Source organism: Callithrix jacchus, chromosome 2 (assembly GCF_049354715.1).
Source record: "Callithrix jacchus isolate 240 chromosome 2, calJac240_pri, whole genome shotgun sequence".
In the NCBI taxonomy this organism is placed as follows: Eukaryota; Metazoa; Chordata; class Mammalia; order Primates; family Cebidae; genus Callithrix; species Callithrix jacchus.
Genome location: NC_133503.1, coordinates 169,211,418 through 169,455,210, shown reverse-complemented (window position 1 = coordinate 169,455,210; position 243,793 = coordinate 169,211,418). Strand labels below are relative to the sequence as shown.

Here is a 243,793-nt window from a genome sequence, read left to right as displayed (position 1 = left end):
ATATAGGCAATAGAGGCTAAGGATGTTGCTAACCTTCCTAAAACAGGACAGCCCCCCAACAACAAGGAATTGTTTGGACAAAACGTCAATAGTGTCAGTGTTGAGAAACTGCTCCAGAGGCTTTTATCATTAAGTTCTCTTTTTTAGCAAGGAGACACTTGATAAGTAATCTGTTCTTCCATTCAGAAACATACCTGTGTTTCGTTTTCACTCCTGCCACTTTACCTCCTCTTGGGCTCTTGATTCCTCTCTAATAGACCCTATCCACAAGCTCCAGAGACATGAGAGACACTAGCCAAGTGCAAAACTTTATGTCTGCATAAAGTGCTTTTTAAACCTGGTGAACCCAATTACACTTCAACATTTATTGACCAACTACAATGTGCAGGATACTGTGTATAAATAGCACAGGGAAAGATGCAGAGCCTATGAGGAAAGAAAGGCAAGTAGTCTAGAGACTGGACAAACTAGATAGAAACCTCTTGTCATTGCATACCCTAACCATGGAACAAGCAAAAAGGCAACTTCCTCTTTCTTTACTGTTCTTCCCCACCTAGCCAAATATTCCAGGAAGTCAAAGTTTTCTTCACCGAGAGACTATAATCCTTCTAGATACAGGTCAAAGCCTTAAAAGCCTGTACTACTTTTATGGATAACTCAAAACATAACTGCTTTATGTTTTAGCAAATCTAAATGTTAAAATGCTTTTTACATTTCTCTAAATACCAGAATATCTAAATTGTAATTCTGAGCATCAAAATCACTGTATTTAAGGTATACAGATTAAAACGTAAAATATGCTTTTCTACTTTAGCTTGTTTAGTCAGTGATTTTCTTTAAAAAAATGGTCTTAAATTCTGTAAGACTTAAAAACTTTTCATACCTTTCTTAATGTAGAAACTTTAATAAGCCTTGTCACTGACTTATGCCCTAATTCCCTGCATATTTTTCAGGGTCAAGAATAAACTGCCTTTGACAAAATAAAAGTGAACTATTCTTTAGCAATTCATTAGTACATTTACCCTTATGTCCCCCACCATTTTATTTAGGTGTTGCAATATCCCTGGAATTTTTTTGCACAATTGTCTTGGTAGATGCTGTTCTTAAGTATAAGGATGCATAAATAATATTGGTACAGTGGGGCTGGGCGTGGTGGCTCACGCCTGTAATCCCAGCACTCTGAGAGGCCAAGGCGGGCGGATCACAAGGTCAAGAGATCGAGACCATCCTGGCCAACATGGTGAAACCCCGTCTCTACTAAAACAATACAAAAATTAGCTGGGCATGGTGGCGTGCACCTGTAGTCCCAGCTACTGGGGAGGCTGAGGCAGAATTGTTTGAACCCAGTAGGCAGAGGCTGCAGTGAGCTGAGATCGTGCCACTGCACTCCAGCCTGGTGCCTGATCAAGACTGGCTCAAAAAAAAAAAAAAATGGTACAATGGAGTGAAGGTAACTGATTTAAATTCTAAATGTACATTATTTTTACAACTGAGCAATATATAATGTATCAAACTTGTATTTGACAACTTTTTCAACTCAACATTTTACAATAAAAATTTGTTAGCTGGCTCTTTCTGCTTATTAAAAAGTGAAATCAAAGTAGTAAAACATGTAATATAACTTAATGTATAGGAGCCACGAATGTAAATACGCAATAAGCATCAAAAATATTAAGTCAAAATTATCTGAAGAGCCTACATTGACAGGTATGCACTTCATCCTCTGATTTAATAACTAATCATTCTATGTCAAATGTTGTGAATGAATTCAACAGGGCACAGAATAATGCACAGCAGTGGGGAAACATTTCTGAAACATAACACTTTGTGATAACTAGTTTTCAAATAATGACCCCTTGAGAGTTAAGGAAATAAATGTTCAAAAGAAGAGGTAACAGTGGTGTAATTTTATTCACATAGGGTTATCATTAAAAGTTAACTCACTCATGAAAATATTTTTGCTATGCTAACATCCTTTGCCTCTCATTCTTACAAATAAATCCCCACCACAAGCAGAAATGTTAGAAATTATATCATAAATGAAGCCCATTATTTTTAAAAACCTTTTAAAATATGGCTTATAATTTTACACATCAAGTTATCTATTAATATGGTACATATTAACAGATCTGTTTGGACAATCAGATTTCCTTGAGATTAAGGATGGAGTTGGCATTTTTTCTTCAAGAAGGTATTTTAAGCCTGTTCGGGGAGTTTCTATAGTGTAGAGCTTTTTTATAAAGTGGTATTCTTATGTATGTCATTAAAAACAAAAAAATAAGCCAGAAACTAGATCTAGCTCTGGGAAAACACTAATTTATTTCTATCTGATGTCATAAATTCTTTGCTATGAATGTCTCTGTAGATACTTTAAGAAAATTGATTCCTCTGGATACACATCAAAACCTGATTAACTTTGTACATTAACATTTATTTTTAAAAATTGATAAGAACATGTTAAATACTGGCAAAACTAAAAGCACTCAATTTGACTATCCATCTAGCTTTCATATTATTTACTTTTGAGCCCATGAGACTCAAATTGCATAAGGATAGAGTCTTTCATTCATCAACATATCCAGCACATGGCACAGAGTGGGTAATCAATAAATATTTGTCAATGATTGAACAGCAATTTTCAGCAGCAAATGAAAGAAACACATGACTTTGAACAATGGCACAAGAATACCAACTGTTTCATTATGCAATGACAGGATCTTTTGGCAAAAATTCTAGGATTACTTACTATAAGTAGATCAAGAATAAGATAATAATTTCCTCCAAAAATAAATTCTGATAATGAGAAAAAAAAGAAAACCGTAACATTTTATCCTAAAAGCTATTCTGTAAAACTTGGAATATAAGCTAGGTGAAAATCACAATACTAATAAGGCAATTCCAAAATTATTTTTATAATAGTTTTACATATTTATTAAAGAATCCATTCTTATAATATTCCTAACAGGTAAAAATATTTTTACAATATTTTACCAAACTCCTAATAGAAAATGTCTAAACAGTTTATCCTTTTAGTCCCTGAATCCATGTTTGAGCATTTTAAAGATGGAAGAAACCTGTACGAATCATATCATTTTTTAAAACTTGACTTAAAACACTTACTGGATAACTAATACATTTGTAACAGCATCATGATTTGTTCTGATATATTATTTCACCAGCACTGCTGAAATTAAACAGAATGAAGTCAAAAGCATTCATCTATAATTTCAAAAATGATTAAATTTTTAAATCAATAGAGTCATAACATCATTGTGTTTTGAAATTAGAAAATTATTAGCACATATACAAACACATTTACCTATTTCAATTAGGTCAATGTCAGGATTTATCAAAATTCTCCATCAAAATTTTTTCAAAATCTTTATTTTCAGGGACTATAAAAAATATGCACTAATCAAATGATATGTGGTCAGTTCTGACAATTCCACAATTAGGAGGAAAGGAAGGAAAAAACACTTATACAGTTAAATTTCAAATCCTAAATATTTAGTCCTTTATTTAAGCCTGGCCCTCTAAATTTAAAAAGATATCAGTACTCTTGGTTACCGACTGTAAGCAATATAAAAATTTCACTGGTATCAATTCTAATTAGTTCAGTTCATCCATTTTCTTACACAGTGAATGTCTTTTTTCTATCAGAATCCACCAGAAGAATAATGCAAATCTCACTTCTGAGCCCACAGGCAAGCAGTCTCAACAATAACCAAAAAAATGTCACTTTATGATTGGCAGTCTGTTTCTGAAGTAAAAATATTTTCTCCAGTAATCATTTGTCATGAGGAAATCCTTCACTGTTCTAGAAGCACAGTTCGAAGCTCATCTTCTTTATTGATCATCATTGAAGCAATAGCACCATCATTAAACTCAAAAGAAGTTCCTCCATCCACAACCATACAGGCGTCCCAACAACGAGAACGGACACAAACCCTAGGTAGAAGGAAATATCTCATTAAAAAGTAATAGTTTTCTTAATCTTAAGTAATAGATTATTTTAATCCTGACTTTTAACCTAACCTAGCAGATCATTTGGCTTCCATTTTAAAAAGTTGTTCTCTGGTATGAGAAAATTAGTGACTGTGTAAATATAGGTATATTATGAAGATCTCAAAATGTAAATGTTCATATGATTGAATGTTGAATTACATTACAAATATTTTAAGTATTGAACAAGAGTGTTAACTATTTTCATGTAAAATTTTTACTTAAGTATACACATATACAGAAGAGTTGGGTACATGTAATTATGTATACAGGTATAAACCCAAATTATTAATGTACAGTTCAATGAACACACTTATGTAATGATCACCCAACTCAGGAATCAGCTGTTACCCAGCTTGCTGGAAGCTCCCTCACTGCCCTCTCCCAGTCACTATCGCTGCTCCCTCCTCCAGCATACCCTTCTAATTTCTATCACTTTGTAATAATAGCTTCCTAATTTCTATCACTCTTGTAGTAATAGCTTTGTCTGTTCTTGGGCTTTATATAAATGGAAGAATATAATATGCAAAGTGGTATCTGTCTTCTTTTGCTCAATAGTATGTTTGTGAAATTCATCCATGTTATTACATGTAGTAGTAGTAGTGTGGTGTGTTCATTTTCAATGCTGTATGTAAACACTTCTACTGTAGGAAAATACCAAAATTTATGTCTCTCCTACTATTCATGGACATTTGGATTTTTGGCTACTGGCAGTAGAGCTGCTATGAATATTCTTGAATGTTTTGTGCACATCTTTCTGCTGGTGCATACATTTCTGTTGGATATATATCTCAAAGGGGAAGTAGCGGGTCACCATGTATGCTATGTCCAGGTTTGCTAAGTAATTGCCAAACAGTTTTCCAAGCTATATATTCCTAAGAAAAATTATATGAAAGTTGTAGTTACTCCTCCTTGCCAACAATTGGTACCCTAGCCATTCTGCCGGGTGTATATGGCATGGGTATTACGTGGTTTTAATTAGCATTTCTCAGATGAATCATAAGGTCAATCATCTTTTCCATATGTTTATTAGCCATCTGAATATCACCTTTTGTGAAATACCTGACATTGGCCATTTTTCTATCATGTTGCCTGCCTTTTTCTTATTGTCAGTAGGAATTTTCATATGCTAAATATTTTGGCTATGAGCCCACTGCTGGATATAGGTCCTGAAATATCTTTCTCACTCTGCCTTTTTTTTTCTCCTTAATAGTATCTTTTGATTACTGGCAGTTCTTAATTCTAGTGTAGTTTAATATGTCAATCTTTTGCACTACAGCCAAGGCTGTAGTGCAGTGGTGCTATCTCGGCTCACTGCAATCTCCACCTCCTGAGTTAAAGCAATTCTGCCTCAGCCTCCCGAGTAGGTGGGACTACAGGGGTGCACCACCACGCCCAGCTAATTTTTTTTTGTATTTTTAGTAGAGACAGGGTTTTGTCATGTTGGCCGGGATGGTCTCGATTTCCTGACCTCATGATCCACCTGCCTCGGCCTCCCAAAGTGTTGGGATTACAGGTGTAAGCCACCATGCCCAGCCGCAAAAATTTAAATATAAATAGTATATATCTTTGAAGGAGTCTTTGTAGTCTCACTTAAACTGAGTACACATCTATGGAATAATCAAAATTAACTCTCAAATGACAACATGAATTTTAAGATAAAGTTCCTCATTTGTGACAAACCTGGGGGAAAATGTAGAAAACATGTACACTAAGGTCAGCAATTTCTAATAGCTCAAACTGTTTTCTCCTTGCCATGAGAGAGATGATATTTTCTTGGAATTACAGATTTTCTTGTTAATTTGGAAAATTGGGGAACCTTTACAAAATAAGAATTATATCCATTTTTTTAATATCCTGTCTCCTAAAAAGTAAAATGAAACAAATTCAATAGGTGGGAGGTCACTTTTAGGGAAAACCTAAAAGAAATAAATATTATTCTAAATGTGTACTGCTATGCAATCAAAGTTTTCTATCTGTGTTTATTCATTTTTAAAAACCAACAAATCACTGAAATAACTGGACCCTTTATAGTCACTTAAGTTTTAGCTTCTCTAAAATGGCACAATAAGTGTATAAGAAAATATGATTTTAGCCAGGTTAGCATGATACCTTGTTACTTTCACAGGTTTACTTTTCCTGCTAGATTAAGTTTGAATGAGAAAATTTAATGAAATTAAATATTTTTCAAGCCAAGTGTGCTTAGTAGCAATGAAAGGGATGAAAACAGTCACAAGTCAGACCAAGGATGCTTACTTTGAGGAGAAACAACGCTGACGACTGCTTGAGAAAACTCTATTTGCTATTGGTTCTCGAATACTGAAAAGTATTTTTGGTTCTTCTGGACTGTAGAGCAGTGATTCATTATATTCATTTGTTACTTCAAACAACAACAACAAAAATATATTAGCACATTCAATAAAAGATGGTCACTTCTGAGAAGTGCAAAACAAAAAATAATAGATGCCATGCCCCATTTAAAATTAATTATGTTCCAAAAGTCTATTTGGGAACAAGTTTCTTGAAACTTCTGACACATATTCCATTAAAACCAGTAAGAAAAAAACCTTATAAATAAGAACTATGTATCATGATTTGCCCTGAGAAACATAAATCACCCACAATACAGTAGAAATAGGTACAATTGGGGAAAAAGGAAAAAAAAAAAACAAAACACTAGCTACAAAGCTTGTAATTAAACAATAGAGGAACTAGATAGATGCACTCAAAACATGAACCTGAGGTGCCATATTGTCCTGCCAAGTACTTTCCAAAATACCATGTCAAAGAGCTCGTAGCTATGACAATAAGCAAAAAGGCTTGATATAAAATGCAGTCTCAAACAATGACAGGCAATATCCTTTCTCTAATATGCCTGCCATTACTCAAGATATTTTTAGAAATCTTTGGGACCTGCTTTCTCTCTAACCAAGAGGCATATGAGGGCTGAAATACAAAGCACAAATTGGTTGAGAAAACTACAAAGATACCAGGCTTGAAAAAAACTTTAGTTCAGTACTATATTAAAAAAATTAAAAGACTGTCAGATAATCTATCTTATTTATGAAAGTTTCACTTGGATTACCAACTTTAAAAAAAATCAATCTAATTCACTCACAAAAATAAAAATTTGGCTCCATGAGAACACATCACAAAAAAGCATGCTAGTTTTGAAGAAAATTTCAAAAGAGTACTTTCAGAAGTATCTGTAACTGTGATTGCACCACTGGCATTCACTATTGCTTCTGAAGACAGTCAAATCTTGAAAGGAGTAACATTCATTAAAATAAAGCTTTGGTATGTTTATTAAAAGAAGAAAATCACATACATATAATATATATATATATATGAAATAAAATATACTCTTAATTTATATAGATACCTGACATAAATTTCAGTTATTTTATATATGTTTTAAGTTGAATTACATAATTAAGAAGCAATCACTATATGTGCCTAACTTTCCTTTGATACAGATTTAATGCTGGAGCTAACTCATTAACCATGATTAACATAATCTTGTAGGCCTCAAACTGAGTAAAGGAGACCAGAATCCATTTTAGAAGGCTGAACGGGGCTTGAGAGATTTGTTCCTGTTTTCAAACTGTTTTAGAGGCAAACTGTCCCTCCAACAAAGGAAGTCTTATGTGGAAATCTAACAGTAAAGACAAAGTGACACTGTTAAAATATTGTATTGGGTTAAAAGGTATTGCTACCTCATTTTAAGGTAACCGATGAGAATAAGGCTGTTCTGGTAAATCCAAGCATTTGTGTTTATGGATGACAGCTGCAGTCTTACATGTGTTAATATTCACTTTGTCTATATGCTGTTTGTCATATATATTGAGAAAATCCTTACATAGTAGGTAGGTAGATGTAACTATAAACACGTTTGCTTTTGGGGTTTTTTAAAAAACAATTTACCTTGACATTTTAGGATATTCTTGAATGGAGATAGCAAAAAAAAAGCTTTAATTTGAAGTTTGTACAAAAATGATCTTGATAGATAAGTAGACTTTCAGTGTGTTACAATCTGCTGTGCAAATCAAATGAATGTGTTTTTCAGTTTAAAAATTTAATTTTTAAAAAATAAAATTTAAAGAATACATTTAAAGAACTCCTAGTAACACCAGCTAGATGATCTACTTCAACCCCCTCTTTTAACAATTGTGGAGGAACGTAGCCTTGCCCAAGTTTCACAGCTGAAGTATTAGATCTGGGACTGGAACCTACGATTTCAGATTTCTTGGTAAGTATTCTTGCTCTAACAGCACTAATTCTCTTAAAGGAATTGTGAGGTAATCAGGCAAAACTAGGGAGGAGAATGTTAAAAGAATATTTGCATGAATAAGAAAATAAGCACTATAGCTCAGTGAATTCTCATTCAGAGGATATTGATATTAATGGCATACTGAATTTAGGTATGCATTTCCTATTTGTGAGATAAAGATTTTTCTGTAATTTCCTATCCCCCAGGACATTTTTTCCAGTTATACTGCTTTGACTTAAGAGTTATATTTCAGGGTTAACTAAAAATCACAACAAAAATCCAACTTTAATCCTTATATTGCTTAAAAATACTTAAGGGGATACTGTATTAAAAGCATGTTTGAGTCCAAAAAAAGTACTTTGCTAATTAAACAACACTTCGCACTATCATTCTCAAAACTGAAACAGAACTAAACTGTTATGGATTATTATCATTTGTCACTGACCTTTCTCTACCAATTCTCTGTTCAATGGAAGACTCAAATTACCTTGTCGATTTGCTATTGAAAAAGGAGTAAAGTATCATGATTAAAATTTATATATGTTACAAATATATATGTTATATAACAACAGCTAATATAAAATAACATGTATACATTATTAGTAAACAGTACCCCCCATTAGCACTTTCACTTTCCACGCTGTCACTTTCTTCCAGTTTCAGTTACCAGCAGACAACCATGATACAAAAAATATTACATGGAAAAATTATAGAAATCAACAATTTATGTTTTAAATTGCACATCATTCTGAGTAGCATGGTGAAATCTCACACAGTCCTGCTTTAACCCACCTGGGATGTGAGTCGTCCTTCTGCCCAGCTTACCATTATGTATATGCTACTGGTCCATTAGTCACTTAGTAGCTGACTTGGTTATTAGATCAACTATCATAGTATCATAGTGCTTGTGTTTAAGTAACCCTTATTTAACTTAATAATGGCTCCAAGGCACAAGTAGTGATGTTGGCAAATCAGATATACCAAATAGAAGCCATAAAATGCTTCCTTTGCATGAAAAGGTGAAAGTTCTCAAAAGAAAAGTTCATATGCTGAGGTTGCTAACATCTACAATCAGATATATGAATCTTCTATCAGTGATATTGTGCAGAAGGAAAAAGGAATTAATGATTTAAGGGTTTGGTACTATCCAAGGTTTCATTATCCACTGGAGGTTCTGGAATATATACCCTGCAGATAAGAGGGGACTACTGTAATACTGTTTTGGTACTCACCAATATTTAAAACATCTTCTACAGCCTGAGTTGCAACCCTGTTAATATTGAATGACCTAGAAACAAAAATCACATAATTCTTAGTTTTAATTCTAAAAACATGCTAAAAATCAAAAAGGAACAACCTACTCAAAATATAAATAATTCTTAAAAAGTAACTGGAAAAAGTTCTAAATGAACAAAGTTAAAAACTGGTAAATAATGTACTAATATGGATATGATGAGACAAATATTTTCTTACACTGATGGGAACAGAGATATTGCCGTTGGAGAGTAATTATGCACTATCAAAATTAAAATGAACATGCTCTTCAATCTAGTAACTTAACCTGAAAAACAATTCCAACTACAATACAAAAGATAGGTTAAAAAATATTAGCTGAAAACCTGTTTATAACAGCAGGACAACTCAAATATGTATCCATAGAAAGTTGATTAAATATAACTACTCATGATATTTAAAATAACACAAATATATGTGCTGATATGTAGGGATGACCAAAATATTAAGTTAAAAAACAAAAGGCATTGTGCAGTGTATATATTTGTTTCACTTTAAAAACAAATATATATATATACTATATATATATAGTATATATATATATATATATATATATATATATAGTATGACTGTAGAGATGAACGTAGAAGTACTAGGAAGTACTAGAATCTACTAGAAGTACTATGAATACAGAATATGAATGTAGAAGTACTAGAGATATGAAATGAAAGGGAGACTAGCTTTTTGCTGTATACATTTTTGTACTTTTTAACATAGGCAAGTATTCTTTAAATTATAAAATAGTTTGCTTGAAGGTAAGAAATATTTTACATGTGCAATGCCTTGCTTAACCACTAAAAAACAAGCATTAATACAAACATGGATAACTGTTCAAAACAGTTCTGTCCTGGGGTCTATAAAGATTACTAAGAAAAGGTCATTTTTAAAACATATATCTAAATAAAATATATACATAAAAATATATATATTCCCAGTAATTTTGAATTATTCTACTGCCTCATAACTTTTCATACATGATCTTAATAGATAATCCCAAGCAACAGGAATAACCTATGAGTCAACAGAACTCTAAACCTAAATCATTGGTTCTTAACTCTATGGGGAAGGGAGAGTAGGAGATATTCTTATACCTGCTAACCCTATACTATTCACGTTTGGAGAAAAGCAAAAGCATGACTTTTTTCTTAGGTTTACAACCTTCACCATTCTAAGAATTCTCATTTAAAATCAGACATATCCTCTACTACCAAACTGGAAGCAAACTGTGTATCACATCTTCATCAACTACTAAAACTCTGTCTCCTAAAAACACATCTTCATTCTTAATTAAGTCTGGTAGTACAGCATGTAAGGAGAAAAAGGACTGAGAACAATCTTAAGAAGAAACTAACTGAAACATACAGTGATCTGGCTCTGCAGTACTTCTCCCAGTGTATACAGTAAATGTTATTCCCCACTGAACAGGGAACTGACATGATAATGGGACAATTCAGAGACATTTGTTATGTAATATCACCCCTATATCCCATGTCATGTGGAAGAATTTTTGGAGATGCAGAGATGGAATAGCTATTCCCCAAACCTGTTTTTCTTCCTGAATGCATAGATTTATTTTCTAGCCCTTCATGCCATATAGTCACGTGACTGAGTTGTAGCTAATGGAATCAGAGTGGACATGATGAACAATACTTCAAAGCCTGGCTCACAGCCTCCCATGGGCATCCTCCATGCTCTTCTACCTTCTGTAGCAAAGCAACTGGAGGAGCTATGTTTAGAAGGTGGCAGAGCCATGTGATGGAAGGACCCTGGCTCCCTGAATAACCACTTACAGGAGAGCCACTTGCCAATTACACTGCAGACTTTACAAGAAATAGACTCATACTGTGTGAAGCCACTGAGATTGGTGGTTTATCTTTTATAACAAATTGCTAACCCTGAATCACACATTTCCACGTTTCATATTGAAAGCAAAGACTAATTAAAGAATTTCATACAAGAAAACAAGCCCCTCTCTATCAAGAATTAAAAGAGAAAAACAGACTATTCTAATATTTTCTTTCCAGTGATTCTTCAGGGGTCTATGGTTTACGGTAAAGTTTAAAATTTAAATCACAACTATACCATTTATTAGCCATATAGCTTTAGGAAAGTCAGTTAACCTATGAGACCTTCTGGATTCTACTAATGAAAATAAAATCAACTACTTCCAGAGTATTTGTGAGAATTAAACAAGATCAACTAATTAGCTTGGAACAAAATATGTGCTCAGAGATGTAGTATGATAAAAACAAAAATTATTAATGTATAGAAATATATAGCTTTCCCCCAGACCCTCTGGCTCCTAGGCTTCCCTTCTCTTCCTACATTTTTTAAAAGAGAAAAGGACAAAAGATGAATGGGAATTGCAATCACAGCAAAAGAATCATCAGTAATGGGAGAAGGGAGAACATGTTACATGCAAGCAAGCTGCCTGGGGCCTGGTAGAGAAGAGACTGAATAACCAAGATGGGAGGGATAAGATACAGCTTGTGAGAAAGACTTTTATACTAGAGCACAGGAAATAATAGAAAAATTTAATGAGCAACATAGAGAAGGCTGAGATTTTAATCTAAGCCATACTTATTGAAACGCAACATCAACACAGGACTCAACTGCTGGGTGCGTGTGGGAGGCAAGGAATGCTTTAAAAGCATTGTAGTGGCTGTCATTGCTTATGCTCTGAAAGGTTGAAAACTATCAAAATTACACTCCTCCCCAGACAGAAGCCCCACTGCCTCTAGCATAAGTACTACTTCACTGAGATTAATTAGCAAATTTATCTTGATAAATCTTCAATACAACCTAGTGATTCTTCTTTCAACTACGTGACCTCTATTAACAGCTCAGAACCCCTCTCCTTCTCCATTTAAAAGCTGACCTTCCCTTGTGAAGCAGCACAAGTAGTAATGACAGTGAAAAGGGCACTGATTTTGCAGTCCAGCACACCTGTGCTTATATCCAGGTTCTGACTCTCACTTATTGTATAATTTTGGCCTAAATATTTATCCTTGCTAATCCTTAACTTACTCCTTTATAAAATGGGGATGCGACTACTTTCTTCCAGGATTTTTAAAAAGATTGGTTAATGTATAAAAGTTCCTAGCACAGTACAAAGTTGCAGGAGCTATATAACTGATAGCTTGTATTACAATGCACAAAACATAAACAAACAGAATCACAGAAGTTCAGAAGGCAAAGTAATCTTACTATTTTATCAGTTCCAATTCCTGCATTTTGCAGACAAGGAAATTTGTACATAGTTGTAAAGCTAGTCCATGGTTTAATCAGGTCTTTTAACTCCCAGGCCAGTACTCTTCTCAGTGATACCACTTTGCCCATTTTTTATGGTAAGAATATTGGATAAAGAAAATCTCTATTTCTAAAAGAAACTTCCATTTCTATATCTAATTTTACTCCAGTTTTCAACAAGTAGCATAGCATGTTCAGTAGGAAAGATGCTATCATAATAAATGAAAGCTGTTAACTGTAATGTGTTCAGTTTAATCTATGAAATGGTTACAAAATAATTTTATATTAAAAGGATTAAATTTTTCAAACAATTATTGGAAAATTCATTTTAGAAATGTTCCTCTCATCAGCCTTCAGGAAAATAAGTTATTAACCTATCTTTTAAAATGACACTTATTATTTTTTTCCAAAAGACTATTTATTTGGCTAAGACTAAGATTTTTTTATTGAATACTTATGAATTAAATGATATCTGAAAATTACTTCAAAATAAATAGAACAAAAGTAAATAGGTAGGGATACAGAGGTAACAAGATTGGCCATATATTGATAATTACTGAAACTAGCTACTGGTATGTGCGAATTCATTACACTATTTTCTCATTCTTATACATATTATAAAAATTTTATAGCAAAACAGTTTAAGAAGTCATGCTAAACAAGAAATAAAATTCTAAATTAAACTGTCCAAATTTAAACCTTTGATAAGCATGTTTTAGCTACATACAATTGTGAGCATATAGTCATTTACTCAAAAAATATTTGAGTGAATATATATAAGATACTGTGCACATAAAAGATTAGGCAGGAAAAAAAAATCTTCAAGTCACCATCCCAAATCCATAAAGTTGCTTTAACTAGCTTGGTAGTGGCACATTAGATAACTAATAATGTAATAAGGGCTATAATAGTGCTATGAGAAAAAGTGTTAGGGAAGGATAAAAAACGATTAATTCATTGTCTTTATGAAAGCACTGAGTGTTAAAAATTTGTGAAAGAGAATGACATTTGAAGACTGGATTTTTAGCCAGTGGATAGAAAGTAGAGTGTTTAGGCATTCAAAGCAGGAAGAAGTTGCATTGAGCAAAAATAAAAAGCCAAGTGAGAAGAAGTGTGCTGAGAATTCCAAGTAGATGTGATGTTTCTACTGTGCGATAGGTGGGGGTAAGGGTAGGGCAGGAATAAGGCCAATAAGGTAACTAAGGTCATATGTTAAAGGGCCTCAAATGATAGACTAAGCAATCTGAACAGAGGTCAATGGAAGTTGTAAAGCGGAGAAGAGAGACAGTCAGATTAATCCACATTTTAGAACTATCACTCTGTTGTAGTGTAGATGAAAGTCTGAAGAATAAAAGGTCAGGCACAAAGAATATTCACTAAAAAGGTGCAGGCTTGGACCAAAGCAGCAGCAGCATAAACAAAAAAGTAGACTAAGACTTCACAAGTACAAACAACAGGATTTAGAGACTGGGATATATAGAGGGGAGAATGAAGAATGGAAAACTCCAAAGGTAAGAACAAGGTTTTGAGAAATCATGTTTTGCTTTTTTTCTCTAGAGTGTGGACTTGGGGTAAATGCTTCTGGGATTAAGCAATATGAAGAACACAGAAAGAAAAACTGAAGACAATAGATTCAGTTTTGGATGTGTTGAATCTGAAGTGCTACTAACATCCTACCTGCCATGTAATTTTAGAATATGAGTTTGTACTCAGGAGAGAGTATGTTTGGGAGGCATCTGTGTGGAATGTACCAAGAAGTAGAAGAGATTACCCAGAGGGAGGTTATAGAATAAACAGGACATAGGATGCTAAACCTCCAGCCTATTTTTTTAATTGTACTTTGTATTCATTTCCTATTATTTAAAATATTTTTCATTTTTAACTAAAGATAGTCTCCAAACCACTTCTCATTTCCTTAGCTTTACAAACCTAGTGCTCAATAATGACCAAATCCAGGCTGTAACTGTAATCCAAGAAGTCAAGGCAGGACTACTAGACCCAAAAGATGCATTGAAACTTGACCTGCCTACATAACACCACCAGGCCACCTGTTCCACATTAGAGGCCTTAGATGTGCCGATACATTACATTACTAAAAATATTTTACAAAACTTGATAAGCAACATCCCAAGTTACTCACCAGGCCTTTGATCCTGTTCCAGTACACAAATTGAGCCCTGAACTCTTCTGTTTTTCCCATGGACCATCATCAACTGAAATTTCATAGTAGGAAGCCCTGTGAATTGAGAATATAAAACTGTTCGCTGAGCTTATGGTTCACAGTAAATAAGACAGTCTTGTTCAGAACTAAGGAAATCTAAGTAAGTCAGCTTACCCAAGAAATACTTGACTTAGTAGGCACACACATCATGATGCTAATTCCAATTTGATTAAGTGAAAATGTTAGAAGAAATAAAAAAAAAAACTACATGTATGCATGCCTGTCTGATCTATATATTCCTTTCTATCAATACTTTATAATACTTCAAATAGAGGCTTCTTGCAAATTTTTAGCTAGCTTTTCTGCTATTGCTCTTACAGAATCTAACATACACAGAACCTCATTGCAGAATTCAAAAAAGAAAATACTATTCTTTAGTGAGTTTCATTCTTGGTACCTAGTCCTTGATACATTTTAAAGTTGATCCTAATTCTTCAAATTATTAACAGTTTCTACTAAACTCTTGTTTCTTAAATTACATACTAATGTATCTTTTGAATTGGTAGTAAGCTAACAGAGATTGGGGTATAAAGCTATTAAAAAAATTCTCAACTAATGTTGGATTAGTGGACAAAACTAGAAATAAAACCAGAACTATAAATTTCTTGAGATTTACATTTCTTAAAATATTTCATAAATATTAAATCAAATGGGTTTTCTGGCACCAGCAAAAATGGCACTATTCTTTAACTCCATGAATGCATAAATGATTTGTAACTATGCAAAGAACTTTAGAAATGTCTAAAAGCCTATTTTATAAACTCTTTCTTAAAATAATGGTGTCACTGATCAACACCAAATTTTTCTCTCTAACAAATAAAAAAGTTAAAACAAACCTGTAATAAAATACAACTTTTCGAAATAATAATTACTGGGCATGCTAGTAAACACTAACACTATGGATAATTTATCTCTTATTCTAACCTTTTCAATTTCTCCTATAAGTTCTTAATTTGTGAGGGTTTTGTATAATACAACTCCTTTACATTTTTTTCTCTAAAGTCAGAATTTCTTATTAAAAATAAAAGCAGGCCTAATATTCACATTTCATCTACGTCATAGCTTTGTTGTATCTTCCTAGAAAACACACGTTAGGAGCCTATTATGTACAGACAAGCCAGCCAAATCCATAGAAATGGCTACTACTAGGCCAGAATCAAGTAGAAACAAAAGAGATTAGAGGAAAGGGTTGTGGGTAGAAAAGAAGCAGAGCCAGAGAGAAAGACAAGTATAGTCAGGTGAGAGATGCTGAGCCCAAAATAATGAGCAAATTTAGTGCCATTCTCACATGCAAGTTTATCTAGATTAGTCAATTCACAGAATTTTTGTTTCAGGGAAATTATTTTTTTAAGGCAGCAATAAAACTCACAGTCCCTTTAGAGTGGGTATACTTCTTCTTAAACTGTCCACTGCTACAGCCCAAGAATAAGACATTCTAGGTTAGAACAAATAGGAGAAAAGAAAACAAAATTGGGCCCTTTAAAATGTTCTTAAATCTAAGAACATTATAAATGAGGCAGGAATAATATTGCTGCACTTCATATTTTCCAAGCAAGGCACTTAAGTTTTCAGAGCATAGTAAAGCCTTAATACAGGATCTAGAATCAGAAATACCGGGTTTATATTACAGTTCTGAGGCTAGCTAATTATATGACCTTGGGCTAGTTATCTGAACTCTCCAAGTCTGAATTTTTTCACTAATAAATACAACTACCCTTCTCACAGGGTTGCTATGAACATTAAATGAGATAGCATACGCAATAAACGCGGTGTCTGACACTTAGCAGACATCCAATACATACTAATTTACTTTCTGCATAAGGGTCTATGTCATTAAATCTTTAAAGTAAGTTCTAATACCTGTAGTAAACTGTTTTCAGTAGTGTCAGAAGTCAATCTAGTGCTGTCTTTACTTAGTAAAAACATAAGGTGAGACGTCAAAGAACACAAAAAGCAGCAGCATCAGACGTTATTTATGAGATAAACGAACCAGATCACTACTGCCACAGAAAATAAAAGCATTCGATTGTAAATGCCCTCATGAAACTTCAGTGACTCCCTCGTAATCTATCAACTGATCCCAGTTTTCCTCCTTTTATAAGTTATTTAATTTTTTAGTAAGTACAAAATTACAAAGCAAAGCTAGAAGCTCTCAGCAGTTACCTTAAAAATACACAAACAGAATAAAATAATTCATTAAATGGCTTCCCTGGAGTAAGGATAAACTCACAAAACATTTTTATCATTGCATCTATTTAAGGTAGACTTTCTCCAATCTCTTTTAAAGTTCTCCCTCTCTCCTCTATCTTACATCTTTAGCAGTAAGACTAGATTGTATCAGTAGAGTTACATTTTCTTTCTTCTCTCATCTACCATATAGTGTATCTAGAATTCATGTCTGTTTTGCTTCAAACTTTATATGTAGTGAAAGACAAAACTTTATATTATAGCATAAGTCTTGCTGTGTTAAAATATATTTTTACACTTTACTGTTTTTTGTTTCCTAAATATTTTATTTCTTTGAGTAATAAATTTTACTTTTAATTCTTTTCAAAATTAGGTATTACTCTCCAAAAAAATTAAGATACCACTACCTTTCTTATTCATCTTTACATGCCTAGTGACTCACATATTACACACAACACGTGCATGATGTAGTTTTGTTAAACAAATATTATGTAAACAAAATAACTGCAAATCAAAAAAACTGTTCAAACCATTCTGCTGAATCAAACTTCAATTCTTTTTCAACACAACCTGAATTGAATCACTGGTACAATGAGAATATCTTTTTTAGTTAAGACAAGTTTTTCTCACTATAATTAAAGCTCTTATGAAAGCTTTAATTATTTTGTGCAAGCAAACAAAATTGCAGAATTTATGGAACTCTTAGTAAACAAGGGATCCAATAACATAACCTTTAAAGGGTCACTCACATGGTTCTGGCAGCAGTAAAGTAGGAAATAAAACTCATCTCTAATATTCTACCCTTAATTTACTTACATTTACAAGGATGAGAACCCAAGTTCTAAAGTACTACCAAGAGTTAACTTTACATCACTGTAGTCATTTTATAGCTTGCCATTATGTTCCACAAATATGTTTTGCAAAAAAATTCTGTTGATAATGTAAGCCTAAGTTATATTCAAGTTCCACAAAACAGATTCCGCCAGTAATGTAACACACACATATTTATGCTCCTAATAAGGAACTACATTAACCTTAATTTTTGCAATAATGGTTACAATCTTGAACGGTGGAGGCATTTGCCTTATGATGTGTTACACTAAAAGGGATACAATATCACCTATGGAGCATTTCTGTCAAAAATGCCTAGTCTGAATCTTAACATGAAAAAAAAAATCATACAAATTTAAAATAAAAGATATTCTGCAATCCAACTGGCTTAGACCATTCAAAAATACTGATATCATGAATAACAAAAAAGGATGAAGCTAAGAAGTGTTCTGAATTTTAAAAGGCCATGATGGCCAATTGCCATGAGTGATCCTTAACTGGATCCTGGATAAAAATAAGCAAACAAATTATAAAAACAAGCAAGCAAACAAATCAATTAATAGGAAATTTTAATACCAATTGACAGGAAATTATAATATGAACTGCCTATAAAAGTTTTCTATCAATTGCAAATTTATACTTAGTATATTACTCTCTTAAATATAAGCTGGGAACAGTGGCATACATGTCTAGTCCCTGCTGTTCAAGAAGCTGAGGAAGAAGGATAGCTGCAGACCAGATTTAAAGGCCAACCTGGGCAACATTTAGAGATGGTGAGATGCCATCTCTAAAAAACAAAAAATAAAAATAAAACATTAAAGCATCTATAGAAACAGATTAAAGGCTCTGGGAAGCAGTGCAATAACTTTATTTAATCTAGGGATTCACAAACTTTTTTGTCATAGAGCATTCTTTCCCCATAAGACATATTAACATCTATGAAGATTTTGGAAATATCTCATTAAATAATGAATGGCCATTACTTACATAATATTAGTTATTCACCAATCTTAGCCAGGTTGTAGAAATTGAATAAATATCCAAAAGCACTGTAATATTAAATTCCATACTCAAGATCACAGGTTTAAAAGTACCTGGATGACAGACTCTCCCCAATGAAGACTTCATTTAGTGCTCTCACTGGCAAAAGTTGGGGTCCGGAAGCCTCAGACCCTGCATGTAATTTAAGAAAAAGAAAAACCAAGATGGCTCTTTGATTTCTAGAAATATTATTATAAAAAATTTATAAAACATTATAACTCTTATATTTTTGTTTTTGAAAAAGTCACATGCTTTAATATAATTAACATTTAAATTATCTTTCACTTAAAGCATCCATAATATAACCTTAAAGTCACCTAACCTTATACCTGTAATGAAGGCCCTCTCTCTCCAATAAATTTTAATTCTTCTTGAACAATTTCTCAAGAGTTATGAAATATAACCATCTCATAAGATTCTTGTTGTTACACTTAGTTTTATCTTGGAGGCTTCAGAGGTATAACTTATCAGTTAAAAGGAGAACTATTTTGGATTTAAGTAGCAAATTACATGTACGACTTAGATGCTGGAAACCAAACCAGGTATGTTAAGAAATCACTTTTTTTTCCAATTAGAAAACCTGAAGAGTGTTTTTAGCAACAGTAGCATTGGAGGAATATTTCCACAACCCCCTTCATCACTTCTGAAAAAAGTTTTCTTTTTTTAAATCTATACAGTTGTGTGCACAGTTTATGTAATCTTCATTCAAAATTACTTAAACATTACACCATCAAACAAAATCCTCCAAAGGATTCCCAGTGCTTTCTGGTTCAAATTTGTGATTGTCCCCTTCAAACGGTTCCCTTTACTGATTTTATTAGTTTCCAACTGGAAATGCCAACTCTGTCTCCTCAGTGTCACCACTATCAGATTTATTGGACTTAAGTCTCTCCCATTAGGCAAGCAACATGAGACAATTTCGCTTTTCTGTCAGACAAGCTCACTTTTCTGTCTCCTCCACAATTCCTACTAAGACAATATTTAAAAATCTATCCCAACTGTGGTAGACAGGCTCCAAGCTGTTCCCCAGTGCTTCCTGCCTCCCTGGTATTCACACTTTTGTGAATACAAATACTCACACTCTTTCCCACATCATCCTAGGGCTGCTCTATGTGACCAACAGGATATGGCAGCAGTGATAGCAAATCACTTCTGAGATCAGGTTAGAAAAGACACTGTTGCTTCCGCCTTGGCTGCTCTCTTTCTCTCAGATCACCTGCTCTAGAGGAAGGGATAATGTGAACAACCCTTTGGAGAGACCAACATAGTGAAGAACTGAAGCCTTCTGCTAAAAGCCATGTAATGAGCTGGAAAGTATGTCCTCCAGCTCCAGTTATGACTTCATATACTGCTGCTCTGGCCGACAGCTTGATTATCACCTCCTGCCTAAACCAGAACTAACTAGCTAAGCTACTCTTGGATTCTTGACCTTCATAATCTGTGTGAGGCCATATATATTTACATTTAAGATGCTAAACTGGGTGATTTGTTATTCAGCAATTGTTACCAAATACACTAATAAAACCACCACTGTCACCAAGACAACACTGATCTATTCTTTTTCTCTGACTTGGTAGCCTAATTATTATATTCTTCTGTTTATGTTTATGAAACTGAACATTACATTTTCCTCATTTCTTTTAGATTGTAACTGCCTAAAGGGAACCTAATTATTACTACAAATATAACAAGTTGTTATTACAATATCAAGTACCCTTGGAGCACTTGTTGTTTACCTAAATTATCAGCTCAACTTCATAATACAGTAGAAAAAGTTGATGTAAAAAGTTATAGATATATATATAGATATAGATACATACACACACATATATATAAATATTTGATATAGTTAATCAAATTTGATTGCACATAAGACTAAAACTGGCTTTAAACTGTTTTACTTAGGCACTACATATATTCACATTCTCATTCTTGACAGTTTTACAAACATAAATGGCTAAAATGTATTGTTTAAATTATTTTCCTCAAATAATTACTAATGAAATTTGTTTAGATCAGTATTCACACAGATTCCCTACAAATGCTCAACAATAGGTATTCATGAAATATTACCAGTAAACCTGAGCTCTTACCATCAAACTGTAATCATGTTTTCCTTTTATGTGGTCTTGACTGTTCACCTCTATTCCCATTTTCCTTCGTCCCAATTTCTCTCTCCATATTACATTTTTATTACATGTGCTTGTTGAATTTCAACTCAAAACCTTTGTCAAATAAGTTAGACAATAAAATTGCTTCAAATCTCATTCATCATCTAATTCTGCTTATTTTATCATACTAATTGACTACTAAACATTTAACCACATAACTATGTTCATTTAAAACTTGCCTCAATGGGACATGAAAAAGATGCACTCCATAACAATTACTTTTTTTTTTTTTAGATGGAGTTTCACTCTTGTTGTCCAGGCTGGAGTGCAATGGTGCTATCTCAGTAAGTGATTCTCCTGCCTCAGCCTCCCTGGGATTACAGGCATGCACCACCACCAAGCCTGACTAATTTTGTATTTTTAGTAGAGACGGGGTTTTGCCATGTTGGTTGGTCAGGCTGGTCTCAAACTCCTGACCTCAGGTGATTCACCTGCCTTGGCCTCTCTAGGTGCTGGGATTATAGGTGTGAGCCACCGCGCCTGGCCAATTACTTTTTTATCCAAGAGAATAGATTACAAAATTACAATTTGTATTTTTAAACACAGAATTGTAATACTAGTGACACAAGCTACTACACTGTGTCATATTGCTAAACTTTATATCCAGGTCTACTTGCACTAGATGGAGTCATGTGACTATTTATGGCCAATGGAATGTGGACAAAAGTACTGAATAGGCCTAGTTCCTAAAACTTCCCATAAGATCTTCTATGTTCTCTATTTTCTCCCCACAAGATGCAGAGGATCCAATAGAAGACTCAGAGGCCTTAAAATACGGTAGCAGCCACTATTTTGGTTCCTACCCTGGTGGCCTGAAAACCCCTTGGACAGTGAGATGAGTTAGAAATAAGCTTTTTCATTCAGTCACTGAGTTCTGGGATTGTTTATTAAACCAATTTGTCTCTCTGTATTAATACAACCAGTCTTTATTTATATAGCATTTACATTGTGTTAGGTATTATAAGTAATCTAGAGATTATTAAAGTATAGGGAAGGTTATATGCCAATGCTATGCCATTTTATATCAAGAATGTGAGCATCCTTGAATTTTGGTATCTGCAGCGGGTCCTGGAACAAATCCCCCTCAGATACGTGTATATGAAATAATCTGTTCCAGTCACCACCCCCTGCATCTCCACCTCCTCTCTGGAAGCTTGCTGTAGCTGCTTCATCCCCAGTATTCTGACAAACCTTGGTGTAGAACATTTTACCATTAATTATGTGAAACACTGTGGGTCCTTTCAATTCAAAGACTCTTGGCTAAGTTTCCCAATTTAAATTTTTTAAAAGTATTAATTGATTCATACTAACTGTATATATTTATGAAGAACATATAATATTTTGATACATGCATACAATATGTAATGATCAAATAAGGGTATTTAGGATGGCCATCACCTCAAATATTTGTCATTTGTGTTGGGAATATTTCAGATCTTCTGTTCCAGCTATTTTGAAATGAGGTATTTTGAAATACACAATAAATTGTTCATTATAACCATCCAATTATGCTACTGAACACTAGAACTTATTCCTTCCGTTAATGGGTACAAATGCATATTTGTACCCATTAACGAACCTCTCTTCAACCCACCCTTCACCCTTCCCAGGCTTTGGTAACTATCATTGTATTCTCTATCTTCAGATCAACTTTTTCAGCTCTCACACGAGTGAAAGCACGTGGTATTCGTCTTTCTATGCCTGACTTAGTTCACATAGTGACCTCCAGTTCCATTCATGTTGCTGCAAATGACAGGATTTCATTCCTTTTATGGCTGAATAGCACTCCATTGTGTATATATACCACATTTTCCATATCCATTTATTCTACATGGACACTTCAGTTGACTCTACACCTTGGCTATTGTGAATAGGGCTGCAATAAACATGGGGTTCCAGTATCCCTTTGCTATACTAATTTCCTTTCCTTTGGATAAATACCCAGCAGTGGGATTGCTAGATTGCATGGAAGTTCTATTTTAGATTTTTGAGAAAACTCCATGCTGTTTTCCATAACGGCTTTAATAATTTACATTCCCACAAACAGCATGTAAGAGTTCCCTTCTCTCCACATCCTTACCAACATTTGTTATTTTTATCTTTTTGATAATGGCTACTTTAACTGGGGACAGATGATATCTCATTGTGGTTTTGATTTGCATTTCCCTGATTTTTAGTGACGTTGAACATTTTTTCATATAGCTGTTGGTCATGTGAATGACTTTTGAGAAACTTCTGTTCAGAGACTTTGCCACTTTTAAATGTAATATTTGTTTGTTGTTTGAATTCCTTGTACATTCTCGATATTAGTCCCTTGTTAGATAGTTTGCAAATATTTTCTCCGATTCTATAGGCTGTCTCTTCACTCTCATTCCCTTTGTTATGCAGAAGCCTTTGTTTAATATAATTCCATTTGTCCATTTTGTTTTTGTTGCCTGTGCTTTTGAAGTCTTAGCCATAAAAATCTTTGCCTAGACCAATGTGCTGAAAATTTCCCCTGCCTGTTTTGAGAAATCATCACGTATAATTTTTTCATTTTGAATATTTTTCTGTTCTTTTTCTGAAAATACCATTAATCAGATGTGAATATCCTAGATGCTGAGCTATGATTCACTAGGTTTGAATGTAATATTGTTTCTATAAAAGAAATAATCAACCCCATTTATAAACTAAACACAGTCAATCTGAGCAGTGACTCTTTGTATACCAATCTCTATCTTTTTATAAGACTGCTGGTGAAGACAGTCAAATCTACCATCTATTGGTGGTAACAGTAACTTCTTTCAGGGAGGGATTAAGTAAAATTTCTAAAAATTATTTTTAAATTGTTCATGTTCATGTAATTTCTTAAGATTTTTTTAAATAGAATGGTTTTTTGGGATGAGAATCTTTAAAACACAACATAAACACACATTTTAAAAACATGCTAACCTATAAAGCTGTACGTCACCATGAAAAACTCTGGAATAAGTGGATATATACATCAGGTACCATGAGAGAGCAGAGGCAGAAAGCAGAAATGCAAAAGTAGCTTTTCCTGATAAATATATCCAGAAAATAAAATGCAGGAGAAAACTGTATCTTTTTATACAGTTTACAAATATTTAAGGTTTCTCTTGGGATATTCTTGCATCATTAAAGTCCTACATTTGCTAGAAAAAGTGGGAAAATATGGCTCAAAGCGGAAAATTCGCTTTAACCCTCACAACAAAAAAAGCTGAAAATCACGTTATGCTAATATTCTCTAAGCAGACTACACATATACTTCAAGCACAAATCTTAAAGCTGGAATGCAAAATTTCCCAATAAATGTATTTAATATATTTAAGTATAACTATATAAAATGTGCAATCATCATAATCTTCAACAGACTAGCTCATTTCATCTCTACTGTTGTTTTTTTTGTTTTTTTTTGTTTTTTTGACATTTCAAAGATTAAGGCCAAGAATCTTTCCTTAAACATCAACTATCCTATCAGATACTTTATAATCCTTCCCTAAATCAGCTAGTTTCCAAATCTGTCCTAGAAAACATTTCTTCTAGAAATATGCTATATTTCTTACTTCAAATTCTAATTATAATAAACTTTACAACTGAAATAATTCACTGTACTTTGTTAAGTGCTACTGACACTAGAAATAAGTTAATCACAAATTATTACATCAAAAAATTTGAGATCAAAGGAACTATGAGTTAAATATTGCCCCAAACACATCTGATGCCCAATCCACCTACTTTCATCATGAGTTCTTTCAATGTTAAGGGCTCTACTGTGTTGATTCAAGCTTAGCTGCTGCTCATGAAGGTCCACAGGAACAGGGTTTATGCCAGTCCCTTCAAGGTATAACCTGATTCGTTGCCTCCACAACCACCTTAGAAAAGTGAAGAAAAGGCAAATTATGTTAAAATAGAATCAATTAAAGAGTAGACATTATAATAATTTAACCAAATTAAATAGTTATAATAAAAAACTAGTTATTTCATGAATAAATTATATCAGAAACACCTAAAGCCTATAGTTTCCTGATCAAAGACAGATTTGAATATTTCTCTTTTCAATTACAATGGAAATACTAATGTGCTTGTACAAAATCTCCAAAGTAACTGAAGTCAAACTCTATCAAGAACCCATAAAGTCCAAGATACTGAGCTAGACAGAGCTTGTGCTTTGCTCAGCAAAAGATTATTATGCAAAAAAAAAGCATTCTTAAATTAAAATAATATTGTATTCAGATGGCTGAATTGAATAAAAATCCCTTCCCACAAATTTTGTAATACTGGAGGTTTTTTAAAACCATAAAAGGAAAAAGGGATTAAGAAACAATAAATAAACCAGTTTTGATTACACCTAAAATTTAAATAATATTTCTGGTAAAAGGAAAAAATCAATCAGGTTTAATTGATTTCAAAACTTATAATCAATATATTGAGAGTCAATGGGATAGATTCTACTAGGTAAGTATACAAAAATATACTTCTACTTGGTAGCTATAAATTAGCCATTTCTAAAGTTGTCAAACTTCTGAAATGACTAGAAACTAGAATTATTGGTAATAAAATGATTCTAGAAAAGTCAAGTAGATCTAATACAACTTTGCAAACATCTCTGGGAAAAGCTTTCCCAACTATAAAACCTAGTCCAAGTCAAAAAATAAAAAGCAGTCTAACTTGGCTCTCTCAAATATAATCGGCTAACCCTGTATCAGCTCCTCCCTCCACCTTCCTCTTTTCCTGGTGGTCTGACCACCAAACACATTAAGTAAAAGAAATTTCTTAAAATCCCATCCCCACTGCTTAAGAAATACTTTTATGTGAGACAGATACCCAGGAATCTCAGCATGGCTGGATTAAATCCGACTCTCAATCATTACTAGATGGGAGATAAAGATAAAAAATATAAAATCTCAAGATTTAAACACTCAATTTTAGCCAAAGTTTTAATTACCTTTTCACTACTGATAAGGACATGTAATAAGGTTAAGAAAGTAGAGACATGGCTGCTATCTCACTGAAGGAGAAAAAACATCTCTTTATGCAGTTAGGCCAACCAATATTTGTCAGGGGATTTCTCCACAATTCCAACTGGACAAAGAGAAGGTAAATTAGACCTATTTGTGGCTCAGCTAATGCATTAGTTTTTATGGCTACTGTTTTATCTATGGAGTAATCCAAACATTATTTGATTTGTTCTGGTTTGTTTGTGTTTGTTTGTTATGAGACACAGTCTCATCTGTTGCCCAGGCTGGAGTGCAGGGGCAGGATCTCGGCTCACAGCAACCTCTGCCTCCTGAGCTCAAGTGATCTTCCTGCCTCAGCCCCGCAAGCAGCTTTGACTACAGGTGCTAGCCACCATGCCCGGCTAATTTTTGTTTTTGTAGACACAAGGTTTCACCATGTTGCCTAGGCTGGTCTCAAACTCCTGAGCTCAAGTGATCCACCTACATCAGCCTCCCAAAGTGCTGGGATTACAGAAGTGAGGCACCATGGCCTGCCTGATTTGTTCTGTTTTTAACATAATTATTAATGGCACATACTTATTAAAGCACTTATATAAGAACAACAGTAAGAAATTCCTACCTGAACTCACCACGATAGAACTTCTGTAAGGCTTCTGGGAAGGAATGTGTATATCGAACAGGCAGGCATAAATGACCCTCAGACCTATATTTTAACAGGAATTTTTTGTCGATATAAAGAGGAAAAAAAGAAGGTGAAGCAAAAAAATGTAATCAAACGGTATCACACTAAGCTAATAGATATGAAATTCTAAAAATTTCTACTCTGTATTTCATTTTTTTGCCACCAAATGTGTTCTTTCAACAAAAACAAAAAGATTAAACAGAAATAGTAGTCTACACAGCTTTAATGCCATAATACACAATAATATTTGAGTTTCTACATTACAATGAAACTAAAAATAGCTGAAAATCTGCCACTGACTGATGACCCAGTAAATCACTACGAACAGTACAGTGGTGTTCAATTACATTATTTAACCATTAACCTTCAAATTTTTATTTCGACCTTTAAATCACTTAACTATTAACTTTGGGCAAGTCACTTTAGCATTAGCTTCCTCATCTCCAAAGTCAGGATAAACCAGCAATCTCAAAAGGTTGTTCTGAGGAATCAAAGTATTTGTTTCAAATGTTTTGAACCATAATCCCTTTTTAAATGTCATTTAAGATATCCAAAAAGAGAACTAAGACAGCTTAATCCAATATAATCATTCACTTATTCAAAAATATATAAATAAATTCCTTTAAGGAGTTCATAGCTTTGTGTGGAAGACAAATTAAAACAAATCACTACAAATTATAAGGTGGTAAGAGTGCCTATTGGCTGGTATAGATGAGAGCATATGGCACCCAAAGATGTCCAGAAGGCTCAATTATCATCATTTATATGATACTCCCATCGTGAAGAAAAGGCTGAGGGTAGGCTTCGCAAAACAAACTCCTGATAATAAATGTAAATAAACATTTAAGTGTGAAGAGCAGAGAACGATGTTTTTACAAAGTTGTGAATAGTCTATATCTTTATCTGAGCAGGTCAACACTGAGGTTAAGAAAGGGTAGGCCTAAGCTTTTAAATTATTATATTCATTGTAATACTTCACACGATGTTAAGTATATAAAAGGTATCAACAGTCATTTGATAGAATAATACCTACTGAGGTCCACTGCAAGTCTAAAACCCCTGTAGAGAGAAAATTCTCTCATGAGGTTACAGTCAGATATCAGCTAGGGTTGCAGGCATCTGAAGGCTTGACTTGGGCTAGCACAACCACTTCTAGGCTTGCTCACTCACATGGCTGGCAAATTGGTGCTGGCTGTTGGCAGGAGGCCTCAATCCCTCTCCATGTGAGCCTCTCCACAGGGCTGTTTGTGAGTATCCTCACATCCTGGTGGCTGTCCTACCCCACAATGAACAATCTTAAAGACCAATATAGATGCTGCAATACCATTTATGACCTGGCCTTGGAACCTATACATTCTCACACCATATTCTCTTGGTCATATAGGCCATCCCTGATTAAATATTGGGGGGCAAGGAGGTACATTAAAGGCTACCTAAATACTAGGAAGCTGACTACCACATGCCCTCTATCCCATTTTGAATATTAAGTTTTCAAATGTTGTAATTATTTACCAGGCTCAGTAGAGTGGCTATAGAATACAGAAGAGATGGACAGAAATTATACATTTGATTTAGATGAGTCCATGTGAGTGAGCCATCTTGAAAGTGGATCCTCCAGCCCAAGTCAAGCCTTCAGATGCCTGCAGACCAATCTGATATCTGCTTATACTCAGGAGAGATCTCAAATCAAAACCACCCAGCCAAACTGCTCCTGATCTCCTGACATGCACAAACCATAAGAAATAATACACTGTTATTGTCATAAGCCTCTATGTTTTGGAATGAATTTTTATGCAGCATTTGACAACTAATAAAGAGGAAAAAAAAAACTTAAGTTGAACATTAAGTTCTGGGCTTTTGTTAGGACTGTGAGGCACCACCATATTTAAGATAAAGAAGTCAGACAACATGAAGTATACACAAAACTATAAAGCCACTTAATATATCTGCCTGGAGGCAAGAGGAGAAACCAAGGGACTTCTAAAACCTGTTCTAGGTAGAAAATACAGAAGAGATGACAATATTAACAATCTCTGCTTGCCTGCTTCAAATTCCCACAAATTTATAAATATAAAACCATTTTCAAAAAATATATAGTTCAATAAGCTGTATAACATATGATCACTAAGGTTAACAATCTTTTACCTTAATGATATAAAAATAAGCCATTAAGAAGTTCTGAAACCCACATGCATCAACATTGATGGCAATCAAAAATTAATTACTGAACCAATATTCTCGGTATTTACATGTGTGGGAATATTTACTCAGCTAGATTGGGGTTCTGTCGCTATTCCCTGAAATCATTTAATTAATCATTCATTTTTTCAAGTGTCTACTACCTACCAGCTATGTATAAAACTATGCTAGTGCCAGAGAAATTAAAATGCAAGGTCCTATATTCAAAGAATTTATAGTCTAATGGAAGAGACAAATAATTAAAGAGAAAATAAATATATAGGGATATGTGCTTTCTCTATAGGGAATTACAATGTAGAAGAAACACCAGAGTCTTGGACAAACAAGAACCACAGAAGTGAGTAAGTGGTGTAAGGGTACTTTTGACCAAAAAAAAAAAAACCATACAAAGACATGGGTGGGTGGGGTAGGGTGGGGGGGACATGGGCCTTCTGGAGAACTCTTTCACCTACTCTCAAATCATGCCCTGGGTCTTACATATTAACAAAGCTCCCCCACAGAGTAAAAGCATCCCTGTGTGAGCCTCTAATCAGCATGTTGGTGGATACTCATATAGTTACATTTTGTACTTTGGAGCACCCTTTTGGAAGGATCCTAGGCTGATCCTAGAATGGTTAACAAAAATACATTTTTTAAGCTAAAGAATGTATCATGCCTGTGGACATATGAGGACAGATGAAACTAGAAAAACAAATAGGCAAAAGATAATGAAAGATAATATATCTTATGCTAAGGAGTTTGAAATGTATCCTGAAGGTCATGGGAAACTCTAAAAGACTTTAATAAAGAGTGGATATAATCAATTAGATTTGCACTTTAGAAAGAAGACTAAGGCAATGTGCAAAGTAGAAGTTAGAAGGAGACAGACTATAAGCTACTTCGGTAATTTAAACAACAAACTATAAAGGCCTGAGCTATTTTTAGTGGCAGGGAGGATGGTAAGAGATGGACTCAACAGTAAGTTCCCTAGAAATAGGACGAATTTGATGATAGAGTGAGGGAGAGGTAGTTACAGCTTCAGCACAGGTGATGATTTCATTCATCAAGAATGATGGGAGAGAGGAAAGGAGAGTTTATTTGTAGATGTTACATTTTTAATATCACTGGATACATCCAAAGTAGAGGCCAGTGTGGCTAGAACAGAATGAAGGAAAAAATAATAGGCAATAAGGACAGAGAATGGTAAAGGCTAGATAATGTACAGTGTGTATGTCACATTTAAGGTGACTAACTGTTCCCTGCTTTGCCTGGACTGACAGTTTCCTGGGACACAGGACTTTCAGTGCTAAAACTAGGAAAGTTCCAAGAAAATCAGGAGGAGTTTGTCACCCTATTCATAGTAAAAAAAAAAAAAAAAAAAAAATTAGATTTTATCAGAAGTTAAATAGGGAGCCATGACAAAAAAATCTAGGCAGAGACATCACATAATGTTATCAAACTTTCACAAAATAATCACACTGGCTAGAGTTGGGAGAAGAAACTAAGAAACGGTAAGGGTAAGAATGGAAGCAAGAAGATCAGTGTTGGAATAAAGACTCTGGAGACCCAGGGGACTCCAATAATACCACAGTATTAATCAGCCTCTCTGGAGACAATATAGGAATTGAAGAAGAGCATCAGTATTTAGGCAGCATCCAAATAGTAAGATCCTTTAATGGAGATACAAAGAAGTAGTCGCAGGGATAGGAAGAAAGGGGTATCACAAATGCCAACAAAGTATAGCTGAAATAAGGGAGCAGTTAGCACCAAAAACTTCCTAGAAATCAGGTAAGACAAGGACTAAAATATCCAGTAGATTCAGTAACTAGGATATCACTGGTCTCTAAAGCAAAAGCAATGTCAATGAACATTGGGGCAAATGTGTAAAAATTTGCAAAATTTGAAAAAATAACTAAGAACTGAAGAAGTGGAGATATCAAGCTTAGGGATAAGTGGAAAGAAAAGAGCTAATCACCAAGAAAGGGACACAGGATTCTTAGAATTTCTTGAAAAACAGGAGTCTTGAACAAGCCTTTTTAGGCTAAGAGGAATCCTTTTTAGGCAAAGAGAGAGAGAAAAAAACAACATGATAGGACAAGATTTTTTTAAGCAGGAGAAAATAAGTAGTTCTAATCGAGTGACTTTCAATTCCTCTGTTTAAAAAAAAAAAAGGTGAGCTTATCGAAGGAAGACAAATAAGGGAAGCCAAGGTGAATGCAAAAGTTGAACTACTGAAGCAGCCACCACAGAGAAGGGAGAAGAGAGATGAGTAAGGCTACAAAGGAAGTTTATGTGCAACTCTGAGTCCACTAAATGCTGAAGACTACAAATTGGAAGTGCCATCAAACCCAATTAGTATGACTTTTTTTCCCCAGATGATCATAGCAGTACTGATGCAGACGTAGAAAACACTGATCTAGAATTGTGCAGAAAGATAATGATAAAGAAATATTTGCAGTTTGGGAGGCCGAGGTGGGCGGATCACTTGAGGTCACAAGTTTGAGACCAGCCTGGCCAACATGGTGAAACCCCATCTCTACTAAAAATACAAAAATTATCCAGGTGTAGTGGTGCATGCCTGTAGTCCCAGCTACTGGGGAGGCTGAGGCAGGAGAATTGCTTGAACTCAGAAGGCAGAGGTTGCAGTGAGTTGAGAACACACCACTACACTCCAGCCTGGGCAAAAGAGTGAGACTCTGTCTCAAAATTAAAAAAAAAAGAAATCTTTAAGAAAGTGAATGAAGTGAGAAAGAATTAAGTGGTGAAAACAGGGGATCAAAATACTGAAAGTCAAAGGGCAGATTTAGTCTGCTGTTAAGGTAGGAGGCTGTAGTCAGAGTGGAATTAACTAGGATTGCAGAGATAGGGAAATCCCAGATCACCATAAAGTCTCAATAAAGTCATGGCTGTGGATGGCTGGAACAGAATGAGGGTAAATATCAATAAAGCTGAGGAAGGAAAGAAAAAAGTGCCAATAGTGTCTGGACAGGTCTTTTCATTAAGTCAGTAAAGTCATCCGCCACAAAAAGTCAGCAGTGGCATAATAAGGAATATAAATACAAGCCATAAGGAAGGGTAGAAAATGGATCACTATTACCTTCTCCCTCCTCAGCAATACCAAAGGTTCACAACACTCACCTGGGTCAAGAGCTCAGGTCTATTATGACATAGATCCTACTCCCAACCTACCTGGGAAGCTAAAACGTGAGGACTGGTCCATCCCATAGCATAATTTCCTACCATGAATGCCAGCTAGATGTATATATATCTTTCATGCCTGAGCTTAAAACTAGAGCTATATCTTTGTAAAGAACTATATAAATGACAATCCTACTTAATTCTACATACCTAAATTTCATTACTAGTATGTTTCTGGAACATGGTTCTAATATTCGTGGTGGCTAGGAACAATGATGCTTGCACTTAGACATCATACACCATAGTAAAATGCCTGTAGCAGCAGAGTCCAGGAATGTGAATGTGGTAGAGAAAATAAAGAATAGCTTCCAAATTTTAAGATAGATCATAAAAAGATACTATGCAAAGCAAAGCAGAAGGGCATATATGTTTTCCTGAAAAAACAATTAAAAAGACACCACACAAATCAAACAAAAAGTCTATGTTCTTTCTCACCGTTCTGGATCAGTGTTTACCCCTATAACTGGTTTGAGTCTGTCCAAGACTTTACTTGCTGCCAGCAGCATTGTGCCGTCACCTAAAGAACACAAGACAAAACACAATATCTAGTTTTTGGCCATTTTGAAAATTAGTGGTTTTAACAATCATATCCTACACCCTGCTAACTGCCATAGCCTATCCCACTCCCTTTCTACCTACTATACCTTTCAAATTTCCCTCACACTCTAATCCAGGATTTCATAAGTGGCAAGATTAGATTTAGGCAGAATAATTCTTTGTTGTGGGGACACCGTAGAATGTTTTAGAGGTATCCCCTTTAGATACCAGTAGCACCCCACAGTTGGTAACAACTACTCTAATCCAGAAATTTCTATTAGCCAATCTTCTTTCCTTTTCCCATAACACCAGTCCAAATTCACAAATTATTTTAACCAAAACATATACATAAGGAACCTTACAGTAACATCATCCATTTAAAAAGTAGACTTGTATAAAACAGATGTTTTAAATTTAATCATAGTAATCCAAAAATCTGTTTAATGGCAAGACTTAGCTAGACCTAGGGTATCAGGAAATAAGTTGTATTAAACAGCATCTGTAAATTCCAACGTCTTTACTTCTGTAAAACTATTACCTCCTGCAGCTATGACAGCATCTGCCCATCGAACAGTCTCTTCATCATATTCTCTCCTCTTTACTAGACGAACCTCAATTCCCTCATTCCTAGGATAAAAAAGGAAAGGTTATGTGAAATTTCCACTAATAATATATATAACAGGGGTATGTTTTCTGAGAGATAGATTATTACAATAAAGATGTAAAATAAAAAATTTTATAAGATTATAAACAAATTCACATGGAGCTTTATAACATTATCTTCGTTTTTCATTTAATTACAACAGCCAATTAACTATGATAATTAAGGCAGCATATGAATAAACTAAAAGTTATATCCCAAATCTCCATGTGCTTTAAAAAATTTATAACCACTAGTGAATAGCAATATTGGTTACAATTTCATTTTCTCTACTCCTTCTGATGCTTAAATTCATAATATAAAAATGGTCCAGAAGACTAACATCTAGAGTGACAATTTTTAAACTATAAAACTGAAGGCCATTATTTAAAATCCAACAAATATTGAGTACCAGACACTGAAACAGTAACTAAATACTTTGTAATTTGCACGTTTCTCACACTGACTCTCTTGTACACACCTAATTGCATTTCGTCCTGACTTAACTGAAGTTTCTGTAATTTTTAAGACAGATGTTTCTATAATTTTCAAACACTCAAAAATATCATAATGTACACTCATATAATTCATTGGTCTGTTTTAATAAATAAAACATTACATAGTTTAACAATTATACCCCACCCTGTATACAGCTGAGGCCAGCTGATTACTGAATTAACTCTGCAGGAAATGGAAGACAAAATAATTGAAAATCTGTGACATTTTCAGAGTAAGATAAATATTTCCTTAAAGATGCTATAAAAACAAATCCATTAACCTTGATATAATTTTCTGAAAATAATTTTATAATAACAATCGTCACTAAAAGTCTAAGAATGGACTGCTAGTACAAAATAAAAACTTCAAGTCCTGAATATAAAATCCCACCCAAGACACCCAATCCCATAGACTTACCGTAAACTATCTACAATATGTTCTACATTTTTGGTGTGAATATGATGTCGTTCAAGAAGTCCACTGTAGCTAGAGCCTTTCAATGCAAGCTATATCAAAACAAAAGAAATGTTGCTTTACTAATATATATTATACATGATGTTCTAATATTGTTTTTTAAAAGCCCCATAGAAAATATACTTTTTTGAAAATATATTTTAATGATTAACTTACAAGTTAAAATTGAACTAGAAAGCCCAATATCAGAAAATTATAATATGCCTCTAATACTAAATATAGCATTACGTTTTCTGAATCATGTAGTCACCAGGATCTTAAAATCTTACGTTTTACAGCTCAAGTTTTTTATAATTTTGATGGCTTTTTAACACATTGCATATAGGTACTTGATGACCAAAGATAAACTAATACTTTTGGAGGCAGTTAGATGACTTTTGTTCCACTTAGATTTGCTTCTCTCTTGTTCCCAGATTCATAAACTCTATTTGCAATTTACTCCATGCAATCTAAGCAAAGGACTGATAAGCTCCATTAGAAAGGGTAACTTTTAGATACATATATGTCCTTCAAGAATTATTTTTCCTAGTTGGAGTAACATTTATAACTGTCTTATCATTAAATGTTTTTAAGTTTCTTTGTTTGTTTGTTTTTTGAGATGCAGTTTTGCTCAGTCACCAGGCTGGAGTGCAGTGGTGGGATCTCGGCTCACTACAACCTCCGCCTCCCTGGTCCAAGCGATTCCCCTGCCTCCCAAGTAGCTGGGACTACAGGCACCTGCCACCACACGTGGCTAGTTTTTTTTTGCATTTTTACTAGAGACGAGGTTTTACCATATTGGTCAGGACAGTCTCGATCTCCTGACCTCGTGATCCACCCGCCTCAGGCTCCCAAAGTGCTGGGATTACAGTGTGAGCCCCTGTGCCCAGCCTTAAAGTATATTTCTTATCAATAATCCATAAAGTAAAATATAGAAAAAAAAGTTCAGAAATATCCTTAGTGAACATCCATTTAATCACCAAGTAGAAAATTTGTCCACTAAAGCAAATGCTAGAATTCAAATTCAAAATGTTATTTTTCTTTGCTCCTCCGAATTCCTTTATATCTTTCCTTTCCCTTTTTTCTTTTTTTGTTCCTGAGATGGGGTCTTGCTAAGTTGCTCAAGGTGGTCTTGAACTCCTAGGTTCTAATGATACTTCTGCCTCAGTTTCCCAAGTAGATGAGATTATAGGCACATGTCACTATGCCCAGCTTATGCCTTTCCTTTTTATGATACAAAATCAGTTTTTCAAATACCTGTCTAATACAAAATCTTTTTTTTTTTTTTTTTTTTTGAGACAGTGTCTGGCTCTGTGGCCCAGGCTGGGGTGTAGTGGTGCAATCTCAGCTCATTGCAACCTCCACCTCCTGGATTCAAACCATCCTCCCACCTCAGGATCCCAAGCAGTTGGGACTACAAGCACACTACACCACGCCCAGCTAATTTTTGTATCTTATTTTTTGTTGGTAGAGATGGGGTTTCACTATGTTGCCCTGGCTGGTTTCAAACTCCTGGGCTTAAGCAATCCACCCACCTCAGCTTTTAAAAGTGCTGGGATTACCAGTGTTAGCCACCACACCCAACCTAATATATAATCTCAAATATTTTGTTTTAAAACATTACTTACTATGAAGTAAAACTAATTTTTAGACAGCATTTTAATACATATTTTACTTTTTAAAGGTTATAACACTAACAACATGGAAGATGAATATTAAAAAAACTGAAATCAAATATTATCATATGGTTCAAAATAATTAGTGTTAATATTTTGATACCTACCTTCCCCATCTTTTATCTACAAATACGGGGTTAAGAGTTTTTAAATAGTTTTGTCTTCACTCTGTCATCTCTGTATATTATCACAAAAGAGAAGCCGAGGAAGCATTTGGCTATTGTGAAAATTAGTACGTAGATGTTAACTTACCAAGATATAGTATAATAGACTAGACAGCCTGTAACAAAGTTTAATTCCTAGCCAAAAGCCTCATTATACTTAGACTATGCAACTAACGTAAAGAATTTTTTAAAGGAAAGCACTGACTAAGATAACAGCTTAAAAAAAATCCTTCATTTAATTTAATCAACAAATCAACAGAAGTCAATCAGGTCTGAAAAACTATTCTTTCTTAGAGTAGAATTTCTTAATCTGGACCAACATAACATTAATATTCAGATTACCACTATCATATCCAGCTACAGATTGACTAAAACTGTACTAACCACCTCTCAGTGAGTAAGGACCACTACACTCTCCCTTGGCAATCTATAGTTTCAAGGATGATTCCCAACTGCTCTCTCTCAACCTGGCCTAACTTTGGGGCTTCAAATAAATTTACTGAATGCTTATTTGACATCTTTCGTTGGATATCTAACAGGCAGCTCAAATTAATAGAGGGCCAGATATTGAACATGCTAGATACTGAATATTACTTAATTATTCAATTAATAATAGTATTTAATTATTCAGTTGATTTTCTAGCCCAAGAATTCCCACCTATGGCTTAAGCCAGGAGTCTAGAGTCACACTCCATGCCTCCTTTTTGCTTATTTCCACATCCAATTACTAAATCCTATGTTTGATCCAAGCACTTTTCTTTCTTCACCTCTACCACTCATGATCTCATACCTGAACCAATGTACAAGCCTCTGACTGGGCTCCCTACCTCCACTCTTGGTGCCCTATAGATTATTCCCCATACAGAAACCTTAGGGACCACAGCATGTCTCCTCCTCAGCTTAATGCCCGTCTACAAATGGCACCTTCTTCCTACCAACTCTCCAGGATTAGGCAACCTGACTTCTGCTCCTTTCTCCCAGCTCATTTTCCCTGCCCATTCCCTACGCTCTAGTCTCTTTGGTCTATTTTCACCAAGCTCTTCCCTTTGTGCTTGCTAGACTGCTTTCCATCCCTCCACCTAACCCTAGCTCTTTTTAACCTTGGAGTGCCAGAACTGCTGCCCTTGAAGCTGCAATGACCACTACTGCCAATTATGCCATCTCAAAACCTGTTAATTCCTTTTTTGCACTTATCACACCTAAAATTATCCTGGTATTTTAAAAAATCTATTTGAATCTCTTTACTAGAATATAAGTACTAGGAGAACAGTGATCTTACTTATCTTGTTTGCCATTATTCCTTAGGGCCTAGGTACTGGCTAAGTATTTGTTGAGTGAACTCATGCATGCATTTTCCAGAGAAGGAAGACCAGTACAGAAGCAGATGCTACAGAAGATAACCCAAAAAGTGACAACAGTGTGCAAAGCAGGTCTCAGAATTAAGGAGAGTTAGATTTGTTACTATAGCATATTATTTTGTTATAATAATTATCGCTCACAATCCCATTTTAGGAGTGAACATTTTAAACAGCTAGAAATTAAGCTCTAAAAAAGCTTAATCCTAATGTTTGAGTGCCTACTACTCTGTTCATTTAACTATTAGTGGAATTCAATCAAATGTATTAAAGAAGGCACTGCAAACTGCAAAGGACAATGAGAACCCATTCAAATGTACAATAAGCCTATCAGAACAGTTACATCTAACTTAACACTTCCACTGTAAATAACTTCAATTCCCTAACCAGACTTTTTACTTTACGTTCCAAGTTTTGATTTGGACAATATGAAACATGTACCAAGGAAAAAAGCAAATAAACCTTACTGTGTAAGCCCTGTAAATGCTAGTCTGGTTCAGAAACTTTTATGTTTACTTCCTGGTTCTCAGCAAGTCCCACAAAAATAAGATACCCCGCAGTTGAGTGTTAGGGAGCTCTGGCTTAAGATGGCGAAGGGAATTTATGGACAAAAAGTTTTGGAGAACTAACAAAAAACTTCAAGTATTCTATGATTGCTAACAATTCTAAAATTACTAAAATTCTAAATACAAAGTTCAGTCAGCCTCAGAATACTTAACATTGAAGCAGAAATGTCAGTTCATAAATTCTTATTCCCACTCAAATTTCTTCTTGTGAACTAATTTTCTAATAAGTCATGCTCAACATTTATTTACAGAATGTAAGTTCTTATTTTCTTTAAAGACCTCGCTGATTGGGCCATTAAACTTTATTAACATGAACTGGATAAACATGGCAGATAAGAAATAAAATCACTTAATAAACAGCATCAATTAGAATGGCTTAAATCACTATACCTCTGGCTTTAATTCTTCCCTCACATTCAATCTCCATAGCCAGTGAGTAGTGAAGTCCAATAATTACATTTGTTAAAAAGAATATGCAAAATCTGGTAAGAATTTCTTGCTATATCTCTGAAAATAACATAACTTCAAATATCTAAAAACTTTCCTTTAATCAGACAAAAACAAGAACACATGATTTCTTAGAAAATGTCTTACCATTAAAATGTTAGAGAAATTACTGAAATTTAGAACACATTTCCAATTCTCTGCAATGTTACACAACATTCTTAGTAACAATCTTTAATATTTTCCCAAAAACCTGTTAATTCTTCTCTCCATTAAAATAAATGGATAAATAAAGATTCATCAGGACATTTGGAAAAAACAGGTGACTCCAAGAGATCTACAGATGGACAGACACATTTCAGTATAAGCAAGAATTTCTCCTACAGAATCTCCAAAAGCCAAGATCACATCTCCCCACACAGCTCTGATATTAAAATAAAGCACAGCATATAAGGAAAAACGCAAGATTTTGAATGGATAGATTGATCACACTTTGAGATCCAGATGTGATAGGTATCCTATTACCTAAATGGTTTATAATACTTTTATTAAATTATCGCAGTTTTACTTATCCAAAACTAAATTTATTGCAATTACAAATTTTTAAGACTTGTTTTACTAGTCAGTTGAATATCGTTATTTTGTACTCTATGTAGTTTCTATGATCGCTTAATAAGGGAAAGAGTTAAGTCTTTTTAAATTTAACACATAATAAATGCACAAGCTTTTGAGTATATAAACTTACTATGCATAATTTAGGCACCCTTAAAAGCATACATTTAATGAAATGGTACTCTGTTACTCAAAATTGACTTAAAAATGTTAACAGCACCTAATTAACACCTAGTCAACCATTCACCTAACATGATCAGATCTAGTGCACTGAACCCTAAAGACTTCTTCAGATATATTTGGTATTTATCTTACATCATCTCTATTCCACTTACTCTTTCTTCCACTTACTCTTCTCTCAGGCTCTCACCTTTATTTTCCCCATCATTCTCTAGTTCTGCATTCCTCTGTTAATTCTGTTGACCTCCTCCCTTCGTATTGCTCAAGGTTCCAACTTCGGTTTTCTTATCTGCTCTCACTTCATTTTCCCGGAGTTATCTCCCAACTCCAGGAAACTGGCCTACCAACTATAGTCCAGTAACCTTGAAATCTATACTGTCAGCCTCTGTCTCTTAATTTACAGCCTCGAATTTTCAAATGCTACTTTTACATCTATCCACAAATAGTTCAAGTACCTCTCTCCAAAAATATTCAAACTTGATTATATACTCCCCCCTCAAATCTGCTCTTTTGAGTCCCATATTTCAGTTAATAATAGCATCATTTACATGAGCAACTTAATAAATCCAGGTGTCACCTTAATTCTTCCCTCACACTCAGTCTCCACAGCCAGTCATTAGTGAAGTCAAATAATTATATTCATGAATTGTTTCTATAATCTATGCACTTTCAGTTCATGCTGCCACTGCTTGAGTTCTGGACCACACCAATTTTTATCTGGTCTAATGCAAAAACTTGCCTTCAGATTTTCTAAACTAGTTCCTTCTAGTCTTTGACTAATTCCCATCCCCTAACTAACCTGACCACTACCACATTTTGGGCATCGTATGAAAACAAAATGCTCAAGTCTCAGAAAAATTGACCCTCATCACCCAATTCCTACAGGGAAAGACAGAGCCTGAGGAAGGGTTGTATTCTACCGTAAACAGTTTGAAAACCACTACGAGATAAAGCTAACTTCTTGGCATGACACCACCTTTATAAGGTCCAGTCTACCTGTTTGGCCTCAGTATACTTACTATTGAGCAATGATTTTCAAATCGTCTTAAAGTGCATTATAAGCTGATCACGATTTAATGATCACAGCCAGTATTACCATTAACTAGAAAATAAAACATACTAGACAAAACAAGGCTAAATTGTTTCCTGTTATCTTTTATTTCAAGTTTATGTACTGACTCACAATGTAAGACAATCTGATTGTGGATCACAGTCAGTTTTGAGTTCTGTTTGTTGGTTATAAGATGAACTTCACCCAAGTCTTGCTGTTCTCTCCCTTTCACACAGAAAAATTCTTCTGTGTTTTTCAATATTTAATTCAAATATCCTAAAATTAAAAGATGCCATTTCACCCTCACCATATTAGCAAAAATGTTAAAGTCTACTACATACTGTTTAGGGACTCAACTAAATGCTTATGGAAAAAACTATTTGTACTTCTAATTGCAGCATTTTTTTTTAGATAATGGAAAAACTGCAAAACTAATTATCCAAACAATGAAATGTTGTACAGCAGTTAAAATGAATTAACAGGCTGGGCGTGGTGGCTCAGCACTTTGGGAGGCCAAGGCAGGCCAATCATCTGAGGTCAGAAGTTCAAGACCAACCTGGCCAACATGGTGAAACGCTGTCTCTACTAAAAATACAAAAAAAAAAATAGCTAGGCATGGTGGCGGGTGCCTGTAATCCCAGCTGCTTGGAAGGCTGAGGCAGGAGAATCACTTGAACCTGGTAGGCAGAGGTTGCAGTGAGCTGAGATTGCCCCATTGCATTCTAGCCTTGGAAACAAGAATAAAACTCATCTCAAAAAAAAAAAAAGAATTAACATGTATCCACATAGATGAGTTTTGAAACCAATTGTAAATAAGAGAAGCAAATTTCTAAAGAATAGGCACATATTCTAAAGAATAGAATTATCATTAATGTAACTTTTAAAAGACACAACATGAGGTTATACTTGTTTATGGATACAGTCATATCAACAAATATAAAAACATATGTATGAGAATAATACATATGATTTCAGGGCAGTGGTTACCTCTGGTGAGGAAGGGAATGGGAAAAGTTGGATGCATAAGGTTTTAGTTGTAATATTTCCATTTTTAAAATTCTGAAGCATGTATGGCAAAATATTAATAGATATTAAGTGTAGGTAGCTGAATACACAGGTGTCCCATTACTTTCTGAAACATTTCAATATGTTTTAAACATCTCATAACTGAAAATCTAAACTTTAAAAAGATTAAAATATATTTAAAAGTTGGGAGAAAAAAGGCTTTTCTCCCTTTCAGCCCTACCCTTGCCAAATTGTTCTAATCCCTTCCCTGTACTCCCAGGCATAACGTATAAATATTTATAATAAAATGTAATAGAATTTTTCCATAAATTTGGAAACTGTTTATTAATCTTTGATTCTCCAGGATCCAGCAGGATGCCTAGCAGTTAGCAGGTACTCAAAAAACAGTTTTGTGAACAAATATTTAAAAGTGACACTTCAAACAAATTAACGCATTTCCTGGATGTTGCCAATAGTGACACTCCAGTAAGTATTTTTAATGCAGGGCATAATTTTTGAAATTATTTTCTCTACTACAAAAATACTTCTTCACAGGCAAAACTTTGAAACTACAACTTCTTTAAAATTTTGGTTAAAAACACCATGCAAGCAGAGTTAAATTCAACATATTTTTAGTTCACTTCAGTGATCTATCTTAAAGGAATCTACTTTGGAGTTACCAAGTCAGTGCCATTTCAGGTGCATAATTTATATGTAACATTTACATAATGATCATTGTTGTGGCCAAAAAAACTGGAACTAGATTAAGCAGTTTAAGTTAAATTATGGAAATTGTAAATTATTTCACCTTCCTAAAAATTATGTGAGAAAGGAAAAGCAGCTATTATTATAAATATTTCAAAGCCAAAGAGATTGATAGGGAGAGAGGTTAGGTTACTTGCTCAGGTTTACAAAGACATTAGATTGTTGTTTCAGGATCAAACTCTGATTTTCTGCGGTTAAAGCAGGGTTTGTCTACTATGTTATATCCGTGCAGCCACATATTACTAACATTCCTACATTAGTCATATATCTTACTCCTGCTTGAGAACTGTGAATACTCATTAGGCCACTAAGCCTCAATTGTGATGACTAGGTTACATAACTCAAGAACTATTCTATTCTTTATCACGACCTAATCCTACTGCCTTTCATTTAAGAGGAGGAAAGACAAATGGATGAATCCTCCTTGAATGCAAATGTTTTACAAAAATTGGTCTATTTTCCTGCATAATCCACATCTAGTGGTTTATTATTTAAAAAAAAATACATATATATAAAATAAATTTTCCTAAAGCATGAAATAACTGGCACACTTAAGGATATTTTAAAATTATATGTTTCTGTTGTACATTACAAAGATATTTTGCACTGAGAGTGAAAAATAAAGTCAATTTACACTTTACTAGTTAAGAGATTAATGTGCATCAATAAATACTTATTTATTAGAACTTAATTTATATAATTAAAAATATAGAAAAAATGATAACAGTGAAAGATTTTTTTATTTGCAATCTCATGGCTGGTCACATATTTGTAGTTTTTAAAAACTGCCCCCTCGTAAATGCTGATATACAATGAAGGCTGAAAATCAGGGCTGTAAAGCATATTGGTCAATTATTCTTTAAATGTGGCACCTCAGCTACTGTGATATTTAATTCTTTTATATCTTATGAGTTTCCTATTAACTGCAAATATTTATAGAAATGGAGTGTACCTTAAGCCTCTGTTTTCCAAGTTGTGTTCTACAGAATTTAAAACACTTTCTGCTCCCTCACACCAAAAAGAATCCCATGGTCAAATAAAAATCACCTTTTACTTAGGCTCATGTCTCTCAAAGACATTTAACCTGAAACCTCTAGCAAAGAATCCAAAGCTTAACGCTTAACTTCTGCCTTAAGCTTTCAGCAGCTAACATCTGGAAAGATAGACAGCTGGTAATAAGGTCCTGGACTGGAAGGAAGCTGGTCCCGAGCCTCAAGGAGAAAAGACCTAAAAATGATCTTACAGAACATCAGAAACATTTTACCACATTTTTTTAGTGGAATTGTGGGGGTGGAGTGGTAGATGAATGAGATGCAGCTCTTGCCCTCAAAGAGTTTACAGTCTGAGAAGAAAATAACAACAGGTAAGAATACCCAGCCCAATGAAGTGAAGAATACCTAACCCAATCTTGGTAGCCAGAGAGAGACAGAGGCACACCAAAGTTACCAAGGATGGCATCCTGAGAAAGTAATGTCTGAGCTTAACTTCATAGAAAGAACAGGAATTGGACAGAAGAAGAGCATTCAAATCAAAGGCTACAAATGTAGACACTGAAAGATGCAAATTCAACCACCCTGAAATACCATCTTTCACCCACCAGGCTGGCAAAGACTCAACAGTTTGATAAACTATTTGTGGAAAAACAAGTCCCCTTATACAGTGCTGGTGAAAGTAAAAATGTGTACAATCTCTAAGGGAAGCAGTTTGACCAGACCTATTAAAATTTTATATGCACATGCCTTTTGACTCAGCAATTTCAATTTTAGGTATTTGTTCTACAGCTTGATTTACATGTATATGAACACAAATGTTATTCATTTTGGAGTGTGTTTAACAGCAGAAGATAAATTAGGACACACAAAAAAGGAGTGAGAATGCTCTTTATGACAATCTCCACAAATACTGTTAGGCTAAAATAAAGGCACATAATAGCTTAAATAGTGTATTATCATTGCATAAGAAGAGATGAGGCAAAGAAAAAGAATATTTCACTGTGCTGATTTGTAGGTATAGGTTGCTTCTGGAAGAAAACACAAGAATCTGATAGCAGTTACTTCCAGGAACAAAATTTAATGACAGGTGACAAAAGAAAGACTTTTCATTGTATCATATTTTGTATCTTTTACATTTTGAATCATTTTCTGTGCTACTGATCCATAAATTAAACTAAATCAACACAACATCTAATGGAAATTAAAGCAGTTTGAAATTGCCAGAATATGAAATTCAAGACAAGAAGCAATCAGCAATGAAGCTCAAGAGGTAGCCAGTTCATGAAGGGACTTATCTGGCATTCTAAAGATCATGAACTTGAGGCCACGACCATGTTTCTCACTGTAACTAGGGACCACATGCAAACCAGGAATAAAACACACATACATCCCTGGAATTCAGCCAGAGTCATTAATGTCAGGTGTGTGCTTCAAAAAACCAAAGTCTGAGAATTCTCCACGAACTGAATCAGAGTCTTGGAGGTTGAGTCAGGTGTCCGCATTTTAACAAGTACTCTAGGTTACTACAGGTTAGAGGGAGCTTCTGTGGAGTTCTAAGCAGAAGAGGGAAAGGGCCAGATGTTCACTTTACATAGACACTCTGGTGACTGTGTATAGATTTGTGAGGAAGAAGATTCAGTTAGAAGGCTCTGGCAGTATTCCAAATCATGCTCTTCAATTTGATTAGCAATCATATGGTATATAACATATTTAATTGTATATAATATAGCAAAAGTATACCCCCTGACAAAAGTATACCATGGTACACTTACTGCATACCATGTGGCAAAAGTATTATCTGCCCAAGAGCTACAACCTAAGCCACAAAATCTTCTTCAGAAAAAAAGGGAAACAAAATCCAAGGCTTTATACCTTCCAAGTCATCTAGTTTAATCCAATAACACAGCAGACTGTTAAATGAAATTATTCTATCCCATTATGAATTTTAAAAAACAAAACTAAAAATAGGAACCATTAAAAAGGGTTGCCAAGTTGTGAAACTTGGAATGAAGAAAAGGGTAGAAATTGCTGACTTCTTATTTGGTCTGTATTAAAATACTTTTTTCTTGGTTCCCCCTTATTCAGTTCCCCATCCCTGGTGACAGGTGAAAAAGAGTTTTAAATAAAATCTTTCTTTGACAAATGATTTTATGTTTCTGGTGTCAAAATCCTTTCCAAGTCAGTTTTGTTCTATCTGGAGTTCTAATTTGTGTCAAGGACCCTGATAACAGCATTTCCACATTTGCCAACAGCTACATCTCTTAATGATGCAAGTAAATTGTAATGTTAGTTTTACTAGACTTTGAAAGGTCATGAGGCAGTAGAGGTAAAATGTTTGACTAGAAATTTGATATCACAAAACAAGCCACTGGTCTATCAATGGGGAAAAAGACAAGATTTTAAAATAAAGCAATGTAACCAATATGAAAGGGTAAATGAAAGTCAAAACTTTGAACCAGTTTGAAGGCTGTAAACCTATTCTGTGTGTGCCTTATCAACTAAAAGACATTTCCTGTAATTGGTTACATTTCTACAAAGTTAGAAAATCATCAGCCTTCAGGGTGTAAAATTATACTGGCACTCCATCCTTTGTCATTTGCATTTTAACAAATAGCCTAATACAGACCTGTTTTGCATCAAAAAAACCATCACCACCACAACAAGAGAATGCTTTGACAAAAAAACAAGTTACCATGACACTATAGACACAGCAGCCATGGTGAGACTCAAATAAGCCCCTGGCCATTTTCTTTTATATCCGATTCACATGATTCATATAACTTAATATTTTTTACCCCCACAATATAACAAGCAATAGTTATCATCTTATCACTCCTTTTACAGAATCCCATTTTAGGACAACTTCACACAGCCCAGTATTCTTTGGCCTGTTACTAATCCCTCATCAGGGCTACATCTAATGCTATTGCATTCTGAGTACTGACCCTGATATAAATTATAACACAAATTTAAATCAGTAAGGAACTTATCCAATAAAACTGTAATGACAACAACATCAACAAAAACTATTCCACTGTCTAGCGATTACAAAACTGGGTATTCCTCAGTTCAGGAGTTTTACTTCAAAGCCAGCGCATCCCAAACAGCATTACCTAGCAATAGACAAATATTTACGTATCAGAGATTTCTCCACTCAGAAGGGGTACACTTAGGTAGTTTGACTTTTTAAGACTTAATGATTTTCCCTACATTTTAAAAGTTTTTTATTAGTGGCAATCTAGTTCAGAGATCCAAGAGTTAATCCTGAGACGCCACCCATTTTCTTGAGGCCTTGAAAACACGTTACCCAGTTTCAAAATGCCAGCAATATAAAGGACCTTGGAGGCTATCTAGTACAGCCCCAGCAATTCACATATTCAATTAGGAAAAGCACTTTAAAAACTGACACAATACTATACAAAAGTATCATTTCCACCTATGAGACCCAGAGAAGTTAAACACACATTGGAAGTTAACCACAAGGAACCAGGGCCTAGAACTGAGCTCTTCACCCTTAATGCCACATTCTAAACATGCCAAGTGAGCTATTTTTAATTGTTGTGGGAAGCTTATTTATGCATACATATTTATGCATACATAGCATTTGACAGATTCTAAAAGCTAGACCTTGCAAAATTAGTACAACCCAAAGGGCACACCGCTTTTCCCAAACAGTAATGCTGTACTTTATTAGGACATTACCATTCCCTTCCTCACCTCCAACTTCACTCCCTAACACAAACTCAACTACTCTAACCTCCCGTTCAAACTCTTTATTCTTTAAATGATGCGAGAGTATTCTATAAACTGCCATTTTCAAACGCTTAGGAAAAATAAAACAAATTTACAAATCTAGACTCCCATCAGGTGAATGCAAGGACCCTCTTCAATAAACCCAACAAAGAAGCAGGATGTTTAATGTTGACAACAGATTCAGTACTTAAGCAAAGATTATTTACAATTTCATTTTGATGCCTCTACAAAATAACTTCGCTGAGGATCATATGATACCAGAGGTTTTCAACAGGTTGTCTACTCTTGCACAGAATTAAACTAAATTAGTTACGTGCAACTAATTCCAAAACCTTTTGGTGCACAATGCCAACAATTAAGAGATTTCCAATAGATTTTTCCGGACATATTGCTCATGGTAGCACCAGTCGCTCTCCTTCCCCTAAAGTTGGTGGGTGGGGGTATGGGATCACAAATTGTTTTTAAAGTGGGGGCGGTGACAACAGGAAGATTCAAACTCAGGGGTTTTTCTCTTGGATTTATATATTTTGTAGATATATTAATAAATATATCAAATATGGTCTGTTGTGGAGATATTGCTGCACTGCAGTACCGGGCTTATTTCATACATTACCCAATATACCAGCCCCTTGTCCTAACATGTCTCCTACATAACGTCTATATACAAGTCAAATTTTCTCCCTAGCCCTTCTTAGCACCCAAGACTTCATGCTTTTAAAACAAGCTGGCAGTGTCTATCAACGATCACGTTCCAGTAAGGAAAAGCCTCAAGGCTAAAGGGCTTTTCCGAGTCCCTTCTAAAGGCCTCGCAGTCCTGCAGGGTAAAAGGGGGTGTGTCCTCGGTAGTTTCGCCCCTTTTGCCCCTACAGCCCTCAGCGACGCCCCGGGCCCCCTTTCTTGGGGCGGCCTGGGGAGCTGCTCTCAGGGCGTCCAAACCTCAGGCCACCGGCTCACTTTCTTGGGGTGGGTCCCAACCAGGAAAGGAGGGCGGGGTCGGCGAGGTCACCATTGAATCCCCAAACCCTTCACTCTATGGGGCACTCGGCAGCCCCTCTTCGCTCTCCCCGCGGCGCCCCTGCAGGAACACAGCCCCTCTCTCTCCCCGCCCTGAATCTCCTTCGCACGCACGCCCAGAGGCTAAGGGGGCCCAGGGCGAAGCCAGAAAGCCTGGGGGCCGCAAGAGAGGCAGGACGGGCATCTGCGGTGCCCTGGGAAGAGCCGTCCCGAGAGGTCTTGCCCGAGAGGGAGCAGCCGCCCCTAGAGTCTCGGCGGAGCCCGGGAGCGAAGCAGGGCCGCGCCAGGACCCACCAGCTGCTTCAGGTCCTCCTCCGAGAGCTCCGCGTAACGGTACCGCTGCTGCTCGAACTCGTACCGAGTGGTTTTGGCCACCACCACCACCCGAGAGGGGCGGAAGCCGCCGTCGGGGCGGCTGCCACAGCCCGCCAGCTCGCGCGGCTGCCCCTGCCCCAGGTGCCGCCGGCCGCCGCCGTCACCGCCCAACCGGGGCCGCGCGGCGGGGCCTCCCGCGCTCGGTCGCCGCAGCGCCGCCGCCCGGCCGCCCGCCACGCGACGACAGCTGCCCAGCAGGAAGCCTCGATAGCAAGTCATCATGGGCCGAGCCGCTGCCCGTGGCTCGGACTCCTTCCCTGCGCTCCCCACCACCTGGAGTGCGAGCCGCCCGCGCTGCCCGGGCCTCTAACTTCGCGCCGGGCGGGCAGTGGTTAAGTGCCGGGACGTGCGTGGCCCGCGCCGCGAGGGGGACGTTCCCAGACGTTGACGGAGGCGGAGAAAGCATGGCGATTGGAAAGCAGCCGACCCCACGCGGGGGAAAGGTGGGCGGGGAAGAGATGGAGGCCTGGGGCTGGTGGGTTTTGTTTGTTTGTTTATTCATTTCACTCTCGCCTGCGTGGTGGCCGCTTCGCCGCCCGGGGGCGACCTCCCGGCTCCACCGGCCTACCCGCGGTCGCTCTTTTCCCGCCTCCAGGCTAACTCTATCGGCCAATCAGAGCCCTCGGCGGCCCCGGAGCCCGAGGGGCCGCGCCATTGGCTGCAGCCTGAGGGAGGGGTGGAATTCTGTTTGGCTGTGGCGCCGCCCTGAGGACTTCATCCAGAAGCCGCTCTGAGTCGGCGCGGGGACTGCTGGTGGGGTTTTGAGCGGCTGTCTGGAAGGTAGTCTCCGAGTACCTCCTCTCTCGGGTTCTGTTCTGCAGGCCGACCACATGTCTGTTGGTTCATTTGAGCAGGGCCAGTGTGTTAGCTGGTGTGTCCCGGGCCGGGCTGGGGGCTGAGGAGGAGGACCCGGCACCTGCTGCACCGTGTGCGCAGCCTGGCACAAAATCCTCTCTGCGTGGGACCCAGTACCAGCCCCGCTGCCCCCCGAAAAGCCCTAAGGAACTTGGAGGGTGATGGGTAGAGGAGGGTGGAGCATTTCTCCATGGGGAGAGACGGTTGAAACTAGACAGGATAGGAGCAGGGTGTTAAGAATGTTAGTTATTTGGGGCCGGGTGCGGTGGCTCACGTCTGTAATCCCAGCACTTGGGGAGGCCGAGGCGCGTGGATCACGAGGTCAGGAGTTCAAAACCAGCCTGGCCAAGATGGTGAAACCCCGTCTCTACTAAAAATATAAAAATTAGACAGGCGTGGTGGCGGGCACCTGTTATCCCAGTTACTCGGGAGGCTGAGGCAGAGAATTATTTGAACCTGGGAGGCGCAGGTTGCAGTGAGCCAAAATCGCACCACTGCACTCCAGCCTGGGCGACAGAGTGAGACTCTGTCTCAAAAAAGACCGTCATTTGGACTTTGTCCTATAGGTAGGAGTTAGTTGTTTGAAGACTTTTAACGGGGAAGGAGTGAGTTAAAGCAATGTTTGGTGACTATTGATCTGGCTTTGGAATGTTTTATAGATTGGGAGGCTGTCGGGATGATGACTCGCGGAGTGCTCAGGACCCGGGCTGGGGTGTGATGAGAACAGAAGAAAACATCCCATTATAAGGGGAGAACCAAATGGCGGTGCACATCCTGGTGTTCAGTTCCTGCAGCTCCTTAGATCCCTTTCCCTGGTACCATGTTTGCTCCTTTGTAGTTTGGCGCTAACTCGCTTCTGGACTTTAGGCAGGTTACCTCATCTTTTTGGGCCTTAGATTCCTCCTCTGTAAAAAGGGGGTTCGAGTGACCCCAAGGTTCTACCAAGTCCAAATCGATTCAGTGAATCTGTGACTCTCCTCAGGGGGCCACCAGCACCAGCGTTCATTCGTGGGTTCCCACTGTATGCCTGCCGTGTACCAGGTAGCGTATTGGACTGGGAGCATGAAGCCCGATAGGTGTTGACTTGGTAAAGTTCTGCCACTGACCCGTTCTGACCAAGAGCTTTGCCTCACAGCAGCTGCTAATAGTGATGTGTAGTGTCACAACGTTAATAACCTCAAAAACTTCTAGAGGTAACATCTATTACTATCCTCAGACTCCTTTGTAGTCTTACTATTTTAAACTTCATTAGATATTACGAAGGAAGAAAAGGGAAAAATCACAGATGATACTTAGGTTTGAGGCCAGGGTGCATAGGGGAATCTTAATTGATCCATTTGACAGAAAACAAATGAGTAGGGAGGAACTGTTTGGAATCAGAGTCTATGAGTTTTGTTGCTCATATTTGAAATCTCAGACCTCATTTATTCCCACTTCACGGATAAAAATTCAAAGTTTTGGCTCTGTCTCATTTCAGCTACAAACATATGTGTTGACATCTCAGTTGGAATAGCCCTTTGTCCATAGTTATTTGCATCTCATCTTCCACCTCTTCAAAAATGTTGCTTCCCAAAGTCATCCCCTCGCAGGTATCTTGAATTTTCCTTTTCAACTGAGTTTTCCTCTTCAGTATTTAAATATGCTCATGTCTATGACATCTTTAAAGTTTTTCTAAAAACCAAAGCAACTTCTAAACCTTGGTTTTTACATATTGCCTGCCTTACCTTTACAACTGATTTCTGAAAGTGTAGTCTGTTCATCATTGCCACATCCCTGCCTCCTAGCATTCCTCAACCTGTTGTACACTGGCTTCTCTCCACTACTTTGCTAATTACTACTGTTTCCAAGGTTACTAAATGATCTTGTTGGAACTCAAAAGACTTTTTTCAGTCCTTAAATTGCTTGATCTTTCTCAAACATTTGAAATGGTTATTATTTCTTGAAATCTTTTACTGTCTCCCAACACACCAGTCAGTGTGTCTCCCATCTCTTTGTCCCTTTTTTGACTTATTCCTAAACCCGTCTCCAAGATGTCTTGTGTCCTCATCTCCTTGTCTTTTCTCTCCCTCTCTTTCTTCTCTCTCTCACACACATTCCTGGGCGAGTTCATTCAGTGTTGCATAATGGAAGGATCTTGGTTCAAATCTCAGTTGTAATGTTTATTAGCTTTGTGAAAGTTGAACCATTGTTTAACCTTCCAGAGCCTGCTTCTGCATTTATAAAATATAATTGCTGCATTGTAAAATTGCGAATATATGCACAGATGCCTAGCACTGTGCCCATTACAAAGTAAACACTTGGCAAATATTTGCCCCTTTCCTGACTTCAGCTATTACTGGCATCTTTAGCCCAGATTTTCTCCTGAGTTTCCAATCCTTATCTAGTTTCCTGTTAGATGATGTCTCTTAAATCTTACCCTTATAACACACATTAGTGGAGATTAAATTATATTTGAGTGTCACTATAGGTCAGGCATCCTGCCAGGTGTTAAAGATTAAATGATAAAAAGAGTCCCTGCCCTTGAGAAGCCCAAAGTCTATGCAGTGATAAAGTTATACAGAGAATGCTACAGAAATTTGGAGGAGCAGGTCTTAAGTCAGCCTAAGAAGAGTTTGAGAAGCCTTTCTGGAAATATGAAGAGGTAAACCCTAAAGAATGAATAAAATATTACCCGTTAGCAGCAAGAATGAGAAGGAAATTCCACAGAAGAAACACCATGAGCAGATGCACAGAAGCAATGAAATCTCAATTTTTAATTTTTAGAGAATTTAGAGAGAGGCAGGCAACACTGGGAAGTGAGGCTAGAGAGGTAGACAAGGGTAAAGACAATAAAAAGTGGGGAAAATCCATGCTTAGGACTTGTCTTTTATCCTGCACATATTAGGAAACAACCAAAAGGAGAAAATGACACGATTAGCTTTGCAAAAATTGTGAGCAGGAATTTTTTAGAAGAAACACAAACAGTGAATACATACTTGAAAAGATAACCTTATTAGAAATTAGAGAAATACAAATAATGTCATTGAGAAATCATATTTTATATCTACTAGATTGGTTAGTAGAAATTAAGAAATCTTGGTAATTAATACTCTAATTATTAGAAAACTGTTATCCATATCATCAAGTCTTCAGTAGGCCAAACATTGGCTAATCATTTCAGTAATTCTTCCTTCCAATGCCATAGTTTCCAAATATATATATTTTTTCTTTTCTTTTCTTTTCAGAAAGGGTATTGCACTGCATGGCTCATGCAGCTGAAACTGCCCAGGTTCAGGCGATCCTCCCATCTCAGCCTCCCAGGTAGTTGGGACTACAGATACATGGCACCATGCCCTGCTAATTTTTATAATTTTTGTAGAAATGGAGTTTTATGCAATGTTGCCCAGACTGGTTCTGAACTTCTGGGCTCAGGCAGTCTGCCCACCTCAACCTCCCAAAGTGTAGGGATTGCAGATGTGAGCCACTGCACCTTGCCTAAATATCATCTTAGAAGTTTCAGATATGTTCATATATTCATTTGTCAATTCCAAGTATGATGTCAAAATTAACCAGTACTATGGGTATAATCTGATCATTATAAAAAAAAAACTGCTGGTATTCATGGATTTAATATCAGCTTCAACTACTCTCAAACAACCAAAAAAATCTATAATGTATTGGCTTTTAAACTCAAACTCCATCCATGGTGAGGCTAGTATGCTTTTCTAGTAAATGAGTCTAACCAACCATGATTTAATAGCCACATCTCAAGCAAGCTTAACTGTCCTCAACATTTTATGGGGAAAATTATACATATCACTGATATTCACAATTTCAAGATATACAGAGGTCTTAAAATATATCCCTCCCAACCCCTGGAACCCTTCCCACCCACACTTCATGTACATTCTGACTCTATGAAATATATATATATATATCTTTTTATGACATCAAATACTCTAAGTCCTGTATAGCAGGGGTCCCCAACCCCCGAGCTGTGGATCAGTATCGGTCCGTGACCTGTTAGAAACAGGGCCATACAACAGGAAGGACAAGTGGTGGACAAGGGAGTGAAGCTTCATCTATATTTACAGCCGCTTCCCATAACTCTCATTACTACCTGAGCTCTGCCTCCTGTCAGATCAGAGGCAGCATTAGATTCTCATAAGAGCAAACCCTACTGTGAACTGCTCATGTGAGGCACCTAGGTTGCACACTCCATATGAGACTCTAATGCTTGATGATCAGAAGTGGAACAGCTTCATCCCAAAACCATCCCCACCCACCCCCTAGTCTTTGGAAAAATTATCTTCCACAAAACCAGTCTCTGATGCCAAAAAAGTTGGTTACCACTGCTTTATAGGATGTATTCTCCTGGCGACAAAGGGTTCCTTGCTTTGGCAGATAGAAAATAGTATTTTTTTAAGAGAGAACATTTAAATTGTCTATAATTAGGGTAAACAGTTGGGTAAAATATTATTAAAAGAGAAGAACATTTAGATTGTCTTAACAAAAGATATATAATGACATAAATTAGTTAAGTAAATTTTAATTAAAAACAGCTGCTTTGGAAATACAAAATGTATACTTTAAAATATATTCAAATAACTTGTGATGGCTGTTATTGTACAGCTGATCTCTCATCATAAAAGGGGAACAAAGTACACAGGAAAGCTAAAAAGAAGAGGGCTAGATGAAGATACAGGACAAGGAAAAACTATAAAATATTTCTATTTCTACTATTCCTCCGAAATTGTACTAAATATTTGCAAAAGAATTAAAAGAAAGGATAACAAAGTGTATAGAAAATGGGTTGAAAGAGTTGTGAGTTTAAATTTCATGTTTCTGTGCTTTTCCATTTCATAATCTGCAAATTTTCACTTCTCTCTTTGCTTTCCTGATTTTCTAACCCTACATTTGATTTTGTTGCACTGGCATTTCTTTATAGATCAGAAACTAAGGTAGTGAATTTTTTTCATTGATATATGCAGAGAAATCTAAAGAAAATCATAGAATGAATTCAGCTTAAAAATGTTTCAAGCATTGAGAAGATATCGCTTTCTCTCCACCTTAGTGTGGGGACAAGGATGAACATGTCAAAAGGATAAAGATGGTCAGGTGCAGTGGCTCACACCTGTAATCCCAGAACTTTTGGGAGGCCAAGGCAAGTGGATCTTGAGATCAAGAGTTCAAGACCAGCCCGGTCACCGTGGTAAAACCCTGTCTCTGCTAAAAATACAAAAATTAGCTGGGCTTTGATGGTGAGCGCCTGTAATCCCAGCTACTCAGGAGGCTGAGTGAGGCAGGAGAATCCCTTGAACTCAGGAGGCAGAGGCTAAAGTGAGCCAAGATCGTGCCACTGCACTCCAACCTGGGTGACAGAGCAAGACTCTATCTAAAAAATAAGAAGAACAAAAAAAGATATTTGTTCTCTTCTTCACTTTAGCAATTTATAGTGCAATCACAATGTTCCCACATCAGCTAAGATCTTATAATAAAAGAGAACCAGTACTTTATTATCTTCTCCAAATGTCTCTCTGTGTTATGTTTCTAATGAAAATTTTGCACTGAGTGTGTTCTGCATCAGAGTCACTCTTCTGGATTTTAAAAAAGAGAATTTCTGTTGTCCATTCTTTTTGTACTTCCTTTCATACTAAAACTCTTTTTTCCCTTCTCTTTATCTGTTCTTCATCTCACATTAAGTTTTTTTCTCTTTATTTCCTGAGTCATTGACTCCTTTATTTAGAAGTAAAGGATGTTATGTGCCATATTTCTTCTAGAATCACTGGAAGAATGAATGGGCCTCTAATAATTAACTTATACTAAGTTACACCTTCTCAATTACAAGGAAGGAGCAAAATGTTGAACAATTAGCATACTAACTAAATTATAATCTAAAAGAGTTAATTCAACTTTCATATGCTATACTAAATTTTCAGGCACTAGCCGAGATTTGACTTAAATACTTATATCTTTATTATTTTATAACAGGTATGGTAATACAGTAATATAATTTTTAAAAATATATATTCATATATCCAAATGAATATTCTTTGAAGTAGCACTTAGTGAAATTATACCCTTATTCCAAATATGTCATCATTGTTGAGAACATTTTCAGAAACATTTTAGAATTAGGAGTTTTTATCCCCTAGTCAGAGAATTGTTTAGGGTCACAATCAAAAGTCTCATTGAAGCCAAGGTGTGATAAAACTAGATTGAAAAATGAAATAGGGCTATAAGTACTGAGACTTATTTTCTTGTGTGATTCGTGAGGTGTCTCTGAAACAAATCTCAAAGAAGAGTATCAAAACTCTTGCAAAATTGTTGAAATTACTGTAGCCTATTATAATAATAGCAATTGAGAAAAAGATTCATTTGGCTATATATGATGCATTTGTTTTTCTCTATATACAGCCACACCTACTAAAATATTAATGAAAATACAATTACATAAAACAAAGTAGAACAAGTTAACATTTTGGCATTTTTATACATGCTTTTTGATACATAAGTAATATGTTATATTTTATTTATTCATTTAACAACTATTGGATGCTGACCATGAGTCAAGCATTTCAAGATGCAACAGATACAAGTCCAAGAGCAGATGCTCTTTTTAAAGGAATTCATACCATGAATATATAAGCTTATCATATTAGAAAATCCAAAATCTAAATTAAAGTATACATTTCCCTGAAGATAAATAGGATTTAGTGAAATGTTGTCATGCAATTATATTATTTTTCAAAGAAATTACTCTGAAAATTTAGTAAAGTATTTGTTTTATGGCCAATGTGTGACTGAAAAAAAATAAACATTTTGTTAGATATTTATCAAATCTAGCAATTTATAATTCCAACTATAATATCCATCAATGTGATGAAAAGTCCAAATTAGTTATAAAATCCTACTCTAAATTAACTTCTTCAAAAATGATAAATTTTGAACTTCTGAAGTCCATTTATTTTTTAAAATTCTGTCAGTTTCTGCGTAACAATCAAAATGTAAAACATAAGAGAAAAAATGTTAATTGCAACAAATTACATTTCTTAAGGTTTTCTATAAAAACTCTTCAAGGAATGAATAGAATCTTCTCATTCGTTAGGGTGGTTTAGTATTTTCAGTAGCGTGACCCCTCTTTGTAGATGTCATGTTTATAGTAGGTAGTATTCATGAACAGGCAACCGACTGTCTGTGAGTCCACCTAGAAGGATCTGTGATATAGATTTAAAATGTTTTATTATACAGTATTATATTTGGACTAGATTTAATATTGAATGCGACTAAACATTAATATTCATGAATATACTCATTGGTGAGGAAATAAAAGCTACAGAATATACATTTTTACAAGTAACATGTAGAAATGTTGGTAATATTTTAATCATGACTCTTTTAGAGAATTAATAGGCAACAAAGTCCTAAAAGTATGTTTTATTGCTTCCATAACATTTTACCATTTGTTTTTAATGCCTCCTGGAGAAGATACTAAGTGAAAAGGGGAAAAATGTCAGGGGAAAGGGGGTTCATATGATTGACATTTGCTTTGCATTATTTTCATTGTTTTTTATTAAGATAGTTACACAGCACCCCTTTCCTAAAATGGAATATAACAAAATATAGATATCATAAGCACATGTCATTTGTTCATAGGAGAATTTGCTATTTAATCCTTATTTTAAATTGACATTATTAATGTGTACCAACTAATTCTCTGATAGACCTCATTTTATTCTTGGCAATGTAAACATTATTATAAAGTAAAAGACAATTTTATTCATTTTATATGTTTAAAGACTAATAAACCATTCATTTAATATATTTGCTTAAAGTAGCAAGAAAAATTATATTCACTTAGTTCTCTGAATCACTGTGTAAAGCAGGTTATGATACTGTTCTGGATGTTTTGTGTATTTTTCCTTTTGATTATAGCTTTAGTATTAAGCAAAGGAAGATATTTCATCCAGTTATGCATGTTCTTTGATAGATTCTTAAATTATGTATTATTAAACCAGCTTTAATATTGCAAAATGATTAAGAGTTGAAAAAAATGCTTGTTACCACACTGTCATTGTAGTTGTATTATTCAGTCCTCTGTAGAACAGAATTCAGGACTAAGTGAAACTGTTAGTGAAAACATTTAGATGACTTTATTGGAATAACTACATCTATATAACAAAGTTGAGCTTACTATTTTTGACATTGTTTTCCTCCAAAAAGAAATATGAACATTAGTTTTAAATTCACATATCAAGATAAGCACTAAAAGCTGACAATCTGTTTACACTGGTTCCACTTCAACCTTACTTTTTTTGTAAATAATAAAAGAAATAGTACTTTTTGTCCTGGACAAAATAGGTCCTTAAAATCATATTTGTACAATCTAGTTATTCTTATAAGCAGTCAAATTCTAAAAAGGGAATAAACAGGATTTTCAGGGTATCAAGCCAAATTTACCAGGTGGACCCATTATATGTATTTATAATTCTTCCTATTATAGCTAATAATAGGATGAGAATAAGTGAAGATAAATATAAATGAAGGGTTAGTTTCAGGATAGCAATGTAATAGTGTTTTATGCAATTTATAGGCAAATGACATATGGGCATCACCATGAGGCTGACTTGATAAGATGAACACTACCTATAGAAGACAGTTATTTTCAAACCCACTCCTCAGATCCAAACAGCCAGGGCTCTAGCCATCACTCACTTTAAACAGAGCAGTTCCACTTGTTTAAAAATGTACCTAATATATTAGGATCATGCTTAAAATTCTTTTTTAAACCTTTGACCTAACAAAACAAAAGCTATTTACCTGATCTGTTTTTAGTGACTTTGATAAAATCATCCTCATTCTCATCACAGCTTTCGCAGTTCAATTGTTGGACTGTTTCTGAAGGGCTTTCAGCTTGATTGACATCTTTCTGCTTATTGAAGCTTTGAAGGGCAACAAGACGATGATGTATTGCTGCATACAAATATGCTGTATCTTTGACACTGGCCTACATGAGGAACATTAAATTGTTAAGAAAATAAGTAAAGTTAGCTACATTTTACAGATTTTTAATCTTTCACTACTAATAAGGAAGGAATTATATGGCATAAATCTACAATGTACATAGGTGCTAAAACCCTAAAATTTAAGCAGTAAAAAGACAATCTTGAAACATTGCATCCTACAATGTATACTTTATAAGCAATCCCAATTCATACATTTTAAATTGAGAAAGTGAATTTTTGTTATATAAAATTTCTGTTTGAATGTAAACTTGTTAAGACCATTGCTCCTCCACTGTTCTGTGCTATAGAAAATTGTCGGCTTGCAGAAAAAAATACTTCCATTTCCTGTCCATCACTTTGCTTGGACATTCCTCCAAACTAGCTTTTTGGATATGCTGAGCTCATTAGAGCAGTCTGTGGCATTGTACCATCAATACATCAAAAGTTCTTGCTTTTTAATACTTTTATATGCTGTTTTAATGGTTGTTATTCATATGAAAATATAAAAATAATGGTAACAATAAAGTTGGTATAAAATTTACTGTTTATATTCATTTTTCAATTCTTACAAACTGTGGGTTCATTATTAATTTCACTTACATCAGCAATATATAGGTAGCACAAGTATTCAATATATGCTTGTTTCCCTCTTCCCTTTATGAATGAGGAAATTATGGCTCAGAAAGGTAAAATAACTTGTCTGAGTTGCTAGTCAGCAAATTGGCTGAAAGTTGAATCCCAGGTTTTATCACTCACGTCAGTGGGATTAATGGAATAAATTATGGTCCATAATAGAATTCTTTCACCTACTAAAACACTTTGTGAAGAATAATGTCATGAAGACACTCATTAACATTGATAAGTAAAATAGCATAACGTGTGTTTCACAATCATATTAGCTATTTAATCTCAGCAGCCTTTTTAAAGTGTACTTTTGTTACCATCATCGTTTTGCAGATGAATAAAACCAGTTTAAAGAAGGCTAAGTAGCTTGCCCGAAGGTTATACAGTATGTACATTATGTTACATATATGTATGTATGTATGTATGTATATACCTGCACACAGATGCATGTATGTACTAAAGTATAAGACCAAAATGTTAATAGTCACTATCTCTTAGGATGGAATCTAGTCATGGTTAACAGGCTAAGTCTCTGGCATGCTACTTTACCCACCTAAAACCAAGGGGGGATCTGGCCCAGAAGACTGGCAAGAAAGAGTATTAATACCTTCAGTAGTAAATGGGGTTTGTATGTCATCTTACCTGAACATTTAATACTCAGTGTCACTTACACCTAATAATACACTTACTGGTAGCTAATAAACTTTAGTTTTTCATCATGGGCACCTGCCAGCTTTTTTTCCATGTTACTACATAGAAGCCAGTTTATTTGTATTGTCACCTTCTGCGTGAGTCACTTTGGTAATCAGTCTTCTCCAGTCAGCCCATGGGGAAATCCAGTTTTGCCGGGAAGGGGACTGTGGTTTTGTTTCTGGGTTTTCTTTCTTTCTTTCTTTCTTTCTTTTTTTTTCAATTTATTCTTGCCAGCTCTCTTGGGTCTGGATCTTGTATTTAAGGTCAAGTATTCAGCTGCCAGGAACAGCTAAAACGGTGCTCCCATCCTGTTACCTTGGAAATTTACTAATGTCCAGAATTGGAATTTGCTATTGGACTGGTTGTTTTAAGTTGCTAGCTCTGTGTTTTTCCATTTCTCATCGGTTCTTTTCCAGTGACCCAAAGCTTTTTTCAGTCTCCGACTGCAGGATAAGCATTAGGCTTCAGAGTCTGCTGACCTCTTCCTGGGAACCATTCCTGACAAGAGCCACTTTTGTAACATAGTAAGATTGTTCACAAAATTTCGATAGTAAAGTGTAGAGATTTGATGGCATATATCACACCAATATCTTGAAATGAGTACCAATTGATTACATAGACTTTGGTGTTAATTTCTGAATTTCACATAAAATTTAGCTCTTATACTATAAACAGACATAATGAATGGCTCTCAGCCAATATACCATTATAACAAAATGAAAAAACAGATTAGTATTGCAGACATCTATTAATTTAGTAGGATAATCCTCTGTCACTGAAATTTCTCACTTACCTGAATTAAAAATACTTTGATGGTATAGTCTTCTAAATCAGTAGCTGTTATTCTTACATTTTTGTAGTTTGCTCTTTGAATCTTCATTTGGGCCCAGAGTTTGCTATTGAGGATCAGCCTTAGACTGCCTTGATTGCGCATAACTAAAATAGGAAGGTCACTACATCAGGCTACAGAACACTTGATTCCTCACAGAGGAATATACCATTTTCAAAATGTAGCAAAATAAGTTTTGTAGTTGTTTTTCAGACTGTAGATTCAATACTAACTTGTGACTTGATTGGATTATAACTTGGTTTTCAAATTGGACTTTATTATGTTGGGAGAACTTTTTTATCTTAAATGCTGAAATTACACTTTTTTACTCTAATATTTTAAAAAGTGGTTACAATTTTAGAACTCCTTTTAAGAACTGATGGTCTGAAGAATATTTGTCTGAGAATTGTTTACAAGAAGAAAACTGAAACAAAAACCTTAAGTGTCCAAAAAAATGAAATTATGGTATAGTCATTCAAGAGAATATTATGAACCCATTAAGAATACTGTAAAAATATATTTATTGATGTGGAAAAATCATATTGTAATATGTAAAAGAAAAATTAGCTACAAGGCAAAATAAACACCATGAATCATAAATTCTACGGTCTATGTATACATTTATATACAGAAAGCAAAGGTCAGAAAAACATTCTCTTAGCAGATGTTATCTCAGGAAGATAGGCCTTTAAGTGATTAAAAAAATTTTTTTTAATCCATACTTTCTGCTTTTTACAATGAATGTACATTATCTGTATAATAAAAAGAAAACTTCTTTTGGGATTTTTTGTTTTTTATTTTTGTTTGGGAGTATTTGTTTTTCTTTTGCCAGGAAGTGGAATCAAAGCAGAGTAGTAAATAACTTGTACCTGCCTTGGGACTATTACTTGGTTGGGTTATTTAGAAACCTATGTGCCAGTTACAGAACTGAAGACACTGTTTCTATCCTTTTAATCTGAATTGTATTTCTACCTATTTATTTTTTTTCTACCTATTTCTTGAGCTTAATATCCAAAACTCAACAAATAACCTTATTCTTGGATCCAACAGATACCTGTGGTCTCCTCCAAAGTCTTGACCTCTCAAAATTGATCAATGAATCCATTCATCCTGCCCAGATCTCTCCTTGTGCTCTCTTTCAGTTTTTACTTCTGAACAATGCCCATTGTGCCTTTTTGAATGGTAGCTCTTTTGTATCTTTCAGTTTGACTGGCTCCAGCTTCTGAAAATCACTGTGCCTGCAGGATTCAATAACTGTGCACTTTAGAAACTAATCTCTTTCCTTAGAGACTAATCCTTCATCCTGACCCTCACACCATGTCTGGGATACCAAGGATAAATTATGGGATAAGTATTTTCTTTTAGAAAAACTTTTCATTTTACAAAATAATTTGCATATTCTTTCAAATGATAGTAGAATTACTATTTAGGTGTGTGCTGGGCTCTCATAGGTGCTTTACATGCGTTATCTCATCGAATTCTCTCAGCCACTCAGTAAGTCATGAACTACAGTTATTCCCATTTTAAATCGATGTAAGTAGAATACAAAGGGAGATTGAGAAACTTGTCAAGGTCACTAATTAGTCACTGCTGGAGCCAGAACTGGAGCCCATGCAGTCTAACAGAAGAGCCTACTTGAAATGGAAAGCTCCTATAGAATATTTTCAACAGTCTGATGTTTTGGTGTGTTTTATAGCACACCTCCTGAAAATGATGTGTACCTATATCATTATAGGTACACATAAGAAATCATAGCTTGCTTTACAAAAGGATTCCTTACTTAGTCTTGACTGTAATGTTCCACAGTTACTGCTTGCTGTGTCATTCAGTCTCAACGTTCCTCTGCCCTTTTCAATCCAGGATTGTGTTGTTTTGTTGAATATGAAAAGCTTGCAGTTGATCTAAATGATGACAATTTTTTAAAAATGTCAAATATAGGAATTTTTTTCAAAGTAAGTTATTTCCTATGTTATGACACATTTATATGTGTCTGATCTTTTGCTGGAATAATTCTTTTTAACAATTTATAAAACAGCTTTTAAAATATATTTAACATTTAGAAACATATAATTTTTGGATAGTTCAAATAACAAAAAGTAAAAAGACATTCAGAGTGAAAAGGGCCCCAGCTTTTATTTCCCATCTATCAATTTCCGACCCTGCAACAATTAATCACTGGTATAAATATTGTGTTTATCCTTCCAGAGATATTTGTTTGTATATACATGCCAATACATATAAATGTTCCCCCCTTTTTATTCTGTCAATGGTAGAATGCCATACATACTTTCTGATTTTTTAACACTATGTCTATATATATATATATATATATACACATAAACTTTTATATTAATATTATTTCAGCTATATAATGTTATTTGAAAGTAAAGGAATCATTGAACCATTTGCACGCTTCAGAATTTTCAAAGATAGCATGATAATGTGGAAAAGTAGAATATGATACCACAGGCTACCCTACTACAATCATTACTACTATGTACAAAAATCACCTAGACAGCCTGTTAAAAATAGAGCATGTCAGAGCCTCACCCCTAGCAATTACTTCATTAATACCGGAATTAATCTAATCTAAGAGTTATGCTTTAAGACACACTTAAAGTAAAAGTGTCTGTAGATCAGGGAGGGAGTGAAGAGGAATGGAGAGAGTTTAAAGAAAAGCAGACGGAGAAAAGCAAAGAGAAATTTCTGCCTTGTTGGAAAAGAGTAAAGTTGTAGTAATTGCATTTCATGTGCTTGTGCATAGTAGTATTAAAATCCTGTGATACTGTAGCGTATATCTGTGAGATTCTTGAATTACATGAAATTCTAAATTTTTTAAAAAGGAAGCTAAATTTCATATGAAATTCTAAACATTTTTAGAAGGAAAACAAAATTCTTATTGGACTAAAATCAAGTTATCAACATTCTTAAACCTCTGTGTAAGTAGAATTATGTAATCACTATAATAGCACTAATTACAAAAGCAAGTATTAAAGCAGTATCCTTGGCTATCTTATTTCTAAGGGACTAATGTGAATAATTGTAAACTTAACAACCAATTTTCCTGCAATGTACACATACAAACACAAGAAGATAATAAAGTATTGATTTAATTTTTGGGCGCATCCAACATTTTTATTTAAGTAACTTAATCTCCATGAAAACTATACTTCTGTCTGTGTTTTTAAAGATGTCTCTTCTGATGGTACCTTTATTCCAAGTATGTAAATACTACCAGAAAGAGTAAAACATGATATACAGACCTTTAACACGTTATGTTCTGTTTCCTCTCCGGTTATAACATCAATTTTCTCCAGCAAGCATTTTTGTGATGGTTGAGAAGAGAATGCAGCAGCTGATTCAATTAGGGAAGTATTTTTAATAGAGTCTGTTCCTAAGATAAAATGGGGGAAAACACTTAAAAGACCCCATTTTCTCTACTGCAAAAGTTCTTTGTTGTTCCTATTACCACATATATCTACTTATAATAGTGTTTCCAAAAATTCAAACTGCTTGAGTTGTGTAAAATCTCCTTATTGATTTCCCCATAGCATTAACTCAAAAAATTTTTAAAGTTCATATATCAGATAATCATATTTATATGCTTTAATTTTTACCAAAATATTTGAAATACTGGATTAGTTTTTTAAAATCTTATATTAAATATTAATTTACTTATATTAAATATTAATGCTAAATAACATGAAAAACGAGACACACTAGTTGAATGAAATTTTTACAAATGAAATAAATCTTACTTGAACTTAAAAAGTTGATAGGAAATTTCGGAGTGGATTTGAATGGTATTTCCTTAGCATATGAATCATTTTCAAGTTGAGGCTGGGTGAGTTTTTGAGTACCCTAAGTGGGGAAAAAGATTCATTATTATTTCATAAAAGTATTTAATTTGATTCCTATATATTTGCAGTAAAAAACACTTCGGTTTTTCTATTTCAACACAGCAAACAAAACTAGCTGGTATGTTTTTGTTTTGGTTTTCTGTGTGCTGAACAAAGAATTCATCCCCATTGTTAGAAAGCCTTAGTTCTAATACTCAGAAAACATAATCTAGTTACCACCAGCCTACTTCAGGTGGGATGTAGTCCTGGAGGCAATGGGAAAGGTCTAATGGCACAAAAGAAGGTACCAGCTGTTCCACACTCTCACTAGACTAACCAAATGTCCAGGAGACACAACTATCAATTCTGTTTCAAGGTATTTCAGTATCCCCAGAAATTTACTCTTGCTATTCATTTTATGGAAAAAAACAAAAAGTTATCCAGAGATCCCCAAAAGATATCTCAGAAGACATCTTTGTAGAAAGAATCCTAACTTTTCCTCCCAGACAATTTTTGCCAACAATCTCTTTCAAGGCTACCTGGGACTCTGTAAGTCTGCTGTAATCAAGGCCTGCACAAAAAAGACTAATTGACATGACATTTATGATAATGTGTAGCTCTCTGCAAAACACAGAGAATTGAAACAGTTATACTTAAGAACTTATGCTTATATTTTTTTTCTTATGTACTGAAAATTCTTTTGCATTACTTAATTAGACATCAAGACATTCCCTTAAAATTGGTAGAATGGTATTGCCTAGGTTTTCTAGGGTTTTTATGGTTTTAGGTCTTATGCATAAGTCTTTAATCAATCTTGAGTTAATTTTTGTGTAAGGCATAAGGAGGGGATCCAGTTTCAGATTTCTGCATATGGCTAGCCAGTTTTCCCAACACCATTTATTAAATAGGGAATCCTTTACCCATTGCTTGTTTTTGTCAGGTTTGTCAAAGATCAGATGGTTGTAAATGTGTGGTGTTATTTCTGAGGACTCTGTTCTGTTCCATTGGTCTGTGAATCTGTTTTGGTACCAGTACCATGCTGTTTTTGTTGCTGTAGCCTTGTGTACCATGCTGTTTTTTTGTTTGTTTGTTTACTGTAGCCTTGTAGTATAGTTTGAAGTCAGGTAGCGTGATGCCGCCAACTGTGTTCTTTTTGCTTAAGATTGTCTTGGCTATGTGGACTCTTTTTGGTTCCATATGAAACTGAAAGTGGCTTTTTCCAATTCTGTGAAGAAAGTGAATGGTAGCTTGATGGGGATAGCATTGAATCTATAAATTACTTTGGGCAATATGGCTATTTTCACAATACTGATTCTTCCGATCCATGAGCATGGAATGTTTTTCCTCTTGTTTGTGTCCTCTTATTTCCTTGAGCAGTGGTTTGTAGTTTTGTTTGAAGATGTCCTTCACATCCCTTGTAAGTTGTATTCCTAGGTATTCTCTTTGTAGCAATTGTGAATGGCAGTTCGTTCTTGATTTGGCTCTCTGTTTGTCTGTTATTGGTATACAGGAATGCTTGTGATTTTTGCATATTAATTTTGCATCCTAAGACTTTACTGAAGTTGCTTATCAGCTTAAGGAGATTTGGGGCTGAAACTATGGGGTTTTCTAAATATACGATTATGTTACCTGCAAATAAAGACAATTTGACTTTCTCTCTTCCTACTTGAATACCCTTTATTTCCTTCTCTTGCCTGATTGCCCTGGCCAGAACTTCCAATACTGTGTTGAATAGGAGTGCTGAGAGAGGGCATCCTGCCTTGTGCTGATTTTCAAAGGGAATGCTTCCAGTGTTTGCCCATTCACTATGATATTGGCTATGGGTTTATCATAAATAACTCCTATAAGTTTTTAGCATTGAAGGGGTGTTTAATTTTATTAAAGGCCTTTTCTGCATCTATTGAGATAATTTTGTGTGTGTGTGTGTGTGTGTGTGTGTGTGTGTGTGTGTTTGTCATTGGTTTTGTTTATGTGATGGATTACATTCATTGATTTGAACCAGCCTTGCATCCCAGGGATGAAGCCAGCTTGATTGTGGTAGATAAGCTTTTTCATGTGCAGCTGGATTCCGTTTCCTAGTATTTTGTTGAGGATTTTTGCATCAGTGTTCATCAGGGATATTGGCCTGAAATTTTCTTTTTTCGTTGTGTCTGCCAGGTTTTGGTATCAGGATGATGATGGCCCCATAAAATGAGTTAAGGAGGAGTCCTTTTTTTTCTATTGTTTGGAATCATTTCAGAAGGAATGGTACCAGCTCCTCTTTGTACCTCTGGTAGAATTCAGCTGTGAATCTGTTGGATCCTGGGCTTTTTTGGTTGGTAGGCTATTAATTACTGCCTCAATTTCAGAACTTGTTATTGGTCTATTCAGGGATTCGACTTCTTCCTGGTTTAGTCTTGGGAGGGTGTATGTGTCCAGTAATTTATCCATTTCTTCTGGATTTTCTGGTTTATTTGCATAGAGGCATTTATAGTATTATCTGATGGTAGTTTGTATTTCTCTGGGATCCGTAGCAGTATATCCTTTATCATTTTTATTGTATCTATTCGATTCTTCTCTCTTTTATTCTTTATTAGTCTGGCTAGTGGTCCTATCTATTTTGTTAATCATTTCAAAAAAACCAGCTCCTGGATTCATTGATTTATTTGAAGGTTAATTCATGTCTCTATCTCCTTCAGTTCTACTCTCATCTTATTTCTTGTCTTCTGCTAGCTTTTGAATTTGTTTGCTCTTGCTTCTCTAGTTCTTTTCGTTGTGATATTAGGGTGTCGATTTTAGATATGTGCTGCTTTTTCTTGTGGGGTTTAGTGCTATGAATTTCCCTCTACACAGTGCTTTAAATGTGTCTCAGAGATTCTGATACATTGTGTCTTTGTTCTCATTGGTTTCAAAGAACATCTTTATTTCTGCCTTAATTTATTTATCCAGTAGTCATTCAGAAGCAGGTTGTTCAGTCTCCATGTAGTTGTGTGGTTTCAAGTAAATTTTTTAATCCTGAGTTCTGATTTGGTTGGCAAACACTTCATGACTAAAGCACCAAAAGCAATAGCAACAAAAGTCAAAACAGACAAATGGGATCTAATTAAACTAAAGAGCTTCTGCACAGCTAAAGCAACTGTCATCAGAGTGAACAGCCAACCTACAGAATGGGAGAACATTTTTGCAATCTATCCTTCTGACAAAGGGCTAATATCCAGAATCTACAAAGAACTTAAATAAATTTACGAGAAAAAAACAACTCCATCAAAAAGTGGGCAAAGGATATGAACAGACACTTCTCAAAAGAAGACATTTTTGCAGCCAACAAACATGAAAAAAAAACTCATTATCACTGGTCATTAGAGAAATGCAAGTCAAAACCACATTGAGATACCATCTCATGCTAGTTAGAATGGTGATCATTAAAAAGTCAAGAAACAACAGATGCTTGAGAGGATGTGGAGAAATAGGAACACTTTTACGCTGTTGGGAGTGCAAATTAGTTCAACCATTGTGGAAGACAGCATGTCAATTCCTCAAAGAGCTAGAACTAGAAATATCATTTGACCCAGTAATCTTATTGCTGGGTATATACCCAAAGATTATAAATCATTCTACTATAAAGACTTATTCACATGTATGTTTACTGTGACACTATTCACAGTAACAAAGACTTGGAACCAGCCCTATTGCCCATTAGTGATAGACTGGATAAAGAAAATGTGGCACATATACACCATGGAAAACTATGCAGCCATAAAAAAGGATGAGTTTATGTCCTTTGCAGGGACATGGATGAAGCTGGAAACCATTATTCTCAGCAAACTAACACAAGAACAGAAAACCAAACACCACATGTTCTCACTTATAAGTGGGAGTTGAACAAACAGAACACATGAACACAAGGAGAGGAACATCACACACCAGGACCTTTGGGGCGTGGGGGGGTTAGGGGAGGGATAGCATAGGAGAAATACCTGATATAGATGATGGGTTGATGGGTACAGCAAACCACCATGGAACATGTATACCTATGTAACAAACCTGCATGTTCTGCACATGTACCCCAGAAGTTAAAGTATAATCAAAACATTGGTAGTGATGGATATAATTATTTCCATTTTAAGAAACCAGAAACTGAGGCACAGAAAGTTTAAATGACTTACTCTAAAAACACATAGTCAGCCAATAAGCCAGGAGTGCATCCTGGCCCCCAAATCACAAGGCCAAAAATCAACAGCATTAGAGGGCAAACACATATTATCTCTATAGTTGCTGTTATCCTTAAGATATTTACAACTTAAAGAGATAGAGTTCAGGTTCCTTTATAAGCCAGATTTACAATGACCATAGGAGATGTGCACAAGTGCCTTCTCAGACCAAACCTGTAGTCCTGACTATAGTTTATTTGTATAGGTATTCTCTGTCTCCTGGTACTAGATTATAAGCACCTGTAGGACACAATGTCTTCTTTAGCTTTGCATAACCACTTACTGAGGTGGTTTTCAAACCTGCCTCTACATTAGAATCACTTGACATCTGGCCTCACCCACAGGCATTCTGAGCCAATTGTTCTGGGATGAGGCCAGGCATAAGAAATCCTTAAAAGGGTGATTCTAACATGCAGCGAAATTTGATATCAATGCTTTATATACCATAAGAATTCAGTACATGTTTGGTAAATTGAATTGAATTTGTAAAGTTGATCCTGTGAGGTTTGGAAAGCCCTATCTGGCATTTTACAGATGCTGTGGCTAATCTGGTGTTAAACTTAGAAATAAGTGATATGGAATAAATGGGCCTAAATGTACTGCCTGTTAATTCACCTTGGAGGCTAGTCTGTTCTGGTTCACATTCAAAGGCGTAGGTCAGCAGCTCTAGGATTGTGAGTTGACCATTTTGGGAGTGACAGAAGGTTTCCTCTAAGGCTAAGCCAAAAAACTGGCATTACCCTTGAACTGGTATGTAGTCTGAAGCATGTATAAAATAAACTATGCCTTTAAAATGACTAATATATGAAAGCCCTAAAAATCTTGGAATGAGTTTGGGCTCAGTGGCTCATGCCTATAATCCCAGCACTTTGGGAGGCCAAAGCACATGGATTGCTTGAGCTCAGGAGTTCAAGACCAGCCTGGGCAACATGGTGAACTCTGTCTCTACCAAAAATACAAAAAGTTAGCCAAGTGTGGTTGGTGCGTGCCTGTGATCCCAGCTACTCGGGAGGCTGAGGTGGGAGGATCCCTTGAGCCAGGGAGACAGAGGTTGCAGTGAACTGAGATTGTGCCACTGCACTCCAGCCTGGGAGACAGGGCAAGACCCCATTAAAAAAACAAAATCTTGGAATGAGCTGGCTTAATGAGTTGGTTCTTGCAAGAGGACTCTGAGTATTAAATAAGGATGATGGTAATAACTGTCAGGGGTTTTCATCAGTCAAATATAGTTTCATACGCAAGTAAAGCACTATGAATTTTCTCCGAAAGCTAGCAAAAGAAAAGTTGTAATAATGCTTTTTGATGTAAGAGCTTGAAAGTAGGGTTGTGGTTAACTAATAAGAACAAATTGGCAAATAATTTTAAATGCATCTTGTTATAAAGCAGTGCAATCAGCAAACTATTAAAATATTACCAGTTGAGCTTACCTAATTATTGCAGATAATTCTGGGATTTCCTTGGTCCAACACAAGTCAAGGAACTATTTAATATTTCACATCAGTAATAATGTTATAATTATACACTTCCCTTCCTCTGTGGGTTTCTATTGCTTTAACAACTAGGACATACTTCTCAGGAGAATCTTTCCAGTTAAAGAAAGAAAATGTCCCTTTAAACTCAGGAGTTAAAAAGAATAATACAATTTAATATTACTTTTCATTAATTTGCCTTTAGAAATTTAAAGTGACAGCTCTGTATATAATAATAGAAACATATATGAAAATCTTACCAAAACTCTTTCTACCATATTTTCTCCAAAAACAAAATTGGAACTGCAGCTTTTTAAAAAACACTTATCTTCTTTTGGTTGACATCTAAGAAAAAAAATAAGCATTTACTATTTTAAATACATTAATAAAGCCATTTTAAACCTTGAAATAATTAGATAATTTAATATATCTGTGTAAAGCAAATTTACTGCTCACTTTTGTTTCTTTGAAGTTATGAGAAATGATAGAAAAATTCAGATGGGAGCATCCAGAGGTGATAGACAAAATAGATTCCAGCTATTATAGCACTGGCAGGGACCAGTCCTGGCTGCCTCATGCCCATCACTACACTGGCTGTGTGGTCAGCCAGGAGGGCTGCCCAACCCTTTTTGCTTTTCCAACACAGCCTGTCTAATATCTAATTCCCACTCTTCTCTTCTCCAAGTGGCGGATGCTTTTAACAACCAGAGATGTCCAGGGCAAAAGCAAAACCTGTTAACAGTTGAGTGTGCATTGGCTTAAATTTTTTTACCTCCCAGGAACTTGTTTTAATGTTAAAAGTGTTTTTTATGATGAGAAACTTGAAGACAGGAAGCCCTCTCTTTGTAGACAGATGGGCTCAGGGTTCTGCATTGCATCCCCAATGTGCACGGAAGGCACCTGCTACCACACCTGGACAGAGCCCAATCATGTGAGCCAGTTTATATCCACAGTTAGTTTTCTCTCAGATAAAACATTTCTTTTTCACTCGTAACACTAATAAATACTATTAAATATTGTAGATTTGTACTGCTTTCCTTGTTGTCTGTCTAACCTATGCCAGTAAATAATGAATAATGCCAAAATAATTTAAAAGAGAAAAAAAAGGCCAGAGAGAGATAGAGGGGACTCAAGATGGCGCTGTGAGAACAACCCAGGATTGGAGCCCGCGTTGAATTCGCAAACGGTGAGTCAGTGCTGCATTTCCAGACCGATCTTTGTTGCCCACAGAACAGGGAAACTCCCAAGTATAAAAAGACACGGGACGCCAGGCAGTAGGTCTGCCTGGCGAAGCCGGCAGCCGGGGCGGCGGCGGCCGGCCCTACCCAGCAATCCCCACAGGGCGCGCTTGTCTGGGTGCCTTGTTGAACCGGCAACCTGAGACTTGAGAGGGCTGGACTTGAGACTGAACGAGACTTGCACAGTAGCCCAGCCCAGGGGATTGCAGGGACAGATCGCTTGGGATACCCAGTGGGACGAACAAAACCGCGATTTCAAACTATCCCGGGCAGACGGTCCGAGACGCTCTGTGGGGGAGGGGCGTCCACCACTACGGAGGCAACCTGCCCCAACTGATATACACGCCCACTGCTGAGGCAGCCAGCCGTTGCCGAGGCAACCCGCCCCAACTGAGTTACACGCCCACTGCTGACGCAGCCAGCCGTTGCCGAGGCAACCCGTCCATACTGAGATACACGCCCACTGCTGACGCAGCCTGCCGTTGCTGAGGCAACACGCTACAACGAAGAGACTCCGCCGCAGGGCGTGGCGGAGACCACAGCAGAGCCGGCAGGAACAGCGCGAATCACACAACAGCAGGGCGGAGCCTCAGCAGCCAAACAGTGGCTAGTCTGCCTTTGAGCTGGGCAGGACACCTGATCGGACATCCAAAAATAAAGCCCAAACCCCTCAACACAGAGCATTTGAGAAAAAAAAAAAGGGTTGTTTAATGAGCTGTGTTGCAGCAGAATCAAACATAGCAGCCTAACAGCCCTGAATGAACAACAGAGTGCACAGCTCAGCAATTAAACCCCTATAAAGTACAAACTGTCTCCTCAAGCAGCTCCCTGACCCCTCTATATCCAAAAGACTGTCATTAGGCAGGCATCATCCTGGGACAAAGAGAGCAGAAAAAGAAACTGGTAGCATCCCTCGCTGTGCCACGGCTACTAGAGGTGCACCCCAGACAAGCAGGGTCTGGAGCGGACCTCAACAGTCGTACAGCGAAGGGGCTAGACTGGTAGAAGGAAAACCAAGCAACAGAAATACTTCATCATCAACATTCTGGGTGTCCACTCAGAGACCCAAACGAAAAGTCAGCAACTACGCAGACGACCAGCGGACAAATCCACAAAGATGGGAAGAAACCAGTGCAAAAAGGAGGAAAACACCCGAAACCAGAACACATCGCCTCCTAGAAAGGACCAAAACTCCTCACCAGCAAGGGAACAAAGCTGGACGGAGAATGACTGTGACGAAATGACGGAATTAGACTTCAGAAGATGGATAATGAGAAACTTTTGTGAGCTAAAAGATCATGTATTAAATCAATGCAAAGAAACTAAGAACCTTGAAAAAAGATTTGAAAAAAGATTCGAGGAAATGATAACAAGAATGGATACCTTAGAGAGGAATATGAATGAATTAAAGGAGCTGAAAAACACAATACGAGAACTTCGCGAAGCAAACGCAAGTTTCAATAGCCGAATTGACCAAGCAGAAGAAAGAATATCTGAAGTCGAAGACCAACTCAATGAAATAAAACGAGAAACCAAGATCAGAGAAAAAAGCGCAAAAAGGAATGAACAAAGTCTCCAAGAAATGTGGGACTATGTGAAAAGACCTAACCTACGTTTGATAGGTGTACCAGAAGCGGACGAAGAGAATGAATCCCAGCTGGAAAATACTCTTCAGGACATCATCCAGGAAAATTTCCCCCACCTAGCAAGACAAGCCAACACTCAATTGCAGGAAATACAGAGAACACCACAAAGATATTCCGCAAGAAGAGCAACCCCAAGGCACATAATCGTCAGATTCAACAGGGTTGAAATAAAGGAGAGAATACTAAGGGCAGCCAGAGAGAAAGGTCGGGTCACCCACAAAGGGAAGCCCATCAGACTCACAGCAGATCTCTCGGCAGAAACACTACAAGCCAGAAGAGAGTGGGGGCCAATATTCAACATTCTTAAAGAAAAGAACTTTCAACCCAGAATTTCATATCCAGCCAAACTGAGCTTCAGAAGTGAAGGAAGAATAAAATCCTTTGCAAACAAGCAAGTACTCAGAGATTTTGTCACCAGCAGGCCTGCTTTACAAGAGCTCCTAAAAGAGGCACTACACATAGAAAGGATCAATCAGTACCAGCCATTCCAAAAATCACACTGAATGCTAAAGAGCTTCAACATAATGAAGAATCTACAACAACTTACAGGCAAAACAGCCACTTAGAATCAAAATGGCAGTATCAAATTCACACATAACAATATTAACCCTAAATGTAAATGGACTAAATGCACCAATCAAAAGACACAGACTGGCAAATTGGATAAAAATCCAAAACCCATCAGTGTGCTGTATCCAGGAAACCCATCTCACATGCAAGGATACACAAAGGCTCAAAATAAAGGGATGGAGGAAGATTTACCAAGCTAATGGAAAGCAAAAAAAAGCAGGAGTTGCAATTCTCATCTCTGATAAAATAGACTTTAAAGCAACAAAGATCAAAAGAGACAAAGAAGGCCATTACATAATGGTAAAAGGATCGATACAACAAGAAGAGCTAACGATCCTAAACATATATGGACCCAACACAGGAGCACCCAGATACATAAGGCAAGTTCTTAATGACTTACAGAAGGACTTAGACTCCCACACAATAATAGTGGGAGACTTTAACACTCCACTGTCAATACTAGACAGATCAACCAGACAGAAAATCAACAAGGATACCCAGGGCTTGAACTCAGACCTGGAGCAAGCAAACCTGGTGGACATTTACAGAACTCTCCACCCCAAATCCACAGAATACACATTCTTCTCAGCACCACATCACACCTACTCTAAAATTGACCACATAATTGGAAGTAAAGCACTGCTCAACAAATGCAAAACAACTGAAATCATAACAAACAGCCTCTCAGAACATAGTGCAGTCAAGTTAGAACTCAGAATTCAGAAACCGACCCAGAACCGCACAGCTTCATGGAAACTGAACAACTGGCTCTTGAATGTTGACTGGGTAAACAACGAAATGAAGGCAGAAATAAAGAAGTTCTTCGAAACCAATGAGAATGAAGACACAACGTGCCAGAACCTCTGGGACACATTTAAAGCAGTCTCTAGAGGAAAGTATATAGCAATAAGTGCCCATATGAGGAGAATGGAGAAATCCAAAATTGACACCCTATCGTCAAAATTGAAAGAGTTAGAGGAGCAAGATAAAAAAAAACTCAAAACCCAGCAGAAGACAAGAAATTACTAAGATCAGAGCTGAGCTGAAGGAGATTGAGACACGAAAAACCCTTCAAAAAATCAATAAATCCAAGAGCTGGTTTTTTGAAAAGATCAACAAAATAGACCACTAGCCAGAGTGATTAAAAAGAAAAGAGAGAACAACCAAATAGATGCAATAAAAAATGATAAAGGGGAAATCACCACAGATTCCACAGAAATTCAAACCATCATCAGAGAATATTACAAACAACTCTATGCACATAAACTAGTAAACCTGGAAGAAATGGATAAATTCCTGGACTCCTGTGTCCTCCCAAGCCTAAACCAGGAGGAAGCTGAAACTATGAATAGACCAATAACAAGGTCTGAAGTTGAGGCAGCAATTAAGAGCCTACCTCACAAAAAAAGCCCAGGTCCAGATGGGTTCACAGCCGAATTCTACCAGACACACAAGGAGGAGCTGGTACCATTCCTTCTAAAACTATTTCAAACAATCCAAAAAGAGGGAATCCTTCCCAAATCATTTTATGAGACCAACATCATCCTTATACCAAAACCCGGCAGAGACCCAACGAGAAAAGAAAACTTCAGGCCAATATCCATGATGAACATAGATGCAAAAATCTTCAATAAAATATTGGCAAGCCGATTGCAACAGCAAATCAAAAAACTTATTCATCATGATCAAGTAGGATTCATCCCAGGGATGCAAGGCTGGTTCAACATACGCAAGTCTATCAACGTAATTCACCACATAAACAGAACCAAAAACAAAAACCACATGATTATCTCAATTGACGCAGAGAAGGCATTTGACAAAATTCAACAGCCCTTTATGCTAAAAACCCTCAATAAACTCGGTATCGATGGAACGTATCTCAAAGTAATAAAAGCTATTTATGACAAACCAACAGCCAATATCATACTGAATGGGCAAAAACTGGAAGCATTCCCTTTGAAATCTGGTACTAGACAAGGATGCCCTCTCTCACCACTCCTATTCAATATAGTACTGGAAGTTCTAGCCAGAGCAATCAGGCAAGAAAAAGAAATAAAGGGTATTCAAATAGGAAAGGTGGAAGCCAAATTGTCTCTATTTGCAGACGACATGATAGTATACCTAGAAGACCCCATCGCCTCAGCCCAAAAACTCCTGAAACTGATAAACAACTTCAGCAAAGTCTCAGGATATAAAATCAATGTGCAAAAATCACAAGCATTCGTCTACACCAATAACAGACTTAAAGAAAGCCAAATCAAGAGCGAACTGCCATTCGCAATTGCTACAAAAAGAATAAAATACCTTGGAATACAACTCACAAGGAACGTAAGGGACCTCTTCAAGGAGAACTACAAACCACTGCTCAACGAAATCAGAGAGGACACAAACAGATGGAGAAACATTCCATGTTCATGGTTAGGAAGAATTAATATCGTGAAAATGGCTATACTGCCCAAAGTAATTTACAGAATCAACGCTATCCCCATCAAGCTACCATTGACTTTCTTCACAGAACTGGAAAAAACCACCATGAACTTCATATGGAACCAAAAGAGAGCCCGCATAGCCAAGTCAATTCTAAGCAAAAAGAACACAGCGGGGGGCATCACACTACCGGATTTCAAACTATACTACAAGGCTACAGTAATCAAAACAGCATGGTACTGGTACCAAAACAGAGATATAGACCAATGGAACAAAACAGAGGCACCGGAGGCAACACAACATACATACAACTATACAATCTTGGATAAACCTGACAAAAACAAGCAATGGGGCAAGGATTCCATGTTTAACAAATGGTGTTGGGAAAACTGGCTAGCCATGTGCAGAAAGCAGAAACTGGACCCCTTCCTGACACCTTACACTAAAATTAACTCCAGATGGATTAAAGACTTAAACATAAGACCTGGCACCATAAAAACCCTAGAAGGAAATCTAGGCAAAACTATCCAGGACATAGGAGTAGGCAAGGACTTCATGAACAAAACACCAAGAGCATTGGCAACAAAAGCCAAAATAGACAAATGGGACCTAATGAAACTCCACAGCTTCTGCACGGCAAAAGAAACAGTCACTAGAGTGGATCGGCAACCAACAGAATGGGAAAAAATTTTCGCAGTCTACCCATCTGACAAAGGGCTGATATCCAGAATTTACAAACAACTCAAGCAGATTTACAGGAAAAAAACAAACAAGCCCATTTAAAAGTGGGCAAAGGATATGAACAGATACTTTACGAAAGAAGACATATATGAGGCCAACAATCATATGAAAAAATGCTCATCGTCACTGGTCATCAGAGAGATGCAAATCAAAACCACATTGAGATACCATCTCACGCCAGTTAGAATGGCGATCATTAAAAAATCTGGAGACAACAGATGCTGGAGAGGATGTGGAGAAAAAGGAACACTTTTACACTGTTGGTGGGAGTGTAAATTAGTTCAACCATTGTGGAAGACAGTGTGGCGATTCCTCAAGGCCTTAGAAATAGAAATTCCATTTGACCCAGCAATCCCATTACTGGGTATATATCCAAAAGACTATAAATCGTTCTACTATAAGGACACATGTACACGAATGTTCATTGCAGCACTGTTTACAATAGCAAAGACCTGGAATCAACCAAAATGCCCATTGATAATAGACTGGATTGGAAAAATGTGGCACATATACACCATGGAATATTATGCAGCAATCAGAAATGATGAGTTCGTGTCGTTTGTAGGGACATGGATGAATCTGGAAAACATCATCCTCAGCAAACTGACACAAGAACAGAAAATGAAACACCGCATATTCTCACTCATAGGTGGGTGATGAAAAATGAGAACACATGGACACAGGGAGGGGAGTACTAAACACTGGGGTCTATTGGAGGGAAAAGGGGAGGGCCAGTGGGAGGGGGAGGTGGGGAGGGATAGCCTGGGGAGAAATGCCAAATGTGGGTGAAGGGGAGAAGAAAAGCAAAGCACACTGCCATGTGTGTACCTACGCAACTGTCTTGCATGCTCTGCTCATGTACCCCAAAACCTATAATCCAATAAAAAATTAAAAAAAAAAAAAAAAAAAAAAGGCCAGAGAGAGAGGAAGAAAGGCTAATCTACTAAACAGATAATTTATGCCCAACTAAATAAAAGTTTAGCCACATCTTTTCAAAAAGTTCTCACCCAAGTCAGTGAGACAATGAAGATAATTTAGTATTTGTATGATAATATTTAAGTATCAAATATTTAAAAAAATATTTTAAAGTTGTGTTCCTATAAAATCTCCATTCAAATCGGAATCTTGGCAGTTGATCCATACAAGATCAATCATCATACAAGAAAATGATTTTCCATGAATGGTTATAATAATGAAAGAATGCAAAAATGAACAGCTACCCCTTCTGTTTTCTCATTATTAACTTACCCTACTGATGTTGCACCTAAAAAGTGCTGGTTAGTAGACAGCTGGACTGAAATTCTGGCACTTGATACATTTTCACTTAACAAATAGGAATTTCCCTCAGAAATCTGAAAGTAAAGAAATCCATCAAAAAGTTTATAAAGACTACTTTGCTATAAAACCATCAGACAAGGAAACAATAGTTGTCATTAAATATATTGAAAGCTTGCTATGTTCAAGTACTGCCCTAAACATTTTATGTACTATCTCATTCACTCCTCACAACTCTATCTATACACTTTGTACTTCTATTATCCATATTTTACAGTTGAGTAAACTGACACAAAGAACATAAATAACTTGCCCAGGTCACATACAATGGAGATATGTCTAATACCAGAATATTATAATATTCAGAAATCCCACTATGTTTTGTCATTTTTGCCATTTTAGTAAAATTGTGTTAATTCTCATTTCTGGATTAGTAAAGCTTTCTTTCAGGACTATTTAATCCTTGGAAACACCCTAAGAATGTCACCATCATAGTCACCCAATGTGAGAGAAAACTCCACTCATCTCTTTATTTTGAAATTTTCAACTGGCAGCTTAACCAGTTACTTTGCCTTATGTACATACATGTATGTACAATACCTAAATTAACATATAAATGTAAGAGTGAGGAATTTTAGAATTGGAAGAAGCCCTATAAATTGTCTGGTCTAGTATTTAGTGTATTGTGGACACCTTCATTCCTTGACCAGGGATTCACAAAGATGTTCCAGGGCGTTCATGTCTTTTAATGTCAGATGGAGTATGGTTCCACTTAAATTTTTATATCAATCAATAAAAATAATTTTGAGTACTTTTTCCTTTTTAACGGTAGTTTGAGAACTGACAAACATGTATCAAGAGAGTATGTGCGATGGTTAGCAAAGATCAAAGTACATGCTCATGACCAGTACGAGCATGTACTTCAGATTCTGTATCTCTCAGCCAAAATGGTAGTTTTTACTCCTATGTTAATTAAAATAGGCATATATTGTTTAATCTATAGATTGTAAGTAACCACCGATAAATGATAGGATGAAAAATAATTTCTCTGATTTTGATATACAAGTTAATAAGAAATATAAAGATAATGGTTCTACAAAATCCACCTAGAGATGGTTTTCACCAAATCTTTCAATTACATTCATTTGGCCAAAATTCTTTTATAGCATCTTATATAAAGTCTGTCTCTGGATCTTTAAAGATCATTAAATAGAAAATTTAATGATGAGCATATACAATAGGGCTTTTCAATAACTGGAAATAAGGTTTCTTCACTAGACCTTATAATTTATTCAAAAATACATACAAACAATAGCTTGAAATGTTCTCTTATGCTTTGATCATTTAGGAAGAAAACACAAGAAATACATTAATAAATTTTATTTTAAAAATATGCAATGCAAGATTTACAAAAATTCTTCCAAAAAAGATATACTGATGTACTTTTGATGTCATAGCATGTAATTAAAATTTTGCTCTATATTTTTAGTACATGTCATTTTAAAATCAAATGCAATACAACTTTTTAGAAATTAGTCAGCATATTATACTTTCTATTACATAATTTAAAACAAACACCATGCACATTTCTTTTTTTCCTTTTTTTTTTTTGTCTTTGAGACAGTCTGACTCTGTCACCCAAACTGGCACCATCTCGGCTCACTGCAACCTCCTCCTCCCAGGCTAGGACTACAGGCACTTCCCACCATGCCCAGCTGATTTTTGTATTTTTTGTAAAGACAGTGTTTTACTATGTTGCTCACACTTGTCTGGAACTCCTTAGCTCAAGAGATCCGCTCATCTCGGCTTCCCGAAGTGCTTGGAATACAAGCACAAGCCACCACACCCGCATCACTTCTTTCTTTTTTTCTTTTTCTTTTCTTTTTCTTTTTTTTTGAGACAGAGTCTCACTCTGTTGCCCAGGCTGGAGTGCAGTGGCACAATCTCAGCTCACTGCAACCTCCACCTTCCAAGTAATTCTCCTGTCTCAGCCTCCCAAGTAGCTGAGATTACAGGCAGGCACCACCACGCCCGGCTATTTTGTATTTTTAGTAGATATGGGGTTTCTCCATGTTGGTCAGCCTGGTCTCAAACTCCCAACCTCAGGTGATCTGCCCGCCTCGGCCTCCCAAAGTGCTGAGATTACAAGCATGAGCCACTGTGCCTGGCCAGCCCTTGGTAACCTTGTTAAAGCTGTACTCTTACATTGAAGCGTTGTAGTCTCACAAATCTTGTGGTGTCTCTAAAGTTGTAAAGCTGAGTACTGGACAGTGGACAGCTGGGGTCTTATCCCAGAGCAGTGACCCTGTTTTTTATGAGGACAGCAATGAGAAAGCCAGGGGCCAGAATTAGTAGTCAAAAAAGGGGCAGGGACATTGCCAACTAGTCAACATCAAGTGTAGCTTTGCCAGTTTAGGTCATACCAGGGGTTCACTCCAGACCTATATTCCAGCAAAACAGGAGCAGAGAACTCCCTCTACAGTGTAATTGGGAGGGCTTGGAAAGCCTCCAGAGACAGATAAGAATTCTAACTTCCAACTATGTAATGTCCAAATCACTCTTCACAGGCCTTTCTGAAGAGATAGTAACTTACTTAAGCCATGCAGATATTGGTTTGGGGATATATTCAATTGCTGTAGTGCTACCTCTCTGTCTCCCAGCAGAAGTAGACACAGGAGAAATATGACTCAAGATAGGTAGGTTGGAATTTGAGAGTTATTTCATCTTAGCCATTTGTTTCTAGCTGAACTACTTGGTCACATAGTTTTGCTTTGTTTTGTTTTCACTTAGTGAAATAAGGACAGAAACATGGAAGTGTAAAAAAATACCAGATTGGTACTAATTTCGACTCTGCCATTGTCTTTGTTTATCTAAACAAAGCACCCACTCAACATCTTTTTTTATCAGCAAAGTAAGGGACTTGAACTTGATCAGCGCTTACCAATATTTTTATATTTCTAAACCTTTACTTTGTCATATATGATTTGGGGAGATCCATTATGAATTTTAAAAATCATTTCATCATTTATGAATGCTATATAAGTAATTTTTAAGTAAAACACATTTTCAATTTTAGATAAGTATATTATTGTTTTCGTTTAAATGTAATGTAATAATTATCACTGTGTTACATAATTCTTTACTTTTATTTAAGAAGTGATGTGGGCTGGGAGTGATGGCTCACACCTGTAATCCCAGTACTTTGGGAGGCTGAGGCAGGCGGATCACGAGTTCAGGAGTTCGAGACCAGCCTGGCTAACATGGTGAAACCCCATCTCTACTAGAAATACAAAAAGTAGCCAGGCTTGGTAGCGGACACAACTGGGGAGGCGGAGATTGTGGTGAGCCGAGGTGGTTCCATTGCACTCCAGCCTGGGCAACAAGACTGAAACTCTGTCTCAAAAAAAAAAAGGTTACCAAGGACTCTTTGCTATCTAGCCCAGCAACAAAACAAAGCTCAGGCAACTCCTATTTCTGGATATGGGGGACTGAAACAACCTATAAAAAAGAAGGATGTGGGATTGAGGTCAGTCCTGTCATCCTGGGCTTCCTCACCTTATTTTTTGTTTTTTCTTTAGTCTTGCAGGGTTCCAATGCCTTGTGTCCAAATGTTTTTCTTGCTTTTGCACAACTTCGAGCTTGAGGTAGCTGCAAAATAGCAGGTCTAAGAACATGTTCAGAATGTTTCACAGGACCTTAAAAGAATAGAATTAAACGATAAGTGTATTTTTAGCAAAACATTTCTTTACTCCCTATTTTCAACTAATATATTCTTATTTTCTAAAATCATGTTTAAATGAGGGACTGATGTTGATTAATCAAAGTCAAAATAACCATCGAGTTGCCTACTACTCACACCCTGCCTAGCTTTTGCTCAATAACTATTCATTTTGATCATGAAATCTGGCTTATCTACATTATTTCTTCATTTGTTGTCACTCTGACCTACCTCCATGCCTCCAACACATATATATATATATATATATATATATATATATATATATATATATATATGGAGATGAAAATATAGGTGACAAAATACACAATTTCTGAGGTTCTTGAAATAGAAGCTACATACCTTGTTCTGCACTCTTTATATCAACATTACTTTGCACAAGGGTTGATGTCATAAAAACATTGTTTTTCCTCACTGTAAGAAAAAAATATTAAAAAATTTTTAAACACAGGAGAGTGTCAGATTCTACACTATTTGGGGCTTAATAATCCCATTCTGAACTTACCAGTAGATGTCGCAATTGGCACTAACGGAGTAGTAGGTAGTGGCTCTCTGGAGCTCTAGCTCTGCTAAAAATGGGATTGCCAGATGCATTCTGCTACATAGTTCTGTTTACTTTCAGAAATCTAAATGAAAATTAGGTAACTAGTGGAAAAGGTAGCCTTTTTTAGAACCATTAATAGTGTACTGTCAGAAATTCTGCAGACTATAAAATCTGAATTGGTAATGAACCCTCCAGCATTAATATGTAGCTCTTATCGAATATTATAGAACTGTTAGCAAAGTCTGCCTATGCTCCCTGACTTTTTAATCAGTATTCCTGAAGTAAAAAGTAAAAATGACCCATCTTATAAATTATTTTTCTATAAGTGTGTTGGCAGGGTTAAGACCATGGTGGTGGCTCCAAGTATAGAATTTCTATACAGTTCAAAGGGATCTCCTGTTGACTGAAAATTGCAGAAACCGCAACCTTTAGCATTTAATTAATGAAAATGAGAAGAGAATAATTGTTTCTTCTAAGTATTATTTAAGGTGTCATAACATAAATGTTGGGGTAGAATCCCTTCTCTACTTCAAAGTTCAATTTAATGTTTTTTAAAATCTTTATTATTGAACATCAACAAAAAAATGAGCCACATTTTTCTACTTCCAAACACCAGTAACATTCTGCAAAATGTAAAACAGAATGGGGCTTACTGCACAACATAAAAGACAATGATGCTCTTTCTTTTTGTGTGAGTGTCCAGTAAAAAATGAATTAAAGCAGGTGTGTAGATATCTTAAAGCCATTCCTTTGTTTTATGTACAAATACAATAAAAGAGAACACCTTTACCTCTGGGATTAGGATCTCTCTTTCTCTCTCACTCTCTTTTTTGCCTCAGTCTCCTGAGTAGCTGGGACTACATGTGTGCAACACCATGCCCAACTAATTTTTATATTTTTAATAGAGTCTGGGTTTTGCCATGATGTCCAGGCTGGTTTGAATCACCTAGCCTGCAGCAATCTGCCTGCCTTGGCCTCTCAAAGTGCTGTTATTACAGGCATGAGCCACTACACCCTACCAGGATCTCTTTCTCTTAATGTCTGAGCTTGTCAGTCAGGTTAGAAGGGTTAGAGACACTAAAAAGTGACTCTTCTGCATCTGAAAGGTACTGGGTATGCTGTTGGTCAGTCATGTCTGGAATTTTTAATAAAAATATAGATTTATTTGTTGAAAAATTCTGTAGTTCCTGGGTAGATGGGGATCAATTCAAAGGAAGTAAGTAGTTTGCAGTTTTTCTTTCTTAGTGGCAAACCTAACTTGGAAAAGGCAGTTGATTGTTTAGTAGAAATAAAAACCTGAGAATAGAGAATGACAATAGAGATCATTTTAATGTGGAGAAAATGCCAAACATTTCAAATGTTTTATTATGATAAAATAGTTTTACTTAGCAAAACATTATAAATTTCAAGTAAAGAGGAGTAATGTTTTAATTAGTGGAAATTTTAATGGATTTATATGCGAAGCTTAAAATATGAGTCTAATGCATAATTGCATGTTTTAACTATTATACATTATAAACTACACAGATGGACAATAATAAGTAAAATAATGCAAAGTGTTTTTACTTTTATAGGGCTGCCTTAAATAAAATAATGCTGTTATAAATGTAAAATCCTAAAAAACATTAAGTTCAAACTTTCTACCAAAGGTAAAAACACGTACTCTGAATTTGTGAAGTTAGAATTCATAAGGTATTCTTCCATGCATACTTTGCTAAGGCCTCTATTTGATTTGTTTCTAAAGTGTCAGCATTTTGTGATAGCTAAGAAAGAAAAGTTATCATTAATAAGAATGATTTTGAAAAGTCAGAGTGTCAGGCTTGAGGTTCTAGAAACTCTTTATTACCTAGCCCAGAATGGGGGAAGGTTGGGAGATCAATGAAGGATGAAGATCTCATCTGCTTCTGAGACAAGGTTGACACTAAAAGCAGATTGCAAGCTAAAGTCAATAAGAAAGTGAGTTTTTTGTTTTGTTTTGATTTGGAGTTTTGCTGTTTGGGAAAAATTTCTGTAACACTAATTTAGAAAAATCTTTTTATTGATACAAACAAGGAGTACATCTGATGAGGATGATAAATTGATTTCCACTCAATTCCATTCAACGGTAAATATTTAGTGCTCACCATATGTAAGATACTAACAGGCATGAAGATAACCTCAAGGAACTCACAGTGGAGAAGGAATATATACACAGATGCTATATTACAAAGCAGAAGCCTTAGAGCTCATTATAAAAGGAATCACTGGAGTGCTTTCAGCATAGAAGAGAAACAAACTAATTTATTGATTTACTCAGAATACAGTGTATGATAAAATTCTTTTCAAAGGGTAAACATCCATTTATTTAAATAGGTGGTTACCTTAAAAATGACCCTTTCCCCTAGTTACATATATAATACATGGTCAACGCAGAAACTTTGGAAACACAGCAAAATACAAAGGCATGACTGTGGGGAGACCAAATCACTTGCAATTCCTCTGCTTAAGATAACCACTGCCAACCTCATGGCTTATGTCCTTTTGGTATTTTTCCCAATGCTGATATATGGAATGTTTAAAAACTGACTCACTGTACCATTGTATAGCTTCTTGTTTTCACATAGCAATATATTATAAACACTATTCAGTTGATAGACTTTTAACATTGCCTTTTTGAAAAGTTTCTCAGTAATTTTGCATTCAGAATAAACAGAACAGTGAACAGTCAACATCCAAGGCTATACCTACCTCCCTGGGACTGAGAATCTGTAATATGAAAAGTAAAAGATGAAGACCGCACACGCTTTCTTGAAAAACCATTACATTCTGCAAGAAAAGCAATGGAAAGGCGAAAATTACTTGCAGTAACAAATTATCCTCAACTCATGAGAGGGTAAGATAAACAGAATTTTCTTTTGTCTACACAGATCATCATTTGATAACACATTAACTCTTAAAACACTATTTTAAATATTGGTGTTAATAGGTTGCTGATTGATTATAAACCTATAGGCATATCATCCTAGTGTGAAACAGAAATGAGTGGCATTGGCAAAAAAAACTGTATATGCATTCTGAGGTCTACAAAGAATGTTTCTGATAGGCGAAGGGAGTGGAGCATAGTGAATTTTAGCAACTAACATCAGTGTTCTCAGAGACCTATGTATCATCTTCGCAAACAAAAGTGAATCTACTGGCATATTTAAAAACAAGAAAAAAACATTAACTTTCACATAGTCTGCACCACATTCCAAAATACTTGTGTCTGCTAATTTTCTTTTTATAAAGATTGATTTTGGAATACAGAATGAAAATTATTACCTGGTTCTGCTGCTTCATACCAGGTGTCTTCTGCAGGTCTCTGAAAGGAAACAAAACCACTAAGGAGAGCTGAGTATTGCCTTTGTATTATGTTGTTGCAAAAGTAATTGCAGTTTTGGCAATTGTTTTGGCAATTAAAAGTAATGGCAAAAATCGCAATTACTTTTGCATCAACCTAGTATATCAGATTTCCACCCTGCCACTTTATAGAGTTCTCAGAAGCCAGGGCTAATCAGCCCGGCCAGGACAAAGCAGTTCACCTTCATTCATTAGGCATAGTCAAGAAAAACCAAAAGTCTAGTACAGTGGTTTTATAGTTCAATGACTGCAGACTCACTTGTGGAAGTTTGTTTAAAATGTAGATTTTGAAGCACCTATTCTCAAGATTCTGAAATGGTTGTTCTAGGATGGGGCCCAGGAATCTTCTTTTTTAACAGTGGACTAGGAGGTTTTTTTATTATTATTATTATTATTATTATTATTATACAAGTTCTAGGGTACATGTGCAGAACATGCAGGTTTGTTACATGGGTATTCACATGCCATTGTAGTTTGCTACATCCATCACCCCATCATCTACATTAGGTATTTCTCTTAATGCTATCCCTCCCCTATCCTCCCTGCTATTGCTCCCCTAGCACCCCACCCCCCTGACAGGCCCCAGTGTGTGACATTCCCCTCCCTGTGTCCATGTGTTCTCATTGTTCAACACCCACTTAGAGTGAGAACATGCGGTGTTCGGTTTTCTGTTCTTGTGTCAGTTTGCTGTGAATGATGGTTTCCAGCTTCATCCATGTTCCTGCAAAGGACATGAACTCATCCTTTTTATGGCTGCATAGTATTCCATAGTATATATGTGCCAGATTTTTTTTATCCAGTCTATCATTGATGGGCATTTGGGTTGGTTCCAAGTCTTTGGTGTTGTAAACAGTGTTGCATGAACATACATGTGCATGTATCTTTATAATAGAATGATTTATAATCCTTTGGGTATATACCCAGTAAAGGAATTGCTGGGTCAAATGGTATTTCTAGTTCTAGGTCCTTGAGGAATTGTCACACTGTACTCCACAATGTTTTGACTAATTTACACTCCCACCAACAGTGTAAAAGTTTTCCTATTCTTCACATCCTCTCCAGCATCGGTTATCTCCTGATTTTTTAATGATCACCATTCTAACTGGCATGAGATGGTATCTCAGTGTGGATTTGATTTGCATTTCTCTAATGACCAGTGATGATGAGCTTTTTTTCCTATATTTGCAGGCTGCATAAATATCTTCTTTTAAGGAGTATTTGTTCATATCCTTTGCCCACTTTTGATGGAGTTGTTTGTTTTTTTTCTTGTAAATTTGTGGATTTTTTGTTTAGTGTTTTTGTGGGTAGTAGGTTAAATTACCTTCATGAGTCAGAATGAATACCAATAAACAAGCTAAACTGAGAATCTAGTGGGGTTTTTTGTTTGTTTCTGTTCATTTGTTTAGAGTTGAGGTCTTGTTCTGTCACCCAGCCTGCAGTGCAGCAGTGCAATCATAGCTCACTGCAACTTCGAACTCCCAGACTCAAGCAATCCTCTTCTCTCAGGCTCCTGAGTAGCGGGGACTGACTACAGGCATGTACCACCAAGCCTGACTAATTTCATTTTATTTTTTTTTCTAGAGATGGGGTATTGATTTATTGATCAGGCTAGCCTCAAACTCCAGGCTTCAAATAATCCTCCCACCTTGGCCTTGAAAAGTGCCAGATTACATGTGCAAGCCATCATGCCCAGAAACTATTCTTATTGTTGGTCTTTCAAAATGGATGATTTTAGTATGATGCCAAAAAAAGCAGACAGAGTTCAAAAGACCCCTTTTAAATCAGATATCATAATTTAGAATTTATTTTTTACCTAGTTTTAGGCCAGGTCAGTGGCGAGGACTCATGAAGAGCTATAGCCCTCCTAATATCTTTCAGCTCCTCCCCTTTTCGAATTACTCCAAATAAAGATATTACTATAGTAAAACAGTATGTTATCCATAGCTGCAAGACAAGTCCTCTGGCTACCCATTCCAGCCATACTGATGTTTGTAGATACTGACTATATAAATAATCCGGAGGCACTACTGTGCTAGTAAAGAACAGGATAAACCTATGCAGCAGTGATGTCTTTCAGGATAACTAGCTTCCTGAAATATAATTATCTTGGTCAAAGTAACATTAAACAAAGAAGTAGTCAATCTTACCTTAAAAGTGTGTTCTCTCTTTTTAAAAACAAATATTGGTTGAGCAATGACAGATTTTTCTGTGAAAAAAAGAAAACAGGCAAGAAATCAAAGCATACTCTGACATTTCTTCCACCAACTAAAAATATTCGAAGACTTTTGTTTGTTTGTTTTCTCTGCATTTGGGTAAAAGTCAAGCTATTTTTACATGGATTCTATAAATTGGACATTTATAAATAATTTAACTGTTAATTACAGAAATAAATACTTGGAAGAAATGATAGCAGTATGTTTCCATAAACAGAGAATCCCATTAAATGAACATGCTTTAAGTGTTTAAGGAAAACATAAGAACCTTTAGAATCTCATCAGGACATAGTGATTAACACCATTACTTTAAGAATAAAAAGTTTCAATGAGTGAAAAACCTAATCTGGGAGTAGTACTTCCACTTAGATTAGATGTGGAGGTATAAATGATAGGTATGCACTGCATTATAACCTTAAAATATCCAGAAATAATTTGTATTTCCTTCACTAGAGTAGTCATACACCAAATTTCATTTTTAATATTTAGATAAAAAATTAGTCTTACACAGTGTTATAAAGTTTGTATTGAACCTTGCCAGCCTTATTAATATTTTGTTTTTTCTTATCTTAGATAAGACAGTAGAAAGAGACTCATTCATTCTAGGGTATACATAAGTGATAACAGCTTTAAAGCTCCAGAATTTTTAAGAAATGTTATATGGCAGTTAAGAACTTGGGCTCTGGAGTTAGTTTAGATAAGCATGTGTTCAAATATAAGTCCACCACTAATTGACTAAATACTTTGGGAAACAATGTATCTTTACTTTAGTTTCCTCATCTGAAAAAAAAATCAAGATTGTAGCAGTACTTGCCTCATAGAGTTTTTGTGAAGACTAAATGAGACTTTTAGATATAATTACTTAAATTTTAATAAAACCAAACAAAAAAGCCTTAAGGATATTAAATATCTGGCATTCCACCAATCCCCATTCTAAAACTCATAACTATCATTGCTAAGTGGTGACAACACATTCTTGAGGAGACTAAGTAAGACCTCAGAACTTTTCTCATTATAGCAGCCATTACCAATATATTGTCTTGGCATGCACTGAGGTAATTTGCCGTCACAGAGCTGAATAAAAAAGTTCTAGCTGACAACTTTCAAGAAACTACCAGACATCTTTTAAATGCCAGAAAAGGATTCCCCATTTCCCCACAATCTTATCGCATAAGAGAGTGTCATAAAGTCTGCAGATAGCTTTTGTGGATCTCCTAGAGCCATGTGAACTTGGGTACCTCCTTCCAGTTCAGTGAAATAAACTGTTTAGTTTTTTATGCAAGCACTTACCATGCTGTCTTCCCTTGGAGCCAAGTGATCCCCAGCAGAAAATCCTCACTAATATATTGGCATTACCATTCATATGAAACTATATTTCAATTCTTTATTGTTTCTTAGAACAAGCTCCTTTTCCAAAAATTACATTAGATGTAAGCAGTGACATTTTCAGAGACTTTGAAAGAAATGGTTTTTGTGAATGTGCACTGGAATATTTATGAATTAGAATAATAAATGGGGCTCTTGTAAACTGGGCTTAGGACAGTTATCCTTAAATAGCGTGGCTTGACCTAAGCCTTCACAAATAATATGTTGACTTTCCCTCTATCAAAACATACAGCTGAAAATATGCAAAAGTGATCCTTAATGTCAGCATTAAAGAGGAAGTCACAGAGGTTACTTGCAGCTTGGAAGGCATATGGCAAAGTAGAAAGGCCACCTTTATCTGCTAATTCAACACATATTTATTGAGCATCTTTTTAGTGCAAGCATTGTGCTGGGAGCTAGGGACACATGGTCTAATTGAAGGTGCATTAGTGACAGAGCAGCCACCTTCTCTCCTTGACACTGCCCAGAACTTGGTTAGCAAAGAGATAACCTTCATGCTTCTTCCACCTAGGTTCTCTCAAGCAATTCTCTTAGCTCTAAAGATTGAGTCAAAAGTAAGCATTTATCAAGCCATTGGGTCTATAGCAGATTTTTTACCTCACCCAGTAGGAGAATCTGAAAGTAAAAACGGGGTCCTTAAAATTATATTCTTAAACTGTAGCCTTTTTTTCTTTCTACTAGTCATTAATTAATCCATTTATTTAGTGAATTTTTATGGAGAAATTACTATGTATAAGATATTTTGCACAGTATTGTGGATGTTAAATTTAGTCTAAAGCTACCTCCTTATAAATTCTGCCTAAATGTTTCTCTGTTCATAGTGAACTGGGTGTTGAAACAGACTGTAACCTACTCCTCTACCATTCTCTGAGTTTCAGCCAATCACAAGAAGCCAACTCTTCAAATAAAGCAAAAACCAGCTGTAACCAATCCAGCTGTTTTTGTACCTCCCTTCCATTTTCTGCAGGTCACTTTCCTTTTTCTGTCCCTAAATCCTCTGACCACATGGTAGCATCAAAGTCTCTCTCAACCTATTATGGTTTGGGGCTGCCCAATTCGCAAATTGTTCTTTGCTCAATTAAATTCTAATTAATTTAATTTAATCTAATAAATTTGATTTGTCTAAATTTTTTTCCTTTAACATGAATAAAACAGTAAAGAAAACAGATGTAGTCCCTACCTTTTATAGAGGTTACACTGAGGAAGAAAAAAAGAACTAAGTACTTAATTACACAGTATTGAAGTTCAACTGGGGTAAGCGTTATAAAAAGGAAGTGCCAGGCTCTTGACAAGTAACCAACAAGAGAATCTTTTTTTGAGGGTAAGGTTTCCAGGAGAGATGATATTTAGGCAGACTTAGAAGTTATCCAGGCAAACGTGGAAGAAGGGCATTTCAAGCAGAGGGAAAAGCAAGAGGAGAAAGTCTCTGAGAAAGGGTGAAGCTTGGCAAATTTCAATAATGAAAGGAACCAGTGTAGCTGATACCGTAAAGCAACAGTGGACAAGGGATACTGAACTGGGCTGGAGATGAGGCTGGAGCTTTGCAAGGCCGTGTAGGTTCTGCCAGGGAGTTCTGTTTTTATTTCAAGAAAAATGGGATGTTGAAGAGGGATTTTAAGCAGGGAAGTGGTTTGCTCTGATACGAAGTTTTTCTTTTAAAGATCATCCCTCCTGTGGTTATGAAAGGGTATTAGGGGGAAGGAGAGAAGGGTGGGGAAATAAGGAATCTAATTAAGAGACTAGTCTAAGTTCTAGAAAAGAGTTGATGAGGCTGCGCTTTCTTTCTTTGTTTAAAACCAACCATCTGACAGGGTGCGGTGGCTCACGCCTGTAATCCTAGCACTTTGAGAGGCCGAGGCGGGAGGATCATAAGGTCAGGAGATAGAAACCATCCTGGCCAATATGGTGAAACCTCATCTCTACTAAAAATACAAAAATTAGCTGGGCATGGTGGCTTGTGCCTATACTGTCAGCTACTCGGAGGCAGGAGAATCTCAGAAGTTGCGGTGAGCCAAGATCGCACCACTGCACTCAAGCCTGGCTACAGAACGTGACTCTGTCTCAAAAAAAAAAAAAAAAAAAAAAATGCATCCATGATTTTTTTTTAAGAGAAATTGACTAATTAGAAGTTTAAAATAAAGTCTTCTGCAAAAAGGGAAGAAAATGAGGGGATAAGAAATACTTTAAAACTTAAAAATTAATTTTGATATTTTGCTTGTTTTAAGATTCGTGTAGCATTTAATGAATCTCAATATTAATTGTTGGTTTTTTCCAAAATACTTCATTAACAGAAGACATTTATTCACCTTACAAATATTGCATTGAGTACAAGAAAGAACTCAAAGTACTATCTATTCAATTCTGTTACAAGAAAGAACCCAAAGTACTATCTATTTAATTCAATCTCAGTTCATTTGTAATTCTCCGTAAGAGAGGTACATTGTGGGTCAAGTGCTTTTATCCATCATCTGGCGTACATTATTTATTTTAATAATCTGTGGATTAAATATGCTTTCTGCCACTTACAGATGAGGAATCTAAGGCTTGGTTTAATGCATCACTCAAATGCATACCATTAGTAAGTGGCAACACCTTTAATTAAATCTAGGCCTCTTGCTTCCAAAACCATTTATTTAACTTCAATTTAACTTGCTTCCAAAACCATTTATTTAACTTCAACACTAACATATTGTCCTAAATGGCTCTGCCAGCACAAATCAGTCCCATATGTATGATATGTGACATAATGTAGCACTATGTCAAAGAAAAATCAGTATAAAATAACAGGATTTTCAACTTTGTCAAAGTTGATTGACCATACATGTGAACTTTGACTTTCTCCTTAAATCAGAAATCACAAAATAACAGGGTTTCTGTGTGTGTGTGTGCAGGGGAGGAAGAGGAAGCCACCATAAATACAAGGAAAAATGAAGAGAAATAATAGCAACAAAATTTTGGAAGCTGGTAGGTGGTAACTGACTTTACAGTCCAGGAAAGCTGAACTGCAAGCTTAAGTCAGCAGCGGGGATGCTAGAAAGCAAGCCGGCTGACCACTCCCCCGCTACAGAAACACTAGAAGTCCAGGAATTGGTACCTCTAAGTACCTCTGGAAGCAGAAATGATGTTTGGCTGAAAATAAGGAAGATATTTTGTCTATTCAGCAGCAAAGCAACTGTCCCTCTCCTAACCTAGCAGAAGACTGGGGGTTATTCCCTGGAAAAGATAAAACATCAAGCACAGTTTAAAGTGGAGGATCAATAATGAAAGGACTAGGTGAAAGTTTACATACTATATTAGTTCTCCTTATAATTTGCTTTAACAAATTATCCCAACTTCAGTGGCCTAAAATAATACAAATTTATTATGTTACATTTCTGGAAGTCAGAAGTCTGAAATGGATCAGCAAGGATGTATTCCTTCTAAAGACTCTGTGGTTGAATACATTCCCTTGACTTTTTCAGGTTTTAGAGGTGCCTGCATTCCTTAGTTCATGGCCTTGCCATTACTCCAACCTCTGCTTCTGCTATTACATTGCCTTCTTTGACTCTGACTCTCCTGCTTCCCTCTTTGTTTTAGGATAATCCTTATAATTACATTGGACCCACCCAAATAATCTAGGATAATCTCCCCATATCAAGATCCTTAACTTAGTCACATCTGCAAGTTTTATTTTGCCATCTAAGGGTATGTACTTACAGGTTTGGGGCATTAGAATGTGAACAGCTTTAGGAAGACATTATTTTGTCTACCATGTATACAAAATGTTAAGCTCTTGTTCTACTCAATTCACAGAATGCTGGCAGCCAGGTTATTTCCTCTAGGGAGAAAATCAGAAGATTTTTCTCTGGAAAGTCTGACCAGCCCTAAGGAAAAGACCTAAAGATATTGACAAAAAGTTTCCCCAATGACTGGTCAAGCCAGATGATGAGCTCCCATTTTACCAGCTACAAAGCTGCCAGGCAGCTTTTTGTGTCCCTCTCTTAAAAACAAGCAGGCAGTCAATGTATCATCAGACATAAAACACAATGATTAAACAAGTAAACAGGAGAAAAGTAAATTGGATAAAAAGAGTGATTAAAAAAAAAATATGGCTGGGCGCGGTGGCTCACGCCTGTAATCCCAGCACTTTGGGAGGCTGAGGCAGGTGGATCACGAAGTCAACAGATCGAGACCATCCTGGTTAACATGGTGAAACCCTGTCTCTACTAAAAAATACAAAAATTAGCTGGGCATGGTGGCACGTGCCACCCGAGTAGTAATCCCAGCTACTCGGAAGGCTGAGGCAGGAGAATTGCCTGAACCTAGGAGGTGGAGGTTGCGGTGAGCTGAGAATGCGCCATTGCACTCCAGCCTGGGTAACAAGAGCGAAACTCCGTCTCAAAAAAAAAAAAAAAAAAAAATATATATATATATATATATATATGTCATTCATGTACTCACAAATAATAAACATCCATCACATAGAAGCAGAATATTATATTTTTAAAAAAGAACATAGAACAAGAATATGCTTTTAAAAATTAAACTTTAAAATATGATAGTAGAATTAACAAAATAATCAATCTTGATTTAAAAAAATAAAATATTTGGAAAATAAGTTTGAGTAAATCAACCAGAAAGCAGAACATAAGAACAGAAATGGAAAATAGAAGAAAAATGTAAGAAAACCCAGGTGACTAGCCCAAAAATCCACTTCAACACTTGACTAATAGAAACTCTAGGAAAAAAGAATATAGAATACAAAAAAGATGAAATTATCAACAAATGGATCACGAATATTTGCCCAAATTGAAGAACATAATCTCCAGATTGCAAGATCCCATCCAATGCTCAGGACGACATGAAAATTAACCCAATCCAATGCATATCATGAAAACCTAGAATGCTGTGGATAAAGAAAATGTCCTAATGGTATCCAGGGGGAATAAAAAAGTCACATACAAAGGGTCAGGTATCAGAACAGCTTTAGGTTTCCCAAGAGCAACACTGGAAATCAGAAAGCAAAAGAGCAATACTTTCAATACCTTGAGGGGAAATTATTTCAAGCCTGGAATTGTATACAAACAGAAACCATTGATTAAGTGTGACAATATGATAAAAACATTTCTAGACTGCAGGGTCTCAGATGGGTATCCCACGCCCACCCATTCTCAGGATGCTTCTGGAGATGTGCTCTACCAAAAGAAATAGTAAACTAAGGATCCAGGACCAGCAGAACCAACTCAAGAGACAAAGGGGATGCTGGTGAAGGGATGTCTTAGAATGTCAGTACACACCAAGCACAGAGAGCACCTAATCCAGAATAGGGGTTGTCCCTGAGGAGACTCCAGGGATAATGTCTCCAAGAAGGTGGGACTAAAACTAATTGAAAATCTCAAGTGGTTGAATATTTCAAAAGGGTGTTTAGAAGATTGTAGGAAATTTAAGGGCTCAACTGGTGATAAGAATATTGAGAACTAAGAAAACAACAACAAAAACAATGAAAATTATTAACTCCAGAGAAACAATAAGTAGAGAAAAAAGGAAGAGTAACCATAATATATTACATGGCTCAGTTGCAATAGCATTTAAAGTCAATACGAAATACTGATCTAATCAAGTTTAGGATTCTGTGATCTGGGGAAGACAGAGGAATATGCATGTGTGTGGTGGTGGTGGTGGTTGCAGTGCTCAGGGAAATCTGTGAAAGGGAGCTAATTCTTCCATAGCAACAAGCCAATAGTGCCTAAACCTCAAAGTAAAGAAACAGCGTGATATGTGGAGATATGGAGGTTAATGCCAAAAGAAACAGTGGTGACAGTTAGATATGGTTGTCTCTGGGGATCAAGAAAAGGGAGAGCAAAGGAGGGGACAAGGATGAGCGTTTCCTGTTTTATCAGAAAAGCTTCACAAAACCATTTGGTTCCTTAAATCACATGAATATGTATAACTTTGAAAATATAAAAATTAAAAAATAATCCTTTTTCTACCATAGTGTCAGACTCCCAGAATTAGAGGACAAACCCTATGCTGCTTGCCAAACATAGACTTCTTACTGAGTTATACTGCCCAGCAAGCATACAGTACCTTGCTTCTTGGTCTTAATTGTTCTTCACATTAAAATATGTGGAAATAAAGTGTGAGCAAGATAGAGTTACTGAGTTCAAAAAGCAATCAAAACTTCCCCAGAATAACAGAAGATCTTTTTGTGATGCCATCTAAAGCTCTGGAAGACATTTGCTTTTGTTCTTGGCCTTCTCCTTTATTCAAAACACTCATCTGAGTCTGTAGACTGGAACTCACTAAGAAGAAAATCCAGTACAGTGGGCCCTGTCATCTGTGGCTTCAGCTACAAATGGTCAGCTGCAGTTCAGATACGTTGAGAGACAACATTCATGTAACATTACAGTATATTGTTAAAATTATCCTAGATTATCATTCTTAATCTTTTGTTGTGCTTAATTTGAAAATTAAATTTTATTATAGGTATGCATAGAGGAAAAAAGAATTCAGCTGAATGTTATGTATATATTTAATAGCTTTGTCCTCCAGGATTTCAAAGTATTATACTATCACAGTCAGTGTTTATAATAAACTTTTTTTTTCTATTTTAATATGTACTATATTTCCCCCTACCCCAAATTTTGGGTGGCTTATAAGGTGTCCCTACCTTTTCTTTCCATGTGTTTAACTGGTACCTGATCTCTGACAAACCTATTTCAACTGGGAAGGTAACTGGAGGATTTTGTTGCTGGGTCCTCTCAGAGGTGGGGATTTGAAAGGATCTACTGAGTCAAAAGAAGATGTCAAAGAAAGACACTGAGAATGGAGTACCCTTGACTTCATTGTACTTCAGTGGGCATGGGGAACAGGCAGCTCCTAGAGGTCCCCAAGTTTCTGCCCTATAGCTTCTCCCACCTAGATTTTAGCACACTTCTTCTTTCCACTTGGTAGTGTAGGAAAGGTGGAAACCCAGTTCTCCACGCTGGATAGAACTAGGCTACTCTAGCCAGGGCTTAAAGGGTTGTGTAAACAGCCTTGGCAGGAAAGAGGGTGGCAACAAACCCCCTGCAGAGGGGAAGGCACTGCCAAATGGGTCAACTCTAATTGCTACCAGGACTGGAATTATCCACTTAAACTGTAGCTCTGGCAGTTCCCTGAATTTTCTTCTGCCTTTATATATATCTTTTTTGAAAATGTTTTGTAATTGATCCCCAAAGATGTGATCATCACGTGCAGTGAACTTCTAATTTGGGGATGATCAGGGACTAGAATGGTTTTATAAGGACTTTCTTTGTTTTTTTAATAGATCTTTTTCAATGGCTATCACAGCATGCTCCATTATATTTTACTATTGTTTTAGTGTAAGGACATTATTCTTTGAAATATTATTTTTTCTTTCTTTTTAAAGATAATAGCTACCATATGAAATGCATATGTGTATCATGACTAGTCTTTACTCTTTTACCTTTTGAAATGTTTGACTTAATATGACTTTAAGAAGTAGTATGAAAATTTAGATCTGGCTGATCACCAGGGATACTTCTTTTATGCACTGGCATAATATAAAAATTTACATTTGTGTCATACTTTACCTATTATAAGACATATTTAAATATATTAATATTTAGTAAATAAAAGAATGACTACTAGGAACTAGAGTTATGGTTTTAAAAATCTGAGCTTTGTAGAAAAACAGACCTGGATTCAAATTCTATCCCCTCAAGTTACTGTGTAGACTGGGACAGGTCATTGGACTCCTGGAGTCCAGGTCTTCTCACCTATGAAATGGGGATCATTAGATCTACCTTATAGAGCTGTAACAATTCAGCAAGGTCATGTATGTAAAACCCTCTGCACAGTGCCTGCCTCAGAAAAAATGCTCAGTAAGCTGCAGCTCTTATTACATGATATGATCCTCAAGAAGTTAGTTATTAAATGCTTTGCTCATGAGAGAACTAAGGCTCTAAAATTACAGGACTGTCTCAGGTCATACAGATAATTCTTAGAGATCTGAGACTACAGGACATGAGAGCTGACTCCAAATCTTTTTTCTCTAAGTCAACTTCCTTCCTGGCTTCCATTGTGAGTTAAATGACTATTTTACATCTTCTTCTTTTCTGAAATGTGACATGTCTGGGCTATGATGGCTCTCTCCTGCCTTCCATAGTACAGAGTACAAACCTGGTTGGGACATGATCCTACATTGTGTGAGTCTACCTGCACTTCAGTTTTGCTGTATAGAAAACACTGCAAGATGGCTCTATTATTCTTGTCATTATTTGTGCATATTTTGACTCTAAAGAGGTTTGTTCAAGAATGTCTGTAGGCAAATGGCATAGTGATCCTAGCAATATAAAATCACTATGTATATATTTCTTGTCAGCCACTGGCAACAATAACTCAGAAGAATGTGTTCCTTTTGACAGGGCATACCCATTTCTGCCTAATTTGAATTGTCTCTAAATAAGACTATTGTGTGCTTTCGTGACAAAGTTACTTGCAGTCTTTATTTGAATAAATTTATTAGCAGCAAATGTGGGACTTCTGGATTGATAATGCCAGAAAGAACGGTTTGTTCTTTCTCTACACTGCTCCCTTATTTAGGCCCAAGGGCTCAGAAAGTTGCAGAATGTGTACTAGGATGTGCCTGGTCAACCTGATACCATTTGGAAATACATATTTAATTTGACAGCATTTGTAAATCACATATTTTTCACTCAAAATAACTCACAGTGTGAAAATGCTTCCATATGTTAAAAATGGGTCTCTCTGCTTTGCTGAGGGAGTGGGGAACAAAGTCTAGGTTATATGGGATGTTGAAAATATACATTGAGCAGGCACATATGCAAGTCTAGAATGGTATCGTCTTAAAGTTAATTTTAAATAATAATTAGTAGATTTTTAATTACTGCTAACATTAAAGAGATACTTTTGACACAAAATATCCTATCAGTAAGAACTAAATCACTCTTTAAAAATATTACTAATAAGTTAATACAGCTGAAATATAGCTTCATATATGGAGTCCAGATAAATTTAAACTCTTCCCCCTTGGTGAAGAAACATACTATTTTAAAATTTCTTCATGGATTCCAAGGACACAGGCCGGATGGAGAAGCTTGATTGCAACTTCTTCCAATTCCAAAACTCTTTTCTTTAAAACTTATTCCTCTTTGTCTTGAGCCTTTGAGCACATAGAAGAAAAAGCTCCTTGTTTTTCCATTTCCACAGGAATAAGTGGATGTTATTCCACTGAGAACAAGTCTTTGGCAGCCTAGTCAGGAAGGAGCTGAGTTGCCATCCAAAGCCTGCCCAGCCCAGGAGGGGCCTGGACCCCATTCCCCTCTAGGGAACTCCCAGGAGGTCGAGGTTCCTCTTCTCCTTGCGTTTGAGGGCTGAACTGCCCTCCTGGCCCTCAGGCATAGAAATGTAGCAGGAATAGCATGATGCCTGTGGTAGATGGTTCTGCAAGGATGTATCTTACTGTACTGTATTAGAACTAGTTTGGGAGAAATAAAGCCCAGGTACCAATCTGTACCCTTACCAGAAATGTTTTGTTCACCAAGCTAATGAAAATTGGCAGAGAAAAGTTTTTACTTTTAAAATTTATATGACTTGAAATATTCCCATGAACACTGAAAACAATCCTTTAAATTTATATATTCCTGAGGATGTCTGGCTAGCTCAGTTGGCTCACTGCAACCTCTGCCTCCTGAGTTCAAGCAATTCTTGTGCCTTAGCCTCCTGAGTGTCTGGGATTACAGGCACCCACCACCATGCCAGGCTAACTTTTGTATTTTTAGTAGCAATGGGGTTTCAGCATGTTGTCCAGGCTGGTTTCAAACTCCTGACCTCAGGTGATCCACCCGCCTCAGCCTTCCAGAGTGCTGAGATTACAAGTATGAGCCACTATGCCCGGCACAGTAATTTTTAGCTTACTTAGTTTTCAAAATGAAAAATGTTTTAAAAACACCAAAACTTTAATCCATATTTGAGAATGAAGCTTCTTATAACAAAAATTTGTCTTGTCTAATAAACAGAACCTCATAATCTGTGGTACTGCTATATGTCTTGCCTATGCTATATATATAAACACACACACACACACCTTTATCTGCCACTTCATGTCTCTGCAGACAAGTTTAACACAACCAATCATAGACCAAAGTAATCAATTTTCAGCATTCACAGGCTTTCTTCTTACTTTACTCTTACTCTTTCAATAGCAATATCCTTCCTTTTATTAGAACGATTGCTTAAACAGGTCATGATAAAGGTCTGAAATATGGTTTTTTTCATGTAGATGAAGTCCCACTCCAGAGAGATGACCATGTTATTGAGCTATAGTTGCTGCAAGTCTTAAAGTTTCTCTGAATCTGATGAGGGAAAGGAATTTGGGTCTCATTAGCACTGAGTTCTTTCAGGACCTGAAGCCCATCCTGCCATTATACAGGTCACACATAAAAATCTCTTCCTTATCTCTCCTGTTTGAGTAGTAGGTTGGGTCCCCTCTCCTCACTTTCATTTTAAACTCTGTCCTCCTTCTGAATCAACTCACAGACATATATTTTATATTCTTTTGATGTTGCTTTAGTTAGTATGAAAAGATACCTTCACACCAGCATCCCTTGTTAAAAGTCTAGATCTTGAAGATGGCCGATTGCTAACATCTCGGGACTGCAGCTGTCAGTGAAGGCGCAGAGAACTAGACTATGCCACACTTTCAGACAAATTCTGATTGCTCATGGAGCAGAAGATCCCCAGTGGAGGAATCACATGGGTCGCCAGCGCGATTTTCCTGGCCGGCGCAGCGGTTCCGCTGGTGCAGCAGTTCTGCCGGCGCCTCGGCAGGGCAGCTCTCGGAGCAGAGTAAACAGGTTTGGAGGACACACAAGGGCCCCCAGCATGACACCAGAGCCCAGCGCAGCAGCTGTGACAGCACCTCGGCGGGGCAGCGCTCAGCGCAGAGTAAATGGGACCGGCTCCCCTTCTGACCGAGGTTTGGAGCCCCAGGAAGGCAGAGTCGCCCACTACGGACACAAGAAGGAAGCCAGACAAGAGAATCCTGGGCAAAGAAGCACCATCAGTTTTAACGCCGCTGCTCTGGCCCTGGGAACTAACAACCTGGACGCCCACTCAAGAGACCTAATCTGAAAGTTGGTAAATTCAAAGACCACAGGAGGATAAACTTACAATGACGGGAAGAAACCAGCGTAAAAAAGCTGAGAATACTCAAAGTCAGAACGCCTCTCCCTCTAAAGATGATCACAGTTCCACATCAACAATGGAAAAAGGCTTGATGGAGAACGAGCGCATCCCAATGCTAGAATATCGCTTCAGGGAATGGATAATAACAAACTTCGGTGAGTTAAAAGAACATGTTGTAGCCCAACGTAAAGAAACTAAGAACTTTGAAAAAAAGTTTGATGAAATCCTATTGAGAATAGACAACTTAGAGAGGAGTATGAGTGAAATAATGGAACTGAAGAATACAATACAGGAACTCCAAGAAGTTTGCACAGGTTTAAACACTCAAATTGTTCAGTTAGAAGAAGGGATATCAGAGGTCAAAGTCCAACTTAATGAAATAAAACGCGAAGAAAAGATTAGAGAAAAAAGGATAAAAAGGAATGAGCAAAGTCTCCAAGAAATGTGGGACTATGTGAAAAGACCAAATCTACATTTGATAGGTGTACCTGAATGCGACAGAGAGAATGAATCCAAGATGGAAAATACCCTTCAGGAAATTATTCAGGAAAATTTTCCTAAACTAGCAAAGCAGGTCAATATTCAACCCCAGGTAATACAGAGAACACCACAAAGATATTCCTCAAGAAGAGCAACCCCAAGGCATATAATCATTAGATTCACTAGGGCTGAAACGAAGGAGAAAATACTAAGGGCAGCCAAAGAGAAAGGTCAGGTTACCCACAAAGGCAAGCCTATTAGACTTACAGCAGATCTCTCAGCAGAAACTCTACAAGCCAGAAGAGAATGGGGGCCAATATTCAACATCCTCAAAGAACAGAACCTTCAGCCCAGAATTTCATATCCAGCCAAACTAAGCTTCACAACTGAAGGAAAAATAAAATCTTTCATGAACAAGCAAGAACTCAGAGATTTTATTACCACCAGGCCTGCTTTACAAGAGCTTCTGAAAGAAGCATTACACACAGAAAGAAACAACCAGTATCAGCCCTTCTAAAAATATACCAAAAAGTAAAGAGCACCAACATAAAGAAGAATTTACACCAACGAATGGATAAAACAGCCAGTTAACATCAAATGGCAGTAACCCTAAATTTAAATTGACTAATCCCCCAATCAAAAGACACAGCCAAAACCCAACGGCATGTTACATCCAGACCTGTTTCACAGGCAAGGATACGCAAAGACTCAAAACAAAGGGATGGAGAAAGATTTACCAACCAAATGGAGAGCAAAAATAAATAAATAAATAAATAAATAAAAAGCAGGAGTTGCAATTCTCATATCGGATAAAATAGATTTTAAAGGAACAAAGATATAGTGGTAAAAGGATCAATGCAACAACAAGAGCTAACGATCCTAACACCCAGATACATAAAGACTTAGACACAATGAGACAGAAAATTAATAAGGATATCAAGGACTTGAACTCAGATCCGGAACAAGTAAACTTAATAAATATTTATAGAGCTCTCCATTTCAAATAAACAAAATAAACATTCTAGTCAATACCACATCACACCTACTCATAGGTTTAAATGAAACATTCATTGGCCATTATTAATACCCATTTTCTTTTCAAAATAAAGCAATATTTCCATTCACTCTCCCTCCTTCTCTTCCTCTTTCTTCCTCTCCTTTACTCATTTTTTTCTTCTTCCCTTCACTCAAAATAAAGAAATTAACTTGTAAACCTCTAAATCCAGGTCGGCAATGTCTCTCTTATTGCTAGAATTCCTTCCTTCCCTTCCCTCTCTCCCTCCCTCCCTCCCTCCCCCCTTCCTCCCTTCCTTCATCCCTCCCTTCAAAAAAAAAAAGTCTAGATCTTATTCCTTTGACCTTTTGTTTGTTTATTGGCATCCACAGGGTGTGAGGTATGTGATCACTGGGTAGAAGGAATGCAGCTTTTTAATGAATACAGGTATTTACTGCATTTTAAATCCTGACTTTTGAATATTTTGCTAGATTTGCCAACAGACTACATTAAAAAGCAACTCAGGTGTGAAACTTACCTTGCCTAAGAGTTGATTAAAATTTTAAGTCAAGTTAATGATTTAATGTGATAGTTGAGCCAACACTTGATATAAAAACCCAGTTTAAATAAAAGTGAATTACAATAATGACTACTATTTAGTCCCTTTTTAATTTGAGGTTTGGCATACTCCCTCTTTATTTTGTCAAAAACCCAAACTGCTCTCCAAGACTGTATCAGTCCAGTTCCAAAAATGGTACGTTGCTATCTTTTGCATTTCATGCAGTGTGGGACATAGGGGCTATGCAGTTATTTAAAGTTAAGCAAAAACTGCTAGCCTAATTAGCAAGCCACTTGCTCTGAGCTGCTAGATGTGCACTGATATATCTGCATTTTTGCAACTGTTTCTTTTCCAGTCAAACATACCCTTTTGGGAGACAGTTGGATGTAGTTGGTAATTCATATAGAAATTAACTGGTGATTTAATAGCAACCTATTCTAAACAATGGAAACACAAATTCAGTTCAAGGGCCAGCCATCATCCAAGCCCTTTGCAGGTACTTAGCTGAACATCTATTTTGTACCAGCTTAAGAGGCAGTGAGCATGAGTGAAAGCCCAGTCTCTGGAGTCCAGATCTTGGGTCAGGAGCTTGGCTGAAGACCCCAGCTGTGAGACCTCCTGGGACTTTCACAAAGAAATGAGCTAATACATCAAAAGTGCTGAAAAACAGTGTCTAGTCTATAACAAACACTTCATAAATGTGATTTGTTTGTAAGTGACATGTTAGCACTGTGATATGGTCTAGGGTATGAATCCATTTTTTCTGCTCTCAAAAACAGCGCAATTGAGTCAGCATTAACACAAAAGAATAATTCTTGGCAAAGCTCAGAATCTTAGTTTTGAAAGTGATTTTATAGGTCCCCTTGTGGAACTTATCATCTAAGTTGTTTAGAGCATGCTTAGTGGATGACCTTCCATAACAAAGAATATCAATAAGGGTTCAAATGTTTGCTCTTGCTAGATTTTGCTTCATGTGTGGAGCACACTAGTGTACATGCTACATGTGTGCCAGGATCTTGGCCCTTCATCCCACAGGGTCAGCCTCCTGAATTGACCTCAAAGTGCTGTATTATTTTTAATATATGCCTTATTGTGAGAAAATGAAGAGAAGCACTGTTTCTTGTAATTGACTTTAGAAGACACTAGCAAAGATAGCATAATTTGTATGTGAATGTTAGATTAAATTATACCACTTAAAGTGGTATATATTGACCTAGTGGGGAATTGGTACCCCAAGTGTGGTTGCCAGGACCAGGAAACTCACATTCAGAGGCTTCTCATTACAAGCTTGTCATCTTTTCACCTCAATCAATATCTGAGCCTTTGAGATTTAGCATAATCAACATCATAAATGAATTTCCATTGGTGAAATGAATGGCATTCAAGACCTTGGATTGCCTGAAATATTTAGGACACTTGCCAGTCTTACACAACCTGGACAGAAGAATCTGGCAAGGCTTATAGCCTGTACTTTTAGGTACAATGTCCAGAGCTTTATACTGAAAGGTCCCAGTGTCCATTAATGAGCAGGATAATTCTTGATTACTGGCTGACTGCACAGAATACTGCCTGGAGAATGTCATTTTGTCTGAGAAAATCTTTTGGGCAAGATATAATCAGATTACCTAAGGAACAGAGAATTTGGGACATCATATGCAATGTTTTATGCTTATTTGCTAATTAATATTTGTTTAGTAAATAGCCATCTATGTGAAAGAATTTAACCTAAGGTTTGCTTTATTTTAACATGGTGTTGAGGTTGTGGAGGAGTAGCTTACTTTTACTGCATCCCTAACTTTTTACTGGTTATTACTAGCTCCCCCAAAGAACCTAAAAGATACAGATGATCAAATTAACTCAAGTTGGCATGTAATATTTCCCACCTCTCTCACTGTCAAAGCCAAAGGGCTTACCAGGGCAGACATCTAACTGCTCCTCTCCCTTCTCCCTATCTCTCAATCATTTCCTTACACTTATTTAAGCTAACTCAATTACACTGGCCTCCTTTTATCCCTCCAACACAGTCATTCTTAAAGTGTGATCTCTGCAACTGCCGCAACAGCATTTCTCTGAGAACTTGTTAGAAATGAACATTCTTGACTCCTTCCTTCCACTCCCCTCAGAACTTCTGAATCAGAAAGTCAGAGTGGGACCCAGCAATTGTATTTTAATAAGATCTCCAGGAGATTCTGCAGTTAATGCTAAAGTTTGAGAATCACAGACCTAGATAACTGTGATAGAAATATTGCTCTAACTGAAATGAATCAATAACCATGTCAGAACAAATGTAGGTGAAGTGTGATTTCTAAAACTCAGTCTTTGTACTTACTCTTTATTCTACCTGGATTGCTCTTCCCCCAGATGTTGCGCAATCCACTCCCTCACCTCTTTCAGGTCTTGACTCAAATTCACCTTCTTAATGAGGTCTTTCCTGAACACCCTGCTTAAATCAGACCTCCATTATGACACTCCATTTTGCCTGCTTTATTTTTTTCCATAATCTCTGTCTTCATTATTATCATTTGCACCATTGGTCCCTAACCTTTTTGGCATGAAGGACTGGAAGACAATTTTTCCACAGATGGTGGTAAGGTGGGTGGGGATAGTTTCGAAATGAAACTGCCCCACCTCATATCATCAGACATTAGATTCTCATAAGAAGCATGCAACCTAGATCCCTCACATGCACAGTTCACAATAGGGTTTGCACTACTGTGAGACTATAACATGCATTGCTCTGACAGGAGGCAGAGCTCAGGTGGTAATGCTCACTCATGCCCTGCTCACCTCCTGCTGTGATACCCAGTTCCAAACAAGCCATGGACTCCTGATTTGCACTATATATTTTGCTCATTTATCTTCTTTATTGTTTGCATTTCTGCCTCGGAGAAAATAAGCTTTTTGTGGGTAGAATTTTTTGTTTGCTTTGTTCACTAGAGTCGAGAACAGTGCCTGATAAGTGGCAGCCACTAAGTATTTATTAAATAAAATAAATGAAGAGCTACATAAATTCAAACAAGGTGAAGTAGAGATGGGGTCAAAAAATATTCATGGGGGGAGGACTCAAGATGGTGCTGTGAGAAAAACCCAGGATTGGAGCTCGCGTTGAGTCTGCGGAGAGGTGAGTCTGAGCTGCATTTCCAGACTGATCTTTGTTGCCCATGGAATGGGGAAATTCCCAAGTGAAGAGGACACACAGAACGCCAGACAGAACCTCCGCCTGGCAAAGCCGGCAGCCGGGGTGGCAGCGGCCGGCCCTGCCCAGTGCTCCCCACAGGGCGCGCTTGTCCGGGTGCCCTGTTGAACCAGCAACCGGAGACGTGAGAGGGCTGGACTTGAGACTGAGCTAGTATTGGACAGTGGGCCAGCCCAGGGGATTGCAGGGACAGAGCGTTAGGGGTGGCCTAGTGGGATGAACAAAACCATGATTTCAAACAAGCCCCGTGCAGACGGCCCGAGATGCTCTGTGGGGGAGGGGCGTCCACCATTACTGAGGCAACCCGCCCCAACTGAGATACATGCCAATTGCTGACGCAGCCAGCCGTGGCCGAGGCAACCCGTCCCTACTGAGATACACGCCCACTGCTGACACAGCCTGCCGTTGCCAAGGCAACCCGCTACAACAAAGAGACTCCGCCGCAGGGCATGGCGGAGAACACAGCAGAACAGCAGAGCCAGGGCGAGCCTCACAACAGCAGGGCGGAGCCTCGGCAGGCAAACAGTGGCTAGTCTGCGTCCTAGCTAGGCAGGACCTCAACAGACATCCAAAAATAAAGCCCAAACTCCTCAACACAGAGAATTTGAGGAAAAAAAGGGTTTTTTTAATGAGCTCTGTTGTAGCAGAATCAAACATAGCAGCCTACCAGCCCTGAATGAACAACAGAGCTCACAGCTCAGCAATTGAGCTCCTATAAAGTACAAACTGTCTCCTCAAGCAGCTTTCTGACCCCTCTATATCCAAAAGACCGATATTAGGCAGGCATCATTCTGGGACAAAGATAGCAGAAAAAGAAACTGGTAGCATCCCTCGCTGTGTCACAGCTGCTAGAGGTGCACCCCAGACAAGCAGGGTCTGGAGCGGACCTCAACAGTCATACAGCGAAGGGGCTAGACTGGTAGAAAAAACAAGCAACAGAAATACTTCATCATCAACATTCTGGGTGTCCACTCAGAGACCCAATCGAAAAGTCAGCAACTACGCAGACGACAAGCGGACAAATCCACAAAGATGGGAAGAAACCAGTGAAAAAAGGAGGAAAACACCCGAAACCAGAACACCTCGCCTCCTAGAAAGGACCAAAACTCCTCACCAGCAAGGGAACAAAGCTGGATGGAGAATGACTGTGACGAAATGACGGAATTAGACTTCAGAAGATGGATAATGAGAAACTTTTGTAAGCTAAAAGAACATGTATTAAATCAATGCAAAGAAACTAAGGAACTTAAAAAAAGATATGAGGAAATGATAACAAGAATGGATAACTTAGAGAGGAATATGAATGAATTAAAGGAGCTGAAAAACACAATACGAGAACTTCGCGAAGCATGCAGAAGTTTCAATAGCCGAATTGACCAAGCAGAAGAAAGAATATCTGAAGTCGAAGACCAACTCAATGAAATAAAACGAGAAACCAAGATTAGAGAAAAAAGCGCAAAAAGGAATGAACAAAGTCTCCAAGAAATGTGGGACTATGTGAAAAGACCTAACCTACGTTTGATAGGTGTACCAGAAGGGGACGAAGAGAATGAATCCAAGCTGGAAAATACTTTTCAGGACATCATCCAGGAAAATTTCCCCCACCTAGCAAGACAGGCCAACACTCAAATGCAGGAAATACAGAGAACACCACAAAGATATTCCGCAAGAAGAGCAACCCCAAGGCACATAATCGTCAGATTTAACAGGGTTGAAATAAAGGAGAGAATACTAAGGGCAGCCAGAGAGAAAGGTCGGGTCACCCACAAAGGGAAGCCCATCAGACTCACAGCAGATCTCTCGGCAGAAACACTACAAGCCAGAAGAGAGTGGGGGCCAATATTCAACATTCTTAAAGAAAAGAACTTTCAACCCAGAATTTCATATCCAGCCAAACTGAGCTTCAGAAGTGAAGGAAAAATAAGATCTTTTGCGAACAAGCAAGTATTCAGAGATTTTGTCACCACCAGGCCTGCTTTACAAGAGCTCCTAAAAGAGGCACTACACATAGAAAGGATCAACCAGTACCAGCCATTCCAAAATCACACTGAATGCTAAAGAGCATCAACATGATGAAGAATCTACAACAACTGACAGGCAAAACAGCCACTTAGAATCAAAATGGCAGTATCAAATTCACACATAACAATATTAACCCTAAATGTAAATGGACTAAATGCACCAATCAAAAGACACAGACTGGCAAATTGGATAAAAATCCAAAACCCATCAGTGTGCTGTATCCAGGAAACCCATCTCACATGCAAGGATACACAAAGGCTCAAAATAAAGGGATGGAGGAAGATTTACCAAGCAAATGGAGAGCAAAAGAAAGCAGGAGTTGCAATTCTCATCTCTGATAAAATAGACTTTAAAGCAACAAAGATCAAAAGAGACAAACAAGGCCATTACATAATGGTAAAAGGATCGATACAACAAGAAGAGCTAACGATCCTAAACATATATGGAACCAATGCAGGAGCACCCAGATACATAAGGCAAGTTCTTAATGACTTACAAAAGGACTTAGACTCCCACACAATAATAGTGGGAGACTTTAACACTCCACTGTCAATACTAGACAGATCAACCAGACAGAAAATCAACAAGGATATTCAGGGCTTGAACTCAGACCTGGAGCAAGCAAACCTGATAGATATTTACAGAACTATCCACCCCAAATCCACAGAATACACATTCGTCTCAGCACCACATCACACCTAGTCAAAAATTGACCACATAATTGGAAGTAAAGCACTGCTCAACAAATGCAAAACAACTGAAATCATAACAAACAGCCTCTCAGACCATAGTGCAATCAAGTTAGAACTCAGAATACAGAAACCGACCCAGAACCACACAGCTTCATGGAAACTGAACAACTGGCTCTTGAATGTTGACTGGGTAAACAATGAAATGAAGGCGGAAATAAAGAAGTTCTTCGAAACCAATGAGAACGAAGACACAACATGCCAGAACCTCTGGGACACATTTAAAGCAGTCTCTCGAGGAAAGTATATAGCAATAAGTGCCTATATGAGGAGAATGGAGAAATCCAAAATTGACACCCTATCGTCAAAATTGAAAGAGCTAGAGGAGCAAGATCAAAAAAACTCAAAACCCAGCAGAAGACAAGAAATAACTAAGATCAGAGCTGAACTGAAGGAGATTGAGACACAAAAAACCCTTCAAAAAAATCAATAAATCCAAGAGCTGGTTTTTTGAAAAGATCAACAAAATAGACCACTAGCCAGAGTGATTAAAAAGAAAAGAGAGAACAACCAAATAGATGCAATAAAAAATGATAAAGGGGAAATCACCACAGATTCCACAGAAATTCAAACCATCATCAGAGAATATTACAAACAACTCTATGCACATAAACTAGTAAACCTGGAAGAAATGGATAAATTCCTGGACTCCTGTGTCCTCCCAAGCCTAAACCAGGAGGAAGCTGAAACTATGAATAGACCAATAACAAGGTCTGAAGTTGAGGCAGCAATTAAGGGCCTACCACACAAAAAAAGCCCAGGTCCAGACGGGTTCACAGTCGAATTCTACCAGACACACAAGGAGGAGCTGGTACCATTCCTTCTAAAACTATTTCAAACAATCCAAAAAGAGGGAATCCTTCCCAAATCATTTTATGAGACCAACATCATTCTGATACCAAAACCCGGCAGAGACCCAACAAGAAAAGAAAACTTCAGGCCAATATCCATGATGAACATAGATGCAAAAATCTTCAATAAAATATTGGCAAGCCGATTGCAACAGCAAATCAAAAAACTTATTCATCATGATCAAGTAGGATTCATCCCGGGGATGCAAGGCTGGTTCAACATACACAAGTCTATCAACATAATTCACCACATAAACAGAACCAAAAACAAAAACCACATGATTATCTCAATTGACGCAGAGAAGGCATTTGACAAAATTCAACAGCCCTTTATGCTAAAAACCCTCAATCAACTCGGTGTCGATGGAACGTATGTCAAAGTAATAAAAGCTATTTATGACAAACCAATAGCCAATATCATACTGAATGGGCAAAAACTGGAAGCATTCCCTTTGAAATCTGGCACTAGACAAGGATGCCCTCTTTCACCACTCCTATTCAATATAGTACTGGAAGTTCTAGCCACAGCAATCAGGCAAGAAAAAGAAATAAAGGGTATTCAAATAGGAAAGGTGGAAGCCAAATTGTCTCTATTTGCAGACCACATGATAGTATACCTAGAAGACCCCATTGCCTCAGCCCAAAAACTCCTGAAACTGATAAGCAACTTCAGCAAAGTCTCAGGATATAAAATCAATGTGCAAATATCACAAGCATTCATCTACACCAATAACAGACTTAAAGAAAGCCAAATCAAGAACGAACTGCCATTCTCAATTGCTACAAAAAGAATAAAATACCTTGGAATACAACTCACAAGGAACGTAAGAGACCTCTTCAAGGAGAACTACAAACCACTGCTCAACGAAATCAGAGAGGACACAAACAGATGGAGAAACATTCCATGTTCATGGTTAGGAAGAATTAATATAGTGAAAATGGCTATACTGCCCAAAGTAATTTACAGAATCAATGCTATCCCCATCAAGCTACCATTGAGTTTCTTCACAGAACTGGAAAAAACCACCATGAACTTCATATGGAACCAAAAGAGAGCCCGCATAGCCAAGTCAATTCTAAGCAAAAAGAACACAGCGGGGGGCATCACACTACCAGATTTCAAACTATACTACAAGGCTACAGTAATCAAAACAGCATGGTACTGGTACCAAAACAGAGATATAGACCAATGGAACAAAACAGAGGCACCGGAGGCAACACAACATACATACAACTATACAATCTTTGATAAACCCGACAAAAACAAGCAATGGGGAAAGGATTCCATGTTTAACAAATGGTGTTGGGAAAACTGGCTAGCCTTGTGCAGAAAGCAGAAACGGGACCCCTTCCTGACACCTTACACTAAAATTAACTCCAGATGGATTAAAAATTAAACATAAGACCTGGCACGATAAAAATCCTAGAAGGAAATCTAGGCAAAACTATCCAGGACATAGGAATAGGCAAGGACTTCATGAACAAAACACCAAAGCATTGGCAACAAAAGCCAAAATAGACAAATGGGACCTAATGAAACTCCACAGCTTCTGCACGGCAAAAGAAACAGTCACTAGAGTGGATCGGCAACCAACAGAATGGGAAAAAATTTTCGCAGTCTACCCATCTGACAAAGGGCTGATATCCAGAATTTACAAAGAACTCAAACAGATTTACAGGAAAAAAACAAACAAGCCCATTCAAAAGTGGGCAAAGGATATGAACAGATACTTTACAAAAGAAGACATATATGAGGCCAACAATCATATGAAAAAATGCTCATCGTCACTGGTCATCAGAGAGATGCAAATCAAAACCACATTGAGATACCATCTCACGCCAGTTAGAATGGCAATCATTAAAAAATCAGGAGACAACAGATGCTGGAGAGGATGTGGAGAAAAAGGAACACTTTTACACTGTTGGTGGGAGTGTAAATTAGTTCAACCATTGTGGAAGACAGTGTGGCGATTCCTCAAGGCCTTAGAAATAGAAATTCCATTTGACCCAGCAATCCCATTACTGGGTATATATCCAAAAGACTATAAATTGTTCTACTATAAGGACACATGTACACGAATGTTCATTGCAGCACTGTTTACAATAGCAAAGACCTGGAATCAACCCAAATGCCCATTGATAATAGACTGGATTGGAAAAATGTGGCACATATACACCATGGAATATTATGCAGCAATCAGAAATGATGAGTTTGTGTCATTTGTAGGGACATGGATGAATCTGGAGAACATCATCCTCAGCAAACTGACACAAGAACAGAAAATGAAACACCGCATATTCTCACTTATAGGCGGGTGATGAAAAATGAGAACACATGGACACAGAAAGGGGAGTACTATACACAGGGGTCTATTGGGGGGAAAAGGGGAGGGACAGTGGGAGGGGGAGGTGGGGAGGGATAGCCTGGGGAGAAATGCCAAATGTGGGTGAAGGGGAGAAGAAAAGCAAAGCAGACTGCCATGTGTGTATCTACGCAACTGTCTTGCATGCTCTGCTCATGTACCCCAAAACCTAAAATCCAATAAAAAATTAAAAAAAGAAAAAAAAGAAAAAGAAAACCCACCAAATGGTTAAGGGCAAAAAAAAAAATATTCATGAAGTAGTCCATTTCAGCTGTTTATTATTAAAGGATAACTCATGAGTCAGTCATGGTTTTAAAACAGTAACAACACTGAATTCTAAAGAAAATTACAAGAAATCATTGATTCTAAGGGATATTCTATAATGAAAAGACAGATGATTGACAAAAAGAGGAACTGTCTCACCCTAGCTATTAGGTAGTTCTTTTTATTATACCTCAATTTATCCTGTGCTAATCTCATTGATGAGCTAATTTTTGGTGTCCATGTTATTAATAGAGAAGTTCTAAGCTTTAGGAATAAAAGCAACAATAAAACACCACTATTATGAAACTTGGCTAAGGCTATATTAACACTCTATCTTGAGGGTGTGGTATTTCCTGAGCTGTGGGTACTCTGCCAGTAGGACACAGTTATGTTCTTGGGCAAGTTATTCAAATTCATTGAGATATTTCAGTCTCTTCACTATTCTGTGGAATCAGTAGTAGAGGCCTAGAGGAAAATTTGAAGTCTGAGGCTTCCTAGGCCATCTCACATTTTAGAAAATGAGGGTTAGATTATGTAGAATAAAATGCACAGATGAATTTTTGACAAATGTGTGTGCTCAGGTAACCAAGCACCTATCAAGATAGAAAACATTTTTATTGCCCCAGTGAGTTCCTTGTGTCCTATTCCAGTTCTTCTCCCTGGGCAACAACTGTTCTGATGTCTATCAACATGGCCTAGTTTTGCCTGTAGAAATATGTACTCTTTTGTGTCTGGCTTATTTTCACTCAATATAACATTTCTGAGATTCATCTACATGGTTACATGTATCAGCAATTCATTTCTTTTTACTACTGAGTAGTATTCCAATGTGTGAATATACCACAATTTGCTGACCCATTTACTTGCTTATGAACAGTTTTGTGTTATTCACATGTTGGGGCTCAAGAATAAAATCTGCTATGAACATTCTTGTGCAAGTCTTTCGTGGAGATATTTTTATTTCTCTTGGAAAAATACCTAAATATGGAACTGTTGGATCACAGGATACTTGTGGGTCTAATTATATAAGAAACTGCCAAACCATTTTCCAAAGTGGTTTTTACCACTTCCCAGCAATGAGTGAGTTCTGATTGGTTCACATCCTCTTCAAGCATTGTGTTATCAGCATTTAATATTTTAGCTATTCTAGTGGATGTGAAGTGATATTTCATGGTGGTTTTATTTTGCATTTCCCTGTTGACTGATAACATTGAGCATCTTTTGATGTGCTTTTGGCCATTTATATACTTTCTTTTTAAGTGTTTGCCAGATCATTTGTCCTTTTCTTGTTTGTTTGTTTGTTTGAGATGGAGTCTCAGTCTGTTACCAGGCTGGAGTGCAGTGGCACAATCTTGGCTCTCTGCAGCCTCCAACTCCCTGGTTCAAGTGATTCTCCTGCCTCAGCCTCCCAAGTAGCTAAGATTACAGGTGTGCACCACCACACCCAGCTAATTTTTGTGTTTTTAGTAGAGACAGGATTTCACCATGTTGGCCAGGATGGTCTCAATCTCCTAACCTCATGATCTGCCCACCTAAGCCTCCTAAAGTGCTGGGATTACAGGCGTGAGCCACCACGCCCAGCCCATTTGCCCATTTTTCAATCAAATTGTTTCTTAGGAGTTGTAAGAGTTTTTAACAGTTGAAAGTTCCCAGTCTTTTCTTTTCTTAGTGGTATCTTTTGAAGAACAGATATGTTTAATATTGATACTCTAACCTATCTATTTTCTATGGTCAATGCTTTTTTGTCTGTCTAAAAAGCTGCCTATTCTGACAGTGAAGATATTTTCCTACATTTCTCCTAGAAGCTTTATATATTTAGCTTTTGTGTTTCAGTCATATTCTATCTCAAACTAATTTTTGTGTGAGGTAGGTATTGAGGTTCATTTTTAGAAATATTTCCCCCCATTTGTTCCAGGAGTCTTGTAGAAAAGACTATCCTCCCTTTGAGTTACCTTGATACCTTTGTCTAAAACCAAGTGACCATGTACTAATAGATCAATTTCTAGGCTTTATATTCCTTTGCAACTAGATTTTTCTATCCTTATACTGATACTATACCATCTTGATTTTATAGCCTGCAATCCAAAAGCGTAGGTTGTCAACTTTGTTCTCTATCAAGATTGATTTAGTTATTCTAGGTCCTTAATACTTCCTTACACTTTTACAATCAATTTGTCAATTTCAAAACAAATCTGGTGTAATTTTTATTGAGATGGCCTTGACTCTATAGGTCAAGCTGAGGAAAACTGACATTGAGCATTCCAATTCATGAATTTGGGATATATCTCTTCTTATATCATATTTTCTTTAGCTTCACACTGCAATGTTTAAGTGTACAAGTCTTGCACATATTTTGTTAAATTAATCCATAAGTATTTCCTTTCTATGCTATTTAATGAGTATATTTTTAATTTCCACTTTTTCTTAGGTAATATATAGAAATATGACATTTTTGTATGTTGACTGTAGCCTTTTACCTTGGTAAATGCATTTACTAGTTCTAGCATTTTTTGATAGATTTCTCTGGAGTTTTCTACAAACACCATTAGTCATCTGTGAAAAAAGACGGTTTTACCTCTTTCTTTACAATATGTAAGCCTTTTATTTATTTTTCTTAATGTAATACACTGGCTAGGATCTCTAATACCCTGTTGAAGACAAGTGATGATCATGGACATCTCTGTTTTTTTTTTCCCAATCTTAGGAGGAAAACGTACAATCTTCTGCATTGAGTAGTGTTAGCTGCTGGATTTCTTGTAAATGTTTTTCTCTATCAGGTTGAGGAAGTCATCACTGTATTCCAAATCCCTTGAATTTTTATATTAGTTGGTGTTGAATTTTGCTTATGTTCCTCTGCATCTTTCTGGCACAAAGGTATTCATAAGACTCCCTTATAATCCTTTTAATATCTGTTAATGACACTCTCTACATCATTCCTGATATTGATGTTTTGTCTCTCTCTCCTCTCTCTCTCTCTCTCTCTCTCTCTCTCTCTCTCTCTCTCTCTCTCTCTCTCTCTCTTTAAACAGAGTCTCTATTGCCCAGGCTGGAGTGCACTGCCATGATCTTGACTCACTACAACATTGATCTCATGGGCTCAAGCAATTCTCATGCCTCAGCCTCCTGAGTAGCTGAGATCAGAGGCGCATGCCACCATACCTGGCTAATTTTTGTATTTTTAGTAAAGACGAGGTTTTACCACGTTGACCAGGGTGAACTTGAACTCCTGTCCTCAAGTAATCTGCCCACCTCAGTCTCTGAGAATGCTGAGATTACAGGTGTGAGCCACTGTACCCAGTCATGTCTCTTTTTATTGATTAATCTAGGTAGGGTTTTATTATTTTATTAATATTTGGAAAGAAATAGTATTGGGGATCATGGAGGAGCAGACTACTTTCTCATGACTTTGTTTTTAGGAATGGAAACATAAAGCATTTTTTTTTTAATTTTGTTTTTGTTAAGTCCAGCTTCAAAAGTGTAAGTAGGGATGGCCTTGAACAACCATGGCTTTTTTTATGTGGTAAAATATACTTACCGTAAAAGTTATCCGTTATCCTCTTAACCATTTGTAAATGTACAGTTCAGTAGTGTGAACTATATTGACCTGTTTGTATAACCAATCTCCAGAACTCTTTTTATCCTGAAAAACTGAAATCCTGTACCATTAAACAACACATCCTCAATTGTTTCTTCCCCAAAACCCTAGAAACACCATTCTACTTTCTGTCTCTCTAAATTTGACTACTTTAGATACTTCATGTAAGTGGAATAAGACAATGTTTATCTTTTTGTGACTGGCTTATTTCATTCAACTTAATGTCCTCAGGTTCATCCATGTTGTAGCATGTGTCAGAATTTCCTTCATTTTTGAGGCTAAAAATTATTTATTATCATTTATTTATTTTATTTTTATTTATTTATTTTAATTATTATCCACATTTCATTGATCCATTCACTTATCGTTGGAGATTTGGTTATTTCCTTCTTTTGGTCATTGTGAATAATACAACCATGAATATAGGTGTGCTAGTATCTGTTTTAATTCCTGCTTTCACTTCTCTTAGTATTTTATCCAGAAGCGAAATTGCAGGATACATGGTAATTTTATTTGTTAATTTTTGGAGGAACTGTCTGATATGGTTTGGCTGAGCCCCCACCCATATCTCATCTTGAACTGTAGTTCCCATAATCCCCAGGTGTTATGGGAGGGACCCAGTGGGAGGTAATTGAATCATGGGGGCAGTTACCCCCTGCTGTTCTCATGATAGTGAGTGAGTTCTCAGGAGAGCTGATGGTTTTATAGGGGCTTTTCCCCCTTTGCCCATCACTTCTCCTTCCTGCTGCCATGTGAAAAAGAATGTGTTTGCTTCCCCTTCTGCCATGATTATAAGTTTCCCGAGGCCTCCCCAGCCTTGTGAAACTGTGAGTCAATTAAACCCCTTTCCTTTATAAATTACCCAGTGTCAGGCAGTTCTTTATAGCAGCGTGAGAACGACTAATACATTGCCATAATGCTTTTCACAGCAGCTCCACCATTTTATCTTCTCCAATAGTGCATGAGGTTCCAATTTCTCCACATTCTCATCAGCATTTGTTATTTCCTGTGTGTGTTTTTTTCAGTTAGTAGCCATCCTAATAGAAGTGCAGTGAGAAAATGAAGTTTTGGCCATTAAACTGATTTATATATATATATTTCCTAGTGCTATTAGGAAGGCTTATTACGGAACTATCTAAGGGGTCCTTAGATAGTTTCAAGGGAGGGGCTGCCACACCAAAAAGACCAAGCATGTGATTAGAGATTGGAAATTTCAGATCCACCCCATTCCCCTAATCCCCTAGGAGGAGAGAAGAATTGGAGGTTAAGTTCAGTCATATGGCCAATGACTTAATCAATCATGCCTACATAATGAAACTTCACTAAAAACCCTGGACACTGTGCTCAGGGGAGCTTCCTGTTACTAAGAGGGTGGCTCATCTGGACTCTGTAGAAGTAGAGGCTCCTGTGATCATGACCCTTCCAGATCTCATCCCATGTACCTCTTTATCTGGCTGATTATTTGTATCCCTTATAATAAAATGGAAATGGAAAGTGTAGAGCTTTCCTCAATTCTGTGAGTTGTTCTAGTGAATTACCAAATCTGAGAGGTTGTGAGAAGTCTTTAATTTGTAATTGTCCTGGCAGAAGTGCAGGTTGCTTGGGGACAGCTGAAATTCGTTGTTGGAATCTGAAATTGGATAGTCTTTTGGGACTAAGTCCTTCATTGTGGGTCTTCACTAATTCTGGGTAGTGTCAGAATTGAATTAATTGAATTGTAGGACACTCTGAGAACCGGTGTCAGAAAACAAAGAAAATCATGAGGAATTCCAACCTGTCTTGGTTATCCACAGAGAAGTTTCTCTAGTATAAATCAGTTAAAAAAATTAAACATTGTAGTACTAGAAATCATACATTTTATGAGACAGCTATATGTAGCAGAAAGTACATTAAAAGCAGCTCTTAATAACTGTGTTAATAGTTATTATTGTATTAATAGTTAATGGTTATTTCCAATAACCTTGGAAAAGTCATCTTGACCTTGAAGATTCATATTCTCCACATCTTTATAAATGAGTATAATTATACCTACCTGTAGTTACTAGTTTTATGTGTCAGCTTGGGGGTTCCATGATACCCAGATATTTTGTCAACATTCTGGATGTTTCTGTGAGGACATTTTGGATGAGGTTTATACTTAAATTAGTAGACTTTGACTCAAGCAGACTTCTCTTCATTAGTGGCTGAGTCTCATCTAATCAGTCAAAGGCCTGAATAGAAAGAAAGACCTACCCCACTAGAGTGATAAGAATGGACTCAACTGCAGAATTATCTCGTTACCCGGGTCTCCAGCCTGTCAGTCTACACTGCAGTTTGGACTTGCCAGCCTCCATAATTATGGGAGTTAGTTTCTTAAAATAAATCCCCCTCTCTATCATTCTCTCAATCTACTTTCTCTCTCTGTCTCTCTCCTCTCTCATTAAAAATCTGCATATAATTTTTGATGTCCCAGAACTTAGCTATTAATAGCCTACTCATGATCAGAATCCTTATCAATAACATAGACAATTAACACATATTTTGTATTATATGTGTTATATACTGTATTCTTACAATAAAATAAGCTAGAGAAAAAGATATTAAGAAAACCATAAGGAAGAGAAAATATATTTACTATTTATTATGTGGAAGTGGATTGTTACAAAGGTCTCAATCATTGTCTTCATGTTGAGTAGGCTGAGGAGAGGGAAGAAGAGGGTTGATCTTGCTGTCTCAAGGGTGGCAAAGGAAGAAAATTCACATATAAGTGGACCCGAACAGTTCAAATTTATGTTGTTCAAGAGTCAACCATATACACACACACACACACACACACGCATGCACACACACACATCCTACTGGTTCTGTTTCCCTGAAGACACTTGACAACACTATTTTATCTGGTTGTTGTGAAAATTAATGAGATAATGTATATGAGACCATTTGTTCATTTTAAAGTACTATAGCACATAAGGATGATTGTCTGCCTAGTACATGTAATGTGTAATGAGCTTTGCTGACACTGTATAGACATGTAAATTAACATTTACATGTGGTCATAGAGTCTATATTAGCGATAAATGGATTCAAAATATCATAGAAGAAGCTAGAATATAGCAACAAGTTGGGAGAGGAGCCTCCTAGACTTGTGTTCTGGACTGATAGAGCATTTGTTGCTGTAGTAAACTCTATGTGGACAGGAAACCATGGCTTAGTTGGCTTAGTTCAATTTACATATTCAGCATCTAGTATAACACTTTGGACACTGTTGTTGCCCAGATAACTGATAAAGACTAAATGACTTTTATATACATAATCACTTCAAAATTACACTTTTGTGAGTGACTAGGTGACTTTGTGTTAACTGGAGCATTAACACAAAGGATTTTAGCATATGGCATGGGGGGTTCGAAAATATGGTATGTGTTGAGGCTGGGCATGGTGGCTTATGCCTGTAATCCCAGCACTTTGGGAGCCCGAGGTGGGTAGATCACAAGGTCAGGAGTTTGAAACCAGCCTGGCCAATATGGGAAACAATATCTCTAATAAAAATACAAAAATTAGCAGGATGTGGTGGCGCACACCTGTAGTCCCAGCTACTCGGGAGGCTGAGGCAGAAGAATCACTTGAACATGGGAGGCGGAGGTTGCAGTGAGCCAAGATCATGCCAACTCACTCCAACCTGGGTGACAGCAAGACTGTATCTCAAAAAAATATATATATATATAGATATATATATATACACATACATATATATTTGAAGCTGATCATTTCTTCAGAAGTGTCAAATGTCAGTTAATCATAGTCTATATGCTAAATAATGGAGCTAGAACCTTAGGCTGGCTGGGGAAAGCCAAAGCCATGAACCCAGGATTATTCCATGAATAAATACATAGCCAGACCTCACTCTCTAAAACGAATAGCTTTGCTTCCTGGGAACTTTGCTGAACTTTGCATAATAGCAAGGTGCAAAAATAACTTGGAGGAAAAATCAGGGCACTGCTCTGAATGAATACTTTAAAAACTCCAGGACAGTAACTGGAATGCTATTTAGCAACACAACAAATACTACCCAGTGTCACTTGTCAGCTCAAATCACTAGATGACATTCTTTGTAGCAGTCAATGGCCAGTCTGGACTGCATTAGCATGCTTTACAACTTTATGGATTGTGGCTTATGTGGGCAGCTATTTTGAGACTCAGGCGTGGAAGAATATGGTTGCTTTCAAAATAATCTAGGCAAAAAGCTAAGTCTGAGAAAGAAGACTAGTCTTGTGAGTATTTTGGGAAGTATGTCATCATAGTGATTATTTCCAGGCTTCTTTGGATATGGCCAGTGTGGTGGTTAATGCTAAGTGTCAACTGGATTGGATTGAAGGATACAGAGTATTGATCCTGGGTGTTTCTGTGAGAGTGTTGCCAAAGGAGATTAACATTTGAGTCAGTGGAGCTAAGGAAGGCAGACCCACCCTTAATCTGGAGGCACAATCTAATCAGCTGCCAGAGACTATAAAGCAGGCAGAAAAACGAAAAGGTGAGACTGGACTAGCCTCCCAGCCTGCATCTTTCTCCCATGCTTTTTGCCCTCAAACATTGGATTCCAAATTCTTCAGTTTTGGGACTTGGACTGGCTCTCCTTGCTCCTCAGCTTGCAGACAGCCTATTGTGGGACCTTGTGATCATGTAAATTAATACTTAATGAACTCCCATATAAAATAAACTCCCATAGATAGATAGATAGATAGATATAGAGATATAGATATAGATATAGATATATCACACACACACACACACACACACACACACACACACATTATTAGTTCTGTCCCTCTAGAGAACCCTGACTAATACAGCCAGTAAAGAAGAGACCTTAAAGATAGGCTGCCTTAAATTAAAACAACAGTGAGGTATTATTTTCCATCTATAAAATTGAGAAGGAATTTTAAAAATAATGGTATTACTGAGAACATGCCCCAACTGCTGATAGGAGGGTCATTTGGCCAAAACCAATTTTTAAGAATGCATAATCCTTGACTCTACAATTTCACCTCTAAGAATTTATGCCAAGAAAATAATCCCATATCAGTGCAAAGATCTATTCTTTAGTTTAGGTGCAGCCCAGTGTTAATTATAATAGTTAAAATATTAGAAATAAATAATATGTCTAACAGTAGAGAATTACCTAAAGGAATTTTGTTGACATCGATATAAAGGAACAGTGTGAAACTATTAAAAATAAGGTTGTAGAAGAATATTTGATGACCTGGAAATTTGTTCATCCTCTGTTGTTAAGTTAAAAGCAGTTTACAAAACACTGTTTACAAGTGTCGAGAACAAGTCTATGTTGTTTAAAAATCAAGCAAAAGAAGAATTCATATATGTGCACAGGAGAAAAGTCTAAAAGTCTCTACATTGAAATGTTAATAGCAATTATCTTTGGGTGGTGGTTACAGGTGACTTCTATAATCTTCTTTAGGCTCACCCCCACCAAATTTTTTATTTAAAATATTGTATTAGCAATTGAAGTGAGGAGAAGTCAAAGGATTTCAAACATTTCAAACAAAGTGAATGGAAATCAAAAAAACCTCTAATGAACTAGAATTGTCTACTAACAGAGAAGCAGGATCATTTTACAGTGTTGTGCCTTAACCCTGACACATTCTAGGACTTTACATTCTAGGCTAGTTGGTTCAAAATGTATTTGAGCCCTAGTAGTAAAGCATGGTCTAAAAAGTTCACATGAAGTATTTTCTGCCCACACCACACTAAGCCTTGTACAGCATGAAGTCACTTTATATAGCTCCAGGAACTGATGCAAAGTGGCCTGACACATTCATGTGACTGTTAGCACAGATTCCATCTTGGAAATGGAAGGTTTTGGCCCTTTAGCCAACACTCTCCACACCACTGAAATCTAAAACTAAATCTAAAATCTAAAAAATTTGTCTCTGGAAAAACAATTTAAAAACTCATGTTCTAGACCCACATATAAAAAGATCTATTCTAGGCTATTGAAGAGAAGTTAGAAGTATCTGGTGAATCCTTAACCTCTATGGAGTGATGATGTCATCCATGAGAGACCCAGCCATTCCCACAAGTGTCCTTTGCTGTCCCTGACAGAGCGGGTTGGAGGGATCATCTTGTCTATCCATGTCAACCATCTGCCACTAACTCAGCTGGCTGGGGAGTGGATTTGAAAATTTAAAAAGACTGATAGTGAAAATGGCTGGGAGGTAGATAGTTTCTTTTGAATGAGTGCCCATCAAGTGACATGTGACACTTTTTCCTGTCTGTCTCCAGCTGTCTCTGGACCATAAAAAGGAAAAAAGTCAAGAATATATTTATTTTTCCCAAAACGAATGAGCCAGAGATCCAGACAAAGTTAGGCTTAAACAAAGTGAAAAAGTGTCCCACTAGTGGTAGGACAGTAGAGAAACCTCCAGACTAACTTAAAGCTATTCTCAGCTGAATCCCCCTTGTAGCTTACTCAGCCTTGCCCAGATGGGTGTTTTGAATTAGACAAAATCTAGCATACTCTAAAAAACTGACAGTGGATAGAAGTTTAAGCCTATAAGTGTCAGAGTGGCAACTTCAAGGAATATGCATTCTTGACAGTCTTCCATAGTCCTTTAAAAATCAATAGTGAATCCAAGTTAACCCACCCTTATGCATCACTATTATGTCAGCGCTCCCCCGGGTCATTCACCAGCCCACCATCAGGAATGTAAATGCACAGAAGGTCACATAACATGCAACTCATGAGCTGGACTGACTCACCTTGCTGTAGCTGGTCCTCCTGCAGCTTCAACTTACAGGTGTGCAAACTGCCAAGCAGGTGGCTGCTGCCTTTTCTTGGTATAGTAGTCATGGTCCTAGCAGTATGGCTGTGACTCAAGGATCACTAGAGCACCTCCTTCTCTTGTCCAGTCACCTAAAATGGCCTTCACCAGATACTCAGAACTACATAGATACATGCAGATCTTGTCTTTGCATGTGCAACATATACTCCTCTACTAAACTTTCAAGATTTTTCTAGTCGTGATTCTTGAAATAAATAATCACCAATGTTACTTCTCCTAAATATAAAGGTGCCGATTCATCTGGCTAAAAACACAATTCTTCTTTCACTCAAAACAAATTGAAACTATGCCCCCTTATAATGTAAAATTCTACAAATTAACTATTTCCAACAGATTACAGTTTTGTCATTTTTAAATTCCTTTTGCTGACATGAAATTGAATGCCTCCAGTTTTTAGAGAGGACTGCTAAAGTAACACATACACAAAGAAAAAAATGCTGCTGAGTTAAGTCAAATGATTTCTAAGCCTGATCTGAGTTACCCTGGGTGACAGCTGAAAGTGTACAGTTCTTAAGGGAGGCTGGAAGGAGGAGGAGCAAAGTGGGCTAGGATGATTAGCATAAAGAGGCAGGCAAGATGGGCGTTGGAGCTGCTTTGAATAATAGTGACCAAAGCACAGACTGTAAAGATGCCCTGCCATTATGTTACAGTAATTGAGTACCTGATTTCTGCCACTTTGTTTGTAATTAATATGCAAGCTGAAAGCAGGAGTTCATACTGCATGGGTATTCCTTTGTACATGTAAAATCTAAAAGGTATAAATGGAACTGGTAATGAGCTCATGGAAATGTACTGCTGGAACTTTCAATTTCTGTAAACACCTCCTAGTCTTCGGAAGGGAGCAGTTAGAGGGCAGCCTTCCTGCCAAGGCAACTAGAGTTCTGGAAGAAAAATAAACACATAAAACATTATCTTTCCAGAGTCCTGTTTCTGTTTCCCTTTTGGAGTTCCTATTGCTACTTCTAGCTCATAGAAGAAAGTAATTTCCAGTTTTACTTGTTAGCTATTTCATTACTGTTTAAAAGCATAAACCCCAAACACCTTTAATTTAACTTGAGAGCCTGCCACAACTGAAGTCATAATAAATGCTGGTAGGTCCTGCCCTTCAAGAGTCACAGCTCTTCCCAGATTTAGCAAGAAGGTAGTGGGCAGGACTAAGGAGAAAGGCAGAGCTGTTTAGCCTCAAGGTCTGGACTCTGCAGCTTCTTATATACATTTGGTAATTGGTGTTAAACTTGACACTGTTATAAACTTACCTCCTAACCAGATCTGCGTGGCTGCCCTCATTTTACTTTGAGGCAATCAATAATTCCCCAGGTATAGTCTGGTTTATGAAAATCTTTATGAAATAGATGATTGCTTTTTTGTAATTCTTGAATGCTTTAATTGTTTCAGTAGTCTTATCTGCCGCAGTTTTCAGCCTGTCACGGTGTAACAGATGACAGAAGTGTTTTGCTACTTTGAAAGAGAGCCATAGTTTCTACTTTAAATGTCTGCTATTCATCTCATCTTCCACAAAAGCTATGGTGGAAAGCCAGGTAATTTTTCCTGAATAAAGTAAAGTTATTGATATTTTATCGTTATGTACCTCACTAATAAGCATATTATTATACAGTACAAAATTATAAGCCAGCCCTTTTGAGAAATACATTTAAAAATGTTTTATGATGAAAAAAATGTAGAAATACATGACTAGGAGAGAAGAGCACAATAAGCCCTGCATACTCATCACTTGGATTCAATAATTATCAACTCATAGACAATCATGTCTCAAAATTATGTGTTTTATCATAGCCATTCTCTCCCTTATTACACCACTGGAGTTGAAGCATTCAGACATCATTGCATTAATAAATATTTCAGTATATATTTCCAAAATGTGAGGATTTAAAAATAGTCATAATAAGATAGTCACGCTTGTTACAATTAAATGTGATGCTTTACATTGTGCAAACTGCCTGTAATTAAGTATTCAAGCAGTGTTCTAATTTTCCTGATTGTCTCATAAACTTTTTTATTTTCACTTTTTTTTTTTTGCAAATTGAGATCTAAAGGGCCACACATTGTATTTGGTTGATATGTTTCTTAAGTGTTTTTTAATCTCTAGGTTCATCTCAGAGATAAATGTTGCTTGGAGATGAATATCTACACTTACCCTATTTATGTCTGATTTTTCAAGGAAGCCCCCTAGATGCCTTCGTTTTTCTTCCTCAGGGGAAAAAAGAGAAGAAAAGGAATGGTTATCTTGCCATGGAGGTTAAGACATCCAGCTTTCTTGTTCACGGTGCTCTCATTCACGTATGGTGTAACCTTGACCCAGGCGCATAACATCTCTGGGTTTGTGTTTTCATTTGTCATATGAAACAAATGTTTGTTAAGAATGTGATAAATTATTCAACACTCATTCTTTGGATATAAAGACCTGGGAAAGGGAGGAGTATCCTGCTTTGTCTCTGACTAGAGCCTAAGGAGAAAGAAATAGATTAAAACTAAAATCTGGGTAGGATTTAGGGATGTATTTGAAAATCTAGCCCCTCAGTTTTCAAATGTAGCCAAGTATCATAATTACCTGGGCAATGTTGTAAAGATGTAGATTCCTGAACCCCAGCTGCACAGTCTGATGTCTAAGGTGGAGTCTGGAATCTATGTATTTTTATAAGTCCTCTGGTCTAAATAAACAAGAATTACCTGCTTAAACAGGGCTGGTTTGTTCCCCTATTTCATTCATTATGTCTTTCCCGAGGCCTGATAAAACCAAACAAACACTCCTTAAACAGTAATTCAAGTGCCACAACATAACGGGTCAGGGAGGATACAAAGGAATGCTACCAGTTCCCCTTTTGTGCATCAACAAGGCAGTCCTAGGCAGGCAGTGGCCCTGTGATGGATTAGCCGAGTCAAGGGACCCTGGCTAGGTTCTGATACTGTGTTGAGTTCCACTGCTGTTCTTGAAGGAGTCTGGTTTGATTTACCAGTTTCCACTGGAAATCAGCCAGTATGGCAGAAAGCAGCATGTTACAGGAATACATAAGATAACCTCAGATTTATTGGCTGCAGTGGGATGGGGGACTACTTTGCTTCCCCCTTTCCCCACTTACTTTCCAGAAACACCACCAAATTAGTTCACAATGGGTATATTGTACCTTTCTTTTTGCTTGTAAATGAAAACAAGAAATCAGATTGCAGAAGTCTGGCTGGATCAAGAAATAGGTGAGTCATCTTTGTCATTTTTACTTATAATTGATTAAAAATGAATTTGAATCTTATAAAATCCAAACTTCTTCCCTTATCAACTCTGTGTTATCCACCCGCCTTCCCCAGAATACCACTGGGTTCCCTTTCATGGGTTTTTCCTTATAGCCATAACCTCTCTGCTTGATCTATGTCTCTGTCCTTCTGGAATAGTAAAGTGAAATGGCACATCTCAGATAATCAGTCGTATCAGCTGGCACTTTGGGGGTGGATACTTCCAAAAACTGATATTTTATTGTTAGAATTTATACCTCAGAAAGCATAGTATGTGGTTGAATAAGCTAAATGGTATTAAGTTTATAGAAGGGTTTCCTTTTCTCAGTTGAACCATATTCAAAAAGCAGAAACACATGCGTTTAAAGTTAGTCCACAAGTGAGTTACTCATTTAGTTAATAACCTGCCATGTTTCAAAAGCATTTGTGATGTCTAGTCTGCAAGTATATATGTGCTTTGAAGGCCTTTGGACTGCTTTGAATGAAAGGTGTTATATAAATAAAAAGCAACAGTATTGAATTTATCACTTTCATCCTTAAAGAATAAGCTTAAAGATCCCTAACAGAATGCAAACATAAAAACTGTGAGCCCCTGGGATTAGCCTCACTATCATCCCCAATGTATTGCAGAAATTATTAAATGGTTATTATAGTTGAAGGTTGATGAATTAGCATTAAGATTTTATATTTTCTGTTGATTTTTTTACAAAAATCCCTTGCTCCTTTATATCAAGCAGTGGTTAATTTTGTTTTCCAGATCACTCTTCCTTACTATATAATCAGAGATATTGTAGATGAGAATGTTGAGTTTCAGGATCCCTATGGGGCAGGCTTTTCTGCTATCCAGAGCCATGTTACTACTCCAATGTACTATAGTGTTTAGCTCATAGAGTTTCCCAGGTGGCATAATTGACTGGATTCCCATAATTGCCATCTGTAAAAACATAGGGCACACAAATAATGATAGAGATTGTTTCACTTGAATACTCGCTTCTGTCCATGGATTCAAGAGACTACACTGGCATAGCACCAAACTGCTTACTTATCAACTTATTAAAGGTGCTCTCTATCCTGAAATTGCTACAACTGATCCTTAATCCATTTAACACCAACATCTGGATCATGTTTATCATAAATATTGCCTCACTACATAAACTGTGCACTGGCAGTTCAAACTAATTTTGGCCCTTTCGCTGATGAGACTTAGATTTGGCTGCCACAGGGCTCCCTCTGGAGTCGGCAGAGTCCAAGTTCAGTTAATATTAAAATAGCCTTGGCCTTGGCACAAGATAAACCCATGTCTTTTCATCCAGCGCCCACAAGAATGGAGTCCTGTATTTGGGAGCTTAGAGATGATTATCTGTATCTGAGGTTAGAGGAAAGTTACCTGATTATCCTCCTATAAGTGAAATGTGATCACTGCTATGTGCTGGTATTTAATCTTCTGAAGCTTTACAATTTTCTATATTTACTGAAGATTTTAGCTACAGTGAAAACAAAACAAAATAAAACCATAGGTCAGAAAAATGCCAGGTTTTATTTCGTTCGTTTGTTTTAGTGACACAGAAACCCAGAGTAAGGTGGTTCTGCTTCTATGATGACCATCCTCTGGGTAGGATCAAATGATCCCACAGAGTCTGAATTCCATCTAGAAGTATTTGAAGCACATAGGCATTGGAATCACTGGGTTTGCAGCACAACTTAACTCTTTGAAGGTAAATATGCACTAACTGGGATCAGTTTCAAAATAAAGCAAACTAGCTTGCACAAAATCAGACTTTTACTACTTCATTTGAATTGGCATTTGCAGGAATAAAATAAGAGCAAACCATGTTTCTCACTCCCTCCCTAATAATTTCTTCTTTCCTTTTAGTAGGTTTATTGGTTATTTGCTCCTTTCTTTTCTTCCTTCCTTCTTTCCCCTTTTCTTTCACTCATTTTCTTTTATGTTAATTAGGTGAACTATAACATAATTTTGACGTATTAAAAATAAATTATTCTATATCTGAGATTTGCTTCAAAATAACATAGGAGAGGGAGATAAGAGGAGGTAGAGATGAAAGAAGATTGGCTATAAACAGATAATTATTAGAACTGAATCATGAGTGCATGGGGATTTATAATGCTTTCATGTCTACTTTTGCATGTTTTATAATTTTTGTGATAAAGCACTTTAAAATAAAATTATTCTTAATGAATCTGAAAGAGTACAAGGAACAGGCAATGTGCTAGATTTATTAGAGTGTGTCAGCAACTCTTCACTTTTTTACTTTTTATGTTATACAATGCACACACAAAATTATTTTAAAATGTTATCATTCATAATGTATTAGTGTGGTAGTACTACATGAATATAATTCATAAACATACATACAAACCCACATCAGGGAACGTTCTTTTTTTCTTCCATCTTAAATATGTTTTATTATTAATCTACAAGTAAGAGAAGCAATAAATAGGCACTAGTTTTTTTTTCTTTTTTTATTGCATTTTAGGTTTGGGGGTGCATGTGAAGAACATGCAAGATTGTTGCATAAGTACACACACGTCAGTGTGATTTGCTGCCTTCCCCCCCTTCACCTATATCTGGCATTTCTCCCCATGCTATCTCTCCCCAACTCCCCACCCCTCGCTGTCCCTCCCCTATTTCCCCCCAACAGACCCCAGTGTGTGGTGTTCCCCTCCCTGTGTCCATGTGTTCTCATTGTTCAGCACCCACCTATGAGTGAGAACATGCGGTATTTCATTTTCTGTTCTTGTGTCAGTTTGCTGAGAATGATGGTTTCCAGGTTCATCCATGTCCCTACAAAGGACACGAACTCATCATTTTTGATGGCTGCATAATATTCCATGGTGTATATGTGCCACATTTTCCCTGTCCAGTCTATCATCAATGGGAATTTGGGTTGGTTCCAGGTCTTTGCTATTGTAAACAGTGCTGCAATGCACATTTGTGTGCATGTGTCCTTATAGTAGAACAGTTTATAGTCCTTTGGATATATACCCAGTAATAGGATTGCTGGGTCAAATGGAATTTCTACTTCTAGGTCCTTGAGGAATCACCACACTGTCTTCCACAATGGTTGAACTAATAGAAATTCCATTTGCAGCCATCAAAAACCATGAGTTCGTGTCCTTTGTAGGGACATGGATGAAGCTGGAGAACATCATTCTCAGCAAACTGACACAAGAACAGAAAATCAAACACTGCATGTTCTCACTCATAGGTGGGTGTTGAACTATGAGAACACATGGACCCAGGGAGGGGAGCACTACACACTGGGGTCTGTTGGGAGTAAATAGGGGAGGGACAGTAGGGGTTGGGGAGTTGGGGAGAGATAGCATGGGGAGAAATGCCAGATACAGGTGAAGGGGAGGAAGGCAGCAAATCACACAGCCACATGTGTACCTATGCAACTATCTTGCATGTTCTTCACATGTACCCCAAAACCTAAAATGCAATTTTAAAAAAAGTGTTTCTATTTCTTCACATCCTCTCCAGCATCTGTTGTCTCCAGATTTTTTAATGATTGCCATTCTGACTGGTGTGAGAAGGTATCTCAGCGTAGCTTTGATTTGCATTTCTCTAATGACCAGTGTTCATGAGCATTTTTTAATATGTTTGTTGGCCTCATGTATGTCTTCTTTTGTAAAGTGTCTGTTTATATCCTTTGCCCACTTTTGAATGGGCTTGTTTTTGTTTTTGTAAATCTGTTTTAGTTCTTTGTGAATCTGGATGTCAGCCCTTTATCAGATTGGTAAACTGAAAAAAATTTTTCCCATTCTGTTGGTTGCTGATTCACTCAAATCACTGTTTCTTTTGCCGTGCAGAAGCTGTTGAGTTTGATTAGGTCCCATTTGTCTATTTTGGCTTTCGTTGCCAATGCTTTTGGTGTTTTGGTCATGAAGTCCTTGCCTACAACTGTGTCCTGAATGGTTTTGCCTAGATTTTCTTCTAGGGTTTTTATGGTGTTAGGTCTTATGTTTAAATCTTTAATCGATCTGGAGTTAATTTTAGTGTAAGGTGTCAGGAAGGGGTCTAATTTCTGCTTTCTGCACGTTGCCAGCCAGTTTTCCCAACACCATTTATTAAACAGGGAATCCTTTCCCCATTGCTTGTTTTTGTCAGGTTTGTCAAAGATCAGATGGTTTTAGATATGTTTTGTTGCCCCCGAGGCCTCTGTTCTGTTTTATTGGTCTACATCTCTGTTTTGGTACCAGTACCATACTGTTTTGATTACTGTAGCCTTGTAGTATAGTTTGAAGTCTGGTAGTGTGATGCCTCCTTCTTTGTTGTTTTTGCTTAGAATTGACTTGGCTATGCGGGATCTCTTTTGGTTCCATATGAAATTTAAGGTGGTTTTTTCCAGTTCTGTGAAGAAGGTCATTGGTAGCTTGATGAGGATAGTGCTGAATCTGTAAATTACTTTGGGCAGTATGGCCATTTTCACGATATTTATTCTTCCTAACCATGAACGTGGAATGTTTCTCCATCTGTTTGTGTCCTCTCTTATTTCATTGAGGAGTGGTTTGTAGTTCTCCTTGAAGAGGTCCTTTACGTTCCCTGTTAGTTGTATTCCTAGATATTTTATTCTTTTTGTAGCAATTGTGAATGGGAGTTCACTTTTGATTTGGCTCTGCCTGTTATTGATGTATATAAATGCTTGTGATTTTTGCACATTGATTTTGTATCCTGAGACTTTGCTGAAGTTGCTTATCAGTTTCAGGAGATTTTGGGCTGAGATGATGGGGTCTTCTAGATATACAGTCATGTCATCTGCAAATAGAGACAATTTGACTTTTTTCTTTCCTATTTGAATACCCTTTATTTTTTTTTCTTGCCTACTTCCAGTAGTATATTGAATAGGAGTGGTGAGAGAGGGCATCCTTGTCTAGTGCCAGATTTTAAAGGGAATGCTTCCAGTTTTTGTCCATTCAGTATGATATTGGCTGTTGGTTCATCATAAATAGCTTTTATTATTTTGAGACACATTCCATCAATACCTAGCTTATTGAGGGTTTTTAGCATAAAGGGCTGTTGAATTTTGTCAATGCCTTCTCTGCATCACTTGAGATAATCATGTGGTTTTTGTCTTTGGTTCGGTTTATGTGGTGAATTATGTTTATAGACTTGCATATGTTGAACCAGCCTTGCATCCCCAGGATGAATCCTACCTGATCATGATGGATACGTTTTTTGATGTGCTGGTGCAATCAGCTTGTCAGTATTTTATTGAAGATTTTTGCATCTATGTTCATCATGGATATTGGCCTGAAGTTTTCTTTTCTTGTTGAGTCTCTGCCGGGTTTTTTTATCAGGATGATGTTGGTCTCATAAAATGACTTGGGAAAGATTCCCTCTTTTTGGATTATTTGGAATAGTTTCAGAAGGAATGGTACCAGCTCCTCTTTGTATGTCTGGTAGAATTCGGCTGTGAACCCGTCTGGACCTGGGCTTTTTTTGTGTGGTAGGCTCTTAATTGCTGCCTCAACTTCAGACCTTGTTATTGGTCTTTTCAGGGTTTCAACTTCTTCCTGGTTTAGGCTTGGGAGGATGCAAGTGTCCAGGAATTTATCCATTTCTTCCAGGTTTACTAGTTCATGTCCATACAGTTGTTTGTAATAATTTCTGATGATGGTTTGTATTCTGTGGAATCTGTGGTGATATCTCCTTTATCGTTTTTTATTCCATCTATTTGGTTATTCTCTCTTTTTTTTTTTATTAATCTGGCTAGTGGTCTGTCTATTTTGTTGATCATTTTGAAACGATTTGAAACTGTTATTGATTTTTTTAAGGGATTTTTGTTTCTATCTCCTTCAATTGTGCTCTGATCTTAGTTATTTCTTGTGTTCTGCTAGTGTTTGAGTTTTTTTGATCTTGCTCCTCTAGCCCTTTCAATTATGACGATAGGGTGTCAATTTTAGATCTCTCCTTGCTTTTCATGTGGGCATTTATTGCTAAATATTTTCCTCTAGAGACTGCTTTAAATGCGTCCCAGAGATTCTGGTATGTTGTGTCCTCATTCTCGTTGGATTTGAAGAACATCTTTATTTCTGCCTTCATTTCATTGTTTATCGAGTCCACATTCAAGAGCCAGTTGTTCAGTTTTCATGAAGCTGTGCAGTTCTGAGTTAGTTTCTGAATTCTGAGTTCTAACTTAATTGCACTGTGGTCTGAGAGACTGTCTGTTATAATTTCTGTTGTTTTGCATTTGCTGAGGAGTGATTTACTTCCAATTATGTGGTCAATTTTAGAGTAGGTGTGATGTGGTGCTGAGAAGAATGTATATTCTGTGGATTTGGGGTGGAGAGTTCTCTAAATGTCTACTAGGTTTGCTTGTTCCAGGTCTAAATTCAAATCCTGGATATGCTTGTTAATTTTCTGTCTTGTTGATCTGTCTAATATTGACAATGGGGTGTTAAAGTCTCCCACTATCATTGTGTGGGAGTCTATGTCTCTTTGTAAGTCATTAAGAACTTGCCTTATGTATCTGGGTGCTCCTGTATTGGGTGCGTATATATTTAGGATCGTTAGCTCTTCTTGTTGCATTGATCCTTTTACCATTATGTAATGTCCTTCCTTGTCTCTTTTGATCTTTGTTGCTTTAAAGTCTTGTTTTTTTTTTTTTTTTTTTTTGAGATGGCTTTTCGCTCTTGTGACCCAGGCTGGAGTGCAATGGCGCGATCTCGGCTCATGGCAACCTCTGTCTCCTAGGTTCAGGCAATTCTCCTGCCTCAGCCTCTTGAGTAGGCACGCACCACCATGCCCAGCTAATTTTTTGTATTTTTAGTAGAGACGGAGTTTCACCATGTTGACCAGGATGGTTTTGATCTCGTAACCTCATGATCCACCCGCCTCGGCCTCCCAAAGTGCTGGGATTACAGGCGTGAGCCACCGCATCCGGCCCTTAAAGTCTATTTTATCAGAGACAAGAATTGTAACTCCTGCTTTTTTTTCTTCTCCTTTTGCTTGTTAAATCTTCTTCCATCCCTTTATTTTGAGCCTTTGTGTGTCCTTCCATGTGAGATGGGTTTCCCTAATAAAGCACACTGATGGATTTTGGTTTTTTGTCTAATTTGCCAGTCCGTGTCTTTTGATTGGGGCATTTAATCCATTTACATTTAGGGTTAATATTGTTATGTGTTAATTTGATACTGCCATTTTGATGCTAGCTGGCTATTTTGCCCATTATTTGTTACAGATTCTTCATTGTGTTGATGCTGTTTACCATTTAGCATGTTTTTGGAATGGCTGCTACTGGTTGTTCCTTTCTATGTATAGTGCCTCTTTCAGGAGCTCTTGTAAAGCAGGCCTGGTGGTGACAAAATCTCTGAGTGCTTGCTTGCTGGCAAAGGATTTTATTTTTCCTTCACTTATGAATCTTAGTTTGGCTGGATATGAAATTCTGGGTTGAAAGTTCTTTTCTTTATGGATGTTGAATATTGGCCCCCACTCTCTTCTGGCTTGTAGGGTTTCTGCTGAGAGATCAGCTGTGAGTCTGATGGGCTTCCCTTTGTGGGTGATCCGACCTTTCTCTCTGGCTGCTCTTAGCATTTTCTCCTTCATTTCAACCCTGGTGAATCTGATGATTTTATGTGCCTTGGGGTTGCTCTCCTTGAGGAATATCTTTGCGGTGTTCTCTGTATTTCCTGGACTTGAATATTGGCCTGCCTTGCTAGGTTGGCGAAGTTTTCCTGGGTAATATCCTAAAGAGTATTTCCAGCATGGATCCATTCTCTTCATCACATTCAGGTACACCTATCAAACATAGATTAGGTCTTTTCACATAGTCTCATATTTCTTCAAGACTTTGTTCATTCCTTTTTACCCTTTTTTCTCTAATCTTGCCTTCTCATTTTATTTCACTGAGTTGATCTTCAACCTCTGATATCCTTTCTTCTGCTTGGTCAATTTGGCTGTTGAAATGTCTGCATGCTTCGCTAAGTTCTCATGTTGTGTTTTTCAGCTCCATCAGGTCATTTATATTCTTCTCCGAACTGTTTATTCTTATTAGCAGTTCATCAAACCTTTTTTCAAAATTCTTAGTTTCTTTGCATTGGGTTAGAACATGTTATTTTAATGCAGAGAAGTTTGTTATTACCCATCTTCTGAAGCCTCTTTCTATCAATTCATCAGACTCATTCTCCATCCAGCCTTGTTCCCTTGCTGGTGAGGAGTTGTGATCCCTTGTAGGAGGAGAGGCGTTCTGGTTGTGGGTGTTTTCATCCTTTTTGCGCTGGTTTCTTCCCATCTTTGTGGATTTATCCACCTGTCATCTTTGTGGTTGCTGACTTTCAGATTGGGTCTCTGAGTGGACATCCAGTTTGTTGATGATGAAGTTATTTCTGTTTCTTAGTTTTCCTTCTAACAGTCTGGCCCCTCTGCTGTAGGACTGCTGAGGTTTACTCCAGGCTCTGCTAGCCTGGGGATCACCTGCAGCAGCTGCAGAGCAGTAAGGGTTGTTACCAGTTTCTTCTTCTGCTATCTTTGTCCCAGAAGGATACCCGCCCAATGTCAGTCTGAGCTCTCCTTTATGAGGTGACTCTTTGGATATACAGGGGTCAGGGAGCTGCTTGAGGAGACAGTCTGTACTTCATAGGAGCTCAAATGCTGAGCTGTGAGCTCCATTGTTCATTCAGAACTGCTGGGCAGGTACATTTAAGTCTGTTGCAGCAGAACCCATAAACCCCTTTTTTTCCCCAGATGTTCTGTCCTGGCAAGTTAGGGCTTTATTTATGAGTTTCTGTTGTGCTGCTGCCTTTTTTTCAGGGCTGCCCTGCCCAGCAAGGAGGCAGCCTAGTCACTGTCTGCCTGCAAAGGCTTTACTGAGCTGCTGTGGGCTCCACCCAGCTGCTGTGTGAACTTCCCTGCAGTCCTGTTTATATGGGTGTAGTTAGAACTGCCTCAGCAATGGTGGCCCACCTCTGTAATGGTGGACTCTCTCTGTAATGGCGGGTTGCCTCAGCAATGGTGGGCTGCCTCAGCAATGGTGGACTACCTCTGTAATGGTGGAGTGCCTCAGTAATGGCAGACGCTTCTCCCCCACAGAGATGGACCTTCTGGGGTTCAGCTCTGCTTGCTGTGAAACTCTCAACCCAGACTGTTTCCAACTGCTGTTTTTTTGTGGGGGTGAGACCAGCCGAGCCTGATCACCTGGTTCCTTGCCTCAGAGCCATTTTTTTAGTTGAATGGTCGACTCTCTCCCAGGTGTTCCAGTCGCCTGTTGAAATGGCACCAGGATCTGTGTGAATTCCCATGCAGCAACCCACTGTGCCGGCTGAAACAAAGGCACTGAGATTCATGGTTCTTTTTTGCCCAGGAATCTCCTGGCCTGGCTCCCTGTTTCAAACCACTTTTTATATTATTTTATTTTTTTATTTATTTTATTTTCAAATTTTTTATTGCATTTTAGGTTTTGGGGTACATGTGCAGAACATGCATAGGTACACACGTGGCAGTGTGTTTTGCTTCCTTTCTCCCCTTCACCCACATTTGGCATTTCTCCCCAGGCTATCCCTCCCTGCCTCCCCCTCCCACTGGCCCTCCCCTTTTCCCCCCAATAGACCCCAGTGTTTAGTACTCCCCTCTCTGTGTCCATGTGTTCTCATTTTTCATCACCCACCTATAAGTGAGAATATGCGGTGTGTCATTTTCTGTTCTTGTGTCAGTTTGCTGAGGATGATGTTCTCCAGATTCATCCATGTCCCTACAAACGATACAAACTCATCATTTCTGATTGCTGCATAATATTCCATGGTGTATATGTGCCACATTTTCCGAATCCAGTCTATCATCGATGGGCATTTGGGTTGATTCCAGGTCTTTGCTATTGTAAACAGTGCTGCAATGAACATTTGCATGCATGTGTCCTTATAGTAGAACAATTTATAGTCCTTTGGATATATACCCAGTAATGGGATTGCTGGGTCAAAGGGAATTTCTAGTTCTAAGGCCTTGAGGAATCGCCACACTGTCTTCCACAATGGTTGAACTAATTTACACTCCCACCAACAGTGTAAAAGTGTTCCTTTTTCTCCACATCCTCTCCAGCATCTGTTGTCTCCTGATTTTTTAATGATTGCCATTCTAACTGGCATGAGATGGTATCTCAATGTGGTTTTGATTTGCATCTCTCTGATGACCAGTGATGATGAGCATTTTTTCATATGATTGTTGGCCTCATATATGTCTTCTTTCATAAAGTGTCTGTTCATATCCTTTGCCCACTTTTGAATGGGCTTGTTTGTTTTTTTCCTGTAAATCCGTTTGAGTTCTTTGTAAATTCTGGATATCAGCCCTTTGTCAGATGGGTAAACTGCAAAAATTTTTTCCCATTCTGTTGGTTGCCGATTCACTCTAGTGACTGTTTCTTTTGCCGTGCAGAAGCTGTGGAGTTTCATTAGGTCCCATTTGTCTATTTTGGCTTTTGTTGCCAATGCTTTTGGTGTTTTGTTTATGAAGTCCTTGCCTACTCCTATGTCCTGGATGGTTTTGCCTAGACTTCCTTCTAGGGTTTTTATGGTGCCAGGTCTTATGTTTAAGTCTTTAATTCATCCGGAGTTAATTTTAGTGTAAGGGGTCAAGAAGGAGTCCCATTTCTGCTTTCTGCACAAGGCTAGCCAGTTTTCCCAACACCATTTGTTAAACAGGGAATCCTTTCCCCATTGCTTGTTTTTGTCAGGTTTATCAAAGATTGTATGGTTGTAGATATGTTGTGTTGCCTTTGATGCCTCTGTTTTGTTCCATTGGTCTATATCTCTGTTTTTGTACCAGTACCATGCTGTTTTGATTACCGTAGCCTTGTAGTATAGTTTGAAATCCGGTAGTGTGATGCCCCCCCCACTGTGTTCTTTTTGCTTAGAATTCACTTGGCTATGCGGGCTCTCTTTTGGTTCCATATGAAGTTCATGGTGGTTTTTTCCAATTCTGTGAAGAAAGTCAATGGTAGCTTGATGGGGATAGCATTGATTCTGTAAATTACTTTGGCCAGTATAGCCATTTTCACGATATTGATTCTTTCTAACTATGAACATGGAATGTTTCTCCATCTGTTTGTGTCCTCTCTTATTTCATTGAGCAGTGGCTTGTAGTTTTCCTTGAAGAGGTCCCTTACATTCCTTGTGAGTTGTATTCCAACGTATTTTATTCTTTTTGTAGCAATTGTGAATGGCAGTTCGTTCTTGATTTGGCTTTCTTTAAGTCTGTTATTGGTGTAGATGAATGCTTGTGATATTTGCACATTGATTTTATATCCTGAGACTTTGCTGAAGTTGCTTATCAGTTTCAGGAGTTTTTGGGCTGAGACGATGGGGTCTTGTAGATACACTATCATGTGGTCTGCAAATAGAGACAATTTGGCTTCCACCTTTCCTATTTGAATACCCTTTATTTCTTTTTCTTGCCTGATTGCTGTGGCTAGAACTTCCAGTACTATATTGAATAAAAGTGGTGAAAGAGGGCATCCTTGTCTAGTGCCAGATTTCAAAGGGAATGCTTCCAGTTTTTGCCCATTCAGTATGATATTGGCTGTTGGTTTGTCATAAATAGCTTTTATTACTTTGAGATATGTTCCATCGATACCGAGTTGATTGAGGGTTTTTAGCATAAAGGGCTGTTGAATTTTGTCAAATGCCTTCTCTGCATCAATTGAGATAATCATGTGGTTTTTGTTTTTGGTTCTGTTTATGTGGTGAATTACGTTTATAGACTTGGTAATGTTGAACCAGACTTGCATCCCCGGTATGAATCCTACTTGATCATGATGGATAAGTTTTTTGATTTGCTGTTGCAATTGGCTTGCCAATATTTTATTGAAGATTTTTGCATCTATGTTCATCATGGATACTGGCCTGAAGTTTTCTTTTCTTGTTGGGTCTCTGCCGGGTTTTGGTATCAGGATGATATTGGTCTCATAAAATGATTTGGGAAGGATTTCCTCTTTTTGGATTATTTGGAATAGTTTCAGAAGGAATGGTACCAGCTCCTCCTTGTGTGTCTGGTAGAATTCGGCTGTGAACCCGTCTGGACCTGGCCTTTTTTGTGTGGTAGACTCTTAATTGCTGCCTCGACTTCTGACCTTGTTATTGGTCTATTCATAGTTTCAGCTTCCTCCTGGTTTGGGCTTGGGAGGATACAGGAGTCCAGGAATTTATCCATTTCTTCCAGGTTTACTAGTTTATGTGCATAGAGTTGTTTGTAATATTCTCTGATGATGGTTTGAATTTCTGTGGGATCTGTGGTGATTTCCCCTTTATCATTTTTTATTGCATCTATTTGGTTGTTCTCTCTTTTCTTTTTAATCAATCTGGCTAGTGGTCTGTCTATTTTGTTGATCTTTTCAAAAAACCAGCTCTTGGATTTATTGATTTTTTGAAGGGTTTTTCGTGTCTCAATCTCCTTCAGTTCAGCTCTGATCTTAGTTATTTCTTGTGTTCTGCTGGGTTTTGAGCTTTTTTGATCTTGCTCCTCTAGCTCTTTCAATTTTGACGATAGGGTGTCAATTTTATATCTCTCTATTCTCCACATATGGGCACTTATTTCTATATACTTTTCTCTAGAGACTGCTTTAAATGTGTCCCAGAGATTCTGGCATGTTGTGTCTTCGTTCTCATTGGTTTCGAAGAACTTCTTTATTTCTGCCTTCATTTCATTGTTTACCCAGTCAACATTCAAGAGCCAGTTGTTCAGTTTCCATGAAGCTGTGTGGTTCTGGGTTGGTTTCTGAATTCTGAGTTCTAACTTGATTGCACTATGGTCTGAGAGGTTGTTTGTTATGATTTCAGTTGTTTTGCATTTGCTGAGCAGTTCTTTACTTCCCATTATGTGGTCAATTTTAGAGTAGGTATGATGTGGTGCTGAGAAGAATGTATATTCTGTGGATTTGGGGTGGAGAGTTCTGTAAATGTCTATCAGGTTTACTTCCGCCAGGTCTGAGTTTAAGCCCTGGATATCCTTGTTGATTTTCTGTCTGGTTGATCTGTCTAATATTGACAGTGAGTGTTAAAGTCTCCCAATATTATTATGTGCGAGTCTAAGTCTCTTTGTAGGTCATTAAGAACTTGCCTTATGTATCTGGGGGCTCCTGTATTGGGTCCATATATGTTTAGGATCGTTCGTTCTTCTTCTTGTATCAATTCTTTTATCATTATGTAATGACCTTCTTTTTCTCTTTCGATGTTTGTTGCTTTAAAGTCTATTTTATCAGAGATGAGAATTGCAACTCCTGCTTTCTTTTGCTCTCCATTTGCTTGGTAAATCTTCCTCCATTCCTTTACTTTGAGCCTTTGTGTATCCTTGCATGTGAGATGGGTTTCCTGGATACAGCACACTGATGGGTTTTGGATTTTTATCCAATTTGCCAGTCTGTGTCTTTTGATTGGTGCATTTAACCCATTTACATTTAGGGTTAATATTGATATATGTGAATTTGATACTGCCATTTCGATGCTAGCTGGCTGTTTTGCCCGTGAGTTGTTGTAGATTCCTCATTATGTTGATGCTCTTTAGCATTTAGTGTGATTTGGGAATGGCTGGTACTGGCTGTTCCTTTCTATGTGTAGTGCCTCTTTCAGGAGCTCTTGTAAAGCAGGCCTGGTGGTGACAAAATCTCTGAGTACTTGCTTGTTCACAAAGGATTTTATTTTTCCTTCACTTCTGAAACTCAGTTTGGCTGGATATGAAATTCTGGGTTGAAAGTTCTTTTTTTAAGGATGTTGAATATTGGCCCCCACTCTCTTCTGGCTTGTAATGTTTCTGCCAAGAGATCTGCTGTGAGTCTGATGGGCTTCCCTTTGTGGGTGACCCGACCTTTCTCTCTGGCTGCCCTTAGTATTTTCTTCTTTATTTCAACCTTGTTGAATCTGATGATTATGTGCCTTAGGGTTGCTCTTCTTGCAGAATATCTTTGTGGTGTTCTCTGTATTTCCTGCATTTGAGTGTTGGCCTGTCTTGCTAGGTGGGGGAAATTTTCCTGGATGATGTCCTGAAGAGTATTTTCCAGCTTGGATTCATTCTCTTCGTCCCCTTCTGGTACACCTATCAAACGTAGATTAGGTCTCTTCACATAGTCCCACATATCTTGGAGACTTTGTTCATTCCTTTTTGCGCTTTTTTTGTCTGATCTTGGTTTCTGGTTTTATTTCATTGAGTTGATCTTCGACTTCTGATATTCTTTTTTCTGCTTGGTCAATTCAGCTATTGAAACTTGTGCATGCTTCGCGAAGTTCTCGTATTGTGTTTTTCAGCTCCTTTAATTCATTCATATTCCTCTCTAAGTTATCCATTCTTGTTATCATTTCCTCGAATCTTTTTTCATATCTTTTTTCAAGGTTATTAGTTTCTTTGCATTGATTTAAAACGTGTTCTTTTAGCTCACAAAAGTTTTCCATTATCCACTTTCTGAAGTCTAATTCCATCATTTCGTCACAGTCATTTTCTGTCCAGCTTTGTTCCCTTGCTGGTGAGGAGTTTTGGCCCTTTCTAGGAGGCGAGGTGTTCTGGTTTCGGGTGTTTTCCTCCTTTTTGCACTGGTTTATTTTCATCTTTGTGGATTTATCCACCTGTCGTCTGTGTAGTTGCTGACTTTTCGATTGGGTCTCTGAGTGGACACCCAGATTGTTGATGATGAAGTATTTCTGTTACTTGGTTATCCTTCTACCAGTCTAGCCCCTTCGCTGTATGACTGCTGAGGTCCGCTCCAGGCCCTGCTTGTCTAGGGTGCACCTATAGCAGCTTCAGAACAGTGAGAGATGCTACCAGTTTCTTTTTCTGCTATCTTTGTCCCAGAATGATGCCTGCCAAATGTCAGTCTTTTGGATATAGAGGGGTCAGGGAGCTGCTTGAGGAGACAGTCTGTACTTTACAGGAGCTCAATTGCTGAGCTGTGAGCTCTGTTGTTCATTTAGGGCTGTTAGGCTGCAATGTTTAATTCTGCTGCAACAGAACTCATTAAAAAAACCCTTTTTTTCTCAGATACTCTGTCTGGGGGGATTGGGGCTTTATTTTTGAGTGTCTGTTGTGCTGTCCTGCCCAGCTAGGAGTCAGTCTAGTTCCTATTTCCCTGCCGAGGCTCTGTCCTGCTGGTGTGGGGTTCGCCCTGTTGCTGCAGGCTCTGCCCTTCTGCTGCGGTCTCCGCCCTGCTGCCATGGGCTACGCCCTATGGCAGAGGCTCTCTGTTGTAGCGGGTTGCCTCGGCAATGGCAGGCTGTGTCAGCAATGGGCGTGTACCTCAGTAGGGGCGGATTGCCTCAGTAATGGCGGACGCCCCTCCCTCATGGAGCTGCGCTTTCAGGGAACCTCTCCACTGGGAGCGTTTGGAATTGCCATTTTGTTTGTAGCACTGCGCTACCCCAAACGCTGTGTCCCTGGAATCTCCTGGGCTGGCTCACTGTCCAAGTCCCATTCAGTCTCAAGTTCAGCCCTCTCAAGTCTCAGGTTTCCAGTTCAACAGGGCACCCGGACCAGTGCACTTTGTGTGGAGCGCTGTGGAGCACCGCTGCGCTACAACGCGGGCCGCCGCCGCACCGGCTGCCAGCTACACCAGCCTAAACCTCTGCCTGGAGTCCCGCATCTCTTTTATGCCTGGGAATTTCCCCATTTTTGGGCAACAAAGATCCGTCTGGAAATGCAGCCCTGACTCACCCTCTCCGCGCATCCACCAAGAGCTTCAATCCTGGGTTGTTCTCACAGTGCCATCTTGAGTCTTTCCTCAAACCCCTTTTTAATCAGACGAATCAGTGACTCTGCTTTCTCAAAACTCCAATCGCCAGCTGAAAGGGCACCCAGACCCATGTATTTTGTATGGAGAACCACCGCACTGGGGTGCAGGCAAACAGCCGCACAGGTGACCCGTGGGTCTCCTCTGCCTGGGAATCTCCTGGTCTGTGGGCAATAAAAATTGGTCTGGAAATGCGGCATCCACTCACCCTCTGTGCTTTTACTGGGAGCTGCAATCGTGAGCTGCTCCTAATCGGCCATCTTGGATCTTCCCCAGGGTACATTCTCAAGCATTTGTTGTTGACAGGTGTGCATGATCGTCAAGTTCAGAGACCTCCATGACAGAGGAAGAGGGCTGGACCATGTGGGAAGACGATGCTGTCATTTAAAGAAAACAGTCATTTTACTTCTTCCTTCTCAACTGTACAGCTGTTCTTTTCTACATCCTTCTTCTAATTTTATTAGTACTTTTTCAGTTCTACTTCTAAAATAAAATTGAGTGTGTCTTCCCCAGTTTAGGCTGCTATACAAGATTGTAATAGACAAGATGGCTTATAAACAACAGAAATTTATTTCTCACAGTTATGGAGGCTAGGAAGTGCAAGATCAAGGCACAAGCATAGTCAAGTTCTGGTGAGGACCTTCTTCCAGACTGCAGACTGCTATCTTCTAACATTCTCACATGGCGGAGAGGATGAGAGAACTCTCTGAAGTCACTTTTATAAAGGCACAAACCCCATTTATGAGAGCCCCATCCACATGTCCTAATTACCTCCCAAATGCTTGCCTCCTAATGCTATCACACTGGAGATTAGGATTTCAACATAATAATTTGGGAGAGGGGGTACAAAAGATTTAGTGTTTAACAAGTTGCCTTCTCAAGGGTGGAAGAGAGTTTTTAATCCAAATTCAGCTCTATGACGGGCCAGTGAAGAAAAACTGTTTATGAGCTATTTAGATTCCCTAACTTCTTACTGTTAAACCAAAACTACTTGCTTCCTAGCCCACTGATGCTGTATATTAGTGTGAGCACACATGTATGTTCGCATGTACATGCACACACACACCCCTCTTATCCCTTCCTGGCATTTGCAACTGTCACAAGAGGATCAAGTGTTGTAGCTTAGATATTGATCTTTGGCTTCAAACAACAGCAGTACCTAATGAGCTGCAGGTGGGAAATCCTAGGACCCCAAGAAAGCTCCCTGAACAGTTGTATGAGTACCATAGCCATTGAAGTCCTCCCTCATTGCTCAGTGAGGAACCAGAGAGACCGAGCTTGAAGAAGCTGCAAGAGTCAGAATATAGGATCTTTTTCATGGCCTCAGGTATAAGCATATGAAAGTGGGGGAGAAGACATCAAGAAAGAATCCTGGTCAACATGGTGAAACCCCATCTCTACTAAAAATACAAAAAATTAGCTAGGCATGGTGGTGCATGCCTGTAATCCCAGCTACTTGGGAGGCTGAGGCAGGAGAACTGCCTGAACCCAGGAAGTGGAGATTGTGGTGAGATCGTGCCATTGCACTCCAGCCTGGGTAACAAGAGCGAAACTCCGTCTCAGAAAGAAAAAAGAAAGAAGGAAGGAAGGAAGGAAGGAAGGAAGGAAGGAAGGAAGGAAGGAGAAAGAAAGAAAGAATCAGCCTTCCACTTTTAATCCTTTAAATTGCTCCTCAAATAGTGAGAGCCTGAAGCTCTCCCAGGACCTCTGAAACCTAAAATTAAGTGTTATTGGCACAATTAGACAAAACTACTGAATGTTTTTCTGCTCCCCTTTTATGTGTATTACAAATTTCAGCTATATCAGCAAACTTATACTTCTTCATTGTCAGCTTTTTCAAAGTAAAAAAGTGTTTTTAGGATCAGGATAAGCAAAGAAAACAGATGATCCTAGAGATCATTATACAATGTATGCAATATCATATGTCACTTGAAATTTAAAAGAGAGATTGAATCTTAAATAGAAATTTTAATAAGGCAATTGAGAAAGAGTGTTTTAAAATTAGTTATTGGATAAAAGAATCAAAATAGCAGGCTGAGGATACACTTCCAAATACACTTAAATGATGTAAATGTTATACAGAGAAATAAAAAAATATAGATGAACATACATTAGAAAGTTATCTTTAAGTATCTGCCATTACTAGATCATTAAAAGAACTTACTAGAAGTAAAAAAGAGATAGGATCTGAACAATAAGAGCAGAATAAACTAGTACAAGAAAAGGCTCAGAGCCAATAAATATGCATATTATTGCATATTAATGAAAGAAATGCCTGTGAAGCAGTCACATTTATCTATAGGATAAATCCTGGCCATTGTCCATTAAAGTGTGAATTATCTGCCTGGGAAAGGTTTTTAAACAGAAACCAGAAAGAGAAACAGAGCCAAAAGTGCCCTAGGACCTCTCTTTATCCCCTTCCTCATGGGGAGGGGTGTGGAGAGAAACTGGTCATTGGAGAATGTCTTCAGGCTGCCTATCTGTTCTATATCCAAAACCCAAAAGTGAAGTTTGTCAATACAACCAGTGTGCTTACACAAAGCTTGTGGTCTACCCTTAGGAAAAGGCCGCTGGAGAAAAAGAACCACAAAGCTGCAGAGGAAAATCATGCTAACTCCCTCTACTAATCAAACTAGATTTTTACCCACAAACATGAACTACCAATGCAGAATATTTGAGGAAAACTAATAGCAGAAAGGAAAAGGACCAGAATGAGCAAACAGAACAGATGGCCCTGAAAAACAAAAATAACACAAGAAACTGAAGAGACCTTAAAAAATTTTAATTGATGTCCTGAGAAAAAGATAGGGCATTGCATCCATAATATAAGAATAGGCTGCCATAAAAATGAGCTATCATAGAAAAATTCTTGAAAATTAAGAATAAGATTGCCAAAACAAAATCTTTAAAAAGCTGAACCCAGTGATGAGCACGACTAAGGAAGAATTAGTCATATAGAACGTAAAATCAAGGAAATCTCAAAGAATACAGAGCAAAAAGACAGAAAAATAGGTGAACAAGTTGAAGTTGAAGCATAGAAGGTCAGTCTTAGGAAGTCTCTCTGTCACTTCACTAATGAGCTATGACATTGGACAAACACCATAATACTAATATCCTACCTTAAATGTGTATTTGCTATTTGCCCAGCACTGCTCTAAGATCTTACATGTATTAACTCATTTAATTCACTCAGTGGACTTTTAACTAATGGATATATTTCTGGATGCCATGATCTAACATAACTTTGGCTTCAGGAGCTACGTGCTTTGTAGTGGTTTTATCTGATAAATTAGTTTCTCTACAAGGTACTAAATAAGTGCCATAGAGTCTGCATTTACCTTCCATTCCTCCTTTCATATGTTAGCCAGGGATTCTTTCTGTCCCTCCCTTAAAATGTTGCTGCAGCTGTAGGAGAGAGAAACAAAAGACACAAATGTAGAATCATCTAATCACATTGCCAAGAAATGTTAGAGACAAGAGACCATGCCACAGGGACAGTGGTAATCCACTGACATGTTGTATCAGCCTAAACAGAGCTTCAAATAATATTCAATTAACAATAAATATTTTTAAAGACATGTAGATTTTATGTAAAATTCTAAATTTCCAGTTCTTATCACAAAATTGGGCCCCCCAATTGTACCTCCTTCCCAAAAAGCCATTGTAATAGGCTCTAAAATACAGTAGCTCAAACAAGATAAACTTTTCTTTCTTCCTTACAAAATAATCCAGCTAAGTGTCCAGAGTGGACAAGTTGCTCTATCTGAGGTTATCCAGGAAGCAGCTTGGTTTCTTCTATTTTCTTGTTCCAAAAAATTTATTTACTGTTAATATTTTGGATTTTTAAAAATTACTATCTTAACCAGAAAATAAATTCTTTTCCTTTTGCAAGCCCTGATATACTGAATGAATTAGGGCAAATTTAAATCTGCATCTTGTAAATGATAAATAGAAATATAAAACCACTAAATTTGTTCTTCTTTAAATCAATGAAATATGACATTTTTATAAAGACAGGCTGGAGTACAGTGGCACAATCTGGGCTCGCTGTAGCCTCCCTCCCAGGCTCAAGCGGTTCTCCCACTGCAGCCTCCTGAGTAGACTATAGGCATACTACCACGTCCAGCTAAATTTTGTATATTTTGTAGAGATGAAGTTTCATCATGTTGCCTAGGCTGGTCTTGAACTCTGGGTCTCAAGCAATCCACCTGCCTCGACCCCCCAAAATGCTTGGATGACAGGCCACCTTAAAATTTATCATGCACTGTTTTAAAAATTATAGATAGAGATATGGTAAGATAAAACAGACACTAACAAAAAGTTCTCTGCAAAACATGACATACAACCTATAATGACATAGATGATGCTAAAGAAGAGAGAGAAATATAAGTTATGCCTATTCATATGTACACAGATGCCTTGTTTGTACTAATAGTAAATGTCTATTCTATATTCCTTTCATAATCTTCATTCTGAAGCAGGCATTGTTGAGTACCTGCCCAACAGTATTTCCTTCTTCCTTTTGTTCAGATAGAAATCTGATCATGTGCAGTCATCTGCTTCAGAAGAGGTGGCCTCATCCCCTTAATAGGGATTGGTCTGATTCATCATGAAGACCTCATCCTACTTGCCAGTCACTGTTTTAGGTAGGATATAGGATGCTGTCAGTCCAGTGATATGAGAAGGGAATCTACTGGACTGGGTGGTGGAGCTTTGGGAAAGGTTTTCTCAGGCTATGGGAAGAAATGGGTTCGTTTTTCTGCTTCTGGATATTGTCATTAGGATGTGATATTCTAAGATGGCTTACAGGGGACGTAGTCTGAAGAAAAGGTGGAACATTCCTGGGTCTTCTCATGATATTGTTGAGCCACAAAATTAACCAGCCTGAGCACTGCCTCGCCTCTGGAATTCTTTTAATGTGAGATGATAAATTGCTTTATTGCTTATGTACTCAAGTGTAAGCTTCAACTTTAAGCTTGCCACTAAAAGCATCCCAACCAATGCATATTTATCAGTTTATTAAAAATTCTGTTTGATTTTCCTTACCAACTGATTACTAAAATGCAGTATATTTAATGGTGTTCCCCAAAAAGACATGTCCACATCCTAATTCCTGGAACCTGTGACTGTTGTCTTATTTGGAAAAAGGATCTTTGCATATGTAATTAACAATCGAGATAAAATCATCCTGGATCATGGCAGGATGAGGGTGCTAAATTCAGTGATAAGTATCCTTGTAAGAGACACACCCCTGAGTTCTAACAGACAGAAGAGGAGGAGGCAATGTAACTGGAAAGACTTACTGTAAGATATCCTGTTACTTGTAGTCAAAATCATTCTGTTGCAAGCATTTGCTGTATTTAAGACATTGAACTAAGTACTGGGGATTTGGTAGTGAGCAATACAGACACAGATCCTACCTACAGGTAGCTATAAGCTTTGGATCTGACAGTGGGTTCAAATTCAAGCTTTGATGCTTTTGGACTTAAAACATTGGGGAAGTTATTTAGTCTCTCTGAGCCTGTTTCATCATTTTCAAAACAGAGATGGATAATGTTACTTCCTTCATAGATCTGTAGTGAAGATAAAGTGAGATAACACAGTGTTTAGCACATAGGAATATCTCAATAACTAATAAATATGAGATGTGCTGATAGTAGAAACAGAAATAGAAAGAGAAGAATTGCACAGAAGTCATTTTAAAGGAAGAATACCCAGGATTTTGGTAAACAGTTACAAAAATATTTGAGAGCTTAGTTTTCTTTCACATGGTTACAGGATTTAAAGTATTCTGATACCTTCTTTGATTTATAGCTCATTTAAAAACATATTGCTTAATTATCAAATGTGCAAAGAATTTCAAGTTCTCTTTGTGTTACTGATTTCTGGCTTAATTCTGTGGTCAGAGAATTTGTATTATTTTAATTCTTTCAAATTTTTGTATATTTTAAGTTCAATATGTGGTCAGTTTTCACAAATGTTCCCCATATATTTGAAAAGAATGTATTCTAGAGTTGTTTAGCTCTCTATGCATTCTACATATGTCAATTAGGTCAAGTCAGTTAATCACATTGTTTAAATCTTCTATATCTTTACTGACTTTTCTGGTAAGCTTGCTCTATGATTTGTTGAGAGAAGCATATTAAGATATCCTCTTGAGTTCCCTTTTAAATTAAATATTAAAATAATCCTCTATGATTCCCTTTTTAGTTTTTCTCTTTTTATTTATCTTAATTTTTGCTTTCTATATTTTGATGCTCTGTTAATTGCTTTTGCACTTATAATTGTTATATCTTTCTCATGGAGTAAACCTTTTAGCAATAAAATGCCCTTTTCCTAACCTCTAGAAATGTTTTAGAAGACTTCTACTTCATTTGCTTTTAATGTAGCTCCATTTTGTATTTGTTAAGGTATACGTGGTATATCTTTTTTCCACAACTTTTGTTTTCAATTTATCTATATCATTATATTTCAGTGTATTCCCTGTAAGCAATGTACAATTATTTTTAAAAATCTAGTTTGACAATCTTTTTCATTTGAGCATTTAATCTATATATTTTCATGTCATGAGTGTATATATTTGTTTTTAAACTACTATTTTAGTATTTGTTTTCTATTTCCCCAACATTTTCTGTGTTTCTTTTCTTTCTTGCCCTTTTGGATTAATGATTGCGCATTATTCATTTTTCCTACTACCATCTTAGTAACCTTTCAGAAATGATTCTTTCAGTCATTACTCTAAAGATTATCACATATATCCTTGACTTATTAAAGACTAACATAAATTAATTCTTGATCACTTTCTGTATAATAAGAGAAACTTGGAACACTTTAACTTCTTGTAAGCACCTTCTGCCTTTTGTGCTAGTGTTTTCATGTGTTTTAATTCCAGATATAGTTTAAATCTCACAATGCATGATTGGTTGTTTTATAACATTGATTTTATGTATCAATATATTTAGATTTATTGACATATTTATCCTTTCTGTTGCTCTTTATTCCTTCCTGTTATCTCCATGCTTCAAACGGAAAATTTTTTCTCTCCCTGAAGATCTTTCCTTAATACATCCTGTAGAAGGGGTCAGTCCATGACAGATTATACATTTTTTTCTCATGAAAATGTAACTATTTACTTTTACTTTCAAATAATTTTTGCTGAGTATAGAATTCTTAATTGTACTTATTTTCTTTTACAACTTTGAAGCTGTCATTATATTGCTTCGGGTTTCTGCTATTTCTATGAAGAAGTCATCTGTCATACTGTTGCACCTTTGAAAATAATCTGTGATTTTTCTCTGGCTGCTTTTCAGATTTTCTCATTTTCTTTAGTTTTCAGCAGTTTTACCAAAATGTAAAAAAGTGGTTTATTTTTCATGTTTTTCCTGTGTGAGGTTCATAGCACTTCTTGAACCAGTGATGTCTTATATTAATTCTGGAAAATTTTTACTTCAAATATTTTCTTAAGCTTATTGTGTCTCTTTTCTCTGTAACAAATAATTATATTACAGTTGTGGGATTTTTAACATCATGTCTTATGTGTCTTTTATGCTATGTTTCTGTATTTCCATTCTGTCTGCTCTCTGTACTTCAGCCTGGATATTTTCTTTTGACTCGTCTTCCAATTCATTAATCCTCTCTTCAACTCTGTACAACTTGTTGTTAAACCTCTCTTTAAGCTCAGAGTTTCAGTTATTGTATTTTAGTTTGAAGATGTTCACATCTTTTATTATTATAATTTCCCATAAGACAATTTATCTACTGGAGTTTTCTATCATATTTTCTAATTATTGAATATATGAATCATGGTTATTTTAATTTGTGTTTCTTGTACTAGGAAGCAATATCTTCTCTTTTAATTTTTAATTTTTGTGGGTACATAGTAGGTATATATATTTAGGGATACATGGGATGTTTTGATACTGGTGTGCAGTGCATAACAATTACACTATGGAGAATGGAGTATTCATCCTCTGAAGTATTTATCCTTTGTTTTACAAATGATCCAATTATTCTCTTTTAGTTATTTTAAAATGTACAGTTAAATTATTATTGACTATAGACACCCTGTTGTGCTATCAAATAGTAGGTCTTACTCATTCTTTCTAAGTTTTTTGTACTTATTAACCATACCCTCCTCCCCACTCCCTCTCTCACTACCCTTCCCAGCCTCTGGTAACCATCCTTCTCTATGAACTCTACGTCCATGAGTTCAATTGTTTTGATTTTTAGATCTCACAAATAAGTGAGAACATGCAATGTTTTCTTTCTGTACCTGGCTTATTGCATTTAATATGATGATCTCCAGTTCTATCCATGTTGTTTCAAATGACAGGATCTCATTCCTTTTTATGGCTGAACAGTACTCTATTGTGTATATGTATCACATTTTCTTTAGCCATTCATCTGTGGATGGACACTTATGTGGCTTCCACATCTTGCTATTGTAAGTGGTGCTGCAACAAACATGGGAGTGCAGATATCTCTTCAATGTGCTGATTCCCTTTGTTTTGGGAGTATATCCAGCAGTGGGATTGCTGGATCATATAGTAGCACTATTTTTAGCTTTTTAAAGAAACTCCAAACTGTTCTCCATAGCTGAACTAATTTGTATTCTCACCAACGGTGTATGAGGATTCCCTTTTCTCCACATCCCCACAAGCATTTGTTATTGCCTGTCTTTTGGATACAGCCACTTTAACTGGGGTGAAATGATATTTTATCATTGATTTGCATTTCTCTGATAATCAATGATATTTAGCTCCTTTTCATGTGGCCATTTGCCATTTGTATGTCTTGAGAAATGTCTATTCAAGTTGTTTGCCCATTTTTTGATTGGATTATTATTATTTTTTTGCTATAGAGTTGTTTGAGTTCCTTATATATTCTTATTATTAATCCCTTGTCAGATGGGTAGTTTGCCAATATTTTCTCTAATTCTATGGGTTGTCTCTTCCCTCTGTATTGTATCCTTTGCTGTGCAGAAGCTTTTTAACTTGATGTGGTACCATTAGTCCATTTTTGCTGTGGTTGCTTGTGCTTTGGGGGTATTACTCAGGAAATTTTTGCCCAGACCAATGCCCTGAAGATTTTTCTCAAAGTTTTCTTGCAGTAGATTCATAGTTTGAAGGCTTATACTTAAGGTTTTAATGAATTTTGATTTGATTTTTGTTTATGGCAAGAGATAAGGGTCTAGTTTCATTCTTCTGCATGTGGATATCCAGTTTTACTAGCATTATTTATTGAAGAAACTGTTCTTTTCACAGTGTATATGTTGGTACCTTTGTTAAAAATGAGTTCACTTTAGATGGTTTTATTTTGGGGTTTTCTATTCTGTTCCATTTGTCTATGTGTCTGTTTTTATGCTGGTACCATGCTCTTCTGATTACTATAACTCTATAGTATAATTTGAAGTCAGATAATTTGATTCCTATCCAGTTTTTTTCTTTTTTCTTAGGATAGCTTTGGCAATTTTGGGTCTTTTGTGGTTCCATATAAGTTTTAAGGTTATTTGTTCTATTTCTGTGATGAATGTTATTGGTATTTTGATAGAGATTGCATTGAATCTATAAATTGCTTTGGGTACTGCGGGCATTTTAACAATATTGATTCTTCCGGTCCATGAACATGGAATATCTTTTCATGTTTTGGTGTCCTCTTCAATTTCTTGCAGCAATGTTTTATAGTTTAGACTATAGAGATCTTCACTTTTAACTTTATTCCTAGGTATTTTATTTTATTGTAGCTATTGTACATGGGATTACTTTCTTGATTTCTTTTTCAGATTGTTCACTGTTAGCATAGAAAAATGCTACTGATTTTTGTATGTTGCTTTTGTATTCTGCAACTTTACTAAATTTGTCTATCTGTTCTAATAGTTACTTTGGTGGTGTCATGATGGTTTTTTGTTTTGTTTTGTTTTGTTTTAAGATGGAGTCTTGTTCTGTTCCCCAGCCTGGAATGCAGTGGTATGATCTTGGCTGACTGCAACCTCTGCCTCCCAGGTTCAAGCAATTCTCCTGCCTCAGCCTCCTGGGTAGCTGGGATTACAGGCGCATGTCACCATGCCTGGCTAATTTTTGTATTTTTAGTAGAAAGCATTTCACCATGTTGGTCAGTCTGGTTTCAAACTCCTGACCTTGTGATTCGCCCACCTTGGCCTCCCAAGTGTTGGGATTACAGTAGTGAGCCATAGCACCTGGGCATGTTTTTCTAAATGTAAGATTATATCACCTGCAAACAAGGATATTTTGACTTCTTTTTTTCCAATTTGGATTCCCTTTATTTCTTCCTCTTGTCTAATTGTGCTAGCTTGGACCTCCAATACTGTGTTGAATAACAGTGGTAAAAGTGGGACTCTTTCTCATTTTCCAGATGTTAGAGGAAAGGCTTTCAGTTTTTCCCCATTAAGTGATACTATCTGTGGGTCTGTTGTATATGGCTTTTATTGTGTTAAGGTATGTTTCTTCTATATCCAGTTTTTTGAAGGTATTTATCATGAAGGGATGTTAAATTTTATCAAATGCTTTTTCAGCACCACTTGAAATGATCATATGGTTCTTGTTCTTCAGTCTATTGATAAGATGAACCACATTGATTGATTTATGTATGTTGAACCATCCTTGCATCCCAGTGATAAATCCCACTTGGTCATGATAAATGATCTTTCTAATGTATTGAATACAGTTTGCTAGCATTTTCTTGAAGATTATTACTATTATTTTCACATTGCTCTAGTATATCAACTTTGGAAACAGTAGACATCACTCTATACCATTCTTTTTTTAGTAGTGATATTTTTATTTACAAAATATAGTAATTCTCGATCACTGAAATGTCATATCCTAAAAAACGTAGCATTTCTCTGTTTGATATTGATGTTGTTCTTAAATAGTTGTTGACTGAAGATTCATTTGATGAATCCAAGTTTTTCTATTTCGATGATTTTGATGATTCAGATGATTCTGATGTTAGTGATAACTCCAAGAACAGTTTTTATATTTTATTTTCATATTGAAAATCACTCAGATTTACTTAGCTTCAAAGAATTTTGTTTATGTAAAACAAAATGAGTGCTGGTAGCAAGCTGCACTTTTTTTTTCTAAATGCAGAAGTTTAGAAACTGGTTAAATGTTTGGCAGAATTCAGCAGTGAAGTCATCAGGCCCCAGGCTTTTCTTTAGTAGGAGACTTTTTATTACAGCTTCTATCTTATTACTTATTATTGGTCTGTTCATGTTTTCAATTGATTCTTGGTTCAATCTTGGTACCTTGTATGTATCTAGGAATTTGTAAATTTTTTCTATATTTTCCAATTTATTGGCATATGGTTTCTCTTAGTAGCCACTAATGAGCCTTTGAATTTCTGCAGTATCAGTTGTAATGTCTCCTTTTTCATCTCTGATTTTATTTATTTGAATCTTCTTGCTTTTTGTCTTGTCTGGCTAAAGGTTTGTCAATTTTATTTAACTTTTCAAACAAAACAACTTTTTGTTTCATTGATCTTTTGTATTATTTTCTACATTTCATTTGTTTCTGCTCTGATCTTTTTTTTTTTATTGCATTTTAGGTTTTTGGGTACATGTGCAGAACATGCAAGATAGTTGCATAGGTACACACGTGGCAGTGTGTTTTGCTGCCTTCCTCCCCTTCACCCACATTTGGCATTTCTCCGCATGTTATCCCTCCCCAGCTCCCCCCACCCCGCTGTCCCTCCCCTATTCCCCACTATAGGTCCCAGTGTGTAGTGCTCCATTCCCTGTGTCCATGTGTTCTCATTGTTCATCACCCGCCTATGAGTGAGAATATGCGGTATTTCATTTTCTGTGATCTTTCTTTTCTTTTACTAATTTTGAGTTTGATTGGTCCTGCTTTTCTAGTTCTTCAAAATGAATTAGATTTGTTTATTTGAAATTTTTCTTTTCTTTTGATGCTGGCACTTATAGGTATAAACTTCCCTCTTAGTACTGCTTTTGCTGTATCCCATATGTTTTGGTATGTTGCATTTCCATTATCATTTGCTTCAAGAAACTTTTCAATTTCCTTTTTAATTTGTTCATTAACCCACTGGTTATTCAGGAGCATATCGATTAATTTCCATTCATATGTATAGTTTCCAAAATTCCCCTTGTTATGGATTTCTAGTTTTATTTCACTGTAGTCAGAGAAGATGTTTGATATAATTTCAGTCATCTGGAATGTTTAAAGACTTGTTCTGTGAACTGACATATGATCTGCCCTTGAGAATGATCCATGTGCTGAGGAAAAGAATGTGTATTCTGTAGTTCTTGGATGAAATGCTCTCTAAAAATTTACTAGATCCATTTGGTCTATAGATTATATAATATAATGTTTCTTTGTTGATTATCTGCCTGAAGATCTGTTTAATGCTGAAAGTGGGGTGTTGAAGTCTCCAGCTATTATTGTATTATGGTCTATCTTTCTCTTTAGCTCTAATAATATTTGCTTTATATACCTGGGTGCTCCAGTGTTGGGTATGTATATGTTTAAAATTGTTATATCCTTTTGCTGAATTGACTCCTTTATCATTATATTGTGACCATCTTTGTCTTTTCATAAGGTTTTTTTCTTGAAATCTATTTTGTCTATTTTAAGTATAGTGACTCCTGCTCTTTTTCAGTTTCCATTGACATGAATATCTTTTTTCATCCCTTTTATTTTCATTCTATGTGTGTCTTTATAGAGGAAGTGTGTTTCTTGTAGCAACAGATCATTGGGTCTTGTTTTCCATCCATTCAGCCACGCTATGTCTTTTAATTGGAGAGATTACTCCATTTGCCTTCAATGTTATTGATGATAAATAAGAACTTACTCCTGCCATTTTGTTATTTGTTTTCTGGTTGTTTTGTGATCTTTCCTGCCTTTTTTCTTGGCTTAATGTCTTCCTTTTAGTGAAGGTGATTTTTCTCTGGTGACATGACTTAGTTTCTTGCTTTTTATTTTTTGTGTATGCATTGTATGTTTTTTGATTTGAGGTTATCTTGAGGCTTGCAAATACTATATGATAACCCATTATTTTAAGCTCATAACTACTTAACATTATTTGCATAACAAACAAATAAGCAAAAAGGAAACAATAAAAAATATACTTTAATTCTTTCCCCCTGCTTTTTAATTTTTTTGTTTCTATTTATATCTTATTGTACTGTGTCTTAAAAGTTTTTGTAGTTATTGTTTTTTGTCAGTTCATCATTTAGTATTTCTACTTAGGATAAGAGTAGTTTACATGCCACAGTTACAGTGTTATAGTATTCTGTGTTTTGGAATACTTACTATTATCAGTGAGTTTTGTACTTTCAGGTGATTACTTGTTGCTCATTAATGTCCTTTGCTTTCTGATTGAAATACTCCTTTTAGCATTTCTAATAGGATAGGTCTGGTGATGATAATATCCCTCAACTTATGTTTGTCTGTGAAATTCTTTATTTTTCCTTTATGTTTGAAGGATGTTTTCACCATATATACTATTCTAGGATTAAATTTTTATTTCTTCCACACATTAAGTATTTCATGCTGGTCTTTCCTGACCTATAGGGATTTTGCTGAAAAGCCAGATGTATTGGAGTTCTATTGTATGTTATTTGTTTCTTTCTTCTTGCTGCTTTTAGGATCCTTTCTTTATCCTCGATCTTTGGGAGTTTGATTATTAAATGGCTTGAGGTAGGCTTGGAGTTAAATTTGCTTCGTGTTCTATAGCCTTCTTGTACTCAGATATTGATATCTTTCTTTAGGTTTGAGAAGTTCTTTGTTATTATACCTTTGAATAAGCTTTCTACTCCCATCTCTTTCTCTACCTCTGCTTTAAGGGCAGTAACTCTTAGATTTGCCCTTTAGAGGCTATTTTCTAGATCCTATGGGTGTGCTTCCGTTTTTAAGATTCTTTTTTCTTTTGTCTCCACCAACCATGTATTTTCAAATAGCCTGTCTTCAAATTCACTAATTCTTTCTTCTTCTTGATCAATTCTGCTGTTAAAAGGCTCCGATAATTCTTCAGTATGCCAATTTCACTTTCAGCTACAGAATTTCTGCCTGATTCCTTTTTAATTATTTCAATCTCTTTGTCAAATTTTTTTGATAGAATTCTGAATTCCTTCCCTGTATTATCTTGAATTTCTTTGAGTTTCCTCAAAACAGCTATTTTGAATTCTCTGTCTGAAAGGTCAGGTATCTCTTTTTCTCCAGAATTGGTTCTTGGTGCTTTATTTGGTTTACTTGATGAAGTCAACATTTCTGGGATTGTCTTGATACTTGTAGATGTTTGTCTGTGTCTAGGCATTGAAGAGTTAGATATTTATTGTAGTCTTCTCAGTCTGGACTTGTGTCAGACTGTGGACACACTTGTGGACCCATCATTCTTGGGAGGGCTTTCTAGATATTTGAAAATACTTGGATGTTGTGATCTAAACTGTGTCTGTTTTAGGGGGCACTCCAAACCTACTAATGCTGTAGTCCTGCAGACTCATAGAGCTACTGCCCTGATAATCTTGGACAAGACCTGGGAGAATTGTCTGGATTACCAAGCAGAGACTCTTATTTTCTTCCCTTACTTTCTTCCAAACAAGCAGAGCCTTTCTCTGTTCTGAACTACCTGCAGCTGGGGGTGGAGTGACACAAACACCCCTGTGGCCACCTCCACAGGGTGAGACTTGAAGCCGGCACAGTACTGGGTCTCACCCAAGGCCTGCTTTAACCACTTTTTGGCTACTGCCTCTGTTCCATCAAGGCCCTGAGGCTTGGTCCATAAATGCTGTCCAAGAGTCAAATCTTGAAATAAGGGACCTCCAAATCCCACTTGGTGCTCTACCCACCTGTCACCTTAGGTACCAAGCTGATCTCTAAGGTACATGATCGAGTCCCCTTTACTTTTTCCTCTGCTTTTCTCAAGCAGGAGTCTTGCCCTGTAACCACCACGGGTGCGAATGTGCCAATTCTCACCTGAAGCCAATAAGTGTAAGTCTCACTCAAGGCCCTTGATGTAGTACCTGGGTATTGCAACTAATTATTCAGGGCCCAAAGGCTCTTTAGTTAGCAGGTGATGAACGTTGCCAGGACTAGGTCCTTCTCTTAAAGGCAGCAGGTTCCCTTCTGGCCCAAGGGTGTGTCTAGGAATGTCATCCAGGACCTAGAACTTGGAATGGGGGCCTGAGGGCTGTCCTGTCCCTCTCCTGCTGTGGCTGAGCTGGTATCCAGGAGGCAAGACTATGTACTCCCCACTGTACCCTTTCCTCTCCTAAAGGGGAGGGAGAGATCTCTTTTGGAGCCATGAGCTGTGCAGCCTGGAGTTAGGGGAGGGGTGATGCCAGCACTCCCTTAGCTGCCCCAGCTGATATCTCAATAGGTCACATGTCCTTCCCCCCCACCAAGTTCTCTGGCTCTGGGCCCAGTTCAGCACTGGGACTTGCCTAGGAGTTACAGTGCTTGTGTTCTAGACTGCGTTTTGAGTTTATTTAGAGCCCCATAACACTTCAGCCTGCAGTGGTGAGGCTTCCAGGAACTCAGGTTCTGATCATTGAGATCAGTGGTTCCCCTCTGGCTAGGGTTAGCTTAAATGCTCCCTCTGTAGGCAGGTTTCAGCTAAGGGTGGTCCAGTTTTCATTCTTGCCATAACAGGACAGCACACTGAGTTCAATGCCTCACAATTGCCAGCTCTCCCTCTCTCCAAAGCACAAAAATGCTCTTTACACCACGCAGTCACTGCCAGGGGATGGGGGAGAGGTGGCATTGGTGATTCAAGACTGTTTCTCCTACTTCGTGACTCCTTCAGCGATACAAAGCCAAAACCAGACCAGGTATTGTGAGTGCTCACCTGACTTTTGGTTCATATAACAGTGTTTTTTTGTGTATAGGTAGTTGTTAAATTGGTGTTGCAGGGGGGACAATTGGTGGAGTCTTCTCTTCGACCATCTAGCTCTGCCTCCCAGCAAGCACTATGTTGATCCTTGTGGTATGTGAGGCTGTTTCCATTGTCCATTTTTTCCTGTTTTTTGTTTTGTTTTGTTTTGTTTTGTTTTGTTGCCAGATCATCTTGTTTCTTGGTATGCAAATTATTTACGTATACCAAAAATTGAAATGATCTGAACACTATCTTTGTGTTAGTCTATTTCCAGTTCAACTCTACTTTTAGAGTTAAGCCTTTGATGGTATCAGCCAAAATCAAGGGATCCTCCTAGGTGATCCCCGAAGACCCTGTCCCTAGAATTTGCTCAGCTCTCAGCCTCTTGTCCACCACTTAGCTACACTGAATATGGGCTCATGCCTTTGGCCTTGCCTTCTCTCTGAGAATTTTGGCCTCCCGAGTAGCTCTCTATTCCTTTCCAAAAGATATCTTATGTTTTGTTAAACTTTGTAATTACTCTCAGTAAAAACACTGGTCTGGAACAAGTTAGTCTACCATTACCAGAAAATTTAAATTACAATGGCTTAAAGAAAATACAATATATTATATTCTGGATCTATAATCATTTACTGTAATTTTCAAAACTTGCCTACTTAAGTTGATTTACAGCAGCCTACGAAATAGAGACCTACTTTTTTTAAGCCATAAAATATGAAGTTATGACAAGAATGATAATGTTGACATAAAAGTAACATTTAGATTTTATCTTGAAATGTCAGCTACATAAACAAATATTTGCCAGTAAACAAATGCTCTGCAATCCAGCCTTGCTCTAATTTGCACCATGTCAACTGACTTTTGTAACAAACAGAAATTATTCTGATAAAAATTAAGCACTTTATATCACAATTTCCAGAAGAAGAGAGTCATTCCATCAACATTTCCTGGCTTGCTGCCATTCCTGCAGCTGCCTCACCTTTCAATGTAACACTGCTGAGAGCCGCAGAATATTGTGTTTGGACACTTTGCCAATAGCAATACAGTGTTTGACAATAGCAATCCAATATTTGCTCAGCTCTAACCTTTCTACATCCTCTCTCTTTTGGTATTGTAGTAATGGTCACTAATATAGGAATCTATAGCCACCAGAGATGTCTCCAAGTTTTTTATATTCTATGCCTTTTTCCTAAACTACTCTTTCTCTTGCTTACTCATCCTTCAATATTTAGATCAAGCATCTTCTCTGTGAAAATTTTTTTGGCTCCATGTTCTCCAGAATGGAGTTACTCACATGCTTATCTAGGCTGGAACTATATTTTGAGTGCATTTCTATTATTATTCATATCCTACTTCCTGGTAAATATATGTATGCATTTGTTTCTTTACACCAAGATATGAGTACACTTTGCCCATGGTGCTTAGTCAACCAGGAATAGAAGGAAGAAAGAAAATGAAACAACAAGAAAGAATAGAGGAAAGGAGGTAAGGAAGGAGAAAGGGAAAAAAGAAAAAATAGTATGATTCCTTTTTTTGCTCAATAGGACTGTGATGAAATAACCAATTTGTGGTCTGTTTATATCCTAGAAGATTATGTCCCAAGTTGGGAAAATTTCCACTCTTTCCATGGTTAAGAAACTAAATGGAAGAAATGCATATGATTTTTTTAATTGCTTGGGACAGGTAGATTAGATGACCTTAAGTAAGTAGTTGACATCTGGAATAAATAGAAAGAATTAACTGCTGCTGACAAGAGGGAAAGATGATTTTAATAATGAGTTTATGATCATGAAATTGGAAGGCATCTGAAATCAGACAAGTCTACTGGAATCTGGGTTTCACCTCTTGCTAGCTGTTTGACTTTGGACAACTTATCATCTGCAAGCTTCTGTTTCTGCATCACATGAAATGAGCACAAAAAATATATAGTTGTCATATTGTCTATATTGGATTAGATAACCACACCTAGCTCAATGCTAGGCACAGGTCATTTTGACTTTACATATTAGCTTCTTTTTTCATGCACAGCAAGTACTGACTTAAATCTCTCTCTCTCTCTCTCTCTCTCTCTCTCTCTCTCTCTCTCTCTCTCTCTCTCTCTCTCTCTCTCTCTCTCTCTGTTTAGAACATGTATACACACAAATATATACATATATATTCTCCCCAGCAATGAGCTGGGGAGGAACCATGATGGAAGTAGGACACTATATCCAGATAGGTGGAATTATTATAGGCATCTCTGCAAGATGACAGGAAGACTCACTGAGAACAAGGACCTTGTCCAATTTAACATTAAGTCTTAAGTGTGGAGCAGAGACTGGCACAGAGGTGATCAGTAAATTTCACTGGAAGAACAAATTCATGAAACCACACTCAAGACCCTGTCTGAGCCAAACTGCTGAGATTTACATCAACGTAAAGCCCAGGACTCCTTGAGGAATTTTGCTGTAATGTCATCTTTTCAAAACCTGCATAAACATCAAGCAGGAGACAAGTGGACTTCATTTTTCTTGACTTTCTTCACATTCCCATTTTCTCTCAATCTAAGGAAACTTTTTCAGCTTTGTGACTGAGAGACAGCCTGCCTTTCAGCTGGGTGAGCTTTCCAGTTGCATGAGAAAGAGCTTCAGGAGATCACCTATACTCTTCCCATCCAAAAAAGCAGAGAAAAAAAGAAAGGGAAGAATATAGAAAGGATTGTTTCTCCTCCAAAAATACCTGATATTTTTGCTTTCCTTATCCTATTTTCATGAGTTATTAACTGCATGTTTAAAATTTTGTCATTTTTATGATTTATACAGTTCTAGATAAAATACTGTTTAAAATCACACAAAGCATAAAAGATGATAAACAAATACAATGAAAATATAGAGATAGCTGTCCCGTCTGAACTCAAAAGGAGAAACCTCACTGGAAATGGACTATCACGAATAATTTACTTAGCATTTGGCAGCTCCAGAAAATTACAAACCTGGAAGATAACAAACAATATTATCTGCATTGCACTGCAGAGCATCAGTCATGCTTGATGTGAGAAAAAAAAACACTTTTATTAAAAGAAATTAAAATTATGAAATAGAGTTGTGTACATAAGTGGGAACTGTCTAAAAACTATTAAGTAAAAATACATTTTTCCTCTTTTGAAGCTCATTTGAAACAAACTTTTTAAACTTCATTTTGAGTTTAGAATTAGGCAGGTATTTTACATTTTAAAGAGTCCTATTCACTTAAATTCCCGAGGCTGACAGAAAATTAAGGCACCTGGTATTGTCTAGGAGAACAAGGCAGACATCTGGTTTCACATTTGTTTCAGGTGAGCTATCACATTCCAAAAAAGTCTGTGTATAGTTTGGGAAGTTAATTCATGGAGATTAGGGTCAACTGGTTCTAGCCTCTGGGCCAAAAAGAGTCATGAAAGAAGTGATTTCCTCAATCCCCTCATATGATGTGAAGCTTAATCTGCGACAATCAGCTGGTGAGCAGTCCTTGGATGGTTTCACTAATGGCTCAGAAGAGCCCTTGTCCACCTCCAGTAGCAGAAAGAAGTGACCAAGCAAACATCCCTGTAACAGAGCCAGTCTAAATGCATAAAAGGATTCAGGATTTGCTGGGTTAGATCAGAGGTCATGGAAAACAGAAGCAGAAGAGAGACCAGGACTAAACCACTAGTCATCCACTAGACCAGGATTTCTCAAGCCTGGCTGAACAATAAAATACCCTGGAGAATTTTAAAGCATTCTGAGGCCTGGGCCCCAACCCCAGGAAATTTGAATAAATTGGTTTGGGGTGGAGCTTGAGAACCACAGAGTTTTAAAAGCTCCCCAAAATAATTCTAATGGACACCTGGACTTGAGAAACACAGCACTACAAGTATCTTGAGGGCACGCTTATTCACCACTGCTCATCAAACATGTACTATATAATACCCAGCGAATGGCACATGAGAAATGGTATTGGGGTGAACAAAGCATAGTGAAAACCAAAGAGTTCCTTCTTAAGTGGGATCTGCAATGTTGTGCTGCAAGTCCTCCTTTTGTTTCTCCATGCACCTTTTTTTTTTTAATTTTTTGTGTCCACATATATGTGCAGTTATTTATAGGTCCCATTGCAGTTAGCATATTACTCTTAGACCTAGGCAAGTAGGACCCTGCACTTGGGAGTGCCTTTCTCAAAATTTCCCATCTTTTCCAATGCCTGTGACCAACTAGGGATGGCAGCGCCTTCGGGGTGTGGTACTGGAGCCCAGGGTAGAACCTCTGTTTCTGCCCTCCTCAACACTCTACCCTGCATGGGGCACAATCAGATGCCTCCAGGAGCTCGAGGACTCAAATATACAGGGTATTCCCAGAACACTGGTTCCTGGACGGTAGACTGGTTCCAGGGGCCTGGTCAGTAGACTGCCCCCGCCACAGGCAGAAGTGTTTCTCTCCTGAGATCGTGGGAGAATGGTGCTTATGTGCTAATTTTGAGTGAATCAAGTTATTTAGACAAAAAGGGTCCACACAAAAAATATTTACCTAGGCCTGGCATACCCTTAGGGTAGCTCTGCCTCTAGATATTGATTCTTAAGTTTCTTAGAGATGAAACTGTGGGCTGTCTTACACTGAAAAGATTACCACACTGGTAAACCTTGTTTCTTGGGAAAGAATCCAAGAGGATTTATGGAGACAAGTCAGTTAAAGCAGTTGACCACATTTTCTAGAGGGACATTTTTATTTAAACAGGCCTTTCTGCCAGAATTTTTATAAATGCATCATAAGAAAATTTCCAAATGCCTTAAAAAGACTAAAAAAAAAGAACAGAGACTGAAAGAGCTCTTTTCCACTCTTTTTCTCTCTGTCTTCTCAAAGCTAACCTAATAAATGTTTAAAAATATTTTAAACTAATAAGAGAGAAAATCATGACCTTCTGAAACTCAGAATACTAGCTATCTGATTAATCTTTCTGGGAAACTTATCCTTGTTAATAATGTTTATGTTGGGCTAAGTGCTGAAATGATAAGATTTGGATATATTTGGATTAAACAAAATATATTATCGAAATTAATTTTACCTGTTTCATCTTCCTTTTTTTTTTTTTTTTTTTTTTTTTTTGGAGATGGAGTTTCACTCTGTTGCCCAGGCTAGAATACAATGGTGCAATCTCAGCTGACTGCAACCTCCACCTTCTGGGTTCATGTGATTCTCCTGCCTCAGCCTCCTGAGTAGCTGGGATTACAAGCATGTGCCATCGCACCTGGCTAATTTTTGTATTTTTGGTAGAGACGAGGTTTCACCACGTTGGCCAGGCTGCTCTTGAACTCCTCCCTCAGGTGATTCACCTACCTTGGCCTCCCAAAGTGCTGGGATTACAGGCATGAGCCACTGTGCCTAGCCTTCCTCCTACTTTTTTTTAATGTGACTATATGAAAATGTAAAATTACATAGGTGATATATATTTGTGGTTCACATTCTATTTCTTTTGGATAGCACTGTGAGTTGTTAAAGTTTCATGAACTATGAACTTAGACATGGACACTTTCTTAAAATTGGCTAGACATTTTAATTCAGCCAAACTGAAGAGGACATCCATGGGCCAGAGGATGGAAGGAGTAGGAAGAACAACTGAAAATCTAGTGGAAGAGAATGGAGGCCAGAGGGGAGATAGCAAGGGTTAGAAACGTGCTCACCTACCTGAAAGGGGAAGATTTGGGACAGGACTCAGAAAAATTGGTGCATCCAAAGATCACAGGAGGATGATCTGAGTGCTTCACACACAGAAAAAAGATGAAGTACACTCAATCTGAGATGTGCACCCACTGACCCACCCTTGAGCCAAAGTGTAAGTTCCTCAATCTTTTTTTTTTTTTTTTTTTTTTGAGACAGTGTCTTGCTCTGTCACACAGGCTACAGTGCAGTGGCATGATCTCAGCTAACTGCAACCTCTGCCTCCCAAGTTCAAATGATTTCTGCTGCCTCAGCCTCCCAAGTAGCTGGAACTACAGGTGAGTGCCACACCCAGCTAAATTTTTGTATTTTTAGTAGAGACAGGCTTTTACCGTATTAGCCAGGATGGTCTTGAACTCCTGACCTCATGATCTGCCCACCTTGGTCTCCCAAAATGCTGGGATTACAGGCATGAGACACCATTCCTGGTTCCTCATTCTTAAATCTAATCTCTATAGACTTGATTGGAACTAATTTCTAGGATATGGCACAAAACTCTGAACTGAACTTCAATCAAGGGTAGGATAATGGTTCAAAATTAACCTGCTGGGAACTCAAGCCAAGTAATTTAAGCATTCAGTGCACATGTGACCTTAATTTTTAGTCAGAAGCTTGTGAGATGCAGAATTTTTTTTGTATTGATACAAGAAGGAAGGCTGCAGGGATGAATCGATACATCTTGGTGCTTCACAATTCAGACAAGTCCTCAGGGATATTTAAAAAAATTTAAATGTATAATGTAAAATGCTTATAAGGAGTAAAGTATCTGTCACACTTTCCACTTAAAGTGCTTTTGTTCTTTCTGTCATTGTGTCCTACCTAATACCTTCCAGCTTCTGGGTGCTGCTGAAATGAGTAATCAGGTAATTGATGAGAGTATGAGAGTGGGGAGAGCAATAAGCTGATGCTTGGAGCCTTGCTACCATCAGACACAGTAGGTTAATTTTCCCCCACAACATGCAGGATTATATCTAATGGTTGCTTATGTCAAAACAGAATACAAAGTAGAGAAGGATTTGACAGACAGCAATTCCTGCCATCCTCATGGGCCCCCAGCCTGAGATATTGAAGCCAGTGTTGAATTTGAAAAGCACATTTTCCCAAACTCCTATTTTAAAAGCAGATACTATCTTAATGGCACAATGATAAAAATTACATTCAGTTATTTTTGTCTTCAATCCTACCAAAGAGATGCTTGGAAAGAGCAAAGATTTTTAACATCTGGCTTGCCTGAACAGAATTTGTACTTGAATAAAGAATGCTCTTCCAATTCTTTTAGTTTCTGGATATCTTCATTAGTGGTAAATCTGAGGAAGAATACTCTGAGTGGCAAGATTGTGACATTTTTCCCAGGGATTTTTAGGGACCCTCTCAACTAAACAAACAGTGGCAAAGAAGAATCAAATTTTAAAGTATCCTAATGCACTCCATAATATATATATACACCTACTGTGTAGCCACAAACATTTTTAAAAAATTAAGTATCCTTCCAGGGTTTTTGTGAAAAGATGGGATTTTATTTTCTAATATCAGAGATGTTACGTTTTGATTCAGACCAGTCATCTAGCCACTTGTAGCAACTTTTCAAAGCTATTTTTTAAAGGCATTTTTGCTTCTTGTCATCTTCCCACCAAAGATAAGTTCTGGAGAAGTTCGTAAGCTATTAACTATGACATCAGTTTACATTTTTTGTCCTTGCTACAAACTCATTTCCTCAGGGTCACCAGAATAGACATAGATATGAATGTGTGTGCTCTATGAGGGCCATGCCAGGCAGAATACAAAAATACTGGAGTGTATCAGCAGAAGTGATTTGCCCTCCTCCTACCTGACAGAGGTGGCTTATAGAGTGATTTAGGAGTAAGAATGGGGAGACTTCTTGAAGACATCTTGGAATGTTAGAGTCATTCTATTCACACCCTCACTCTCTTGAGAAAGGGGAGCATTTGCCATGGTTCCTCATAGAGAGGATCCTCAGAGACAATCCCACAAACCTCAAGGGTACATCTGAACATAGGGACTGGCCCCAGATTCTCATTTCGTTTGGAGTGTGCCAAGTGACAGAACCCATTGACACATGCCAAATCCCAGGCAAAGGCCACCAGAGAGCTTTGGACATAGGCAGAGGGCCTCAGAAAGGGGAGCAGAACAAGTCACAAGAGGGCACAAATCATTTCCCAGTTCTTCAAGGACCCAAGGTGGTTTTAACAGGGAGTCTAAGTTTCTTGGAGCCCCAGTGGTCTCATAAGATGGATGGCTGGTTGAATTGCTGAACAAACTTCCATTTCCTGGATGCACAGGACACAAAGGTACTCAGTATCAATCTTAATCTGAGGCAAAAGTGTTCTCTGTCCTGGACCCCATGCTTTACAGGGTCCTGCATTTGCCAACAAATACATTTTTCTGAAGAATACACATTGCTTCCGTTCTGGGTCTGAGATAAGAGCTTAGGACTGGCACAGACCAACCTAAAACTCTAAACATTTGCTCTCCCAGCTGACATTATGCAGGCCCCAAGGAAATCTCCACTTGCATTAGAGCCTGTAAATAAAAGATGGTATACAAAACTCTGAAGGTTTGTGGGCTGTGCTGCTACAGAGGCTGCTTTGGAGTGTGAAGAAGATAGCAGTATTGTTCATATTATGCTTAAATATGTATATATGTAGGTCTAGTTATAATATGCATGAAGCATAATTCCTATTCTTTACTATGGCAATTTAATGGAAATTAAATCCTAGAATTGCAAATAGTTTTTTAAATAAAACAGTTAGGCTTTTAATTTTAATAAATAATCTTGAATATTTTAGATGACATCTTACTTACAAATGTAGGAAAAGTAAATTTATATTTGTGTTTACTCTAAATTTTCTTAATGCATTCAAATTGCATATATTTTTAATATAATTACATTTGATTTTTAACCCATTTGATCACTGCTGACATAATACAAGTTACAAATGAAAATATTGATTTAATCAACATGATTAGTGACTTTGCCAGAAATGATGATCAAAAAGTTTTGATTCTAGTAAGAATCAAAGAAGAACACTAATTTCTGAATTATTACTCATCCAAACATTGCCAGCCCATGAACATAATGCCCAGGTACGTGCAATACAAATTAAATTCAATGGTCTTTGATATTTTGTTAATTCTGGGCTTTACATATATTTTTCTAATTTGTCCTCATAAAAGTTTGTTAAGTGAGGAGGATAGGAGATATTTCATTTAGCAATTTGTTAGTTTGATTTATAATTCTTCATTATTATACTTTAAGTTCTGGGCTACATGTGCAGAACATGCGTATTTGTTATATAGGTATACACATGCCATGGTGGTTTGCTGCATCCATCCCCCCGTCATCTACATTAGGTGTTTCTCCTAATGTTATCCTTCCCCAATTCCCCCACACCCTGCTACCCCTCCTGTAGCCCTCCAACCCCCCAACAGGCCCCAGCGTGTGATGTTCCCCTCTCTGTGTCTATGTGATCTCATTGTTCATCACCCACTTGTGAGTGAGAATATGCGGTGTTTGGTTTTCTGCTCTTGTGTCAGTTTGCTGACGATGATGGTTTCCAGCTTCATCCATGTCCCTGCAAAGGACATGAAGTCATCCTTTTTTATGGGTTTATAGTATTCCATTGTGTATATGTGCCATGTTTTTTTAATCCAGTCCATCTTTGATGGGCATTTGGGTGGGTTCCAAGTCTTTGCTATTGCAAACAGTGCTGCAATAAACATACATGTGCATGTGTCTTTATAATACAATGATTTATAATCCTTTGGGTATATACCCAGTAATGGGATTACTGGGTCAAACGGTATTTCTAGTTCTAGATCCTTGAGGAATTGCCAAATTGTCATCCACAATGGTTGAAATAATTTATACTCCCATCAACAGTGTAAAAGCGTCCCTATTTCTTCACATCCTCTTCAGCATCTGTTGTCTCCAGATTTTTAATGATCACTATTCTAACTGGTGTGAGATGGCATCTCAATGTGGTTTTGATTTGCATTTCTCTAATGACCAGTGATAATGAGCCTTTTTTTCATATGTTTGTTGACTACATAACTGTCTTCTTTTGAGAAGTGTTTGTTCATGTCCTTCACCCACTTTTTGATGGGGTTGTTTGTTTTTTTCTTGTAAATTTAAGTTCTTTGTAGATTCTGGATATTAGCCCTTTGTCAGGTAGATAGATTGCAAAACATGTTTTCCCATTCTGTTGGTTGCCAGTGCACTCTAATGATAGTTTCTTTTGCTGTGCAGAAGCTCTTTTGTTTAATTAGATCCCATTTGTCAATTTTGGCTTTTGGTGCCATTGCTTTTGGTGTTTTAGTCATGAAGTCTTTGCCCATGCTTATCCTGAATAGTATTGCCTATGTTTTCTTCTAGGGTTTTTATGGTGTTAGGTCTTGTGTTAGGTCTTATGTTTAAATATTTAATCCATCTGGAGTTGATTTTTGTATACGGTGTAAGAAAGGGATCCAGTTTCAACTTTCTGCATATGGCTAGCCAGTTTTCCCAATACCATTTATTAAATAGGGAATCCTTTACCCATTGCTTGTTTTTGCCAAGTTTGTCAAAGATCAGCTGGTTGTAGATATGTTGAGTTATTTCTGAGGCCTCTGTTCTCTTCCATTAGTCTATATCTCTGTTTTGGTAGCAGTACATGCTGTTTTGATTACTGTAGCCTTGTAGTATAGTTTGAAGTCAGGTAGCATGATGCCTCCAGCTTTGTTTTTTATTTTTGCTTAGGATTGTCTTGGCTATGTGGCCTTTTTTTGGTTTCTTATGAAGCTTAAGGTGTGTTTTCCAATTCTTTGAAGAAAGTCAGTGGTAGCTTGATGGGGATAGCATTGAATCTATAAATTACTTTGGGCAGTATGGCCATTTTTGCAATGTTGATTCTTCCTAACCATAAGCATGGAATGTTTTTCCATCTGTTTGTGTCCTCTATTATTTCCTTGAGCAGTGGTTTGTAGTTCTCCTTGAGGAGGTTCTTCACATACCATGTTAGTTGTATTCCTAAGTATTTTATTCTCTTTGTAGCAACTGTGAGTGGGAGTTCACTCATGATTTGTCTCTCTGTCTGTTACTGTGTATAGGAATGCTTATGATTTCTGTACATTGATTTTGTGTCCTGAGCCTTTGCTGAAGTCGCTTATCAGCTTAAGGGATTTTGGGCTGAGATGATGGGGTCTTCTAAATATACAGTCATGTCGTCTGTATACAGAGAAAATTTGACTTTTTCTTTTCCTAATTGAATATGCTTTATTTCTTTTTCTTGCCTGATTGCCCTCGCCAGAACTTCCAATACTATGTTGAATAGGAATGGTGAGAGAGGGCATTCTTGTCTTTCTGGTGCTGGTTTTCAAAGGGAATGCTTCCAGTTTTTGCCCATTCAGTATGATACTGGCCATGGATTTGTCATTAATAGCTCCTATTATTTCAAGATATGTTCATTGATGCCTAGTTTATTGAGAGGTTTTAGCATAAAGGGTATATTTCATTTAACAATTTATTAGTTGGATTTATAATTCTTTTTTATTTTTATTTATTTATTTGTTTTTGAGATGGAGTCTTGATCTGTCACCAGCCTGGAGTGCAGTGGCACAATCTTGGCTCACTGCAACCTGCACCTCCCAGGTTCAAGCGATTCTCCTGCCTCAGCCTCCCAAGTAGCTGGGACTACAGGCGTGCACCAAGATCCCAGCTAATCTTTGTATTTTTAGTAGACACCATGTTGTTTCATGTAGTTTCACCATGTTAGCCAGTATGGTCTCAATCTCTTGACTTCATGATCCACCCACCTTGGCATCCCAAAGTGCTGGAATTACAGGCGTGAGCCACCATGTCTAGCCTGATTTATAATTCTTAAAAAATAAACTTAGGGTATGGGGCCTCCATTTATCCCATGCCTTGTAAAGTTTGGGTGCACATGAACTGCCATTCACAATTGCTACAAATAGAATAATATACCTAGGAATACAACTTACAAGGAATGTAAAGGATCTTTTCAAGGAGAACTACAAAGCACTGCTCAATGAAATAAGAGAGGACACAAATAGATGGAGAAATACTCCACGTTCATGGTTAGGGAGAATCAATATCGTGAAAATGGCCATACTGCCCAAAGTAATTTACAGATTCAATGCTATCCCCATCAAGCTACCAATGACCTTCTTCACAGAACTGGAAAATACACCTTAAACTTCATATGAAACTAAAAGAGAGCTCGCATAGCCAAGTCAATTCTAAGCAAAAAGAACAAAGCGGGAGACATCACACTACCAGACTTCAAACTATACTACAAGGCTACAGTAATCAAAACAGCACAGTACTGGTAACAAAACAGAGATATAGACCAATGGAACAGAACAGAGGCCTCAGAAGCAACAGAACATATCTACAACCATCCGATCTTTGACAAACCTGACAAAAACAAGCAATGGGGAAAGGATTCCCTGTTTAACAAATGGTGTTGGGAAAACTGGCTAGCCATGTGCAGAAAGCAGAAACTGGACCCCTTCCTGACAACTTACACTAAAATTAACTCCAGATGGATTAAAGACTTAAACATAAGACCTAACACCATAAAAATCCTAGAAGAAAATCTAGGCAAAACCATTCAGGACAGAGGCGTAGGCAAGGACTTCATGACCAAAACACCAAAAGCATTGGCAACAAAGGCCAAAATAGACAAATGAGACCTAATCAAACTCCACAGTTTCTGCACGGCAAAAGAAACAGTCATTAGAGTGAATCAGCAACCAACAGAATGGAAAAAAATTTTTGCAGTCTACCCATCTGACAAAGGGCTGATATCCAGAATTTACAAAGAACTCCAACAGATTTACAAGAAAAAAGCAAACAAGCCCATTCAAAAGTGGGCGAAGGATATGAACAGACACTTTACAAAAGAAGACATATATAAGGCCAAGAAATATATGAAAAAATGCTCATCATCACTGGTCATTAGAGAAGTGCAAATCAAAACTACATTGAGATACCATCTCACGCCAGTCAGAATGACGATCATTAAAAAATCTGGAGACGACAGATGATGGAGAGGATGTGGAGAAATAGGAACACTTTTACACTGTTGGCGGGAGTGTAAATTAGTTCAACCATTGTGGAAGACAGTGTGGCGATTCCTCAAGGACCTAGAAATAGAAATTCCATTTGACCCAGCAATCCCATTACTGGGTATATATCCAAAGGATTATAAATCGTTCTACTATAAGAACACATGCACAAGAATGTTCATTGCAGTACAGTTTACAATAGCAAAGACTTGGAGCCAACCCACCCCATCGATGATAGACTGGACAGGGAAAATATGGCACATATACACCATGGAATATTATGCAGCCATCAAAAACGGTGAGTTCGTGTCCTTTGTAGGGACATGGATGAACCTGGAAACCATCATTCTCAGCAAACTGACAAAAGAACAGAAAATCAAACACTGCATGTTCTCACTCACAGGCAGGTGTTGAGCAATAAGAACACATGGATACAGGGAGGGGAGCATCACACACTGGGGTCTGTTGGGGGGAAATAGGGGAGGGACAGCAGGGGGTGGGGAGCTGGGGAGAGAGCACGGGGAGAAATGCCATATATAGGTGAAGAGGAGGAAGGCAGCAAATCACACTGCCATGTGTGTACCTATGCAACAGTATTGCATGTTCATATGTACCCCAAAACCTAAAATGCAATTTTAAAAAAGTTTGGGTGCACATGAAGGAATCCCATCTCTAGAGGCTCATGGTAGACCACTACCCTGAGATTGGATGAAGCCTAAGTGAATATCAGAATGCTGAGGCATCCACAGATCACTGAGCCAGAAGGTAGTACGGATCGACCAGACTGGGTGATGACATTGGCAGGTGGAATCAGAGGAGAGATGACTGAAGTCAGCTATTCCACTTCCACTTTCCCCACTGCCTGCACCAGACAGCTCATTCTTCCTCATCTTCCCCTCTCTCTGCTGCCTTCACAAGAAGTCCAAATGAGATTCTCTCCCTGGAAATTCAACAAGAGTTGAATGCAGTTTGAATTGCAGTTGAATGCAGGGAATAAAGGCAGCATGGAGAGAGAATTTTGAATTGGATAGTAATTGAAATGATAATACTTGTATTCGACTACAAATATATTACATTAGACCAGTGCTTAACAGATTGCACTATTTTCCTGCTACACAACATAAATGGAAACTTATAAGAAAAATTGGCACCAAAATGGAATCTTTTATATTTGCTGATATTTGAGTTCTTCTAATGCATACCTTCTACTGGTAGCACCATACCAGAAAATAGGACACGTTTTTAATTGGCAAAATCATCAAAGATAGAAGGATTGGAATTATTTGTTGGCTTGATTCAGTGACTTGTAATTCTAGCTGCACGATAGAATAACTGAGGGCTTTAAAAATGTTTCATTTTCCAGTTTTGCTCCATCCCATATTGAGTATTAATCTCTGTGTATAGATTCGATATGTCTTAAAAGTAACTCAAGTGATCCTAATGAGCAATCGGTGTTGTAGGAGATACCTGCTTGGTTAATTCTTTGCCAGTTTTGTGTCAATGCTATTAGATAGTCACAGATTTGCCAGTTAATGCTGCACTCTTTCCTCTTTCCCTAGCTGTGTTGTCATAGTCCAAGACCCTGTCTCAGGTGCCTTGGCACAAGAGCTTGTTTACTGAGGGCCAGGTGACAGCCACTTCAGTGACCTGGGGAAATTAGCCTGTGTGAAAGCCAATTAGTTGCACTGTTTCCACTCTAATAAAGGAGGTCAATTAAGAAGACAGCTGCACTGGAAAATTCCTGGGCCTGCCAGACCTAGGGTGTTATGTTGCTAAGCACCAAATTCATTCATTCACTCAACAACTGTATAATGAGTGCCAACTATGTTTTGGACACTGGAAATAAAGTGACAAATAGGGATACAATGACAACTTCCAAAGAGCTCTCAGTTTTTTGTCACCTCAGAAATCAATTTCTCAGCTACCTGTAGTTCACCTGTTCTTTAAAAAAATTGCCTTCTTTCTTACATTGTTTCTGATATGGAATCTACTGTTATCTTTATCTTTGCTCTTCTGTATATAGCATGTGTTTTCTCTAACTGCTTTTAAGACTTTAAAAACCCTGAATTTCAACCACCCTTTTTTAGACTTTGGAATTTGAGAGGCCTGTAATCTTTTTAGTTAGAAGAGTTTCCAGTTTTCATTGTGCAAGGTAAAACACAAAATGAAAGACTTTTTGACACAGAAAAAAGTACCAAATAGATCACGTCTATTGCAATTTAAATGAAATAAATTTAGCTTCATAAAAAACTATACCATTTTTTTCTCATTTTGCCGCTTCCTAACAAGCAGTTGTTTAAACCCTTCCTTACTTCCTTTTTTCTTACTTGTTTAAAACCTTACTCCCTTTTTCCTTTTTTTCTCTTTTTTTCTCTCTCTTCTTTCCTTCCTCCCTTCCTTCTTTCCTTCCTTCCTTTCTTTCCTTCCTTCCTTCTTTTTCTTCCCTTTTTTTTCTAATGAACAGTACCTGTTATCATTCTCCAAATAAATATTCTATGATCAGATTACACTTCCAGCCAAGATGGAGTAAAAGACCAGATTTACCCTCTCACCTTAAACAACCAATAAATGTTTAAAAAATATGAAACAATGGTTTTCAAGACACAGGATATTAGGCAAAAGCAGTGATACCTGAAAGACAGGAGATAAATGAAGTGAGTCCTGTGATTATCTCAGTTTAATGTTTTGAGAGAGAGTCCAGCCTGTAGTGCAGGGAGGGGGAAACCAAGTGGAGCCTAGAAGACTCCCTGACAAGAGATAGAACTAAAAGTTGATAGTGAATAAAGTGGCAAGAGTTCATTGGAAAGACTACCAGGCAAGTCTTGACTACTTCAAGACTGAAGATCTGTAGCTTCCTTTGAGTTTTCAGCTGAGCAATGATTAGCATATGCATGTAAGGAAACTACCTGAGGCCAGGAACAGAATCACCTGGAAGGATAGAGGTAACAATGTCTGGCATTCACATAGAATCAGCATCATGCTTGTACCCAGAAATCACACTGGAAAACCTCGTGATTCATAAGGCATTTGGTAGAATACTCAGAAATTGTCTTGGTAGTGGGGATAATTAGCCCTGTAATGACAACTGCTCTGGTTCCATTTAATAAACCATGAAATCAAAACCTGAAAGGATCAAACTATTTTCATATACCTTAACTGTGTCCCAGAACAAAGCAGATATGGTTTGGCTGTGTCCCCACCCAAATCTCATCTTGAATTGTAGTTCCCATAATCTCCACATGTCATGGGAGGGACCCAGTGGGAGGTAATTTAATCATGGGAACGGTTACTCTCATGCTGTTCTCATGATTATGAGTCACTTCTCATGAGATCTGATGGTTTTATGAGGGGCTTTTTCCTCTTTTGCTTGGCACTTTTCCTTGCTGCTGCCATGGGAGGAAGGACGTGTTTGCTTCTTCCACCATGTAAGTTTCCTGAAGCCTCCCTAGCCCTGCAGAATTATGAGTCAGTTAAACCTCTTTTCTTATATAAATTACTCAGCCTTAGATATGTCTTTATTATCTGCATGAGAATGAACTAATATATTTACAGAGATATAAACCTATCAACAAGGTAAAATTCCCAGTTACTTTGGGTTTATACTGAGTAATGGGGTTGCTGAGTCAAATGGTATTTCTGGGTCTAGATCTCTGAGGAATCACCACCCCATCTTTCATAATGTTGAATTAATTTCCATTCCCACCACCAATGTAAAAGCATTCCTATTTCTCCACCACCTCACCAGAATCTGTTGTTTCTTGACTTTTTAATAATTACCATTCTGACTGGGATGAGATGGTAACTGTGATTTCAATTTGCATTTCTCTAATAATCAGTGATGTTGAGCTTTTTTTTCATATTTGTTGGCTGCATAAATGTCTTCTTTTGAGAACTGTCTGTTTATGTCCTTTCCCCATCAACAATAGACTGGATAAAGAAAATGTGATACATATATACTATGGACGACTATGCAGCCATAAAAAGGAATGATCGCATCCTTTGCAGGGACATGGGTGAAGCTGGAAACCATCATTGTCAACAAACTGACACAAGAACAGAAAACCAAACACTGCATGTTCTCACTCATAAGCGGGTGCTGAACAATGAGAACACATGGACACAGGGAGGGGAACATCACACGACAGGGCAGGTTGGGGGGCTGGGGGAGGCATAGCAGGGGGTGGGGGGGTAAAGGAGGGATAGCATTAGGAGAAATACCTAATGTAGATGACAGGGTGATGGATACAGCAAACCACCATGGCACGTGTATACCTATGTAACAAACCTGCATGCTCTGCACATGTACCCAGAACTTAAAGTATAATAATAATAATAACTAACTAAATATATAGTTACTCACTAAACTAATACTTTAGCCAAGTCAACTGCATAGAGATATGCAGAATATTTATATAATGAGTTGGATCTTAAAACATATTTGATAATATATTCTACTGGCTACTTAATAACCTAATGCAAAAAAAAAAAAAAAAACTTTTTGAAGAGTAGACAAACACAGATAAACAACATGTGCCCAGAACAAACACAGATAAACAACAAGATAAACAACTTGATATCATGAAGATATCAAGGTCATCCCTGAGAGTTGGGAATGGGGAGGGCATCATTCATCTACAGGAATGTGGAAGATATCTAGAAGCCTGGAATCATCATATGCATAATATATGATATTTAAAAATCCAAAAAATGCAAGTAAATTAAAATTAAAAATACTTTGACCCAATCCTCTTAAGCCAATGAGAATATTCTCTTTTTTTAGAGAAAGTAAAGGAATAAAAGAATGGCTACTCCATAGGCAGAGCAGCTGAGAATATTCTTAAAATTGCACTTTTTTGACATAAAAATTTTGTATTCCAAATAGCCTCCGAGCTCGGAAATAAGGTAAACATCCTTGAACTAGTGTTTGCTACTTTATTCTCACTGTTGCACTCTCTTTCTCTTTGTAGGTAAGAAGAGGATGTGTTCACCATAGCTAAGAAAAAATCCTGTACATGTACCCTCCGAATCTAAAATAAAATAAAGCAAGAAATCCTCAAGTTGATAAAGTATAACTGAAAAGTCAAAAATCAGTACCTTGGATGGTAGATCTATACTGGTATATTTGGCCTCATTACCCATACCTTGTATTATATTACTTTATGACAATCATAGATATTAGGAAGAAAAACCATAAGGCAATGCAGAAAAAAATTACTGTGAACCAAGAAGCCTAGGTCAAATTCTTCCACTGCTTAGGGAGTCTACAAGAGTTGTAATCTTCAGTTAATGGACTAAGTGGTCTAGGGATCCTGTTCCTCCTGTGTGCTTCAGTGACACAAGAGACTTTTAGGTCATCCATCCATGTATCATTGACAAAGCTTCTGGGGATTTGTAGACACCATGGTTATGGATCTTAGCAGGGATGACCCCAGTCTGGCTAGCTATTGGACTCGGGTTTAAAGCATTATTGACTGAACCAGGGCTAAATTCTCCCAGTGGAAGGAATGTAAATTTTAGAAATTCCAGAAACAAAGTCTAGGACAACTTTTAGATATCCAGTTTGTATGACAAAACAGTAACACACCTATGATTTGTAGGTGGTCTGTATTGTCAATTCTACTGGAAAGAACACTTCAAAATATTTAAGTATTTTCTGCACTTAAAAAAAAAAAACACCAAATTGTGTCTTCACACCTTAATTTTACCTGCTAAATTTTGTTGACCTAATAGTTTTATTTAATGCTTTTCCATTACATCTTTATACCTCCTCCAGGTATTTTCTTTTCCAAGAAAAATAGGTAGAAATTTTGCCTTTGTCTCATTTTGATAAGATTAAGCTGGCCTGGCGCAGTGGCTCACGCCTGTAATCCCAGCACTTTGGGAGGCCGAGGCGGGTGGATCACGAGGTCAAGAGATCCAGACCATCCCGGTCAAAATGGTGAAACCCCGTCTCTACCAAAAATACAAAAAATTAGCCGGGCATGGTGGCGCGTGCCTGTAATCCCAGCTACTCAGGAGGCTGAGGCAGGAGAATTGCCTGAACCCAGGAGGTGGAGGTTGCGGTGAGCCGAGATTGCGCCATTGCACTCCAGCCTGGGTAACAAGAGCGAAACTCCGTCTCAAAAAAAAAAAAAAAAAGATTAAGCTGCAAGCCTGTATAAAATGCCCATTTTGCTGTTGTTATCAGGAAAATACAATGCCCTAGATTCTAAATACTAAACTAGGAAAGACTACACCTTTGGTACTATATCTCAATATTTAATCACTCATAAATCAAAATGCCATTCTTAGGTATTAACAAATGCTCTTGCTGCAATTAAAATCCATTTCCTCTTTAATCTTCTGTAAAGGCAGAAAATAGAGTAACTGATCATCCTTTCTTATAATAAACCTGTATCATTTTTTAAAAAAAGAAAGAAAAACTACATGGCAGACCATGCATTTCACACAGCTTCAAATACTGACTGCTTTCTGCTTGAGCTGGGGCTACACCTTTTGCCCCATCTCTGGCTGTTGACTAGAAGTAGGAAGTACATACATACAAATAAAAAAATAATAATGATGATGGTTTTTAGCGATGAAGGAAAGGGGCTACATCAGTGGTCTCTTTGGCCTTAAAAACATTTTGACCCCATAAATTCTCATTGCATCTAAAAAGGTTTCTCACACACCTCTCAAAGACGTCTTAAAAGCCATTCTAGCAGAGGTAATGTCAACATACTCAATTGTAAATAAACTCTGAATGTGAAGTATTTGAATGAATCATCACTTTGTCTTTGTTTTGTGAAGTTCACTTTTCAGAAAATATTATTACATCGATATTTACTTTGTCCAGATTCAAAAACATGAAGACATTCTAATAAAGCTATTGGCTATTTCACTTTGCCCTTAGCATATATTACAATGACTTTAGCTCTTTAAACTTGCACATGCACGCAAATAATTTATAAGTTGCTAGAATTCAGTTTTTTAAATCAAATTAAGTATGTTTATACCAAAGATAAGAAAAATAAAGCTTACCAGAAAAGCATGGTCTTTTAAATATTTTTCCAGCTGTCTCTGTTAGAACTCACTGCCTATTGCTTGGAACATCTTTCTTCTTAACTGTGAGTGCCTGCGATGTTGGATTTACTGTTTGTTTATATAATCTTTTATTCAAAATATCAAGAACTACATCTTTGGGCAATTTTTTTTAATTAAGGATACACTAGTAAGCAGACAAAGTCCCTGCTCTTTGGAGCTGTCTTTAGATGATTAGTGTGAAGTGAAAGTATAAATAATCAACCATAGATTAGGAAGGGATTCATGTGTACTCACCTCTGTTTTAGGGATTGTATTAGTCCATTGGAGCTGCTGTAACACACACACCAGAGCCTGGGTGGCTTAAACAACATTTATTTGTCACAGTTCTGTAGGCTGGGAAATCCAAGATCAAGGTGTGGGCAAATTTAATGTCTGATGAGGGCTTGCTTTCTGGCTTGCAGATGGCAGTCTTTTACTGTCATGACGTAATTATTATGTTGGTGCAAAAGGAATTATGTTTTTAGCAATTTAAAAGTAAAATCTCCCAAATGCCCCACCTCCAAAAGCCATCACCCTGGGGATTAGGCGTCAACATATGAAATTAGGGTAGGGGTGACACAGCATTGAGCCCATAGCAAGGAGCCTTATGGAGTAGAAGGATCCAGGTTCCTTAGGAGTCTGGCAGATATGCTCTTGTTGGGACTTCAGCTGATGTCTCACTTGCACAACATTGTTTTCATGTCACAGGGTAAGGACCACAACAGGGACAATCTGGGCTGTGGCGCTCATGAACTGATTCCAGGCAGATTCTCTTTAAGCGTGTTTTACCTTTCTTTCTTTAAACCAGCCCTTACCTGGTTATTGGAGAAAAACGTCTTTCCCTTCTCTTTTATCCTTCACTTCCCTCTTGATTTCATTTCATTTTACCTATTGATGGCTTTTAAACATTAGAGTAGTATGAATGAAACATTTTAAAGCCCAAATAAAATCTGTGTTTTGAAATAAAATTAGCTAAAATTAATAAACAGTGACAGCCTCTCACGAAAAAGCCCTGACAGATGCATAAATTCTCCTTAAGGAAGTCTCCATCTGACTCCTCATCCTACTTTCATTAACTCCCCCTTCCCCAAGTTAAGCCACTTAAATCTGCCTGCAGATTTGCCCACTTTTCAGTACAGAACATGACCAATTCAGACAGTATTTAAGAATTTAAGATATTCTAGCAACCTCTCTCCAGCAGGACTCAGCATGAAGTCATATTTTACTGATGAATGAAAAGAAATATTGTAAAGCTAAGGCCTAGGATGTGTATTATTATTGTTATTTTTAGAAGTATGCTATATTAAAGAATATTTCTTAAAATAAGACTCTAAACAAACTTAGGATCATTTCGTGAGTTTCTTTAAAATGCCAATGTCTGGGCCACATGTCATATGGTTCAAAATCATTGGGGTTGAGGCCTGGAAATCTGTATTTTAATAGTGTCCTATGCATTTCCAATACACACTCAAGTTTGAGATCCTTAAGGGTCCCAACCACAGTGAAGATATGTTTGTATCTGCACATAGGTTTTTGAGAATTGTCATTTTGTTTATCTGAGTATATGGGACCAGATAAACAACACTTAAAAAATACTTCTTAAAAAATTACCTTTATAAATTACTTTTTAAAAATTACACTTTAAATAAATTAGTATTATGAAACTTCATGGTCATATGACTGGAACTTTTAGTGATTTTTTTCCCTCACATTCGCATATTAATTCAAGTCCTTCTTTATATTTCAACCTCAAATTATGTTCTTCTATCTGATTCCATTGAGTAATTATTCATGTATTTATTTAGTAAACAAATGTTTAGGGTCACTATGGGCCAGGCATTATTCTAGGATTGGGGATACTTTTTAAGGATCTTAAAAATTAAGGGGAGATGTGGTAAAGGGAGTAATAAAGTCATCTAGGTAAGTAGAAAATTATAATACAACAGGGCAAGCATCATGATGATAAGTGCACAATATTCATGTGAAATAAACTATTAAAACAAAGATGAACCTCTTTTTTTTTTTTTTTGAGACAGAGTCTCTCTGTAGCCCAGGCTGGAGTGCAGTGGCATGATCTCAGCTCACTGCAACCTCCACCTCCTGGTCCCCGTTCAAGCAATTCTCCTGCCTCAGCCTCTCAAGTAGTTGGGACCATGCCCAGCTAATTTTTGTAATTTTAGTAGAGATGGGGTTTCACCATGTTGGCCGGGCTGGTCTTGAACCCCTGAACTCATGATCCACAGGCCTGGCCTCCCAAAGTGCTGGGATTATGGACATGAGCCACCACGCCCTGCCAGATGAACTGTTTTCTAACCACAACACAAATCTTCTGACTTCTGCAGCTGCAGAGCCAATCAACAATGAGCCTTGTCTGTTTTTCTGCCACCCGCAAAATGCTCTATATCAGTAAGGCTTTAGAAAAAGGATTGTGAAAAGCAGTTTAGATGTAATTGTAACTGGAATAAAATATCTCCAATTCTGAGGGACTTTTTCTAAATAGAGAAGAATAAATGTTTCTATTGCACCTCTTACTTTTCAGAAATTGGTAGGTATAATAATCCTGCTCTAGAATGGAATCAGGAGTTTCTAAAGAAAGAGAAGTAATTTCAAAATGTTCACTGATTCTGTAGATTGCTAGAGATGGTCTTGAAGTAAATCGTTGAGCAAAACACCTTAATCAGTCTCTGGATTTGGAAACATGTGCCCTGATCCTAGTTTGGTTGCAGTAGATTGTAGTTAGATCAACTGCACACTATTGACATTTGGGGCTAAATAACTTTTGGTTATGAGAAGCTGTTCTATTCATTATAGGATATTCTGCAGCATCTCTGTCCTCTACCCACTAGATTCCAATAGAAGCTCTCTGCACAGTAACAACAATCAAAAAGACCTGGGGGCAAGGGAGCAAAATTACCCCAGTCAAGAACCACTGGGTTAGATGGGTTAACTACCTAACTGCTCTGTACTAGAAAGTAGCAGCGTAACAGCAATTTGGGGATGTTAACCTGGCATCTGGAGAGAAAGGTAAGGAAGAGATAGCTTCCAGCAATATAGCAAGCCTAGTTTGAGAAAATCCCAGTGATAGGGAAGTTATTGGTTTTATAAGGAGAGTAATGTCTAATAAAATTGTAAATTTAAAGTTGTTTTCTGTTTTATGCTAAACTGAAGTTTCTCTCTCTCTCTCTCTCTCTCTCTCTCTCTCTCTCTCTGCAAACATTCAGTAAAATTCTATTGCATAACAATAAGGGAATTATAGCCTCCTCAACTTGACCCTGCTGGTGAAGCCAGTTAGCACTGCAGTGACCAGAATTCTAGTGACCAAGAGCGAAATGAGCAGAGGCCCAAGATGATCTTGGCAAGTGTGGGTAGAAGCCAGAGAACAGTGGAGAAGCCACAATGACTTACTTAGATGGGGACTTGAGACATGCTCTCTTTTCTCCAAATACTGCAGGAAGGTAACCATTGTGGGAGAGGAGATAGGTAGACACAAGAAAGAATATCTGAAGGCAGTACATTGTCTCATTGTGTCTTTCTCTTTCCTGGGAAAGTTTTAATATAATAGCAGGTTATCTTATTTCAAATGGATTAGGCACCGTATTTTCTGTAGGTATGGGAAAGGATTAGACAACCTCCTGAAATTTATTTTTAAATTGGTAATTTTAAACCAAGACATGAATGCTGAAACAATGAACACTGAGTACGTTTGATTTTAATTTATTTTTAAATGAATGATTAAGGTAAAGTTTTTTTAAAAATTTATTATGGGGAAACTGTAAGAATATACAAAATAAGTCCTTGCAGTTTTTTGCACGTAGTCAAATTGGGATAGTGGGGATATGGGTAATGCTTTATTTTTGATAATTTTTTTCAAATGTCACTAATCCCTTTTTAGTAAAAAATGTATACGTATATAGGGCCAGGCACGGTGGCTCACGCCTGTAATCCCAGCACTTTGGGAGGCCGAGGAGGGTGGATCATGAGGTCAAGAGATGGAGACCATTCAGGTCAACATGGTGAAACCCTGTCTCTACTAAAAATACAAAAAATTAGCTGGGCATGGTGGCGCGTGCCTGTAATCCCAGCTACTCAGGAGGCTGAGGCAGGAGAATTGCCTGAACCCAGGAGGCGGAGGTTGCGGTGAGCCAAGATCGCGCCATTGCACTCCAGCCTGGGTAACAAGAGCGAAACTCCGCCTCAAAAAAAGAAATATATATATATATATATATATATATATATATATATATATATATATATAATAAATAGCTTGTATGTGAATATATTAGTTAGGTGACCACACCACAATTAAGAAATTTAAACAATGGATTCAATATAAAACAGGTGAGATTACCTTTATACAGAAGTGATTTCAACAAAGTAGGATTTCCTCAGACTCAATGTAGGAATAGGACCTATAACAAAATCAAGACGTAAACAAATGTGAAGGCCAGAGAACTGGACCCCAGCATTTCTATGGCTGTTCATGCTGAGGGCATTATTCAAGAAATTAAAGGTGCTCAGATAAGTTTGAAACATGCCATGAAGAAGGTTCATAATTCACATCAATACATAAAGACTCTGGAGAAGCCTTTCAGGAATAACACTATCATGTTGCTTATCCCCACGTTTTCCAAGCTTACTTGTCATGCTATGGATGTACTTTGCATAACATGACTGGTTTCAGCATCTGAAGAAAACATGAGCAAACAAGTATGAAGAGAGAGATGGGAGAGGTTGATACAAAATAAAAAAAAAAAAAAAGAAAAGAAACAGGAAAAAGCTCCAAATTAACAAAGCCTCATCTACTTTTAGCACGAGGTGGAGAAGACGCTGGCGATGGCCATGAGTATTTGATTGGTAGGCATACACCCAGGTGGAGATGATATGCCAGGCCTTTATTGAAAATAGCCATTGAGGTCATTCAGTTGCTCCTTTGATTCCATACTCAGCAAACAGCATTTTGACTACAATTTGGCTTCTCACATAACTTGATTCAAGGGAGAAAAAGCACTGATGCCATTCCTATGTGCTTGGTAATTTCCTTTTGCAAATAACTAAGTTAGCTTTCTGGCACAAGTCTCTTCTGCGCTTGATCAGCTAAGTCCAGCTAATCCTAACTACTTCAGAAAACTGGAAAAAATCAGCTTTGTACCTGCAAGCTAAGAACTAAGCTTAGGTTTTAATGGTTCTTCCTCATGATTCACATTTCTTTCTAGTTCCTGTCAAAAGACATGCCTAATTTTAATATAGTTATAACCATAGCAGAAATGCAACTTATATTCTGCTTTTTTCTGTGTTTCCAGGTTACTACGTAATTTCTGCAATTATCATTTTTAATGGCTGCATCATAGCTAATAAAAGTGATAATTTCTTTTTTTTTTCTTTTTTTAGACAGAGTCTCACTCTGTTACTAGACTGGAGTGCAAATGGCACCATCTTGCCTTACTGCAGCCTCCGTCTCCCCATTCCAATGCCTCAGCCTCATGAGTAGTTGAGGCTGCACCACAACACCTGGCTAGTTTTTGTATTTTAGAAGAGACATGGTTTCACCATGTTGATCAGGATGGTCTTGATCTGCTGACCTGTGATCCATCTGCCACAGCCTCCCAAAGTGCTGGAATTACAGACGTGAGCCACCATGCCCAGCCAAAAGTGATAATTTCTTTCTTTTCTTTTTTTTATTATACTTTAAGTTTTGGGGTACATAGGCAGATCTTGTAGGATTGTTACATAAGTATACGCATGCCATGGTGGTTTGCTGCCTCTATCCCCTTATCACCTACATTAGGTATTTCTCCTAATGTTATCCCTCCCCAATCTCCCCACCCACTGCTATTCCTCCCCTAACCCCCTAACCCTCAACAGACCCCAGTGTGTGATGTTTCCCTCCCTGTGTTCATGTGTTCTCATTGTTCACACCCACTTATGAGTGAGAACATGCAGTGTTTGGTTTTCTGTTCTTGTGTCAGTTTGCTGACAATGATGGTTTCCAGCTTCACCCATGTCCTGCAAAGGACATGAACTCATCCTTTTTTATGACTGCATAGTAGTCCATGGCGTATATGTGTCATGTTTTCTTTATCCAGTCTATCCTTGATGGGCATTTGGGTTGATTCCAAGTCTTTGCTATTGTGATTAGTGCCACAATAAACATATGTGTGCATATGTCTTTATAAAAGAATGATTTAAAATTATTTATAATCCTTTGGGTATATACCCAGTAATGGGATTACTGGGTCAAATGGTATTTCTAGTTCTAGATCCTTGAGGAATTGCCGCACTGCCTTCCACAATGATTGAACTAATTTACACTCCCACCAACAGTGTAAAACTTATCCTATTTCTTGACATCTTCTCCAGCATCTGTTGTCTCCAGATTTTTTAATGGTTGCCATTCTAACTGGTGTGAGATGGTATCTCTCAATGTGGTTTTGATTTGCATTTCTCTAACGACCAGTGATAATGAGCATTTTTTTCTATGTTTGTTGGCTGCATAAATGTCTTTTTTTGAAAAGTGTCTGTTCATGTCCTTCACCCACTTTTTGATGGGGTTGTTTGGTTTTTTTTGTAAATTTAAGTTCTTTGTAGATTCATGACATTAGCTCTTTGTCAGATGGGTAGATTGCAAAGATGTTTTTCCCATTCTGTTGGTTGCCGGTTCAATCTAATTGTTTCTTTTGCTCTGCAGAAGCTCTTAAGTTTAATTAGATCCCACTTGTCTATTTTGGCTTTTGGTGCCATTGCTTTTGGTGTTTTATTCTTGAAGTCCTTGCCTATACCTATGTCCCGAATGGTATTGCCTAGGTTTTCTTCTATGGTTTTTATGGTGTTAATTTGCCAAGCCAGTCTTTGATTGTTTAACTCTAAGCCTCTTTTCAATTTTTCATAGATCTATGATGAACACATTTGCATTCTATCCTCTTCTTTCCTTAGAATTTGGATTATTATGTCAAGTGGTATAAATGTTTTCATTCTTTAGATGCATTGCCAAATCATTTCTTAAATGGAGAGAAATAATTTACATGTCTAATGCCTCTCAGGCATTTAAATTTTGAAAATAAATGCTTAATGGAATTTAAAAAATTGATGCTTTTCTCATTAAAAAATAATGGATTCTACATACAAAATTTCAAAGAGAATGATTCTGTTGAAAGAAGAAAGTCCAGGAATTAAGCATTAGCCTAGCTGAGGAAAAGGTGGGGTGGAAGCTCCTGCTCCCTCAGATATTTGCTGATTTTGGTAACCCTCCCAATGGAAAGAAGGGCTGAGATGGTTGGAAAGAGTTTGTGGAAAAGGGGAGAGGAGGCTAGAGTGGTCATTAGTAAATCTGTCTTCACATTGCTGGCTGCTGCTTCTTAGAAGGACAATTTGACCAAAACAAAAGGTCAGATACCTTTACTTTTCAGGTGAGAGAATGTTTATTATACATAATGCCCGCACACAGTTGGGACCCAGTAAATGGTAATAACTTCTTCTGTTCCTGGCAGATGCATAATCTCATTGCATCATCACTGTGGCGCAGCGGCCTTCATACTTGAGTTCCTAGAAGAAGCTGGGCAGCAGGGACAGTCCCAGGACCTTCCAGTGTGCAGGGCATTGCTCTGTGCATCTGGGTATATAATCCTGCACTTCTGACTCATTGTCCCTGTGTCTAGTTGTGTTGCCTGCATTTCTTCCCCTAGGAAATTCCTAGTATGCGCTGGTACCCAGGAAATTTACTCTGAAACATTTTTATTCCACGGGGCTTTTTTCTTCTTCATTGGTTTTTGGATTCTGATTTCAGAACTTATGCCCCAACTAACTGGTAGACTCAGCAGGATACCATCTGGTTTATGTGCTTCCCATCACAGATGACCTACCTCAGGCAGGTCACTTGATTTTCCTTTCCTTAAGATCAACCAGGATATTGACAGCACAAGTAGGAAGCTTTCAGGGGCTTTCTGACTCTAAATTAGCTTTCCTCAAGGGGTGGTATGTGCTAAGCCCTGGAGACAGCATATAAGTGAAAGATAAATCACTCTGCAGATAAAAAATATGCAGAACGACTGCCATTTAATGTGCACTTGTGTAGTCTTCTATCAACCCCAACAGTCTTCCGGGATGAGGACCCAAAAGCTTGAGGGAATGAAAGAACTTGCTCAAGGCCACACAGCTGGAAAGTGGGTTTGAGCCCAGTCCTGCCTGACTTCAGAGTTCACATTCTTGCCTCTGTGCCAACCTGCCTCCCAGGTGTCCTTGACCAAAGAAATAATACACATTGGTTGAAAAAGGTAATTTTGTATTACTTCAAAGGATAGAGGTGGAATCACAGGGTGAAGCCAAAGGAGGCAGATTTCAGTTCCAAGTAAAACAAGACTTTTAACCACAGGAAGTGGACAAAAAATGGGATGAGCTATTTTGCAAGCCAGTGAGCTCTTGGCCTAGAGGGATTCGTTTAAGCCCAGACACATGCAGATCTGTGCCACAGCACTGAGCATTTCTGTTTCCGCTGCACAATTTTTCAGGATCTCCCAACTCTAAGAGTCTATAGTTCTGTGATTTTTAGAGGACTTGTCTCAGAAAGGTGACTTTTCTTCCTCAAGCATGCCAGGTTCATCCCAGAAGCTGTTCTCGGCTCACACTTGCTGGGAGGCTTCTGGGCTGGTTCTATCCTCTGCTGAAATGTTCTCTCCCATATGATTACAGGCCAACTTTACCTCCATGTCTTTTCAAAGAGGCCTACCAGACCACCCTATTTGGAATTTACCCTTTACAAAAAGTGCATCTCTGCCAGCACTCCCAATTCCTCTTCCTCTGTTGTAACTTTTTGTTTATAGCACTTATCACCTTTCATGCTAAGTAATTTACTTTGTTAATTCATTAATTGTTTATTGTGTTTCTTCCTCTGCCAGATCTGTGGAGCCAAGATTTTTTGTTTTCATTTCTTAATTTTACATCCTAGTACCTAAATGGTCTGTGTCATGTTGTAGGCAGTAAATATTTGTTGACTAAATGGCAGAATCACATGGGGAAGTCTGAGCCAGGCTCTGCCAACACCCAGGTAGGCAATGTTGGGCAAATCACTTCATCACTCTGATCTCAATTTCCTCTTGCGGCCTGTACATCTCTAAAAATAATTGGGTGATTTTAAAATTCAATTGGGTGATTTGTTGCATGCCTCTTAAGAATACATGAAGTAATTTCAACTGAACACCATAACAAATGTAAGAAGAATATGCCAATCATCACTTTTGAACCACACATTGATCTTTCTGCAGCTGCGTGGCTAACCTAAGCCTTTTCACACTCGGGTTCTTTGTTGTTCTGAGAGCCATTTATTATTGGAAACACACCATTGAAAAATAAATCTGGTGACCAGTACACTTCCTCTATGAACCCTCATGCTGGGGATTTTCCACTGCTTGGTTACTGCTTAGGGGAAATTTTTAGAGCAGCAGGAAAAAACATCGATGATTTCTCCTGTTACTGGCATAAGACATGATTGGCACCTCTAAGCACACTGGGGATACCAGCAGCTAGTCTGATTGTATATTTTTTTTGTAATCCACACACATTTTGTGGGTTTTGTTATTTTCAGGTGTACTTAGATGGCTTCACAAGCATATGGGGGAAGTATGTTATATGTGCTATGTGAAAGTGCATAGTTATTAGATAATCATAGTTATTAGATAACTAGATATTTGTCATATCTAACATATGTACAGTCAGGCATCATTTAACAATGGGACTTATGTTCTGAGAAATGTGTCATTAGGTGATTTTGTCATTGTGTGAACATTATAGAGTGTACTTACACAAATCTAAATGGGAAAGCTTTTACTCTTAAGCTACAAACCTGTTCAGCATATTACTACACTGAATACTGCAAGCAATTATAACACAATAGTAAGAATCTGTGCATCTAAACACTCTAAACATCAAAAAGGTACAGTGAAAATATTGTATAAAAGATTTTTAAACATGCTAGACTGTAAAAGGCATTTACTGTAAGTGGCATTTGCAGGACTGGAAGTTGCTCTGGGTGAGTCAGTGAGTGAGTAACAGTGATGTGAAGGCCTAGGACAATTCTGGACATGACTATAGACTTCACATTGTTTTCTTAAACTAAACTAAATTTATTTTTTAAGAATTTTTTTCTTCAATGTCATCATTAACCTTAGCTAAATTTTTAACTTTATGAACTTTTTAACTTTTTGTCTCTTTTGTAATAACACAGCTTAAAATATGAACACAGTTTACAGCTACACAAAAATATTTGCTTTTTTATATCCTTATTCTATATACTTTTTTCTTTTTTAAAATATTTACTTTTTTTTTTACTTTTTAATATTCTTTGTTAAAAATGAAGACTCAAGTATACACATTAGCCTATGCCTACACAGGGTCAGGATCTTCAATACCACTTATTCCACCTCCCTATCTTGTCCCACCGGAAGTTCTTCAGGGACAATAACACATATGGAGCTGTCATTTCCTATAACAATTCCTTCTTCTGGAATGCCTCCTGAAAGACCTGTCTGAGGCAGTTTTACAGTTAACTTGTTTTGTAAGTAGAAGGAGGATGGTCTAAAATAACAATAAAATATAGTATAATAAATACATAAACCAGTAACATAGTCATATATAGTCATATATTATCATTATCAAGCATTATGTAATGTACATAATTGTGTGTGCTAGACTTTTATACCACTGGTGGCAGCACAGTAGATTTGTTAACACAAGCATCATCACAAACGTGTAATGCATAATGCTATGACATTAGGATGGCTATGGCATCATTAGGCAACAAAAATATTTTAGCTCCATTATAATCTTATAGGACCAGAATTGTATATGTGGTCTGTATATGCCATCGACATCATTCTGTGGTGTATGACTGCACTGAATTTAGTAAAGCACGTACATTTGTGATAAACTGAAGTAGTACTTCCTGTAGAATAAAAGGCTTCAAGAAACTAGAAAAATAAGGACAAAATCATTCCAAAGCAAACAGAAAGAAGAAAATAAAGAGCAGAAAACAATGAAATTTAAAGCAGAAAAAGAATAGGGAAAATCAATTAATCAAAAAGTTGGTGTTTTGAAAAGATCAATAAAATTTATCTAACAAGACTGACAAAGAGAAGACACAATTACCTATATGAGAAAGAAAATAGGAATATTACTACAGACCCTACAAACGTCAAAGTAATAATAAGGGAATATTGTGAAGAAGTCTACACAGAAATTTGGCAACTTAGATGAAGTAGCCCAATTTCTCGAAAAGTACAAATTACCACACTTCACCCAATATGAAAGATATAATTTTAATAGTCCTATAACTTTGAAGGAAATTGAATTCATAACTTAAAAACTCCCAGAAAAGGAAACTCCAGATAAGATGGTTTTATAAGAGAGTTCTACCAAATGTTTAATAAAAAATTAACATCAATCCTACACAGTCTCTTCCAGAAAACAGAGGAGGATAACACTTATCTGAAGTTCAGAGCTAGGTAAATTTTAAAAATGGCTATTTAAAAAAATTATTTTAATGTTCAAAATTTCACCTCTCCTTAGAAATTGGCGATAAGGACCAGGCACATTGGCTCATGCCTATAATCCCAGCACTTTGGGAGACTGAGGCAAGTGGATCACGAGGTCAGGAGTTCAAGACCAACCTGACCAACATGGTAAAACCCCGTCTCTGGTAAAAATACAAAACTTATCCAGGCATGGTGGCGCATACTTGTACTCCCAGCTACTCGGGAGGCTGAGGCAAGAGAGTTGCTTGAACCCAGGAGTCAGAGGTTGCTGTGAGCTGAGATTGCACCACTGCACTCCAGCCTGGGCAACAGAGCAAGACTGTCTCAAAAGAAAGAAAGAGAAAGAGAGAAAAAAGAAAGAATGAAAGAAAGAGACAGAGAGAGAAAGAAAGAAAAAAAAGAAAGAAGGAAGGAAGGAAGGGATGGAGGGAGGGAAGGGAAAGAAAAGAAAAAAGGAAAGGAAGGAAGGAAAGAAGGGAAAGAAAAAAGAAAGAAAAGAAACTGGTGATAGATTTTTTTCTCCTTAGGTTATCCTGACATTGACTGATATTAGATTTTTGATAAATATATATTGAGGGAGTTTTTCTAGCACTTTGCCCATCTAGACATAACTACATAATAAGTGGAATCAAAGTCTTCTCTCTAGGCTACATTACTCTTTGGTTTACTTATTTGAAAACCTCCTCATATTGCTTTTATTAATGTCATCCTGAGGTACAGAAAACAAAATCTGCTAATACAAACAAACAAACAAAAAATACCACTAGTTTAACTGGCCTCTCAACTGGGACTCTCTATTTTAAGATTCTTCTGTGAATCTAGAGTGCTCTAGTTGTGGCTTATAACTGTGTAAATTACCCATTTCTGTATAACAAACCTCCCCAAAACTTAGTGACTTAAAACAATAATGATCTATTATTTCTCATGATTCTGTGAGTTGAATAAATAGTTCTAGTCTTGTCTGTGGTCAATTCTGTAACTGCGATCAGTTGGCAGACAGGCTGGGCCTGTCAACTGTGACACCTTCATTCTTCTCTATGTGGCCTCTCCTTCTGGCTAGCTTGGACTTCCACACAACATGATGGTTTCCAAACAGCATTCCAAGATGGCTTCATCACATGTCTGGCATTTTGGCTGGAAAACTAGACTAGTTGTACAGCAGTGTGTCCTCTGCTGTGTGTCCTCTCAAGCAAGGTACCTGCACCTCTTTACATGGTGGCTCAAAACTTCATTAAAGCAAAGGCTGCTCATTTTTAGTCTAGGCTAAACTAGTATTGCTTCTGCTACATTCTGTTGGACAAAGAAATGTATAATACCATCCCAGATTGAAGGAGGAGGGAAAATAACCTCCATCTCTCAGTGGAAGGAAAGTATAGAATTTGTGGCTATCTCTATAGCTCTAAATCTAAATCATTTATATTCCTCTAATCTGCAAAATACACTATTCCTTCCTAACATCCTCAAAAGGCTTATTCCATTATGGCATCAGACTCAACTTAAGATCCAGAATGTTTTCATCTAAATCAGTCCAGATATAAATGGGGTTCCTAAGGTTCAGTTCCCTAGGTACAGCCAATTAGTGTGGCTCCTCTCTATCCAAAGATCTCTGAATTAAAAACAAAAGTTCTTTTTCTTCCCAGGCACTCAGCCTACAAAGACGACAAAGTAATGGGTACTCCCATTCAAAAAGAGAGGAAAAGGAAGCACATAGTAGTCTCTGGCCCATAGTAATTTTGAAATCCATCTGGAGAGATGTTGTCAGGTCTCCTATTACAGCACAGAGACTATTCCTTGATTAGGACCCGTGTCTGCTCTCTCATTTCTCATTTGACTCTTTGGCTCATTTTTCTCAGTCTACTGTTCTTGGTGGCTCTTAGTTCCACCCACTGAATCTTGGTTCTATCCTTGGAGAACCCCTTTCTTTTCCCTAAAATAAGGCCCAGGTTCACAGCTGAGTAACTTTCTCTGCCTGGTTTCTACTTTTGTAAAGTTTAGAGCCTGGAAGCCTCATTTTATTTTATACCTTCCTGTCTCTTTTCATCAAAACTAGTGAGTCTTTTACCCATAAAATTATCTTTTAAATGTTGTATATTTTCTATTCATCAGATTACAAATTCACTTTATTAAATAAACATCACACCTCTAAACGTCTTTGAAATAGGCATTTTTTTCCCTTTGGACCACAAGTCAGGGTGCTGTGGGGAAATGCTCTTAAGAATCCTACATTTTTCTAAAGTCTTATCAAAGGCTTGCACAACCACAAATCAAGGTCATATAACCTTTATTCAATCTTTACTCTGAGACTATTTTAGTGTCAGCATCATGGATCTAATCTTTACCTTGAGACCATTCCTTATTTTGAGAACTTTTTTCCTCATGGAGATTCAATAAAAAACAGTTTTATTTCCCAAACTAGTATGTCCAGGGATGGAAACATTTTCTCTCAATTTTGTTTTAAAAAGGAATAATTTCTTCTTTGGCTCATTTCTGTTTTCCCATGCTTTATTATAGGGTGGCTAAAATAAGCCAACTTTCTCTTTTGACATTTTGCCTGAAAATTTTCTTACTCAGATCCATAATTCATTAATGCATTTTCTATCTTCCAGGTAACCACAGGCAACAATGTTGCCAAACAATTCCAGCACTACATAAGTTTTGCTTTCTCCAGCTTCTGATAGCAAATACTTCACTGCTTTTCCAACCTCCACTGCTACTCTCCTTGCCACCCTTCAAACTTCTACCTACTGAACATGATCTGAAGCCAATCCCACATATTTTAGGGTTTGTTTTGTTTTGTTGTTGTTTTCAGATGGAGTCTCACTCTGTCACCCAGGCTGGAGTGCCGTGATGTGATCTCGGCTTACTACAACCTCTGCCTCCCGAGTTCAAGCGATCCTCCAGCCTCTGAGTAGAGTATCTGGGACCACAGGTGCATGCCACCATGCCCAGCTAATTTTTGTATTTTTAGTGGAGATGGGGTTTCATCATGTTGGCCAGGCTGGTCTCGATTTTCTAACCTCAAGTGATCTGCTCCCCTCAGCCTCGCAAAGATGTGGGATCATCTAATTTTCCCTGTGTTCTCTCCAGCAAAGTAATTTTACATTGTGGATGAAGGCTACAGGAGAACAAAGGTAGAAGTTGCCAAGTTTCTTAAAGCCCGGGTCTACGACTAGCACAGAATCACTTCTGCTGTATTTATTGGTCAAAGAAGGTCACAGGGCCAACCTGGATATGAGGGAAGAGGAAAACATGCTACCTTTTGATTGGAAGGGTGGCTAGAATTTGTGGTCATTTTTAATACATCAATGACCTGACAATGACCTCAAGGATATGTAAGATCCTTTAACATTTCTTGGTTTTTGGATTTGGTTTTATATTAGAAATGTCTACCTTCCACAGAATACTTAATAGTTCTTTAGGGGGAAAGATTGGAAGAAGAATCATTTGTGTATCTCTCTTAACACCTTACACAGAGTGGGCCACTCAAGAAACAATTTATGAATGAATACTGGCTGAATTAAATATTCAGTCTGATTTTTGTAATGTATGTATATTATTGTGTTATAATTCCATGTGAAATGGATTTCGATTCTTGGTAAACTTGCCAAATCTAATTAACTATTTGATTAATCAACAGCAGTGATTCCCCTAACTGCTGGTTTGACAGCAATTTTACTGTAAGCAAAACCTTAGTAAAATGAAGCTTTTCATAAACAGTCTTTCTCTTCGGCAGCAGTTCTTAACCCTTGCTGCACAGTAGAATCATCTGGGATGCTTTTAAAACATATTATCCCAGGGCTCTTTCAGCTAGACTAATTAAATCAGAATCCCTAAGTGCATTAGGATTTATCTCTAGGTGATTCTCATGTGAAGCCAGAGTTGTGAACCACTTTTCTGTGGGCTAAGGCTTTGAAATTGTGTCTTGCATTTCAAAGAGGTAGTTTGGCCCTGCCTCACCCAGCTTTGACCACAGCAGTCTAGCTTTTTCTGTCATATATACGTATTCACACCCTGTGAGCAATTGAGGTCACCAAATGGATTTAATGCTAAGAAAAAGTTGAAAACACTAGGGTGTTGTGGTAGCCAAGGACTCTTGGCTTTGTGAAATAGAACAAATAATCATTGAGATGTTTTTCTTGGCATTTATATAACTGGTCTACATGAACAACTTTGAGGCTGTGACTATTTAATAGGAGGCAAGATCTGCCTTCCAACATCTCCAGGGTGTTTCTCTGTTTATGCACAGCTTTCCAATCATGTTGCAGATCTGAGGCTTGTTGGTCATCTTCTCTATTCACCCAAAGGTTACATAGGGCCTAGTGTCTGTGTACAGTAGATCAATATAACCTTTCCCTGTTTCTATAGGAGGTGCTTTAAGGCTATATTTCTGACTAACCCCCAATGCTCACTTTTCAAAGGAAAGGATACGACCTCATTTTCCTTGAACTCTGCACAGCTAGTTCTTCTGGGGAATTTTTACACTATAGGAAAGGGTAAGAATTGGTATGGAGAACGTTTTCATGAAAAATTATTTATCTAAAGACTAAACAATGCTTTTAATAATCAAAGAAGATAAAGGTCGGAATACTTTGTTATTTGAACACTTTCTCAGATCAAAAGGTCAGATGTAATTATTTCCTGTCCTTGCAGCTCAGGTAGGTCAGTTCTGAAGACAAACCTCTACAGTTTAGCAAACCAGGTTCTTCAGGTAAAGAGCTTATTAACAACATCCACATAGGTCTTAATTTTAGGGATCTAGAAAACAATTGCTGTATCTAGAAAACAATTCTGTTTATATTTCCTCACCTCTCTGTTTCCTCAGTTCTGCTCACACCATTCTCCTCCAACTTCTGTGGTAAACATTGCCAGACCAAGGAGCAGTTTATGGTCCATAGCTGGCTGTTTTTAACCAAGTGTCTCTTCTCTAAATTCTTTACTTCCTTAGCTGCTCTGACAGTACACTCTGCTGGTTCTCTTTGACCATTCATTCTGTCCTGCTCTTAAATTTGGGGAATATTCAAGTATTGCTCTGTTGTGTCAAAGGACACTTAGTCCCTAAGTCTTTGAAAGAGCCTGGACAAGTTGCTGAGCATGACCTCCTGGGCTGGTTGTTCAATAAATTTGCTTTAGCATTAGTTTATCCTGTAGTTGAGCAAAAGTGAGTCATCCAAGAATAGACCTTAAAAGCCTTTTGATGGAAATAGGAAATAGGGAATCTGATTTCAGATAAGCCTATGGAAATTTTCTATAGTAAATTGGGTCCTAGGGCATTTTGCCCAGGCTTTTCAGATTGCCTTGTAAAAAGTCTTGGGAGGGTCAGGTGCAGTGGTTCACGTCTGTAATCCTAGCACTTTGGGAGGCTAAGACGGGTGGATTGCCTGGGCTCAGGAGTTCAAGACTAGCCTGGGAAACACAGTGAAACCCTGTCTCTACTAAAATACAAAAAATTAGCCAAGCATAGCAGCACTTGCCTGTGGTCCCAGCTACTCAGGAGGCTGAGGCAGGAAAATTGTTTGAACCTGAGAGATGCAGGTTACAGGGAGCCGAGATCATGCCACGGCACTCCAGACTGGGTGACAGAGTGAGATTCCATCTCAAAAAAAAAAAAAATCTCAGGAGGCTAAACTCAGTTATCCGCCTCTGCAGCTATAAAATTACCTAAGCTGGGGAGGATCCAAGATGGCCGAATAGGAATAGCTCTGGATTGCAATTCCCTGTGAAAATGCAGAGGATGAGTGATCACTGCATTGCCAAACAAATTTTTACTACCCACAGACTAGGAGATTACTGGGCGGAAAAGCACCACAAGTCTCCAGTGCGGCTGTTTCCATTGGTGCAGTGAGTCACCGCACAAAACTCACACAAATCCAGGCACCATTTCAACTGGTGACTGGAAGGCCTGGGAGACAGAGTTGCCCATTCAACTGAAGAAAAAGGGGCTGAAACAGGGAGCCAGGTGATCTGGCTCAGCTGGTCCAACCCCCACAAAGACCAGCAATCTGAATCGCTCTAAATTGAGAGTTTCACAGCAAGCACAGCTGGACCCAGGACAGTCCAGCTCTTTGGGGGGAAGGGCATCTGACATTACCAAGGCAGTCCACCATTACAGAGGCAGTCTACCATTACTGAGGCAGTCCACCATTACTAAGGCAGTCGACCACTGCCGAGGCAATCCGCCGCTACTGAGGCAGTCCACCATTACTGAGGCAGCTGCCATTACCGAGGCAGTTCTAACTATACCCCTATAAACAAAACTGCAAGGAAGTTCACACAGCAGCTGGGCAGAGCCCACAGCAGCTCAGCAATGCCTCTGCTGACAGACTGTGAGTAGGGTACCTCCTTGCTGGGCAGGGCATTTATGACAAAAGGCAGCAGAATGACAGGAACTTATAAATAAAGCCCCACCTTCCCAGGACAGAGCACTTGGGAAAAAAAGGTGGTTATAGTTCTGCTGCAGCAGACTTAAACATACTGCCCAGCAGCTCTGAACAGAACAACAGAGCTCACAGCTCAGCAATTGAGCTCCTATAAGGGACAGACTGTCTCCTCAAGCAGCTCCCCAACCCCGGTATAACCAAAGAGACACCTCATAAAGGAAAGCTCAGGCTGACATCTGGTAGGTATCCTTCTGGGACAAAGATAACAGAAGAAGAAACTGGCAGCAACCCTTATTCTTCTGAAGCTGCTGCAGGTGATCCCCAGGCAAGCAGGGTCTGGATTGGACCTCTAGCAGTCCTACAGCAGGGGGGCCTGACTGTTAGAAGTAAAACTAAGAAACAGAAAGAATTAACTTCATCAGCAACAAAAATGACGTCCACTCAGAGACCCCATCTGAAAGTCACCAACCACAAAGACCACAGGTAGATAAATCCACAAAGATGGGAGGAAACCAGGGCAAAGAGGATGAAATACCCAAAACCAGAATGCCTTTTTTCCTCCAAGGGATCACAACTCCTCAGCATCAAGGGAACAAAGCTGGATGGAGAATGAATCTGATGAACTGACAGAAACAGGCTTCAGAAGGTGGGTAATAAGAAACTTCTCTGAGCTAAAAGATCATGTTCTAACCCAATGTAAAGAAACTAAGAACCTTGAAAAAAGGTTTGACAAAATTCTAATGAGAATAAACAGCTTAGAGAGGAATATAAATGAATTGATAGAGCTGAAAAACACAACCCAAGAACTTTGCAAAGTGTACACAAGTTTCAATAGCCAAATCAACAAAGCAGAAGAAAGGATATCAGAGATTGAAGATCAACTCAATGAAATAAAATGGGAAGGCAAGATTAGAGAAAAAAAGATTAAAAAGAAATGAACAAAGCCTCCAAGAAGTGTGGGATTATGTGAAAAGACCTAATCTACATTTCATAGGTGTACCCGAATGTGACAGAGAGAATGAATCCAAGCTGGAAAACACTCTTCAGGATATTATCCAGGAGAACTTCCCCAACCTGGCAAGGCAGGCCAACATTCAAGTCCAGGAAATACAGAGAACCCCACAAAGATATTTTTCAACAAGAGCAACCCCAAGGCACATAATCATCAGATTCACCAGGGTTGAAATGAAGGAAAAAATGCTGAGTGCAGTCATAGAGAAAGGTCAGGTTACCCACAAAGGGAAACCCATCAGACTCACAGCAGATCTCTCAGCAGAAACCCTACAAGCCAGAAGAGAGTGGGGGCCAATATTCAACATCCTTAAAGAAAAGGACTAGCAACCTAGAATTTGATATCCAGCCAAACTAAGCTTCATAAGCAAAGGAGAAATAAAATCCTTTACTAACAAGCAAGTACTCAGAGATTTCATCACCACCAGGCCTGCTTTACAAGAGCTCCTGAAAGAAGCACTAAACATAGAAAGAAACAACCAGTACCAGCCATTCCAAAAACATACCAAATGGTAAAGAACATCGACACAATGAAGAAACAGCATCAACTAATGGGCAAAACAACCACCTAATATCAAAATGGCAGGATCAAATTTACATATAACAATATTAACCTTAAATGTAAATGGGCTAAGTGCTCCAATCAAAAGATACAGACTGGCAAATTGGATAAAAAGTCCAAACCCATCAGTGTGCTGTATCCAAGAAACCTATCTCACCTGCAAGGATACACATAGGCTCAAAATAAAGGGATAGAGGAAGATCTACCAAGCAAATGGAGAGCAAAACAGCAGGAGTTGCAATCCTAGTCTCTGATAAAATAGACTTTAAACCAACAAAGATGAAAAGAGACAAAGAAGGGCACTACATAACAGTAAAAGGATCAATGCAACAAGAAGAACTAATGATCCTAAATATATAGGCACCCAATATAGGAGCACCCAGATATATAAAGCAAGTTCTTAATGACTAAAAAAGAGACTTAGACTCCCACACAATAATAGTGGGAGACTTTATAACACTCCACTGTCAATATAAGACAGATCAATGAGACAGAAAATTAACAAGGATATCCAGGACTTGAACTCAGACCTGGACCAAGAACACCTAATAGACCTTTACAGAACTCTCCTCCCAAAAGCCACAAAATATCATTCTTCTCAGCACCACATCATGCCTACTCTAAAATTGACCACATAATTGGAAGTAAATCACTCCTCAGCAAATGTGAAAGAATGGAAATTGTAAGAGTCTCTCAGACCACAATGTAATCAAATTAGAACTCAAAATTCAGAAACTAACCCAGAACTTCACAACTTCATGGAAATTGAACAATTGAATGCTCTTGAATGTTGACTGGATAAACAATGAAATGAAGGCAGAAATAAAGATGTTCTTTGAAACCAATGAGAATGAACACACAACATACCAGAATCTCTGGGACACATTTAAAGCAGTGTCTAGAGGAAAATTTATAGCAATAAATGCCAACATGAGAAGCAAGGAAAGATCTAAAATCGACACACCATCATCAAAATTGAAAGAGCTAGAGGAGCAACATCAAAAACACTCAAAATCTAGCAGAAATAACTAAGATCAGAGCAGAACTGAAGGACATAGAGACACAAAAAAGCCTTAAAAAAAATCAGTAAATCCAGGAGCTGGTTTTTTAAAAAGATCAACAAAATAGACAGACCACTAGCCAGACTATAAAAAAGAAAAGAGAGAAGAATCAAATAGATGCAATAAAAAATGATAAAGGGGATATCACCACAGATTACACAGAAATACAAACTACCATCAGAGATGACTACGAACAACTCTCCGCACATAAACCAGTAAACCTGGAAAAAATGGATAAATTCCTGGACACTGGCACCCTCCTAAGCCTAAAACCAGAAGAAGTTGAAACCCTGAATAGACCAACAACAAGGGCTGAAGTTGAGGCAGCAATTAATAGCTTGCCAACCAAAAAAAGCCCAGTTCCATATGGGTTCACAGCCGAATTCTACCAGACACACAAAGAGGAGCTGGTATCACTCCTTCTGAAACTATTCCAAACAATCCAAAAAGAGGGAATTCTTCCCAAATGATTTTATGAGACCAATATGATCCTGCTACCAAAACATAGAAGAGACTCAACAAGAAAAGAAAACTTCAAGCCAATATCCATGATGAACATAGATGCAAAAATCTTCAATAAAATACTGGCAAACCGATTGCAACAGCACATCAAAAAACTTATCCATCACAATCAAGTGGGCTTCATCCCAGGGATGTAAGGCTGGTTCAACATACACAAGTCTATAAATGTAATTCACCACATAAACAGAACCAAAGACAAAACCTACATGATTCTCGATAGATGAAGAGAAGGCCTTCATCATAATCCAACAGCCCTTTATGCTAAAAACTATCAAAAACTGGAAGCATTCCCTTTGAAATCTGGCACAAGACAAGGATGCCCTCTCTCACCACTCCTATTCAATATAGTATTGGAAGTTCTGGCCAGAGCAATCAGACAAGAAAAAGAAATAAAGGATATTCAGTTTGAAAAGGAGGTGGTCAAATTGTCTCTATTTGCAGATGACATGATTGTATATTTAGAAGACCCTATCATCTCAGCCGAAAATCTCCTGAAACTGATAAGCAACTTCAGCAAAGTCTCAGGATACAAAATCAATATGCAGAAATAGCAAGCATTCCTGTACACCAATAACAGACTTAAAGAGAGCCAAATCAAGAACGAACTGCCATTCACAATTGCTACAAAGAGAATAAAATACCTAGGAATACAACTAACAAAGGATGTAAATGACCAAGGAGAACTACAAATCACTGCTCAATGAAATAAGAGAGGACACAAACAGTTGGAGAAACAGTCCAAGCTCATTGTTAGGAAGAATCAACATCATGAAAATGCCATACTGCCCAAAGTAATTTATAGATTCAATACTATTCCCTCCAGCTACCAATGACGTCCTTCACAGAACTGGAAAAAACCACCTTAAACTTCATATGGAACCAAAATAGAGCCCACATAGCCAAGTCAATTCTAAGCAAAAAGAACAAAGCTGGAGGCATCACACCACCTGACTTCAAACTATAATACAAGGCTACAGTAATAAAAACAGCATGGTACTGCTACCAAATCAGAGATACAGACCAATGGAACAGAATAGAGGCCTTGGAGGCAACTCCACACATCTACAACCATCTGATCTTTGACAAACCTCACAAAAACAAGCAATGGGGAAAAAATTCCTTGTTTAATAAATGGTGTTGGGAAAACTGGCTAGCAATGTGCAGAAAGCAGAAACTGGACCCCTTCCTGACACCTTACACTAAAGTCAACTCCAGATGGATTAAATAATTAAACATAAGACATAACACCATAAAAACCTTAGAAGAAATCCTAGGCAAAACCATTCAGGACATAGGCATAGGCAAGGACTTCATGTCTAAAACACCAAAAGCATTGGCAATAAAAGGAAAAATAGACAAATGGGATCTAATTAAACTCCAGACCTTCTGCACAGCAAAGGAAACAATCATTAATGGGAAAAAAAATTTGCAATCTACCCATCTGATAAAGGACTTATATTCAAAATCTACAAAGAACTAAAACAGATTTACAAGAAAAAAAACAACCCATTCAAAAGTGGGTGAAGGATATGAACAGACACTTTTCAAAAGAAGGCATTTATGAGGCCAACGAACATATGAAAAAATGCTCATCATCACTGGTCATTAGAGAAATGCAAATCAAAACCATATTGAGATACCATCTCATGCCAGTTACAATGGTGATCATTAAAAAATCTGGAGACAACAGATGATGGAGAGGATGTGGAGAAATAGGAACAATTTTACACTCTTGGTGGGGATGTAAATTAGTTCAACCATTGTGGAAGACAATGTGGTGATTCCTCAAGGACCTAGAAATAGAAATTCCATTTGACCCAGCAATCTTATTACTGGGTATATATACAAAGGATTATAAATCATTCTAATATAAAAACACATGTACAGGAATGTTCATTGCAGCACTGTTTACAATAGCAAAGACTTGAAACCCACCCAAATGCCCACTGATGATAGACTGGACCGGGAAAATGTGGCACATATACACCATGGAATACTATGCAGCAATAAAGAATGATGAGTTTGTGTCTTTTGTAGGGACATGGATGAACCTGGAAACCATCATTCTCAGCAAGCTGACACAAAAACAGAAAATCAAACACCACATGTTCTCACTCATAGGTGGGTGTTGAACAGTGAGAACACATGGACACAGGGATAGGAGCATCACACACTGAGGTCTGTGGGGGGGAGTGACTAGGGGAGGAACAGTGCGGGCTAGAGAGTTGGGGAGGGATAACATGGGGAGAAGTGCCAGATATAGATGATGGGGATGGAGGCAGCAAATTACATTGCCAGGTATGTACCTATGCAACAATCTTGCATGTTCTTCACATGTACCCCAGAACCTAAAATGCAATAATATATATATATATATATATATATATATATATATATATATTTTTTTTTTTTTTAAGTTGCAATAATTCAAAAACAAAATTAAATTATCTATGCCACTCTCTTTCTCACTGATTTCATGCACGCTCTTTGGGTTAATGATTAACAACTACTGATGATTTCTAAATCTCTTTCCCAGGCCACAAGGTTCTGTACATTTCAATTTAAACATTGCACACTCTTGTCCTTAACAAATGTTTTCCAGAACACAGCCACTGAGCCAGCGTGAACTGGTATGAAAGAGCTTTAGGAAAATTCACATGTTATGCTGTAGCTCTCCCATATCATGCCTGATGCTAATTTCTGACCATCACTCAATACACTTCCTTTCCTGTGCCTCAATCACAGATCACTGCAGCATTAATCAAGAGTGTGTGATTTGGAAGTTTGCACCACCAAAGAAGAGAGATTTACAATAAAATTTACTAGTCTACACTTTGTAGCCAATTAGATATACTTTTGGTATCCTCGGAGTGTCTGTTTCTTAGAATTGGCATCTAAACTTTGACTTCTTGTTTTTTATATGCAAGAAACTGTTTTTCTAAGAAGACATCCTTTTATTTTACTCTGTCCTTCTGTCTTCATATTGCCATACATTCTTTACGCCATCTTCATAACCTTATTTATTTGAAGAAACTTGACCTTTCATCATGGACATTTTGGTAGATCTTTCCTGTACCATGTTAACCTAGTGGCCTGGAGAAAGGGCAGTGAGGTACATCATAGGCTTTGGCAGTCCACTGCACAGCACTGTTTCACATAGTGATTAATGTTTTCTGCAGGATCTCTGTTCTAGAAACATTTTGACTCTCCTCTCTTGCACAGGCCTAAATGATGGTTTTAGGCTCCCCTGAGAAGCTCAAATTGATATAAAAGACAGCCCATATATTCTGTAACTTCCTGCTTTAGACATGTAGCTAGGGTTTTATCTTGATTGCACTTTGGAGACACTCCTGACTCTTGCCTATAAAAGACCCTTGGGTGTCAGCTCATTTCTGGTTAAGATTACTTTTAACCTTGATAAAGTTTCTGTTGTGACAATTTGAGATGGTACTCTGTAAGACAATGTCCAGGCGTGTCTTATTCACTGCCCTATCCCTAGCACCTAGCACTTGATAGGTAGGGACTCACTAAACATCTGTTGGGGAAAAAAAATACATGTATGGCTATATCCTTATGTCCCCTTGCTCAAGCTTGCTGAGGCAGAGGTGATACATTTTTTAGGCCACCAGGAATGTGGGTTTGAGGATTCATCTGAAACTAGACAAATTTTTATAATTACAGAGCAAGTAGAGCTGCTTACATCTTGCTCTGTTGGGTCAAAGTTCACTTAGTCCCTAAAATCTTTGAAAGAAGAGCCTGGGACAACTTGCTGAGTATGACCTCCTGGGCTGGTTGTCCAATAAATTTGCTTTAGCATTAGGTTATCCCATAGTTTAGCAAAAGAGAGTCATCCAAAAATAAACCCTGAAAGCTTTTTGATGCGAATAGGAAATACAGAATCTGATTTCAGGTAAGCCTATGGGAATTTTCTATAGCAAGTTGGGTCCTAGGAGTGACACATTATGGTGAGCATTTTGCCCAGGCTTTTTAGATTGCCTTGTAAAAAGTCTCAGGAGGCTAAACTTAGTTATCAGCCTCTGCAGCTATAAAATTTCAGGGACACATTTCCTTCATCAAGCAGCCTTCCAAGTACACTAGTGAACATAACAAGGTCTCCCTTCAGTGAGTAATCAATACCACTGCATTTGGATCACAAAGAACCCAGACAATTCTCTTTCAAATCTTTGTTTGCAGCACATAACTCTTCAATCTTTATATTCAAATGGCTAAAACCTACACACGCTACACTAGAATTTTTCGATGGAATTTTTGGTATTAATAGAAATATTCTATTCTGCACTGTCCAAAATACTAGCCACTAGATATATGTGCTACTGAGCATTTGAAATATGGCTACTGTGACTGAGAAGCTGGATTTTAATTGGATTCTTTTTTTGCTTACTTTTATTTTAGTTTCAGGGGTACATGTGCAGGTTGATTATATAGGCAAATTGCATGTTGTGGGAGTTTGTCACGCAGATGATTTTGTCACCCAGGTTATGCGCATGGTACTTGACAGATAGTTTTTTGATACTCATCCTCCCACTGTCCAACCTCAAGTAGGGCTGGGTGTCTCCTGTTCTTTTCTTTGTGTCCATATGTACTCAGTGTTTAACTCCCACCAATAAGTGAAAATATATGATGTGTGGTTTTCTATTCCTGGGTTAGTTCACTTAGGAGAATAACCTCCAGTTCTATCCATGTTCCTGCAAACGATATACTCTCATTCTTTTTTTTTTTTTAATTGCATTTTAGGTTTTGGGGTACATGTGAAAAACATGCAAGGTAATTGCATAGGTACACAGGTGGCAGTGTGATTTGCTGCCTTCCTCCCCTTCACCTATATCTGGCATTTCTCCCCATGTTGTCTCTCCCCAACTCCCCACCCCCCGCTATCCCTCCCCTATTACCCCCAACAGACCCCATTGTGTAGTGCTCCCCTCCCTGAGTCCATGTGTTCTCATTGTTCAGCACCACCTATGAGTGATAACATGCGGTATTTCATTTTCTGTTCTTGTGTCAGTTTGCTGAGAATGATGGTTTCCAGGTTCATCCATGTTCCTACAAAGGACACGAACTCATTGTTTTTTATGGCTGCATAATATTCCATGGTGTATATGTGCCACATTTTCCCTGTCCAGTCTATCATCAATGGGCATTTGGGTTGATTCCAGGTCTTTGCTATTGTAAACAGTGCTGCAATGAACATTCATGTGCATGTGTCTTTATAGTAGAACGATTTATAGTCCTTTGGATATATACCCAGTAGTGAGATTGCTGGGTGAAATGGAATTTCTATTTCTAGGTCCTTGAGGAATCGCCACATTGTCTTCCACAATGGTTGAACTAATTTACACTCCCACCAACAGTGTAAAAGTGTTTCTATTTCTCCACATCTTCTCCAGCATCTGTTGTCTCCAGATTTTTTAATGATTGCCATTCTAACTGGCATGAGATGGTATCTCAATGTAGTTTTGATTTGCATCTCTCTAATGACCAGTGATGATGAGCATTTTTTCATGTTTGTTGGCCTCATGTATGTCTTCTTTTGTAAAGTGTCTGTTCGTATCCTTTGCCCACTTTTGAATGGGCTTGTTTGTTTGTTTGTTTGTTTTTTTCCTGTAAATCTGTTTGAGTTCTTTGTAAATTCTGGATATCAGCCCTTTGTCAGATGGGTAAACTGCAAAATTTTTTTCCCATTCTGTTGGTTGCCGATTCACTCTAGAGACTGTTTCTTTTGCTGTGCAGAAGCTGTGGAGTTTGATTAGGTCCCATTTGTCTATTTTGGCTTTTGTTGCCAATGCTTTTGGTGTTTTGGTTATGAAGTCCTTGTCTATTCCTATGTCCTGAATGGTTTTGCCTAGATTTTCTTCTAGGGTTTTTGTGGTGTTAGCGCTTATGTTTAAGTCTTTAATCCATCTGGAGTTAATTTTAGTGTAAGGTGTCAGGAAGGGATCCAGTTTCTGCTTTCTACACATACCTAGCCTGTTTTCCCAACACCATTTATTAAACAGGGAATCCTTTCCCCCTTGCTTGTTTTTGTCAGGTTGATCAAAGATTGTATGGTTGTAGATAGGTTGTGTTGCCTCTGAGGCCTCTGTTCTGTTCCATTGGTCTATATCTCCGTTTTGGTACCAGTACCATGCTTTTTGATTGCTTTAGTGTTGTCGTATAGTTTGAAGTCCGGTAGTGTGATGCCTCCTGCTGTGTTCTTTTTACTTAGAATTGACTTGGCTATGCGGGCTCTCTTTTGGTTCCATATGAAGTTTAAGGTGGTTTTTCCCAGTTCTGTGAAGAAGGTCATTGATAGATTGATGGGGATAGCATTGAATCTTTAAATTACTTTGGGCAGTATGGCCATTTTCATGATATTGATTCTTCCTAACCATGAACATAAAATGTTTCTCCATCTGTTTGTGTCCTCTCTTATTTCATTGAGCAGTGGCTTGTAGTTCTCCTTGAAGAGGTCCTTTACATTCCTTGTTAGTTGTATTCCTAGGTATTTTATTCTCTTTGTAGCAATTGTGAATGGCATTTCATTCTTGATTTGGTTCTCTTTAAGTCTGTTATTGGTGTATAGGAATGCTTGTGATTTTTGCACATTGATTTTGTATCCTGAGACTTTGCTGAAGTTGCTTATCAGTTTCAGGAGATTTTGGGCTGAGGCGATGGAGTGTTCTAGATATACTATCATGTCGTCTGCAAATAGAGACAATTTGGCTTCCTCCTTTCCTATTTGAATATCCTTTATTTCTTTTTCTTGTCTGATTTCTCTGGCTAGAACTTCCAGTACTATATTGAATAGGAGTGGTGAGAGAGGGCATCCTTGTCTTGTGCCAGATTTCAAAGGGAATGCTTCCAGTTTTTGCCTGTTCAGTATGTATTTGCTGTTGGTTTGTCAGAAATAGCTTTTATTACTTTCAGATACATTCCGCTGATACCTAGTTCATTGAGTTTTTAGCATAAGGGCTGTTGAATTTTGTCAAAGGCCTTCTCTGCATCTATTGAGATAATTATGTGGTTTTTGTCTTTGGTTCTGTTTATGTGGTGGATGATGTTTATAGACTTGTATATGTTGAACCAGTCTTGTGTCTCTGGGATGAAGCCTAATTGATTGTGATGGATAAGCTTTTTGATGTGCTGTTGCAATCGATTTGCCAGTATTTTATTGAAGATTTTTGCATCTATGTTCATCATGGATATTGGCCTGAAGTTTTCTTTTCTTGTTGAGTCTCTGCCGGGTTTTTGTATCAGGATGATATTGGTCTCATAAAATGATTTGGGAAGGATTTATTGTTAATCCAGTCCACATTCAAGAGCCAGTTGTTCAGTTTCCATGAAGCTGTGTGGTTCTGAATTAGTTTCTGAATTCTGAGTTTTAACTTGATTGCACTGGGGTCTGAGAGACTGTTTGTTATGATTTTCATTCTTTTGCATTTGCTGAGGAGTGATTTACTTCCAATTATGTGGTCAATTTTAGAGTAAGTGTGATGTGGTGCTGAGAAGAATGTATATTCTATGGATTTGGGGTGGAGAGTTCTGTAAATGTCTATCAGCTTTGCTTGTTCCAGGTCTGAGTTCAAGCCCTGGATATCCTTGTTAATTTTCTGTCTGGTAGATCTGTCTAATATTGACAGTGGAATGTTAAAGTCTCCCACTATTATTGTGTGGGAGTCTAAGTCTCTTTGTAAGTCATTAAGAACTTGCCTTATGTATCTGGGTGCTCCTGTATTGGGTCCGTATATATTTAGGATCATTAGCTCCTCTTGTTGTATCAATCCTTTTACCATTACGTAATGTCCTTCTTTGTCTCTTTTGATCTTTGTTGCTTTAAAGTCTATTTTACCAGAGATAAGAATTGCAACTCCTTCTTTTTTTTGCTCTCCATTTGCTTGGTAAATCTTCCTCCATCCCTTTATTTGAGCCTTTGTGTATCCTTGCATGTGAGATGGGTTTCCTGGATACAGCACACTGATGGGTTTTGGCTTTTTATCTAATTCGCCAGTCTGTGTCTTTTGATTGGTGCATTTGGCTTATTTACATTTAGGGTTAATATTGTTATGTGTGAATTTGATACTGTCATTTTGATGCTAGCTGGCTGTTTTACCCATTAGTTGATTCAGATTCTTCATTGTGTCAATGCTCTTTACCATTTGGTATGTTTTTGGAGTGGCTGGTACTGGTTGTTCCTTTCTATGTGTAGTGCCTCTTTCAGGAGCTCTTGTAAAGCAGGCCTGGTGGTGACAAAATCTCTGAGTGCCTGCTTGTTCGCAAAGGATTTTATTTTTTCTTCACTTATGAAGCTTCGTTTGGCTGGATATGAAATTCTGGGTTGAAAGTTCTTTTCTTTAAGGTTGTTGAATATTGGCCCCCACTCTCCCCTTTGTGGGTAACCCGACCTTTCTCTCTGGCTGCCCTTAGTATTTTCTCCTTCATTTCAACCCTGGTGAATCTGATGATTATGTGCCTTGGGGTTCCTCTTCTTGAAGAATATCTTTGTGGTGTTCGCTGTATTTCCTGGACTTGAATATTGGCCTGCCTTGCTAGGTTGGGGAAGTTTCCCTGGATAATATCCTGAAGAGTATTTTCCAGCTTGGATTCATTCTCTTCTTCACATTCAGGTACACCTATAAAACATAGATTAGGTCATTTCACATAGTCCCACATTTCTTGAAGACTTTGTTCATTCCTTTTTGTGCATTTTTCTCTAATTTTGGCTTCTCGTTTTATTCCATTGAGTTGATCTTCGACTTCTGATATCCTTTCTTCTGCTTGGTCAATTCGGCTGTTGAATCGGGCATGCTTCACAAAGTTCTCGTGTTGTGTTTTTCAGCTCCATCAATTCACTCATATTCCTCTCTAAGTCGTCTGTTCTTGTTATCATTTTGTCAAATCTTTTTTCAAGATTTGACATATATATTTAGTCAAATCTTATTTGACTAAAATAAGATTTCTTAGTTTCTTTGCATTGAGTTAGAACATGTTCTTTTAGCGCATGGAAGTTTATCATTACCCACTTTCTCAAGTCTGATTCTATCATTTCATCACACTCATTCTCCATCCAGCTTTGTTTCCTTGCGATGAGGAGTTGTGATCTTTTGTAGGAGGAGAGGTGTTCTGGTTTCGGTTGTTTTCCTCCTTTTTGTGCTGGTTTCGTCCCATCTTTGTGGATTTATCCACCTGTCATTTGTGTAGTTGCTGATTTTCAGATTGGGTCTGAGTGGGTTTTTAGATTGTTGATGATGAAGTTATTTCTGTTTTTTTGTTTTCCTTCTAACAGTCTGGCCCCTCTGCTGTAGGACTGCTGAGGTCCACTCCAGGCCCTGCTTGCCTGGGGATCACCTGCAGCAGCTGCAGAACAGTAAGGGTTGCTACCAGTTTCTTCTTCTGCTATCTTTTCCCAGAATGATGCCCACCAAATGTCAGTCTGATCAGTCCTTTTTGAGGTGACTCTTGGGATATACAGGGGTCAGGGAGCTGCTTGAGGAGACAGTCTGTTCTTTATGGGAGCTCAAGTGCTGAGCTGTGAGCTCTGTTGTTCATTCAGAGCTGCTAGGCAGGTACGTTTAGGACTGCTGCAGCAGAACTCATAAACCCTTCTTTTTTTTTCCCAGGCACTCTGTTTCAGGGCGTTAGGGCTTTATTTATGACTATCCGTTGTGATGCTGCCTTTTTTTTCAGGGCTGCCCTGCCCAGCAAGGAGGCAGCCTAGTCACTGTCTGCCTGCAGATGCTTTGCTGAGCTGCTGTGGGCTCCACCCTGCTTCCCTGTGAACTTTCCTGCAGTCCTGTTTATGTGGGTGTGGTTAGAACTGCCTTGGCAATGGTGGCCTGCCTCTGTAATGGCGGACTCTCTCTTTTATGGTGGGTTGCTTTGCCACGGCAGGTTACCTCGGCAACAGCAGGCTGCCTTAGCAATGGTGGACTACCTCTTTAGGAATGGATTGCCTCGGTAATGGCAAATGCCCCTCTCTGACAGAGCTGGGCCCTCCCGGGTTCAGCTGTGCTTGCCATGAAAACTCTCAACCCTGAGCATTTCCAATTTCTGTGGGTTTTTTTGTTCTTATGGGGTGGGACCTGCCGAGCCTGATCACCTGGCTCCCTGCTTCAGAGCCTTTTTTTTTTTTCTTTAAGTTGAATGGTTGACTCTCTCCCAAGTGTTTCAGTCACCTGCTGAAAAAGCGCCAGAAACTGTGTGACTTTCCATGCAGCAACCCACTGTGCCAGCTGAAACAAAGGTGCTGCCTGGGAATCTCCTGGCCTGGCTCCCTGTTTCAGACCCCTGTTTAATCAGATGAATGGGTGAATCTGCCTTCTCAGAGCTCCAATTGCCAGCTTAAAAGGGCAACCAGACCAGCGTATTTTGTACGGAGAACTGCTGCACTGGGGCGCTGACAAAACAGCTGTGCCAGCCAAAACAGCTGCGCTGGCCAAAATAGCCACGCTGGTGACCCATGGAGTTCCTCTGCTTGGGAATCTTCTGGTCTGTGGACAATAAAAATCCATCTGGAAATGCGGCGTCCACTCACCCTCTGTGCTTTCACTGGGAGCTGCAATCCTGAACTGCTCCTAAAGGGCCATCTTGGATTTTCCCTCAGTCTCTTTCTTTTTTATGGCTGCATAGTATTCGGTGGTGTATATGTACAACATTTTCTTTATCCAGTTTACTGTTAGGAGTATTAAAGTTGATTCTGTTTTTTTGCTGTTATAAATAGTGCTGCAATGAACATACATGTGCTTATGTCTTTATGGTAGAACAATTTATATTCCTTAGGGTATATACCCAATAATGGGATTGCTGGGTCAAATGGTAGTTGTTCTTTGAGAAATTGCCAAACTACTTTTCACAGTGGCTGAACTAATTTAAATTTTCACCAGCAGTATATAGGTGTTCCCTTTTCTCTGCAACCTTGCCAGTGTCTGTAATTTTTTGACTTTTTAATAATGGCCATTCTGACTAGGGTGAGATGATATCTCACTGTAGTTTTGGTTTGCATTTATCTAATTATTAGAGATGTTGATCATTTTTTATTTGCTTTTTGGCAGCATATATGTCTTCTTTTGAATATTGTCTATTCACGTGCTTTGCCCACTTTTTAATGGGGTTGTTTGTTTTCCACTTGTTAATTTGTTTAAGTTCCTTATAGTGAAATTCATTTTGATTCATTTAAATTTAAGTGCTCACATGCCATTAGTGGATACCACTGGACAGCTCAGCTTTATACAGTTGAAATACATGTAAACAGAAAAGAGAACACTTTAAGAAATACTTTAAGTATTCTAAAATTATAAAAGTAATGTATTTTCAATAAAGATAAATTTAAAAATAGACATATGTAAGAGGGAAATGCTAAAAACACTTCTAACTCAGCAACTAAATTTAAGTACAATTGACATTATGACATCTGCCCTTTCAGTTATTTCTCTTCTATTGTATGTTAAAAGGGAAATAGTGCAAGACAGCCAGTATATCATCAGAATGATCAAGAGAACATGAAAACCCCAGATGAGCTCAGCTTAAATGGATTATAATAGACATTCCAGGATCTGCCTCCTGCACAGATGACAGTCCAGATGGCTGCCCCATGGGGTGAATGACCACTCATGTTGGCACATAAATCATTTCCCCATAAACTATCTGTGATGCCCTAAGTTCCCATAGTATTTAGAATGATGTATATCCATTAAAAGCTAAATATTATGTGCAGCACTTCACATTTCAGCTTTTAGCATTTCATGGGGCACTATCTAGATGTCTAACCCAAGACTGGAGTATGTAAGGAGGTCTAGGCAGCTAAGAGCAGTGTTCAGCCACTAGCACAAGCAAGGAAAGAACACGTAACAGGGAGAGCATGGACCGAAGACAAATGGGGAGACCCAGCTTCATATCTTAGTCTCGGACAGGGTCATACATGCTACAAAAGTTCATTCATTCATCCATTCATTCATTCACATATTCATTCAACAAGTAATTTGTAAGTATCTATTCTACATTTTGAGAGGGGAATGGAGTAATATTTTTATGTTTTATCACTGGCTCTGAGGAAAAGTGGTTCTGATTTCTATGACCTGTCTTGGGGAAGATGGATTATAGTTTCTACAGCTGGCCTCAGGGGAGGATGAGGGGCCAGAGATAGGAAAGCAGGAAAATGTCAGAGAAAATATTTTAGTCTGGGGTTTGCTTTAGATACCTTCGTTTGGAGGTATCATTTTCTGATCCCCAGCAGGAGAGAGTCATAGTCTCTCTCTCATAAATTTTGGAAGCGAATATACACACAGACAGTAAACAGGGGAACACATTTTAAAATATTAAATTACAAGTTGAGAAAAGTGCTATGAAGGAAACAAAATGTAGAAATGAGAGTAAAGAAGAAGATGGACAGAATGGATCAGGTCATCAGAGAGGACTTCTTGAAGACAGGACCTTTTTTTTTAAGCAGAAGATTATATTTATTTAAAACAGCAATTTATTTTTAATGTTTATGAACTAAAGATTTCTCAGAACATCATTTCATGTAAAGTGTCCAAAGCAGCAATCTTTGCCTTACAAATTACAAATAGACTTGTGCATTCCAGAATGGAAGCATGCATTTAACTTACTCAAATATGTAATATACAATTCTTTTTTTTTAATTATAATTTTGGTTCTGAGGTACATGTGCAGATCATGCAGGATTGTTGCATAGGTACATACATGGCAATGTGGTTTGCTGCCTTCATCCCTCCATCACCTATATCTGGTATTTCTCCCCTCATTATCCCTCCCCACCTTCCCCACACCCCGCTGTTTATCCCCTAGCCCACCCTCAACTGACCATAGTGTGTGATGCTCCCCTCCCTGTGTCTACATGTTCCAATTGTTCAACACCACCTATGGGTGATAACATGCAATGTTTGGTTTTCTCTTCTTCTGTCAGTTTGCTGAGAATGATGGTTTCCATATTCATCCATATCCCTATGAAGGATACGAACTCATCATTTTTTATGGCTTCTTAGTATTCCATGGTGTATATGTGCCACATTTTCTTTATCTAATCTATCATTGATGGACATTTGGATTGGTTCCAGGTCTTTGCTAGTGTAAACAGTGCCACAGAGAACATACATGTACATGTGGCTTTATAATAAAACAATTTATAATTCTCTGGGTATATACCCAGCAATGGGATTGCTGGGTCAAATGGTATTTCTATTTCTAGGTCCTTGAGGAATTGCCACACTATCTTCCACAATGGTTGAACTAATTTGTGCTCTCACCACGAGTGTGAAATTGTTCCTATTTCTTCACATCCTCTCCAGAATCTGTTGTCTCCAGATTTTTTAATGATTGCCATTCTAACTGGCTTGAGATGGTATCTCAATGTGGTTTTGATTTGCATTTCTCTAATGACTGGTGATTATGAGCATTTTTTCATGTTTGTTGGCCTGATAGATGTCTTCTTTTGAAAAGTGTCTGTTCATATCCTTCCACTTTTGAATGGGTTTGTTTGTTTTTTTTCTTGTAAATTTGTTTTAGTTCTTTGTTGATTCTGGATATTAGCCCTTTGTCTAATGGGTAGATTACGAAAATTTTTTCCCATTTTCTTGGTTGCTGTTTCACTCTAATGATTATTTCCTTTGCTGTACAGAAGCTCTGGAGTTTAATTAGATCCCATTTGTCTATTTTGGCTTTTGTTGCCATTGCTTTTGGCATTTTAGCCATGAAGTCCTTGCCTATGCCTATATCCTGAATGGTTTTGCCTAGGTTTTCTTCTAGGGTTCTTACAGTGTTAGGTCTTATGTTTAGATATTTAATCCATCTGGAGTTGATTTTAGTGTAAGGTGTCAGAAAGGGGTCCAGTTTCTGCTTTCTGCACATTGCTAGCCAGTTTTCCCAAAGCCATTTATTTAACAAGAAATCCTTTCCCCATTGCTTGTTTTTGTGAGGTTTGTCAAAGATCAGATGATTGTAAATGTGTGGTGTTGCTTCTGAGGGCTCTGTTCTGTTCCATTCATCTATGTCTCTGTTTTGGTACTACTAATACCATGCTGTTTTTATTACTGTAGCCTTGTAGTATCATTTGAAGTCAGGCAGCATGATGCCTCCAGCTTTGTTCTTTTTTTAGGATTGTTTTGGCCATGCGGGCTCTCTTTTGGTTCCATATGAAGTTTGAAGTTTTTTTTCCCATTCTGTGAAGAAAGTCATTGGTACCTTGATGGGGATAGCATTGAATCTGTAAATTGCTTTGGGCAGTATGGTCATTTTCACGATGTTGATTTTTCCAAACCATGAGCATGGAATATTTTTCCATCTGTTTGTGCCCTCCCTTATTTCATTTGGCAGTGGTTTGTAGTTCTCCTTGAAGAGGTCCTTTGTATCTTTTGTTAGTTGTATTTCTAGGTATTTTACTCTCTTTGTAGCAATTATGAATGGGAGTTCACTTCTGATTTTGCTCTCTGTTCATCTGTTATTGATGTATATAAATTCTTGATGATTTCTGCACATTGATTTTGTATCCTGCGACTTTGCTGAAGTTGCTTATCAGTTTCAGGAGATTTGGGGCTGAGATGATGGGGTCTTCTAAATATACAATCACGTCATCTGCAAATAGAGAAAATTTGGCTTCCTCTTTTTCTAATTGAAAATGGTTTATTTCTTTTTCTTGCCTGATTGCTCTGGCTAGAAATTTCAATACTATATTGAATAGGAGTGGTGAGAGAGGGCATCCTTGTCTTGTGACAGATTTCAAAGGGAATGCTTCCAGTTTTTGCCTATTCAGTATGATATTGGCTGTGGGTTTGTCATAAATAGCTTTTATTATTTTGAGATACGTTCTGTCAATACCTAGTTTATTGAGAGTTTTTAGCATAAAGGGCTGTTGAATTATGATGAAGGCCTTCTCTGCATCTATTGAGATAATCATGTGGTTTTTGCTTTGGTTCTCTTTATGCAATGTATTACATTTATAGACTTGCATATGTTGAACCAGACTTGCATCTCCAGGATGAAACCTACTTGATCATGATGAATAACTTTTTGATTTGCTGTTGCATTTTGTTTGCCAATATTTTATTGAAGATTTTTCATCAATGTTCATCATGGATATTGGCCTGAAGTTTTCTTTTTTAGTTGCATCTCTGCCCAGTTTTGGTATTAGGATGATGTTGGTCTCATAAAATGAGTTGAGGAGGATTCCCTCTTTTTGTATTGTTTGGAACAGTTTCAGAAGGAATGGTACCAGCTCCTCTTTGTATGTCTGGTAGAATTCAGCTATAAACCAGTCTGGACCTGGGCTTTTTTAAGTTGGTGAGCTATTAATTGTTTTCTCAAGTTTAGCCCGGTTATTGGTCTATTCAGGGATTCAACTTCTTCCTGGTTTAGTCTTGGGAGACGGCAAGTGTCCAGGAATTTATCCATTTCTTCTAGATTTACTTGTTTGTGTGCATAGAGTTGTTTGTAGTAATCTCTGATGGTAGTTTGTATTTCTGTGGAATCAGTGGTGATGGTTTTTATTGCATCTATTTGGTTCTTCTCTCTTTTCTTTTTTATTAGTCTGGCTAGTGGTCTATTTTGTTGATCTTTTCAAAAAACCTGCTCCTGGATTTACTGATTTTTTTGAAGGGTTTTTTGTGTCTCTGTCCCCTTCAGTTCTGCTCTGATCTTAGTTATTTCTTGTATTCTGCTAGCTTTTGAGTTTTTTTTTTTATGTTGCTCCTCTAGCTCTTTCATTTTGTTGATAGGGTGTCGATTTTAGACCTTTCCTTTCTTGTTATGTGGGCATTTACTGCTATGAATTTCCCTCTAGACACTGCTTTAAATGTGTCCCAGACAATCTTGTACACTGTATCTTCATTCTCGCTGGTTTCAAAGAACATCTTTATTTCTGCCTTCATTTCATTGTTTATCCAGTCTACATTCAGGAGCCAGTTGTTCATTTTCTATAAGTTGTGGGGTTTTGAGTTAGTTTCTTAATCTTGAGTTCTAGTTTGATTGCACTGTGGTCTGGGAGACTGTTTGTTATGATTTCCGTTCTTTTGCATTTGCTGAGGAGTGATTTACTTCCAATTATGTGGTCGATTTTAGAGTAAGTGCGACATGATGCTGAGAAGAATGTGTATTCTATGGACTGGGGTTAAGAGTTCTGTAACTGTCTATTAAGTTTGCTTCGTCCAGGTCTGCATTCAAGTCCTGGATTTCCTTGTTGAATTTTGAGACAGGATCTTTCAAAGGGGACATGAAGGCTTAGAAGAAGCTAGTTCTGTTGTGTATGTATGCATGCATATGTGTCCATGTGTGTGTATGTTCAATGCACAAAGGCCACACATGTACATATGGTGGAACAGAATTCTGGCTGGAGAAAACATGCAAAGGCCTGATAGGGCAGAGCTTGGAGCTCTGTGATTGATGAAAAGGTGACTTGAGTGGAAGTTGAATTAGTAAGCAGGGGGCAGATCATGCAGGCCTGCAGGCCACATAAGGACTTCAGTGTTACTTTTGAGGGAAATGGAATGATCATGCAAAGCTATAATCAGGACAGTGATATGATCCTAGTCACTAAGAATACAGCACTGAACACAATCTGAGAAAGTCCTTGTCCTAAAAGAGCTTCTGTTATAGTGGGAATTGAAATCAAGGAAAGGGAAACTGGGTTTAGAAAAATTGCGGAGAATTCACTGGTCCCCTTGAGGGGACCGGAGAATTCCCTAAAGCAGATGATGTCAGACAGGGTATGGCTCTACCTATGAGCCCCAGAATCTGCCTATCCTCCCAGGAAGAGGCTTTTCCTGGCTCTGCCTTCACTTTGTCTGAATATTTCTTTGCAAAGTGTTGACTTGTTTCTTAACATGATAAGCATTGTGTTCCTGCCAGACAATTCAATTACCTAATTGTCTAATGACATCTGAAAGCATTCTTCTAGTTTACCATTTCCTAGTTTCCTAGTTCAGATTATTAAGGGCTGAAAATTTCAAGCTAGCAAAAGTCAAAACTCACTATAAGCTAATGGCAGGATAAAGAATGAGTACTTCTTCCAGGAGAAATTTCATTTCCTGCCTAAGCTGCTAAAGAAACACAGCTGAAATCTAACCAGTGCTAAGTTTACTCTCAACTGATTTCTTATGCAGCAGCCTCAGGAATTCATTAGTCCTGTGCCCCACTCAGCCACAGACCAGCCACTCATCCTCATTCTTGTGACTGGCCATCACCACTCCTGATAACACAGTGCAAAACTGAAGGGGATGCTTAGAAAGAACTTCCAAAAAGAAAAGGACAGGATGTTCAGTTAATTTTCCTTTTTAGATGCAATTCCTAGACGTGAATAAGACAGTCCAAAGTTCAAGGAGGTCCAGCTGGGAGCTAAAGTGCTGTGGACAAGGATGCCACCCATTGCTTAAAGTCAGAGACTGGGCCAGGCATGGTGGTTCATGCCTGTAATTTCAATGCTTTGGGAAGCTGAGGTGAGAGGATCTCTTGAGGCTAGGAGTTTGAGACCAGCCTGAGCAACATATGAGACAGACATCTCTACAAAAAGAAATTTTAATTTAAAAATTGCATGTTCCTGTAGTCTCAGCCACTTGGGAAGCTGAGGCAGAGGATTGCTTGAGCCTGGGAGTTTAAGGCTGCAGTGAGTGGATCGTGCCACTTCACTCCAGCTTGGATAACATCGTGAAACCCTGTCTCTAAAGTAAAATTTTAAAGAAACAAAATGATGAATAAAAGAAACCAGGCAGCACACTGACCAGTACCAGAATCTGGTTCAAAGACAAAAGGACACTGGTGAGAGGGGGCTGATGTGAAAGCAGGAGAGGGATTTGGGGCAATGACTGAGGTTCAGGAGGGAGACAAGCAGAGAGCACATGAGAGGAGATAGGAATCAAGACCAAAGGCACATGGGCTGAGGGGTTTTCCTTAAGTTTCTTCCAACATTTGGCTGTGGCCTCAAGTGCAAATTAAGGAGGTGCCAAAACAACTCCACCATCCAGATAAATAACATTTTAATGCAATATTTTAAAAATAAAAGTTAATGCAAAAAATTGATGATAAATAAAACATTCTAGTTGTAACTAAAGACAGTATCCATTGCAGTGAACACCCTTGTCTGGGCTTCAGTGGACCTGGGATGTTCTCTGGTTGTGCGACATGGTGAGTTGCTCTATCTTTCTGCCTTTCAGTTTACAGAGAAACAGACTGAAAGCTACAGAGGTGCTCATTCTTTTAAGGAACTATTCATTAAATCAGATTTTCTTGGGGTGGGAGGAGGGGTGTGTGCTGGACATCAGTAGTTTTTAAAGTTCTGCCCAGTAACTCTAATGTGCACCAAAGTAAAGAATAATTGGGAAATGATGAACTGGCTCGCCAGAGTAATTCCAACTAAAGTTTAAGTGATTTAGAGTAGATTCCTTTCTTTCTCCACACACATTGTCAGCACGTTGACAGTGATACTGTTGGTTGAGTATCCAACAGTTGGGCAGCATGACACCAAGGTGGGTCATGCGAAAGAATAAGGCAATGTTTATTGAGTGCCTACTTTCTCCCAGTCAGTATGCTGGGTGCTACTCATTTGGTTTAATTCCCATGATGATCAGATGAGGTTGGTATAATCACCTCCACTGAAGAGATGAGAAAGCCAATGCCTTTACATAAAGAAGCTTTTCATGAAAGCCTTTAAATAGCATCACAAAGCAGAGTCATCCAAGGGAGCATTGGACCTACCTGCTCATTCTACAGACCTTACAGAACTGCCCACATGTCCGCCTTCAACAATGAACATTTGGCACCACCTAAATGCAGCTCTCTGGTTAAATAATTGGGGAGCCTCACATTCTCCAGCAGCTTCACAGTGATTGGGGCAGAATGTGGGAGAACAGAGGTTGAACTGACTCTGAGGTCTGTTGAGTCTGTGACTGCACCTCGTACAAGGAGGTCCATTTGGGATAAATTGGCTCCAGCCCAAAGACTATACTTTCAGGGATCATTTCTATAGTGTGTTACTAGAGAAGTTTCTCTGAATGTGTAGAGCACCAGTATATTAAAATTTGGTGCTTATAAGAGAGAGTTAAAAAAATGAATAGGAATTGCTTCAATTAAAATTACAAAAGAGTCAAAAAAAAAAAAAAAATTGGCTCCAGCCCAGAAGATTCCTCTAAGAAAAGATTTTGCATTTCCTCATTTTGCTTCCCCACCTCATTTTCCCCACAATCAACAGATTTGAGCTCTAAATCTGTGCCAAGCACTTAACATCCTTTGCATAATATTTTTAATCATCTTAACAAGTCTATGTGGTAGGAATTATTATATCCATGTCATTCATGACCCCAAGGCTCAGTGATGCCAAGGAATTACCTGGCTTCTCACAAGCTGTAGGGAGCAAAGTTAGGATTCAAAGTCAGGTGTTCTTACTCCAGAGCATGAACTCCAAAGCATGGTCTACACTGCGTATTCTTTTTCTAATGCACCAGAGCTGAGCAGATATACTGTATACTCTAATACCGTTCCATCAGGAGCAGCTATTTGAAATATGGTGGGCTGGAGCCATCTTCATCAGCTGGCCAGAATGTGATCCAGTGGATATCACCGAAGATTCAACAGCTTCTTGTTGATAAATAGCATAAAATTCCCACCATTTGAGTATTTTTCCATTTACAGTGACAGCATATTTTACCTGGTTCAAGTGTTAATTTGTTCACAGCCCAAGGAAATACTAGAAATTAAGAACCTTCTATAGTTTGTTGGACATCAGCCTGTAATTATGTAAGCTTACTTTTTAGCATTCTAGTAACTTTCCACTTCAGTCTAGATTGGAAATATCTCCTCATCTCCTAAAAGCTGGGGTGTATTATTTTTGCAGCATCAGTCAGAGGATGCAAAATGACAACAATTTCAGTATTCAGAGTTTTTTCTCTCCCTCATATTTAACTCAAACAGATCCTTCATCTTTTGGTTCCCATTTCCCCCAAAGCGTGAGACCCAGAGAAGATGCTTTAGGCCAAAGATTGTATTTTATCCATCGTTGTTTCTCCAGCACCTAATAGTGTCTGACACGCTACAGGCATTCAGGAAGTGAATGAATGAAGTGTGCTTGAAACGTGAAGGTGCTACTACCTTTTCTGATGTAATCAGAAAAATTTTTTCTAGAAGTGCACATGATTTTCAGTAAGCCATTATGTCATCCTTTAACTTGCTTCTCCTATTGTTTTTAACTGCTTTCCTGCAGCTAGATTTACTGACACATCCCCACTATGGTCTCAGGGTTACCCAAATCCCATTAAGTCTTGAGTAGATCACGTTGGAGACAGGAAGTGTATCAGTGGCTTAAGTCTCCACCACCTACAGGGGCTTAAGAAAGGGGAAAGTCTCCAAATCAGGATTCTGGGTGATGAGCTATGCCTTCTGAATTCACCTCAACCCTTCAGAGTCTCCAAATACATCTAATCCTCATGACAATTGTGTAAGGTAGGTACGTATGCCTGTTGGGATTAGGTTTACTTGCGTAAAACAACCCAACTACAATAGATTTACCAAAGAAGAGTTTATCTTTCTCCCATGACAGGAGGCTGCAAGAGCATTCAGGGCTGTCATGTGACTTCTCCAGGGCCATCAGGGTCTTAGGCTTCTTTTTAGCTTCTTTTAGCTTTCAGCTCCCCAGGAAGCTCACTAGACAGCTGTTTTTCTTTCAGCATCCTGTATGAGTTCCATGCACAAAAAAGAGGAAAAAGGATAAAGGGCAAAAACAAACACCAAGTGAATTGACCCCTTTACCACATTTTCCTGCAGCCCTTTGCAGGAATATCTGCTTATCTAACCAAACATAAATGGGACTCTGGGGATGTGAGTGTTTTTAATCAGTTAGACTGTTTTTAAAATAAAATTGGGTTATTTTCATAAGGGCAACAGGGAGGTGAGACTGGCATCTAACTGTGTCTCTCCAGAGTATGGCAGCATCTGGTGCTCTAGTAAAGAGCCCTGTGGGGGTCCATGATTCTAGGGGCATGGTGCTTCCCCCCATCTCTGGGTGACCCCAAGTACATCACCAGTCTTCTATCATGCTTCCCCTCTCCTCACACACCCTCCTTCATACTTGTCTCCCTCCTGAACTAGAACCCTACCCTGAACCAGAGCCACTCCCCAAAGTCCCTCTCCTGCTCCCGCCTCAGCCTTTCTCACTAAATCAGGGTTCTTTTGTCTTTGGACCAGATCCCAGTACTGGTCAGTGTGCTACCTGGTCTCTGCCTGAATGAGTGCATGGCATCCTTGCCTGTAGCCCTCTAACTCACAGCTGGACCTCCTTGAACATGAGACTGTCCAGTTCATGTCTGAACTTGTCCAGAGGATGACACAAAGTCTGTTTCTACAGTCAGGCTGGTTTCAGTACCCAGGAGTCAGGAAAAGAGGATCTAATGTCTTGTGATAACAAAGTTCCAGAAGGCTTTGCATTTGGCCCTCTTGGGGCTGGAGGTATCATACTTGGAGCTGAAGGGAGGGAGCTTTCATCCTCCCTCTCACATCACCTGACTGCTGAAGTAGCATCCAAGATCTCCAGGAGGTAGAATATCAGGGAGTCAGAAGGCATGTCATTCTCATCTAGCCTGACTGTTGTGCTTTATTCATGAAAAACGGAGGTCTAGAAAGGTGGGGGTAGAGCTCAGCCAGAATAAAAATGTGGAAATTGTGTGGTTGCTGGTTAGATTGCCAGTAAAATTGTTGATGGCCTACCCTGCAGTCATTCCCTTCTTTTTTCTTCCTGATAGAACTCAAGTGTTCTTTAGGTCTGGAGCCAGCCCTGTGCAGTGTGTCTCTCGGAAAGATTGCGCCTCCTTGGATGGAGCCTGACAACGTCCTTTGGGACCCAGGCTCTTTTCAACCTTTGGCTTCACCATCTTGGCCTCTTGGCCTTTCATCCTCCTGCTTGTACTTCACAGCCTCTAGACAGCTGTCATCACTCCAGGCATCAGGAGTGATTGAAAGGTATGAAGTGGCCGGACATGGTTGCTGAAGCCTGTAATCCCAGCACTTTGGGAGGCCAAGGCAGGTGGATCACGAGGTCAAGAGATTGAGAGCAACCTGGGCAACATTGTGAAACCCCATCTCTACTAAAAATACAAAAAAAATTAGCTGGGAGTGGTGGCACGTGCCTGTAGTCCCAGCTGCTCGGGAGGCTGAGGCAGGAGAATTGCCTTTATCCAAGAGGCGGAGGTTGTGGTGAGCCAAGATCGCACCATTGCACTCCAGCCTGGGTAACAAGAGCGAAACTCCATCACACACACAAAAAAAAAAGGTATGAAGCAAGTAAGTGGAAGGGTCAAAAGGCTTTCTCTTCTCAATGCTTTGTCTTTTTCTTGAGAAAGGGAAGTTGCCGATACCCAAACATCATGTTAGAATTCCCTGCTCCAAGTATTATTGGACCCTACTGGACCCCCCTTTTTTTTTTTCTGGAGACTGGGTCTCATTCTGTCACTCAGCCTGGAGTACAGTCATTTGAACATGGCTCACTGCAGCCTTGATCTCCTTCAAAGAGCACTTCAAAGGCTCAAGTGCTCTTTGAACCTTGGCCTCCCAAGTAGCTGGGACCACAGGCACACACCACCATGTCTGCCTAATTTAGAAAATTTTTTTTGTATGGATGAGATCTTGCTATGTTGCCTATGCTGGTCTAACTCCTGGACTGAAGCAATCATCCACCTCAGCCTCCCAAAATGTTGGCATTACAGGCATGAGCCACAGTGGTTGGCCTGGACACTCTACCTTCTTTCAGGCTCAACCATCCCTTATGGCAGGGTTTCCAGGTAGAACACCCAATTAAATGTGAATTTCAGAGAAACCACAAATAATTTTTAGTATAACTATGCCCGAATGTTGTATAAAATATACTAAAAAGTTATTTTCTGTTCCTCTGAAACTCATGTTTAAGTGGGCATTGTGTATTTATCTGACAATCTTTTCTACGGGCACTGCTACAACTTCCTCCAGGGACCACTGTCTCCCTAAGGAACTGCCCCCATGGGGGGCCTGGAGTCCTCAAAATGCCACAGCACCAGGATGCTCAATGAGAAGGTTGGCCTGAACGCCTCTCTTCCCCTTTTGTTTTACTATGTTCGTGTAATCCCAAAGAAAAGTCACTTGTGCCTCTCTCTCATAATACACATTCAACAAAACTTTTTTTATTTAACTTTTAGCCACTCTTCCTTGAGACTCAGCCCTGAGTTCTGGGGGTAGAGCTCAGCCAGAATAAAAATGTGAATGGCAGACATGATGGCATTCCCAGCTTCGCCTCTGCCCTCTGGAGCCAAGGTTTAGCCAGCCTTGTCTGTCTGCCTCGACTCCAACCTGAGCGTGTCTTTACAAGGGCACTCCAGCACTGTTCTCTTAAGCAGCATGTTTCTAGTTCATGCAAACAGACCTACCCAGCTGTCTACACAGGCATGTCAGAATCTTCCAAGTAGGTGCACCTTACTCTCAAAAGAGATGCATGCATTGTGCACTATTCAGAGGAGAGACCAAAAAACCTTCCTGCTTAGGCAGTCTTCATGGAAATTAGGATTTGACATGGTCCTCAAAAGGAAGGGGTGGGACAAGTCAAAAGGCAGGAAGAGGATGTGGCTGGCAAATGGGACTAAGTGTGTTTTCAGGAGATTGAGGAGACCAAGACTGAAGCAGGGGTTGCTTGCTATAAAGTTGGGAAATGAGATTGAGTAACTTCTGGGCCAGATTATGGAAGACACTGCAAGTAAGAAATGACAGCATGTTTGATTTAGTAGGAAAGAGAACCCAGTGAAATGTGAATATTTAAGGTTATGCAATATAGGCTTGTTTGACTCTTCCCCTCATTATTCCCCAGTGTAAAATTAGAACCCTTAAAGATAAATACAGCACCCTTTGTTGAAGATATGCTCTCTTCTGCTGGTTAGGAAATCTGAGCCTTTAAAAAAATTTACTATTTCTTTTCTTTTTTTTTTTTTTTTGCATTTTAGGTTTTGGGGTACATGTGCAGAACATACAAGATAGTTGCATAGGTACACACGTGGCAGTGTGATTTGCTGTCTTCCTCACATTCAGCCACATCTGGCATTTCTCCCCATGCTATCCCTCCCCAGCTCCTGCCCCCCTGTCCCTTCCCTATTCCCCCCAACAGACCCCAGTGTGTAGTGCTCCCATCCCTGTGTCCATGCGTTCTCATTGTTCATCACCTGCCTATGAGTGAGAATATGTGGTATTTCATTTTCTGTTCTTGTGTCAGTTTGCTGAGAATGATGTTCTCCAGATTCATCCATGTCCCTACAAAGGACTCCTCATTTTTGATTGCTGCATAATATTCCATGGTGTATATGTGCCACATTTTCCCTGTCCAGTCTATGATCGATGGGCATTTGGGTTGGTTCCAGGTCTTTGCTATTGTAAACAGTGCTGCAATGAACATTCATGTGTATGTGTCCTTATAGTAGAACGATTTATAGTCCTTTGGATATATACCCAGTAATGGGATTGCTGGGTCAAATGGAATTTCTATTTCTAGGTCCTCGAGGAATCGCCACACTGTCTTCCACAATGGTTGAATGAATTTACACTCCCATCAGCAGTGTAAAAGTGTTCCTATTTCTCCACATCCTCTCCAACATCTGTTGTCTCCAGATTTTTTAATGATCAGCATTCTAACTGGCATGAGATGGTATCTCAATGTAGTTTTGATTTGCATTTCTCTGATGACCAGTGATGATGAGCATTTTTTCTTATGTTTGTTGGCCTCATGTATGTCTTCTTTATTAAAGTGTCTGATCATATACTTTGCCCATTTTTGTATGGGCTTCTTTGGGTTTTTTTTCTAAATCTGTTTGAGTTCTTTGTAAATTCTGGATATCAGCCCTTTGTCAGATGGGTAAACTGCAGACATTTTTCCCCATTCTGTTGGTTGCAGATTCACTCTAGTGACTGTTTCTTTTGCCATGCAGAAGCTGTGGAGTTTGATTAGGTCCCATTTGTCTATTTTGGCTTTTGTTGCCAATGCTTTTGGAGTTTTGGTCATGAAGTCCTTGCCTACTCCTATGTCCTGAACGGTTTTGGCTAGATTTTCTTCTAGGGTTTTTTATGGTGCCAGGTCTTATGCTTAAATCTTTAATCCATCTGGAGTTAATTTTAGTGTAAGGTGTCAGGAAGGGGTTCAGTTTCTGCTTTCTGCACATGGCTAGCCTGTTTTCCCAACACCATTTATTAAACAGGGAATCCTTTCCCCCTTGCTTGTTTTTGTCAGGTTGATCAAAGATTGTATGGTTGTAGATAGGTTGTGTTGCCTCTGATGCCTCTGTTCTGTTCCATTGGTCTATATCTCTGTTTTGGTACCAGTACCTTGCTGTTTTGATTACTGTAGCCTTGTAGTATAGTTTGAAGTCCAGTAGTGTGATGCCTCCTTCCTTGCTCTTTTTGCTTAGAATTGAGTTGGCTATGCGGGATCTCTTTTGGTTCCATATGGAATTTAATGTGGTTTTTTCCAGTTCTGTGAAGAAGGTCATTAGTAGCTTGAAGGGGATAGCATTGAATCTGTAAATTACTTTGGGCAGTATGGCCATTTTCATGATATTGATTCTTCCTAACCATGAACATGGAATGTTTCTCCATCTGTTTGTGTCCTCTCTTATTTCATTGAGCAGTGGTTTGTAGTTCTCCTTGAAGAGGTCTTTTACATTCCTTGTTAGCTGTATTCCTAGGTATTTTATTCTCTTTGTAGCAATTGTGAATGGCAGTTCGTTCTTGATTTGGCTCTCTTTAAGTCTGTTATTAGTGTATAGGAATGCTTGTGATTTTTGCACATTGATTTTGTATCCTGAGACTTTGCTGAAGTTGCTTATCAGTTTCAGGAGTTTTTGGGCTGAGATGATGGGGTCTTCTAGATATACTATCATGTCGTCTGCAAATAGAGACAATTTGGCCTCCTCCTTTTAATTTTAATACTCTTTATTTCTTTTTGTTGCCTGATTGCTGTAGCTAGAACTTCCAGTACTATATTGAATAGGAGTGGTGAGAGAGGGCATCCTTGTCTAGTGCCAGATTTCAAAGGGAATGCTTCCAATTTTTGCCCATTCAGTATGATATTGGCTGTTGGTTTGTTGTAAATACCTTTTATTATTTTGAGATACATTCCATCAATACCTAGTTTATTGAGAGTCTTTAGCATAAAGAGCTGTTGTATTTTATCAAAGGCCTTCTGTGCATCAATTGAGATAATCATGTGGTTTTTGTTTTTGGTTCTTTTTATGTGGTGAATTATGTTTATAGACTTGCGTATGTTGAACCAGCCTTGCATCCCCAGGATGAATCCTACTTGATCATGGTGGATAAGCTTTTTGATGTGCTATTGCAATTGGCTTGCCAGTATCTTATTGAAGATTTTTGCGTCTATGTTCATCATGGATATTGGCCTGAAGTTTTCTTTTCTTGTTGAGTCTCTGCAGGGTTTTGGTATCAGGATGATGTTGGTCTCATAAAATGACTTGGGAAGGATTCCCTCTTTTTGGATTATTTGGAATACTTTCAGAAGGAATGATACCAGCTCCTCTTTGTATGTCTGGTAGAATTCGGCTGTGAAACCATCTGGACATGGGCTTTTTTTGTGTGGTAGGCTCTTAATTGCTGCCTCAACTTCAGACTGTGTTATTGGTCTATACATAGTTTCGACTTTCTTGTGGTTTAGTCTTCAGAGGACACAAGTGTCCAGGAATTTATCCATTTCTTCCAGGTTTACTAGTTTATGTGCCTAGAGTTTTTTGTGATATTATCTGATGATGGTTTGAATTTCTGTGGAATCTGTGGTGATTTCCCCTTTATCATTTTTTATTGCATCTATTTGGTTATTCTCTCTTTTCTTTTTTATCAATCTGGCTAGTGGTCTGTCTATTTTGGTGATCTTTTCAAAAAAACAGCTCTTGGATTTATTGATTTTTTGAAGGGATTTTTGTGTCTCTATCTTCTTCAGTTCTGCTCTGATCTTAGTTATTTCTTGTCTTCTCCTAGGTTTTGAGTTTTTTTGATCTTGCTCCTCCAGCTCTTTCAATTTTGATGTTAGGGTGTCAATTTTGGATCTCTCCACTCTTCTCATGTGGGCCCTTATAACTATATATTTTCCTCTAGAGACTGCTTTACATGTGTCCCAGAGATTCTGGTATGTTGTGTCTTTGTTCTCATTGGTTTTGAAGAACTTCTTTATTTCTGCCTTCATTTCATTGTTTATCCAGTCGACATTCAAGAGCCAGTTGTTCAGTTTCCATGAAGCTGTGTGGTTCTGAGTTAGTTTCTGAATTCTGAGTTCTAACTTGATTGCACTATTGTCTGAGATACTGTTTGTTATGATTTCAGTTGTTTTGCATTTGCTGAGGAGTGATTTACTTCCAATTATGTGGTCAATTTTAGAGTAGGTGTGATGTGGTGCTGAGAAGAATGTATATTCTGTGGATTTGGTGTGGAGAGTTCTGTAGATGTCTATCAGCTTTGCTTGTTCCAGGTCTGAGTTCAAGCCCTGGATATTCTTGTTAATTTTCTGTCTGGTTGATCTGTCTAATATTGACAGTGGAGTGTTAAAGTCTCCCACTATTATTGTGTGGGAGTCTATGTCTCTTTGTAAATCATTAAGAAATTGCCTTATGTATCTGGGTGCTCCTGTATTGGGTCCATATATATTTAGGATCGTTAGCTCTTCTCGTTGTGTAGATCCTTTTACCATTATGTAATGTCCTTCTTTGTCTCTTTTGATCTTTGTTGCTTTAAAGTCTATTTTATCAGAGACGAGAATTGCAACTTCTGCTTTTTTTTTTTTGTTTGCTCTCCATTTGCTTGGTAACTCTTCCTCCATCCCTTTATTTTGAACCTTTGTGTATCCTTGCATGTGAGATGGGTTTCCTGGATAGAGCACACTGATGGGTTTTGGCTTTTTATCCAATTTCCCAGTCTGTGTCTTTTGATTGGTGCATTTCGCCCATTTACATTGAGGGTTTATATTGTTATGTGTGAATTTGATACTGTCATTTTGATGCTAGCTGGCTGTTTTGCCCATTAGTTGATGCTGATTCTTCATTTTGTTGATCCTCTTTAGCATTTGGTATGTTTTTGTAATGGCTGGTACTGGTTGTTCCTTTCTATGTGTAGTGCCTCTTTCAGGAGCTCTTGTAAAGCAGGCCTGGTGGTGACAAAATCTCTGAGTACTTACTTGTTCATGAAGGATTTTATTTTTCCTTCACTTATGAAGCTTAGTTTGGCTGGATATGAAATTCTGGTTAGAAAGTTCTTTTCTTTAAGGATGTTGAATACTGGCCCCCACTCTCTTCTGGCTTGTACAGTTTCTGCCGAGAGATCTGCTGTGAGTCTGATGGGCTTCCCTTTGTGGGTGACCCCACCTTTCTCTTGGGCTGCCCTTAGCATTTTCTCCTTCATTTCAACCCTGGTGAATCTGATGATTATGTGCCTTGGGGTTGCTCTTCTTGCGGAATATCTTTGTGGTGTTCTCTGTATTTCCTGGACTTGAATATTGGCCTGCCTTGCTAGGTTGGGGAAATTTTCCTGGATAATATCCTGAAGAGTATTTTCCAGCTTGGATTCATTCTCTTCATCGCATTCAGGTACACCTATCAACTGTAAATTAGGTCTACTCACATAGTCCCACATTTCTTGAAGACTTTGTTCATTCCTTTTTGTGCTTTTTTTTCTAATCTTGGCTTCTCATTTTATTTCATTGAGTTGATCTTCGACTTCTGATATCCTTTCTTCTGCTTGGTCAATTTGGCTGTTGAAACTTGTGCATGCTTCACGAAGTTCTTGTGTTGTGTTTTTCAGCTCCATCAATTCACTCATATTCCTCTCTAAGTTGTCCATTCTTGATATCATTTTCTCAAATTTTTTTTCAACATTCTTAGTTTCTTTGCATTGAGTTAGAACATGTTCTTTTCGCTCACGGAATTTTCTCATTACCCACCATCTGTAGTCTGATTCTGTCATTTCATCACACTCATTCTCTGTCCATCTTTGTTCCCTTGCTGGTGAGTAGTTGTGGTCCCTTGTAGGAGGCAAGGTGTTCTGGTTTCAGGTGTTTTCCTCTTTTTTGCGCTGACTTCATCCCATCTTTGTGGATTTATCCACCTGTCATCTGAGTAGTTGCTGATTTTCCAATTGGGTCTCTGAGTGGACATCCAGATTGTTGATGATGAAGTATTTCTGTTCCTTAGTTTTCCTTCTAACAGTCTGGCCCCTCTGCTGTAGGACTGCTGAGGTCCACTCCAGGCCCTGCTTTCCTGGGGTACACCTGTAGCAGCTGTGGAACTGTGATGGTTGCTACCAGTTTCTTCTTCTGCTATCTTTGTCCCTGAATGATGCCCGCCAAATGTCAGTCTGATCAGTCCTTTGTGAGGTGACTCTTTGGATATATGGGGTCAGGGAGCTGCTTGAGGTGACTGTCTGTACTTTATACTTGAGGAGACAGTCTGTACTTTATAGGAGCACAAGTGCTGAGCTGTGAGCTCCATTGTTCATTCAGGGCTGCTAGGCAGGTATGTTTAAGTCTGCTGCAGCAGAACTCATAAAGCCCCTTTTTTTCCTCAGGTGCTCTGTCCCGGGGAGTTAGGGCTTTATTTATGAGTATCCATTGCACTGTCCTGCCCAGCAAGGAGGCAGTCTAATCACTGCCTGCCTGTAGTGGCTATGCTGAGCTGCTGTGGACTTCACCCTGTTGCCGTGGGCTCTGCCCTGTTGCTGTGGGCTCCACTTTGCTGTCGTGGGCTCCTCCCTGCAGCCATGGGCTCTGCCCTGCTGCTGTGGGCTCTGCCCTATTGTCATGGGCTCTGCCCTGCTGCTGTGTGTAGTTCCCTGTAATCCTGTTTACATGGGTGTGGTTAGAGCTGCCATGGTGATAGTGGCCTGCCTCTGTAGTGGTGGACTCTCTCTGTTATGGCAGGTTGCCTCAGCAATGGCAGGCTGTGTCAGCAATGGCAGACTACCTCCGTAAGCATCAAGTGCCTCAGTAATGGCGGACACCCCTCCCTCACCAAGCTGCACCATCCTGGATTCAGCTGTGCTTGCTGTGAAACTCTCAACCCCAAATGTTTCCAATTGCTGTTTTGTTTGTTTTTGTGGGAGTGGGACCCACTGAGCCTGATCACCTGGCTCCCTGCCTCAGAGCCCTTTTTTTTTTTTTAAGTTGAACAGTTGACTCTCTCCCAGGTGTTCTAGTCGCCTGCTGAAAGGGCACCAGAATCTGTGTGATTTCCTGTGCAGTGACCCACTGCACCAGCTAGAACAATGTTGCTGCCCAGGAATCTTCTGGCCTGGCTTTCTGTTTAAGTCTTGTTTAATCAGATGAATGTGCTAATCTGCTTTCCGAAATCTCCAATTGCCAGTTTAACAGGGCAACTAAACCAGTGTATTTTGTACGGAGTGCTGCTGTGCTACGGCCCCAGCCCAAACAGCCATGCCGGCCCAAATAGCCGCACTGGTGGCCCGTGGGGCTCCTACACCTGGGAGTCTCCTGGGTTGTGGGCAATAAAGATCCGTCTGGAAAAGTGGCTTGCACTCACCCTCTGCACTTTCACTGGGAGCTGCAATCCTGAGTTGGTCCTACAGCCCCATCTTCTCCCCTCCTCAAAGAATTTACTATTTCTAAGTAATGCCTTTAGTTTCTGGACTAAACAAAAAGATCATCTAGTATTGAAGAAAAGAACCTATTTTATTATTTGATATTAAAATTAACATCAGCTTTAACTCAAACATAAGGATGTTCCAGGGCAACTTGATTCTTACTAATTATCTGACGGCCACTTCCTTCCTCCTGGGTCTGGGGGCTTGTTTACAGGGGAACTTCTGGATATGTGTGGCTTTCCTCCCCATTTCCTACCTGCCAATAAACACTGTGCCAGCTTTCAACCACCTAACCCCTGCAGCACACATAGAATTTTCTTGCCCAATGAATCGAGTGCACTGTTTGCTAGTTATACTGTTCTGAGAATAGTACAATTGATGTGTCCCAAAGTAAATCCCCTCCCTTTTATGTACCTTCTCTCTCAATGGCCCCATCCCTATCCAGCATCCTGGCGACCTCCATCACTGATATCCTGCTTAAACCCTACCCAGAAAAGGATGTGATTAACTATTTCGCATAACACCCAGAAATGCTCAAACAGGGTAGGGAGAAACCTGGAAAATTGAGATGCACAAAAAAAATACATTACAGTCCTTCTCTAAGACCTTTTCTCACTCCTTAAAAAGAAACCCCCAAAACTCAGGAGGTGAGGTAGGATCAGGGGAGGATTCCTTGTTACTTCTGCTTTTCTTGAAATTTTTCCACTGTGACATTCACATGTTTACTAAGATATAAATGGTCACCAAAGGTTACTATGTGATCTTTCCAGCAAAACAGAAAAAAAAATCATGTCTAACTAATGTAAGTGCATCTCACAGACAGACAAATATTGCATGCACTCACTCATATGTGGGCACTGAAAAAGTTGACCTCATGGAGGTAGAGAGTAGAATGATGGTTACCAGAGGCTGGGAAGGGGTGGGTTTTGGTGGGTGTGGGGAAGTGGAGATGAGAAGAGGTTGGTAAATGGGTACAATCATATAGTTGGATAGAAGGAATAAATTTGAATGTTTGATAGTCAAGTAGGGTGACTAGAGTTCCCAACAACATATTATATATTTTAAAATAGCTACAAAAGAGGACTTGGAAATGTTTCCAACATGTACACAAATGGTAAATGTTCATGGTGATGGACACCCTAAATGCCCTGACTTGACCATTACACATTCTGTGCATGTAACAAAATATCACATGCAAGCCATAAATATGTACAAATATTATGTATCAATAAAAATAAAACAAGGAAAGCTCAAATTAGGGGAATTTTGGCAGCAGCCATTAGAGCAGGGGCTGTTTCTTCAGAGGCCAGAAGAGGCCTTTCCAAAATGAGCAACAGAACTGGGTGTGGCGGCTCATCCCTGTAATCCCAGCACTGTTGGAGGCCAAGGAGGGTGGATCAGTTGAGGTCAGGAGTTAAGAGATCAGCCTGGCCAACACCTTGAAACCCCTTCTCTACTAAAAATAGAAAAAAATAGCTGGGTGTGCTGGCACTCTCCTGTAATCCCAGCTACTCTGGAGGCTGAGGCAGGAGAATCACTTGAACCCAGGAGGCGGAGGTGTTAGTGAGCTGAGATGGCGCTCACTTTTTTTTTTTTTTTTCAAATTAATGGTTTTATTTCCATCTTTAACACTAGCAGAGGAGTCCAAAACAGATTGATATCCATGGATATAGTTTAAATGTAACAAAGAAAAAGCTGAACTATGTACACTGAAAAAAGGAGAGACATTTTCATACCAACCTTTTCCTGGTTTGCAGTTTCTCAATAGTAGAAACCAAACACATTAAAATTTTTTTTTACCAATTTAATTTAGGATGAAGTAACACAACTTTTATTATCAACCACTTGAGTTATCTTTAAGGATAAAACTTAAAGAAATTTAAAAATGGGTATTAACCATATTTTATTAGTGGACTGGCTCCAAGGTTGCCTTGCTCCAAGTCTGGGCATCACAACGTTGCCATGACACCCAGAAGAAAGTTAATGGCAATGATGTCCAGTCAGAGGGCAGACACGCTAAACATCAGCTGGAGTAAGCCTCGGGACTGTTCGCTCATCCCAGCCTGTGACAGCTGGGAGTGGATTACTTTGATTACTGCCCTGAGCTGGGCCGAGTCTCCTTGGAGTTGCACATTGAGCGGATACCTCTGAACACCGAGCAGAAAGCCTTCAAGGTGCTGCGGATCTGTGAGCAGCGGCAGATGACTGAACAAGTTCGCAGCATTTGTAAGATCTTAGCCATGAAAGCCGTCCGCAACAATCGCCTGGGTTCTGCCTTCTCTTGGAGCATCCGCGCTAAGGATGCCGCCTTTGCCACGCTTGTGTCAGACCGGTTCCTCAGGGATTACTGTGAGCGAGGCTGCTTTTCTGATTTGGATCTCATCGACAACCTGGGGCCAGCCATGATGCTCAGTGACCGACTGACATTCCTGGGAAAGTATCGCGAGTTCCACCGTGTGTATGGGGAGAAGCGTTTTGCCGATGAAGCTTCACTCCTTCTGTCCTTGATGACGTCTCAGATTGCCCCTCGGTCTTTCTGGATGACTCTGCTGACAGATGCCCTGCCCCTTTTGGAACAGAAACAGGTGATTTTCTCAGCAGAACAGACGTATGAGCTGATGCAGTGTCTGGAGGACTTGACTTCAGGAAGACCAGTGCATGGAGGACCCCACACCCAGCAGTGCCAGGATGATGACATAGAGACTACCAAGGTGGAAATGCTGAGGCTTGCTCTTGCACGAAATCTTGCTCGGGCAATTGTAAGAGAAGGCTCACTGGAAGGCTTCTGAGAGCTGCTTCAATGTGGTAACTTTGTATGACAATGTATATAATTTTTTAAAAAGAATAAATGTTCTTTTGCAAAAAAAAAAAAAAAAAATGAGCCTGGGTGACAGAGTGAGACCCTATCTCAAAAAATACCAAAAAAAAAAAAAAAAAAAAAAAAAAAAATGAGCATCGGGCTTTGCTGAAAGCCAGAGAGCTCTTTGCATACTCCTTTTGCATCCAACCCTTCACTTCAGTCATCAGAAGGATCTTTCTAGTGCAGAGTTACTGTTATTTTCCCACATATTTACTCATGAACAGATAATACATATACATGGCACAGAATTCAAAATACCCGACAGGTGATTGAATAAAATGTAAGCCTCCTTCCTTTTCCTTCTCCCTGGTTACACTGTTCCTGCAACCTCTATGATCAGTTTTTTTCTTTCCTTTCTTCTTTCCTTCCTTCCTTTTTTCCTTCTTTCCTCCCTTCCTTTCCTTCCCTCCCTCCCTCCCTCTCTTTCTCTTTCTTCTTTTTTCAGAGTCTTGTTCTGTCACCCAGGCTGGAATGCAATGGCACCATCTCAACTCACTGCAACTTCCACCTCCCAGGTTCAAACAATTCTTCTGCCTCAGCCTCCTGAGTAGCTGGGACTACAGGTGCATGCCACCATGCCTGGCTAACTTTTGTATTTTTAATAGAGATAGGGTTTCACCACATTGACCAAGCTGGTCTCAAACTCCTGACCTCATAATCCATCCACCTCGGCTTCCCAAAGTTCTGGGATTACAGGTGTGAGCCACTGATCAGTTTCTTAAATATCTTCCTTCCAGAGATATCTATGCATTTTCAAAAACAGAATCAGAGTTCTTTGAGAGTCTTTGATAGGCTTATTTGATTATTTTTTCAGAGATATCACATCCATGTAGTTCAAAAATTAGCCAGTTTAAGAGATAACCAGTGAAAAGCTATGCACCCAACCCTGTTCCTAGCCTTCTTCCTGGTTTCCACTCCATAACACCCCTTCCCCTACCCCATCAGTTAACTTTTGTTATGTTCTTGTGAATCAGTCCAGATTTTTTAGAAACACATGCAAACAAACACAATTCCTATCCCCTTTAAAGCAGTTCTTTAATTTGGAACTCTATACAGACAGAAAGAATTATTTGAATAAGCAACCTATGCATTAATGGAATTAACTCTGACTTTATGAAGCAGTCAACTTAAGCTCATATATATATTGCATATTTCTAATTTGTTTTACATATACATTAAAATACATAATATAAATATATATTATATATATGTGTGTATTACATATAAAACAAACTACAAATAATAGAAAAATATGACTGCCTGGGTTTCAGGATATTGTGATCCCCTTAAAAGGAACCCTCCTCAAAAGTACTTAAAAATTAATATTACCTGAGCCCGTACCAATCAGAACGGAAGAGCCCGACTAATCAGAATCTCTGTCAACGGTACATACAAGGGTACCTGGTGTACCACGCAGGTGGGTCCTGCTTCCATGAGGCCTGTTTGGCCCTGCAGCAGCCTGTGAGATTCTAAAAGCAAGATGACTCACCACCTACATCGGTCTGCAGTTTTGAGTGCCACATGCAAAGCTGGTATTCACAGAGCACCGTGGCTTCTGATGGGAGGAAGGAACTTCTGCTCAGAGGTCTATCGTTCGGAGGATCACCTTATTTAGGGGGTTCCCTGGTTTCCCCCTGGCTCCAGCATCCTGGATTCTATGTAATCATTGCATTTTCTCTCATGAACTGGCCCATATAACATGCTTTGTAGATTACTGCCAAGTTTACCTATTTGAGAGACCAACCAAGAGAAGAATGTCCCAATTGCAGGCTTGGAATCAACTGTGCCTCTAGGGCATTGGCTCCGGCTCTTTCTTCTTGAAAGACCTTACCTGGGCAGCCCTGAATTTTGAAGTCCTACCCATTGTCTAAAATCCAATTCAAGTGTTTCCTGAAAACAGCTCAGCTCTATCACTCAAATATATGTTTTCTTCTTCTTGGCTGTTTGTTGATATTTCTATCATACCATCACATTCTGTGGACAGTTGTATTCCAGCTATAATTATATTTGTTTTTCCCTAACAGAAGACTGCATATTTTGTGATCTTGGCTATTTATCTTTGTGGTCCCATGGCATGTAGCAAAGTGCCCAGCACACAGTAGGATCTCAACAAATCTTTTTTTAAATAGAATTTATTGTTTGGTTGAGTCCTCGTTCTTAGCATAACTGGATGGCATAGGTCATAAGAAGAGAGGGGAAGTGCAGAAACTGCTTACTTGATAAGTGGGGGTTGTTTCTTTTTTTTTTTTAAGAAGCTTTCCATATGGACAGCATAGCAGGATGGTAAAGACCTCAGTCGTTTCTGGCCTTGACAGAACCCGGATTGGCACTGAAATTACTGTTATCTTGGGCAAGCTATTTGACTTCTCTAAACTTCAGTTTTCTCAACTTTAAAATAAGGATGAGAATAATAGTCCCTACCTTATGAACCAGTTAGCACACTGGCTAGCAGTAACATTCAATCATCATCATTTTTAATAGTTTTTATTAGGATCACTGTCTCTATCATCCATCTCTGTTACACGTGGCCAGAAAGCTTTGACAACAGCAGTTGAAAATAGGAGCTCTTTGAACCAAGACCCAAGCTGCTATTTGCTTGGAAGGAGGGAAATAAAAAAGCCAACAATGAAACCTCAGTAAGCCTTCATTTCCCACTGGGAAAGCTGGCTGAATACTTGTGAAAGTTTTGTTCAAGTCTATTCTTTGCTTCAAAAATAAGCATTCTCATTTCTAAGCTGACACCAATACTAGCAGCCGTGGGGCACATTTTTAAATTTGCTATTTGCTACAATACATAAGTGTTCTTACAATGTCATTTAAAAAAATCTGTCCAATTATCTCATTTTAGTTTCAATAACAGAATGATAGTTAAGCTTATTATCAAGGAAATATTATCAAGGAAAGTCTTCTAATATGAAGAAACTACAAGAAGGACTCAGATAGCAAAGGGACATAAAACATTTATAATTTCTAAAGCTAACTTTTTAGCTTTAGACTGCAAATACCATAAAACCTTGCAAAAGTTCAGGAAGCAGAGACTTAACAACTGGAAATTGCTTATCAGTTGTGCTGGAAATTTCCACTGCTTGTGTTGCTGTGGAAGGGGCTGTACAGGGGGAAGTACTGTCTCCATGTGGGTATGCGTGAGTGTGTGTGTGCGTGTGTGTGTGTGTGTGTGTGTGTGTGTGTTGCCTCTGCAGCAACCCTTTGCAATGCTGTGTCATGTTCTGTTTTCCTTCCAGCTTCCTGTCTTTCAGCATTTTCTGGAGTCACCAGAAGGTCTTTGCCTGGCTTGTTTTCTATATGATCAATGTTCTGTGGCACATGTCTCTACTGCTACTATCTGACCTATTAATACCTCCATTGCAGAGGCATTATTAAAACTTGTTAATAAAATAATGTGGAGAAAAGCATAATAAGATCTATATTGACTTGTATCAACAAAGGAAATATTAATCCAAGTCAGTTGACGGTTTATGAAGAATGATAGTTCAAACCCTTAGGAACCCAGGATACCACTTGAACCAAAGCCCTTTTTAAAATTACAGATGATGAATTTGAAGCACAGAAAAAAAGAAGCAATGTTCCCAAGGTCAGAGAGCTAATTAGAAAGTCTGGCTTTAGGACTAAAGATGTATGGTCAACCACATAAACAATAGAGTGGTCACCTACTAGAGTCATGGCCTGCAAATTAAGAAACAGCATGGTTCTTTTCCTTAGGGAGTCATGTTTGAGAAACAAAAATATCAATATGGTATGTTTAAATTCCATTTGAGAAGCAGCACCAGTAAAACAAACATTACAGAACTTAAATTCCAATAAAAGTGGACAAAAAGAATAGACGTGCCTCCCTAAGTATCTACCTCTTCACTAGGAGCCGGCAGACCAAGGGGAAGACTACACCTAAATCACAGGTGGCTATAGGTATGATCAAGAATAGGAAAATGGCACATCCTAGAACTGTAAGGGGCCGGTTTGTCTAGGGCTATGATGAGGGCAATCTAGGGGAGAGCTGTGCAGTAGAAGTTTAGCTAAAGTGAAAAGAATGGGAAAGAGTCAGGAAGGTGCCTGCCTGACCTGCTGGGGCTGCGGTCGTGGTCTTTGGGGAATTGACTGAAGTGTCAGGAAATGTTCTGTTTTCTTCTCTGGACAATTACTACATGAAACAACTTCTGGAGCTTTTCACGTTGCTCTGGGAAGATACTTTCCTGCCTTGGTTGGAGGTGAGGCCACAGGCTTTCCTGGTCGGGGGTGCCTCCCAGGGGCCAATCTCACAAGGGTACAGCGAGGGTCCTCGCTGGAAGCACATTCACAATCATTCTTCCAGGTTGAGGGGCATGTAGCAGTCAGCAGGCTGGCTCTGTACAGGGATGGCCCCCTGGGTGATGCAGGTTCCCTCTGCCATCAGCTTTCAAGCTTTCCTCCAAATCAAGTCAGAATTATCACTCCTGTGGCCGGAAATGGCTGTGGTCTGTAATTGTAAGTGGATCTGCATATTAACCTTTTCAAAGCCTTCCCAGACCTCCCCTCACCACCGAAGGAAAAGAATATTCACCCACCAGCAGCAACAGCAACAGCACCTCCCAGGCACCTGAAATTCTCCCCCATGATGAAGTCATTTCCTGGGATTATGTTTATCTTACATTTCCAGAGGGAAAAACTGAAGCTCAGCAAGGGTAGGCAATTCATTGAGAGAATCGGCATTTGGATCTGGATTTTCAACATGGATGCCAGTGTTTTCTTTTGTTTTGTTTTGTTTTTTCTACTCATCAGCACAGCTTCTATCGCTTCAGTGTGAAATAATTTATCAGGCCAGCTCTTGTGCATAAGGAGAGGCAAGAAGGGGAAGAGTGTCGATGGGAGGGGCAGGAACACTTAAAGGCACAGGAGAGGCATCATTCAGCCTCAGCTACAGCCAGCCAGAGCAAAATTAAAAATTCATTTATGTTTGCCTCCTGCTATTCTGTTTTTCTCTGGAGGGATTGGGTTATAGCACCCTCAGGAATATTTTTCAAAGAAGTTGAATAGCTTGGGCTATCCCAAAGTCTCTAAAAAGACTTTCCTTAGCACCAATGGCCTAATGAGGTTTTTACAAAGGCCACATTTGGCCAAGAGGTGGATCAATACAGCATATACAAGATCCTTTCTGTCGGTGACAGAAACCCAATCAAACCAAAATAAACAAAACAAATTTATTGGTCCACTCAACTGGAAAAAAGGGGACCTCAAGAGTGTCTGGACTCAGGGATTTAGAGGATGCTTTCAGACCTCTGTCCACTTCAGTGCCCTGCTTCTGTCTGGATTGGACCCATTCTCTCCTACTAAATATGAGCTCCTTGCAGACAGCTGCAGGCTTACATTATTCCAGTTAATGACCCTGGAAGAAGCAGAGAGCAACCATGTTCCAGTGTTTTACTCAAAACTTCAGGGAAGGGCTCTGAATAGCTCTGTTTTAGGCCAGATATGCAACCTATGAACTAACTGCCACAGTAAGTTTCATGAACTACTCCAGTTGGCAACACTGGGATGTGTATTTGCTTATGTGGATATGGGTAGTCAAGTTCTCAGCAGTAAATAGATGGATCACTCAGATTAAGGAAATTCAAAATCGTTCAATGACAGGACTACTCACAAAGGTCTGGCAGCATCCAAGGAAGCCAGCCAAGGGGAGTATAGATCTCAAGGCTGGAAAGCTCTTACCATCCTGAAGCCTGAGGGTAAAGGGAAAGGGGAAGTTCCTGGACTGAAGAGAGGTAGCCAAATGGAAAGCCCCCCTGACATACAGATGCTGTGGCCTTCAGTAGAAAAGCCAACTGCCCCCAAGCTGGCAGAGAAATTGCTAAAAGAAAAAATATCCCTACCTCCCTCTTCTTCCTTCCTCCAGTCTCTTGCCAAAGGCCTTCAATGCTCAAACCCAAAGGGCAGCCAAAGAGAATGGGACCCCTTGACGCATCCATGCTGGCCAGGAAGGTGTAGAGAGGATCTGGAAGGGCAGTTAGAATATATCCAATAGAGTACTGTGATTAACATCCCCAGCATTAATATAGAATCTTGAAGAGAAGACTTACAAAGGAAAAGCCAGTTGCTCCTACCATAAAAAGGGAGAAAAGTGCTGAACAGTTCAACATAACAAATGTACATTACAAATTGTAGGGAAGGAGCTGGTGCCCAGGAGCTGCACGGGATACTTTTATAACCAGATGAAGGCTCTGAGATCCAAAAGACATCACTGGCCAGGCAGAAGTCCATAGGGCTGGAAGACCTGGCTCTGTCACCAACACTCTGCCCATCAGAGCCCACTGTAATCTCTGTCTTCTCTCAGTACCCACGCACTCACAGCAGAAGCCCCTCTCGACACTGCCATTTGCACCACTGCATTTTTTGTTCTCAATTTTTACATATGCCTTAATTCCTCAGCTAGGTTTAAAAGTGGCATCCAGCCTAGGGATTCATACCAAACAGATGTTTCATAAATACTGGCAATAAAACATTGCTGACTCTAGGCAGAGAAATAGTGTGACTTTATTGAGTACTTTGAGCTATATGTCTCCTTTTTTTTAACTCTCATTAAATAAGTAATGCGAGATAGAGGATGAAATGGATGTGGTTTGGGGGGTGGTGAAATGGTGCAATTAAAAATTTAAAAGGCCGAGTACGGTGGGTCACACATGTAATAGCAGCAGTTTGGGAGGCTGAGGCAGGTGGATCACCTGAGGCCAGGAGATCAAGACCAGCCTGGCCAGTATGGTGAAACCCTGCCTCTACTAAAAATATAAAAATTAGTTGAGAGTGGTGGTGACAGAGGGAGACTCCATCTCATAATAATAACAATGATAATTAAGAAAATAAAAAGCAGTGGCCTGAACATTAAGAGAGAGAGGCCATGACCCAGACCCAGTAAACCATGTGGCTCCGAGGCCTGTCATTCACTCTTTCTGGGTCTTGAATTCTCTTCCCTACTGATTGAGATGCTTCAGTGGCTTATCAACCTCAGCACTATTGATATTCTGGACTGCATAATTCTTTCACAGAAGGCAGAGACTGTCCTGTGTATTGTAAGGTACTTAGCCACATTCCTAGCCTCTACCCACTAGAGGCCAGCAGCAACCTTCACCCTGTTTGCACCAAGTATAACCAACAGAAATGTCTCCAGACTCTTAATTGTTGCCTCAACTTCAGACCTTGTTATTGGTCTGTTCATAGTTTCAGCTTCCTCCTGGTTTAGGCTTCAGAGGACACAAGTGTTCAGGAATTTATCCATTTCTTCCAGGTTTACTAGTTTATGTGCATAGAGTTGTTTGTAATATTATCTGATGATTGTTTGAATTTCTGTGGAATCTATGGTGATTTCCCTTTTATCGTTTTTTATTGCATCTATTTGGTTATTCTCTCTTTTCTTTTTTATCAGTCTGGCCAGTGGTCTGTCTATTTTGTTGATCTTTTCAAAAAACCAGCTCTTGGATTTATTGATTTTTTGAAGGGATTTTTGTGTCTCTATCTTCTTCAGTTCTGCTCTGATCTTAGTTATTTCTTGTCTTCTGCTAGGTTTTTAGTTTTTTGATCTTGCTCCTCCAGCTCTTTCAATTTTGATGTTAGGGTGTCAATTTTGGATCTCTCCACTCTTCTCATGTGGGCCCTTATAGCTATATATTTTCCTCTAGAGACTGCTTTACATGTGTCCCAGAGATTCTGGTATGTTGTGTCTTTGTTCTCGTTGGTTTTGAAGAACTTCTTTATTTCTGCCTTCATTTCATTGTTCATCCAGTCAACATTGAAGAGCCAGTTGTTCAGTTTCCATGAAGCTGTGTGGTTCTGAGTTAGTTTCTGAATTCTGAGTTCTAACTTGATTGCACTATGGTCTGAGAGACTGTTTGTTATAATTTCAGTTGTTTTGCATTTGCTGAGGAGTGATTTACTTCCAATTATGTGGTCAATTTTAGAGTAGGTGTGATGTGGTGCTGAGAAGAATGTATATTCTGTGGATTTGGTGTGGAGAGTTCTGTAGATGTCTATCAGCTTTGCTTGTTCCAGGTCTGAGTTCAAGCCCTGGATATTCTTGTTAATTTTCTGTCTGGTTGATCTGTCTAATATTGACAGTGGAGTGTTAAAGTCTCCCACTATTATTGTGTGGGAGTCTAAGTCTCTTTGTAAGCCCTTAAGAACTTGCCTTATGTATCTGGGTGCTCCTGTATTGGGTCCATATATATTTAGGATCGTTAGCTCTTCTTGTTGTATTGATCCTTTTACCATTAGGTAATGTCCTTCTTTGTCTCTTTTGATCTTTGTTGCTTTAAAGTCTATTTTATCCGAGATAAGAATTGCAACTCCTGCTTTTTTTTTGCTCTCCATTTGCTTGGTAAATCTTCCTCCATCGCTTTATTTTGAGCCTTTGTGTATCCTTGCATGTGAGATGGGTTTCCTGGATACAGCACACCAATGGGTTTTGGCTTTTTATCCAATTTGCCAGTCTGTGTCTTTTGATTGGTGCATTTAGCCCATTTACATTTAGGGTTAATATTGTTATGTGTGAATTTGATACTGTCATGTTGATGCTAGCTGGCTGTTTTGCCCATTAGTTGATGCAGATTCTTCATTTTGTTGATGCTGTTTAGAATTTGGTATGTTTTCGGAATGGCTGGTACTGGTTGTTCCTTTCTATGCATAGTCCCTCTTTCAGGAGCTCTTGTAAAGCAGGCCTGGTGGTGACAAAATTTCTGAGTACTTGCTTGTTCATGAAGGATTTTATTTTTCCTTCACTTATGAAGCTTAGTTTGGCTGGATATGAAATTCTGGGTTGAAAGTTCTTTTCTTTAAGGATGTTGAATATTGGCCCCCACTCTCTTCTGGCTTGTAGGGTTTCTGCCGAGAGATCTGCTGTGAGTCTGATGGGCTTCCCTTTGTGGGTAACCCAACCTTTCTCTCTGGCTGCCATTAGCATTTTCTCCTTCATTTCAACCCTGGTGAATCTGATGATTATGTGCCTTGGGGTGGTGCTTCTTGTGGAATATCTTTGTGGTGTTCTCTGTATTTCCTGGACTTGAATATTGGCCTGCCTTGCTAGGTTGGGGAAATTTTCCTGGATAATATCCTGAAGAGTATTTTCCAGCTTGGATTCATTTTCTTCATCACATTCAGGAAGAGATCCTATCAAACGTAGATTAGATCTCTTCACATAGTCCCACATTTTTTGGAGACTTTGTTCATTCCTTTTCATGCTTTTTTCTCTAATCTTGGCTTCTCATTTTATTTCATTTAGTTGATTTTCAACTTCTGATATCCTTTCTTCTGCTTGGCCAATTCAGCTGTTGAAACTTGGGCATGCTTCGCAAAGTTCTCGTGTTGTGTTTTTCAGCTCCTTCAATTCACTCATATTCCTCTCTAAGTTGTCCATTCTTGCTATCATTTTCTCAAATCTTTTTTCAAGGTTCTTAGTTTCTACCACACAAAAAAAGCCCAGGTCCAGATCGGTTCACAGCCGAATTCTACCAGACACACAAAGATGGTACCATTCCTTCTGAAACTATTCCAAATAATCCAAAAAGAGGGAATCCTTCCCAAATCATTTTATGAGACCAACATTATGCTGATACCAAAACCCAGCAGAGACTCAACAAGAAAAGAAAACTTCAGGCCAATATCCATGATGAACATAGACACAAAAATCTTCAATAAAATACTGGCAAGCTGATTGCATCAGCACATCAAAAAGCTTATCCACCATGATCAAGTAGGATTCATCCCGGGGATGCAAGGCTGGTTAAACATACACAAGTTTATAAACGTAATTCATCACATAAACAGAACCAAAAACAAAAAACATATGATTATCTCAAGTGATGCAGAGAAGGCCTCTGACAAAATTCAACAGCCCTTTATGCTAAAAACCCACAATAAACTCGGTATTGATGGAACGTATCTCAAAATAATAAAAGCTATTTATGACAAAACAACAGCCAATATCATACTGAATGGGCAAAAACTGGAAGCATTCCCTTTGAAATCTGGCACTAGATGAGGATGCCTTCTCTCACCACTCCTATTCAATAAGGTACTGGAAGTTCTAGCCAAAGCAATCAGGCAAGAAAAAGAAATAAAGGGTATACAAATAGGAAAGGTGGAAGCCAAATTATCTCTATTTGCAGACCACATGATAGTGTATCTACAAGACCCCATCGTCTCAGCCCAAAAACTCCTGAAACTGATAAGCAAATTCAGCAGTCTCAGGATATAAAATCAATGTGCAAAAATCACAAGCATTCCTATACACCAATAACAGACTTAAAGAGAGCCAAATCAAGAACGAACTGCCATTCACAATTGCTACAAAGAGAATAAAATACCTAGGAATACAACTAACAAGGAACATAAGGGACCTCTTCAAGGAGAACTACAAACCACTGCTCAATGAAATAAGACAGGACACAAACAGATAGAGAAACATTCCATGTTCATGGTTAGGAAGAATCAATATCATGAAAATGGCCATACTGCCCAAAGTAATTTACAGAATCAATGCTATCCCCATCAAGCTACCATTGACTTTCTTCACAGAACTGGAAAAACCACCTTGAACTTCATCTGGAACCAAAAGAGAGCCCACATAGCCAAGTCAATTCTAAGCAAAAAGAACACAGCAGGAGGCATCACACTACTGGACTTCAAACTATACTACAAGGCTACAGTAATCAAAACAGCATGGTACTTGTACCAAAACAGAGATATAGACCAATGGAACAGAACAGAGGCATCAGAGGCAACACAACCTATCTACAACCATACAATCTTTGATCAACCTGACAAAAACAAGCAATGGGGAAAGGATTCCCTGTTTAATAAATTGTGTTGGGAAAACTGGCTAGCCATATGCAGAAAGCAGAAACTGGACCCCTTCCTGACACCTTACACTAACATTAATTCCAGATGGATTAAAGACTTAAACATAAGACTTGGCACCATAAAAACCCTAGAAGAAAATCTAGCCAAAACCATTCAGGACATAGGAGTAGGCAAGGACTTCATGAACAAAACACCAAAAGCATTGGCAACAAAAGCCAAAATAGACAAATGGGACCTAATCAAACTCCACAGCTTCTGCACAGCAAAAGAAACAGTCACTAGAGTGAATCGGCAACCAACAGAATGGGAAAAATTTTTGCAGTTTACCCATCTGACAAAGGGCTGATATCCAGAATTTACAAAGAACTCAAATAGATTTACAAGAAAAAAAAAAACAAGCCCATTCAAAAATGGGCAAAGGATATGAACAGACACTTTACAAAAGAAGACATACATGAGGCCAACAAACATGAAAAAATGCTCATCATCACTGGTCATCAGAGAAATGCAAATCAAAACTACTTTGAGATACCATCTCACACCAGTTAGAATGGCGTTTATTTAAAAATCTGGAGACAACAGATGCTGGAGAGGATGTGGAGAAGTAGGAACACTTTTACACTGCTGGTGGGAATGTAAATTCGTTCAACCATTGCGGAAGACAATGTGACGATTCCTCAAGGACCTAGAAATAGAAATTCCATTTGACCCAGTAATCCCATTACTGGGTATATATCCAAAGGACTATAAATTGTTCTACTATAAGGACACATGCACACGAATGTTCATTGCAGCAGTGTTTACAATAGCAAAGACCTGGAGCCAACCCAAATGCCCATTGATGATAGACTGGACTGGAAAAATGTGGCACATATACACCATGGAATATTATGCAGCAATCAAAAACCATGAGTTCGTGTCCTTTGTAGGGACATGGATGAATCTGGAGAACATCATTCTCAGGAAACTGACACAAGAACAGAAAATGAAATACCGCATATTCTCACTCATAGGTGAGTGCTGAACAATGAGAACACATGGACACAGGGAGGGGAGCACTACACACTGGGGTCTGTTGGGGGGAATAGGGGAGGGGCAATGGCGGGGGAGCTGGGGAGGGATAGCATGGGGAGAAATGCCAGATGTGGGTCAAGGCGAGGAACAGCAAATCACACTGCCACGTGTGTACCTATGCAACTATCTTGCATGTTCTTCACATGTACCCCAAAACCTAAAATGCAATAAGAAAAATAAAATATAATAAAATAAAATAAAGAAATAAAGGAAATGTCTCCAGAAATTGCCAAATATACCATGGGGACAAAATTATACCTCCCTCTCCTGTTGAAAACCACTGGGCTACATGGCTTCTGACCAGCTAAAATAAAGGCTAGGTTTCATGTTTTCAAGACTGAAAATAACAAGGATGAATACAAGATAGAAATTTACTTTTCTCTAAATCAAAGTCAGAGATGACAAGGCAGCTCTTCTTTGTCGAGTTATTAAGGACCCAGTCGTCTTTTATCTTGTTGTTTCACCATCCATATGGTTTTCTCTAGGCTGATCCAAGTTGGTCTGCCATTGCATCTAATCAGAAGGAGGAAAACAAGGGGAGAGGGATGAGTAGGTTCATGTAATCACTCTCATCTCAATTGGCCAGAATTTAGTCACATGGCCATATCTAGCTACAAAGGAGACT

General features: G+C 38.1%; 2 protein-coding genes and 2 pseudogenes across 6 annotated transcripts; 2 read left to right on the top strand and 2 right to left on the bottom strand.

Annotated features, from left to right (window-relative positions):
• Nucleotides 1–1,892: 1,892 nt before the first annotated feature.
• NADK2 (NAD kinase 2, mitochondrial) lies at nucleotides 1,893–48,669 on the bottom strand. 2 transcript variants are annotated; one of them, XM_008992163.5, is made up of 13 exons: nucleotides 48,281–48,669; nucleotides 34,374–34,462; nucleotides 33,357–33,445; nucleotides 32,717–32,798; nucleotides 26,843–26,926; nucleotides 25,001–25,137; nucleotides 19,148–19,226; nucleotides 16,405–16,470; nucleotides 14,955–15,050; nucleotides 9,505–9,560; nucleotides 8,718–8,771; nucleotides 6,259–6,382; nucleotides 1,893–3,948 (listed from the first exon to the last, which is right to left on the bottom strand). In XM_008992163.5, the coding sequence occupies exons 1-13, from the start codon at nucleotides 48,581–48,583 to the stop codon at nucleotides 3,810–3,812; spliced, it is 1,398 nt and encodes a 465-aa protein (XP_008990411.3). In that variant the 5' UTR covers nucleotides 48,584–48,669; the 3' UTR covers nucleotides 1,893–3,809. The 2 variants fall into 2 exon arrangements, with proteins under 2 accessions (XP_008990411.3, XP_002745097.4); XM_002745051.6 differs by lacking the exon at nucleotides 16,405–16,470.
• A 5,059-nt stretch (nucleotides 48,670–53,728) lies between these two features.
• On the bottom strand, nucleotides 53,729–122,583 carry RANBP3L (RAN binding protein 3 like). 3 transcript variants are annotated; one of them, XM_017969957.4, is made up of 15 exons: nucleotides 122,018–122,583; nucleotides 87,547–87,605; nucleotides 85,322–85,361; nucleotides 84,749–84,826; nucleotides 83,868–83,942; nucleotides 81,820–81,891; nucleotides 81,297–81,436; nucleotides 77,715–77,818; nucleotides 70,105–70,189; nucleotides 64,105–64,207; nucleotides 63,610–63,740; nucleotides 62,127–62,247; nucleotides 60,311–60,453; nucleotides 58,016–58,202; nucleotides 53,729–56,412 (listed from the first exon to the last, which is right to left on the bottom strand). In XM_017969957.4, exons 1-15 carry the CDS (start codon nucleotides 122,106–122,108, stop codon nucleotides 56,369–56,371), a joined length of 1,473 nt encoding a protein of 490 aa, XP_017825446.3. In that variant the 5' UTR covers nucleotides 122,109–122,583; the 3' UTR covers nucleotides 53,729–56,368. The 3 variants fall into 3 exon arrangements, with proteins under 3 accessions (XP_017825446.3, XP_002745096.3, XP_017825445.3); XM_002745050.6 differs by lacking the exon at nucleotides 83,868–83,942; XM_017969956.4 differs by lacking the exon at nucleotides 83,868–83,942 and having other exon boundaries at nucleotides 55,228–55,477.
• A 94,163-nt stretch (nucleotides 122,584–216,746) lies between these two features.
• On the top strand, nucleotides 216,747–216,822 carry LOC118151725 (small nucleolar RNA U3; annotated as a pseudogene).
• A 13,652-nt stretch (nucleotides 216,823–230,474) lies between these two features.
• On the top strand, nucleotides 230,475–231,276 carry LOC100391412 (nuclear pore complex protein Nup85 pseudogene; annotated as a pseudogene). Its single transcript, XR_013532669.1, has one exon. The product of XR_013532669.1 is annotated as a nuclear pore complex protein Nup85 pseudogene (transcript).
• The last annotated feature ends 12,517 nt before the right edge of the window (nucleotides 231,277–243,793 follow it).

Coding starts and splice junctions, on each gene's coding strand:
- NADK2 (XM_008992163.5), bottom strand. CDS start 48,583: ATGATGACTTGCTATCGAGGCTTCCTGCTGGGCAGCTGTCGTCGCGTG. Junction 19,227..25,000: donor TGAAAGAACTCATGATGAAA/GTAGGTGGATTG, acceptor AATTACATGCAG/GGTCTGAGGCTTCCGGACCC. Junction 3,949..6,258: donor CAGCGTTGTTTCTCCTCAAA/GTAAGCATCCTT, acceptor CCTTCTACCTAG/GGTTTGTGTCCGTTCTCGTT.
- RANBP3L (XM_017969956.4), bottom strand. CDS start 122,108: ATGACTACTATACCAAGAAAAGGCAGCAGCCACCTGCTTGGCAGTTTG. Junction 81,437..81,819: donor TATAAAGAGTGCAGAACAAG/GTATGTAGCTTC, acceptor TATTCTTTTAAG/GTCCTGTGAAACATTCTGAA. Junction 70,190..77,714: donor TTAGGTGCAACATCAGTAGG/GTAAGTTAATAA, acceptor TTTTTTTCTTAG/ATGTCAACCAAAAGAAGATA.